The sequence below is a fragment of the Gallinula chloropus genome, assembly GCF_964237585.1.
Source record: "Gallinula chloropus genome assembly, chromosome: 14".
NCBI lineage: Eukaryota > Metazoa > Chordata > Aves > Gruiformes > Rallidae > Gallinula > Gallinula chloropus.
Window position 1 is genome coordinate 4,040,216 of NC_140099.1, and position 288,358 is coordinate 4,328,573.

The 288,358-nt window shown below is 46.0% G+C and overlaps 4 protein-coding genes across 5 annotated transcripts in view; 1 reads left to right on the forward strand and 3 right to left on the reverse strand.

Annotated features, from left to right (window-relative positions):
* Positions 1-12,297: 12,297 nt before the first annotated feature.
* PRKCH (protein kinase C eta) lies at positions 12,298-130,096 on the reverse strand (the record flags this gene model as incomplete). Its single annotated transcript, XM_084270557.1, has 14 exons — positions 12,298-12,885; positions 14,293-14,436; positions 29,914-30,102; positions 31,004-31,142; positions 57,671-57,825; positions 72,111-72,284; positions 72,995-73,138; positions 75,258-75,385; positions 76,288-76,417; positions 78,075-78,163; positions 79,786-79,820; positions 80,599-80,749; positions 101,374-101,437; positions 129,737-130,096. The coding sequence occupies 14 exons, from the start codon at positions 130,094-130,096 to the stop codon at positions 12,739-12,741; spliced, it is 2,049 nt and encodes a 682-aa protein (XP_084126683.1). The 3' UTR covers positions 12,298-12,738.
* Positions 130,097-241,145: 111,049 nt separating this feature from the next.
* On the reverse strand, positions 241,146-279,872 carry SLC38A6 (solute carrier family 38 member 6; the record flags this gene model as incomplete). The annotated part of the gene is made up of 16 exons (XM_084270419.1): positions 241,146-242,147; positions 243,258-243,352; positions 243,471-243,615; positions 244,477-244,601; positions 247,096-247,196; positions 247,832-247,911; positions 249,425-249,478; positions 249,679-249,747; positions 254,681-254,739; positions 255,207-255,289; positions 260,334-260,412; positions 270,866-270,905; positions 273,819-273,871; positions 278,072-278,145; positions 278,861-278,982; positions 279,726-279,872. 16 exons carry the CDS (start codon positions 279,870-279,872, stop codon positions 242,067-242,069), a joined length of 1,407 nt encoding a protein of 468 aa, XP_084126545.1. The 3' UTR covers positions 241,146-242,066.
* A 196-nt stretch (positions 279,873-280,068) lies between these two features.
* Positions 280,069-286,261, forward strand: TRMT5 (tRNA methyltransferase 5). Of its 2 annotated transcripts, none has more exons than XM_084270624.1 (5): positions 280,069-280,077; positions 281,708-282,357; positions 282,755-282,879; positions 284,400-285,054; positions 285,956-286,261. In XM_084270624.1, the coding sequence occupies exons 1-5, from the start codon at positions 280,073-280,075 to the stop codon at positions 286,018-286,020; spliced, it is 1,500 nt and encodes a 499-aa protein (XP_084126750.1). In that variant the 5' UTR covers positions 280,069-280,072; the 3' UTR covers positions 286,021-286,261. The 2 variants fall into 2 exon arrangements, with proteins under 2 accessions (XP_084126750.1, XP_084126751.1); XM_084270625.1 differs by having other exon boundaries at positions 285,959-286,261.
* An 883-nt stretch (positions 286,262-287,144) lies between these two features.
* Positions 287,145-288,358, reverse strand: part of MNAT1 (MNAT1 component of CDK activating kinase) — a gene marked incomplete at its 5' end in the record, with an annotated part of 120,491 nt that continues 119,277 nt past the window's right edge. Inside the window, one exon of the mRNA XM_084270510.1 lies at positions 287,145-288,347. Within this exon, the coding sequence (XP_084126636.1) occupies positions 288,227-288,347 (121 nt within the window). The 3' untranslated portion in view covers positions 287,145-288,226. The remainder of the gene's footprint in view (positions 288,348-288,358) is intronic.

Genomic DNA, 288,358 nt, shown 5'->3' on the forward strand with positions numbered 1-288,358 from the left:
CATTAACAGGAATACAGGCACCTCCTGTCTTGACAGACTTCTTGAATGAGACCTAGAGCTGCAATGGAAGAAAGCAAACAGGAAAACAAAAAAACCCACCCAACCCCAGCACCTCCCAAAACCATGACCCAAAGTTTACTTCTGCAAATCCAGGCTGTCACCCCATATATAAAATACATACACTTCCTGCTGGCTCCACCCTTGCTCATGGCATGGCCATCGTTTTACAGTACCCAGCTGGCAAAGAAATCTTCAGCTTTCCTAGCAGAGACACAAGCTGGGTGCCTCTGATGTGTGGGACACCCTCACCTTCAGCCCCTTTGCTCTGGGGTACCACAGATGGGCCGTGGTGCTCCGAGGGAGGCTGGTGGGACAAGTCTGGTGCCTATGGAAAACCAGCAAAGTTCAGGGAGGAAAAACAGCCAGAACAACAACAACAACAACAACAAAATGGTGCTGGGGAGTAGGGATCTCCACATCATGCCATGGTGGAGACTGAGGAAGTTCCTTGGTGGCACAGGGTGCCGGCACCCTTCCCACCCGTTGTGTCAGCATGGGTGGCTGGATAGTCCAGCAGAGAGGTGCTGAGAGTGGGAATAACTCCCTGTGCTGGGGGCACCTATCTCCTTCCATGGGAAAAGGTGAGCATCTCCAGCGCCTCTGTGGTGCAGCAGAGGGGACTCCTGGCTGTGCCATGGCCAAAGCTGGCATTTCAAAACCACAGCAACACTCTGCTCCTGCAGCATGGACCCACAGCACAGACCCACAGCACACATCCCTACCTGGACAGGCAGAGCTGTGCTTGTTTACAGCAGCTTCCAGTGCTGACTGAGCACAGGATTAGCTTGGCAGGCTGGGTAAAGGAGCAACAAACAACTCCTCCAAAACAAAGCACAGGCACAAATCATGATAAAGTCAACTTTCCAGAGATGACATTTATAATTTCTCCTTGGCATAATGCTGCTTCTCCTCAAACAGGGAGACAAGATGCCACTGGAGGATCAAAGATGGGAAAAAACACAAAAGAAGAGGGAGGAGGGTAGAGGAGACAAAAGGACGATCATGCAGGTACTGAACAAGGCATGTCTGCAGGCTGGCTTCACTTACTGTGGATTTGCAAAGACTTGTTCAGTGACTGACCAACCTGCAAGTGCCAAGGTGCAGCTGAACATGACCTGCTAACCAGACTTGTGAGAGGTGGAAAGTCCCTCCAAGACCTGCAGTCACTGGCTAAGAAGGAAAAAAAAAACCCCAGTCAAGCAGTTTTATCCCCCTGGAAATCACAGTTCATGGGACAAAAATGTACAGCCCTGATGCTGCCTGACTGAGCTTCCCCAGCAGCAGAAACCACACATCACTGGGGTTACAGCAGCCACCACCGACTGCAGTTCCTTCAGCTGGTGACACGTGGTGCTGCTTTGCAGCTGGGGTTCATCACTGCTGCTCCAGCCCTACACTGCCCATCCCACCATACCTCCCCAGGCACCTTCAGGGGCTTTGCCAGCAAAGAGGGACAGCAGTATGTGGGATATGGTGTGAGTGTGTGAATGTGTTACCGACATAGTGGTCTGCACGTGGGGGAAACTCTTTGTCACAGCCTTGTCTCTGTGATTACTTGATGATAAATTGATTCTGCATCCAGATTTTGGACTCCATCTGGAGTTCCTTACCCATGGGAAAACAGGTAGTGAAACAATGAGGATCTGCCAGGAAAGCCAGTAGCTCTGTCAGTTCCCCTGGAGCCCAATGAAGAGCTGCTGCCATGCCACAGACCACCCTGAGACCATCCAGAGCCTACTCCAGCAGCCATGGCCACTTTCCCTGCTCCTCCTCTGGCCCCAGTTGGCCACCCAGGCTCCGTGGCAGTGCAAGAGCCATCGCCCGTTGCATCATCCTCGCTCCACCTCCTTGGGGCAAGTCTCCATCAACCCCAAACCTGGCAGCTTCCCCTGAGGGAACTTTGCCAGCTGACCACAGCCAGCCAAGGAGTTGGGGCAAACTCTTGCCTTGCATCCTGGAAAATACCCAACATTTTGAATCGTTTTCTGGTCTCCCAGACCTTGCCAAAGCCAAGACTTTCCCAGTTCCTGGTGAGCATCACCAGTTCCTGGTGTTGTCCTGAGACAAAGAGGGAACATCCACCTCTTAGACCTCTGTGCCAGCTTCTGGCTGCTTGCAAAGACTTGTCCCAGAGGGATGGGGTTGATGGGTTTTCAAGTGCCTGGAAAGGGTTGGTATGGGCACATGTTCAGCTTTACCCATTGAAAATGAGATGCTTTTACTCAGGCTCCTGGGAGACCAGAAATGAAAGCAGAAATTGAGCAATGAGTCTCTGAGGAAAGGATGGAGACATGAAGGTTTAAGGCCAAGGCAACTATTTCTCAGCAAAGTGGAGGCCAGGAATGCCTCAGTAATACTGTGAGAGAGAAGCTGGCCCAGAATAGTAGCTCCCCATGGGCTGGAGAGCACCCAAAGACACTGCATCTCTTTCTCCATGGCCACCTGCTGCCTTTCTCCTGGTCTGGTAGGCATTGCAAAGCTCTCTATTCTCCTGGCTGCTTGTAGCAGGGTGGCCTGTGGCTCTGCCACCAGCCTGACACAGCAGAGCTCTAAAAGCAGACACAAACCTCCTTCACATAAAAATAAAGTCATCAAGAGCTTTTGGCCTGAGGGAGTTCATGAACTTCTGTGGTGAACAGGCTGGTACCAAAGCCCACTGAGGAACCTGGGGCACCCAGCTGCGTCTCACCTGGTATGTAGAGAGGTAGCAAAGCTATTGCTGGGCACTGCTGTGTAACATCCACAATCTTTTAGGCCTTCCTTTGTGGGCTTTTCTATTTTTGACCTTCCACCTAATCTCATAAGCTGCTTTCCAGAGTAACTACAGCATTTGCAGCTTTCATTGACTTCCTCTGAAACCGAGCGCGAGGATTGCCAGGAGGGACGTGCCTGAGACACACTGACTTTGATGTGGTTTATTTATCTGGATGGTCACAGACTGGTTTGGGTTAGAAGGGATCTTAAAGATCATCTAGTTCCACCCCCTTGCCATGGGCAGGGGCACCCTCCACTAGCCCAGGCTGCCCAAAGCCCCATCCAACCTGGCCTTGAACACTGCCAGGGATCCAGGGGCAGCCACAACTTCTCTGGGCACCCTGTGCCAGGGTCTCACCACCCTCACAGGGAAGAATTTATGCCTAATATCTCATCTAAATCTCCCCTCCTTCTCCAGGCTGATCAAGCCCGACTCTCTTAGGCTGTTCCAGACCTCTGATCATCTTCACAGCCTCCTCTGGACCTGCTTCAAGAGGTTCATGTCCTGTGCTAGGGACCCCAGAGCTGGATACAGTGCTACACGTGGGGTCTCACTAGAGCAGAGCAGAACCACCTCCCCTGACCTGCTGGTCATGCTGCTTTTGGTGCAGCCCAGGCCATGGTTGGCTTTCTGGGCTGCAAGAGCACATTGGTGGTTGAGCTTCTTGTCAACCAACACCCCCAAGTGTTGGGGCTTCAAATAACACCAGGTAGGGCTAGCAGCTGGCATCTGCCACCACTTGCTTTTGCTGGGGACTAAGAAGCAAAATACCTGATAAACAGAGCGAGCTGTTTGTTTACAGCTCTCTCCATGCAGCAGAGGCTGGGCTAGAAAGCCAAAGCACTGGCCACAATAAACTGTGAGTGTTGGGTTTTAAAGAGCATCTCACCATGACCTTGATGGCCCATTTTATGCATGGTGGCATGGAAGGGAGCCTAAAGGTGAAAAGTCTTAATTAGTAATACTTCAAGCTGATTACTATGGCCCATTTATAGGATGACCTGCATCTACTATCACTTAGCATGGTAATGACTAAGTACAGCATGTGGTTTAAATATCTCCCTAATGCTAAAGCTAAATGCATCTATAGCCTTAGCCCTCTAATTGACTGATTCAAAATATGATAGATTAGCTTTCCATCTCATTATATGTAACTAATCAGGGGATGAGGGCCCATATAGCCTTGGACACATGGTTTTTCATTTCTACTGCCCTACAACAGCAATTAAAAGAAAATTGTCTACTTGGGTTTGTGGGTTATCTCACACCTATGATGGAAAGCTGCCAGACTCACTTTATGACGGTAACAAAAATAAGCTGCAGAATCCTGCTTCTATGTGGACACCAAGACTTAGAAATGTAGGTGTTGCCTGTGTGACCTCTGCCTGATGACCCTAAATCAGCTCGGGGCTCTTACTGCCTGTGGTCATTGCCCTGTAAACAACCAGCTCACAGGCAGCAGTGCCCAGTGGCAAAGGCTGGGGAGCAAGGAGCAGGGGAAAGTCTCGGCACAAACACCAGCTTAGGCTTCAACTGTCTGTTCTCAGGACGCCCATTTAGATACTGTCTAAAAGAAGTTCACTAATTCCAGCAACCAGCTGTACAGGTACCTTGTCCTGCAGTAACCAAGCTGCAAGGTTCTGCACATCAGGCAGGCTCCACTCCCCAAGGAGCTGCTCACTGTATACCCAGCCTGAGGACACAGGTGGGTGGAGGACTAAGGTAAAGTCCCTGAGTGACCTCATGTGCATCTTCCAGCCCAGCTGAGCACTAATAAGCTTGCTGCAGTTAGGCTTTCACTTCAGGTCTGGGTAGCTCCAGGCACCTCCTTGCTCATGCCTTGACTCTGCCTAGGAACCAGTCTCCAAAGTAGGATGCCATGGGCTGGCTGCCCAGTTTTGCACTCCAGTTGCTGCTAGGGGCTCCTAAGCCACCTGTTATTGCTCAGGAGTCCCCAGGATACACTTGTGCTCCACCAGAAACTGGAAGGACCTACATGAGGTTACCCCAAAATCCAGCCATCACTGGTGGAGACCTCTGGCCCAGAGGAGATCTTCCTTCCTGCTGGGATGAGAAAGGATCCATCTGTCCTTTCCAGCACCTCTGCCTGGGAGGTCACTAGCTTCTTGCCCAAGAGGAACAGAGGATCACCCAACAACCCTCTGTTGTTGGCATGGCCACCAGTGTTTCGCTTCCTCTATGCTTAACCCAATATAGAGGCTACAGAGCCAAAAGAAAACCCCAAAATTCCTTCACAGTCACACTGGCTGGTCCAGGCCAACACCAATGTGCTGTGTGTAGGCTCAGAGCAATTCACCATGGGCCGATGAGCCGTGTTAGAATTTGGTCATTTTCCACTCAGGTGTCCCAGGCACCACTTGCAGTTTGGGGATTTTCCATCTCAGAAGAATTTCTGGGCTTCACCAAAAGAGCTGACAGCCCCATTTCGGGTTGCAACATCTCCACCAGATGGGCACCAGCAGAGCTCCCCTGCCATGGGGCAGGAGGCTTGGGGCTGTGGTAAATTGTTGCAGTGTGTGGAAAATTAAAGAAGTCAGGGTAACAGATTAGAGAAGGCTTCCCAAGCTGGCAGGGGAAATTCTTGCTCATTAAAAAGAAATAACAAAAGACAGCCTTCAATTGCTAGGGTGTAATTTAGACACAGGCTCTACATGGCAATTTTCATGGGTTAGAGAGATACAGAGGGTATCTCTCTTCACCAGGGAGCCCTGGTAAAACTTGGTGATGAAGGTTCCCACAAGAGGAAGAATCTAAGGCCAGGCTTAGCCGAGCAGCTTTAGAGTTCACATTTGACTTTTTTTCCTTCAGTTAAAATTGAATTTTAAGCTACTGAGCTTAGCATTTGAAAGGGAACACTGTCCTAAGGCATACAGCTCACTTGACCAGTTTCCTTAGTGGAAGGCAGGTTTTGTCCCATGTCCAGGGAAGTGGCAGAAGCACTGAGCTGAACAAAACCACCACCCTGCATTCCCCGTGGCAGAAGGGTTGGTTGTGAGCTAGAATAAGGGGCCTGAGAACTGGCAAACAGCAAGGTTTTCCCAAGGAGAGCAGCATGTTCAGATATGTCTATCAGATAACAATACTTCAGCTCAAGCCCCAGACTGTTCACAGGGCATAAAAAGAATGGTGACTCAGCTCTAAGTGAAATACTTGCTCACCTTCAGTACTGCCCTCCTACCTCAAGTCAGAAGGTGTGAGCTACCAATAGCTCTGCCTTCAAGTTTGGGAGACACCAACATCCCAGAAGCTGGAGGAGGCATTACCCAGAGTCTGGTTGGCATTTGCAAACCCAGTGACCCAGTTCTTAGGGTAAACATGACACTGTGTCTCATTTCAGCAGAAATCTGTGGCTAGCACCAAACTCTTAAAGTTCCTAACACCTTCTTTCTTCTGGCCTCTGCATTTAGGAAAAGAAAGAAAGACTGTTTGTAAAAGTATCTCTGGGCAGTAGAAAGGCCTGTAATGGCCAGGATGCCTGAAACTGCTTCCCATCTGAGTCCAAAGATGTGTAAAAACTGCCTCTCACCCTAGCCCAACCACAGCACACCTTGGCTAGTCTCCAGAAATGGCATTACTGACAAGTCTTGCGATGTTCTTCTGTCTTGCCAATGTGGTGGCTACTGCGGTGGTGGGGATGTTGTTGCAGCGGTTTGAACATCTCGAGATCCTATCTCTGGAATCAAGTGAGATGAAGGTGGAGCAGGTCCTTTTAAGAAGAAACAGTTTGAGTTCTCACTGTTGTAGGAAAACTGTGACTCCAGCCCACGTCAAATGTTTGCAAATGTAAAACCAAGGGATGAACAAACCCCTCGTTGAAAGTGGAGGGGGAGGAAGCACTGGAGGAACTGAGTCACTAGTTTTGAGCAATCCTGAACTCACCACTGAAAATCTCTCATCTCCATTTTTATAAGACCTGTTGCCAACAACAGCTGTGGGTGCTTAGAGCTGGAGCAGGAGAACTGACACCACAGGCAAGTCAGAACTGTTTCGGGGCTCAAACCTCCACACCTACCTGTGAGCAGTGGGACCCCACAGAGCGAAGCCTCTGTATCTCTCTGACCCAAGCTCATTTCAAGCTTCCTTCCTGGCATGAAAGGATTTGGGGATGTTCCTTGGCAATTCTGCCACAATGGCTTCTAACTCCCACCCTGCCCAAGACCTGTGGTCCCCAAGTCTCAATCAAATTACCTTCACTGAGGCAAAGGCATCCACTTTCCCCAGTGTGGATGGGGCAGAGACAAAAAGGTGACTTTCTCCTGTGTCTGCAGAAGTTGCCTCCAAGTGTGCTTAGGCACTTGTTATATATACTCCATCATCCTGCCCACAGCCCAGAGTTGTGACCCCATTTTTTAGAGGACACCTTCTTTTCCCCCTCTCTTTTTCTAGCTTCTAATACAAGACATGAGAGGGGAGATAGCCTGACCTTCTTCCACAACCTACTGTTATATATGGACATCACTGGGACACTGGCTGTATCAGAGTCCCGACCACCTCATTCAGCACCAGAAGATGCCCAGGTAGCCAACTGTCAACACAACTTAACTGTTCCTTCATGCTTTTTGACTCCCTGTTCTTCCTACATGCTTGGCTCCATCAGCAGGACACTTCCAGCTGGTGACAGCCCAAGGGGAACGGCTGAACAGGACAGAGAAGGCAAAAAGGCGACAGGCTTGTGCAAGGATTGATGCAGAAGGTCAGAAATGCTGCTGGACAAACCCTGCACACAGCAACTGTACGGCGTGTAAACACCTTCCCCAGCCTTCCTCTTCACTTTCATCCCTCCTGTGCCTCCTGTGTGCTGCATGCCCTGTTATGTGGGGTTTGATACAGGGAGGCAAGGGACTGCACTGTGGGGATTATACATAAAGAATAGGAAGAGATGGAGTTCTTTTGTGGAAGAACTTTTTCACAGTGAGGGTGACAGAGCCCTGGGAGTCTCCATCTCTGGAGATATTCAAGACCTGTCTGGATGATGACCTGTGCGACCTGTCCTAGGGAACCTGCTTTGGCAGGGGGGTTGGACCCGATGATCTCTTGAAGTCCCTTCCAACCCCTACAGTTCTGTGATTCTGTGAAAAACACATAAACCCCCTGTTCTTACAGTTTTGTCGCCTGTCTCTTGGTGCTTGACATTTCCCTCCAAACTCCAATGCCTGGCTTCACATCAATTCATGGACCCTCAGCTTCCATCTAAAACAATTATAATTACATGACATTCCAGCTACTACATGGAAAGAAGTGCGAGCCAGACTCCAAAATATTCATAATTTAGATGCTAAAAAACCCCAGATAATAAATACTTTAACATTTATGACTTTGGAAAGCTCTTGATTTCGGAGTGAACTGTGATTTTCAGACAAACTGACTCATCATTTCTGAACGCTTCGGTTTGGCCGCCCTCTATATGTTTGGTAACACAAACTCTGACTTGCAGCTCCCAATGAGAATCCTAATGGCATGATAAGACAGATTTTCATCTCATTCACATCACTTCCAAGTATCAGGAACCTTACTTAACAGCAAGAGTTGTAGAAGCTGTGAAATGGGTCTCCCTGGGGAGGGGCTGGAACAGGACTCCTGGCTACACACTGGAATGGCAGAGAGCAGGCAGCAGTGAATGGCTCTTTACTTCCTGGCGATGGGACAGAGCAGATGATCCCAGACACGTTTTTCCTCCTCCTTTCTCCTGGCTCTGGATATTGCTAATCAAGTCACTGGAGGAGCCTCTCTCATATCCAACTGGGGAAACAGCAGCTTCTGCAGGAGGAGCAGGCGGCTTTGAGGGAAAATACTGTTGCAAACTATTTAGGACTTCACAAGGAGCAGGGAACCTGCGCCAGTCTTTGAGAATGCATTCAGAGCATCTCCATCCAGCAGTTAGTTAGAACTGCATTTTTTACATTAAAATCCCTGAGGCACTTGGAGTCTGTGAGATTTTTTTCTTTCCATTGCTGATCAAGCAGTGGTATTAAAAATGCTGTCTTTGGCAGCACAGCCAGCCCAAATAGATGCAAGATGATTTCCATCTCTTCATTCTAGACCATCTGCTTCTTACCCTCAACTTTCAAAGACCCTGAATGAGATGTAGGCCGCTGAATTTTATAGCTAAATTTCATGAACCTCTTTGAAAATGAAAGGTTTGCACAGAACACAAATTTCGAGACATCAAAGGGACCTTCCCTTTTCATGCAAGCACTAAAAGCAGTGCAAAGGGAACTAATTATAATTTGCTCTATTGCCAGTTTTCACACTGGAGCAAATACAAGCAAATAAATTTTATGCTTTAAACCTTACAAACCCGTGGCTGCCAGCTTAATATACTCCTAAAGCCAGGACCAAATTAATAGAGTAAAACCATCTTGCATCCACTCAGGCAAGCAGTGAAGCCAGAAGAGCTGGCAGGCCACCTCATGGAAAAACTAATTATTAGGGGTTTTTATCCTGGCTTCAGGGTTTTTTTTAAAAAAATCAGGATTTCTTTACACATTCAGTGGCAGCAGAATCACTAATTCAGCTTTTGCAAAGGCAAACTTTGTGCATAGGTGCCTTTTTATTGAGCTGATCTTCATCCAGGCTGCGGGCAGAGTCTGGAGGGAGCACAATGGAAATGGCAGCTCCTCGTAAAAAGTATGGGAGAGTTCAGGGATCTCAGCCAAAGGCGGCTGACTCAGGATCTGCTGACTCCAGTGGCTGAAATCATTACGTAGACATGTGAGTTCCAGGCAGGCAATGGAGGGGGAAGAGCTGCCCTAAATTATGAAGCAAGATCCAGGTGAAATTGTGAAAATCAAGGAAATTACTTTATAGCAGAACATGAGGCTTCTCGTCCAAACACAGCACATGTGCTGTGCAGCCAGGGTGATGGGAGGGTGGGGTGACCCTGAGGCCACTTGAAATCAATGAAAAGTGAAGCTGGGGAAGAAGCTCCCTTTGATATTTGATCCTTGCCCCATTAAACCAGCAAGCCCTGGGCCAAAGCAGGTACCGGCTGGCCAGGGCAGGAGCTTTTCCTGCTCCCCAGGGTGGCCCTAGACACCATTTCACATCTTTTGGAGATCTATACACGTTTTGATTTACAGCTCACAAAGATCCTAATGGAGTACTTACAGAAGTGTCTTGGTTTCCTTTCTCCAGGTTTTCAGGACATAGATTGGTGGGTCCTTTTACATCTCTCCAAAGGTCTCCAAAGTGAATATTCCACAGTCTTCACACTGTCAGCAGTGTAAGCGAAGCTGCTCAGATCCTGGATCCAGGGAGACAAGATCATGTTTTGATGTTGAAAACAGCTGGAATCAGACCAGAATGTCTCCAGACCCCTAAGGAACAATACAACCAATGAAACCCTGGGATGATGCCAACATCCTGGCAAAAACAGTCTATCATAAGACTCATAGAATGGTTTGGGTTGGAAGGGCCCTTCCAACCATTTAATCCCAGGAAAGACCCTTCAAGACCATTTAATCCCAACCCCTTGCCATGGAGTTGCCTCACCCTCCACTAGCCCAGGTTGCCCAAAGCCCCATCCAACCTGGCCTTGAACCCTGACAGGGATGGAGCAGCCACAGCTTCTCTGGGACACCTGTGCCAGGGCCTTACCGCCCTCATCATAAAACATTTCTTCCCAATATCTAATCTAAGTCTCCTCTCCTTCAGTTTAAAGGCATTCCCCTTGTCCTGTCACTCCCTGCCTTTGTGAACAGTCCCTCTCAAGCCAATTCATTAAGTGTTTTGGTGCTCCCACTCTTGGTGGCCAGCTCAGCTGCACTCACTCCTTGCCAAGCCAGCACTGCTGCAGTCACATGCTGGAGTGAGGAGCTGCCTAGGGTCACGTCTGCACCAGACAGGTGAACACTACTCTTCATTCACACATGAATAAGATGACACAGTGGCCCCCTCAAGCAAATGCATTCATCCCTGTCCAGTTTCTTCCTAGACAGGAAAGCAATTCAAGTTAGCCCATGTGACTGGTTTTTGGGTAATTTTTCCCCATAGCCACTCTTCCTTCTCCCACTTGCACTATACAACCTGTTTTTCCTCCTCTCTTGTCCCACTTTGAAGGAGCTGGGTACTTACAGACAAGCAAAGAGATGAGGGGCTAGCTGGCTGGCTACATGTTGGCCAGGAGATGCCAATGGCAGGGAGAGAAGACCAGAGGATGAAGTTGTGCTTACTTGAAAGAGGAGATGCAGGAAAGGAGGAGGGAGAACTGGTATGACACACAAGTATAACAGCCAGAAGAGTTTGAGAGTAACTGAACAACTGCCCCACCTGCCAAATAGCTCAGCAGGTGGTTTAGATTTAAAAGAGACTCCATCAAGTAAAGAGGGCTTGGGTGGGAAGGAGGGACAGTTGTATGTAGATCTCAGCTTTGGTTTCTTATTTCTGACTTGGTCCCTCAGCAGGTCATGTAATGGGGGGTTCCCCTGTGTAATTTCCTTCACAAAGGCTTCTGCTCCCCTACCTTACCTCCATGGTAGCAGTGGTGCAGAGCCTGTGCAGAAGTGTCCCTCTCTGCTGCACCTCACCCTTCTCTCCAGCTAAAGCACATGAGTACCCATAGGCAAACACAATCAGTTTTACAGGAGGTCAGGAATCTGTCTCCTTCTCCAGGAGTTCAAACCCGCCCAAGGAAGAGGCTATCCCCACGACACACAGCTTCAAGCTCAGAAAGGAGTACAAAGGCATGCCAAGTAGCTACAGAAAAACCATCCAGCTTCCACAAGAGTAGGGAAAGCACAAAACCATCTCCTGGAGTGTCTGGATTCTACAAACTCCACTGAAAAGAAGTCTGCCTGTGGCAGAGGCTGGAGGCTGCAACTGATAAGAAGCATCCTGTGAGTAATAAGCTCTTAAATCCAAACCAAACCAACTCGCCCCGTTTCTTAGATAAGGTTTATCACTCTCATGGAAGAAAGTTGTCCTGTTGTACTACTACTACCTGTTGGTTGACAACTCTGCTTTCAAGCAGCTCTCCAGCTCTGCAGCTTCCATCACAATAACGCTACAAATAATTTAAGCGCTACCACTTTGGGTCAAAATTTTAATGAGGCACTAAACCCACAAAAGGGGCTCTGTAGAGCAGAATTAAATAGAAAGGGTCTAAATAAACGGTAGGGTTTTACAAGTTACATTATAGTCTGAAACAGCTGGGAGGCAAAGAAAGGAGCATTGAAGATGCATAATGTAAAAAGGCATTTCCCAGAATGCAAACACTCAAACTTTTCATATCACACAAACAGTAAAACACTATGAGCACACGACTTCCCTTTGATTTTTAAGAATCTGTGTGGGGCACAGGGCATTTGGGTGGGGTTTTTTTTCCTTCTGTTAGTCAGTACAGTGAAATATTTCACACAGAAACCCAAACAGTGGCAAAGAGAGCCATTTATTCTTCAGAAAGAAATAAATACTGCAGAAACAGGTAAAGTCAGTAGGAACTTCTGGTTCAGCCAGGACATGGGATGCTGGATCACAGCTCCAAAATGCTGGACAGTGCTGGGACTTCCTCAAAATAAGTCTTGCAAACAATCAGAATGGCAACAGGTCTGTTTGGCTCAGAGCTGCAAGATGCTTGTTTGACGCTCACGCCGACTCCTCGAATCCACTTCAAGCAGTGACATTCAGGCTGAGCCAACCAGCTCAGCATTCAATTCTCTGTCTGCATCAGCTATTTACAGTGTCAGGGTTGTTCCACTTCTGCCAATGTTTGATCAATATTTGCGTAAACCCTACAAACACAGGAAGGTTTCAGTTTCACATTAAGGTAACGCTGACAGTGGTGCTGCTGTATCGTGTAAAGTCAGTGCACTGTTACTCCTTGAGAATGAAATTTCTGGTAAACTTTGTTTTCATGCCATTTCTCCCCACTCCTCTCTGCAGCCCTTCCTCAGGGGGAGCCGTGGCTATTGCTTCAGTTCTGGGCTTGTGAATGAAAAGTTTCTAAATTCATCTTGGTTTATCATGGGAAGGATTCCTTCTTCGATGGGGGTCAGAATGGGCTCCTCTTTTATAAAATCTGGATCAAAGTTGCTCACATCATCTTTGGATTTCTGTCAAGGGGAAAAAACCAGACATGTCAGAGTATGTATCACCTGCTTGAACCCCGCTCTGCATCTTTAGTCTAGTCTTGAGTGCAATGAACCATCATCTCCATAAGCCAAGGCTGAGCCTACTGAAAGCCTGTTCTGGGGTTGGACTGGGAGCAGCTGAGTGTCCCCGCAGAGCTTCTTCCAGTGTGAAGCCTCTCAGAGTGTCTGCAGGCTTCTTGGAGGCAAACCCTTTTCAAACTGAACTGACACTGCCTCTGATGTGTTGCTTGCCCAGACAGGGCAGATAAATCAGTTCCTTTCCTCAAGGAACAGACCAGACCCAGCCATCTGAAGCAGTTACCAGCCTGTTGCCAACCAGCTGACTCCACACAGTCCCTCCTTATCTGCAGAGTGTCTCGGCTGAGTTTTGGGGTGGGGGCATACACTCCTCTATGCATGAGCCATTAAACTTGCACAATAATGAATTACTGGGCCCTGGGAAGACCAATGGCTTGGCTCCAGGGGCTGGATTCCTTACTGCGTGCCACAGAGCAGGCCTGTTTACAATGCACACACACAAATGGGGATTGTGGCAGATTTTGACAAGGCGTGTGTTTTTTCTGCAACCAGAACAAGATGTTTTATTGACATTGAAGTCTAATGTTCCCAGATCCTGTCAAGCTCATGGCAAACTGACAAGGCTCCTTCAGCCTTTGATTCGGGTCAAGAAACAACTCGAGAGCCTGGTCTTGAGCTGCCACAGCTCCTCCAAGTGCCTGATCCTGCACCCAGTGAGCTTCGTGGAGCAAGACTGGATCGACCACTGCCACTGCATCAGACACAGCCACTCCAAGCAATAATTTCAAAGGCAAGGGAGCTGCAGGGCATCTCTCTGAGAGCATCCTTTAGGCTGCATAGCACTACTTGGAAAAAGGGCAGCACTGTCCCCTCTGCAGCCCATCTGCCATTGGAACCAGTCAGCTGGCAGTGGTCTGAGCAGGGAACACTCACTGTGCTGGGTGCTGTGCAGGCAGAGCTAGAAAAGAGACAGCCCAGATGTGAAGAGGTAGGTGGAGTGGTCCGAATGAGCATTATTTACCCAGGTTTATATTTGGGGCAAGACAAAAGGCAGTCAGTAGCCTTTACAAAGCTTGTACTAGCTTTAACCAACCTGCATTTTTTTGGCTGAGCTGCCTTTGAGAATCCAGCATGGAGGGGAAAAGCGACCTGTACAACATCAGGTGGCCAACCAACAGCCAAGCCAAGACCAGAGACCTCAATGCCTGGCTCTCATGCCAGTGCTTTCACGTTGAGGTTGCCTTTCCTCCTTCTCCTTTCCTGTCTTATGGGAATAAACCCACTTATAGAGCCCAGAAGGTAAAAAAAAACCCCTATGATCCCTTTCCCCCACCCCTCCTTCCCACATACAATTCGGGGCCTGAACGGTGGCTCCATCTGGCGCTGGTTCAGCAGGTCCCAATCCAGGTCTTTGAAGTAGGGGTGCCGTACAATCGCGTTCTCGCCGCCCAGCCCCGGGCTGCCCAGCCGCATGTTGGGGTTCTTGGTCATGAACTGCAAAACAAAGAGGGCTGTTTGTTTCCTCCCATCTGGCAGGGTCACAGGAGAGGGACCTATTAGCAGTCGCACAAAAGCCTGTCCTCAGCTTTCCTGTTGAACCCAGTTGCTGGCCAGACTTCTCAATTTCACTGTACTGGAACCGCATGCAAGGAACTTGACTCATTCTCTAGAGGAAGAAGTCAGGGTGTATTTCTCTTTTGTCCCTTTTCTTTGGTGAAATCCTTGGTTACCACAATAAGAAAAGAAAGTTGAAGTACATCGTTTGCACATTATAAATGTGGCACGGTGGCTTTGGTGGTTGTTAATTTCTGTATTAATTTCTCAGAATTACAAGTTCACTCTAGAGTGCTGCTCACCAGTCAGCCAGGCTTTGGATTGGAGTCAGTCTGAGCTGCATCTTTTTCCTAAATCTCAGCCTGCTGAAGCACAGCCAGAAGCCTATGCTTTCCTTCCTGTCATCTCAGGAAACAGAGGAAAATGAGCAAGACACTGGCTTTCAGAGCCACCCAAACCCCAAGCAGATGTGAGCAGACAGGTGACCATCTCCTCTCTCAATGGTGAAACTCTAACAGAGGATTTCTTTTTATAACATTTTTACTCTGCCACCAGTGAAAATGAATCTCAATCCTCAGCCAAAGTGCTCTGGTTTTCCAGGGAGCAATGGGAAAAGCCGTGCATCGTGCACACAGCATGAGAAGGCCCTGGCAGGTGTTCTTTAGGTCTTGACAAGAATGATGAGGTGTGAGTGCTGTGGATATTTCTTAAGGCAAAGGGAAATATTGGGGAAGAGGGGAATCCTTTCCCCAGGCAGGAAAAGAGTTAGTTGGCTTGTTAATTTAGGATTGTAGTTCTTAAAAATTCAGTAAAACCAATCTTTCCCCTGCCCTCAAGTATCTCTTATTCATTAGAGAAACCAGGTTATGTTTAAACTGGGAAAATAGATGCTTTTATTTGCTTGCTGAAACAGCAGCATAAAGCAAGCTCCACTCTGGTGGAGGTGTCCAGACGATTTCCTCAGAGATGAAAGAGCATTATGTTTAGCAAATAGCTGAACCAGCCAAACCAGACAATCGGTCACTGTTTCAGGAACGACCAAATCTGCTGCATCTCAGCAATGGGGAAATGAAAAGAAGGGGAGGTGCAGCGAGAGACCAACTGCACTCTGACCACAGGAGCTGTTCAGAAGGTACAGATTCTCCTAAGGTAACTGGATAAAGGTCTAGCCATTCACAGAATCCCAGAACAATAGCGGTTGGAAGGGACCTCTGGAGATATCTAGACATCACAATCTCCCTGCTAGAGCAGGATCACCTAGAGCAGGTTGCACAGGATTGTGTCCAGGCAGGTTTTGATTATCTCCAGCGAAGGAGACTCCTCAACCTCTCTGGGCAGCCTGTCCCAGGGCTCCGTCACCCTCAGAGTGAAGAAGTTTTTCCTAATGTTGAGCTGGAACTTCCTGTGTTCCAGTTTGTGCCCATTGTCCCTTGTCCTGTCACTGGGCACTACTGAAAAGAGTCTGCCCCATCCTTTTAACACCCACCCTTAGGGAGAAGATAGGGAGAAGCCAGACAACTGCCTGTCTTCCTAATTTATTTTAGAAGTCTCCCCAATACCTCATCCTGAGGTGGCTTCAGAGCCAAAGTAGTTGAGACCTTGCCGGACCCCAGACTCTGCTGACATTATCACAAAATCCCCAACCCCAGCCTGACCTCCTGAGCCCTCAGAGGATGTGTGCTGCCACGGGATTCCCTACAGAAGAACTCTTTCTCACCACTCCACACAAAACGTCAGTAGAAAGAGCTATTGAGCACATCCAGATCTGTAACACCAGCCACCAGGGCAGGAGCCAAGCCAAGGTTGTTCTTTGCCTGCCCACGCTCTCTCTGGACTCCTCAGCCCTCAGTTAGACAGTACTTCCAGGGTCAGGCACAAAGACAAGCACAACTCTGTTTCCCCAACCTGTTTTTCTCCCTTTCTCCTAGCTGAACCCAAACACATTTTTTTTTTCCCAAGAGACTATTCCCCAAAATTTCTGTGGGATCCAGATCCCCAGACAACAGCTCTATTTCCAAACCAGAAAAGGGTCAAGCCAAAAGCTCTCAGAAATCTGGTTCAGACAAGCCTTTGCAAGTCTCAAACTAAACCTCTTTGGTTTGCAAAACAGGCCAGAAATCTCCTGGCAGCCCCATCTTTTTCTAGAAATTCCCTGCCCAGCTTCTTTGTCCCCACAGATGGGTATCTCACTACCACTTATTTGCATTGCTGGAACACCTAGAAAGCTCAAACAAGATCAGAGCTTACTGGTGCTGGGAGTGGTACAGACCAAAACAGTCCAAAAGGACAAGACAAAGAGGGCCGAGGGAGAGCTAGGAATAAGTCCCATGTCTCCTGGCTCTTGACCTGCTGCTGCCTTCATCACACCAGGAAGCTTCTGCTAAATCTGGAGGAGAAAAACAAAAATCATGAAAGAGATAATCTCTGAAAAGGGCTGGTAATGTGCTTTTCTTGGGTTCCCATTCATGCTCAACCATATAAGACCAAAACCTAAACTGGACCACTCATTCCCAGGCCAGTTTTGAGCCCTGAGATATAAAAATGTATTTACATTCCCATTTTCTTGTTTTATTACACGATACCAAAATTGTACCAAGTGAAGGCATCCAATGCCACAAGGCAAGAGCCAACATAAATGCATTCCTGGCTGCTTAGAACAGCCTTGTTGTTAGGACAATGTGGATTAGGCAAAGGCCATCCCTTGAAGTGGGCTCTTTTGGGCTCTGAAAGAGCAAAACAACATTCAAATCAAAATGAAAACCAGATTCATCCAGCTAATTCTGATTTGTCCACTGGACCCACAGATTGAGAAACCTCCGTTGGGTAACTCTAAGCACCATCTACCCCAGGTTTGGTGCCCAAAGGAGGCAGGAGGAGAGAAAAACTTTCAAATTTTCCTACTGCTGGAACATGTTCTCCCAGCTGGTTGCTGAGAGTGATGCTGGGCTGCCACAAAACCCCTCTAAATTAATCCTTGCCTCTGGGAGGACTGAGCTGACCTACGGGACTCCCAGTCAAACACCCCACTCCCCAGCTGTCAGGCATGAGCTCAGTGCTGCCTGTTGCTCTGTAAAACAGGGCTTTGAAGGCCAAGGGTGCTGAGGGCTGGAGTGATCCACCACCATAAACCACTTTGGATGGGTTTCTCTAAGCTTGTTTCTTAGATACTGCAACCCCGTAGCGCAGGCGAGCAGGGCCTTGGATGAGCACACAAATCACATGCTCTACAAAGAGCATCAGCGTGGCATGAAGAGGCCTCTCTTTCACAGCACTCACACTCATACTAGTCTGCTCCAAGTAGGGATATCATTTCAAGGGACAGCAGGCCTCTTGCCGTGAACCTGCATCCCTGATAAACACATTGTAGGCCGCGCTGAGGCCTCTCGGTGGTATCTGTGCATGGGGACTGGCACTGACAATGCTTCCTTTAAACATCCCCGTGCAGTACATGAAATGTGTTGCTGTATTCTGGGCAGCCACAGCACAACCTTGCAGGTTACTCAGCCTGTGGAGGTACACATGCCTCTGCACCCAGGGTCTGTGATGGAAAATGAGAGGTTGGCTGGCGCTACTCTTCCCTTACGTAAAGGGAATTGGTGTGTGTTTTCTCTGGAAAGCTGCTCCAGTCTTTGTCTGGCAATAGGGCTGAAAAGAGCTGTGTGTCAGCAGTGACTCCAGCAGTGGAGAAGAGTTACCTGCCTTACTGTAAGAGGTATATAAAATTAAAGGATGACATTTTTGAAGCCAGTTTCCAGTAAAATCAATGACTAACCCTCTCAAATGCTATTTTGGTTCACCAGAAATTACTGCACTGACAAAGAAGCAGATGAAGTTTTAGTTTGTGATGTCCAGGATGTCAGGAATAAACAGAAGACTATAATGACCTCTCAAAGGCCCATGAATCCTTCTTTCTCTCTGCCTTAGGCAGTACTGACATTTCTCTGCTGACAGCCTGTCTCATGCCGCCTCCACTATCTGATGGCACTTCCAGCAAAGCAAACAGAGGACTTGGAATTTCTGAGGAACTTAATTACAAGCTCAGCCTTCATCTCCAAAATAAGTAGCCTGAGCCCATACACATGTCTCTGACCATGTAAGAGGCACTTGAGCAGCAGGAGGGGTAAAGCTGAGTGCCCGGGGCACAGAGATGCTGCCCTCTGCACACACGCAGGCTGCGCAGGGGAAAGCTTTTTGGAAGTGCAGCTAATCTTTCTCCTGATCCTTTCGTCTGTATTCAGAAACAATTAGAAATTGTCTTACAAAGAGTTGGCTCTTCCTGGAATCCACGGGAAGGCCAGAGTTGGACTCTTGCTTTACAGGTTGGATAGCCCTAAAGTGTCTTTCCAAGTAAAACCCTCCAGTGTTTTTGCAGGTGATGAGAGAGAAAGTTCAGCAGAACACTTTTTGTTTCAAAGTGTCATTTCCCACTGTTTACTGGGCATCTCTAATTGTACACAATAACCCAGAATCCACCATGAATCTCAACCTTTGGCACACAGAGTCCAATGAAGAATTATCCACCTCCCAGTCTAAAGGTCCCCTCGGGAGCATCCACAGACTGTGCCTCCTTGGGCTACACCAGTTTGCTGAGCAGTAAGTCAAGCGAGGCGCTCTCTGACCTCAGCTAACCCTCTCAGCAGCATCGCAGCCAAAACCAGCAGCTGGAATGAGCCAAAAACATGACTTCACAAAATCATTTGAAAACATTGACTGAGAGAAAAGGCAGCAAGCCATGACAAGAAATTAAAAGCTGAAGATTAATCCACGGAAGGCCCGTGAAGTTACAAGGAAAAAATGCAGACATAGCAATGCCAACCACTGGGAAAAATCTGCGTCAGCCCTAAGAGCTCAGCCTGTGAGCAGGTGAGGGAGCACAGGGGAGCCATGCCAGTCCTCCCCTTCACCCACTACATGGTGAAGGGATGGTGCTGGGAAGGACTCCAGGTCTCCCAACCTGCTGGGCAAGGCTCTGCTGGCTTCTCCCATGCTGCTCACATGTAGTGTTGCAACTTTGATCTCAACAAGCTGAGCTTACAAATTAGTCTAACGGTCTGGAAGTCAGCAAAGGGATGTTTGCACAAAACAGATGTTTCCAGGCATTAATTTCCTTGAATTTACATGTTCCCTTTCTCAATACTGGAATACCAGATAGCTTTTTATGTAACTCATGTATGCACTACTTGCATCAGGATAATTAATTTCATGAGTAATATCTCAGTGGCTAGATGACACGAAATTGCATCACGTTCTGGAAAAACACAAGTCCAGACCCTTTCACATAAGCAATGTGCTTCAGGAAGGGGAATGCAACTTTCTGCTCAGCCATACCCTTCACATTGATGGCCATCTGGAAGAGGAAGGAATCATTGTTTCTTGTATTAAAGAAAGTCTTAGATGCACCAGCTGCCATCAGGACTCTGTTGCCCTGGGCAGGGTGAATTTACCTTGTGAGAGAAAGCCTGTGCCCCTGAGCACCTCACCTTTCAAATACAAGCACAGGGCAGAGATGGAGGCTCTGCCCCACGTTACCAGCGGGGAAACAGAGACCCAGGGAAATTTATCACTTTATTTTGCCAGGAGCCCAAGGCAGCCTGTCCTAGATATGATGACATCCTCTCCATCACACCGCATGCCTCAGAGGACCCCGATTCAGGATTGTGTCAATGCAATAGTCAAGCCCACACCATGAAAGGAAAGCCAAATTTCATTGTTGGTGGCATGAATATTTCCTGCCTGTTGGTGTTTCTTCCATGTTGCTACCGAAGCAAAAAGCAGCAGCAGCAGAGGAGATTAACGTCCCACAGTTTCCCCTTTAGTAATGAGGGAGAGGAGATTGGGAGATACCCATCACGCTGGTCTTCATTAAGATTCATGAGCTAAACAAGCAGGGCAGAAATTAACTGGAAAGGAAATAAGATTTCTCAAAGATCTATTTGATCTCAGACAAAAGGGAATCATTATATAAATAGAGCAATTACTCTAATTAAGGCTTCCCTCCATGAATCTCTCAACTAAATGTTGCAGTTGCTGAAAACAGTTTGGCTGCCTATTATGTAAGGCAAACAAACCTGCAGTTTGGGGTTTCATTAGCCTTCATCCACCCCTAAACAAAGGAGAAGAAAGATGGCTCGATGGCTCCGTCTGTTACTGTCAGTCTTATTTTTAATGACTGGAAGACAGGAGGCATTAGCATAGCATAGCACAGAGAGCTTTTTTTTTTCTTTCTTTCTTTCTTTCTTACTTTTCTTTTAACTAAAAAGCTGTTTTTTGAGCCAGTCTTGTCTTTTGCTCTCCTGGGCAAGGCTCCATCACGCCCATGGCCATTCTGCTGGGGTGATGCAAGCATGCCTCGCTTCCCCACACAAGAGCAAGCCAGGGCTGACACACAAGTGGGTTACAGGGAGTGGAGGAGCCTGATCTCAGATGAAGCTCCCCAGCCCTGGGAGCTGGTGCCTGGTAACTTGGACTGCAGCAATTTGGCGGTGGGTGCGAGCCAGGCACTTGGAAGCCCGAGTCCTACTGACCTTCAGAGAGGACTGTGGTGCTGAGAATAGGACTCGGAGACATTACGTCTCTCTCGAGTGCTGCCTCTACCTTACACTGGGGATTTGCTTTGACTTGCAGCCCTCAGAGGCCGTGTGGCGTTTCAGATTCCTACACTACACACAGCAGGGCTGACTGCTAGAAAGCCCTGATTCGTACCAGTGCGATTCATCGTGGTGCTGAGCCAGAATACAAGCCATGTAATGCACAGGGTGCTTCTACCCCCATGCTGGGGTCCTGGCTGCAGAAAAGTGTGAGCAGGTGAAGTCCTTCAGTGCAGAGTGTGGTGCCGGGGCTCCCAGTACAAGGGAGCTTCCCAGCTTCAGTACAAGGCTGCCCTGAAAGCATTTTAAGGAGCCGGGTGGGGAAGAAAGCAAGTGTGAGGTCTTGGTTATTTCCTTTTCCAGAGGAAAAAGGAACGGGAAGGGAAGTAAAAACCAGTCTTCAACCCTGCTCCTAAAAAGCCAGGAGACTGTAACACTGATCAATGTTACAGTCACATGTTTAACGCACCAGCCACAGGCGAGGAGGACAAAATGTCAGCGCAGTGGATATTAGGCAGATAAATTTGATCTCTCTTTCCCCTAGCACACAAATGGCTCCTCAATGCCGCCCAGTCAAGGCTCGAGGGAACAGGAAGGATTAACTGTCTTGCAAACAGTGATGAGCAAGAGACTAGCAAAATAAACCAAGGTGGGTAGGGTAACTCACGTGTCACTCAAAATCTCCTGGCAGTGTGAACTGATGTGGGTTTGCTGACTATCAGCAGGAGAGAACTTGGCCCAAAACAGTGGAATTAAACGTATCGATAGTGATGAGTTTCCTCGCTGTGCTGCAATCTACCTGGTTCCCTGCTCCTCCCCACTCACCAACGAACAAGTCAACACCACTAACACAGAATGAAAAGGCCATGGGTATCTAATGTATATTGGCTCTGATGACAGCTAGTGATTTTTGGAGACTTCTGTGCTTAGTACTCCTGTGATAAATAATAATAATAAACAGAAATTAAATTTAGTCATTAGATAGATGGAATATTTAACATAGGTTTTGGTCAAGATGTCACTCTGGAACTCTGTTTTCAGGACTGATGAGTTAACCCCAGTCCCATGTGGGTCACTGGCTACACGCGCTGCTCAGACAGGATCAATTCCCAGCTGCTGTTTTTAAATTACAACTGGACTACAGGTACAACATGGGCATGTGCAGCTCAATTACTACATCAATACATCAATCAGGGTAACAAACGTGGAGGGAGAATGAGCATCGCACTTATTAACAGACTGGGGGCATGATCCCACTCTCGTTTTACGCAGTAGTAAAATCTCCCCAGGGTTGCACAGGAAAACAATTAATCCTTTTCTGATAGTCCTGTCAAGAGGAACTGGGAATCTATTACACAACCCTGGGTGGCCTATTTACATAGTGTCAAGTACAAAGGGGACTAAAGTGCCCCAGACAAACCTGTAAAGGCCAATTAAGAAAAAAAAAAAAAGAAAGAAAAAATCACAAGAAAATACTTCAAAGGAGTTATTTCATGGTCTTGGTTATAGTTTGATTCTTTTAATTTTAAAGGTCCTGAAAAGACACAGCAGGTCAGAAAGGTCAAAGCGGGAAGGACAAGACGTACAGCCCTGAGTAGCTCAGACTGCACTGAGACCTCCCAGTTAGATGGAGCTGGTTAGACCAGCTCCAGTGGGCTGCTCCCATCGTTCACCAATCATTCCCATCTCCAGGCCAGACCCAGGTTTGGGCCTTCCCCAGGGTTAGATACTAATGGACTTCCCCAAAATGCCTTTGAGGGTCTATAATCACAGTGTTTATCTGAGGCAGAGGGGAGAAATGAGCCCAGGACACAAGTCTTAGGCTTGGCCATGGGAATCGCTTTTTCCTGAGCACTTGGGAGCAAGTAGAAGAAAAGGTGGGGGGGAAGACAAAGTTGTGACAATGAATGATCCTTCACCTTCTTTTCCCATCTCTGTCGGGAAAGAGGAGGATGAGTCATACCTGACATTACAATAGGCATTCAAAACAATTTGTTATGAAGCAAATCTGAGCCTGCACGCTGTGGACTTTAACAAGAAGCTCATTTCAGCCTATTGGAATGGGAAAGGGAAATTCAAGATGAATTTGGCCTTGGCAAGCTATACAGAGATGTCTTTAGATCTCTTTCAGAAGTGAATTATTCAGAAGCATGGGACTACTGCTGTGAGGAAGCAGAATGCTTCAGAAAGGACTGTGATCAACTGACAGAAGAGATTAAAATTACAGGGGAAAGCTGTTTGCTGTTTGAGAATTAAGAAGAGTAAAAGGCAGCATGTTCCAGAAAGGGATACGTGAGCTCAGGTAAAAGATGTAAGAAACCCATCTGTGGTGGAGCACAGCCCTGTCACTCCAGCACACTTCAGGGCAAAACCAATCTAGAAGAGAGATCATCTAAAACTGCAGCACTCTTCCCTCATTGGGAAACAACAGGCTTCAGAGTCCTGTTATTGCTGCAGCGACTCTGAAGCCAACCAGGAAACACAAGATGAAAGCCTTTCTAAAACAGAAAATAAAGGGAAAAAGGAATGTTTACACAGATCTGGCATAGAGTTTCACAGAGAGATTCAAATATTGGCCTGACGCTGACAGCCAAAGCTTAATCAAACTGTGCAAGAGGATTTCTGGAGCCTGCCAACTCTGAAGGGATGCCAAGGAGAATAAATTATTGGCATATTTGAAGGCATTTTTATATCTGCCTTTGTTAGGCTCCTCAGCTCTGAGGCTAAAGCAGTGAGCTCATCTAGTTCCCTCTTTGATTTCAGTGGGCCACCACTGTGCTGCTCCTTTTCCTTTTAAGCTTTGTCTAAAAAATACTCCCAGCATCTGGTTCATTCAGAAACAAGATCATTCTGGCTGTTCCAACTCTGCATGTGAAGCCCATTATCCATCTTTTTCTGTCTGATGGAAGGAAAGAACCTGGCTCGGATCTGTAGGACTCAAGTGCAAAGGAGAGACATATGCCCTGCACAGTGTGATGTAAAAGAAACGTAGGCAACCTTGCACCATCAGTACCTGGCTGCCTCTTTCCACACCTTGTTTGTGTTCAAGAGAGGGTGGGGAGCACAAACACAGGGGTTTGGTCTAGCTCATGCAGTGGCCAAGCTGACCACCCAGGTCTTAGGGAAAAGGTAAGGAACAAAGGCAGTAGGAAGCCCTTTGTGCTTGGCTGTGCCAAGCAAAGCACCTCCCAGGTATTTTAAGTCATGTGTTGCTTGCTACAGCGTGCAGGGAGGATGCAGACATCTACCACAGTATCTGAGCTGATGACAGTTAGTTCGGACCTCCCAGTATCCAGGGGTGTTGGTGGGTGCTGTTCATACAAGTGCAGTGTATGAAGAGAATAGACTTCTCCAAAGAGCAGGTCAGGAGACCTCACCCTCTGTGCTGATGTTCAGGGCGAGCAGCGGCAGAGATGGCAGCTTGGACCATCCCTATCTCTCCTGAACTCAGATGTCCTTGCCAACAGTCCAAAACCTGCCTTTCCCCTCCACTCCTCTGTCACCATAGACTGTGCTCTGAATTAAGTTTAAAAAAAGTGCCTCTTTCTGCAGCAGGGCCAGTCTGGTTCAGCACAGGGCACTCACCATCCAGAAAGCCCTTCTGCCATGACATGTGCAAATGGGATCCTCACCAAGGGTTTGGTTGGACAGCCATGGTGGCATCCCCTCAAGATAGAAAGTTTACTCCTCCCACAGCACAGGTCAGTGTTCCCTTTGCTTTCTCCCCCTCATCTTGGCCTGGGCAGACTGCCCTAAGGACATTCCTTTTCTGTCTCTCTCCAATCTCTTTTCTCCTCAGCCTGTTATTGTACATACATGCAGCTCAGGCAACTGTCCAAGGGCTCTGCTGGAGCTGTTCTGCTGCACCCAGCCTGGCTGGGCTGCCCTCTGCCCTGACCTCACATATACTCCAAGTACTTCAGTATTTCTTCAGAATGGCAAAAAATAACCACCCCACCCAAACCAACCATCTACAGGCTTCTCCCCATGAACTCAGGAGAAATTGCTGTTGCAGCAACACACTACTCACTCCAAGTACCACATGGGGAAGTCTTTTGTGTCTGATTATTACCTGAGGGACTGAGGGACCTAAGGCAGCCTCATATTCACTCTTCTGGGTGGCAAAGGAGCGACCAACTTCTGCAGAAAGTTTTGAGTTGTTATTCTAACTCACAAGATGAAAATTGACTGAGATGTTGGGGAAGAGCCCCCCTACCATTCTCCTGCTGAAGGTGAAATGGCTGGTTGCTGTCTGCACTGCAATATTCCTGAGCCCTTTTCCTGCTCTCTGGGAAAGCCCATGTGTGCTGCCTCCTAGCAAAAGGGGTAAGTTACACTGCAGATGAGTCCTTGTGTGTGCTAGCCAAAAAACCCAGGGAACTCACTGAAAAGCCCTAGTTTCTGGGTTTCAGTCCATGACGTGGGCTTCTGTCACAGGAATGGGAGAAGAGGTTTTTCCCTTCTAGATCAAAGCTTTTTTGGCTTCTAGATCAGGCTTCAAGGCTGCCTATGGACAAAGGGGATTTAAACTGTAGTACATTTAACCATTCCCCCTCTGGCTGCTCCCAAAAACCATGCAAAACTGCTGGCAGAAGCTGGGAAGGAAATTCCAACTCCCTCACCTTGTGCTCTGGCGCCCAAAAATGGGTCCATAAAACACAGGTCATCAGAGCAGGACCTGGCTCCTGCTGACCCACACAGCACATCAGTGCTGCTGTGGCTGAGTCTGAAGCACTGATTCCCAGACATGACAGCCCCTTCCTGTTCACCTGGCAATGCAAAGGGGATTTTAACTAAGTGTGCGAGATCGAAGCCTAAAGGAGGACAGGGAACGTGTCTGTATGTGTCACACTGCAGTGGTGGGGTTGGGGTGCAGGGAGTGACAGGGTATCTGGGCGAGGGAAGTGAACACAGTGACACAAAGCAGCAGAGAGTTCACTAAGCCAGAGTATTTAACTTCTGAGTCAGCATCACTTCCAGGCTGTTGTTTTCTAGAAAAGCAGTTCAGCTTCAAGTTTCTTCTTCTGTATTCTCGGCACTGTATTGCTGACATCATTCTTCTCTGAGCCACAGGTTGTGTTTGCTCTCTGCTGAGCTCTCTGCCCTCTCAATTCCTCTCACTCTTTGCACTAATCCACCAGCATTTGGATTCCCTGTGCTCTTCCACCTGCGCTGGGCAGGAGTGGAGGCTGCTAAAACCACAGCCAATTTCCTCTGCACCTTCCCCTTTCCTTGCCTGGTGTTTATTTTTCACATGAAAACCACATGGAGTGGGACATAAGCAATTTTGCCCAGTCGGTCTCTTAACTCTGTTCATATTTTCTTGAAAGTCCACATTTTTAACCAGTTGGAGGGAGAACAACCTTTAGTCTTGTTTGTGTCTCCAAAACATCCAGCTACAGGCAAGGCTGCCTTTTCTTTCTCTGTCTCTTCATCATCAGGCACTGCTCTGTCAGCTGATGGCAGAGAGTACTTGAAAGAATTTCTTTTACAGACACAGACCCAATAGCTCCTCTGGCATAAACTCCTTGTGAATGCATGAAGGTAGGGCCATGGAGAAAGCTTTTTTTTTCGAGGAGGGAATCAAAATCAAAGCAAGACTTCAGTTTAGAATGAGCTGAAGTGGTCTGAATCCATTCAGCAGCAATTCTCATTTTCTGCACTTTCTTTTTTTTTGCCTCCCACAGGCAAATCCATGCCTGGTTCAAGTTGCTCACACAAGCAAGAGACACCTCAGTTGAAATCCTCTCTGCCTAACCTGAACCATCAATATGTAAATTCCCCAGTGACACATTCAGACAGGGCAGGGTACACAGGTGAGAGTTTCTAATACCATGGGTTGGAAAGCACCAGCACAATTGGAAATCAGGGGGCTCGAGTTCACATTTTGTTGGAGGTAAACACACTAGGGATTAGAAGATGCTCACACAGTAATAATGCTGTATCTAAGAAAAATAACATTAGAATCACAGAATGGTTTGGGTTGGAAGGGACCTCAAGGTCCATCTCATTCTAACACCCTTCCATGGGCAGGGACACCCTCCTTTGGTTGCCCAAAGCCCCATCCAACCTGGCCTTGTATACTACCAGGGAGGGGGCAGACACAGCTTCTCTGGGCAAACTCTTCCAGTGCATAGAGAAGACTTTCTTCCCAATAGCTAATCCAAATTAATAATCCCCTCTTTCAGCTTAGGGCCATCACTCCTTGTCCTATCACTCCATGCCCTTGTAACCAGCCCCTTTCCAGCTTTCTTGGAACCCCTTCAGGTACTGGAAGGCAGCTGTAAGGTCTCCCCAGAGCCTTTTCTTCTCCAGGCAAAACAAGCCAACTCTCTCACCATATCAAGCACCAGAAGTCTGTGAGAAAAAAACCAACTATGTATTTAGCAGCTAGAAAATCCACTGTATTCCCTCACAGGATATCTGTAAGGGAACAAAGAAGCCATGTTCACCACTCTGCATTATACTGTCACCTAAAAATACTGACCAAACATTATCAGTACCCTGCAAATACAACGCCCCAGCAGTGTCCACATCTGTTATCATTCAAAAGAAATCAAAGCGTGTGGGGTTTTTATATTTTAATCAAGAGCCCCACACAATCTCATGACAGGATGTTTCCTTCCTGTTAAAGCCCACATGCTCTGATGCCTCTCAAAGCTCAGCAGAAGAAAGGGAGGAGGAAATGAGGTGCTCTTTAGTGAACAGCTCTTGAAGCCAAAAGCGACTGCTATGAGGTTGCAGGAACTCAGGCTGTAGCAAACTATCATCAGTGCTATAAAACATGATGCAAAGTCACCTCCAAGGTAGCAGCCACCCAGGGAACAGAAACACCACAGAACTGAAAGTCCAGTAAAAATACCAGCTGCAACTTTCCACCAGTTAATCACAAGGTTCTTGGTGAATGCCCTAAATTTCAGCCTTTTCCAGGAAGCAGACCTAGGGTAGTGCTTCCCTCAGGCAATGTGTGTGCATTTCAGAGAGGTGGTTTTACTTTCACTTGGGTTCCAGCAGCACCACATGATACAGCAGAGTGGCTGGAGAGGAGACCTTTTTCAAGCAAGTAACCAGCAATCTCTAAGTCGACTGTGTGGTTGTGGAGACACTCGGTTGCTCTCTATTTAAATTCTTAGCTCCCTCCTCAGTTCTGGCCCTCTTTCTCCAGTGCCTCTCTTCTTGATGCTTGCTTTTTAATCACAGAAGGGACCTGATGTTGGAAGGTGGGTGCTGAACCTGGGCTAGAGCACCCTGGGGTGACTGCAGTTTGCACTGGCTCTTCCTGTGAGGTTCCTATCAAAATCAGGAAAATTAACATTTCATCAAGAGGCAAAACCACAAACAGTATCTGATTATACCCTGAAATTCCTGTTATGGTGAGCATCCATCTGATCCTATTTTAACTCCATCTCATACTTATTCAAGATACCTGCAACAAATCCACTCTGCTATTTCTTGTCACTGCAGAAGATGAATTAGGTCAGGCACTCAAGAGTCCCAATGCAGCAACATGAACGTTGCTCCAGAAGCTCCAATGAGTCTAAATGTCAGCTTTTTTTATATATATACATTTTAAATATGTTTCAGGTTATTTCCAAAACCTAGGAGGGCTCTCAGCATGACAAACAATCACTCCTGACAACCACATGTGATTTCAGAGCACAAACCTATCTATCCTCAAGAAGTGGATTCTATTCTCAGTTGATTTCTGTGGAATTATTTAGATGCATTTTCAGCTGCTCAGCTTATATCCAACGGAAATCTTACAGCAGAAAACCTCCAGACTCTGGCTTCTAAAGATCTGATCAAAACAAACTCTCCTCTTTCCTTTAAATGGTCCCATCGTTCATTAACCCATTTCTTTGAGTCAGCTCTCCACAAATTATTATAAGCCACTATCTTATCCAAACGTTTCTCAGATCCTCTATCACCACAACATTTAGTAGTATCCAGTCTTAAATGCATCTTTGTTCACCAGGAAAGGAAATACTCTGATCCTTCTCTCTCCAAATGGTGCTTACAGACATTAAATGAATTGATGGGGGGCAGGAAGAAGTCAGTATCAGACCAGCCTAGTCAGGTCTTCTGATTCATAGGTTAACACCCTCGTCATTTAATCACCTTTTGATTCATTACAGTAAAGCCAGGCAGTGTCAGCACACTAAGCACTGTACATGCACTGCCTGAAATCTTAAAAAGCTTCACTCCCATGGCAGGGGGGAATATGTGAGGCAGGCAGATAAGAAGGCTCCTGGGAAAATTCAGGAATAGATGGTAGAACAAGGACTAAGTGTAGCCAGCAACAGCTCTCTTCAGGCTGTTTGCTGTACAGCCCCACTTTTTTTCCCCCCTCCTAAACACACAAAAATCAAAACCCCATCTTTGCATGCTGTCAGACAGCAATCCCTGGGGCATGGTTAGTATTACCAGCAGCCAGAATAAAGGACTGTCATGAAGACCACTTCTCCCCACTCCAGTCGAATGGCAATCGTCTGTGGTGAACACCGTGTATACCTGCTGCTTCTGCTCTGGAAGGTGATCGTATGTTGTACATCACCAAGTCAGCAGGGGAATGCCCATACACACAGACAGGCACAGGCTCTGCCTGCCAAGCTGGCAGCTGAACCGCAGAAAGGACGTAGCTATGCAAACACACCTCACTGGGGCAGGGTAGTTTTTTGGTTTGTTTACCCTTCAATCCAAGATAACAGAAGGGTCAGGGTGAGGGTGACCGCGATTTCTGAGTGCCCATGCCCCAACCTTGTTTTCTTTTGCTAGATTTAGGCTGAAGAAAGGCAGGACTGAAAGCACTCCAACAGCCAAGAGGACTCACCGCTTTGAGGATTGCCACTGCGTCCTGCTGGAGCCACGTTGGGTAGACGACTTCATCGTTCAGAATGGCCTCGAAGAGGTCATCCTCGTTCTCGGCCTCGAAGGGCGCATGGCCGCAGAGCATCTCGTACAGCAGCACGCCCATGGCCCACCAGTCCACATCAGGGCCATACAGCATCTCCTGCAGGATCTGAAGGTGGTACAGGGAAGAAACGTCAATGCTGAAGCTTCTTAAACTGAGCAGGAGAGGAAAAAGGATTCAGAAACATCAGTGCAGAAGTTCTTGCCACAACCTAACGGTGTTCTTTGTTAGGCTGGCTGGATGTCCAGGAACATGTAGGTGATCTCAAGCTGGGAAGCCACAGGTCTGCACTAAGGTACAGCAGATCCATTAAACAAGGGCTGAACTAGCTTGACTGCTCACAGAGGAAACGAGCCCTCAGAAATGATGCTAGGGCTTAGCAAAACTGGCCAAGCATTTGAAGTGGTAGAGCAGCCATGCCTGAAGGTTGACACCAGATTTTCCTTGCCTCTGGGAAGGAAATGCTCGAACCAGCTCCAACAGCAAGGCTTTCAGCTGGAGAGAGGAAGGAGTGCAAGTGTGTGAGCAAGGTACAAACACCAGCCACAGACAAAAATTCAATTACGTTGAAGGATGTGAAACCCTATCTGAACATCTGGCAGCATCTGGAGGGCAGCTGTTCCTTGAAGAGGTGCTTATTAATTTTGTAGTCGGACTGGGGAACGACAGGGAGGGGGAGGAGGCAGAGAAAGGAACTGGGAAATGAAGGAGAATTGTCTCCTTTCAAATCAAACTGGGCCAGTATCTCTGTGTGCCTTTTAAGATTTTTGCAGCTGTGCCTCCAATTCTCACCTCACATTTCCTAAAGAAAAATACAGCCCACTGAAGACTTACTCATGCTTTGCTTACAGAAGGGACTGATAATACAAGCATACACCTAGGAGGAAACCCTAGCAGGCAAGTAAGGTGTAGCTTAAAGACATCAGAGAGTACACTTGCTGCTCCAAAGCTAACCTACACTTTTCATATTGTAACCAAGTTTTTCTGGCCAAAGACCAGTTTCTTATACCTCAGGAGCGATGTAGTCTGGTGTACCACAGAAGGTGGCTGTGGTAATGCCATCATGAATGCCCTCTTTGCACATTCCAAAGTCTGCCAGCTTGCAGTGACCCTCGTAGTCCAGCAGCACGTTGTCCAGCTTCAGGTCCCTGCAATGAGAATTGTTTTTCGAGTCACTATGTGTTTGGAGCAGCCCCAGCACAAAAGCAGGCAGCGTCCCAGGCCTCTGAAGCTTATCTCTAAACTGGATGAGCCTCATCATCATCAAAAACATACACAGAAGTCACGCAGGAGGGGTTTTCTTTCACTTCATCTCTTTTAAAAGGGAAGAACAAACGCCATTCTGCCCAACTGGATGTCATAGGGACAGGTGCTATACGAGTTCACCCACATGGCTTTCCAAACACACCACAAGCCTGGCTGGCACAGCTCCTGCTCGTTTAGCTCTGGGACTCACTGGAGCAGAGGTTGCCAGAGCTGTCAAATTGCGTAACCATGTTGTGATGCAGCAAAAAGCACCGCACAGGACACGCTCTGATTCAGCAAAGCGCCGTGCTGGGAGCACGCAGACAAAGCTCAGAGGTGTGCAAAGCCTCTTCAGAGGGGCAGCAGATCCCCCTCTTCTGCTAAGGTGGGGGGGAGATGTCCCAGACTTGTCTGTGTCGAGGCAAGCCTGACTAATAAATCCCACTTGCAATGTTACCCAAGCTGAGAAGAAACGAAACTCCCTGCTGACACCATGCCACGTGGGCAGGGGGAATCTTCAGTCATCGCAGGATGCCTCCCTCAAAAGATAAAGTCTTAAAGTCCTCCCAGGTGCACCAACTCCAGCAGGACCACACTAATTTAAGAAGTGAGTGTGCACCATAGTGCTCACTGGGGTAGGCACCTCCTTGTCACTGTCACAAGAGACCCGCAGCCAAACACCATAGTGTAGCAGCTGCAAAAAAGCACATTTTCCCATATGTCCCCTCTAACAGCCTGGGAGCTCCTCATCAAAAGCAGAGGTGCCACAATGACAAGAGCCCTTATTAAGCTTATCAGCTTGCCCGACCTTGAGATTGCCTCAGGGAATAGCCCAGAGTCAGCAGCGCTGCCAGGAACATGACCAGAAAGCACGAGGTCATCTGCAGACTCTGGCAGTGCCTTCCTAAAAATACACACCAGCTCAGAGCACCTCTGCTTTTCAGCTGCCAGGCACGCTCTAGGCACCACCACTGATAGAAGAAAGCAGTTATGATGGGAGCTCTGTGCAGGACAAACAGGTCGCCGTTCATTTTTTAACCATCTCAGGTATCGGGCCAAGAGGTGCACAGAGCCCTCACAGCAGCTCTGAGGCAGGGAAGTGTTACCATCACTGGTTTTCTGAGATGGAGGACAACTTAAAGGCATAAACAAAGCCAATTTCAAAATCATTCAGATGTCCAGATAAGGATCAAGTAACTAAATACATCTGAGGGTCCTTCATGAAATCCATATTGGAACTTGATCTATTTTGCCCTTTCCTTGGACATCTATTTTCTTGGGAAGGGGGAGGGATGGAGAGGGTGGCAACACAAGTGGTGCCATCTCCATATCAGTATGAAAACCTATGGGTGAGCTGAAATCTGAATTCAGCTTGACCCTGCTCATCTTCTGTCTGTGAAATTAAAGGAAAAATCAGGTGGTCAATTGCTCTGTTGTGCTCTGTCATTTCTACAGCCCACTCCAGCACCAGAGGCCTTGCTGGACCTTGAGACTGCTCTCCCTCAACTTTACTGTTGCAGTGGAAAGTTCAATGATGCCTTGTGCTAGGCAATCAGAGCCACATCGTGTCCTAAGGAGGTAAGAAAAAGTATTATTGGTCTCTTTTGAATGGATGGGAAAGTGAGAGGTAGAGGCTAAGAAATCTGCCCATGTCCCAAGAGCCAAGACTGAACACCAGCTTCCTGAATTTCAGCTCTGGATCTGCATTGCAACATCACACATCCTCTCTCTTCAGCTTTAACACAGTGTGCCAACACAAGCCAGCAAAATGTAAGGATGCTGCCCTTCCCAGCAGGCCCACCAGCTATCCAATAGTCACTGAAACGTGGATGCCAAGAACAGTGCCCATGCCTGTCTTAAGCTGCAGTGTTTGCTCTGGGAGGGATGCTCAGCAGAAGACACGTATTTTTTCCTTTCTCAGAACTGAAAATGGCACCTAAGGCATGCAGGCAAAGGCTCGTCTTGGAAAGGCTTTAGGCAAGCACAGGGAGAGGTATTGTACGTGCTCGCCCATGACAGTATGCTTTCAGCAGCAGTTTACAGCCAAAGCTCCTGTTGCTCTTCCCTGTGGTTGCTGGCAGACAGGGAAGCCCTCTGAGCATGAAGGCAGGCCTTGTTTCCAGGAACCTGCAGTTTATTCTTGGCTCGGTTCTAAATGCAGCAAACACCTTTTCAGTCCTGGGCAGGCCTGACTGTTGGAGGGTGCCCCTAAAGGTGAGACTGGAAGGGGAATTCTGGTGAACCTGCTTGAAGATCCCTGTTCTGAACCTCTTCTCAACATCTGCTGCCTCCTGGCATGCTTTGGGATACCTCAAAACACACCTTCCTCACATCTGAGCCAGCAGAAACAGAGTCACGTACATGGAGCGAGCAGGTTACAGTCCCTCACGGAGAGCCCAAGGAGCAGAGGCAAGACACAGTGTCCTGGGTTGGGCTGGGATAGAGTTCATGTTCTTTCTAGTAGCTGGGCTAGTGCCATGTCTGGGATTTAGGATGAGGACAGTGCTGATAACACACGGATGTTTAGTTGTTACCAAGCAGTCAAGGACTTTTAAGCTTCTCAGCCTTGCTAATGAGAAGGTGGGGGGGCAACCGAGAAGCTGGGAGGGGACAGGGTCAGGACAGGTGACCCAAACTGGCCAAAATGTCATGGTATGGAATATCCACATTCTGGATGGTGGGGGTGGGGTGTGCACCTCCAGCACATGCAGCTCAGCCATGGTCCAGCTTTGGAACAGTTCTGAGCCGTTACAGTTGGTGGTCTGAGCTGTGCAGTTCAGTGACAAACTGCACTGTATATCACCAGTTTGCATATTTTGCTCTGAAGTCCTGTTCTTGTTATCTCTCTCTTTCTGCTGTCCAAGTAAACTGTCCTTATCCCACCCCAAGAGGTCTGCCCTTGTGTCCCCATTTTCTTTTCTACCTTCACTTCCTCTCTCCTCCCGCCGTGAAGGGTAAGCAAGTGAGCGGCTGGGTGCTGAGCTGGGGCTGAAGCATGACACGCAGCTACAAGGAAAGGCCAGCTCTGCAGACCAGACCACCAGAAGCTCTGCCACTCCTCAGACGTGCTGCAGGAAGCACTGAAATCCCTGCTAGCTGGTTCAGACGTGATGCTTGGCAAGATGGCAGAAGGTTCTGCAGGTGCAAGAGCGCTCTGCACTTGCTGGATCCTCCCAGAGAGCCTCTCTATACGTAATGGGCATTGAACTGCCTGCTTCTCGCTGAGCAAGAACAGTTTTAACCACCCAAGGCAAACCTCCAGCCCTCTGGCTTCTCTACATTGCACGTTAAACCCATTAAGAGTGCCTCCCATCTCCTCCTGCAGTTGGGATACTGCCTTCTTATGACTTCTTTCCAACAATGTGGAATCCAAAACTTGCATTTTCTATTTTCATATAGCCTATAACATGATGTTAACCTGCTCTTATTTGCTTGGGCACTCTGGTTATGTGGAGATCACTTTTTAAAAAAAATAGAACATCCTCATGACCAAAGAAGACTTCTCCATGCTCGTCCCTTGGCAAGGCCACAGAAGATGGCTCCACATGTCCCCCTTGGAGCAGGGCTGGTGGACCAGCACAGTAGCAGGCTCAGCCACTTGGCTCTTCTCTGGCAGTCCACAAGGATAATTCTCTGAGAAAGTCATGGTTTGGTCTCGTGTTTTGAGCATTGCCTCAAGTGATCCCAACAGTCATAAGCTCTATACTTGGTGCTCAACGTTGACAAGTCTCCCTGCGTGTCATACCCCGTGAACCAGCATGGCCACATGAGAGGAAAAACACTGACAGGTTTCTGAGATTTACAAGGAGCTCTTCATTTTCACAGCAAGGATTCCGGGAAGCTGATGAAAACTGGAAGTCATCCAGCTCAGAAAGCCCAAATCTACCTCATTTCCTTAATACATGCATTTTCCATTCAATATTTTTAGCAGTTCGGTGAAGCAATAACGGTGGAGAGGTTTTCTGAGGGCTGCATTTCTAAGGTCCTGCTGAGGTTCTGCCTTTCACTGGCAAACCTCCACTGGAAAACAGGCTTCATCCTGACTCAGAAAGGCAGCCTTTGTCCTCACAGGCAGCTATGGCACATTGGCTTAACGGCCCCTGTTTAGTCTAGACCCAGAAGAAATGACAAAATGAGCTGCTTCAGTATTCCTCGCTGGAAGAGATGTTCTTTATACATCTGCCACTTGAGTTTAATGCTTGTAAAAAAAAAAAAAACCAACCCAAAATTACAATTGCAGATGATCTAGTCCTTTTCTGAATCATCTGTCAAATGCCATTTCTTTGCACCAGGGAGTGTTGCCAGTGAATAGGTGTTACACACGTACCTGCCACTTGCTCTGCTCAGATCGTCTCCCTCATGATGTAGAAACTACGTTTGAAAGGATGAAGCTCAGGGTTTTTTTTTTTTTTCCTCCTTTTGGTTTCATCACCCTGTGAAGTAAGGGCTGTGCATGTAGTAAGGATCGACTTTGCAGGAGTGGTGGTAGCAGAAACTAGCTTTGAGTTTCCATGCCTTTGTTTGAGGTTCTCCCAGGTTTGGTAATGCCAAAGGTGCAGTTCAAAGCTGGCAAAAGCCTGCTATTCCCATCTCGATGCTAATCATTTAGTCATGAAGGATTGAGATACAGCACAGTGGGAGCTAGTCACAAACATAGGTGCACCTAGTGCAATACTCCAGCCAAGTGTTAAAAAAAACCCCAAATCCAAAGCCCCAAAAATGTATACACATACAAAACCAATCCCCCAAACATGGAATTAGCTAAATGAATAATTTTGGCATTTCTGAAAGGGAAAATCTTGCTTTTTCAAGTCTTCAGCATGCAAGGCCGTTTTAGAAACACCTTTGGGGTGGGCACGTGTGCACTCAAATCCCGTTTGCAAGGAGGGAGTAGGTTTTGAGTTTTCTCCACCTCTTCTGCTGAAGTCATTTTACTTCACAGCAATACTGAAATCTCCATCACGGTGAAGAAAAAATGTGTTTCTATTCCCTGCTCTGGTAGCCAATGCGATATGTTTCCAACTCCTGCTCCAGTAAAACTGTAATTATTTTTTGCAAAATGAAACAACTTAAATAGAGGAGAACAAAAGACATAAAACCCATGGAACAGCACAGTTGGTAAGATACTTATTGAAGAAGTAGGATTCTTCAAGTTGGAGGCCTTGCTCCAAATACAGTGGACAACAGATTTAAACCAATATTTTGATTAAATAAGGGGAACAGATGGAGCTCTCAGTTTTATGTAAAGCCCTAAATTCTCATGAGAAGCTAATATCATTTCCTATTTTCCACTGCAGTCATTAAAAGCATCCAAACCAAAATATTTTATTTTACTTGAAACCAAGACTCTCTTGGCTTGCAACAAAATACTGTTGCTTTTAAAAAGTCTTAACAATTATTTTGGGCCTGCAAAAATCTGAAACCATTTTCTATCTTTCTTTCCACACCAAATTTCGGAGACTCACCTCCCAAACTCAAAGCAAATAAACCACGTTTCATTCCCCAAATTTCACACCCCTTTGGGAATTAAAAGCTATTTCCAATTGTGTAACCCCTGGGTTCTAAAGTACCCCCAAAATTCCTGTTTCACAGCTCCAACATTTTTCTAGTAACAACCAAACATTATTTATTTTTATGGTCAAGTTTGTGTAACTAGAAACTTGTATTCTCCCAGCATCAAGGAAGGGTTAAGCAATTTCCTAAGCAGGGGAAAGCTGAGTGTCAGCAGGTAGCAGTAAATACAGGCTAAAGACACCACCTGCAATATATTCTACCAGAGCTAAGCCATAAAACCCCAGGCTGAGCTGCTGCTACTTGCTTAGTTGCTACCACATCTTTAGGGCAGGGGGAAATCCTGAAATCACAATTGAAAAACCAGGTTCCAGGCCTTTGAAAATGAGAGCCAGAAAGCAGATATCAGAAGATCAGGCTGCACTGAGCTGGAGAGAAAAGGCTTTGAAATCCTGAATTTTGCTGCCAAATAAGAGAGTGAGCTGCTCTTCCCTCCCAGCCTCAGAGATTTCCTCTAATTTAACTCCTGTCATTGTTTGGAGGGGAAAATCAGGACAGCCTAAGCTTACAGAGGGCACACTGTTGGGTGCAGAACCAAGGGAGGAACTGGAGGTAAGACGCAGCCCTGTCACACAGCATGTAACCAGCACGTAAGCACCGCTGTGGGCTGACACCCTGAGGTGGGAAGCATTGCTTTATGTTCCCGTGGCATCGCAGTGCCATCCCTGAGCCCGGGGGGGTTTAGTCCATGTGCTCTGTCTCACCAGGCACTGCACAAACTAACGCCAAAATTACAGCACAGGGACTGCAAAACATAACTTCGACTCCTTGTTGTCTTGAAGAAGGTTCTCTTAGGTAAAGAAAGTGTTCCTTCTAGTTTCCAGTCAGCTGCTGAGGTGCAAACCTTTTCAGACCACCAGCAAACTTGCAGAGCCCGACTACGCCAGGGACACTGCCCCTTGCAGTGCGACGTAACGGGACAGAAACAAATACTCAGGTATTTAGAATTCATAATTACTAGACAGCAGGATGAAACATAGCAAGGTGCCCTTTACTGTCACAGGATCACAGAATTGTAGGGGTTGGAAGGGACCTCCAGAGATCATCAAGTCCAACCCCCCTGCCAAAGCAGGTTCCCTAGGACAGGTTGCACAGGCAGGCGTCCAGATGGGTCTTGAATATCTCCAGAGAAGGAGACTCCACATCCCCTGGGCAGCCTGTCCCAGGGCTCCCTCACCCTCACTGGGGAAAAGTTCTTCCCCATGTTGGTGCGGAACTTCCTGTGCTCCAACTTGAGGCCATTGCCCCTTGCCCTGTCCCCACACACCACTGAAAAGGGGCTGGGTCCTAACAACCAGAAGTTGTTTTCCAAAGCTGACCACGTTTAAGTGTTCAGGGATTTTAAATACAGCGCTGGCAGCTCCAGGCTGAGTGCTGCATTTCTCAGAAACAAAGCAAAAGCAGAAACGTGACGTAACAATACAAGAATCCAACTCAGACCCAGGACAAGTGTTATGACTGAAACCCCGCTGAAATTTAACACTGATTGCTAGGCTGTACAACAGGCCTGTCCCTGCTGGTGGCTTTGTGCAGCCGTGGGAAGCAGAGGAAGCTGTGGGGAAGGCTGATCCCACAGGCATCTCAGTACCTGAGCAGTTCTCCAGCCGGAGCCCAGCACCATTCCCCGGGGATTTTATGGCCTTATCCCACTACAGCACATCCTACAGACTCTCCAGAGAGCTGGGGAGGGGGAACGTGGCAGAATGTAGCAGGGCCCTGTGGCTTTTCTCTGCTTCACCCAACCCACTCACACTGGCACAAAGAGCACAAGCCTTTTGAAGTGCTCTGCACCCATGTGTTACAATAAAGGCATTATGAATTATGGCCACACAACCTCAAAAACAGGCTCCACCTCTTGCAGACACCAGGATGGTATAAAGTGATGCAATATGCACTCGTGTCCAGGGTCAGCTCCAAAGCCAGAATACGTGGCTGAACTTCTCTGCAAGCTTACACCAGAGCACGTGGCCAAGCACCTCTCTGGAGGACAAGGAGGGTCTTTGATCCTCATATCCACCTGCAATCTGTGCTCTTCAGTATGTCCAAAGGCACTCTGTATGAGTCTTACAAACTTGCAGGGATAAGCCTGGCTAAAGCTTTAAAATACTTTCTTGCTCTGCTGCTTGGGCTTCAGACTAAACCCTGATTGGCAAGCACCTCTATCCAGAAGCGCTCTGTTATTAATCTTAAAGTCAAGCAGCACTTCAAGCATAAGAACAAGTTTCTGCAAGCCACCTGCCTGGGTTAAGGCAGCACCATGGGGTTTTTGGCAGAGATGGGCTGCCAGCTCCTCATCTGCCTGACCCCTTCCTGCTGGCCGGGTCTCTCTCTGGAAGCCAGTTCCCCAGATGACATCAGAACACAAGTCCTCTCCCAGCCCGCTCCGGGCTGCCGCTCCAGAGACAAAGCAGTGCCCAAGGTGCAGACTTCTCTGACAGCAAAGGACCTGGCATTACCTGGGACCTAAGACTTCTCTGGTGGTTTGAAGCACCAGCAGTCTCACCTCCCTTCCCTCCGGGTGCTTCAGAAGAGCATCTGTGGAAGCTAACACAATTACCAACATGATTTCATTGCTATTGAGATGAACAAGCATGATTCATCCCGCAGGTAAATTAGAGTGGTAGGTTAAAACCCCCCTCGGCATACCACAACAGTTAATCACAAAGCTACCACCACATAATGATTCATTAATGATTCATTAATGGGGCTGAACCCGAAGGGCACTGATCCAGCGGGACCCCACGGGTGCCCTGAGACCCTTGAGAATCAGGCACACCTCTAAGCTCCCCCTTCATTAGATGCATGGCAGCTGTAAGGGAGCTAATGATAGTTTCCAAAGGCAGCTTTACAAGGGCAAAAAACACTCTTGTGAAATGGGGCAGGGGAGAGCCGGAGCCATTACTGCTGAAACACAGACGCGCTGGAGATTGCTAGGCTGGAGTAACCCCAGAGATGGTGCAATCCATATATACTTATATGTCCACATTTGTGCGTGTACTTTTTTACACGTATATATAACACATATATTATTTGCTGCACTTTTATGTAGGACTCGAGTCAGGAAGTTACACTTGAGGTATTTCCCTGAACCCCAGAGAAAATGCCCTTCCATATAGTGCAGGAAGAGAGAGGTGGACAGAAAAAGGCTTTGTGCCCAGCTCTTGGTATGCACCCCACGCGTTCCCTCTCTGGATGAGCCGCCAGCCTGGTCCTGTGATGGACTCCTCAGTCACACTGGGCAGCAACACCGGAATTTGCTGGCCCTGAGTTGTTCCCAACAGAGCTTCTATTTTACCCTTGCCAGAAATGGAGGAAAAGAGAAAAAAAACAAACCACCAACCCACCCCACGAGCCTTTTTTCTGAGAGTCCCCTTGCCTGAAGTCAGCAGAGGAAGCCTTCAACAGAACTGACACCCAAATGCACAAACGAGAATCATCAGTCCTAAGTCCACACCTGGTGCCAAGAGAGGTTAAAAAGCATAAGCCTATTATGTCATCATGACAAAAATAGACCAACATTGATTTGAAGGCTGATACTGCCTGCAGGACAACATGCTCTCAACACTTCAAGATGGGGTAAAAGGGTTACCCTGGATTAACCATCACCAACTGCCCGCAGCCCACTGTAGAGCTGCTCAAAGGTCCTGTCCCACCTCCCAACATTCCCGCCAGGATCAGGGCAGGACTGTGTTACTGAAAAGGTTCCTCTCTCCACCAGCACAGGGTGACACATCCCCATTTCACCACAACATGCCACTAAGCCTGCCCTGAGGGAGTTAAGACAGTAGCTCACACCAAAGAGAATCGGGTGCTCTCACTACAAGTCTCCCAGCTGCTGTGAAATCCACGCTCCCCACTCAGGACTCTTAGGAGGAATGTTTCACTCCAGGAAATAGCAAAGGAAACAAAATAAAGGTGGCCCTACCCATCCTGACCATGTGCACAGACTGCCTCTGGCACCAGCACGGGCAGCGATCCAGCCTGTGCCAGTAATGGCAATGGCAGCAGGGCTCTGGGAGGGAGGACATGGGTGTCCAGTGGGGCAGCCCTTGCTACATTCATCTGATTTGGGTAAGGCTCACTTCACCCCAAGTCTGATCCTGAATCCAGGGAAAGTGGGAGAAAAAAAGTTCCTGTCAAGGTTCAGCTGGTTTTTTTGGATTAGGCTCTAAGAAAAAAAAAAAAGAAAAGAAAAAAAATACTTAACCTTATTAAGGCTCTGAATTACAGATCCAGATTTACAAAGCTAAGGCTGCAGGCACTAATCTCCTTTCTATAACGGAATGAACAAAGCTGAAGGGAAAAGTACTCTGTATTTTTAGATGGGATTTTTAAAAGCACTTTGCTTCGCCCTGTAGACTTCCACTGCCAAATCTACCATTAACTTTTGAAAGGGCAACACTGGGGCAGCTGGGATGCTTTTGAAAAATCTCACCATCTGCACTGAATTCTTAAGCGTGCAGCGAAAGAGCAGTCTCAGTGCTAGTGACACGTTGTGGGCACAAAACACACAGGCATCCCAGTACCACACAGGAGGGGGTACCAGCCCTCCCTGCAACTGCATTTAAATACATTTCCTGTGAGATTGCTGCCTTGAGAGCTGTTTCTTAAGAAACTGAGACCATCACTGGTATCATTGATTTTCTTTTTTCCTAAAACTCCAGCAAACCTGTGGGCAAAGTGCTTTCCTGACTGCTCTGATCTCCCTGCTTTTTGCCACAACAATCACTTAAATAGCAGCAGAGAAGTCAGATGGAAAAGGTGTCTGTAGGAGCCTAGCAAATGGCTCATTACCCCAAGATTTAGGTTCTCGTTTCATGTGGATTACTGTTGCTATTCACTCATTACAGGTGATTCACCCAGAGCTGTGTGAAGCCCAAGTATCCTGGATAAGCAGAGCCGAGCCGGGTGCAATTCCTGGCTGGGCATGCCAAGCTCTCTGCACTCCCACTCCTACTTCTGGGGGCTCCTCCCAAGCTGCCTGTGCGCAGGAACCAGTGACATTGAGCTTTGTGCCAGGCCAACAGAGACAGACAAGATCTCATGTGCCACCCCAAAAGGGCAGCAAACAGATCCCAAACTGCCTCTGAACAAAGCTGGCCAGTATTGTCCCTGTGTCACAGCAGGTATTTAACCCACTCCTTGGCCAGGGCTCCCTCTCCAGCTAGCAGAGGGCAGACAGGGCCTTTCCCAAGGCAGTTCAGCCCCTCTAAAATTTGACTCACCAGCTGGCAAGGCTATTTAAGTTCCCAAATTAGGTGCCTTAGCTAGTTGCCCAATGGCAAGCAAGGCAGAAGAAACTTTGAGTCAATCAATGCTCAGGTGACATGGCTACCATGCACAGAAAGCTGCTGGCACCCCTGTCCTTGTAATATATGAAACCAAGGAATCAGAAAATGAAAATAAGCCCTGTCTTAACTGAGCCCATCTAGAAAAGGGATAGAAGTGGGACCTAGATGAGGAAGGTGTCTCTTTACACTGCTCACCTCTCGAGTTTTTAGCCCAAAGATCTGTCAAGTCCCTTCATGAGATTCACTGCAACCCAACTGGGATCTCCCTAGTCTGCAGCAGACACTCTGGACCATGGAGGAGGATACCCAGTGGTCCTGTGTGTCTCTGGGAATACATCTCCAGGCATGACTCAGCTTTCTGGGGTACCACACTGAAAGTCTGCTTTCCAGCCCAAATATTATAGCCCTTCCCCCAGTAACAAGCCATCCCCTCCACAGGCATCTGCAGTCACATCCCTGCAATGTGAAGAATAAGCAACCTCTTCCTTTCATCACCCAATACGCAGAGTATCAACTCCAGGGTGTGGAATGGGAAGCTTGTGTAAGGGAAGTACTTTAAGGACAGGAATGGGAAGAATGGTTATCTTCAGGGTGCAGCAAGCTCCAGATAAGATGGAAATTCAAGGGTATTACCGAGTGGCAGCACGTGCCTTTCAGTTGGCTGATTCAGAGTCAGTTTGTGCTGTGACTCTGTGTTCATTCATCTTTCCAGGACCAGGATGCCTGGCTTACTGGAAGGCAGCTGCAACAACTTCTCTTAACTCACCCTTTTCTAGGCTAGCACCACAGATTACTATTTTAACTGGGGAAGATCTCAAGCTGTCAGGTCCCTCTCGCTTACACAGGCCTTGACTATATGCTTGAGTAAAAAAAAAAATCCCTTAATTAAAATCACTTTCTCCACAAGGACACCACAAATCCTCATTGAAACTTATTTCTAATCTAGGGAGACAAAAAATGATAGGCAAACCAGACAGAAATCTTTTCTGAGAGGTGTGATGACACCACACCAGATCAAAACTCAGAATTAAAGACTACCAATAATTAGCAAATTAAAAAAAAACCTACATTTTCTACCACTAATACAAAAGTTAGTCAACTTGAAGGCAAGATGTTTTTCAAAAAACTCTTTGTGCTTGCTAAAGGGACACTCAGGTGTCATCTGAAGTGCATTGGTTTTTAGCTCCTGTCCTCATCAAGGTTTAGCACACTCCACCTACAAGGCTGTATTTTTATTTTGTGGCAGGAAAGCAGTTCTTAATGTTATTGACAATTCCAGTGGGTTCAGTCACCAAGTATTTCAAACTCATCTACAGACTGAAGTGCTGCTACTCTTAGACTGGACTGCTGTTTTCAGATACTCTCCCCATGAATAAATAATTGATTGAAGGCTAATGGAAGACCATAGAGGCCCAAGGGAAACAGAGCAAGTCTTTACTGCCCTGAGAAAAAAGAACAAGTAGTGAGCTATTTTAATTTTAACATACTGAAATGCATCACCCACAAAAGATACATTAAAGCTAATGAATTCCTGAAATTGTTCTAGATAGGCAATGCAGACAAGGAGCAATAGGTAACCTGTGTCCTCTCTGTACGTTGGGGACACCACACACATGGGGTTTACCATTTCCTTCATTGACCCCCATTTCTGTTATCAGGCAGACTTCTTGGTGCTTTGCTTTACAGATGGTTTGCAAAACTCTTGATGATTTTGTCTAAGAAATGATTTCACAGTAGGGTTGGGAGAGCAGAGAATGCTGCTTCAAGGGTGGTGGTGTGGGTGCTGCAGCATACCCTATACTAGGGTGTAACAGGCAAGCAACCACACCATGCCACAGCAGCTGCTTTCACATCAAGATTATGCCCATGTGCATTGGGAATCAACTTTTAAACACGGGGTCACTTTCACTTCCCACCCCACATTGTCCCTGTGGTGACTTGGGAAGCACCACAGTGATATGAATGCAAACCCTCCAAACCCTTGAACACTCCACTTCCAGACAATTCCTTAACTTCGTGCTACTGGTTTAGAATCTCTACATTTCCACCACGTGCCTGTGTCTCCCCAGACACCCCTGCTACCCAGAACTCAACACCAGGCATGGCTTTCTGCCCCCAGACCAAGCGCTTTCTGTCACTCCTGGCACCACCAGCAACCTTCACCATGGCTGGAATGACTCAAAACAGAGAACACCCAACATGAGACAACCTTTATACCATCAGACTTCCATTCCCCCACAGCAACCAGAACATGCCTCCAGATCAGCTCTGCCCAGGCACAGAGCCACTTGACCCCCAGTACGACGTTGGGGTTGGACCTGAAGATCTCTCAAGGTCCCTTCCAGCTCCTGTGATTCTGTTTGGTTGCAGTGCTAATCCAAACTTCAGGGACTGGGCAGAACCACTCTGCTGTGCATCCCCAGGCGAGCCCGTACAGCAGATTTCTTTGACAAGTGCCTCCCTCTGCCAGCTTTCTATCTGAAGGCAAAAGCGGCCCGGTGGCTCTGGTGCCCACACGGCACCTTCATACCACAGATGTCAGAGCCGGCGTCTAGCGCGCCAGTGACGCATTACTCAGACACGCGGGGACTTGCTGTTAAACCCAGCAGCTGAGCAAGCAGAGCTCCCCTTTGTCCTCGGTTGCCCTGGGCAGCTGGAGCTTTTTCTGGCACCTGACTAGTAACCCTGTGGCTTTTACCTCAGGTGCTGAAACGAGACAGAACATGGACTGGGGCTTCACTTCTTCCCGCCTCTTTGAAGGAAAGTGTTTGGGTTTATCACAGGCCAGCCGCTGCGGTGCCAGCAGGGCTGCTTTTTATAAGCTAGAGACAAGGTGGTTTAAGCCATCCCCTCCAGCACCACAGCCACACTGCTTTCCCACCTGAACCTGCCTTCCCTGTCCCATCTGTCCATTCCAGGGCAGCAAGGGTGCTGCATGCTGGGTTGGGGGTGTTCCGCAGGAGGGTACAGCGATGGCAGGGGAATCCAGTGCTTCCCCACATGTTACAGCCAACCTCAGAAGCCAGAGGAAGGTCCCATACATGGCACAGCTGCAGGCTTCACCCTCAGGAGAGGACAGCACATCACGTTACTTGTGTCACCAGCAGTTAGGGGAACAGAGAGGTTTCCCAGGTTGCTCTGTCCAAGCTGCGTGGTGGCTCTCTGCAGTGCTACACCCCTGCTTTTTGCCAACCCCCCCGCCTTTGCTCACATCACACAGCCCCTGCAGCACTGTCTCCTCACACAGGCTGAACCTTTCCTAGAAGCAGGTACCACTCAGATGAGCAAGACTGGAAAAATCCTCCCCTCCTCTGTGCAAGGCCTATGTTGGCCTGCCCTTTGTATATGCCACAGATTACTTCAGGACTTTCTGGCAGCCACAATCCACATCATCAGCCAGTGAGTGGGATGGGTCATATACGCATGAGAGTGCCTGGGCAAAACCACAGATAGGTTAACCCTGCAGCAGGCAGAGAGAAAAGCTCTTACAGAGGGCTCTGGGGGAGCCAGAGGCTGTGACTCACCGGGAGGGGCTGCACAAAAACAGGACTTTGAGTGAGGCCCATGGGAATTTCTTTAGGGAGATTCTTCCCCCAGAGACAGTGGAGGGAAAGCGCCTCACCTTTCCCATGCTGGAGCAGATCCAGTGACTGCCCTGCCGGGAGAGGAATCACTATTGTCCAGCCGATTGTTTCCAGTCAGGCTAAAAATGGGATGACAGGAGACTAATTGCTTCGCTGGAGAAAAAAACAACCCAACAACAAAAACCAGTCTGCAGTGACCAAATTATCTGTTAGACTGTTGTTGTTTGGGTTTGTTTCCATCCTGGCTTAACGAGCTCTAATGACTTCAGTTGCAGGAGGATGGGAGGAGGAAAGCCATTAGAGTGAGAACATGATCCACACAGACATCTCTTGCCCAGCACAGACTTCTGCCCCAGACAACCTCTGCAGCCTGGTTGGCAAGAGGGCATAGAGTCCATCTGACCCTCCTTCCTTCCACCTTCATCCATCCATCTCCCTCCTTCCTCCCTCCAGCTCCTCAGAATGAAGAAGGTGGCTGAGAACAAAGAGGAATGTTAAAAGTTTTCCATTTAGTCTGTCTGACTGGAAGTGCCACCCTTCCCGCAGCTCAAACACTTCAGCATGTTAGCTATGCTCAGCAGAATCTCCAGAAAAACTGCTGTCCCTTCCCAGTGGCAGGGAAATAAAGGGAAAATGTCCCAAAAGAGCGGATGCTTGAGGAGAAAGCAGTCGAGCCCAAAGCCTGCAAAATAAAGCTTGTTTGTTTTGTTTGCAGAAGCCACACTGAATCTTCTGAGACTGCTTCTGGTGTCCTGAGAGACAGAATGAAGCCTAAAGCCAAGACACGTAATTAATGTTGAAATTCTTCCTTACATAACAGTGCCTGGGACACAGCCACTCACTCGGCCAATGCTGCGAATCGCCCTGCCAACACAGGCCAAGAAAAAGGCTGCAAGCCATGCCTGCCTTGTACACTGGGCTACAGACATCTTTACATACTCAGTGCAAGCTTCATTGCAGAGAATGAATCAGGAGCATATGGGAATTCTGTGCTTAGATCTATAAATCAACTCCACAGAGGGCCAGACATCGTTTAACTGGACACACTCCCCAGGAAACAGAAGAACAGCTTGAACGTCCCCAAGCCACAGCAAGGTCTCAAGTAAGACAGAAGCAGAGCAAAGAGTTGTAAATATTAGGAGCTTCCTTGGTGGAGAATTTCAACATGAGCCTGGTTGTAAGAAAGCAAAGAGAAAGATAGGGAAAGCTCTCAGTCAGTTAGTCAATGAGTTCAATTAACCCGTCCTAGACATGGCAGAACATGGAGATACCTGATACTCCATGCCACGTTTAATTCAGAGGCAACAGCTAGGCCTCCAGAAACTGTCATTTCCCATCCCCTTCTTTTCACACGTCCCCAGTCCAGGGTGGGCTTTCTGCTTCATAGCAATAGTTGGAACTTCTGACTTCCCTGGGCCTTGGGAAAAGCCATCAGTCCTGAAGGACCCCAAAGGCAGCTGTGGCTGGAGATGATGAGACGCAGTAAATAGGTCAGGCTACAAGACAGTTTTCTACTCATTTTGTCACAAAATACCTGTCATTCCCCCTGGGGCTCTCCTTGTCAGGGTAGTCCCCAGGTTGAGCATCAGTGAGCAGGGCAGTTTCACTAGGTAAAAAGAGTGTAGGGGGGGTGTGCAATACAGAGACTTTCCACTCATGAATCAGAGTTCAGCCCACTCAAGTCGCAGATGTCTTGTAGCCTTAGAGCTTCGAAAGCTGGTCTCACTCCTTTCCAAAACATCATCATTTCTAACAAGGAGCACCAGTTAGTATTGCCTATCTGAAAGCAGACAGGAAAGTATGCTTCAAGTGGCCCACTCACAGATAAAAGCTATCTATTTAACAGATATGGTGCCCTAAAGTCCTCTTTGGAAAGAGGAAAGAAAAATCATGATTTCGGGTATGGGACGCTAGTCCCATCTCAAACCTACCACCAGCAGACTGGCTGTCATCAGCCAGACATCAAAACTTTGAAGTGTATGAGCTTGCTGCATCCCAAGCAGCACAAAAGAGATGGAGAGCTGTAGCACTCCTGCGGGGGTTGGCTCTGGCCCGGAAGAGACCCCAGCAGGAGCAGGAATGGCAAGGCCAGCTCTGGCTCCATGCTGCTGAAAGGGCAGAGCGGCCAGGCAGTGCTGTGCTCTGACCTTCACTGTGGGTGGGCTGTCTCTTTGGGAGCTTGGCCAGCTGGCAAGAGTCAGAGCAGCTCCTTGGCTTTCTCATTTATCAAGGCTGGGCAGAGAGGCAAGAAGCAGGAGGCAGCTGCCAAGATTTTTGCTCCTTTCTGTACTCAGCAGGGGTCGAAGGTAGAAATTCTGGCTGTGAAGCTGCTGTTTGGGAACTGGATTTCAAACTAGGGATAGGAGAATTACTGAAATGGAGAGCTCCAGCTAGGAAGAATGGTTACAAAGGATGAGGAAAAAATTAAAGAGGATGTGCAGACAATGGCAAAAGCTAAATTAAGTTTTTTAGATTGTGACAAAATCATCAAAACATAGATAAACATACAATTCCTCAATTTATGGACAAGAGGTACTGTACAACGCACACTAATTCAGCTTTTGGGCACGAGTCAGCAAGGACAGGGGACCCTTCTACATTTTCATATTCAGGTAAATGTCAGAAGAAATGTAACTAGATCCAGAGAAGGGAGGAGAAAACCCGAAGCCCGCCTGCTAAATGTCACAGCAGCTGGGTCTTGCACACGGGTGCCACGGAGCCTGCGTGCTGAAACACGCTGCAGCCCCACTACAGCAGCAGACACAGGCTTATGTGAAACCCCAGGAGGAGTATGAAGGCATCAGCTCCTACCGCCCCTCCTACCATCAAGGTTTGCACATGGAATCATTTCCCTTTGCTACCTTGCACGGCTAACCCTGCTTTTCCCAATTCCCCCCACTCCATCCCCTCCTCCAGCCCCCTTCCTTTTCCAACACAGTAAACAAAGATGACATGACCCACTTTGGCAAGGCACTGTGACGCTGCCGCCTTCCCTGGAGCAGCAGGGATCAGGAATGTCTCTGATGCAAACATTCACATCCTTATCGGATGGACTTTGCCACGACAGTAAGCCTGGATTGGAGATTTAGCTAGTAAATAACCTTTCCTACCTGGGAGTAATTTTCCTGATTCATGGGCACTTATCTACTATGTTGCAAAGAGATTTGTGAAAGCTGCTTAATAATAAATCGTGCTTGTGAAACTTTAATTGATTCAGGAGAAATCAGCTCAGAGCGTGGAGGATCCCTCTGGTTTTGAATATATCACACCTTGTACATGGCTGAGACTTGAAGGCTTCCTCCCATTTCCAGTGCTGTCAGCTGGAACACCGCCGCCTGCTTTAGTGGAATAGTAATCGGATAATACAATTTCAAGACTAAATTGTGCCTTTAGGCAGAGCCTTGTAAAAAGGGAGGTTCTCAACCCTATTAACAGCAAAGGTGTCATGACTCAGAGGCCAAAGGATGAGTAACGCTTTCCCCCTTGCTCCATGGGAGCGGGCTCTGTGATCTGCCTCCTGGCCTGCACCAGCAGCTAACCACAAGCCCCAGCACCAGCTTGGCTGGCACACTGAGGGCAAAGCAAAGCAGTGCCCGTCATCCTGCCCAGGGTACCGCTGGCAGAAGATGGAATTTTCTCCACAGAAATGTTGAATTGTAAACCAAACAACTATTACCCCAGTGTTGCCATGGAAAAGTCGACATTTTCTACTGTGTGGCTATTATTTTTAGTTTATTTCTGTAACCATTACAGGGAACTGATGACTCTGAACTTGAACCTAAAGACAAGGTACTACAAAGTTACTGGGTGTCTTTACAACATTCCTCTGTTCGCATAAACCCAGAGTACCTACATGCTGGCTGGCATAAAGCACAAAATCTAAACACTGGGATTACTAACCAAGGAAACATCAGGTGCTGATCTTGCTACAGCTATAAGAATAAATCAGATTCTCCCTGGATGGCAGTGGCAGTTGCTGCAGGCCAAGTATGTCAACAATACTGATTTTCTCATTGTCTCCCTTACATATATAGTAGCTTCAACCCCTGCAACCTGTCACATTGCAAGAAATCTTCCATTTCAGCAAGTCAGAGGATGCTTAAAATCAGAGTCCCAAATGCCAGTGATATCAGGGAACATGCTAAAGTCAGGTAAGCAGTTCTGGATAAAAAGGTAGCAACAATACTTAAGGGCAGTTTTAACAAATAAATTCTAATTACATTTTAAAATTTAGTTACATTTTAAGTTTTTCTCCTTCCCACGATCTTCGCAGCTTGAAGAAAAAAAAATAATGAAGGTAGAAAAGGCAGAAAAATGGTATTTTTGTAGAAAAGTTTCTTAGTTTCAGAAGTCATAATACCTAGGTGCTTTGAGATTTAAAGATTGAGTCTAAATCTTGGCTCCTTTCTTTAAGGACTTGTCCACAATCGTTACACATAGCTATTCCTTAAATCGCATCTGCATGCTTGCTAATTTTGAAATGCCTCCATAAGGATGTATTAGTCACAAAAAGAGTGACAGAACACAAGTCATGTCTAATCCCTTAACCCCTCCATGGATGAGCAGTATTCCTTTCCCCTCCACGGATGAGCAGTATTCCTTATTTCTACTGCACCAGTACCAGTATTCCCAGCTAACAACGGGCTCTCACTTCAAATATTCGGTAGATGAGAGTCTGTGCCCGCAAGAGCACAGTACACAAGTTATTACATGTAAATCTAATGACTACACCAAAGGAGAAGAGCAAAAGTATAAGAGACTTTGTTTCAGGTAAAGGATATCCAGCTGTGGGGCAGCAGGATGAAGTAGGGAAATTCCTGAGGCCCCTTGGAGCCCTGGTTTTCAATGATTTATACAAACTCATTATGTGCAGGGTTTGCAGGTTTCAAATCAATCCCTTTAAATAGCCATAAAGGAAAAGTAGACACTAGCAGAGCCAATAACTTCTGTAGGCTATTCAGTAGTCCTTAGTCATGTGGAAAGTTGCATTAAAGTTCCCAGACTATACACAGTGGAGTCAATGGGGCACAGAGATCCGATATGTGGATCTCAAAACAGGACTGCTCTTCGTAAGCATAACTGTAAATCAGGCCAAAACTGTCCTGCACAGTGACTGATTAAACATGACATGGAAACGTGAGAGGCTGGGTTTTTCTCTCTGCACTTTCCATTTGATCAAGTGCAGAGAAACAGCACTTTAAACACTGCATGCCAGAGGCTGTAAAAGAGCCCAGCTTGCAAGTATGCAACAACCACACTGGAGTGGAAGATGCTCTGTCTAGAGGCACAAATCACTCCACATGAGCTGTTGACTGTCAAATAAGCACAGACACAACGACACTCCTGACCCTATGAGACATTTCTTTGTATTTTCTAAAGCTGAATGAAAATTTACCTTCTGCACTAAGCAGCTGTAGGGCCAGGGCTGTTGGTATGCTGCTCTGTGCCAAGCTGCAGCTTTTAGCTGATTTGCTTCACTTGTTCACCGTAAAATCAGCTTATATTTCATTCTTTCTGCTGTTCTCATAACATAACAAATCCTTCTTTTAGTTCTGCTTATACACATACCTACTCTTATCTTCAGGGCCCCAGTGCAGGAAAGCACCGAGTCCAGGAGCAATCCTGAATCCAGATCTCAAAGCGACAGGGACCAGGTCCCACGGAGTGAAGACTCACACCAGTTTTGGCACTGGCTGAGATCTTTTGCTACCCTTTCCTCTGCAAACATCACGCCTCTGCCCACAGGTAGCCAAATCAGCACGGGGAAGAGGCAGACATCAAATACAGCAAAGACTCCCTACCTACTCATCCATCTACCGTAGCACATTCAAGCAAAACCTTTCAGAAAACCTTAAAAACACCTCACTAAACAAAAGATCTATCTCTATTTGCTAAGAAAACAAAGCTGTGCATAGCACCTAAGGAGGTAATCCCTGGATAACCCCTCCAGCCAGCCAGTCTGCCTTGCCAGGCACTGCTGGTATCACTCCCAGATCCAGTAGAACTGCTAATCTACCTCCCTGGGGAAAGCCCCTCAACTTCGGGGGAAACAAGATCTGGCTCCTGATGTGAAAAAGGGCATGAGATGAGAATAAACAAAATCACCAGCTGTCAGAAAAAAAAAAGTCCAAATAACAACAGAGAGAGAACATGAGGGACCCCATGTCGATAATGTCTTGGCCTGTGGAAGAAGCAAACCACACTAGCAAGGGTTGCTGTGTTAACAGTGGCTCTGTGTAATTAGCAAAGGCATTCAGCTCCTGTTTTCAGCATGCAGTTTTTAATTGATATTGCTGAAAGAAACTTGAGTGTTGTTTCAGTTAACAAGAGTCTTTCCAGCAAAACTGGTCTCTGTAGCAGGCTTATGTAAACCTTCCTCCTGGTGTCACAGGCTTATTGTTTGGATTGGCAGGGAATTAACCTGTTGCAAAAAACTCAGTTCCCCATAAAAGCCGACACTCATGAGCTGCAGACATGAGGGGTCTCCTACACCAAGGAAAGGTGATGATTTCAGAGACCTGGCCAGTATCCAGCAATCTTTCCAGATCCCAGAGGAGGCAGAGCTTTTCCCTGTCATGCAGAGCACCACACAACATGAAGGTGATGCTTTCAGCTGACACACAGAACAGTAAACACTTGCTGTGAATGAACCCAGCATATTTTCCCTAAGAGCGAGTGTTCAGCCCCAGGGTAAGATCGTGCTGTCATTTGGATAACTGCATAATTATCTTTTACCTTCTGAAGGGACCATGCATCCTATTAGACAGAGGAGTTACAGGACTCACTGAACAGTTTGCTGCCTTTTATCTCAGAGGCTGGTGCCACATCAGTGCGTGAGGGCTCCGCACACCATCCCGCAGCCAGAGGCACGATGGAGCACAAGCAGACCCCGAGCATATCTAGGAGGCCTGGTTGCATTGGAAATATCAATACAGACACAAAGGCAGTGGGATAAGCGAATTAGCACAAGCCCTCAGGAGAAAAACAAGGCTCTTCAGATAGCCAACAACCAGTCCTTCTTACAAGCTCTCTAGCCCAGCCTTTCAGCTTGTCTGGCTCTTGATGAACTCTATTACCCACATGCTACACTATCTATACCCTTAATCAGGTGTCTGCCACTGTGCTGTGCCAAGCAGTGGGCTGGGTCACGTATCTCTCTCTGTGCTACCCAGGGATGGCAAAACCAGTACTGGGTGTAAACATTGGGTGTAAAGGTGACACTGCCTCTGCTTCCAGATACAGCTAAACCACAGCTAGTTGAGATACGTCACCGTGTACATACGTGGTATCACCTCTGCCAGTAGTGGAGACGTGTTCTGAAAAGCGACCCCCTCAGCCACACATCACATGCTGCATAGTCTGACACACTTATAGAGGGAGAGAAAGAAAGTTTCTCATAAAAATAAAGACCATGCCATTAGGTTGGGTGATTGCTCCATGTTGCCTGTACAAAGGCTGTTATCTTTATGAAACACAAAAAGTCTGCAGGGCAAACCCCTAGGCCCCCTCCCCTGCCAGAAAAACCCACCCCACAACAGCCAAGTTTAAGAAAACATTTGCATTTGTTCTCAATATGCAGGTAGATGCCTCTATTGAGGGAGACTGTGTAGGCAGTCATGGCAAGTAGACATATCCATCAGCAGAGCTGTACATCGACCTATGCAAAGGTTTGAATTTGAGGGCTGCAGGGCAGACCAGCCATCCTGACAGTAATGCTACATGGAAAGGAAACTCCAACTTTTAAAAGACACCCTTATAATCATTTATTATCTTCTTGCTTCTTAGAAGACTATGAGTAGACTGGCTCCCTTGCATTGAGTAAGCCACCGTGTGATCTAATACCACTCAAATGTGCATGCTGATTTGTTTTGTTCCTAGCATGCACAGAAGCCAAAATATGCTTCCCCTACCCTGGGAAACAGCTGAACTGGGAACTGAAAGTTGAGAAGAGCTGCCTCAAGAAAAATAGCACATACCATCTTCAGATAAAAATCACAAACCAACCTACCTACCTGCAACAGGACCCCACATATTATTTTCCTTTAGAAGCAAACGTAAAGAAAGCAGCAGTGCAAGAACACTGCCCTGTGAGCAAAGATTTTATCTACAATAGCTTTGATTATCACCTAACCTTTTCCTGGCAACATACAGCAAGAGTTGATCCCAAATATGTCCTGGACCTACTCCTCCATGGTGTGTATGATAGACTATGATTTGACACGTTGAAAAGCTTGCTTTGACATGGTTGCATTCATCCCAGTCCTACCCCCGTGTGACGGGATAGGGAATCATAATATACCTGTCAACAATTTTTCAGGAAGCAGCTATAAATAGGCACTGCTGAGTTGACAGCTAAACCTCAGCTTCAGGCAAGACAGAGATGCTTCTTTGATAAGGGCAGAGAACAATCCCTCCTTTGGGGTGCTCCAAATGAAAAATAGTTTAAAAATAAATCTGTGAAACTGAAACCTCTCTTTTAAAAAAGCCCCAACTATACACACAAAGGTATATGGGACTCCTGTTCTGGCCAGCACTTAGTACCAGAAAGCAGACATTCCTCGAAGTGATAAGTGAACGTCCTGAAATGTCAGCTGCGTCACAGAGAGCACGCTATGAGAGCGCTGCTCCAGCAGGAAGCCTGGTTTTGATGGCCAAGTGTCACATACAACCTCAAACACACCATGTGCCGCAGGAGCTTCATTCTTACAGAGTCACAGTAGCGGCTGCAGAAATACTGTGCTATGGCCATGTCAAACTGCACACGTGTGGCCAGCAAAGGAATATGGTCTGTGGCTTCCTGAGGAAGGGGAGTGAAGGGGCAGATCTCCTCTCTTTAGTGACCAGGGATAGAAGCCAAGGGAATGGTATGAAGCTGCGACATGGGAAGTTCAGGTTGGATGTCAGAAAGAGGTTCTGTACTGAGAGGGCAGTCGGGCACTGGAACAGGCTCCCGAGAGAAGTGGTCACTGCACCGAGCTTGGCTGAGGTCAAGAAGCATCTGGACGATGCCCTCAGTCCCATGCTCAGACTTGGCTGGCCCTGTGTGGAGCCAGGAATTGGACTCAATGATCCTGATGGGTCCCTTCCAACTCAGGAGATTCTAGGATTCTATGAATAAACAAACACCTGATTTTAGCTGTTGCCAGTGTTGTCACCCCAGGCTGCAGTGACACATTTCAGCTACTTCTCAATGAACTTTCAGTGCTGGCTCTCAAGTCTCTCTGGCATTTCAAAGGAGAGAAGAAACAGCTTTCACGCTGTGGCAGAAGCAACTTGACTTACTGGGAGAATGTTCACTGTGTTGGCACATGAATTGCTTAATCTTGAAGGGGGCAAGTAAAAATACAGTACTACTATGTCTAAGTTTAGCCCAGAAGAAAAACAAGCAACCCAGGGTATTCTAGGCCAGGAACTCTCCAGGCCAGCCTTTGACCCTGGGAATCTAGGAAGAAGAGGCACATTGAACAGCTTGTGGCAAAACACTGGCCAGGCTTTTCCTGGTGTCTCTCCCCACTGCTCCCAGCTTCCTAAGCAAGCACTCACATTCTGATCCTAAAATCACCAACCCCTTTTACGCAAGTGCAGTGATTCCCTGGAGTATCCCCTTCCAACCTGCAGCCCGATGCCCATGACCTGACAGAAGCAACCTCTGCTCAGTACAGTTGCAGCCAACAGGTCTCTCCTCATACATCTTCCAGAACAGCGACACCCCAATTAATATGAAAAAAAAATCGTCATCCCCCCCCCAGATCTGCCCCGTGCAGCCAAAGCTGACTCTATGGTTCAACCAGTTTTCCAACAAGATCAAAGCTCGTGCAGTTGTTCAAGGGGCTTTTCAATTACTCCTCCGGTTTCTATCATGAAATATGGCAGAGCCTGAAGAGTGCCAAAACCCAGAGGGATCGATTACTCCTGCCCTGTGACAGGCAGCAGGCTGGGAGGGACAGGACAAGCTGTAAAGGCAATGCTATTACATTATGCACACAGTTTTGCTGCTGAATGATTGACAATAACTACTGGATGTCACTATTTTAAGGATAATGTCATTTGCGTAATTATCTGGCAGGGTCTCTCCTCAGTGTCTGGCATTATCCACAAGGGAAGAATTAAACTGAAATCCAGCTGCAGCGTAAGGAGATTTGCTATTCTATGCAGACAATCAGAGTGCTTTAGAAGGTCAATACATACGGTATATATCACTAGCAATTTTCATACTCTCAGGACCCAGAGAATATTAAAATTACACTCCTTCTCTATTTCACCATGCCACATATATCGTATGATTTCATACTTAAAAATAATTTAACATTCTCTGTCCTCACCTGACCATCTGTTTCTTACTAGAGCTTAAGCCAGGAAGAGAAGTTGCATTTGCTTGATTTAGCCTATCATTTCACTGTCATATAGTGAAGTGTCCCCCACACAGCCCCCAACCCTTCGACCACTTTAGCCCTCAGCTATTCTGGTTTTAGTGTTCAAACCAGGGTTTATCCGATACAGGAGGCTGCACTACTAAACACAGGGCTGCACTGGCTGGCTTAAACTAGGCAAAGCCCCAAACCAAATGGCATTTGGCCCAACCCACAGTCTGAAACGGTACTAACAGAGCATGACTGGGGTTGGAACTGGTCCCATCCTGGACCCAGCTGTGGGTCTCAGCTGTACAACCATACCCAAGCAGCAAAAAGATTTGAGTTGATGTTATTCTTTGCAGTGCTGGCATGCCATAAGTAGAACTGAGCAGGGCTACAGCAAACCATACTGAAATATGCATCCTTGCTGCTGGAACCCAGGTATTCCAAAGAAAACAACTGACTTCCCCGTTTCCAGTGCTCTGGGCAAGAGGATGCCAGAGGTGTACTGCAAAGTATGTCAAAGACACATTCCTGTGCAACTAGACTGCCTCAGTGCTGACACCTCCCTGATGATGTCCACTTCCACCCCTGAACAGGTCTTGCTCACCCCTGGTTTACATAGGAGGATGCTGGTCGAACTGCCACCTTGGTCAGGGAGACCTCTGCAAAGCAGACTGGCTGCCTGATCCATGCTGGCTGGCCCATGCCTCAATGATGGAGCTAACAGTGGATTGCTTTGGCAGTACAGAAAGGAACAAATATAACAAAACTGCCCCTCTGAGTACAGAGAAATGACCCCAAAACCCCCAAGCACTGTGTATGGGAAACAGCTTCCTGAGAACAGCCTCGAGACTTGGGAGTGGAGGCTGATGCTGGGGGGCAATGATCCTGCTGCAAACACAGATGCCAGACACGGATGGGACATTATAGCTCCTGCTGCAGGATCCTAGCAGGAATGAAAAAGACTTTTAGTGGCTGAGCTGAGAGGCACTGGATAGTTAAGTCAAACAGGGTTTAAACATGGGCCGTAGCTAATGCAGGGAAACAAAGAGGCTTGGGTGTAACTAGCACATATTAGCCTTTAAATAACAAGGCACACAGCGGCAAAAGCAACAGCTCCTTGCATTTACCTCCCAGAAAAGTCTAGGAAGGTCTCACTTAATGCCTCCTTTTGTCAACAGTTTGACGTGTGCTCTATGAGAGCAGGACAGGCCCAGAGCAGCACAGAGGAGGCTTCTGTCGGTCAGCAGCTAACGCCCAGCAGCCCTGCAGGCACCCAAGGTGCAGACAAGGGGCAATTCTTGGGCTGATAAAGACACAGAGCAGGGTGAATTGACAACAGCACACAATCTATCCCCTGCTTCTCAGAAGGACAACCTGTTTTTCTGTGTGCTCACACAAACACGTGTCACTATGCCCGTAGTCAGTACCACAGCCAGAAATTCAATCCTTCCTGGAAGCTGGTGCACCTTGGACAACGTGCAGGGGGGAAGTGGAGCTTTTATCCCAGCTGACAACTTGCTCCTGGTGGGCTGCAAGTGGCAGTTATTCAAGCAGAAAACTCAAGCTATCATCTCAGCCATGGGATTCGGACAAAGAGAATGAATGAATGGAAGAATGCAGAGCTCACCGATAAATGATGCCTCTTTCATGGAGAAACATAAGGGCTGAAATGATTTCTGCAGCGTAGAACCGGGCCCGATCTTCATCGAAACGACGTGACTTCTGAATATGGAACATCAAGTCCCCACCATTCACAAACTCCATCACAAAGAACAGGCGATCCTTGACAGATGCAAGCACAACAGATATGAACAGCATTAATCATATCCTCTGTCAGACTTAGGAAATTCTAAGTAAAACTATTCTCCTGGACAAAAACAGGTTAAGCACCCATGAGGCATTGGGGGGGGGGAGGGTGGGTAGGGAAAATCCTGAATTTTTCAGGAAAGATGAAGTCAGTACCAGGAAGATGTTAGTACCTACTTGCCCCACACTCCTCCCAGAAATTTTCCCGTCACAAAATTAATTCCTGTTCATATGTGGATCAGGTACATCAGTAGGTTAGTGCTCAACACCAACCAGCTCCCATTGGGTTTCCCCGCACTGTCCTTAGCCTGAATCAGCAGAGGATGATCCCCCTTCAACAGCACTCTCTGAGCTGAGTGGGCACAAGAGAAATCTGTAAAAAATGTCATTTTCTCCCTACTAAACACCTCTGATCTCTGGGGAAAGATGCTCCATAATACAACATAAAAACCAGACTGCTCACAGACTGCAGCTCCACCACAACAGCACAAGGGCTCAGGAACAGCAATGACAATGTTGTCTCGAGGGTATTCTGACACTATTTCTGGGGAACGTGTGTTGTTTTCCAGAATGTGGTTTCCTGCCATACACTTGCCCAGCAGATGCTTTTCTGAGCCCTCAGATTTCAGCTTTCCTCACAGCTCTGATTAACCTGCAGAGACCTCGAGCAATGAAGGACCTAAGGGCAAAATATAAACCAAAGTTTCTGCTAGGCAGAAATGCAACCTGTTAGATAAAGTTCAGCACATAAACCACAGCTGCTGGTCTCTGAGGTTTCTTTTTTCTTTGTTTGTTTTGTTCTGGTTTGCAGAACAGTCTACAGATAGGGAGGCACTTGCTCCAGCTGCGTGCTCAGCAGTCTGGATATGGGTTCAGTGAGTGCAAAAGAGGTGCTGGCTTAATTGTGAGAGGAAGGACATGCAGTGATTTGTCACAGAACTAAACCCTAGAATTGTTGCAGTCTGGTTCAACTATTTCCCCTAGTTTCAGGACATTCAGTATAGATTGTTTCAGTCTGACTATCAGGAACAAGTGGACTGGAAAAAACAAGAAGCATACAATTCTGTTGAGACCAGTCAACCTTTTAATGGTACTATTTGCCCTTCTTTCCCCAATAAACCCCTTCCCAGGTCTGATGTTAATCATCTACAAGCTAGTTTTAAACCCTTGCCAAGTTTAAGAGGATAAAGCATTGTTATGCTCCGCTTTCTGGCAGCCAGCCAGCTTGAAATGACTACTGGTATTAACATCTTGAGATGCACATAGCAGAAGAAAAGCACCCAGGAATCCTTTCGTGCCTCTCTGGACACGAGCAGGAAAGCAAACGGTTCATTACAGATGAGGACAGTTTGCTTCTTGTCACCATCCTGGGCTTTGCTTCTGGGCTCCTTCCAGAAGCTAAGCTAGATGTGTTCCCAGCAATCTGACTGCACTTCACACCAAGGCCATGCATTAAGGGCTATCTCCAGCCCATATAAACAACAGTACTTCATTGTTTCACTCTGCCTTTATTACAGGGCAGCTGAAAGACACCCAAGCTGGCTTGGCTATGGCAGCAGTCACAGCCAGAGCAGCATAAACACCCCAGCAGCTTTTCATCCTGCATCAGATCTCTGATGCCACGTCTTCACTGCAGTTAGTTAAAGGGAGTCTGGCTACACCGTGCTTACCTGTTTGACAACCCTTCCTCCAGCTGCAGCGCAGATACTGCCTCTGCTTTGCCAGTCGGGCCAGCTTTTACATCTCCTTGTCATTCTTTCCTGCCTCCTTCCTCACTGATCTCTCCACATGCTTATCTAGCCCAGCTTGTCCAGACACCTCTTCAAGCCCGTACTTAAAAAAGAAATCCCTCTTGCCAGCTCTCCAACAGGAAGTCATTTCATTTACCAGCAACCTGATGAGGGATGTCTGTGTGTGTATTTATGTAAGGAATACATATGCTTGTATAAACATGCATACAGTTAGGTGAGCATGCATATATTTTCTACTTTTTCCTTAAAGGTGAGCTTCAGGGAAACAGATCTAACTCCTCCTATCTCAAAACATACACATCCTGCTTCTCCAGTGCTGGAGAAACTCCACAGCCCATGTGGATGTACTTGTCTATACTGTGATGCTTAAAGGAAGATATTACTACTTGTTTCTCAAACATTCAGGTGAGCACAGAAACGGCTGGTTTGAAGATTCACATCACTGCTGACACAGAATTAGCATTTTTTTTGTTACAAACAGCTCTTACCTCAGACTAACTGCAAACCTGAACTAGTATTGCATGTGGTACATGGTGCTCAGAAGTGTGACAGCTAATGCCTCACCTCCAGCCACGGTCTCATTTCATGGGTCAAACATAAATAAGGATTATTTAATTACTGCTCAATTTAATTTTTTTTTTAAAAGAGGTCCAGCTAATTGTCCACTTTTCTAATATGTAGAAATCCCATGAGATTGCAGAAGACCAGGATGGTATTAGTACCTGTTTATAATACAGCATTTGTACATTGGCCTGGTACATACCTAGCAATGATATTAGAAAAAGCACCACTAAAGATCCTGGTCCCCAAAGGGTGACCAAAGAGCCAAGCAAGGTCTTCCACTTTTACTCCTATGCAAAGCTATCAGCTTGTCAAACTGCAAAGACCAACCACCTTCCCAGGAATCACTGAGAAATAAACAGTGGTATTGTATGGAAAACAAAAAAAAAAGAAAAAACCCCAACAATTTGCAGCAAGCAGAGAAGAGTCAATAAATAGCTTAAATAAGGGTCAGGAAAAGGAAATCTGGACACAGCAGATAGTTCAGATACTCTGAAATTTGACCTGACTGAGTTACGTGACTCTTTTCTCGGGCTCTACCAAGGAGAATTAGGAGGAGTTGAAAGCTGGAGTGTTTTTTTTGACAGGGTTTAATACTGGAATCCTTACGTTTCCATTTGTCTATTTTGCATTGCTCAGAAGTCCTCCCCTATCTTCTATCTCTGTTTGACGTCAGCAAAAGTAAGAAAAGAGCATTTGAGTCAACAGGAAACGGTGACGCGAAAGCCTCCGCAGCAGCGGCAGCCGCGTGAGGAAATCGCATTGCACCATTTCTGGACTGGGATCGAGATGAAAAAACCCACAGAGCAATTGTTATCGGAAACTAAAGAAACACTTGGAGGAAACAAAGTCCATGGGATGAGGTGGGCTGGCTTCCCAGGCTGGCTTACATCTAGAGATGATCAGCCCTGCCAACTGCAGTGCGAGGGTGCCGGGTTGGGGTTTTTGAATTTGTTTAAATTTCAGTTTGCTATCTGTATTTGTTCACCTATTAGCAGGGCAAGGGCTGCTGGAAGCACACACTATGTCCTAAAGACAGTGTTTGATAGCAATTACACCTGCTTTATTTGTTTGTTGTCTTACTAAGGTGTTTGTGGGGCTTGAAGAGAGTCCCTGATTGCAAAAGGGACAATCCACACAGGGTTACTGCCCCTTGCAAACACAAGCACCCACTGAAATCCAACTCAAACATCATTTTAGCCCTTTGTCCTCACCAGCTCTACTGAAAGCTGTTTTGAAACCTCACGCATTTCCTCTTCATCACCAGAGGGAGAAAAAAAGTACAGATTTTATTCAAAGAGCATCCTTTCCTATGCCCAAAAAAGGCCAGCGTGGTGTCAATCTTCCACACCCTTCCAGTTAAGAACCACAGTGTACAACCCACACATGACCAAAGACCTCTCGAGACAACTAGGGTGAGGGGCTTATCTCTGATCAGTCTTTCATGCTAAGTGAACTGGACAGGGCAGCACTGCTGCCCCATTTCAAGCAGTGTAGAGGGAAGAGATGGAGAAAGACAAGTTTTTCCTACATGCAGACATGGAAGAAGACAATAGCAAAGCTGCCTCCTCTGTTTGCCACCCTATAAGAGCTGCTGTAGCAAGGATGGTGTGGATGCCAGGTTGGACTTCTCTCAAGAGAGTGATTGGTGGAGGTTCAGGACACCCACTGGAGAACACCTCTCCAGCCTCCAGAGCCACCAGGAATAAGCTTGGACAAGCTCCACTCAAGTCTGTTGCAGCAGAGCTTTCTCAACCACTGCTTCTGCCCACACTGATTCCTCTGCAGGACAAGGGGCCAAATTGCATCCCTGCACTAACTTCACCCAAGCCTCCTCTTTAGCTGACAGCTGCCTTAAGCTGAATCTGGAGGATACAGAGACCTGGTTAAATGCCATTTAGAGAAACGGTCTGATTCCCCACCAAAAAAATTCCAAAACCCACCAAAATCAGCCTGGCTCAAGAATTCCACTGAGTTTGCATTCCATCTTTTAGGAAATAATTAATGCACACAAGTCCTTAGAAAATTAGCTTTGGGCTCGATCTGAGCTCACTGAAGCCAAAGGGTTTCCCCAAGAAAACAGCCATTTATCACTGCTTTGGCAGTTCATGCTTTGCAGAGCAGAATGCAGGCTTTCAAAACTATCTCCATACAAAGACAGCTGTGTCACTGCTTCCCAGCGAAAGTTTATTGTTTCCAAAAAGAGTAGGAGAGCTTAGAGGGCTTGCAAGCAAATTATTACAAGATAATTACAAGAGCTGGCAGGCTCTCTCAGTGTTCCCAATGTTCCCATTCTCCCTTCGTGGTCCACAACCCCCACACAAAGCAATGTGCCTTAGGTCTTGCTGGGAGTGGGCAAATAAACTGTGCTTTGGAGAGCTACATGTCCAACTCCCCCAGCAATGCAAGTGGCCACCCATATCTGGGTCAAGTCATGCCAAAGCATGGAGGAGAAATAATGAACAGGTTTGTTTCTCAGTACTTATCTTCATAGATACCATGAAGCACACTTAGACACTGCTCTGTGCCAAAATGCCTCCCCCATCCATACCCGGCTCACATCCTCACGAACTGCCGGCTCTTCCCAGCTAAGAGGTTTAGGGGACAGGCTGTTCAAGGGGGGGTTATACGTGGCAGTGTTTCAAAACCAGAGAGGATTGCAGGCGTCATCAGAACAGGCTCACCGAGAGGGAATTGCCAAGACAACCTTTGCACACACACACACACACACACACACACACACGTGCACAAGAGCTGAAGCAGATGCACTGAGCTCAGCCCCGAATTTCCAGACAGTGTCAAAGCCTCACTCATCTGACTGCGATGGAGCAAGACAATGGCTTAGGCCAAGTCAAGATTTGGTCCTTTTGATTTCAAATCAGAGCAAGTACATTAAGCAGAGGAGAAGAAATACTGTGCACTGTGCTTTGCTCAGTCAGAATTATCTGCACACATTAGTGATGCTTCTTAAACACAGCCACAGCAGTGGCTGCCGTGGCACCTGCCACTGCTCCGCTCGCCGCCGCGGCCCGAGACTCCCAGCTGAATGCAGTGAGAGCAGAAAGATGGCAGGTTTTACAGCCATCTGCTAGCTGGGTTTTGGTGCTCTGTTAGCCGCTTTACCTCTCTGCTTCAGTGACTGCAGAAGTACATGCCAGCCTCAGGAACCACTTCTGCCTAGGAGAAATCAAGCAAGGGAAAGTGGCACAGATGGCACATACAGCCCTTGGGCTACCAAGACAGGGAGATGACTGTATATTACATGGTATCCAAAAGGCTGAGAAAGGGGAGGTTTCTTTCTTCTGCTGGTTTTGGGGTGGTTTTTAGCTAGGAGGAGGCCCAGCGAAAAGCCAGCAAACAGCCACAAGGTTAAAGACACACGTGGCATCTCCTCCACGCTGGGCAGCTGGTGGGTGCACTTCTGAGAAGCACAGGTCACTTCCCCACCCCGGGTTCGTTTTTAGTTCTTTTAACAAAGGGCCACTGGCGTCATTGTCTCAGCTCCGGGAACGGGGCAGCCACCACCGGTCATCACTTACAACCGCGCTCCGCTATCCGGCGCTGCTGACAGCGGGCACAGCACAGGCCTTCCTCCAGCAACATCACCTAGAGAACAACAAACTGGCTCTTGCCATTTGCATAAATGAAGTCCACGGGGTCCCTTGGGGTACAGGCTGCCTCTCGCACGCACGTGCGCACAGCACAGGATTCGCGCCGAGCTCATTCCAGAAGAGCTGAATGACGACAGGGCCAGATGATGGGAGTTGTTGGGTTCCCAACTGGCCTGGAAAACAAAGAATTCACAAACCTAACTACACCCCTCCGAATTTCTGCCCCTGTTTCCTTAACCTAGCAGTTGAAATTTCAAGCTCTTATGCAGGAGAGTTTTTCTAACGAACAAACTCAGTCATTTCTCTGGAACAATGCATCCTTTGGGACACATAAGTGAACCACACATGCATCCTTCCTCCTCATCCTCTCCCCTCAAGACGGTCTAATTCACAGCAGGATTAACTCAAAAACTACAGAACAAATAGAAAGAAGAAGTGAAATTAAATCTTCCCCTCCAGACCTTTTAAAAAGCAACAGAAAGCTACATTAAAAAATCCTTCCTATCACAAAGATCAAAAACTAAAGGACTGGCTGAACTTAAGAGGGGAATACATTGAGGAATAAGGAACTAGAATGCATCAAGCTGTAGACATCACCCACTAATCAAAGATTTATAGGGAATCTGCACCCCTCAGCCGGGTGCTGGCATCACTGTTTCTCTTAAGAGAGTAGCTGTAAAGAACATGCTCTTTCTTCAGCTTTCAGTTCAGAAAAAAGCTACTGGAATTGTTTCTCAGTTGGGAGTGACCACCCCAAAACCATCATGGCCTGTTTTTAAAAATACCAAACTCTGAGATATCTGATGGCTTCAGATTGTGTTGGGGAAGGTCAGAGACCTCTACACACTCAGCCAAAGGTCGTCAGGAAAATTAAGAGTGCCAAAACACCCCAAAGCCACTTGAAAATGGCTTGCTGCGAGGCCTTTGTGGATGGATCCATCCTCTCACCTTAAACATCACCTGGAAAGCAATATGGATTCAAAGAGACTGACACCTAAAGCCCCACTTGGGTCACACCTCAGCTCTTCTCTGAGCTTCAACTGCTTTTTTACTTTTTTCCCTCCTCCTCAATTCTGGCTGGCACCTGCTCGCTCAGGCTGCTTGCAATTTGCTTCTGCTTCCATCCCTTTTTATGCTGCAACTTACTTGATTTTAAAGCAAAAGATAAATGGTAGTTTCACATGCTGTGGCTAACCATAAGCAACATCTCCCTGAGCCTCCTTTGCACTAAGCTTGGTATTTTGTCTAAGTTACAATCTTTCCCCCATCAGCCACTGGAGACAGAGACAGGCCTTTTCTCAGCTTCACAAAAAAAGCAAGTATCCAAAATTCCTCAACAAACAGAGGTGGGAAAGTTACACTCAGGAGCTACAACAGGATGATGGCAGCTAACCCTTCACTTCCATGTTTTCACTTCAGCTCGTATCACCTCAATGTGCAGCCGACGTGTGAACACCCAATAAAGTTCACAGATAGAATCAGAAATGTCAATCTGATCTTGTTTCATCTTCTGCAAAGAAAAACAGCTCTGCCTACAGAAAACCCAACCAAACAAACTTGACCCCGTGTGTTCCTGCAACAAAGAGACCACAGCAAGGTGCTGCTGTGATGGCTGAGCTTTGGAGATCTCACACATCTGGGTTACTGGCAGCTTGGGGTTGACCTGCCAGAAAAGATGTCACGGGTTTCTGGTGGATGTGGACACTGTAAAGCCACAGAAAGATGCAGTTTTGACCAGTCTGCCTTTCCTGAGTGGTAGACAGGACAGAAAGAAAAGAAACTCAGAAAGTGATTGCCACTCCCATGGTCACAAAGCCAACGTGAAGGCACTGGGGCATACATGCCCATAGAATTCACACAAGCAAGCAAAGGTAGGGAGAGGAAGTTCCCCTGTACCTCCCTGTCCAATAGTCCCCCAAAAAACCTAATTCACTGCCCCAGGTAATGCACAACTCAAATTCCTACAAGCCTGGCCTGAGGACTCTACTGCAAGCTCACAGGGGGGTGTCTCCTGTTCGTTCCTGTATTTATGGCCACAAGGCATGCAAGGCCATATCCAACCTTTCAGAAACCATCAGCCCTATGAACAGGATGTCCTTGTCACCATCCTCACTCAATTTTGCCTGGCTGCAACAAAACTGAAGCATGTGCTGGTCTGGCAGCATACTGGCTTGGGGCTAGCAACAGCCTCACTGCTCCAGGACAGGGGAAGATGTCTCAGGGCTGGCAGAAAAGCATCCAAGAGGTGCACTTGGCTGTTGGGTGTATGCACATAGAGTCGTGTCCCCCTGACATGCCATAGGGCTTAGAGCCTGGGAGATGATCAAAGCTGTCCTCTCTGCTCCCAAGGGCTCACTCTCAGCACCTTTCAGAGAGAACATCAAAGAGGACTCACTGCGTCCTCTCCACCCAACAACACACTCCAAGACCTGTGTAGGACACTTGTTCATCTAACCAGAGCCCCAGGAAGGCTGCTGCTGCCTTTCCAGCCTTCCTCAACCCCAACATGCCAGGCTCTGTGCCTGCCTGTGCTCTACCCACCTGGTGACAGCACAGCAGCTGATAGACAGCCAGGCTGATGCTGGAGATGCCCTGGAGGGACCATGACCAAGGGACTCACCTGGACCGACTACAACTGAAGGACTCCAAGGACATGGAAGACCACCTGGACCTCTCCTGTTGTGTCCAGGAACCTACAGGTGGGTGAGCACCGAGCCAGCTGCCATTGCCCAGTCCTACCACTCTGGCTGGTAGCTCCTGGGCTCTCCTTGAAAATCATGCCCCTGTCAAAAGCTCCAGGTAAGCTCTAACACTTCTAGGAGGTGAAATGCAGGCTCATCTCTAAACACCTAGCTGATCTACGACATGATGTCCACACTGACCCTGGCAGAACTGTCTGAGCATCTTGGGAGCCAGTGGAGATGTGGAGAAACCTTCCTCTTCTGTGTCAGGAGCATGACATCAGCCCACAGCTTGTAAAGGGGGCAGAAAGCTGCGTGCTGGACATCAGGTGGCCCTCATAAAATGGGACCAGCTCAATGATTAGCTGCCCTGGAGTCCCTGGGCCAGACTTTACTGGCTTCAATAGCACCCCTGCCAGCTATTATCTTGGAAGGACGCTTGTTAAAGAAAGTCACGTCCTTCTGCCAAGTTCTCCTGTCCTGCTATTTTTGGAATGACAGGGGCAGGCTCTGTGCCTCAGCAACTGTCAGCAGAGCCACACGGACAGCAAATCCATATAACGATCAGGCTAACAGGGACTGTGCTGGAAACAGCATCGCCTCAGGGACGGTCCCCTGGAAGCACCCTGCAGTCATGAGAAAAAGGATAAGGGCAATAAACATTAACCCCAGAAGCTATGTGACACTATTTGCATAGGAAGCCGATCTCCCCCAGTCCTTTTCATTCTCATGCATGGAGTGGAGACAAAAGGATTTAAAAGCAAACCACCTGTGCAGGAAGGATAGATCCTAAACCCTAAAGATGTCAGGACCTACTTACTGCAAACTCATTTTAATTAAAACATTCCAGGATCCACATTCCCCGGGATTAAATTACTGATGTAGCTATTTATACCTATACCCTCTTTCAGCCCTTCTAGGACAATATTGTTCAGGTGTTGGATGACACCTGTGTCATGTAAACGGAAATGAGCATTTTTTTGGTGCTTGTGACCCCCAACACAGGATCCACAATTACCTACAGGTCAGCCCCAGCACCTGTCAGTAGCTCACAGATTACTGCAGTCAGAGCATAATCCTCTCTGACACAAAAGGATGATTCTAAGGCCCTGGAAAAAGCAGAGCTGAATGACTCAGGTGAGGTGGAAAGGTCTGAAACAAGGCTTTCAATTAAAAAAAAAACCTCAAAAAACCCACAGATGTGGTGAGCAAGGAAGACCTCACACAGCTGCAGCTGGAGCAGGACAAACTGCCCCCCTGAAAAAGCCTGGAAGGACTTTTTCCTCACCTTTCACAGGAAAGGAATCATAGAATCATAGAACAGTCTGGGTTGGAAGGGACCTCAAGGATCATAGAGTTCCAACTGTGGGACACAGGGGAAATGGCCAGCTCCTTTTCAGTGTCTGTGGGGACAGGACAAGGGGTGATGGGCTCAAGTTGGAGCACAGGGAGTTCCGCACCAACATGCAGAAGAACTTTTACACAGTGAGGGTGAGGGAGCCCTGGGACAGGCTGCCCAGGGGGTGTGGAGTCTCCTTGTCTGTACATATTCAAGACCCATCTGGATGCCGAGCTGTGCGACCTGTCCTAGGGACCCTGCTTTGGCAGGGGTGGTTGGACCTGATGATCATTTGAGGTCCCTTCCAACCCCTACAATTCTGTGATTCTGTGACCCCCCTGCCACAGGCAGGGCCACCAACCTCCAGGCCTGGAGCTACACAAGGTTGCCCAGAGCCCCATCCAACCTGGCCTTGAACACTTCCAGGGGCATCCACCACCCTCTCTGGGCAGCCTGTTCCAGCCCCTCACCACTCTCTCTGTAAAGAACTTCCCCCTAATATCTAATTTAAACCTTTCCTCCTTTAGCTTTAGTCCATTCCCCCTTGTCCTGCCATTTTCTACCCTTTTAAAAAGCTGATTCCCCTCCTGTTTCTCTGCTCCCTTCAGGGACTGGAAGGCTGCAACGAGGTCCCCCCACAGCCATCTCCTCTCCAGGCTGAACAAGCCCAGCTTCCTCAGCCTCTTTTCGTAGGGGAAATCTGGAGGTGCAAGTACAAAATTGCCCAGCCCAACACCGGGCACGCAGAGGGCCAGCCTGCTGTGCAGCTAAATATTTCCCCTTTAGGCTCTGAAAACCGTGACAACCCTTGCGGGTTCTACCACCTAGTGGCTGCATCACTTGTGACAGAGCAAGGAGGCTGGCTGGAGGTCAGGCAGTCTCAGCCCACCCTGGGACGGTGCCCGCAGCTATCACTTGTGCTGCAGCTCTGACTACACTGGGACCACACTGAGCCTGGAGGCAGCACAACAGAACAGCAAACCTGTCTGAAAACCAGTGTAAGCACGTAAGAACCTCAGTTACCTCTAATACAGGCATGAAAACGCAGCAGCAGTGTAGGGGAGCTCAGATAATACGTTGCTGTTGCTGGTATTTAAGGCAGCTCAGCTAATGGTAAGTTATTGGCACTATACAACGTTGCACAGCGCGGCGCAGACAGGCTGCAGGATGTTTAAGGTACCCCCAGGCTGCTTAAGTCAGGGGAAGAGTTTGCTGGTTTGGGTGGAATCCTATACAAAGAGTCAGAATTCAAACAGCTCTAGATCCAGCCAAACCCTCAAACACTGTGAGCACTCTGTCCTCAAGCAGCTGCAGCATCTCAGGCACTTCCAAGGCTCTTCCTTTCCAGTTTCCACAATTCCTTCTTCAACTGGGAGGCAAGGTACAACTGGACACCCCCTACTCTAGATGCAGCCTTACCAGTGCCAAACAAAAGGAATAATCATTTCCTCCAGCTTCTGAAGCAGCACAGTACATGATTTAACTTCTGTGCAATGAGACTGCACTGCTGGCTCACACTTGGCACCTACCATAAACCCCAGGTGGCTTCCAGCTAGGCCACTACCCTGCCAGTTATTCCCAGCCTGTCTTGGTGCATCTTACAGGATAAGGCTCTGACATAGCGTTAACAAGGAAACCTCAAAATGGCTAGTTCTTGAAAAATTCCTCAAGACAGACCCAGCAGGCCATTATTTAGCCAGGATCTCCACAGCAGACAAGAGTAATGCTCTGGTTTTTATAATACAAACCATTAACACCACATTTTCAGAGTCTGGTCTGTAAAATTGATAGATTAGATGTGGTTTCCATGTAATTCAAGTGAAACTAGGTATTGTTTTGTGTAACCCTGCCCCAGCTCCAGACAGAAGCAACGTTTTACAATATGGCTACAGGCTGACATTTTGAGTAAGTGGTTAATCTCTTCTTTTTATATATATAATTTACATATATCTATAAATTTATATACAAATTATATACATTATACATTACCTATATCGATTGTTTTCTGCCATATTCACGTTACTGGAGGGGATAACCCAATGTCATGTAAAGAACCAGCAGAACCACTAAATACTGTATCAGCGCAGTTAAGCCTGGCTGGAAGGACTCCATCCAGTGAATAACTTGCTGTTGCAATCACTTCTCTGCTATAGCAAAGGGATTTAATTATGCATTTATAAGCAATTTAAATCTGGTTATTCTGGATTGAAGTGGTGTCATGGAGCATAGAATGTGGGCAAAAGATGTGATGAACCGCATTACTCTGAAATCTACTTTTTCTTTTGTAAATGCTTCCCTTTTTGGTTTGGTTTAGTATTGGAGGGAAGTGGTTTTCTGTTACTGACAATCCAGATAATGAAGCAAAGTGGGATTCAAGTAAAAGAGGAACCTGGGAAAGAATGGAAATAGCAAGGTCCTGCTATGTCAAGCACCACTCCCTTGGCACTCTCTGAGAGACTGACCAGCTCTGTGTTCAGGGCAGCAAGGGCTGGGGTTCCTCCCTCCACTCCTCTGATGAGAAGCTGGTCCAGAAATTCCTGTTCCAGGCTGCTCTACTGTTTAGCAACCTTCTTTTCAATCCCAGCCTAACTGTGTCCATGGCCAGTCTAGACACATTTCATCCTGGCCAGAATCTCGATGCCTTTGTTTCCGTCCTCAGCGTTTGACATCTGCAGACATCATCAGATCCTCTTTTTGCTCTCATTTTGCTAGTCTAAACAGGCTGAGTTCTCCTTTTTTCTCCACTTTGCAAAAGACTCTGCAATTACTTCAGCAGCCCAGGAGACCTTATCTGCACCCATAGCAGATTGCATTCATATTTTGAACATGACAGGCAGCACCAGCACAGGGGACCTTAAATCTTCCCTCTCTATATATACTCTCCACTGCCCAGAAGCACACATGCTATTTTCTCATCTGCATTGCAATTCAGTTAGCAAAACCATAGCAAAGGGCAGTAAAACCCGCTGCTATTCCTCAGCTGACCTCAAACAGCACACAAGTACTAGACTTCTCAGTTATTTTGCATGAGAACTTCAGGAAAGCCACTCAAATTGGGGCCCTGTGCCTTCATATTATGAAATGAGAGTTTCCTTGGTTACTAGGGACAACAGTGAGCTTTAAGTTTTGTTTCTGCTTCATAGTGCAGCTGCCCTGTGAACCACATAAGCTGCATATTCGGAAAAAAAAAAAACCAACCAAGAAACCACCTCATTTCTATTACATGAGACTACTCAAAGGCTCCACCCTAAAATGGGCACAACTCTTATACTTCATAGCTGGCTGTTGCATCACCCCAGTGAGAAGAGAAATGGGTGGGTGGCAGGATGCATTTGTCTGCTTTTTTGCCTTTTATATATATATATGTATATTTTAGGTTTACGTAGGAGGAGTGAAGCCACAAGGCAAGATTCTCCTCCCTCTTCTAAGGGGGAAACAAGCTCTGTTACCATTTAGCAATGACAAAAAGCAACTGGAAAGGCACTCAGGCAGGTTGGAAGAACTACACTGCAGAAAATGCTTTGATTCTAGCTAACAGCTCAGCTCAGGGACACTCAAACTTACCTTGTGGGGACACAGCTGTGGCTACTGCCTCCATCACAGCCACTCCTGACCTCCATCACCCACATCAGCAACAAGCACATACTAAAGGAGGTTCTAAGCTGGACAGACAGCACATGTGCTGAGGCATACATACCCAAGTGACAGCATTGCTATTGTTTGTCCTATCTGCACAAGAAGACATACCAACTGTGTATGGATCTGATTCAGTGTCCACCCATGTCAGTAAGGTCCTTTTCAGTAACCCCAGAAGGTCTTTCCATTAAGTTCTGAGCAGTATCCAAAGGCTGGTACAGCCAGGAAGCTACCCCTGCTTCCAAGTACAACTATTTGAGTTTGCAGATAATTCAATGCAAATCCAGTCCTGTTAAAAGTCAGGTAGTGACACAGCAGAGCCTGAGATCCCACAGCAACCAGAGGACACTGCAGGTCTGTAGACATCTGCAGATAGGCATTCGGAAACATTCGATGGCACAGAGATGTTTCTAGGGAAGATACAAAGCAGGACTTCCCTGCCATCACCATTTTGTTAGAGAGCTTACAGTGAGCCAGGAATTTTGCTTGCCAAATGCCCAGGAGATGTTTGAGGTTAAAAATAGCTGAGTGCTTTGTTCACCCTTGAGCAGAGAGGTTTCTCCTAGGTCTAAGGTGGAGATCTTTAACAGACCAGGGACCAAATGCACAGGAGAGCGTGTCTGTCCTGAACACGCCAGCCAGTGTCAGGAGGAAGTCTGCCTGCTGCTTGGGCTATACTTACAGGAGTCTGGAAGCAACAGTAGAGTTTGGTGAGGAATGGGTGGTTTCTTGCTAAGGAAAGGATGCGTTTCTCAGTCATGGTGCATTCAACATCGTCGTCCTGGAGAATGACGTCCTTCTTCAACACCTTCACTGCATAGAGCTGCCCACTTTCTTTCATCTTGGCAAGCATCACCTAAACCAAAGGGGAGGGTGAATTTCCAGGGCTGAGCCCTCAGTCTCCATCAGCACCACAGAGAGTCTCACACCTTCTCACACTAGAAAGGTCATTTATCTCATGACCAGGCTTGTGGATGCAGGTGAGTCAGCCTGTTAGCATGGGCATCACTGTACAATCACTGACACATACACTACAGTCTGCCACAGGCTGCACCACATAGAAATGTCCACACACATTGCTCCAATGTCTGGCATGGGGCTGGGTGGTTAAATCTCACCCACTGTGCCAGGGCAGCCCCTCAGAGCAGTGCCATCTATCCAATGGTCCTCCTCCTTCACTAAATTAAATGCATCACTTCATGTTGGCTTTGTGGCAAAGCAGAGGAACAAGCCCCCCCACCCCACTGCACATGAAACCACTGCCTTGTTTCCTTTAAAGGAAAAGAAGCCTTTACATGCTGCCCAAATGAGTGCTAATGCACACACTTGCAATTGCTGGTATAGGCCCTGGCATGCAGCTGTTCCTTTAGTTCCTAATGGTTTTCTTGTTTGTAATAGCCAATTCTTCTACTTCAGCTTTCTTCCTCTTCCCTTTGCTCCCTGCTCTCTCTACCCATACCCCACTGGACAGCCTGTGCACCCCTATTATGAAATAACCTCATCTACCTTGGAGGTTTTTAAATAAGCAATGTGGTTTTCCCCAAAAGAGCCATGAATACCTCTCACCTTTCCAAAACTGCCCTTTCCCAGCACACGAAGGAAGGTTAAGTCTTTGATCCCAAGTTTGCTTGCTGAACTTTCACTAACGTTGTTGCCATCTTTCAGGCTGCCTTTTCCCTGCTGTCTCAATGTAGATCTTGAAACCAGCTTCTGTGGAGGAAAGTAAGCAAGTATAAGTCTGCACAGAACTTACATTTTTGCCTCAGAGGTGTACACAAGCCCAACAACCTGGGCATTTAGGACCTGCTCAGATCCACTGTAACAGAAAGCACACTGGCACTGCCACCCTGCATAGCTGCTACGTGCCATCTGCCAACCCTGGCACTGTGCAGAGACACGTTGAGATGTCAACACTGGTTCCTGATGGGGGCACTTGAAGTTGTAAACACACTGCCCAGCAGATCCAAGTGGCAATCCTGCCTCTCCCTTCTCACTCCTCAGAAATATAAGACAATATCAGTCTGCTATCTAACATCAGAGTGAGGAGGACGGTGTAATTTCTGCAATACCAAAGTGCTGCTGAGATATAGAACCTGAGCAGATTTCATCTGAATCTCTTGTGTTTCTACCTGATTTTAAGGCTTATTCAAAGCCCAAATCAGTGGAATCCAAACTCAAAAATGTTTTTTTTCCCCCACAGCTGGGCTGCAGGCTTCCTCCACTGCCATAAATCTGATGCAAGTCCCACACCAGCAGTGAGGTCTCTGCATTTTCAGGAACTGTATCAGTTTTAGAAGATATTTCTATAGCTTCTGGTTCTGCAGCAGATGAAGATCAAGTCAACCTCCAGTCCCCTCTGTTCACAGCTCTCCGGGTACGAGCACTCAAGACTTTTATTCAGTTAATTACCCTGGGGAAAGTCACACAGACTTCTTGAGCTCCACCTTGTGACTACTCGGTGTAAAGCAAAACTTCCCCTGTACAGAAGCCTTGTCTCTTCTCTCCACAGAATGGCAGCCCCAGCCGTGGGGGAAAGAACCAAGAACATTCAGGACAGCACCCAGAAACCCCCCCAACAGATTTAAGCTTACAGCACAGTCTGAACACTCACCTAGAGCCTTCAGCTCACAAATAACGAGAAGAGATAGTTAAACACCAAGCCCAGATTTTTTATTTCCCTAGTTCTGTCTCCTTTTGATGTGCAGATTATGCAAACAACAAATGCTGCTTTTTACAGAGCTGGGAAGGGTGTGTGGGACTTGTGTCTCCCTGCAACTCTCAGGGTAACTGTCCCCTGACCTGTGACAGCATGAAGAGTGAAGATAAACCAGCCTGCTACAAACCAACTGAAATCAAAAGGGGCCACACAGCCCTAGGCTGGTACAGCATGGTGAGCAGTTCACTGATGTAGCTGGCTAACTGTGTGACGTGATTTACCATGTCTGGCTACTATGGTTTGGGTTTTAATATTTTCTCTTTGGTAAAAAAAAAATAATAGACCACTTTTATTATGGGTTACTGTGGTCTCAAGCAAAGAAACGTGGTGAAAAAGGACTTGTTATCAACTGACAGCTCTGATTCCCATTCCCGTTTATGGAAATTTTTATTCGAGTTCTTGCAGCGTGTTTTAAACTCTCCAAATAGATTCAGATATACAACAGCTGGATTTTTAGGATGCCTTAGGTACTGACAAGCAGAAATAGTACATGTATGTCCCAGACCTAGCAACATTCTCACTGGGACCCTGTCTCAGACAGCAAAGACCAGAAGTGATGTTTTAACAGGGACCACAGATTTTAGATGGGGCAACTTTAGTGAAGAGTGAAATGGATTCCCCCAAAAATCACTCAGAAGAGCAGTGACAAAGCTGGGAAGAGAACCTAGGCTCTTTGCTGAGCATTCTTTTGCTCTATCAGAACCCATGTATGCAGGCAAAGCATCTGTGCCTGCAGTAAAAAAAGATATGGCAAACACTGCATCCATCACTGATTAGTTAGGGGTCTCATTCTCCCCTGATTCATGCCAGAGAAGAGAGTGAATGGGGTCACAGCATGTGAAATGCAGGCATACAACAAAGCAACAGCTAGAGATTAAAGCCTCCACCAGGATAAACCTGGATACAAGACATCCATTTTCCAGGGGAAGCCTTTGCCACCAGCCACAGACACCAACAACCTACTCCTGCAGTCCATGGCCCAACACCGTCTGCTGTACCTGAAGTCCCTGGCTTCTCCTGCACCCACATGAGGACTCAGCTGTCAGTGTTGTGACCAGAGGAGGGAAAAAAGAGGGGGAAAAGAATAAAAACCAAGAAAAGAAAAAGACTCACCGAATTTGGAGAAATGCTTCCTGGTTGCAGACCCATGCATGCCAAGGTTTTAGCAAGCTCTGCTGAGTTCACCCCACAGTTTGGTGCAACGTTTGCTTGGCATCGGATGTGGACGTTCATTTTACAGACTGACAGGGGTGATCAGAGGGGTGGGAAGTAAAAGGGAAGGAACAATTAAAAAAAACTTGGATGGATTTAGTGCTGAGAAATAATTTAGCAATTTTGCTTCAGGAAATATACCCAACGGGATCTACCCTGTGTGTTTAACCCGAAAGGATTTTTGTCACTGTCTCAGCAGAAGCAAATTAGGACTCTCATGAGAAAAATAAACTCCTGAAAATCAGGAATATACCCCGAGCTCTGGGTAGGATGCCACATAGCCTGAAGCACAAGTTTGTCAGGTATAGAAATGCCATCACAGATATACCTGCAGGTAAAATCAGGCTTTTATAATTCACATCAAAAATCCCCTGAATTCGCAAATAACTAATTTTAAAGATACTTTGTCCAGTGGGAAACTAGTCTTTTTGCTGCTGCTCACAGGCACGCATGCACCCTCTTGTGGGAGATGAAGGCAAATGGAAGGTGGTTGCAGCCCTTATAATTTCACAGTCTGGTTCACTGAAACAAAAACATAACACCAGGCCATGCTTTGTCATCAATTAACCTCATGGCAGGCAGGGTAGCCAACCTAAAGCAATGACCTTCTTTACTCCTCGGATGCCTTTTTGTTGCCTTGTCTCATTAGCTGAGGAAAAGTCTTCAGGCAAAGGGAAAAATGAACGCAGGAAGCAGCAATAGCCAAGAATATTTGTAATAATGCTAGTTAAACAAAGCTGTGCTGAGAGTGCAAAGTCCTTCTGGAAGCCTGAGATTAAAAAAGTAGATCAGCTTTTCTGTTAACTCTTGCAAAGATGAATATTCATTACTCAGCTTCTCCTGAAGGTTGCTCAAATCAAGCCCACACAGCGCATCAAGACTCTAAAAAGGTATATATTTTGTGAAAAGATTACAGAAAGAAGCTGCTTACTTTTACACTGCAGGCCCTGTCTCATGATTCCCCAGAGCAAGGAACCACAGTGGTCACAGAAAGTCGGGACTTTATAGTTGTGGACGCTGAACTTATGGGGAATGTTGATTCCAAACCTCTGCTCGGTCACCTGAGACACCAAAAGTAAAGCAGAGATTTAAAATCTAAATATATACATATACACACTGATGTACATCTACATCCAAGCATTTAAGTGCAAAACTATGAAAATAATTCCAAGTCAGAAGACTTCCCAACCCCCCAGCTCACTGAGGTTTACCACAAGCAAACAGTGGGTGACCAACCTCAGGAGCCCACTCTGTTCTCCTCACTGCTCAGGCTGGACCACCTGACAAAACAGATTTTAAAAAGGGCTGCCAAGCCAATTTTTAATTCTTAAAACCAAGCTGGAATTAGAAGTGTGGATTACCTCATCATGAACCCATCACACTGGAGTGCCACACATCAGTTATGTCAGCGACAGCATTTTGTAACTAACCAGCTCTCAAATTATTAACTGTGTGCAAACGAGTAACTTTAGGTCAAAATGTGGTTTTTATTAAATTTAATATAGAATAGTTCTCTCAGCTCCTCCTAAAATTCTCATTCCTCTTCTCACCCTCCTTGTTATTAACAGTCTTTCATTCCAGGCCCACATTTCACTTTATCACTTGCTCTCATCCCCTTTTTAACCTCCTTCCTTTCCAACTGTGAATCTCACAGATCTCAGAAGACACCTTTGAAATTGTTACATGGGCTAAAGAAACCCTGCTTAACCTCTTCATTACTTTCCATTCCATGCCTCAACATGCAGATCCTGCAAGATAGGGGGGCAGCCCACAAATTCACAAAGCAAAGTAGGGGAACAATGATTTTTAAGCTAGCAGTGCCTCCTCATCTCTGCCTTCTGTTAGTTTTCTTAAAACCCCTTCACAATCCTAAAAGAGGGATGAGGAGGCTCACTATTTAACTTACACTTTAGCGTCAGGCATTTTCACTTATTTCCACCCAGCTTGGCAAGGGGTCATTTTAAGAAGCCTAGCTCAGCACTTTGGAGGCAGGAGCAAGCAAAGGCAATTGTTCATCTGCACTGAAAAGGTGGTTTCTGCACAGGACTCTGATGCAGAGCTACCTCCTGGTTAAAAAGGCTTCAAGCTGGATTCTCCTCAGTTACTAAACAATTCCCAGATACAGAAATGAGATGTGCAATGCACAGGGCAGTTTTAGGTGGGGATGTTTGTTACTCCTGTCAAATACAGGCAAAATTAGCAATAAAGAAAACCTTCAGGAACACCAGTTATGCAAGGGGGGGGGGGGGTATTACAACATAAATAATTTCACAGAGAAAAGGTGTGGAGCAATGACTAAAAGGGCACTTTTAAGTTACCAGAGAAGAAAAAAAGAGGCGTAACAAAGACCAGTGGTTAGGTATCCAAGCCAGAGGAATCCACACTAAGTACTGGGCATCAAATTTTGATGACACCACAGTTAATCATGAAAGAAAATTACCAAGGGAAACAGTGGATTTGCTACTTCTCAATGTCTTCCAATGAAGACACCTCGTCTTCCTAAACTATGTGCTAGTCCAACCAGCTATGGGAATTAACAGAACAGCCACCAGATGATATTACATGGCCTTTATACATGTCTCTATCACTCTCCCTCACTTTAAAATCTACAAATAAAGATAATAAAGAGTAAATTCTACTGGGTTGCTGGGTGTTGTCCTATAGAAAACCCCAGGATTCCTAAATTATGACAATCCAAAGTAACTGACATGACTTTACCTTCAGATCGGTCTTGTTGGTGTTGTTCTGGCACGTACAAGCTGTAACAATTAGATGATGGCAGCGCTTGTGTACAACACAGGTACATACTAGGAGAGAAGAGAGGCATGCTGAAAAGAGCTGTTGAAAGACTCAAACACATCAACCCATGAGCTGGGTTCTTCAAGGCTCAGCTGTATCATCAGGACACAGTAAAGATGTGAAAATCAATTGGTCACTTGGATCTGGAGGTGCTTCTCCAACACACTGCAACAGCAGTTCTGCACCAGATCATTCACACATCCCAGAAAACAGCTGCCTACATAAAATATGGGTGATGCACAGAGAAACAACAGGGTAACTTCTCAAATGAACACCAAAAAAACCCTTGTTGAAATAATTACCCAGTGTCACACAGCATACACAGACAACATGAGAGTATCAAATGGTCTGAGACACAAAAATCCATCACTGCATCTCAGTGGTACAGTGCTTCTTACACTGGATATCCAAGTGAGTCCTGCCCAGGTTAGTTTGTCATGAGGGCTCACAGTGCAATGTTTTGGTCTGGGAAGCTTGGTAACTGCAGCAGAATGGTGCTGTGTCCAGGCTAGTTAGCTATTTCCCATCAAGAGGGCTAATCAGCCCTAACACAAATTTGGGATCTTTCCAAGTCTAAAGCTGGCTTGGCTAGAATGAACTCCAGTCTGTGACCCAGCAGGCACTGTAATCACCACTAAGGGCCATGGCTACTGTCTATGCAAAGAGATTTTTTAATGGAAACTGCCAGTTACAGATCACAGACTGGGTTGGGTTGGAAGAGATCTTCAAGATCATCTAGTTTCAACCCCCTGCGTTGGGCAGGGACATCCTTCACTAGCCCAGGCTGCCCAAAGCCCCATCCAAACTGGCCTTGAACCCTAACAGGGTGGGGGTGTCCACACCCTCTCTGGCCAACATGTTGCAGATGCATTACAGGGTCCCATGCTATTCAGCTTGTTGCTGACTCGAGCTTGCACTCATAATGGTCTATCAGTAACATTCACCTTTACCCAGGTATTTTGTGCAGGATGTTCATTTTGTTCACCAGAAGCTGCCTGTCTCATGAGGATACCAGTGCCCTACTACAATGCACAAGAAAGAGGCTGTGTTAGAAAGCTATGCTGAATGACCATGCATCTGTGAGCCAAGTAATGCAGTAATAAAAACTTATTAAAAATATATATCTTACCATAGAAGAAAGGAAAGGAGGAACAACAAAGTGCAAACAAGCACCACATACATCTATACAGCCACCCAGCCAAAACAAGCATTCATACAGCAGTTCTGGGCCAGCTCATGAGGTTGCCCTTGGAAATCACATCCCTAGTTTCACTCCATAGGGAGAGGAGGGAAGAGGGTGGCCATTCCAGTAGGGTACTTTGTGTCCCAATACCAGCTGCAGACTGTCCCTGGATCTCTCAGGTCTAGCTGGGTGTTGCACATACTCAGTAACTCAGTGGATCTACACAGGAGGGAAAACAGCAACTAGACCCAAGGTGTTTGTGTGACTGTAGGTGGTTAGTCCTGCAAGCCATCAGTCTGACAGCTGCTCAGATGCACAGTTTGGAGAGGAAGAGGAATGGTGACTTCAGAGAAGCTTTTAACCACAGGATATCCCAGCAGCACAGGAGCGCAGCCCTGAGACAGCACATCCTACACCCCCCCCCCATGCAGGAGCAGAGCATCTTACCTTGGCACTGGTATCCCTGCTTCCCAAACACGCCCCTGTTCAAAACAAAATATGGACATAATTTCACATCAGAAAGGCAGGCTTCTTGCAGATTGTTTACAGAGGAGAGAACCAAAATGCAAGAGGATCCCAAATGACCAGATCCCCAGGGACAAGACTACCCAACAATTCAGCACAGGGCTGTGAGAGCAGGCTGTGAACATCCATGTTTTTCCCCACATTCCCCCTCACTCTGGTTTCTGAAATCCCTCACTTTATTACAACACACATCACACTTATTAGACTGATCCCAGCAGCCTACACCCTGTTATTATCTCTCCCACTCCGTGCTCTTTTGAGACATATCTGAGGCTTTTTCCCTGCTCTGCCTACTCCCCCACATGTATCACCCCACACCTCACACCTCTGATGGCTTTTCTGTTCTCAGGCATTTTCTCTAGTCTTTCAAGCAACCGATTTTTTCAGAGTGTAATCACAAACCTCTGCTCAAGTTAATATCTGGGGATTTTTCTTCAGATTGCTTAGGCTAATTTTTCCTTTCCTGAAATAATATTGGATGCTCACAATTGAGGAGCATGGCCCCATCCCCACACCCTCCCAGTTTGCTTCCAGCATCAGCGCTGTCCTCTCTGCAGTAAACCCCAGTTTGCAGCATAAATGTACCTTGTTAAACTTGATGGCCAAGGGGGTTGACATCAGTGGCCCTTGGTAAAGTGCCAAGTGGCTGATTCAGGATTAGGGGTGGGATGTCAGCCCCCAGAGCGCAGAGGGAGGGGGGAAGCTGCACGCCAGGGCGTTGGGAGCTGTTCTTACCAGATGAACTCCCTGCAGTGTGAGCAGTAGGTCGGCTGGCGCAGGTAGGTAGCCATGAATTTGTGCCCGTTCACCTGGTGCACTCGCCGTCTCATCGCCCGCTGGCGTTTCCGAGTCAGGTTCTTAAAAATGCGATCCCTCGGGAGGGTCCCTGCGCAGGGGGCAGGAGAGAACCAACAATAAACCCAAGAAAACATGAACATTGTTCCTCCTGGATTTGCCAGGCGCAAAATGCTTTCAAAGGCCATAATTACATCTCTGAAGGAGAAGTCGGGGCAGCAGAGTCAGTGAGGACAGTGCCTGGGACAGGCAAGGATGTTAATTGCAAAGGCCTCTTTAGCTCAAAATTATGTTCTTCATCTAGAAATAACTGCCTCTTCCCATCTCCCTCTCACTACTCTCCCATGCTGAGACACGTCACTAACCCATTAATTCACAAGCTGCAAAGATCAGAAGCTCAAGGCTAACAGGGGGTTATAAATCACAGCCTTTTGGGCAACAATCCCTGAAAATGGGACTGCAACCAACTGCCCAGTGCCCACTTGCTGAGCCAAAGCACTGCCTTGCTTGGTGAAGTGCATCTACCCCCCTTCCCTGTTCTCACACTACACTTGTGTATCACCATTTGTACCAATTTTTGTTTCCTGCATTGGATAAAAAGGCACAGCCTGATTCTTCAAGGACTGGGAGTTGTTTGATATGTGCCTACAACTTATGTGAAAGGAGGTTGTAGAGAGGTGGGAGATGGTTTCTTTACTCAAGTGGCCGGTGATAGGACAAGGGGCAATGGCACTAAGCTTCACCAGGGCAGGGTCAGATTAGATGTTAGGAAAAAATGTTTTACTGAAAGAGTTGTCAGGGCCTGGAACAGGCTGCCCAGGAAGGAGGTTGAGTCACCTTCCCTGGATGTGTTTAAAAAAAGGGTAGATGAGGTACTTAGGGATATGGTTTAGCATAGGACATGAACGGTTGGACTTGATGATCATAAAAGTCTTCTCCATTTCTTGTGATTCTCTGATTCTGTGCCACTCAGCTTTCTTTAAAGGGCTCATTTTCCAAAGGGCAGATGTTATTTTCACGTTCTGGGAAGCAGGGACCCAAAACTGATGGCATTCAGATCCAAACTGTCTCAAAATTTGATTTTTTTTCCTGGGTTAAGTTCAGCCACATAACAATTTCCTGGCAAAGTTCAATTACACAAAACAAGTCACTCTTAAAAGGCAGAACCAAGCTCTAGACCACGAAAGCCATTCCCATACAGCAGCAGCCATCTGACTTGTAAAACACAGCCAGCTGCTCTCTGGGCTCTGTGCACAGGCTGGGTCAGACTCCTCTGAGCTTCCCAGATCAAAGCCTCATCTGGGGCACACTTGCCTCAGAAGGAAGAAATTAAATTTGCAGTTTTCAAGTTAGCTGCTTTGCAAAGTGAAGGCTCCACTAGCAAGTGCATTTTGGGGACAGGCACTGGAGTTTGCTAATCGAGCACGGGTGTACATCCTCATCGCTCGTTCTGAGCACAGACTGGATGCATGATGAAAGCCTGGCACTGCCAAACCCTCTGCATGGGTGTAATGACACAGGAAGGCACAGGAGGTCTGTAACCTTCCCACTGGTTCATCCCAGAGTGGTGGATTGGTGGCAGCACCCAACCACACCACTCCATTTACCCATTAAAAAGGGTGCAGAACGTTTCCAGCTTTGCTGATTAACCACTGAGGAAAAATAAAAAGGGAGGGGGCAGGGGGAAAGCTGTCAACCTGATCAAGGCTTGAAGTGTAAGAGTCCCACATCACAGGCCCCTTTCCCAGTCCTCTTTGTAGGAGATAAGGGAAGCCATCCTGTCAGTGCTGAACCCAGCCACTTCAAAGGGCCACAAGCCACACGATGTATTCCTCTTGGTACTCTTGCAACACAGGTTTAGAAGCAAAGCAAGCCAGAAAGCTCAAGGGGCTTTTTTTTCTGCCATGTGTGCATGCAACCCCTCCACAGGCACTAATGGAAACCTCCTACCTGACAGCATAAACTGCAACACAGAGTGTTTATTTTTAAAATGGAAGCACACGTTCTCAATTAGAATTGTCCCATTAAAACACACACACACAGAAAGGATGTGGTGGGGAGGTCCAAGCACTTAACAGAAACCTGCTTGCTTCACAGCAGAGCTTCAAGCAGCTGGGCAGACAGACACAGAGAAAAGCCTGTCTTGCTTGGGAAGGGCTTAAATATGTGTTTAATTCTCACTGAAGTCAACAGGACACAGGGGACCACAGGAATTGCCAGACTGAATCAGAACATCAGTTCATCTAGTTCAGCATCCTGCCTCTGTTAGTGGGCAACCAGAAACACATGACAGCAAGATGGAGGAACCCTGCAGCTGGAAGATAAGTTGCCTCTTTCCTGCACATGAGATGTCATTTTGATCTCCAGAAGCGAGCGCTGATGTGCAGAGGTTTAATATCCCCTCCAAACATTCAATCATTTCAGTAGCCTCGTTACCCATGAAACATGGCTGAGAAGAGCTTCAAGAGGTCAACCAATTAATCCTTCCCCAAAAGAAGGATCAGGAGCCAGTTGCTTTCCTTAGCCAAAGCCTCCTGCAACTTCACATGAGAATAATTAAAAAAGTAATTCCCTACAGCATGACAGAATTTGCCCACCCTTAAATTCAAAGAACACCTCCTTGATCCAGGTTTAAGCATACCCCTAAGTGTTTTCCTGGATCAGGACCAAACACCTCAACTGGCAAAGTATCCTGTCTTGGTGTTCAGCATGTACAGGAGAACTTCCAAGGCATGGAAAGGAAAGAGCATGGAAAGGGTTTGTGAGTGGGCAGTGAGCACATAAGTAAATCACCTAGAGAAGCAATCCAGTGACCAGCTTGCTCCACACCAGCTGCACCATTAGAAGCCCAGCAGCTGATGCCCTTTAAATTCAGGCACTCTCAGTTACCAGAGTTTAAGAAAGTATGTTCCAAATTTAGCCCATGTAGTTTCTGGTTTTGTTATGGATGCTCTCCAGGATCAGCATGGGGTGGTTGCCACCCTGGTGCTCTCCCCTGCAGCGAAAAGCCCACAGGAGCAAACCAGTCCTTTGCACCAGGAATGGGTGACACCTGAAGATGGCCTGCAAAGCCACCCACTGGGACAGCACTGTGCACCCCCATGGTTTGCCTGCCTCCAGAGAGACTGCAATGTTGAAATGGTTTGGGAATACTGAAAAGTGACTGGCACTCACTTTTCCATGGGTGATAGAGGAAGTCTCCATACTGCACCAGTGGATCACATCTATGGCCAGCTTTAGGCCTTCTCCTCTGAGCTGTATTTATAGCCCATCTCATGTTTTCCAGCCACCAACATCTCACCCAGGACAACAGATTCCATCTTACAGACCCACTTTTCATTTAAACACATGCCACAGGTTTTTTGTTTCTTCCTTTCTAAAAGCATAATTCATATTTAAAACATTCCTCAAATTTCACATTTTCCCACACTACTTGGCTGCATTAACCCTGCTATCTGTCTCCAGATGCTGCACATCTTCCAGGTGATCCTCACCCACATTTACATTCACTTCAAATTACATTATTAAAAAAAATCTAGATATTACTAAGCAGGAGACTGACCTCAGCAAGGCTGGGATTACTTTTCACACACAATCAGCTCTTCTCATTTCATAGAATCACAGAATGGTTTGGGTTAGAAGGGACCTTAGGGATCATCTTGTTCCAACCCCTCCGCTATGGGAAAGGACACCTCCCACTAGACATCATTTCGTGATGCTGTCTCAAGGGAAAAGGAAGAGAGGAGCATGGTGCAGCATGAGCTGCACCTCAGTCCCAAGCATAGCTGCACTAGACCATCCACTGCCTGAGTGAGTGGATCTACATATACAACCCACATCCTACAGAATAAATCCCTCTCAGCTGCCTTGGACACTCGCCCCTCCCACACACCACACGGTGGAGCAGGCAAGTTCAACCCTCCAACAAGGCAACAAGTGATTTGGAAAGGGTGGAACACACAGGTATGAAAACCACCTTCCCCCTAAAGACCATCCTCCCCAACTGCCAGGATGGCAGTTCCTTGGCTCACACCCATCGCTCCTGCCCAACAGCTCCCACTGGGTGAGAGATCCCATCCAACAACCATCACTGCGGTGCTGAGATCCACTGGTAGGCAAGGTGGCCAACGCAGCAGCCCCCCATGCCTCTCACCTTTAGTGCCAGGGGATGTAAAGCCATCCCATCTTCCTGCTCATGTTCTGCATTCCAGTCAGTTTCCTATAGAATATGTATTTTACTCCAGCACATGGAGAGCATTTTACAAAACAAAGCAGCTCTAAATCACTTTAGGAGATGTAGACTTTTAAAAGCCTCTAATCTCTGGTAAAGCAACAACCACCATGAATGGTTCAAATGTCCAAATGCTGCTATAAAAGCAGACAAGTAATTGCTCAGTGAAGGGAGTTGTCCACATCCATGGTTAAATTTGGAAGTCTCTAACTATGGGGTATTCACTGTGCCTGCCTATGTGCAAAAGTAAATACAAAGTTAAACACGAAGCAGCCTCTTCCTCTTTCCTCCTCTCCACTCATGCCTAACACATGTTTATGGCAGTGGAAATTATGCACGTGGAGGAAGAGGAGAATAAATAACCCACCAAGTCATCCAAGGACATCACATGCCACCAGCACACCACTCAGCAGCCTCGTTCCACCACCCTACCTGCCCCAGGAACATACCTGACCCTGCCCTTCCCAGCCAGAGGTGCTCCCCCCTCTCCTTTTTCTTCTCCCCATTTTTTATTCCAGGGAGTTATTTCAGGTAAGTCCTTACAGGGGTGGCATAACTACAGCAGCAAGACAAGGAGAGCTGCAGGATGAAGTGTTGTTTGTGTAACTATTCGCAGTCAAAGCCTGTCAGGTCTCATCTATCTGAAACCAATCCCACTGTCCTGCTGTCAGCTGCCACTACAACGCTGGCATGGCAGAGGTTGTTTGGGCACATCCTGATACAGGACCATTTCTAGTGCTATACTCCCACACACATCAGTGCAATTATTCTTAGAAAGAAATAAAGATATTCAAAAAAGCAACACAAAAAGCCTCAAAGCAATAATGCTAATAGATTAAAACTTAATTAAGCTTTTTTTTAATTATTAGTGCCAGTATACACGTTAACCTGTGCTCCCCTGAGAGCTCTGCAAGCAAGATCCCATTGCACTGAGTGATACACAAATGTGGAGCAGAGACCAACCACTGACTTTACTAGATTATTAAAAACAAGGTAGTGGATTAGCAGACCCTTTACCTCGAGTAACTGCTTCAGATCAGGCTAAACACTGAGCTAACCCATGCACACCCTTGAGTAGTGTTGGGTGTTTTAGGAAAAGAATATATAAAACAAATCAAGTAAAGGGGGGGGAACAAAGACACCCCCCACCACCTTCCAGCCATCAGAATGGAGGTGTTCTCTCAATATTTATCTAACAGCAGGCTTCCTCACATCTGCTGAATATAAACAGAAGCAAAACCAAGATGAACCAAGATGTTTCTTTTCCACGCTGGAAAACAGGTATCTTATGACAAAAATCCCCTACAAAGGCTTGATATCTTTTAACTGGGAGTTTTATCACCATAATTCCGTGGATGGTCAAGACCACAGGAAGGCTTGCTAATTAAAACATGATAAACACAACAGAGTATTAAAGAAGAGGCTGACAGCCTGACTCTGAAAAGGGAAAAGGATTTAAAGGCTGTGACCCAAAGTGGTACTTCCATCACTGACTGTGGAGGGTACAAGACAGGATGATCTTAAAGGTCTTTTCCAACCTAGTCAATCTGTGATTCTGCTTCCCTAATATTAGTGCTGCAGAGCAAAAACCTTTCCTAACTGCTGCAGTTCTCAGTTCCCCTCAAAAGTCACTTGGACACGTGCATCAGCCAGCTGGGAAACAGCCACATCCACGGAGGCTGTGTTAACCATGCAGCATTTCTCCTCCACTTCACATCCATCACAGTTCCTGTCCTGCTAGTTTGCACATGAGACCAGACTAGCCCCAATCCCAGGGGAGGCTCATTGCAAATCAAACGTAGCTCATCAAACACAGGCTGAGGCTTATGTTTGATCTAGTTGCTGTTTTCTCCTCTGAGACTCTTAATTTTTCTCCTCTGAATAAGTTTTGTATGAATAGCAGAGAAAGACCCATCTAGCGCTGGCAGAACTAGGTTGTTTTCTACTAGGACTTCAGAGAAAACCCACACTAATGGGCAGTTCATCTTTTAAGATTCCAACTCATAATACTGTCTGCAAGAACAAGAAGGAACAGTGATGCTCTGAATTTTTTAAATATATATATATATATATATATAAAATTCCCACTCACGAGTATGAAACAGCATTATCAGCAGTCTTGGAAATACAAAACCATGTAATCATCCCTGCACCAAACCACCCAGAAATCTGCACTTGAGTCATGGTCTCCATTTCTTGTCCAAGTGCTGAAGTAGGGCAGACTCATCTTCCTTGTTCTCCGGGCAGGTCTAGGATGTAACCTCATCTCAGCTCTCAGTCACGGGCAGTGTTTGAGCACTGATGCTGAACAACAAAACTTACTCAGCAGTATCTGTGAGCATAACAGTGCTCAGCTGCTGCTACAAAGCCCATCATGGGGGTTATTTCTACAACTACACAGTGATGCCAAGGCTCTGATGGCACCAGCAGGTGAGGAAGAGACCACAAAGCCAAATGGAAACATGTCCACATTTCCCAGGCTTACCAGCCACAGCTCTGCTCCATCACTTCTAACCTCACTGTTCCCTTCTCCTGTGGGGAGCTGGGGTCCAGGAGCTTTGCTTGGAGGGAGGGAAGAAAGGAGGGAGGTTCAGTTTGCTTTATTCACAAGCCCTTGCACTCCAAGGTAGCAGTGCCAGGGACACCAGGACAGCTCTACAGAGCTGGGGTGATTGGCACATGGTGGTCAGGGAGCCATACATGCATGAGGGAGGGGAGAGGGCTGCAAGGCAGATGACAGAGCCTAGTGCTGGGGCTGAAGGAGGAATAACTGCTTTTTATCTGTTTGCATAGAAGTCTGCAGGAACATGAGAGAGGAGGAAGGCAGCAGCCTGAGAAACTCTTAAAACAAGTATCCTGCTGCCACTTCGAGTCTGGCGAGGAGCTGTGAATATCATACAGGTTGTTTTGCATCCTTGTAATCGCCTTTGTCACACAGGTTTTCAGACATGCATGGGGCAGTGCAGAAACACTCTTCTCCACCTCTGCTTTGACAAGTTATTTCTGGGAAAATTTTCTTTAAACTGTCTGCTTGTGGATGCTGCAGCTGTGCAGCAAGGTGCTGCAGCAGCATCCCACACCAGCCTGGAAAACACGGATGGAAGAGCTTTTCCATTCATTTCTGAAGTGAGTAGCAATGAGCTGAGGATAACAAAAGACTTCAGGGAATGTGAACAAGCCATAAAAGAGCAGGTTCTCAATCTGAGATGGTTGCATGCCAGCCCATTCGTGCCTTCCAGGCCACAGGCTGCAGAAGAGCTGCTGGCTGCCAAGGAGGATGTGTTTGAAGGGGACAGCTATTTCCCTCTCCCTTCTCTTTACAGCCACACAAGTGTGAAAGAAGGAAGGGGACAGCCCCGTTTTCCACCCCGTGCTTGTTTCTCTCCACAGGCAAGAAAGATTTTACCTGCATTCTGTTTTATCGTTCCATCTCTGCAAGTTTTTGCATTAATTTGGGAGATGGTAACCTCATGATACTTCTGTTTGCAACGAAGACCAGGCTGGAGTGATAATAGCAGAGAACTGTCTCAGCTTGCACGGAGAGGAGATGCCAGGAAAGAAGGATTTTATTTTAAATTAGAGGAGGGACTTGAGGGAGGCAGCAGAAACCTGAGCACTGAACAGAGCCCCTGGAGCCCCAGGCAGACACTGGAACTGGGAGATCAACTTGTATCTGCCCCTGTACCTAGCCAGAGGCAGTCAGTACCCAAGCTGTACCCCATGGGGTACTGGGACACCTCCCCATGACGGGCTCCCCTCCTTACCACCTTAGACTTGCCAGCATGACTCCATCTGCAACCCTCCATAACCCAATCCTGTCTTGTTAATCTAGGTAAGAGCAGGCAATAACAGCAACAAAAAAAACCCCATTTTATCAAAAATTTAAGTTGACCCACATGAACAGTGAGAAGCTGGCAGCACCAACCACCTCCCCTCCTCAGCTTCAGGCAGAAAGGCACATCTGCTCGGAGTCTCAATTGTATCATAAGACAGGGACAATCTTCCTCCTTACTTTAAGATGTGCAAATACTGCTGGGTACCTCATACTCCTTACTGCATTGCTCATTAAAACCTTAACGAACTGATTCCTCTCCCTCCTCCCCTTGCCAATTATAATCATTATTACTTCCTTGTGCTCAAGCAAGTGAATTTCCATTGTAAAACCCCCTGTTAGTCCTTCCCACCTATTAAACTCAAGAGAAAAAAAAAATGTTGAGATGTGATTTATTAGGGAAGGAAACCATTTAAATACATTATTCATTAAAAACAGGAAAATAAAACTAACGAAGTAACTTTGATCTATTCCATGATTAATTCGTGCACCAGAAGCCCCCCACCCCGTAGGTTTTGGGAGGCTTCAAACTACACTGGCTACAGAGCAGAAGCAGCATTAGCAGAGTGACAGCATTTATAGGCCAAAGCCACCAGCACCTGTGCAAAATCCGGGAGAAGAGCAGCACTGGCAGGCTGGGGGGAATGGCAGGGAGATCCTGCACCTTCCCCTGCTCCCAACGCCTCGGGGCTCACACATGTTACAACCACCAGTAACTCCCATGTTGTAGGCGGCTCCACAGCGAGTATCACCACACGCTCGTGGGAGGACCTGCCCACACAGGGAGCACGAGCTCAAAGTTAAACCTATTTTTAACCAGATGCAGTTTAAAGCTCTTTTCAAGTAGATGCTCTTGGGACACCCAGCTTTGGGGCTGCATGTGGCCAGCTTCAGAGTTAAAATTGGCTGTTTCAGTATCAGAACTAGAGTGGCCACGCAAGGTTTTACACTCAACTAAGTCTCCTTAAAGCTTACACCTTTGTGTTTAGGCAGTGCAACTTTTCCAGGAGACTTGAGCTTAACATCTGTCTCAAAGGAGCACCAGGAAAATATTCTTCATGCAACATAAGACAAAATGCACAAAAAAACCACCCCCAGGATCCACTGAAAGCCAGCTGAAATGGGACTATCAGGCAGCTTGTATCCAGAAGGACCCACAGCTTCACAGCAAGTCCACAAATGAGAACCACGTTCCTCAACACAGAAGCCATCCCTAGGACAAAACCTCAAGCCTTCCTCACCAGGGGCACTGCACCTCTCAGTGGGAAAGCAAACTGTAACCAAAAGAGCAACTGGAATCTAGTCAGGAACAAATTAATTGGGAGAGCCAATTAAGCAGGACAAGTTAAACAATTCTCTCTTTCTGCTGTCGGAGCCCTTTGATTGCTGTTGTATGACATCTCAGCCTTTCCTCAGTCCCTGCAGGTCACTGGCCTTGTGCTCACCTGGGAGGATGACCAACACCTGAATCCCCTCTGTGCAACACCTGGATTCACCGGGTCAACTGGTCACCCAAGAGTCACACGGACCCAGCCCAAGCAGTCTGGCCACATCCTCAGTGCTGATTACACGGCCAGTCCCAGGGTACTCTGGAGATTTCCATGTGGCACCTTGCTAATAACTTCTCAAATTGCAACAGCCTTCAAAAGCAGGTTGTTTACCATGTCGCTCTCCCACGCAGATTCCCACACACCATGGGCTGAGCAAGACGCTGCTGCAGCAAAGCAGCTGTCAAAAAACCCCACATTCAGCCTCTTGTATTCCAAACTTACTGCTGCCAAGGTACCCGCTGAAAGGCAGCACCTCTTCTCATCAAGGCAAACCCCACCTAGGCAATGTGGGAAGGAAATACTCTGTGCTCAGGCTCTCAGGCTAGCAAAATCACACTTGCCCTAACTGGACAGCCCATCCTCAAATGCTTCCACAGATGGCACAGACCATTACTGCTCTGCCACACACTGCACCCCTCTGGTGTGGGCAGATCATTATTATTATTGTTTCCTAGAGGGATTTCCCAAGGGCTGCAGGCCAGGAGGAGTGGTGTGGTCGGAAAACACAGCTGTCCCCCAACTGCTTCCCATACAGCTACCCCAGCCAAACTTGATCTATCCCCCTTCCCATCTCCTCCCCAACAAGGTTTTCATGCCACAATACATATTTCTCCATTTCCAAGATTTGAAAGGCAGATGTACCATGTCCATACAAATACAGCTCTAAAAAAAGCTGGGAGGATGTTGCTTGCTTTAGATTTGGATCTGCTTGTATGTAGAGAGAGGCAAGGACCCTGCTAGTTTCCCCAGCTCCAGCTGGTGACCAGCTTCAATAGCCACCAGCACCACTAACCAACTTTATTCTTGCAAATGGGTGGCCCTTTCCACCAGGCAAGAGCAGAAGTAATAAGCACATATTCTGCCTTGCCACAGGCTCTCATGTCTCATTCCTCTCAATTAACAAACAAGCAGAGGTGGGTGAACGGGAAGAAAGTCACTTTCTCCAACAGCTTGTGAAAGACACCTAAACCTGCACCTCCTTTCATCTTTCTTCCCAGTGTCTCAGAGGAGAAGAAACACATGGGGAGGGAATTCATTTCTGCTCAGATGACAGGAGATGAAAGCCAGACTGTGGTTTGATGCTCACAACAGCCTGTACACCAATACAAGCAGCTCTTCCTCCAAACAGCATCCTGCCTTCCTTCCAGCACTCCCTTCCACATGGTCATTTTCCAGCCAGAAAAGTTCCCAGATCTGGTTTGCCATGTGCCCCATAAGCAGCTGCACTGGCACAATGTGGGGCATGAAAGCAACCGGAGAGGAAAAATCAGCCCAACTTCATTGTGCCTCCCTTCTGCAGCATCCATATCCCATGCAGCACAGCCCAAAGCCACACAAGCTGCTGGGCTCAGCCCTAGCTGCCTGCTGCAGGAACACAGGATGCTTCTGTAGGTAAGGTGTGCAAGGGCCATGATGTACAAGTCATCATCTCAGCCCTTCTGGATGCAACAGCGGAGCCTCCCTCTGAAGGGCTTGTCACATCTACAGGTGAAATACAGAGCCAGAGACACTGCAGGTAAAAACATGTGTAGGACCAGACTGAGGCCCCAGATTCCTCAGAGATCACTTAAATGCTCTGAGCTGGGCAGGCTGGAGAAGAAGAGTCTTTGCTGATCTGTGTGATCTCCAAGTCTGTATCGTGAGCATAAGGAAGGACAAATTTTAGACCTCAAAATTCAGCATTTCCTAACCTTTGAGAGTTTGATTTTTTAACAGTAGTGACCTCCTTCAAATGAAAAGGCTTCTGGTTTTAACACCTAACTAAACTAGAACAAAACCATCACTGGAATGAAGTTCCCCAAATGGAAGTGGAGCAGCTTTCCTCCACCACAGCCCCTGGCTCACCAGTGCAGCTGTGGTGTCAGACACACAGCTCTGAGGAGAGAGGACAGCACTGTCAGGGGAAGGCTTCACCACAGAGGACTGTGCCCTGCTGTGCAGATCCAGTGCTAGCAACAGCCAGGCACGCTTGCTCAGCGAGTCTGACAGCTAGACGGCAGAAAAGAGCTGAGATTCTGGCATTAAAGACTTGGTCCCAGGCTCTAGCAATAAATGGGCTTTGCTGGTCACAGCTCTTCTGTTGCAGCCTTTCCTCATCCCCTGCAGCTCCTCTACCACCCATCTGTCCATATTCTCTTCCCACCTTCTTCAGCCCTTTGAGCTTCTTTCAACTGCTTTTTCCTTACAGCTCCTGTCCACACCCACTTACCTCCACTCCCTTGCCTGTTCTACTTCCTTCTAGCTTTCCTTATGTTTCTTCTCTGTCCCTTATCTAGACCCTTATGGCTGTACCTTTTGCCAGTGTTCCTGCCATTCACTGTCCTTGTCCTGTGCCCCAATAGACAAGGCTTGGAGAGCAGGAACCTCTTCATCCAAACCCCCTGCCTTCCCCTCTCCTCTGCCCCACTGATGGTGTTCCCCCTCCTGCCCAACCGCGGTACCCTGGGCTGACCTCAACCAGAGGACAGATCTGGCCCGAAAATCAACGTATACACCTACTTCATGTTTGCTCAGCTCCCCAGTCCAGCCAGCCAGTACAGAACTGGGCCTGGGCAAGGCCAGTCCAAGGGAAACCTGAGAGCATCCTTTTCAGACAGATTTACCTTCCATTATGAAGCCACCTCAGCTCCTTCTTTATAACCACCAGCAGCATCAACACTGCCAGGAGGAACAGTCACAGGGATGGGAACCTGCTCAGTGCAGGTGGTGTCCACAGCCCTCAAAGCCATGCTGATCTCATGCAGTTTCTCCCAGAAAAATCACAAATGGGTAGATTTTCCCCAAGGCAGCAGAAGGCAGACAGAGATAGCAGAGGCTCTCAGCCCTCCTATTTTCTCTTCTGCCAAGCCTGAGGTCACCCTGGCAAAACAACATCAAGACCTCTTCGTTACAAGCTCTATTTTGATTCAGCATCTCATTTTGGAAAACTAAATAATTGCTGCTGAAGCACTCCAGAAAAGACAAAACAACTGGCACTGAAGAGCAGGGAATGGAATTTTATGCTGAGCACACACAGCAGCAACCCAAACCAGGAGTGTGTAAATTGCAAGCATGAGTATTCACCTGCAAAAGCACTATGAAAAGATGAGCTCTGCTAACTTGGCTCCATGTCTGCTTTCCTAAGCTTGAAGACCCAGTTCAACTCTGGTATGACCTACTCCAGTGAGGTGTGGGAATCAATTGCCACAGCCTAATTTGATAGCTGATGGAGGTGAGGTAAAAACCTCCCCAGCCAACACAACAGTGTGGTTTTATTGGTTTGTTGGGTTGGCTTTCTTCCTCCAGTTTCTGCTACAGATTTACAGGGTCACACTAAGTAAACTACCAGGGCTTTTGGACAGCTCTTCATTTACTTCATCAGTTGGGTACCTCACAAATTGTGGTCTAGGGAAATTCAGGCACAGCCATAAAGTGTGCTGGCACATGGGGCACCCCCCTTCATGCCAGTCCAGGGCATCATCCAGGTGCCCTGGAGTGCAATGGCTGCAGAGGGAGATGGCAATGAAACAGCATCCCCAGCTGCTGTCATCACCCCTGGATCACATCACACAGGATCACAGTCCTGACCTCCAGCAGCTTCCTGCTCTGCTCCTTCCAGCATACATCTGCCATCCTTCTTTGCTGCAACCCAAACACCCACTCCAGTGCAGCACTGTCCTCCAAGGCCAAGCAGATAGATTTAAGCTCCTCTGGGAACCACTGTCACATCTTCCAGGAATCACATTACAATAAAGCAAAAATCTCTGTTCCTCATTACAGCCAGGAACTCTGAAATCCCAGAGCAGACTGCAAGCTTGCATATTTATATCTAGGTTTCAGAGCCCAGACAAAACACAGCCTACTGAGGAAGTCAACTTAACCCTGATATTGCTGTTTACTGTATTTTTTCAGTGTCTGGATACCTAAGCAGTTGGCAGATCTTGGCAAGTCATGAATTGCTGCTGAAAAAGCTCTCAGCATTAGAAATACTGCAATAGCCATGGAGCAAAAAAGGGGTCGTTTTGGGTACCAGTTACTAATGGGTACCAGCTACTCCTGGGGAGATGCCAGAATCAGCCTTTGGAATAATCTCCCAGGGAAGTGATGGATTCCCTAACATCAGACACTTTTAAGATTCAGCTGGACAGGCTGCTGGGCCATCTTGTCTAGACCATGCTTTTGCCAAGAAAGGTTGGATCAGATGATCCTTGAGGTCCCTTCCAAACAGGTATTCTAGGGCTCTGTGCTTTTCCAAGAAATAAATGTGGTCTTGTGGATATGTGGTGGGCTGGGGTGCTGTTCACCTCCTGGCTCTGCACTAGCATCTCACCATAATGCACGTATGGGACAAGTGTAAAGCATTGGAAACAATACTGGAGTATAGAAAATCATGTCTCCTGCTGTTCTCTGCCACATGAGACTTTGAGCTAGACATTAAAAGGACTTCCATGTTCTCAGACTGGGAACAAAACACAGCAGAACTTTCTTTATCCTATTCTGTGCTGATAGTGCCTATTCAAATCAAAAGTTCTCTGCACAGTGTCTACTACACACCTTTAAATTCTCCTGCTTGGGCTAGTAGCCCAAGACAGAAGAGTGACCTTGGGACTGGAACAGGGTAATTTTCATTCCTGGTCTGTAGTTTCCAATAATCACCCCCTTAAATACATTTTTTTTAAAAAAAAAATTGAAAAATTAAAATATAAAATACCCAGGCAGAAAACAGCCATTTCACAAGAACTGGTAAACAGCTTTTTCTTCCTCTTATGCAAGAACCTAATAATGTACCTGCTAACAGAAGTTCTGTGGTGCTCAGAAGCTACCTTACAGGACAGGACAAGGATCAAAGCTTATAAACCACTTGAGACTTCAAGGTTGCAGATATCTACTGGTGTCTGTCTCAGGAAATGTTATTTCTTAAGACAAAAGCCACTTCAGATTAGAAAAAAAAAAATTATTCTAAGAAAAGCAAGATCAAGAGACTAAGAGTCTTCACACTTGAGAGCAAAGCATCCCAAACACAAGCAATAGGTGCAAAATAAAGAAGCATTTCCTGCTCTAGAGGATGGTTCAGGCTTCTTTGCTGCTGCAAAGCCTAACAACATTAAATATTTAGCTGTGGGTGCTATATCTGCTCTACCAAGTCTCTTGGTTCTTCAATATTCTCCTTGTTCTATTTCTTGCCCAGAGCTCAAATTTGTCTTTGTCTTTCCTGACACCAAGAGAAAAGAAACAACCATTACTTACCTCACAGTGATGAAATTAAAATTGAACTTCAAGCCAGAATTATCACTTTGAGTGACAATGTTAAAAAAAAAGGCAAATTGAAAATTGCACAAGTTTGAAGCACTAAAATAGCAGCACTTTATTTTCCACAGGGCTTGCTTCATTCATTAATTCAGTCATATAATTAGTGTGTATTAATTTCATAAGCTTATAAAAGAGCAAACAGCAAGAGAGGTGGCAAATTGAGGGCAGAGCAACACACCTTGCAGGTAAAGCTTGCTCTGGGACTCCAGCATTGCAAGGGAGGGAGGTTCATGCTGTCCTTCAGGGACATACCTGGTGCCCAATCTAGCCTTGCTGCAGCAAGTCACCCTGACCCACACAACATTCCCTGCTCTTGTGTATCCCTAGCTTTTCACAGGTGTCCAGAAGCACCAACAACAGGAGTAGCTCACCCACACTCATGGCAAGGCTCTTTTATTTCAAGCCAATCACGCCCTGCCCAAGAACAAAGTAATTCATGGCCTGCCCTTTCATAGCTGAAACTGGTCTTCAGTAGCAGAGACAAACAGTGGAGAGCACATCTGAATTCATGCCACCAACTCTGCAACACCTGATGGGGCACCCCAATAGCATTAGAGGCACTTGCTATGAACAACACAAGCCCCAGAAACAGTCTTCTCAGAGGCACCAGGTCCCATTCAACCAGAGCCAGGGGTACCCAGATGACACCCTGGGGGAGCTCAGAGAAGTGGTACTCAGACACAGCGTGCTGGAGAACCACAACAGCTCCTAGTCAGTGGTGGCACCTTAACAAGGTGCTCCCAAGTGCTTTCCAGGAGTGGTGAGGAAGACCACCCTACTCGGGAGCTGTCCACCTGGACCCAGTTATACCCAAGGCTAGAAGAGGAACAACATCAGGGAGCTTCATACCCTATGCAGCAGCACCAGTTTTAGAGCAATAAAGCAAAATTTTTCTTTTGGAGGCCTAAACCAGAGCTGAGACCTCATGGATTATCACAGAAACCCTGGCACACGTGTAGATCACCACATGGAGGGAGGGAGGCAGGACACCAACAGTTCAGTTACACCACAGCTCCTGTGGTCCCCAGGCTGTGCAGAGCTAAACTGCCTTTGGACAGCTCCAGCTTTGCTTGGTCTCACACACTCTTGTCCTCAGATCCTCAGCTGACAACAGGCCTCATATCCATGGATGAGGCACATCCATGTCAGACAGATCTCTCAGAGAAGGCACGTTCATTATTTTTAAGACAGAAAGAAGCAAGGAGATACAAGGAGGGATGGAGAGGGGTAAGAAATGCTTATAATAAGATATGACTGGAGCAAAACAGATATTAGAATCCAGAGTAAACAGAATAAAAGAAATTATAAATTTGATGACTTGGGAAAAAATCCCATTATCAGGCAGGGGGAAATAAAGAAAACCCAGGAAAGAATAAATTAATTAGTTTGAAGGAGGGAGGTTTTGGAGGAAAATCAATCCCTAAGCAATGCCTGAACTCTGGCAAGTAGAAGCAAGTCCTCACCTTCTCTGTAAAACAGCCTGGAGTGAAACAGCTCTTGGGTCAAGAATGGAGCTGGCTGGAGGAGAAGGTGCTTCCCTCCATCCCAGCTGGGTGCCAGGGAGAGATGCAGCACTGCCAGCAGACACACAGCCATGCTTGGAGAGGTAATCTCCTCCCAAGGTAAGGAGATTTTCATTTTAATTTGGCACTGGTCATTTTACACAGGAAGACATTGGCTGAATGAGGGGAGTTAATATGATCAGATACAGCTTAGCACAGCAGCAAGTCCATCCAGCAGAGAAAATAGAGGCAGGGGTAATTTCACTAACCCTGCCTCACTTCCTATTGCTCCATTCCTTTCTCTTCCTGAGACCTGACATGTATTTTTAACACATGAAACAGGCACATTGCCTTGCCTCAGAACAGCTGGTTACCAGTGATGCACAGAAGAGCCATATGGGAACCCCCAAAGGAGGTTCTAAGCTCTCTCCAGCTCTATATGCTTCCTCTTCTGCCCTCACCCTGGCAGTCTACACGTGCTTCTGGTGGACACTCTGTGCCCCTCTGAGCAGTACCACCCTTCTCCCCCTGCCTGCTGTAGGTTAGGGGAACCAAATTAAATTTCAGGCCAAAAGAACCTTTGATCAAACAAGAAAACCAACCATTCCTGAAGGTAAAGAAAGTACACGCTGCCCACACCACCAGGAGCATCTGTGTTGGGAAAGCTTTCTAGGACAGGAATATAATTCAGCCTCAGGTGGAGCTAAAATCTCAGGCTTGGATTTTTGTCTGTTTCTTTTTGGTTTTTTATCCCCACTTCTTCCTTCTTTTTAGCCACTTTTAGGACTTTTACTTTACTAGAATTAGATGGTGGTGGCTGGGACCCTGTGAATTAGGCTATATCCATAAAAAAGGCAACTAACTTGGCATCAAACCTCTCTGAAATGAATGATGTGTTGACAGTGTGAGGACTAGAAGGCGGCACTGACCCTCTCCCTTTGCTCAGTGGAGCTCTCAGAAGCTTTTCAAAGGAAGATACTCCCCACAGTTCAGACTGACTCCACTATGTTCCCCTTCTGTCCCCACAGTCTATCAAAAGTGATGAGGCAAGAGCTGCTAAAAAAAAGCATGTGGGAGGCTTGAAGAGCTGCTCTGCAGACACTGCCATGCTGCCCTTTTCATCTGGTGGTAAAAAGTCTGGCTTTTTTTGGTACACAATGTCACCCTTGCTGGATCCCTCTCACAGCAGGGAACGCTCCAGAGTGACACACTTACCCCTTCACAAGAAAATTATCAGAAGTCCTAAACTTTGTATCCTGAAACTCCAGGAGGGTCTGCACGCTGCCCTGATGGGGTCTCATGCAAACAGATCACTGGGTTCCCTGTGTACCCACAGCCACATGTGGCCTTCAAGTGGTGTCTATGTTAGCCTTTACTGGCAGTGGGGATGTGGCAGTGGCTCCAGACAAGAGCAAACAAGTGGGAAGCCACTTTTTCTGCTCTCAAATTGTGAGTTACTCTCAGACTTGCCAAAACCTTTAATTCCAAGTACAATTCTGAACCTCTATATTTCCAGAAAAACACAATAAAACAGAACAACAACAAAAGATACAGAAGCAGAATAAAACATGATGTTATAAAAAAAGGCCTTGTCACTTTGCAGAAGGAAACCCTCCCTGATGGAGGCCTCCCCTTCCCAATGATTAGAAGTTAGTACCTGCACTCAGGCTTGCCCTGAGTTATGTCTATTCTTGGAAACGCTAAGTGGGACCATACATGGAATTAACCAGTCAAGGAAAACCCCACGAGCCTGTTCTGTAAGTCCACTCATCCTCAATAAGAGGAAAGAGAAGTAAGCTGTTTCCAACATTTTTCATTTTCCTCAGAAAGCAGTAGTGGTACAAAGGCTGGAGTTCTCCATCTCTCATCTCTGAGGCCCTGGTAGCAACACACCTTCCTGCTCAGCCACCAGCATGAGCCTGAACCACATTCTGGATTTATGCTGAAGGCCACCACCCCTACTGAACCTGCTTTAAATGGCCAAGCCTGACATGCTTGAGCATGGATACAACTGGAATGCTGGTCAGTAAAAGCCCTCCAGTTTCCTGATGTCAATACAACTCTTTCAATCATTAGCTTTATCATAGGGAAAGTCAACTTCTAGTGTCCTCTTCACCCCTACTGCTGTCCAAAAGCCATTGCCTTGGACCTGCAAGAAAGCCCTCCATGTCTCCCTGGCACACCTTTGCACTTTCCCTGTTTTCTGCTTACACATAGAAAGTGTTTCCCAAATTAGCTTGGAAAAAAAATTAACCCTCATGTCTCCCTGTCAAAGCAGAGTTGTAGGGAGCATCTCTTAGAGGAGAAAGGGTAAAGGATCTGGTAACATTTTATGCACAGATAAATGAGAGCAGTTCCCAGACCCCAGGAGTTAACAGCTGTGCACAGGAAAACATGCATTGCTACTTGGGCACTCAGACAGGGTTGGGTTGGAAGGGACCTCAAGGTTCATCTAGTCCTAACCCCCTGCCATGGACAGGGACCCGTTCCACTAACCCAGGTTGCCCAAAGCCCCATCCAGCCTGGTCTTGAACTCTGTCAGGGAGGGGGCATCCACTAATATCTAAATCTCCCTTCTTTCTGTTCAAAGCCATTTCCCCTTGTCCTGTCCCTCCCTGCCCTTGTCACCAGCCCCTCTCCAGCTTTCCTGTAGCTCCTTTAGGCACTGGGAGGATGCTCTAAGGTCCCCGTGGAGCCTTCTTTTGACAGATAAAGAACTGAAAGCTGCAGTGCTGCTATGTGGCCTGTCCAGCTTTACATGGAGAGTGAATTCTAGCCCTGCACCTTGCTGCAGTGCCAGGGTAGGACACTCCTAGTATTCTCCATCACTCTGAGACCATACATCTCCTTTGGAGTCAAAGCCAGCCAAGCTTTCTGTTTATGTCTCCTTCCTGACATACCTCCTGCAAGCAGGATTATGCCCTGGCCACAGACCCTAGGAGTAAGAGCCATCCCAGCTGCACACAGGGAAGGATGTCTGCAAAACCTGCCACTGCATCCACATGACAGGGCTAAGGGTGCTGCTGCAGAGGAGAACACTGTCTCCCTGCAAACCCTTGCTGGACCCTCAGGTATGGCTCAGCTGACGACAGACTGGACTGGGCTCAAATGCTTTAGAGGCAACAGCTGTCCTGCCAGGAACAGAGCAGTCCTGGGGTGTAAACAGCCCAAAGAAAACCAAAAGCTTCACCAGTTCCTCTGGTGTAGCTCTCCATGAAGCAGCTGCCTGTGCCCCAGCATGTACCAGGCTGCCAGCTCAACAAGAGCGTGACAGCCCCCCAAAAGCAGCCAAGTAAAGCACAAGCTTGTATTCAGACCTGCACTTGAAAAACAGAGACAGAGGCACTGACACCCAGCACAGGTAGGCAGGAGAACTGAGCTCCCCCACTGAAGCACACTCCCTTCCAGCTTGTACCCTCCTCTCATCCAAGACAGAGCATGACTGGGTGGGCTGCCTGCCCTGCAGCCCCCAGCACAGTCTTCATGTCAAGCCATCAGTTTCTGGGGCAGAGCAAGAGAAAGCACTAAAAATCCAGTTCCCCCAGGCTGCAGGTAGCAGATAACAGAGCAGATCCTGCCTCGATTCTTGGCTCCTGGAGAGAGAAAACCTCCCAACAAATGCAGTCTGAGGCTGCAGCTGAAACAAGTAAGGACCATGGTGTAGGTCTGAAGAAAAAAAAGCTTTTTCTGTGCCCCATCCCAGATTCCTGGGTTGGTCCTGCAGAGCTCACATCCATGCTCATAGCTGGTATCACAAAGAACAGTAGGGAAATTAAAACCATCACACTCTAAAGCACAGCTACAGAAAACAAAACTGCCCAGACACTTCAAGGGCAGCTGTCGCCCTAAAACACCTTCAAGTTTCCTGTGCAAAGTGAACTTGAGAAACAGAAATGCACACAGAGTGGATGGGACTCATTGCAGAATAAAAACTGTCCAGATGTTTTAAAACACGTTCTGCTTTGAATATGCTCTACGTGCTCCTTAGCCTGCCCTTGGAGAGGCAGCCAGGTGAAAAGTACAGGTGACAAAATCCATCTGAAGGACAACTTCAGATAAATAAACCAGATCAAGTGTGAATCAGCTCCCTGGGTCTGAAACCAGAGCAGCAGCACAGCAGAGGGTCCGCTGGGTGTGAACCCTTGCGAACAGCTCCTTCCAGATTTCCCCCACCCCTCAAGAAGTCTCCGGTGTGTAACAGCACATGGCCTGTGTGAAGAACACCATCCACCTACATACAGCTTGGCAACCAATGGCAAGTACACAGCAGAGCCCAGCTCTGCATGGAAACAGCCAAAACAATTCTCTTACCTTCCGTGAAGCTGCCAGTAAGAGTTATGACAACAAACACTTTGCCTTCTGGCTCCAAATCCACCTGAAAAAGGAAAGGAAACGTTAGAATGTTTTGCCAGGCAAAGGCTCTTCTCAGGATTTTGCATGATATTTGATATTATTTGAAGGTCTATATGGAATCTCATTTTAACCTTTGATTTTACCAAAAACAGTCAAGCATCAAAACTAGTTGTTCAACATTCAGGGCTCCATAAAAAAAAAGGAACTTGATTCCTTCTCTTTCCTAGAAGCTCTGAATGATGTCAACCTTGCTGGAGGAATTAGAGACTAAAGGGAAGAAAAAAAGAGGTTAATGGCATTCCAGTTAGTCTGATAAATGAAGCAGGAGTAACATTAAAACACAATTCTAAGAAGATCCATTCATATCTGTTTGGTGAATGACACAGGTATTTCCTCCCTGTTACATCTTACCTCACTGAAGTTGTCTCACTCCCTCAAAATCCCCTCAGCACTGGAGTAAACACTGATTTCTTACATAAATCACCTTTTGGCCTTAAACCATAGAAAATCAGAAACTATTAGTGCTGTTACCTAAGGACTTGTTTCATCTAAATTAGATAGAGTTACAGAATATAATTTTAGGGATCAGAGATTCAATCCCAGTGTCGGTCACCCTGCCCTTGAAAGCTGGTATTTATTTCTTGCTTAGTAGCGTTCTTATTTTTAGTTATAATTTAAATTAAAGCCTTGCTTCTGATTGTTTGTTGTGGAGGGTGTTTTTTTTTTGGGGGGGCTGTTGTTAAAAAAATCACTGCTAAGGATCCCTGAAGTTCCAGTCAGGTTGTCATGCAGAATTAAAAAAATAAATGAAATTAAGAAAAGTAAAAGTCACATGCACACACACCCCCTTTGCATCCCCAAACAGAACTAAAATCCTGAAGATAGAGCTCCCTGGAGGAATGATGTTCAAACCCTCTGTGCTCCTGTACAGCCAGCTTCCCTCCGTCTGGCAGAAATAAAAGCAAGTCCTCTCCATCAGCAGCACTGAGTTTCATCACAGAGGCATCCAGAATTTAATACACCTTGGTGTGCACATTACAGACTACAAAAGCATTTCCTGGCCCTGCAAGAAAGGATGATGTACATTTCCCTAGCCTACAATTTACTGCAAAAGCAGAGAATTTTTATTTATTAACTATTGGGAATTCATTAGGATGAGCAGAGCAAGTATTTTCAGAGAAAGGATGAGAGAACAACCTGCTCACACAATTTCAGCTACAGTCCAGAAGTGACACATGTCTATCAATGGGATAAAACCCAAAAGCTACAACTGCCTGGGAAACCCCTTTCAAAACACTGATTTTATGGACACTTTTGTTTTCCACTGGAAAAATAAAAAGAAAACAACAAATCAATCTGATGGATAAAATTTTAATTAAATATTGTTGTGGTTTTACCCCAGCTGAGAGCCAAGATCCACGCAGCTGCCTGCTCTTTAAAGGAAAAGAGGAGGGTGAGAAGTGTGTGGGGGGATGAGGCAAGGGAAGGGAAAAGGAAGGGGCAAATAACAACCCCAGAACCAAGAAACCAAAAGCCTGTGGGTTTGGATAAGGATAGTTTACTAAAATAGCAGAAAGATAAAATACAACAATACTAACAGGACTTTGGAGCAAAAAATATATGAAACTGTTGATACATGATGCAGTTTCTCACCGAACCCACAGCTCAGGCTGTGCCACCCAGAGCTGTCCTGGCACCCGACCGTCCCCCAAAACCCTGTGTCCTGGAGCTGCCCCCTCCTCCTCCCATCAGCCCCCTTTATACTGAGCATGGTGTCATTGGCATGGAATACTCTCTTTGGCCAGTTTGGGTCACCTGTCCTGGCTTCATCCCCTCCTTTCTCATTAATAGAGAAATAAGAAGAGCTGAGAAAGTCCTTAACTGCTTGACCACAACTAAAACCATCAGGGTGTTACCAGCACTGCTTTCATTTTAACACCCAAACACAGCATCCCATCCGCTGCTACAGAAGTTAACTCCATCCTGACCAAAACCAGGACAAATATTTAGTTTTGACTCAGTATTACTTTTCACATTTGCTTGGGCTGCTCACTCCCATGGCTTTAGGAAGCTGTGTTTGAACAGCCCTCTGTCTCCGTTAATATGGAAAACATTCCCCAAATAAACTTAAACTCCAGCTGTACCACACATCATTTTTGCCTAAATTTTACTTCACTGGAGATTCACAGCTTTATAAATAAATAGCTCTTTCAAAGAGACATAGTATCTCTAAAATATATACATGCACAGTCACAGAAATTGATTTATGGGATATCAAGACTTCAGGTTTCATGGGAAAATCCTTACTTAGGTTTCCAAAATCCTTCTTCAGTGCTTATCATTTTTTCTGCCAGCCTCCATACACAGCAATACATTAAACTCCCGCTTTCCCATTCACAAAGAGGATCCTTCCTCCCTTCTTCCTACATACATCGTCTTTAGGGGGGATATGGAGCAAATCCTGCAGTCCTTGTTTAGTCTCAAAAGCAAAGGCTTGTCGAGACACCAGCAGCTGGTCCGAGACCCAGAGATGCAACTGAAGCATCACCCACCTTGAACACAGGGCATAAACAAACACTGATCCAAACTCTGCGATCTATTTGCTGTGATGGAGAGCAAGGTGTGATTCCTCTGCCCAGAGCAGCACAGACAAATTAGACACAATAATTCTGAAAGTAATAGTAGGAGATTTATGGGGGTTGTAAAGCAATCTCTCTCCACCCCAGACTCAAAGATTAAAGACCTGTTAAATCCCCTACACCAACTAAGCAGCTCTGCTGGTATTATACCACGGTTCAAGAGCACTCAATAAAGAGGATGTAGCTAAGCTCAAGAACTTCTCACCACACGTGTTAGCGGGACCTAAAGAACAATTACAACTGGAAAGTTCCAAAATGAGGGCTGAAGCCCCAGCAAGCCCAGCACTACTGAAACGTTGGCACACTGACACCACACTGCATGCTGGACCGACAGTGACACCTTGTCCTATATCAAGAGCTTAAACTGGACAGTCTTAAGAGCTTCCCTGGTATTAAATTGACAGCAACATCAAGCATCAACAAGAAACTAGAAGATACAATGAAATTAAATAATTAAAATTAATAGACAACTGGTAAAAGTCTGGCTTTTGGACCTGCTGCAATCTCCTTCAAGATAAAGTTTGAGCAGCTAAGTAGCAGCCAATGCAACATCCAAGATCAACTCCCAGGTGCTTGAAATATATGTGAAACAGTAGATAACCTCAGACCTAGAAAATGGAAAGGAAAACCCTGGACTGCAGACCTGCCCTCTCATGAGCCCGCCCGGGATAGACAATTGAGCAGCTCCCGAGCACCAACCCCCACACGACAGGATGCGCTTCCTCCCACCACTGCACGGACACCCCATACCACCGCCACACAGCACGGAGGGGCCTCATGCTGGTGGCAGCTATCTCTTGTGAGCTCCTCACACTTGCTGGACCACAACCATGATGCCTGTGCAGGCAGAGAGATGCTCACGTGCTACGCCAGCATGCACAGCAAGCAGCGTGCTAAGCCCAGGCCCTGGGGCTCACCTCAGCCATCCTTGCAGCACGGTTCCCCATGTTACCACCCCTGCTTTACACTTTCATTACTGCCTTCACGCTTTGCAGTGCTGCTACAGAAAGCCAACCTGAAGCATGTGCTGTTTACCAAGCCAACACACAGATATACACCCATAACCATCTGAAACCAGATGCCCACAGAAGAGGAGCGTGACATCCTACTTCTACCCCAAAAGGAGGAATTCTTAGTAAAAGCCCTTCTTCAATCTCTTCAGTCACTAAAGAACTTGCATCACTAGCACCTACTTTTACAGGTTGAGAGGACTTCTCACTACACACTGTTATTTAATAAGATTCAAGCACTTCAAAAGGAAGCAGCTGCTGAAGGCCTGGCCCTCCAGCCACGGAAGGGACAGCCCTATCTAGCAATGGCTGGCTGGAGGCCCAGGCCCTGACTGCACGTCAACAAGGCTCTGGCAATGTCGTTAACTCCCAGCATCAGTGAGCACCCTGGCGATCCAGCCTCACAGCAGCAGTGCAGGTGTAATCACCATGCACACATGAAGATTTGCATCACACGTCATTTCTTTGTCTTCACAGCACTGCCCATGGCTGCTTTAAGGCAAAAAATTATGTTTTTACAGAGAAGCAGAGGCCACAGTATTATTCTGGACAGAATTAAAGCCCAAAGCAGACCATATAATCAGTCTGGGTCAACAATGCAGCTACTGCTGGTCTTCCTACTTGAAGAAAGCAGGAGGCACACAGAGAAACTCAACAGCCTGAGGGCAGCACAGTGGATGTGAAGGGGGAACGCCTATCAGTGTAGGAGATAAGTGATAGAAGAACGTAACCAGCCATATGCATTTGACAACCATATTCAAAGAGCAGTAAGCACACAGAAAAGTTCCTAATGCCAAGATCTATTTGGCATAACTTTTAGGGAACTGCACAATTCTGCCCGGAAGGATTAATACCAGAGTAGGAGATGCACCACAGTGGGAAAAGCCCTGTTGTATGGGGAGAGGCAAAGAAGCCTGAATTTTTATGCATGCATGATATTGTGAATGCTATGAGGTGTGCTGATCTCAAAAACAAACAACAACAACAAAAACTCCACAAAAAAAGATCTCACAGAAAACTGGTGGCAGGCAGACCTCTAAACAATTACCCTCCCCTCTCCGGTGCTTTCATCCTCAGCCTGGTCCCCCAGAGAACAATTGGGAGGAAAAACATCAACTTTCTGGCTGGTTTAGAGGTATCTTAGCCAAGTTTTAGCTAACTGGGATAGGAAAGTGTGCTTATCAGTGCAGTAAAGCCTTTAATCGCTGCTCTCTTCTAGTTCAAGGAAATGGAAGACAGCACGTTCCTCTGTAGCACAAAGGGTGGATAAGATCACCAGCTGGAGCTCAGGAACCCCCTTTGTATCTGTAAGAACAACACAGGATCGTGGCCCAGAGCTAAGCCTACACTTTAACTTCTGTTGAACTTCACAGCCGTACCTCAGAGAAAACAAACACTGGAGGATTTTGGCAAGTGAGCAAGTCAGGACTGATGAGTTCAGCCGCGGTTTCGTTCCGCTGCCGTTGTGAGACGCAGTGCTTGGGCAGGGAGGCTGAGCACAGGACTAGGGAGCACTTCACTCCTAATTCAAACCACTCACACAGTGCCCCATGCCTGAACTTGCTGAGATCGTGCAGCTCCCGCGTGACTTCAAAGGTTGCTGCAAGGGACCGGTTTCCCATGAGGAGGGGCCCCAGTCAACCCTCTCACACACCTTCTCCAGAAATAGACTGTACTAACGTCGTTCCTGACAACTAGGCAGGTGTGATTAACTCCCCTTCTCAGCATTACAGTAAAAGCTAGTCGGGAGTGAATGAGGGAACTGATGGGGGGGAAGACCAAAACAGGGCTCCTCAATCATATGACCTTGCCCTTTTGAAAAAAAAACAACTGGCCCTGTGTGATTCATCAATGGAAGAGGCTTGGAAAACAAATTCAGGAGGAGGGTAATCTCTCAGGCAACATATCAACACCCAGCTGAAGCATCTGCTGAACTCGAAGAGCAGGTATAGTCAGTCTGCCTCTGAGAGAGCCTGGCATGCCTGTAAAAAACTCACCGCGGACGGGAAGAGGCAGAGCTGAAGGGTGGCTGCCTTGCCTGAGAGTCCCTTGCTCTCCAAAATGGAGACAGGGTGGACCTCCACCATGAAGAGCCGCCTTCAACACTGCATCTGACCCGAGCATTAATTCTTGCAAGCACAAGTTTAGAAGATTTTTATTTTGTTTCACCCTCCCCACCACAGATAATCCAGTCTGGGAAGCCTGGTCTGAAGTAGACTGAAATCAGTGAGAATCTTTTCATTGTCTTTGGATCAGACACAAAAAAGAGGACTGCATTTACCCTGGAGCCCAGAACATCCTTTCTCCCACTGCTGCTCCATCCTTTTCTTCCCCACAGGCACAATTAGTAAGCATCCTAGAAGTACAACCTTTTTCTAAGCCATGTCAATGCTGACGTGGCTTCAAAAACAGAACAAGCCAGACACTTGCAGCGAATAAAGCAAATATAAAAGCTACCTGGGGACTTAATTACCTTAATTAAACAAGTAGCTATATCTTTTGACTTCCTACACAATTTTTAAAATTTAATTAACTGAACTGCACATATAATCAGTCATTTGTAGATGCAATTCCCAAGGCTCTGTTCAGTAGAAGGAGCTGAAAGTCTGGGTTCAGCTGAAGCTGGCTTTTCACATGCCTCTAGTTATTTCTTTTTCATTTTTCTTGTTTAAGCTCCTACCAGCTCATGCCTATGGAATTTCAGATGGTTCTGTATTTTAACAAGGTAGCACCTCCACCTGAGCATGCCTTTGTTGGACAGGTCAAATAGCAACTTTCTCAGCTAAATACATGGTGTCTGGCTTCATCAGTCCCCCTTGTATGTTTTGGGGCTGACAGACACCTGCCTATCAAGCCAGGCACCTTTGAAAAATCCTTACGGCTCTCTAGTACAAAGGGGCTTTTGCATTTCCAGGCCAACAGATTGAAGTATTTTTCCTACAAACACACAGCATGCAGTTTTTAAGATTGAGATCAGCATGCCTTAAAAGAAAACAAATTACAATGCAGTGCAAAGCATCTTCTCATTCCTGCAAAGGCTGGCAAGTGCTGTGGGCAGAAATTCCCACCGCAGGTGTCAAGGGTAGACATGACCTGTTTCTCAAGGACCCACAGCAAGCTCAGCACAAGGGAGGCCCAGGAGATGCCAGCTGGTGAATGGCAGCTCCCCCAGCTCTTGTTCCACCTGGTGTGGCTGGGCAGCAGCATCTCCATGCTCCCACCAAGATTTAATTTTGATGCCAGGTCTGGAAACAGAGTGAGTGGAGGGTGACACAGCGCTGCAGAAAAGCTGTCAGTCCCACCTCTAATCAGAAGGTCAAAGCCCTCACAGCTCACCGATTCCAACTCCAGTAGATGCACTGTAAGACCCAGAGAGGATACCTGGTCCCTTTGGGATCAGCCTGGCCAGCCCCTGGTAGGGCTCAAAACTCCTGCCTCCTGCTAGTGAGAGTAAACGTCCAAGTTTCAGTGGGAAAAAGAAACTCCTCCAATGACTATTACTGATGGACATTTAATACTCAGGAGGTAAACCCACAAATGGGTGGAAAGTTAGTCTCTCCTAACTCCTACAACCAGTTATTCCAGCTATTACTGTAATATTGTCATTCTAATTTTTTGTTCTAGGACAGCTGTTTAAAATATTACTTTTGTTTTCAGTCAAGCTGTATAATTATACACTGTGTGCCAGCCATGAACAATCACACGTAACTAATGACTCTTAGCCAAACCTGGACTCTTTAATCAATTTTAGTTTGGTTTCATCCAAGAGATTACCTGTCTCACCAGGAGATTTGCTCAGGTAGGAAGAGCAAGGGCTGCAACAAGTTTTATCTATTCCTGCCAAGAAAACCTGCTAGAAAGGCTACAGCTAAAATATAGCTTAAAAAAGGAGGTTTCAAACTTGAAAAAAATATAAAAATAAAATCCAAAGCACAAGCCAAAGCCTGCTCCTACTAAAGTTACACCAAGTTATATTGCTTTTGAGAAATCCCACCTGTAAAGCTATGGATGATCTATGAGTAATAGTTTCAGATGGATGCTCTTTGGTATATTCGAAAAAACCGTGGGGCTATGAAGTTAAAAATAGGGACACACACACTGGGTTTGGGGTCTTATCCTTGGATTCTTAAAGAAAAACAATAACTACTCTCTGAAGGGATTTCTGATCAGTTTTTCCCCAAGTTATGTAGCAGAACAAGGGAATCCAATTGCCTGTTTATCAGTCACACAGTACTGAAGTTTCTCCACGATCGGGCACTGAACCAAAGGTTATCACTTCTGAGCAAGAACCCGTTCCTTCAGGAATTCAAGTGAAACTTGAAATGAAATGAAGGATGGGGGAGCATCCAAGGGTCCTGTGCACACACTGGGGTCTGCAGCAGAGGAAGGCTTTCATCCACAGCCCCAAGACAAGTGTGGGGCTAGAAACGACTCGGTTAGTAAACAGGCTGAAAACATGAAAGCTAACCAGAGCTCAGCAGCAAGGGACCAATTTCTGAGGCCACATAACTTGCCAAGCATGGGACGTCTCTGCAAACTGCCCACAAACAGCAAGGTGAGTGCTGCAACTCCCACCTCAGGGTCTTTTTCCCTCTTGACTCAACCAGGGAGGTTTGTTGTCAGCCCTCCCCAGCCAGGTTCATGGGTCAGGGGAGGAAGGCGGTCTCACATCTTGAAGCAGCACAGGCAGCCTGAGCGTACCACAGGCGCCTCTGCAATCACCCGGGTGCAGCTACGCTGCGGCAGGCGGCTTCCTGGCCTACCCGGCTCCTGCAGCGAGCCACTGCTGCCGGAAAGCTCCCGGGCAGGGCGCTGGGTAAGCTGGGGGGCAGGATACAAAGGCCTGAAAGGGTAAGGTCTCCCCTCTTGTGCAAAGCCTTGCGGAACGGATAGGAGCAAGGCAGCAAAAAGCCTGCTCTGAACCAACCTCACAGGCGGGGAGACACCATCACAGGCAACTCTGCTCAGCTCTCCCACCAGGCCGACAAGCGGCATCTCATTTGCTCTAGTGACTGTACGTGGCGGCCGGGGGAGATGTCACGCAGCAAGCAAAGGCTGCTCTGTGCCTCCCTCAACAGCCCCCGCAACCCGGCTGGCTGCAGAGAGCAGGGGCAGGACACCGCTTCCCCGGGGGCCTCTCAACACCTCTGAGCTGCCTCCCCCAGCTCCCTCCCCCAGCCTGTACGACCATAGCCTGTGTGAAACCAAAAATCGCGTGGGCAGGGCGCGTTCTGCCTTTCCCTACCACATGCACGTACAAGCAGAGCTTTAGCTCTGCTGTGCACAAAGTTTTTTAAGCAGAAGACCATGCCAAATACCACCCTGTCCACTCCATCACCAGGTTTCCCTCTCCACTCCTCTTGCCTTCCTCTTACAGCTTTTTAATTACTTTTTTTAAGGGATGGGGGAGGGATGAAAGTTATCTGCAATTTCCTCACAGGTAGATACTGACATCAGCACAGGACCACTAAATTAAAGGATGGCAAACGCAGGGCTTCATTTTCAGCTGTTTGAACACTTGATTACAGCAAATACACCCATGCATGCATTCAGTAGCTGGTATCAGGCTATCAGCTTTGCATATGCAGTGTATGGAAATCTGCCTGCGGACACCTATATATGCAACTGCAGGTAGAAGAGGCCCAAAGTGGGGCAGGATCTCTGCTCTTGAGAGAACTTGGAGGCTTTGACAAATTAACAAAAATCTTCTAATTCCATTCAATGAACAGCAACAACAGGTCAATAAACCTCCACAACCAGTTGCAACCGACAAAACAAAAATCTTTCAACAGCTAAAGAGCCCTGGGACATCCCTTTAGGTATTACACTCTGGACACAAGTTGTGAAGGGACGATGCTGACAGCTCATATTTTAGGTCTCTTATCAAGTACACAAGGCAGGAAATGCCATTTTCTATCTCCCAGTTCGGGAGATGAGCAACAAAAGTATTCTCCAAACATATTAAGTCAATATAACTTGGCAGAAAAAAACAGAATATTGTGCCAGCTCTGCTTTTTACAGTGGTAAAGAAATAAATCACAGGCGGGTGCCAACCAGGCAAGCTGGTGGCATTTCCCATTTGGAAATGCTCCAAAGGCCATAGCAATGGGTTGGTGAGGGGAGTTTCCTCAAAGTAAAACACTGATGTAGCAGAGCTTAGCACTGATGCAACTTTCCCCAAGAAGGAAAGGGCAGGTGAGTGCTGGCAAGGCAGCGAGCCCGGGTACCAGCCAGCACACACCTCAGACCTGGGTTCTGCCCAGCAAGGAACCCAACAGGCTCCAGGTGGAAATACAGGAGAAATAAAAAGATTGGGCAGGGAAGCAATAATAACATTCTATGTCTTGAGGAAAAGTCTTCCAAGGTATGACATTCACCTGCAGTTTTAATTAACCTTATTAACAAGTGAATCACTCGGGACTTCACATTAAGCAGAAAAGGCTGCATCACAGTCTGAGGTTCTGTGTTCAAGGCACTCTTGTTATTTGTCCAAGGATTGTCCCATACAGGAGAGTGCTGTGTAACTGGGAAACTCCTCTGGGTTGTACAATGTTAGACAGGACCCTCAATATCCTGTTCATGGATCCAACCCAAGGAATGGGGGACCCCTAAACAAGCTGCAACGTTCTGCAAAAAGCCCCTTTGCGGCTGTCCTCCCAACACCTTGCTTCTTTGCATTGTTCCCCAGTATTCACTGGTAGGAAATATTTTCTGGTTATTCATAGGTTTTATTGCATAATCTTAAACTTCTGTGAAATCCTTCTCATCCAAGTTTCCATTAGGTGTGTCACTATTTCTAAAATATCTTCCTACTACGTGTAATTCATTTGGTGTACTGCTGCTTTTCCATTTTTGTTCAATAGCTCTTTCTTCTTTCTAAAAGCATGCCACAGCTGATGAGATCATGAACCACTAAAATCATTAGTCCTCCAGATATAATCCATCAAATTTCTCCACAACCCAGGTAGAAAGGGCAAAGGTTACAACTTTCAACTACTCCAACCGTTTCTGTCAGGGACTCCTTTTTGAAGAGCCAAATCTTTTCAATAACAGTTAAAAAGTTACATCCTGGTAGTACAGCAAAGGCAATTTGCTGGAAAAATCCAGCTATTTATGGTGCTCGATCGCTACTAATGGGGGCTGTAAAATAAAAAGAAGGATTCCAGAGCGAGATGCAACAAGCATCTCGATGCCTGCAGTCTGAGGGCAGGAAGCTGGAGTTCTCTGACATTTCTAATGTCAGAAGGTTTTATTTGCAGGCACCTACCCTCTTCTTCACTTCACCATTGAGCATGAAAAAGATCTGTACTAGGTAGAGCACCTTGCAGTACCCAATGCTGGTTTTGTTGGCTGCACAACAGGCCAACAGTGATCTCTCCTGATCACTGCTCACCCCTTGGCCTGACTTTCAGAGCTGCTGCAGCTCTACACTAGAGACAGGGGAAGCCCAAAACATGGGCAGTAAGGCTGAGGGAACGTCCATGCCAGGTAGGCCCACAATGCTTATTTTCACCCACAGAAGCTTCCCACACATGCTGCCATCTCCTTATTGCAACCCTGGTACCGCATCCCTACAGCGGTGTTGCTGTGTCTCTCAAAGTTAATGTGACAGACGAAAGGAGCTGCACATAGATCATACACACCTCCACCTTATCAAACGAAGACCACAAAGGCCTTTGGGGTACTGAGGAAACTTCACACCCTCAATTTTGTAGACAAGGAGAACAACGTATGGGGATGGCAGTAGCAGAGCTAGACACTGCACAGCCATCGAGAAGACTCAATTGCTCCACAGCACCAGAACCCATCATTCTCTCCAGTGAGTATAAGGCCTTGAGCAAAGTGCATTGGGGATGGGGGACACACCCAACACCACCACCCCTGTCAGCATCACAGTCAGTTCATTTCTGTGCAAAGTGAAGTTATCAGCAATACTCAGCCAAAACCTAAGATCTCGAATGATGCGTCTCCGTGGCACGCCAGTCTTCAGAACTACAGATCCCATCACAGATAGCCCAATTGGGAGCCTTAACTGCATTACCCTGCCTGAGTGAGGATACAAAAAAGGAGGAATTAATTCCAGCAACTTTCAGACCCCAGGTCCTGGCAAGGGCTGTAACACCATGGAGTAGACTAAGCACCTGTGCTCCGACCACTTTTTATAGATCTCAAATTAATCAGAGACTTCTTTCTTCCTCCTCTCACTTCCTCCCTGGCAGTTTCTTAACACTGAAACTATTAAGGACTAACACTTACATCCAGCCAGTATAATCCACCACACCCCCTCTCACACTCCACGTTTCAAGACGAAAGGTGAAATTTGTTAAACTCCATCAAATGTATTGAAGATATATATTTAGATACAAGGAAGACATTTATACTGTGAGGGTGGTGAGGCCCTGGCACAGGCTGCCCAGTGAAGCTGTGGATGCCCCTGGATCCCTGGCAGGGTCCAAGGCCAGGCTTGATGGGGCTTTGGGCAGCCTGGGCTAGTGAAGGGAGTCCCTGCCTAGGGCAGGGGATGGGACTAGATGAGTTTTAAGGTCTCTTCCAACTCAAACCATTCTATGAATCTACAATATGATTTGAGATGGAAGGATGAAAGAACAAGCTATCAAATACGGGTGGTGCCTCACAGGAGAGAATCTGCACAGGACACAGGGAAAAATGGAAGGAAAGGTGAAAAAATACTTCAGCCCACACACCAACTCTTCTCCCATTCCCTTCCAACAGCTTATGGGATTGTTAACATCCCTGGTACACGCATCCCACAACATCATGTAAAAGCGGGTAGCAGTTTCTGGCTGCATAGCCAATTAGATGTTTCTAAAGGTACAAAGAAAGGAGTGCCAAGGCATGCACTCCCCCAGCATTCCTGAAGGTATGATGCTTGTTCTTGGTGTCCAGATGTTACCGCTCATGCCTCTGCTTTAATCCCATGAGGTCCAGCGCTGGGAGTCACAGTCAAGTCTTCATGCAGCAAAAAGAATGTTCGTTGGGATCCAGTATACAGCTGACAACACCCAGAAAGGACATGCCATTGCCAACATTTGCTTTGCCAAGTTAGATCATATCCTATTTGTACAGTGGGTTTTGTTTTTCTGTTTGGGGTTTTGTTTCAGTTCTTTTGAGAGGAGGGGGAAGACTACAATAAAAATATTTCTGTAAAACAGCAGTTACAGAAAGGGTGTGTAGATGAGGCTCTTCACAGTGAAGGAGCCTGGGTTGTATATTTGTACAGAAAGGATTAGTCCCAAAATCCCAAGGCCAAGCCTTGCAATAAGAGACAGACTGTCCAAGACCAAGAAATTTTCAGTCCCATCAAGTCTGTGATTACAGTTTTCCTCATCTACCTCATGAGGGAGATGATCTCACTACCCGCTTGTGACCATAAAGTCATAGCTATGACTCCAGCAATTAAGTTGAGACTGGAAGGAGCTGAAGAGCATCGACCTCCAGCCTCCTCCAGGCCACCGGATGGATGATGAGGTGCTGTGTCACTGGGATATGCTGTTCAGCTGACCCAGCCGTCTGCCACCATCTGAAGGAGGGGACACTTTTGGGGTTTGCATGCAACTGCAAACTGGCAGGCAGCATGTTGTCATGTATTTCCCCTTTTTAATATTCCTTTTTCCTTTTCCAAAGCGTGGTTTCAAGATGAGGAAGCACTTATTGAACAGTGTGACCAAGATGTACCTTGGATTAAAAAAAATAAAAATCATAAAGGGGGGGGTGGGTGTGTAAGAGTCTGAAGGAAAAGGTCAGAATAGAATTGGAGTGGTTTTGCTCACATGCCACTCAAAAACAGAGCCTGATGCTGACCACATTTCCCACCTGAAGTTTAACATTACACGTAAAGCTACAGATAAACGTTGTGCTCTTCAGACAGAGCCTTTGCTGGGGATCACTGCGAGTCCAAGTGCTTGGCAATCCTAGGTAATCCAAGAGCAGGACAGGCTCTGTTACAAGGCTGTCATATTTAGGACAGCTGCTGTCATATTCCCTCTTTGATTAATAATTAGTTTCTTTGTGAATGGAAGGCCTGGCATTTTATCTGCCACAGCCAGCGTTGCATGTGCCTTATATTAGAAACACACATTTTAAACTCCAGCCCACTAGCTAAAATGTTTTAAAGTATAAATTCCCTTCTGGAGGAAAGTATTTCCCTACCTGGGTGGCACTGCTAATGTGGATCTTCTGCTCCTCTTCGCATTGACAAACAGCCCTTGCTGAGGGGGGACACACCACTTTAATTCCCAGAGCAAAATTTTATTCACCCTAGGAAAAGTCACATCAATTTTAGTCCTGTAACCTTAACCAGAGAGCTTTCAGCAGCTGAGGACAGAAATCCCTTGGACTGCATTTATCTTCTTTCAAAATAAAAAAGATCAAACAACTTCCCTTCTTCAAGGTTTACCAAGCTCTGGAATATAAAGCCAAGAAGCCAGACAGTTGATCTCCTCTGCATGAGCAGGATGTTCAGTAACAACCTTGAGGGGGAATAAAATGTAAGCAATACAGTCCCTGTATTAACTGCTATCCATCCCATGGAGCAAAGCATTACAGGCACAGTACTCCAGGACAATAAAACACCTCATGCTGTTCAAGTCCTAACACGCATGATATGGAAAGAGCCCTAGATAAGAATACAGAAGCAAAGAGTTGGGTCCTAAACTGGCTGCGCTGGAGATGCTGACTAAATCCTTACCGCCACTGCACCGTGAGTTTGGGCTTTTTATGAACCTAAAAGATCCCTCTTAGAGCCCAACAGCACTTGAAAGGCTCCTGGGACGTTACCACACACAGTAATACAAAGCACTGGGATGGTTTCAGATACCAAGATAGAAAGTTGGAACAAGTAATGCCCCACTGGAAAATTCATAGCGAGAGACGGAAAGATCTGGTACCCTTCGAACACCTACATGTTCTGACAGTGGCTTTGAAGCAAGCCACAACACTGCCTATTGTAAAAGAGCACCGTTCCTGTGGAAACAGTTGCTTAATATTGTTAGAGATGGAGTAAGAATAAATACTATAAGTGCACAGAATTTTACAACATGTCATTTAGAGGCTGAAAACACATAGAATTTAAAAGGGGGAAAAAAAGGAAAGAAAAAAACCCTGTTCTTATGACAGTAAAAAAAAATATCAGGCATAGGTAAGGTGTATTTTTGTGCAACTAAAGTAATTAAAAAGAAAACAAACCAACCCACATTTCTCTGCAAATAGAATTTCCTATGCCCAGGACTATTAGCATAAGGAGACTGTTTAGTCAACCTAGAAATCAACCACAATACTAAGAAAATGTTCGTGAGCTTTTCTGATGTCAGGAAGACTTTCAGAAGAATCTCTCAGGAGCCAAGGACAGGGGCACCAAAGGCTGTTTAAAACCAGCAAGCCTCAGTTGCTCTTTTCTCAACTAATGTTCATGTGCGAAACAGGAACAAGCACTTCCAAAACGTTACTAAGATTAGAACAGGCATTGCTTAAAAACAATGGGTACTACATATCCGTCACTGAGGCAAGTCTCTTTGCAGCAAGCTTATATATAGAAATAAATCCACTGACTTGGCATTAATCACACACACTCCTTTCCCTATGACAAAGGGAAATGACAGACTTGCAAGGACACATCAGAAACCTTCTGAGATTGCATCCATATAAGCCAAAACACGATGACTTCAGTGATCATTGCTTCTCTTTGAAGAAATCCACCCAGACACTACAATTTTATTCCTGACAAAATCAGGAGAGTGCAATTGTAAGAGTGCCCGTGGCAGGGGGGTTGGAACTGCATGATCCTTGATGTCCCTTCCAACCCAAAGCATTCTGTGATTCTACAGTGAACCCACTGACTTTGGTATAACTTCAATTCTCCAGTCTGTGGTTCATTTAAAAGTCTGGACTTGCACAGTTCTAAGAGCTTTACCCAACCACATGGTGAGCAGAAGGCACACAACCTGCCAACAGGACTTCTTACACACAGTGCTAAGAGAACCAAAGTGAGTGTGTGCTGTGTCCTGTATGCCACACAACAGGAACACATCCACAGACATTTCGACACTGTGAACATTAGCATCCTGCCCCCCTGCAACTGCTCCCCCAAGACAAGTTAAAGACATGGCTTTCAACACCCCTTCAGTGGAGCTTAGGTAACATCAGAGCTGGTTTTGTACGTCTCCAAGGGTTGTAGTTAACTGCTGGGAAGAACATAGCGTTGATTATGAACTGAGAAATTACTAACCAAGTTCTTCAGAAGATACTAAATAAAGGGAAAAGCCATCTGGGTATCAAGCTTTGATCAAAAGGAGATTACTGCCCCAGCACCCCCAAAGCTCCCCCGCCCCTTTCCTTCCAACCACCACCACTCCTCTGCAAAGAACAGAATGGACGCTGCTTTCGCACGACTCCAAAACCGCAGCTCACAGCCCCCCATATTAACTCATTCCGCCTCTGACTGATATTTCATTTACCAACCTCAGCTGTGAAGTGGGGCAGGCGAGAAGCAGAGACACAAGCAAGCAGCACTGTACTTTTCCTGCTGCACAGTAGCTGCCTGCGGGGCATAGGGCAAAAACCTGCTGGGTATCCTCCTTGGCCTGCCCTGTGCAAAGTGCCAGAGCTCAGGAGCCTGCTGAAGAAGTGCTCCATCATGGTTAACTGCAAAATCCATTCCTAGTCCAGTTGACTTTGTAAGCATTCACCTAAAGGAAAAGGCTGTCACCCGTACTCACACATGAACATACTACGTATATATGGGGCTGAAAAACATGCCTGACTTTTTGAAGTCTTACTCCTGAGCCTGACACTCTGAAATCCAAGAGTTCGCTCTCCAGTTCAACACTGTCACTTCAGGATGATGACAAGATGGAAGGATTTGGATACAGTGAGTCCTAGCTTGCAGAGACAGCACTGTAACAGTAAACACTGGGGTCCCACTGTCCTTCAGATAGAGCTGGGGATCTCAGCCTCTAGAGATCTGGAACATGCAAGAGAAACTGCACCTGCTTCTGTAACATTGCTGCCCATTTCTTTTGTTTGCATCATACACCCTTTTTTTCCCCTCAAGGAAGGAATAAGGCCCTACAGTCTGGGTTCACTAGCACAGCTCTAGAACTTACTCCTTCCTTGGACACAAATGGAACAAATTTGATGCTCTTCTATGCTCACACCAAAAGCCACCCATCAAGGTTCTGCAAAGGAAAGTGAAACATGTTCATTCCTACAACCAAGATGATGAAGAAAAACTTTATCAGCTTTATTGGCAAGAAAGGTTTAGTGTTGACTGTCTTTTCAATTAATTAGCTCAGGTAAAGTGAGTTACTATCATTGAGTACTGACGGGGCCATTACAATAGGGGCTGTTTTGAGATAAAGATGGGAGGATGGGTTTCCTACCACCACTGGGTTTCTACCCCGTCTTCCTCCACTCCAAACCAAGAACAACTTAGTTTCTGCTACAGTAGCTACTAAACTACCACCATTATGTCTCACTATGCTAAGGAAGACTTAATAAACCAGCATTTCTTCTTAGCATAGGTCTGTAAGCTGCTACCTCATGAGTCTCTTGCAGGAAAAAAAAAGAAATAAAAAAAGAGGCTGAAACTTTTTCAAAAGGAAACTGCCTGTAGGGTCATTGCCAGCAGTCCCCAACAAGCCACCCTCCCTCATAAGCCAGTCTGGAGAGCAATTCTTGTGGCAGTACCCAAAGCTCCTGCACTGGGCTTTTTACCGCTATTGAGTAAGCGGATAATGAAGCGATAGATGCAGGGCTCCAGCTTGCAAACTGATGATCAACAGCAGTGCTCCCACAAAGCTCTGCTGGGAGATGGAGGACCACCCTACACCTTTGACATCACTGCAGCTGTTGTATTAAACAGTGTGTGCCAACTGAGTAGATCTGACAAGAAATCCCACCACAGATTTGGACTGCACATGAACATTTTCCTCACATGGTTACATTTTCCTCCAGGCTCAGGAGCAAACTGCCTTACAGAATAAATTTTCATTGAATATATTAATGTTAGATGCCTCAGCCTGCGAATGACCTAGATAATAAACTCACTGCACGGAAGCCAATTCCTTCCTTTTTCTCAGACCTCCACGAGCACTCACCGTGCTCAATAAATAATGTACAATCCAACCATCATTATAAACCCTTGTTGCATGCAAGGAAGAGGAAAGAAGCGTGCTCCAGTTCTTCTCCCAATTAGACCGGTGCGGAGCTGGCAGCATAACTCCATTGATGCAAACCTTGCAAGCAACAGCAGAGGCAAGCACTGGGCTCCTATTCTGCTGAAATCTCACAGAAGACGTGGGAAAATGTTTTATAGAGTGACATTTTGCAAGTAAGAAAGGAGAAAGACAACTTTCATGTCGATGTCATTCAAAATAGATGCCACAAAGGAGTAAGGGATGAAGACCACCTTTTCATGGACTGTTCCAGAGTTCACTTGTGAGGGAAGGGTAAGAATTGGGCCCCACTGCATGAAAGGTTTCTCCCTCTCTCCTTCAGATTTAAAGCATTTAAATTTTAAAAGAATTAAAGGATACGAGACAGCAGGAAACATTCAGTAAATCAACCCCCAGATGTCACCACTTGGAACAATATATTTCTCCTCTACTCTTCAATCCTGGATAGAAAACCCAGCAAGTTATATGGCCTTGTTTACCAAGGAAAATGAATGCAGGACGAAGTAGGAATTCAAACATAAGCTAGTCTTTCATTAGTTGTTCTTGATCTAGACAACCTTTGTTATTCGGAAGGAACTTACCCAAGGATGGAATACATTTACTATGGGATGAGTACACTGACCACGGTAGGTGGAGAGAATCACTCTAGAAACTAACTCAGTCTATGTGTAGACTGGCCAACTCTATCAGAGACAGCACCTATTTACAATACTTTGTCAGATAAAAGAACTTAGAATTCATATAATCATAGACTGGGCTGGGTGGGAAGGGATCCCAAGGATCATAGAGTCCCAACCCCCCTGCCACAGGCAGGGCCACCAACCTCCAGGCCTGGAGCTACATAAGGATGCCCAGGGCTCCATCCAACCTGGCCCTGAACACCCCCAGGGACAGGGCATCCACCCCCTCTCTGGGCAGCCTGTCCCAGCTCCTCACCACTCTCTTAGAATTACAGACATCCCGTGCTGATTTTTTACAGTAAAAGTCACCCTCCCTCCTCTCCAGAGCATAGACCCAGTCAGCTCCTGCGAAGTGACACAACCCTAAAGTGATCCTTCTGACAGGACATGTCTCACTCTGGCTCACGCCTATTGCACTTGGCAAAGCTACGACTGGTCCCCACTTGAACCTGCCACAGCACTGATACAGCTGTAAATGACAGCAAATATTTTTCTATCCAAAAACACAGGGAAAGGATTTCCAAACCAAGACCCCATTGCTACTGTAGGATGGTAAAGATACTAAAGCAAGGGGAGATGTATGTGAAGACTAATTTACAAGTGACATCTTGCTTACATAAGAGTAAAATTAAATTTACTCAAGAGAAAAAACACAAGATACAGTATGATGCTGAAATGGAGACTAATGACAAAGACCTAAGGAAAAAAATAAGACACAAGCAAAGGCAAAACAGAAACCACAGAGCAGGCCAGAGAGAGGGCTAGAAACCACACATACTGTAGGGCGGTATGAGCTGCTTTTTCAAACCAAATCAGACCAGCTGACAAGTCAAAAACCTTCCTCTGAGGATGGCTGATACTAAACATATGAGACTTAGGCAGAAAAAACACCACAGAGTTCAGATATGGAGCTACCATCGCAAACCTCAGCCCTTAGATGCACATTGTCAGGCTATCTGTCAGTATAATTCTTACTATTAGCTGTAACATCCTGGGACAGTATAGATATGCAGCCTGTTTCTTATATCATCTCCCTCACTTGCCTCCATCTGCGAGGTTACAGGGCTCTGCTGATCTAGCAGGCGATTTCACACTGCAAGTGATTTTATCAGTTTTATTTTTTTAATAAACACTCAGCAGGCATGCAATACTCATGCACCAGATCACAGATTTAGAAACATGCCTTTCATGGACATATTTTCCTCCTCTCCTCCTTTTGATGGTCATACCCATACTGCAATAAAAGGTTAAAAAAGGAAAAGACACAAAAAATTCCATGAAGATCTACACAGCATTGTCACACTGGTTAAAAAGCAAATAGAATAAATAATCTATCCCCTGTCTCACAAACTGAAGTCAGCTTCAAAAGCTGCCCAACTCTTTGTCTGCACTTCATCTCCTTTCTCTTAAACAGCAAGGAGACCTCTCCTGGAAGGAGTCTGGAGAGCTGCCACCGTATCACCGATACAAACACAATTAAATCACTCACGAAACTCAATGCTTACGAAACTTGGCAGGTGAACACCAAGAAAAAGTCTTTATGTAATGTCATCTACAGAGTGACACTTGCCTCCCTCTTCCCCTGGCAACATTTTTTTGCCTTGGCACAGCCCGTGGGTAACTACAGCAGTAGCTGCTCGCTCTTACTGCAGTGTGCTGACCCAAAGGGCAGGTGTACACTGTATAATGGAGCACAGAAATTCCCACTCAGCAACAAGGAGCACCAGCAGACAAGCTGAAATCTTATCCCAGTTCTGAAGTCCCACACACACTGTGTCTGTGCAGCCCAGGGCTGCCATCCTTCCCCGGCTGGGCTTCATTGGTCTGCAAGGTGTCACTCTGAGGAGACAGTCCCAAATGTCACATCCATCTGTCACACTGATAACACACTGGCATTCCATGCCTGCAGAGGATGCAAACTCTCCATCTTGAGGGCTGCATCCCTCCATCAGTACATGGATCACTGGTGGGACAGAGAGCACGAGGCTTTCTTGAGATGCAGTGGCAGGTCCCACAAGGAAGACAGTGGCCGAAAACAAGGTGGCAGCTGCCAGAGCAACTCTTCTGCCTGCAGCCTGTCCCCTGTCCCACATCTGAGGAGCTCCAGGAAAGAGCAACGCAGGGAGCGGGCCGCCAGCCAGTAAAACTGTTCTGGCGGGCCTGTGGGATAGATCTGGTCATCAATTAGATGCCTCTGGTCTAGGATAACAAGGGCACACAAGGCCTTGCAGGGACAGTGAAGAGCAATTCTTTCCATCACCTCGGGCCCAGCACAGATGCTGTGATTTTCACGCTGAATATCGGCGGCGCCAGAACTGCTGAGGAGCTTGTTCTCACGCAGGGAAACCTGCCTCACATCTGTTCACCGTGCTGGCTTTGGAAACAGAGCAGGACGGTCTCCTCAGCGACTGACTTCCCTGAGCACTGAGAACATCTCGTGATATCGTAAGACTAAAGACAATGTCCTTGGCATTGCAGAAATTTAAGTCATTTGTCTGGCTTAGCCTAAGTGGTTTAGCAGCTTTAATTGAACGCTTCAGGATGCGCTTTGGTTTAGATGTACGTTGCTATCTTTGATGTAATTATAAAGCAAGCCTTTCCCTCACAATCAGTCAGGGCTTCTTGGACCAGTTCTGGGCTCCTCAGTTCAAGACTGGGAACTACTGGAGAGTCCAGTGGAGGGCTACAGAGATGATGAGGGGACTGGAGCACTTCTCGTATGAGGAAAGGCTGAGACAGAGGGGGCTGCTCGGGCTGGAGAAGAGAAGACTGAGATGGGACCTCATCAATGCTCAGAAATATCTAAAAGGTGGATGTCTAGAGGAAGGGGGCAAACACTTATCACTGGAGCCCAGTGACAGGACAAGGAGCAATGGGCACAAATTGGAACACAGAATTTCAACTCAACATTAGAAAAAACATTTTCACTGTGAGGGTGGCAGTGCCCTGGGACAGGCTGCCCAGAGAGGCTGAGGAGTCTCATTCTCCGGAGACACTCAAAACCCTCCTGGATGCTGCAACCTGCTCTAGGGTGACCCTGCTCTGGCAGGGGGTCAGCCTAGATGATCTCCAGAGGTCCCTTCCAGCCCCTGTCATTCTGGGATTCTGCGATAGCAGCACAACCAAGAGCATGGCTCTGGAGAGGTGCAGTCTGCCAGGACACAACGCCAGGTTAGTTATCCAGGACTCCATCCTGGTTCACTGCACAGCCCACAAGTAACACCAGGGCAGAATACGCAATCAGAACAAAGACTGCTTACTGTCTCCAGAAGATACTAAGTCTGCAGCGTGGTTTGACATACATTAAGAGTGTGTCTAAATAGGCTGAGATTTGGGAGGCAAGAAAGCGTGATGTCCAACCAGAATCCTTTAGAAAAGCTGCCAGCAACTTATTTCTCTTTATAACTCTCTTCAGTTTGCCTTTTTCTCCATGGTTACACAAAAGGTCCCTGATTTCTTGATTGTATTAGCAAAGCACAATAGCTACAATCAAGCCTAAAACATCAAAGGAGCTTTAGTAGTTTGCAAAGAAAGGGTGGGAGTCTTATTCACTTCAGTAAGGGATATGCTTTCATATTGAATTACACTGTAAATCAGTAGACTTTCTAATGGCATTTCAATAGCTTAAATGGCCCCCTCGACAATCTTTTCTGCGGGGTTTATTGCCTATAAGCTCAAAATGGCCAGAAACTAAATCATTACTCAGAAAATACTCCAAACAGAAAGCCTCAGACAGCCTGGGTGCAATGCATTTTTTACAGAAAGACCTGTGTAAAAGCTAAATCAAAACGTGAGCAGAGAGAGGTGAGGCTGGTGGGGTGCAGAGAACCAGGCTGGGGACAGAGCTTCCTGTGGTGCTGGGCTCGCTTGTGCTGCCATCACCCTTCTGGGGCCTTCCTCCTCAGCACACAGACCCTCTGAAAAGAGCAACCCCAGGGCATGGGTCTGCAAGCACCCTCAGTCATTTCTCCTGCCATGACCAAGGTTGATGAAGGAGACATGGACATCAGCCCTCAGCCAGCCCCCTCTCCCTCTAACTAGGGCTTGCAGTCGAGCAACCGGCAGCAGCATCAAAGTCAGCCCCACACCCCAAACACATTAGCAAGGGCTTTGACAAACAGAAAACCTCATGCGGCTGTGTGAGCTGGGACCTCTCGCAGCCGCCTGCTCCCCCACACACCGAGAAGCTGCCACTGAGCCGGAGAGCTGAAGCACCGGCGTGTGGCTGGCAGGCAAAGGCGGCGCAGGCCGACAAGCCAGCTGAGGCAGGAGCGGGCCAGGCCAGGCTCCAGCTGGAAGCCTACAGGTCCATCACACCACGGTGCCAGTGGGTCTGGGTATCTTTCAGTGAGGACTGGGTTGAGCTTTTGGCTCAGCAGCTGCCCACAGCTAGGGAAAGCGAGGTGGTGATACTTCATCCTATCTTCCTTTGGCCTATTCCAGCCAAGCTGCACTGGCTGGGAAAGTGTGGTTCTCTCCTGCACCCCTCTCCAGTGTTCCCAGAGCCCTTCCCAACTCCAACAGCATCAACGCAATGGTTCTGAAGACAGAACTGTGGAAAAACAGACTAAGGAACACCCTAGAAAGCCAGTACTGCAGCAGGACCAGGCACCCAGCTATGTGAAGGATTGCCAAACTCACCTGCTGCAGTACCCACTTCAAAGCCAGGGCATAAACTCCAGTCCCACAGACCCTTACTGGCATCCCAGTGGCTCCCACCACTGGAAACTGGCTCTTCTCATGCTCTGACCAAAACTTTCAAGCCTAACACACTCTCAAACAAACACTTATGTTCCCTAAGGATGCTCACAGCTGACAGGCAAGCCATACTTTGGGGAGGAGCTTGTGGATATGCATGAAATAGGACTCCTAACTAGCTCAACTTGTGATGCTAAAAGAAGGCAGCTCTTCACGACACAGTTATAGTCGTTCTCATTTGCCTTGATCACTAAAAGCAGTATTAGCATCACACATCCCAGGATTATTTAATACCTGAGAAGCAGCAACAATTTTTCCTTTATTTATTTATTCCAGCCTTTGTTTTAGGCAGCAGGGCATTCTCATGCAGCCTTGGGACTCTGTTGGTTTTTGGTGGGTTTGTTTGCAGGGCCAAAGGACAGCTGTATGCTGAAGGAAAGAAACAGAAGCTGAAATTCTGGTAGCTTCCAAAAGTCATCTTACCCACTGTGTTTTTCTCCACTATTCCCATTCAACATAACAACGGCATAATAAGTAATAATAGTTACAGTAATAATAATTACAGAAACAACTTAAAACTTACCAAAAAATAAGGAAGGAGCTTAGTTTACTCAAGCCCAGTCTGCAGTTAACATGCAGCATGACTTTCACATAGATCAGAGATCTGCACTATCTATGTATGTGGTTGTCACATAGTTGGAAATAGGAATAATATGAACAGATTGCAGTTGGTCTTTATCTCAGCTTGCTGCTGGCCCACGGATGCAGACACCATCCAGGGAACCAGGGGGTTCCCTGCCCATGGCAGGGGGTTGGAACTAGATGATCTTTGAGGTCCCTTCCAACCCAAACCATCCTATGATTTCCTCCTGCCCTACAAGCTGCAGTCCATCTCTACAGGTGGGCACAGGCTGACGCAGACACAAAATACTGGATTGCAAAACCCTCTTGTCAACAGCCACAAAGTATTTTTGGCTTCCTCCTGCAGGTTTTGCCCACCTGGAGGATACCCTGAGGCAAAGCAGGAATCAAAGGAAGAAGCAACCATATTGTATTTGACCTGCAGGCCCCTGGCCATCTGCCATGGTCACGATGCTCTGGAGAAGCTGGATTCTCCTTTAACTCTTCAATTCAGTAAATACATATAAACATACATAAACCACAATATTTTTTTTGCCTTAAGAAATTTTAAAAAAATCATAGGAAAGGATACAGGGGGAAAGCTCAAGGAATGCAGGAGAATTTTTTGTCTTAATCTCTTCCTGCACACATGAACAAATGGCAACAAACTCATCAGGAAGTTGCCATTGGCTCGTTAATCTTATAGTCCATCTGTTATCTAATTTCCTCCAGTATACTCCAATAATTTGCTTCTTCAAGAAGAAGGTATGTCACCTCTACCCAGGGACTAACAATTTTTACAATCTTATTTAATTAATTCCCTAGTAACGAAGCGATTCAGTATCTGTAAACAGCATTTCCCCAAGCTTCAAAATTACTCCAGCTACTACACAGAACTCAAAGGTACAACCCTTTGTACTGTAAACATCTCCCCTTTCAGTTACAACTCAGTACTCCAAATTATTTATGTTGCTTCACTCGTACAACTGCGTCCTATACTGCGCTCAGAGAGAGTTAAAGAGGAGATACTACCTTTTAAAGACACATAGGCTGAGTAAAAGAGATCGTAGCACACGCTAGTGCAAAATTAAACGCTTCACAAGGCAAGTTTCAAGCCTGATGTAAATCACAACAGCTTTCGGAGAGCAGCCAGCTTCATTCTCTCCTGCGCTGTACCTGGCAGGGTCATGCGCACCTGTATAAAATGCTACCATTCAGGTTTGCACAACTGCACACCCACACAGGAAAATGCCTACCAGAAAAAACAACCCAGATGGTAGCAGAGAGAGATCACTCCTGGTTTTAGCTACGGCGAAGGCAAGGTGCTGTTTATTTGATAACGTTCATTAAAACTGCTGCTCTGCAACTTGATGGGTACGTTTAGGGGATAGGAAACAGAGAGGAGGATCTTGAAGTTAATCAGCTGCTACAGATTTGAGCCATGTAAAATTAATCCAAGGCATTTAACGACTAATACACAAATTAAAAAACACCCCAGACCACCCTACCGTGTTTACTAGAAAGACTTCAGCACTCAGAATGGTTGGAAGACAAAGGATCAGTTTCGAGGAGTCTCGGGAACAGGGATTTTAATGCAAACCGAGAACTCCATCCCAGTACCCAGTGGGATGACTCAGGTGTATAAGCACTACTGATGAGACAGTTCATGTCCATACACTTACTCATCTGCATAAGTGTTCGGGGTCATAATTGCAGTGATGTACCTGCAAGTCATCTGGGAAACACCGATGCTTACACGCCAGCTGCTCCTACTTGCCTCTCATTGAGATTTCCTACAGTTCTCACAGGAGGTGGTGACCAACATTACAACTAATAACTTTTTTCTTTTTTAATCTTTACAGCAGGAGAAAAATCCATGTTTATAAACAAAGCAGCATAAGCCTGAGAGCTCATGCTGACCCTTTCAGCATTTTAGCTGATGGGCTGCCCCAGGTAATGCCCAGCAATGTGACTCTCCAGAGCAGAGCTCAGGGAGCAGAAGCAGCCAGCCACCCTGCCCTGTTTGGCTGTTCCCAATCCAAGGAGCATTTGGAGTTTACCAATATATTGTTGTTCTTGTCTCTGAAAAGTGAACGCAAAAACTACTTCTAATCAAAGGGAAAAAGCATGCGCAGCCAAGCAAGTGTAAGCTGGGTTAAACTTTAAGGATTCACCAATTTTCCTCTCACTCCCTTCGCCCCTTCCCTGCCTTATCTGTGCTTTTGCTTTGGAGGTGGAAAAAGAGCTGTATGAAGGACTTCAAGGCGGAGGTGTCTCACATCATCTGCAAATCGCTTGTGGTTTCTCATATCGTGTCATGAACTGCTGTTCATGGACCTTGGGTGAGCACAAACCAGCATTTCCTATCCTTCCGATTACACACAACCCCGTGACAGCCTTGCTGGATTTATCAAAACATATTAAATTATCAGAGCAAGATGCTGTTCCCTGTCATCATGTGATCCTGGCTGCACGCTATGCGAGATGCTAACAAAGCAAGTCAAGAGGGAGGGGAGAAAGGGAACAGAAGATGAACACTTGCTCACTCCCCACTACATCCTCCCCAGCTGTCATTTCTAGACCTTAACTGAAAAGGAAAGCAGCAGCTCTCAGATCTGGGTATGTAGACAGAGGCTAACATCAGTTTATGTAAGTTTAGTTAAAAAAAAACCAAAAAACCCCACTGATTTCCCACCTCATCATACCCATCACCTCACAGGTACAGGAGTTCATGAAACACATGCCTATCCAGCAGGGATAAGAAACTTTTCCCTCATCAAAGGCCTAACAAGCATCTCGGGCCACGGACTGCATCTGTCCTAAAAATCAGCAGTGCAGGATGGATGAAATGACAGTAACTGTGGGACATGCATCCACACCAGAGCTAATATTACCAGAGATATTTTAGTAATGGCAATAAGGCCACCCCCTTTGCAGCAGAGACCTCCAGTCCCATGCATAGCCAATTCCAGTAAGTGGGGCTCCAGCAGGATGAGGGGTTAGAGCAAAGAAGAAACACCCCCAGCAAATGAAACACGGAGAAAACCCTCAAAACCACAGCTCTGAGGCCTGAGCTCACTAGTCTGCCCTGGCCCAGGGGGGTCCATTCCGTATTTAAAACTGGCTTAGCACAAGCCCCAGGAGCAGTTTCTCTCTGGCAGCACAACCAGCCTGGGAAGCTGGGCACGTACCCACCGAGCAAACCCCTGTGAGCTGTGCCCTGGCTCTGCTGCCCGGAGCAGCACCTGAGCTAGCCTGTTTGAGGCCAGCTTGGACCCCCGTGCCTGACACAAAATCACATCAGCAACTGCCTGAGAGATATCACCTTTAGTGCATGAACCTCACACCTCCCCACAGGTTACCAAGCTACTCCATAAGAGAAAAACAACAGTACCAACATACACCTATTAATCGGCCCCGTCACTGGTATTTCCCCTGTATCACCCCAGAGGCGCGGCATCACACCTCAGGTACAGACACCGGATGAGAACAGAAGGGACCAGCATTCTCCCCAGCGATACGATCAAGATGCTTAACTGTTCTCTACAGCATCAGGTCTCTTTCCTCCACGTCCCGATTTTATTATGGTGGTTACCTGACCACGTGTGATGAACTTCCTGGCCTTGAAAAAGTTTTTATCTACATTAACCTCAAAAATTCTCAGCTATTCTGCATCTCAGCTCCCCTGAAGAAATGTCTCTTGTGGTTTTGTTTTTTTAACCTAACGCTTACAAGCAAACTGCTGTCTGGATCAAAACATTTACCTCCTTCTCATTTACAGTCATGGAAGCAGAGGCACAACTTTGAAGCCTGCACTATTCCTTTCACTTACCATTAGGATTAAGATATAAATGAGGTTCTCCGGGCCAGATGCAAGGGACATCTACTTGGAAATAACCTAGAATTAACTATAAGTGAAACTGTGTTTAACCAGCGCAGTGGTGTAGATAATAGACACAAGACTAGTCCTGCCATTCTGTTAAGGAGTCAAAGAAATTCACACGCACACAGCAGACAATTGTGTAAGCGTGTGTAGACCTGAGCAGCAACACATCCAACACAGGGTATCCAACTTCCCAAGCACTCTCCGTGTGCTGAGAGGGAAGGTGCATGGTCATGGGAGTCTGCAGGTGTGCTCTGCTGGTCATGTGTCACGAGTCTCTGTTAACCTACAAAGAGAGGCTTCACAGCCTTCAGCTGTGGGGTCCTGACCCTCAAGTTAGGATAGACGAGGCTTTTTGATCTTAGGGTCCCCAAATACATCAGCTGAATTAGCAGCCTAAGCAACCCTAAAGCACAGGGGCACAAACACATGCAGAAGGTACACCTGGGCGAACGCAGGCACACACGGCGGGCTGTGTGCATCTTCTGAAGCACAGGCATGCAAGGACAAGCCCCGGCTCTGCAAGTACCCTTCAAGCACCTTCATTCATTCAGAGAGGAGCCCAGCTCCAGCTTTTTCCCCTGAGACAGCTACTCACCCAGCCTTCGAAGCTGTCGCCGGGTCCCGCCGAGCGCAGGAGGTCCTGGAAATGCAAGGTGCAGTTGGCCACAAAGTCATCGTAGCCGATGGGGGTGTCGTGGAAGACAGACAGCTCGATCTGTTGGCCGTCGGTAACCGTGGCAGAGAACTCCTCGTTGTAAGTGGGTTTGTTGGTCTTCTGCTTGGTGCTGGTTTGCCCAACGCGCACCTGGTCCACGCTGATGGTGACATAAGGGTCCAGGAGCTGGTAGCCCTTGCGGAAAAGCGAGTGCCGGAGGGACCAGCGGGTGGGCTGCAAGCCCACCGCCTCCCCAATCCGCACCTTCAGGTACCCGTTGAACTTCATGGCTCCGGACATGGCCGCTCCCCCGGGGCGCCCGGGAGCCCGGAGGAGAGCCAGACCCCTCTCCCGCGGAGCCGGGCCGGCAGCCAGCCCCGCCGCGCCTCTTCAGGGGGCCGGGCGGCGGCGGTGTGCCCGCCCCCGGGCCACGCCGGGGCCCCAAAACGGTCGGCCCCGCGCTCCGCCCACCTCCCACGGCGGCAGCGCCGCACCGCCCAGCCGCGCTCCACCGCTCCCCACGGGCCTTCGCGGAGCGGCTCGGCTCGGGCACCTGGGCTGTGAGACAGCACCGGGCGGGCGGGCAGGAGCCGCCAACTCGCCACTCGGCTAAGGAGTGGGGCGGTACCGGCGCTCGCACGCCCGGTCCCGTCCCGGCGTTAAGCAGAGGCGCGGCCGGCAGAACCCTGGAGCCCCGTCGGGAGCCGCCGGCCGAGCCGTGAGAAGCGCGGCGGGGAAACCAACGCCATCGCCAGGCTACGAGCAAGCAGCCTGTCCCGGCGCTGAGCAGACACGGGGCTGCGACCCCCGGCTCTCCCCAGCGACCCCCGGCCCGTTTCACACCTCCGTCCTCTACAGCATCCTAACGCGGGAGGGCGCGTACGGAGAATACAAGGACGCGTTGCTTGTGCTATTGGTTAATTGGTTAATTGTTACAAGCTGCGCCGTTTGGGGTTAATTAGGTGATTAACGTTCCTGGCGCTCGGCGTGGGGGGCTGGTGTCAGGGTGGGTTTCTTTCGGCTTTGCGCTGGGCTTCATAAAGTCGGAATTTCAATACTTTTAAATCGTTCCCAAACTTCAGAGCGAAGCGGTGTGGGCTGGGTAGGGGAGCCCTGAAATCCTGCTTCCCTGGTGAGACTCTTTGGGTGACGTCATCTGGGTGACGCTGCAGCGGAAGGAAGATGATGTCACTTGAAGGTTCCCGCCGCTGCGGGATGGTGCCAAGGCTGGCTGAGAGCGTGCAGCCCCTTTCTTGTGTTTTTCTTTCAATTTTTCTTTTCTTTTACTCTCCCAGCCTATTCCTCTCCCTTCAGCCCTTCATCTTTCACGTTCTATCCATTTCTTAGCAGACCGCCTGTGGTTTTCCACCCCCTTTCCTCTTTGCCCTCCTCCTGACAGCCTTTTCTCCTCCTAGACACTCCACATTTTGCAGAAGGACCAAGCCCAAGGCTCCTTCCAGCCTCAGAGCAGGGCTCCTATTGCCTCCTCAGGTGGAACACGTTCAGTAATGTTATCATTCCTCACATGCAAGCAACAGTTCTGCCAGAAAAACTCACAGGCTCTTAAATCAAGACAGGTGTCCTCGCAAGACTTTTAAGCTCCTGGATCTCTCCATACTAGCTGGAGAAAAGAAATGTTTAAGAATTTCTGGAGCTTGGTTAGGATCGTTCATCCTGGAGTGGAATGCAGGCTTAATCTTAGGAATTGCCAAACTGCCTTCCCAAGCAGCTCGTTAGAAGTTACTACTGGCACAAACAGGGAGAAGAGAAAAATCTGCTGAAGGGTCAGATGGTGCCTTTTTCTGTTTGATCACACAAGGTGAAGTACTTTGCTGTAGCCATAGGAAAGGGAACTTAAAATAACAGTTTCTGTAACGTGTTTCCTCGCAGGCTGATGTGGCAACAGGGTTCCTGTACCTGGAACTTTAGAAAAAAAAAACCCAGCAAATATTGTAAAACTTCCAGAAAGAATGTGAGCTATGGTAAGCAGTCCTGAAGAGCAGCAGTACCCATTGCTGGCCAGTTTTCCATTGGAGGGAAAACATCAATCCTGTGGACTCGTATGATGTGAATCTAATTAATTTTGTTTGTCCACTTGAACCAGTCTGGGACAGATCATCTCAAACAGCATCTGAACACACCCCTATTCTGAACTCCCAGCCAAAGCCCAACAGTCCTGTTCTCAAAGAGCACTGAGTAGCGACATGAAGTCAGAACATACCCTGCCCACTCTCCAGACATCCAAGCAATGGAAAAACAGCCCCGTTTTGGGATTTTCTTCCAAGAATCAAAAGATCCCTGTACACAATGACCTTGCAAGGCTGAATGCAGCAGGACCATCTGGTGATGACTGCGCTGAACTTCCTCACACAGCTCTCGGTGCCAGGCCGGTCTGCAGGAGCATGGCTTCTCTTCTCTTCCTCAGCAGGAGCTCTAGGACCAGGTTCCAGACATGGCAAGTTGATTCATTTTGTGCCCTCAAGTGTTCAGGGAGGCTGAGCTCTTCCTGGCGCTTCCTGCCAAGCTGCATGGTTTCCTGAGCAGTCGGCTGATGACACACAGTTGTTCAAGAAACCAACTGAGATGATCACATCTCCTGATTCTGTGCCTGAGCAGCAACATGGTGGGTGGCACGCAATGGCAACAAATACAAAAGAAAGCACATGAGGCAATGAAATCTGTATTGCAGGTAAATTAAAGGATAAAGAAACGGAGTATACGCAATCTTACTAACCACCTACCACTCTAGGAGAAGATGTAAGTGTAGTGGTGGAGAACTCCCTGGAAAAAAACAGCTTAGTGCTCACCTTCTAGCAAAAAGACAAATAGCCAATTAGTAATTATTAGAAGCAGAACTGAGAGCAAAGCCAAAGCTGTCACTCAGGCACTGGATAAATGATACGCCTGTACCATTCATATCACGTGCAAAGCTGCTGCTCCTGTCACCTCCAGAACTGCGGAGTAGAAGTAGGAAAGGCACAGAAAAGGATGATGAAGCTTATTGAAGGGATGGAGCATGGTTGTGAAGGGAGAGAGACAGCCTACATTAGGATTTCTGGGTCTGGGAAAGAATGTCTGAAAGGGGAAACATGAGCGAGATCTGCACAGTCATAAACCATACGAGCTGGATGAATGGGGAAGGATTTTTCATTCCTGGACAAGACCTAAAGGGTACTCACTGAAATTTTGAGGCAGCAGGTTTAAAACATAGAGAAGCAAACACCTTTTCACAGAATTCATAGTTATAGTATGAAAATCATTGGCAAAAATGGAGGCAAGGTCTAGAAATTTATGGAGGATAGACTTACTAGTGGCTACTGACCATGAGATAAACCCTGTCCTGGTTCTGGCCAGGCCAGAGTTAACCTCCCCACACAGCCAGCACAGGTGAGCTTTTTAAACCACAAATAGAGAGGATTCAGCAGAGGAAGGACCACTCTTTACTTCCTTTATTTCTTATCCTTTTCTTGTAAAGCATCTTGTTTCTTACTCCAAAGCCTCAGCTACTGGCCACTCTTTGGAACAGCATGGCTGAGGAATGATGAATCTAGGAGGGAGCCTATTATGTTCTCTGGATTGTAATTTCCATATCTAAGTAAGAAAATTTAGAAGCAACACCTCTTTAGACTGGCTTAGGCACCATTCCCTGCAGATGGGTGACAGGCTAAAGACAGGAACAGCTCCTGAGTTTCCTCTTGCATTCTTCCTTCAGGCCACAGTAACCTTAAGGATGTTTGTCCAAGTTGTCTCTTATTTTTTTTAGGAGTCTATCTGGAAAACTTGCAGTTCAGCTCCACAAACAAAGCCCAAGAGCTTGGCTAAGTCTGGTTGTAAGTTTATGATTTAAGCCTGGCTGCATATCACTCCACAGCTACACATTCATCCACCATGTTAAAAACCTCCACTTCTTTTTCCTACCAAAGTGTGCCTTATTCCCTTCACCAGTAATCTATAATTCTGTCATAATTTAGTATCGTCCCCATTTGGCAAGTTAAGGGCAAATGCTTAAATTGTTCCACTTCAGATTTCTACCAAACACTGGTTACATTCAGAAGTGAAGTCTGTAAAGTGATGGAAAAACCTTGGCTTTCCCAACTACCACTGCAAAAACGCTACTGACTCTTCTTGTAAATGGAGCTGTAGTTAAATACACCTTAAAAATACAAAAAAATTAAAAGAGCTGTAGAGGCTAGTGAAGCAGGAACTGACTCTATTTGGTTCCTCTATTAATTCTAGTCTATTTATACAACTTCCCTTTTATAGTTCTTTCTATAAGGGTGCTTGTTAAACCTCTAATGACAGCTGCTAAAAACTGAATATCCCATGTGTGGAATCATTTGTGGTCTGGGGGGAAAAAAAAGGAAAAAAAAAAAGGAAAAAAGATCAAATTCCTCTCTAATGATAATAATTAAGGGATCAATCCAAAAAACTCACTGAAGTCAAAAGCAAATCTGCCACTCATTTATGCTGTACAATAATCAGCCCTGGTTTGTACATCTGCTGTTGCTCCTGATTTATCCCAAGCAAACTAGAAAAAGAGTCAGCCTAATAGCTTTTCTGAGTTAGCATGAGTACTTATTTTCCACTCTTAAATTGGAGCTCACCTGATCCTTATTATTTTATTTAAAAAAAAAAAAAAAACAAACCCACAACCAAAAAAACCCCACCAGGTCATTTTATAAAGTGCTGGTATTATAAACTGCAGAATATAGTTTATAAGAGCACTAACTCCTACAAGCCAACCATTAATACAACTAATGGCCTGTTTGTTGTATTAAACTGCTCTCATTTGTCTGGGTCCATTAACAAATGCAGTGGTCATTAACTGTTAACAGCAACTCAGTTATTAGATTTTATTACTTGTACAGGAAACACTGGAGAACAAACTGATTGTTTGGGTTTGCTGGGGTTTCTTTCTTTCCCAGCAGCCTTGCCCCATTATTTATAATTTAGCTCCTCACTGAGTCCCAGCCGTGACTGACACACTCAGAAGTGGGTCCAAGCCCTCTGTGCAGACAGGAGTTCACGTGCCAGGCCCACAAACCTCTCTGAGGCACCAGGCATCCCGAGCAGCCTCTGCTTTGCCGATTTCTCTCTATCCTTTTTCTTGGGCAGCAGCTTCCACCCACATGTATAACAACGGCATTTAAGTAACAGATATGTTCATGTGTATTGAGGAGGCTGTAAAATCTTCTGCTTCACTCATGGTTCTCTTTCTCTAATTCACTGAAATCCAACATGTAAATTTAAAAATGTCTTTTACTTCCTCTCCATTGGGATTGATGCATCAGGCCAGGGCGATCTCTCTCTGCCTTGCACTGCCATTGAGTCCAGATAATTGTGGATGTCTCTTCTGGCCTCGTGGTTTACAAATAAGCTTCAAGCCCCACTCCTGCAAACACTTGCATGTGAGGAGTATTACCCAGTATTATCAAGATCTGAAAGGCCTTCCCCACTCTGAAGGCTGAAGAACCCCAGTGCACACCATACTTGCGCTGCTTTCTTCACCCTGATTCAGTTCAAAGCAATGGAAAAACAACAGTAGCAGTGTCAAATTGTCACGAAGGCCTGGCAACAGCTTGTCATGAAAGTGGCTTTCATCAGGCAGTCTGAGCAATTTTCTTCAACCTGCGGTGCCATGAAACACAAAAGAGGGAGGAGACACCCAGAAATGTGTTATTAGTGCTCTTTGGAAACAGGATCTTCCGGACTCACACCAATCAGTGTGAGACCGGGCTGGTGTTGCAAGACAACTATTGGTATTTCAGAGGTGGAGAGATACATGAATTGACTGTGGTTTTTACCCTTTGTGGGGATGAGCATGTTCAATGAGATTGAAATAACTCAATTTGTGAGCTGTTGGCCCTTCTCTACTACGCTGCGGTTATTAATGGTACTTGTATGTTCTTTCCTCCTACACAGGCTCAAGGGTGCACCTGTTATAGACAATCCTACCTGTTCTCTAAAGGCTTGGATCAGTCAGAAAGACAGGGCCACAACCAGTACAGTGTCAGACGTGGTACTGACTGGTGCTTGACTGTCCAAAGAAAGGCCACGGTCCCCTGAGTAAAGTGATTCACAGTGCAGTATCTGAGCCTGTTGCATTGCAGGTGGCCCACCAACACTCTTCTCATTTGGCTTGTGAAACAGGGTCTTACCATAGTTCGATTACACACAAAGCAGTCACAAGATGGCCATGCAGTGCAGATTTGGTCAAGTTACACCAGCCCCAGTGCTATCTGCAAACCCATTCAGATGCCATGGCAGCCAATGGATTCAATGTGACATCAACAGGAAGAGGGTGAGAGATTTTTCTAAGAACAGGCTCAAGACACTGCTGGTTTGAGCAACCAGAACAGGTGATTAGAAAGTGCTTCTGTTATCCCTCTGCTATTCCATCAGAAGAGGGGTGGCCAGGGAGTCACCAGGGAGGTGATTGTCCCTCTCTGCTCTGGCCTCATGAGGCCCCATCTGGAGTCCTGTGTCCAGACCTGGGGCCCCCAATACAAGAAGGATGTAGAACTGTTGGAGAGGGTCCAGAGGAGGGTCACAAAGATGATCAGAGGGCTGGAGCACCACCCCTATGAAGAGAGGCTGAGGGAGCTGGGCTTGTTCAGCCTGGAGAAGAGAAGGCTGTGGGTGGGCCTCATTGCAGCCTTCCAGTCCCTGAAGGGAGCAGAGAAACAGGAGGGGAATCAACTTTTTAAAAGGGTAGAAAATGGCAGGACAAGGGGGAATGGACTAAAGCTGAAGGAAGGAAGGTTTAAATTAGATATTAGGGGGAATTTTTTTACAGAGAGAGTGGTGAGGGGCTGGAACAGGCTGCCCAGAGAGGTGGTGGATTCCCCGTCCCTGGGGGTGTTCAAGGCCAGGTTGGATGGGGCCCTGGGCAGCCTTGTGTAGCTCCAGGCCTGGAGGTTGGTGGCCCTGCCTGTGTCAGGGGGGTTGGAGCTCTGTGATCCTTGGGGTCCCTTCCAACCCATGCCATTCTATTATTCTATGATCCCTGGGGCAGAGGTTAAAGCCTCTTCTGTACGCCCATGCCTGTGTCTCACATGGTATGTGCTTGGGGATGTGTGGTGCTGAGCACTCAAAGATATATCAGCTTATCTACTCCTGCCTATAAACATGGCACTTCTGATACAACTTCCCTCCTACCAGCTTCTGGTAACAACTTCCTTCCTACCATCCTTCCCGAGCTAGCATGTCCTGACAGATTGTGCAACAAAACCAGTTGGACAAGAAATTTAGACATATTTAATTTGGAAGTGTTTAAGAAGCCCGAGTATGTGCACATCATGCCACTAAGAAGCAGACACTTAGAATGGCCCCAGATCACCAGCCTGTGTGCATTCTCCTTACCTTGCAGTAACAGGGTGGAATAAAAAGAGCATCGCTGCCTCTCTCAGCTCCTGGTACAGCTCTGAATGTAATAAACTCCAGGATTTTCTATGAACAGCAGGACTTTTCAGACAAATAGGAGACCCCAGAGTCTTTGCATTATATACAGAAAGGAGGTGCCAGAGCTGTGATCCAGACTTTTGTTACAAAAAGGGTGAGCATCCCACTCTCCTCTCTTGCATGAGATACTGTGCTGTTGTACCAACCTCCCTCTCCTGTTTCCTCTCCCTCAGGCTCCTCTTGCAGAAATGGACCTTCCTAACAAAGTCACTGTGCACCTCATGCAGCATGTTATTCCTTCTTCTTGCTCCCATTGGATCATTTTTCTTTCTCCAAGGATCTGGGTGTCAGCTCAGCAAAGGACAAGATCCTGCCACAGTGACAGTAGAGCACATTATGACTGTGGGATGATTGACATGCCTGAGGGATGGGATGACAACCAGAGGGACCTGGACAAGCTCAAGAGGTGGGCCCATGTGAACCTCATGAGGTTCAACAAGGACAAGTGCAAGGTCCTGCACATGGGTTGGGGCAACCTCCAGTATCAGTACAGGCTGGGGGATGAAGGGATTGAGAGCAGTCCTGTGGAGGAGGACTTGGGGATGCTGATGGATGAAAAAGCGGACACAAGGCAGCAATACACGCTCACAGCCCGTAAAACCAATCACTTCCTGGGCTGCATCAAAAGAAGCATGGCCAGAAGGTTGAGGGAGGGGATTCTGTCCCTCTACTCTGCTCTCAGGAGACCCCACTTAAAGTACTGAGTCCAGCTCTGGGGTGATCAGAGTTTTGGAGCACCTCTGCTATGAAGACAGGCTGAGAGAGTTGGGTTGGTCAGCCTGGAGAAGAGAAGGCTGTGGGGAGACCTTACTGCAGCCTTCCAGTATCTCAAGGGGCAACAGGAAAGCTGGAGAGGGATCTGGTTACAGGTGCAGGGAGTGACAGGGCAAGGGCAAATGGCTTTAAAGTAAAAGCTTAGATAAAAGTAAGACATTTTTTATGATGAAGTAGGTAAAACACTGGCATAGGTTGCCCTGGAGAGGTGGTAGATTCCCCATCCCTGGAAACATTCAAAGTCAGGATGGATGGGGCCCTGAGCAAGAAAATAGTGCTAAGATTCAGAGGGCAGAGTCAGGCCAGGGCCCATCACTGCAGCAGTGTGCAGCTTTATTTCAGCTCAGAGAGACTCAGCCCCAGTGCTCCCAATCAGAGAAGCAAGATCTTTGGGAGGATGAACGCTCAGCCTTCAAACCTGTGTGGTTCCCTTGTCTCTGCAGTGCACACCCAGTCAGGCATAGATACTCATCTCTGAGGTAAAAGATGACAAGATATCCTGGAGGAAACATAGTCTTTGTAAACAGGTACCTACCACAACCAAATAAAGTTTGCATGTGTCTGGATCAACAGGACAGACTCCCAGCTGAGCCTGACCTTATGCAGGTGTCAATATGATGTCTCTGGGAGAGGAACTCTGCAAGCTGTGGAGAGCTGGGACCTGCCTTCCTCAGGAGATTCCGAGAAGTCTGGCAGGCAGGTCCAAGGGCTGCCACCCTCTGGTCCCGAGAAGACAAAGCAACACCCCTCCCTGCTTGCATTGGGTGAGGAACAGTGTCTGTGAGAAACCAGCATGAACTGTGTCCTCCTGCCTGATCCTCATGGGAGAGCCTGCAACTGCAACAGGCAAAACAGCAAAGGATGAAGACCTTGGTAAACAAAATCCCTGCAGTGGTTGTCAGAGATGTACATACGAACCAGCACTCCAGATGTTCCCCAGAAATCTTTATCTGAGTACTACTCCTTACGAGGAGGACGTTGTTCTTTTCCTGAGTCACAGAATCACAAGGTTGGAAGAGACCTTTGAAGATCATCGAGTCCAACCATTCCCATCCTATGCTAAACTAGATCCCTAAGTACCTCATCTACCCTTTTTTTGAACACATCCAGGGAAGGTGACTCAACCCCCTCCCTGGGCACCCTCCAGGCCCTGACAACTCTTTCACTAAAAAATGTCATTTAACATTGCTTTTTTTTTAAAGTCCTCAAAGACTGAACTATGACCTGCCCTAAAACAAGAGGAGATAGTGTTTAACAGTAAGTAGGCTAAAGAGGAGAGAAGAAATGCATTTATGTTATGGGACTCTGATGACTCCATGTTGCAGACTAGTAGTACCTAAGCTGACTCCTTTAGCAAAGGATCAGCAAGGGCTCAAAGTTCTTTTTACAGTCAAGACTCAGCCTGACCTTTCAGTTCCCCGCAATGTCTCTCATTAAATTCCTTTTTTTCTCATTAAAAAAAAAGCCCCATCTTCTGAGAAGTGCCCATTCTTTTCTTCATCTCCAGTGCTGGACTCTGTGCCACGGAAATGCAGGAGTTCACCAATAATCTCTATTTATCTGTGCATTTTCTAGTAACCACAAGAGTGATCATCTCTAACACCTATAGAGCAGATAGAAGTTGAAAAGCCAGCAGGAAAGGGTCAGAATGAATGGACTTAAAAGTATATTGAGGTGACAGTACTATAGAGAATAGAATGATGAAGAATACTCTGAGGGAGAAGGGAACAATTACCTGGGGTAGGTGGCTAGAAGAAAAGAAAACACGTAGGAGGTATTGGGCATTATTAACCTTTCCATTCTGGGTAAGGAATATTGATCTTTATTCTTTGGTGCGTTACAAAGAGCTCTCCTCTTGGTTCAGAACCAAAGGCCAGAGCATCCCCCAGCACAGGATTACAGTGGGGTGTTGTGCCTGCACTCCAGGATACGCTGTGCATCAGATGTATCTCTGGGTGTCTGCTTCAGTTACTGCCAGGAACACGCTGCACGTGTGTCTTCACTGACATCTGTGAAATCCCAGCAAATCCTAGGAACTCTGAGACACCAAGGTGCCATCCCAAGTGCTCATTGAGACTGTCAGATTACTAATTACTTAAAATATCACCCCTGTTGGTGCACACATATGAGTAAAAGTTACCTGTGTGTCTCCATGGAGGTTACTACAGCAATACTTCATGGTGGCTACTACAGCAATGCTCCCCTTCTTTTGAATCGGGGCACAGGTTCAGCCACAAAATACCAGCATAGGCTCAAGCACGGTCCTATCTCACACTGGGAAATTTGAAGATGTCTGTGGAGAAGCAGGGAGAAGCAATGGTCAGAACCTCCCCAGCCATCCCATTATGCTGGAAAGCCCCAAAAGCAGCGAACTGCACACATACGGATGCTCTTGCTGAGCTGCAACTCAGTCTGAATAATAAGGGGGGGGGGGGGGGAAGAGAATATCAGAGTATTTCTTTAAAACTTGGAGACTCTGCTCCAAAATCTCAGAACTTATAAAGCATTTAGGGATCAGAAGGTGTAGCTACACTGCACAACCCCCCTGCGTACACTGTACTGGGTTAGACACAAGTTCTTTAAATGCAGAGGCCTCTCTTATCAAAGACCTCTAGATGGAGCTACCCCTTTTGTTTTCAGCCTAAGCAAGAGCTGCTGAAGCACTGCCAGCCCGAGGCAAGGCAAGAGAAATGCCAGGAGAAATATAATGCTGTGTAAGGGAAGAAAACGTAGGAATTTGCAGCACTGTACGTGGGAGCATCGTTTTGCATGGGTGTTGTGCTGGCATTGGGCATCTAAGCTTTTACTTTATCCTTCAAGAAACCAATGTCACCAAAGCCCTTTATTACTTTAAAAACTTGCCCCTTTCAAAGGAATATAACGTTTGAGAGTGAAAACAGTCAAACTGGACTGCACACTGCTGAGATCTGAAGGTAAGCACCATGCCAGCCTGATTTATCCCACTGGTGTGGCACTGACAGACAGACACGTGGGAGATGAGCTCCGTGCTGGACTAGGTCCCTATGAAGAGGGAAAGACTGCAAAAATTGGGACATCAAAGCCTCCTGTGATGGGGGGGCTTCATTTCGGGAAGGCCCACCCTTCCCATGGACAGCAGAAGCAATTTTCCCAGCAGGACCAGCCAGACTGAAGAGAACTGACTGTGCAAGTGTCACGTTCAGCCTGCATGATCCCATAAGCCTGGAGAATAAGGCTGGAGGGTACCACCATCCCAGCACTGTGCATGGGAGGAAATAATACTAACGATGCTGTGCCCCTCTTTGCACCCCACTATCCTCACCATGCCTGAGAACCACAGAGCCCTGATTTTGGAAGGATTAAGGCAGCATACATCTCCCTTTAAACATGATCCCTAAACCCACCTGCACCCTGTCACCCTTGCACAGGGTGAAGAGCACAGATGGGCGGGCTCCAGACTTAGCATTTCATTTCCCCTAATTCCTCATTAACCCTAAAGCAATAAAAGCCAAGCCCCTGGGAAGGCAGGGCATCCCTGCCCTCCCTCGCAGCCGCCCTGTCTCATTGCTGCCGGCGCCTGTTCCACTAGAGGGGACCCTGGCCCCGCAGGGAGACCTGTGAGCACTGCTTGCTCCTCATGCAACCCAAGGGCCAGGGCCAGGAAAGTAAAACCCAAACTTTACAGAAAAGTAATTTTATGGTGAACTTGAATTTGATTCTGTTTAGTTAAAAACAGCACCCACATCCTCCCCTCCTCACCCCCAGGCAGGCTGGGACCGCACTGTGCAGCGCAGGGCCGTGCTTTCAACCAACAGCTCCAGCTTCTCCTTAAAGCCTCCTCTGCCATCCAAGCTGAAAATTACTCTGGGGAGTAAATGAAAAAAACAAACCCCATGAGCCCCACAGGAGCTTGCATTTAAAATGCATATTTAATTTAAGGGATAAGAGCAAAATGTTGAGATCTAATATTATTTGTATTATAGTGGTGCCTGAGGGGAGGCAAACAAGCATAGGACTGCCCTGTGCTAGGAACTGGATGAACACCTAGGAAGGAGCTCATAGCTTTTCCCATATCACTTGCAATCAAAACAGGAAGGACCAGCAGAGACAACATTGAATGAACTGACCAAAACCCCCATTTCCCATCCCTTTTTGCCATTCAGGGGGAGGAGGGAGAGAAATCGGGAATAAAGAAGGGAGGGGTGCAGGGAGGTGTTTTATGATTTGGTTTTATTTCTCATTCTCCTACTCTGTTTTGATTGTGTAATAAATTAGATGCATTTTACTCCTTGCTGAGTCCATTTTGCCCATGACATTAACTGCTGAATGATCTCTCCCTGTCCTTATCTGGACCCGTGAGCCTTTCATCCCATCTTCTCTCCCCTGCCCAGCTGCTGAGGGGAGCAATAGAGCAGCTTTGGTGGGCACGGGGCCCACAGTCAGGGTCAGCCCACCACAGACTAATATGAACAGTTCTGTCTGTGCCTGGACAGCTCTGCCTGTGAAACACTTCAGGAGCCCAGCACACAAGTTGTGTTCTGCTGTGGGTGGATTCTCCTCGAGAAGGCAGCGTGATGAACACCCTCTCACATGCTCCCCAAAACCCCCATGGGTTGGTAGATACAGAATCACAGAATCACAGAACCACAAGGTTGGAAAAGAACTTTGAAGATCATCAAGTCCAACCGGTACCATACCAGGAACAGAACCCGAAATTCCCTTCTGGAAGCCTTAGGTTTGTGCTTGGAGCCTTCTCCAAGGCTGATTTACCAAGTGAAGAGCAGATGAACGGCTGCCATTTCCCCACTGGTTTTGATGGCAGCTGCACCCTTGTTACACTCAATGTTTGTCAGTGGAAAACACCCTGGCTTTCAACTGGATGGCTTAGCTGTATTTTGTTGTTCTGTTTATGACAGAGAATTATTTGTTGGGGTTTGGACTCGATAATCTCTTAAGGTTCCTTCCAACCCCCATGATGCTGTGATTCTGTGATTTGTTATTGAATCCTTAGTGGTCTGTAGCATCAACTTCACTCTAATTACTAAGGCAGCCAAGTAAGAGCTTTTTTTCCCCCACTTTACAGATATTTGTAGGACCATAACCAGAAAGGGAGCCGCCAGTGACTAGACCAGCCAACAGTGCAGTTTGCTGACTAGTATTTGTTTTATAAACTTTGGCATGTCTTGATATGTACATAATTATAGTCCTTAACCCATAAATAATATTTCACAGAGGTCATGCTATAGTTATGTAAGTTCAGGGGTTTATTTCCCAGGACGCAAAGTAGCTGTGAATGAATTATGTTTAGTCTGATCTGCCACAGAAGGCTCATAAACTTATAAGTTGTAGCAAATCATGGAATATTACTCCTGTATGTCGGGCGAACTGTAAATGTAGAAGAATAATGCTTGATAAGGGAAAAGTCTTTTTATTTTGTCAAAGTAACATATGTTCTTAGGGCAGGGCTATAAAATTTGATGTTAAGTGACAATTTGGGCGATCTCTTCACACGCAGCTTGTGAATTCTTCTTGCTACAGGGGACTCTCTCTGCATGTCTGCAAGGCTGGAAACTCCATTCTGAGCAGGCAAGGTTCTCCTTTCTTGGCTCCCTTTGGCTTACAGTGTCCCAGAATCCACAGGAGGTAGTGAGAGAAACCTTTGTGCCTTTGCATAGGGCAAATAAAAACAGGAGTCATCAAATATCTCCTGTTTGATAGCCTGTTCAACTGCAACAGCCTTAGACAAAGAGAAGGCAACTACCTTGTTTATTAAGGCTGATAAACACATAAGGGATAGGGAGGGAAGAGACCTGAGCTGCTGATTAAGGTAGGACACTTTGATCACTTCGGAGGCTGCCCTGGGAAGGGAGGGGACAGCAGAAAGCAGCACTGAGGAATGGAGAATGAAGAGACCAAAGGGACTGGACGTTCTGGGAAAGATGCCATGTGCAGGAACCGGGCTGGGGGGCATGCTTGTGTAACAGAAGGATATTTGTTAATTGCAAGACCAGCTGAGATAGAGAAATCCAGCCAAGAGGAGCAGAAAAGGCTCCCAAGTCTTGAAGAGACGATACAGGCAGTAAGAGTAAGAAAGAGCCAGACCTGCACAGACTCTGCCTTCAGCCTGAGAAGCACACAAATCCAAGGAGAGTCTCTGTGGTTTTGGTGTTGATTACAGTGATGGCTTCAAAGCAATAACTGAATTTAGAACCTGTTGCAAAACCTGAGCGCCTGTGTGCTCCAACCATCCCTCGTGGGGTGAACTGCAAGGTTAGAGCCTTAGGAAAGGGCAGTTTTAGGCAAGGAGAAAGAAAACCTCTGGTCCTGAGGCAGTCCAGGTGCTGCAACAGTAACTCCTGTTTAAGGGAAGAGGTAACAGACCCTGTGCAGGTTTCACCTGGGACAGAGTCTAAACCCAAGGGGTTCTGTGAATAGCACAGCTTGTGAAACCTGGTTTCCCATGGCTGCATCCCATGTTTGGGTCATCCTCTGCATAAGATAGCATGAACTACAGCAGAGGCTTCTGCTCTTCTTGGAATCTTCAGTGTGCCTGTTCCTCCTGTGTATCCCATTTCTAGTAGTACAGCAGAGGCTGTGCTGTAGCCTTTTTCTCAAGGGGGCATTACTTTGGCTCTTTCCCTTTTACACAGTCCCCTGTTTCCATAAAACCTGTAGGAATCCTCTCTGAATCCTTACTTTGAATCTTCTTCCCGTTTTTCTGATTTGGTTGAAATTGTCTAAAACTTTCAAAACTTTTCTTGAGCAAAGGGGACCCAAAAATACAGGTGTGAGGAAAGGTGATGTATTGGGTAATTTTATTTGTTTCCTTATCCTGAACTATAAGGATAATTTCAGCTATATTTTACCACTGAGCTCATTTCTTTTGAAATTTCACTTCAAAACAATGGGAAAATAAAACAAATGGATTAACCATAACATCTCCATTGCGCAGAGAAGTTTAAGGAACTGAGACCTTGGGCTCCCTGGTGACCCAAACAAAAAGCTCCTGCCTGTGCTCTATGACCATCCATTTCACAGTTACCAGCATGAGGTCATGTTGTATTTCTTATTATCTGTATTTTCATTCAAGCATTTGACATTACAGCAAATAACTGCACTGGTGTAGAAAGCGTGATAATTGCCCACTCCTTCCCTTCCCCTCTCAGTCACCAGACAGCAGTGGGATATAAAAAGGTTCATAGACGTTTCCTAGGGTAGTAAAACCTCCCAAAACAATGTAATATAAAGATTTCTGGTTTTCAAGGCCACTGTCAGTGCCCTTGACAGGACAGAAGATAACGTAGGGACATTGCTATATGGTGAGGGCCTCTACAGCACACACACAGCACTGTGATTGTAGTGCACAAAGGTTTTGCACTTGCTTTCTGAGTGCATTGTGTTTCATTCTGGTAAAGAGGGAATTTCACAGATCAAGGTGTTTTTAAACCTGACATAATTGTCTGATCAGAAGGAAACAACAGCTTATCACTTACATTGCATTTATTCAGTGCTTTAAATAGACAGGTGATGATGCCCTCAAGGATGCTGTTGTGCCAAGCAAGGTACAAGCAAAGTACAATTAAAGAATGAAGAAAGGTGGTCTCCTCCCAAGAGGCCTCATGCCCATGCCTAGTTCTGTTAAACATATGGGAAGTTTGGCATCTGGGCCCATAGGCACATCTGTGACCATCAGTTCCTCACTGCCTACACCTGCCTCTTCTGAACACTGCAGCTCAGTGTTGCTCACAGGAGACATCGCTTAAAGCTGCAGTTTTTGGTGAACTGAAAACCTCCACTGGTGTCACTGGAATTCCTAAGGGAAGCTTGGTCATGCAAGCAAACTCAATAGCTGTTGGTTGCCTAAATAAAACAAAGCATCCTTCTGAAATTCCCAGCCCTAGAATTTTTGGTGCACCAGAACTAAAAAAAAATGAGACTCTTCTGGCTACTGTTTCTGAATACAGTATATGATAATTCATTTAAGACATTCTATATATCCTTTCCAGGCATGAATGATTTCCTAACACCACACAACATCACTCAAGCACTATTCTTTGCTCCCTGTAGCTTACAGTATAGTCACCCTTGACTAACCATCCTAATTATGCCTGGCACTTTGGACTGCAGGACCCCTCCTCCCCCCATATGCACACACGTAAGATTACTGTGAACATCTCATGTTGTGTTCCCAGCTTTCAAAAGTGACATTTCTTAATTACTATAAGATCATTATTTATTAATTACAATAGTGCCTAAAAAGCCCACGTACTATTTTTCAAACAGCACACAGAGCAAGCAAGCTGTAAAAGCCCTGTAGATGAAAGGCCTGGAGTCACAAACAAGTCACAGCAGTTTAAACTTCCCCAGGTCGACAAAAAGTTACTTTTTGAGCATGTACCAATGCTTAATCTGCTGCAGATAAGAAGAAGCACTGTGGTGCTAAGCCAGGGTTACTCATTAGGGCACCCAAACCCCCAGCACTGCCCAGGTCACCTAGGGAGGGATGCACTCATCCCCGCGGACCGTGGGTGTATGGGGCACCGCGAAGCACAAGGCCCAACACGTGCTTCCTACCACCCTCTGCAAAAAAAAAAGGGCAGATTAATAGATAATTAACGTGCAGTGACTTGTCTTGTGGTGCTTATAAAATGTGTTCTGCATTATGTTTTTGTAACAGTTGGCTAGCGGGCCTTGACCTGCAAGGGTTAGGATGAATACCTGCACAGCTGGAGCCTGCGGCGGCCAATCCCAGACCCGCTCTCAGCATTTCCCCGTTTCATAAACGTAAATATTGGAGGTCTTGTTTAAACCTTCAGAACCTAAACATGTCATCACTATTAATAACATATGTTATAAGACACCACATGCTGGCAAAATAACCTGCAGTAAATGACACCCAAAATATTGAAAAGCTTAGCATAAAATTGAAACTCGTTAATGATGCGCTGTGCAGCTTTGGCATACGACTAGAGGCAAGAATTCCACACAATGGGACTGTGTGAGTGCTAGCAGCAGGCTCCCACAAGATAAAATAAACTTGTTTTATGGACATGAGGAATTGATTTTTAATGAGATTCTGGTCGGCCGTAACATCATCCTGGGAGGGTGAGCTGTTTTTCCCTTGGTTTCTGGTACAAAATTATAGTTTGCAGGATAAAGATACATTTAAATTAGGCCTATGGATTTGCACCTTTGTCATATTAAGTGTAAAGTAGGTGTTATCCCAGGTCTGAGTATAAAAGAGTTGTTAAAATGCCTACAAAGAAGATCGCCTCTTCCCTGCCTTACCTATCTGTATGTTCTGGGATCAGGAGGTCAGCCTACAAGCAGGACACGCTCTCCTTGAGTGTTTTAGGAGATAAATTATCTTGCAAGTTTATTTCCTGAGGACAGAGATTAGTTAAAAAAAAAAAAAGAAGATAAATCTCCTTTTTCAGAGCAGCATTTGAATGTATCTTTTCATGCCCAGGTCTCAGCTGCCTCTTAAGAAAACATTAAAGAAGAGGTTATCAAACTTGTAGTTGGATGTCAAATCACTGACACATTCAGTCACAGCAAGAAAGGACGGTCCCTTGCTGCCTGTTCTTTCTTATTCATTCCATCAACTAAAACAAGTACGCCTCTTTGACCCCCAGAAAGAGAACTGGAGTCGAACAGATGGAAAGTGCCTTGTAATCAGGCAGGGCTTGGGGAAAAACAGAATACAAAAGCAAGAACAACTACCAAACCTCTTCAGCTTTAAACTCAAAACATTTTCTTTATGAAGCAATCAGAGTTTTCCTTCTCAAATCAGTGTCCCTTGGCCCTGAACAAGCTGAGCTGCAGAGTGTTGTTGCTCTTCTCTCCTCTCAGCTGTTACAGTCTGCACTGTTTGTATGCAATCATTGGCTTTTAATTGCCTTCTATTGCCTGTTTCATTTGTCAATAAATAGAAAGTGCAGACCTATCACCAAAGGCCTTACATCTGTTTCTCATACATCTTAGCCACCCATGGTGCCGTAAGCTAAAGCTATCCCCTACTGTTAACCAGGCTACCAGTTTATTAGGATTTTTCCCCTGCCCTTTTAAGAAGATGAAAGTTCCTAAAAGCTTTTGTGTGTGTGTGTGTGTGTGTGTGTGTGCAAGTGATGGCTGAACTTAATGAAGTAAGCATCTGTGAGGTGAGAGAAGGTCACCCTGGGGTTGGGCACCTCCCCGTGGTGGAACTGGCACTAACCCAGCGATTAGTATGTGATGACAACACCTTAAAGATAATTAGTTGACAATGAGTTGAGAGCCTGTTAACCCCTTTAACACCTTATAGTTTATGATTATAATGAAACAGTTTGGGACAAAACAAAATAGATCTAGTTTTCCTTGAGTAATTGACCAATTTTTTGTGCTTTCATGTATCATTTTTGTGACCTTCATCCAAAGAAAGAAACAGCTGCCAGCAGCCCAGGGATTGTTCCTTTACCTTCATCAACCAGGCCTGAAATGTCACACCAGCCTTCTGTCCATTTTCCTCCACCAGCTATGAGGTTAAAGTCTCTTTGGCTGGGGTAGACACATGAGAACAGGTATATGTGTAAGTGGATATATTTACAAGGGGCAGTGGCTTCAAGTTGGAGCACAGGGAGTTCCACGCCAACATGTGGAAGAACTTTTACACAGTGAGGGTGACAGAGCCCTGGGACAGGCTGCCCAGGGGGTGTGGAGTCTCCTTCTCTGGAGATATTCAAGACCCATCTGGACGCCTGTCTGTGCAATAAGAGCTAGGGAACTGCTTTGGCAGGGGGTTGGACCCGATGATCTCTCGAGGTCCCTTCCAAGCCCTACGATTCTGTGAATCTGTGGATGGCATTTCTGGTGTGACTGGAGGCTAGAATGTCATGCCTTTTCCATGCTGATGTGGACAGACCCCTGTAATTTCAATGGTGGCAGTTGGATTTGACCCACCTGAGTGTTAGAGCTGGGCTCACTCAGGCTTTCCCCAGAAACAAGAGCAGAGGCTTTTTTTATAAGCTAAGTGGTAAGAAAGGCAGGATCAGGCCATGTCTCCCTCTGAGTGAAGCAAACAGGAAACAGCATTGATCACGGGCGTGGGGAAAGGAGGAGGAAGCAAACGGAGCACAACTGGCAGCCTGCTGTGATTTATGTACACTGGCATTTCCCATCTTCATTCATTCACTCAACGTGTTTAATCATGACATGAGAGCTCAAATTAATTATGACTGGCAGTAACTCCAGAAATTTGGCAATAGCAAAGGAAAACAACTCTGCACACAGCGTTCAAGAAAAGCCTGTCGAGATTAAAAATAAAATTCCATTTAATTTTAAAGGATGTATTTCTTCCTACCCTCTTCTACTTTCTAGCTCAGTGTGATATGGGCAGTACACACAGGGCAGCAGTGAGAAAATTTTGTAAGAACATGTCCTTGCACCATTTTTTGACATGGACCCAGAGCAAGAGCTGGTCCTGCTTTCACTAGGTTTAGCATAGGGCTTCTATTGCTTTTATTCAGAAGAGACTTCAAATTTGGTATGAACCCAAATTCATGGCTATCATCTAAGCTGCTCTGCAACACGCCCATCATTAACAATTACCAGGGTACTAGGATGTACAATAGTACCACACAGTTCCCATTTCTTCCATGCCTCCCATTTCAGTCCTTTAGAACGCTTTAAAAACATCAGTAAATTGAGTTTCATTGTGGCAAACCTTCCCTGGAGAGACTTTTGTTCCCAGGTGACAGGCAAGGCAAGGCTTGCAAGGGATCTCCGCAGCAGTTACAGCCCAGACCTCCTGGCTCCCAGCCTTGTGCTTTACTGCTAATTAAATACATTTACATTCATGCAGAAAATGTAGAGAGTTTTGTTATGCTTTTCAGATTTAAAGGCAATATATGGATTCAGCACTGTATCCAATGTCCATAAATTCTAAAATAACGTATTTCCAGTGATTTCTAGGTCCCTTATTAACTAGCTTGTACTACTGGGCAGCACTGGGCTTAAGGAAAACTTTCTATCATTTATCTTAATCAAATTCTAGGAATAGGAAAACTGTTCTCCAGAAGTCAGGACTCTGTTATCCAAAACCAATTTACCCCTCTGATGTTCTTTTAGTAGTGAAAAGAACTCGTAACAACTTCATCTTAAACTCAGTTAGCAAACATAATTTGCTATTGTTAGGTAGATGGGTCATAAAATCAGAGTTCCTGGAACACATGATTGATTGAGTCTTGATTATTAAATGTGATTCAGGGTGAATGTGAATCAATCTGCTCCATGAAACAGCAGAAAAATACATTTTAGGAGCCTTACAGAATCAGAATCTCTTGGCCTGAGGGGTATTGTTCTCATATTGGTCTTTAGATTTACTAGTCCCTCTTCCTGCAACCCTTAAATGCATGATTAGCCACAATGTCAAGTACAGAATTATTTGTCTGACTATGAAAGTCAAAAATATGGATCATAATTAATGATGGAATTAAAAGGACAACTTTATGGGCTGAATCACCAGCTAGTATAAAAAGGCCTGGCTCTATTGGCTTCAGCAGAGCTACAGAAATTTATGCCAGCTGAGGATCTGTCCTCATCTCTACAAAATCCTTCTTAGCCAGTTATTTCCTTTATCTATTTTTAAACTACTTTAGATCTTTGTTTTGGGGAACCCATCTAACATACCTCTTTATAATGGGATTCTGTGTCAAGCAGCACAATCCAGCAGAATTCAGCTCTTACCTGCTTTTCTAATTATCTCATCAAAAACGATAAAGACTCATTTCAGCAAACATAGACACGGAAAGCACACAACTCAGACAGATGTATTGGAAACCAGTGCTAGCCAAAAGTTTTAGGATTGGCTGGATGTGGTGGAACAACTGGAATTATCAAGGATGTCAAGCAGCATGCTTTTTTTGTTTGGGGTTTTTTTTTAATAGTCTATTTCTTTCAAAGATGATTCACAGGACCCTTGCCACCACCCTGCTCTTGTGGGTTGCTGCCTTCTCAGTGAGGAGGTAGAGGAAAGCAGGGTGTCAATCCAGCTCACTTTCCAGCTAGATTTGTATTATCCCAGCAAAATGGGAACAGCTGGTTTGGTTTTGTTAATCATAAAGTATTTCAGTAAGAATTTTCAGGCAAGGTGTCCAGGCAATTTCAATTCTCCATGAGGAAAATTTGTCAATATACAAGGATTTGGGTATTTGATATTTCACCCCACCATCTCATCTCACAAACAGGCCAAACCAAAGCACATAGGCTGTATAGGTTAGGTGTTCCAATAGCTTGTCACCATGCCTTAGAACCAGGAAGGAGTAGAGTGAGTTGGACTTTTTGACAGATGTTATCATCACTACTTAAGTTTCACAATGTTGTTCTACAGAGGTGTGACCACGGCCAAAATGCAAAGCCATGCAATGGCTAATCTCATCAGCAGCTTCTGTGACAGCATTCTTACTAAGCAGCAAGGCTCTCCCAGCCTGGAGAGAAGCAGGAACATGGTGGACGTGCACATCCTGTTGTTTAATCATGAAACCCTCTCGACTGGCTGCTCAGAAAAGTGGCCACTGATTAAGCAAAAGTCTTCAACTGGAGAGGGCACCGGCGGTAAGTCGTTTGAAAAAAAAGATGATCTCTGATGAGCAGCACGGCAGATGGAAGAACTTTCCATTGGTATAGAACTAAATAAATACTCCTCTCTCAATGTCAGCAAAATGCCTCCAACGCCACAGCCAAGAAAAAGAAGGAAACCAGCGTGGGAGCCAGAACACAACCTTGTTTGGGGCTGCTTGAGACAGGAATGGAGTCTGATATGTTGCCATATTCCATACGCTGGCCATCATGGAAAAATAAAGTGACAGAAATAAACTTTGTGGGACTTCAAAAAGATGAACAAAATTTTCCAGACCCCCTGGTGATTTTACGGTGTTAAAAGTTATTGCTACATCAACCAACAAATTTGCTCCCAAGCCCTTTCTCCTGAAGTTGACAGAGATCCTATCTGTAGAGCATGACCAGACCTAAATCCATTAAAACTCAGGGAAATGTTGAGACCATGTGAAGACCTCTTCAGTAACAGAAGCTAGGAAAACACCAGGAGAATTGTCATAATTTGCTTTAGCACCTTTATGTTTAGGGAAGTTTATACAAGTTGCAAGCCTGTGTCATTGACTTTTGCTTTCAGATAGAGCTAAAGATTTAAGGAAGCTTCCTTCTAGAAGTGTAATCACATGCCTCCAAAGGTCACTTGTCCTTAACATTAATTTAATAGCAGCCCTCTGTTGTCATGTCCTGTACCACAGAGTTATCTGTGTCCAGTTTTTCAGGTCAGCAATGTCACTGCAACTCCACCATGTTTTGTTAGTACAGATGCCGGTCTGACCATGAATGCCAGCCTGGAGAGATTTCCCTGTTTATACAGGAAGGGAAGGCTCTTCTGAAGGCTCTTCCAGTATCCACAGCTCACAGGCACACTCACAGCATGTAAAACAAATAATGACATTTTCCCTGAACCAAGCTGTCTACTATAGTCTAAACTGCTATTACCTGTAAAGGTGACTAAAGACCTGTAATGAACAGACACCAAACCTCAGTGGTGAGGTTTTCATATGAAAGTTTCCATGGATAAAGAGTCTGCCACTGTCTAGGTGAGACTAACTTTTTATATAGTTTGAGTTTAAGGGCACAAAGGGACCTGGGCTGTATGGTCCCTAATGGGGGATCCTTGGCCATCTCACAGACCTGTCCAAGGGCCACTTGGCATGGGAGACTGGAAGTTGTGAAAAGAATGGAGGGAGAGATACTGACTCATTTTCTGGAGGAGAAGCCAAGGGCATTTATCCTAGAGTTAGAAGGCTCTGAATGAAAAGCATATGAGAGAAGTGAGGAAACTTCAAAAGCAAATATGGAAGTGTGTTTTGGATTTTTTTAAAATCCTTTTTTTTTAAAAATCTGTGTGTTTCTTTCAGAAGCTGATGTAGATGAGTACCATTATTAATTAACAAAATTAGAAAACCTTTTTCAATTGTCTGTTTCAGCTATTATGTACCTCTGAAAATACGACCTAAAAGACTAGAGAATATATCCTGCAGAGGATATTCATACCAGCTGGAGTATCGTTGAGGATTCGTGGTTGTTTCAAGTGAACAACAAGGTCCATTTTTGCAAAACAGAACAGAGAAAATGCACCTTAGTAAGCATGCCAGATAAGGACCAGTCATGTTGTGCCCAATCCCTGCCAAGGGAAGATGAAGGATAAGCAGGCCTTGTGTGGTGAGACCCACATACAGGAGCTGGTTGTGTGTCCAGCTGGAGAAACTCTACCAGGGCCATGTGACACACAATGTTCATTCTTTGTTAACGTCTGTGTGGTCTAATTTTCTGTTACTGTCAGCAAGTTATTTCTAAGAGTGCCAGGTTATTTTGTCCATAAACATTGTCCCCATCACACATTTCTAATTTTAACCCTATTTGTCTCCAGTTGATTTACATTTGGCCAGAAGCAAATTACCTATTGGAAGCATTTATTGAAAATTAATTAGGTGGCTAAAATACCTCCAGCAGATTCTGTTAACGGTGTCTGTTCCTTGTGGCTCTCCAGAATTCAGCGTTTTCCAGTTAAAACACCTAGCAATTAAAAAAAAATCCATAAAGTAAATGATATAATTAGTTCCAGAATGGAACTTAGTCTCTTTGAAATCAGATGCCTTCTTCTAAGGCTAGAGTGCCATACAATAGCAAGAAGTTTATTGTGCCAGGGGATTTTCAGTAGAGGAGAAAGTAAGTACTTAAAATAGCCAAGTCACTACATGAAGCAAAATGAAGGTGTCCTTGCTAGCTTAAAATTGGCCAGGCTTAGAGGATAACTGCAAATACCAAAGTGGGGGAGAGAAGAGAAGACAAGATGTATGAAGTGAGATTAAAAGGAAAAATACAGGATTAAATCAGAGGCAAGCAAGGCACCCAAGAACATGGAAAAACACACTGCATCTCTCTAAAGAAAAGCCAGGATGTTAACATGATTTACTGCAAATAGTTCCACAACATTAAAATGAGTTTTTATTTTCTGTGTGTGCTGCTTCAAAGAACAACTCTGTGGGCTCATAAAAATGCAGAGAACAAATAGGGGCCTCTAAGACCAATTTATATGCCATGCCCACTGTGCACTGAGACACATATAATCTGTAAAATGTCAGCTTCAAAGTTCCACAGAGATTGGTGTTAACCCTGACCCCCGACCTCACCGACTCTAGCTGGGCCCTCATGCTCTCTTAACCAGCTGTTTTAGATAAATGTGCTCCATTTTTAAAGAGATTGTCTCAGAGTTTTACGTGAATAGTAGTAATATTATTAACTCTCGCTGAAAAAACCACCTTAACCGAGAGTCTTTACAGATGGGCCAATCAAAGCCTTGCCCCATGCAGAGAGTGGTGGGTTAATAAATATGTCATTGGACTGAAAATATTTAAACAACACCGGGAGAAAAGAGCAAGGCATACGACAAAAGGAAAGCATATTAGTACTGTTTCCTGTCAAAATACACAGAGGAAACACTTTACTTTGACCATTTTCCTCATAAAGAGACACGGTAGGCCAACACAAACAAAGCTAAGGAATCTGGTTTATCCTACTGTTGGATACCAAGGACTACCAACTTAAATGAAGCAAGGTTGAGTGACCAAAACCAGGTTCTCCTTGACAAGACTGTTAATTGAACATATCAACAAAGGTAATCACACGAACTGTGGCCCCATCGATCAATACGTCCATTTTATAAGGGCTCATATATGTTTTTCATGTTTTACTTCATGTATCTCTCCAAAGGTGGGTGGGGGATTAGCCACTCATGGTCCTCGTTAGCCACTCGTGGTTCCATTTGTCAGAAGTCCAAAAGTATGATGTAGCCTGCTGGTTTGGCAAACCACGGGCAAAGTCTAAATCATCCTCTTGGAAGGAAAATGTCAAAGTTCAAGGGCAGACAGTATATTTCAGACAACAAAGAAGCAGCTGGTGTCCACTCATAATAAATAAAAATAAGTTGGGGTCAGAAATACAAGTCAATGGCTCCTCGTTCACTGGACACGAGCCAAAGACAATTGGAGTCAAAGGGAAAGCTCAGAATGATTTCATGAGGTTTTGACTCAGACCCACTGGGAATCCAGACGTACCTTTCATGTAGATGGGGTGAGAATATATCCAGAAATTTCCACAGGACTTGGGCCTGGTTCTTCATCAGTGCATTCAGAAACCACCCATCTTTCCTTTTTTTTTTGCTTCTGGTATGTTCGAAAAATTTCTGAATAGATAAAAGAATAAAATGCAACTCCTTAGAAGCCACAACAAACAAAAATACTGCATGTAGATTAAAAATAAAAAAGGATTATTTAGAAATATTCCTGTTCTTTAAAAAATAAATAAGTATTTCAAGTCACTGTTTAAAATATTGCAGCCAAATTGTTTTCACACTATTTACTTTCAGGGATCACAGCACAAGCCAATCTTCTCACTGTTCCTCTAAACCCTCATTATAGTCTTTCTGGGTTAGCAGATAACCATGATGTTGAGAAACCAAATGCACAACTGTCAGAACATGGAAATCCAAAACTGAAAGGTCAGCTTTTCCTCAGCACCTCATGACTCAAGAACGAAAACCTCTGTCTCATTGCCAGTGGTTCGGTTGTTACTGTAATACAAACACCAATTTCATTCACTCACATTCACAGTTCCCTGCCTGCAAAATTGACTCAGATTTAAGGATCAAAACGAGATGACAAGAAAGGTGGGTTTGAACTTCATCAAGATTTAGTGTATTTAAACATTTGCTTTCTCAGCTGCTTTTACCTTAAAGTTTGAAATGTTCCAATTTCTGTGACAATACCAATGGATCAGGACTGAAAGTTATTTTCCACATTATTGGATTCATGTTTCCTAAACAAAGTGCAGCCTCCCACTAGAAAATGGAAAACACGCAGCCTGCTAAGGGCATGAGAAGGTATCAGAGACACAGCGAATAAAAAGGGAAAGAAACAAGCAGAGGCTTCAATTGATACAATACATGCAAACAAAAAATACAAATAAATGCAAACTATAAACATAATCAATAAAAAATGTATTTAATATTTGCTATTAAATTTATATGGCCCATAATTTAAGGTAATATAAAAAAAATAATTTCTAACAGAGGAGACACAGTAAGTCTGATGAAAGGACAAAGATAAATCATTTACAGTGGACTGTTCTGAGGCTGCTTTGCTTTTGTCAGCCGCCTTTAATACATAAATTGGCTCCCTAGAAAATCTGTTTGGTTTTGAAATGTAATCTCCTTAAACAGCATGGGAGAGAAAATGAGTTTAAATTACAGACAAAACAAGCTTGCGAAGGTAAACATTTTGTTTTCTAAATCCCTAAAATAGCTTAATAGTTTTGAGTTCTGTGAACTTCAGGAGGTTTGTCCTTCCCCACTTCAAATATTTACTTCCTGTTCCCACTTGTGCCAACAGGAATTCTGTTGACTAACAGGGGACCAAAAAAGGACACGAACACATGAACCAACCTAAATAAGAAACATGTTTCTCAATGCTTGTTTATGGTAAAGATCCAATTATGGTTCTTTGGGATGCCTGAACAGCATGACAAAGCCCTTGGGAAGTAGTAGATTGTCTTGATTTCAATTACAGCTCTTTCGAGGAACAGGAACCTGTTCATCCTCAAAGTTGATCCTTTTTTTTTTTAAAACCAAATATTGTTTCTATGGGAACCATGAGCCTATCTTTGCCTCTCATTAGGATGCTATGAACTCCATGTGGAAAGCCAACAGGATGAACATCATGGAGCAGCAGTAACCCTCTTGGTTTGGAACCCCAGCCCCCCATGGTTAATCTTACATATCTTTCTGCACTGCCTCTGTACTTTGCACATCTGATGCAAGGCTTTGTCCTCCCCCTCTCCCCCCTTGTCACAGCTTGCTTGTTGGTGGCACTCCCATGTTACTGGTTCCCTTTTAAAACACTCAGTGGGGAAAAAACCAAAACCTTACCTTGCTTACCTTTCATCTAGTCACATTAACAGAGACACCACAGCCCCATGGTTAAGGTACTGGGGCTAATGTCCTTTCTTTACCTTCCTCCACCTCCTGTGTTGCCTTGGGTGAATCATGAAAGGCTTAATTATAAAGCACCTTTTGGTGCCCAACTCCCAAACACAGATCTTCAGCATTCTGGATGCAGTACTACTTGAACCTATAAATCTATGTTGCCATACTCAGAGTCTCTTGGTGCTGGGCATGTGTACAACTAGTAAAAGGATGAGCAGGTGCACAACCCCTCCAACTGTTCAGCCACTGGGAAATGTTTACCAGACCCCACACAGCACAAAACATCAAGAAGAAAGTTATCTGGAAAGGTGTTGCTTTTATATCTTTGGTATACAGAAGGTGGGACCTTTCCTCACAGATGTACTAAGCTTCACATTTTGTCCTGTCCAATTCATCTTCCTAGAGATTCTCCTAATTACTGTACCACAGCATATTTGGAGGTAGGACTTTTTCACTCTTTTCTGTTTGTACAAAATAATTAAATGCTTATTGGAGCAACTGCTGGTGCCTGAATGATTGTGCTAACCACCAAGTTAGAATAATTCAGCCCCTGACCCTTCACACATCTAAGCACTTAGAAAAATTACCCCTTGTAACATTATGTAGCTGCACTTTTCAACAGATTTCGGTTTACAAGCCCCCCTCACCCTTTTCTTACCCCCCAAAAAAGGTATGTATCCTTGTATAGGGAATTTAAAGCAACTGATGATCGGCTTGCTCCTGTTAGTTGTTTTTCATGGACCTCCTGGAGTATTCTACAGACTCCCAGAAGTACACAGACCATGGGCCTAAAAACACTGTTGCAAAGAAAAAAAAAAGAACAGGTTTAATAGCGCTGGCTCATGCTCCTGAGGCCATAAGTCTGCTGCCCTCATAATGCACGTTCTGCAGACCTTGGCTCTGAGAAGACGGAATATGAGACACAATCTAGATGTTCACCTGCCAAGTGAGGAAAATCCTTTCCCTTCCCTGTGAGACACGAGTATTGGCACAGGAGGTCACTAAAACAAAGTGTTTGCTGTTGCTGTGATGCGGGTTCGAAAAAGACAGATGTGTGTGAAACAAGATCCTCTGTTCCATAAGATCCCCCTGTACTGTAAGAAAGTCATATGGGAACTCTGACACAAGTGGAGACTCTTAGGGTTTGAACTGCAAAAGACACAATTTGCTCCCCTTCCCCCTCCTTGCAAACAAAAAGGAAGGCAAAGAGACAACGTTCCTACCTGATGTTGATGGAAAGCACGTTTCAGCCAGTCTGGAGGTATTTCTGAGCTACAACTTAAAGTAATAATGTCACAGCTGCAATACTTGGTTGTTCAAATCACCCTAAAGTATTCATGAGCTGTAGGTGCTCAGCTTAAACAGGGTGAAAAAAATGCAATAACCAACAAATTTGCAGACATTCTGACATCCTGTTTCTCTAAGGAGTCAGAGTGGAGAGTGGATTTTGTACTTAAAGGTCTGTTTTGTAATCACTTTATGCTCCCTTTAATTACTGGAGAGAATGAAGATAAACTAGACCTCTTCTGTGTCTAGTTCATCTGAATTGCTTCAGATACCTTCAAAAAATGATCCACTCCATGTGCCTCTCTCTCCAGGGACTATAAAGAAATGAAGAATATTGGCATGGCTGTCCTGGTTCTGGCCAGGCCAGAGTCAACTTCCCCAAGCAGCCAGCCCAGGTGAGCTGAATTAGCCTAGGTGAGCTGAGTTAGCCCAGGTGAGCTGAGTTAGCCCAGGCTCTTTTCCACACCACCTGACACCATTCCCCCTTAAAAGGGGCTTGTTGGAGAGAGGTGACGTGGTGCAGCTCTGGGGTAATAATAGTCCTTGTCTCAGTGCCTAGCTTGGGGTTTAGGATTAGAAGTCCCATGCTCTACTGCTACCCCAGCCCTTCAAGCCCTGCTGTGGATGCTATGCTGGAATAGCAAAAGTGTAATGTCTTCAATGAAGGAAACATCCATTTCTGTAATCAGCTTTGCAGATACATTTTTATTTTCCTGTTGGGAGCCTGGGATGTTTACCTTTGGTCAGTATTCATTTCTGCATGTATGACTTGGCAAAGAGGCTGCTGGCCAGGTACCTCAAGGCCTTGTAGCTTGTGATGTAGAGCTGGACTATGTTTCCTGTGATGGACTGTGGCAGTTTTGGCAACCAGGAGAGAAAAATCCAGCTACTACTTATCTGGAGCTGGAACAAGCTATGAAGGGGGGATTGGGATGAAAGGAAGCCATCCAGAGGGATCTTGACAGGCTGGAAAGGTGGGCCTGGGTGAACCTAATGAGGTTCAACACTGTGAAGTGCAAGGTCTTGCGTCTAGGCCGGAAGGATCCCAGCCATAGATACAGACTGGGAGAAGAGCTCCTTGGGAGTAGCCCTGCTGAGAAGGGCCTGTGTGTCATGGTGGATGAGAAACTTAACGTGAGCCAGCAGTGTGCTTGTAGCTCGGAAGGCCAATGGTATCCTGGGCTCCATCAGAAGAGGGGTGGCCAGCAGGGACAGGGAGGTGATTGGCCCTCTCTACTCTGCCCTCGTGAGACCCCAGCTGGAGTCCTGTGTCCAGATCTGGGGCCTGCAATACAAAAAAGATGTGGAACTGTTGGAGAGGGTTCAGAGGAGCCATAAAGATGATTAGAGGGCTGAAGCACCTCCCCTGTGCAGAGAGGCTGAGGGAGCTGGGCTTGTTCAGCCTGGAGAAGAGAAGGCTGTGGGTGGGCCTCATTGCAGCCTTCCAGTCCCTGAAGGGAGCAGAGAAACAGGAGGGGAATCAGCTTTTTGAAAGGGTAGACACTGGCAAGACAAGGGGGAGTGGACTAAAGCTGAAGGAAGGAAGGTTTAAATTAGACATTAGGGAGAAGTTTTTTACGGAGAGAGTGGTGAGGGGCTGGAACAGGCTGCCCAGAGAGGTGGTGGGTGCCCCGTGCCTGAGGGTGTTCAAGGCCAGGTTGGCTGGGGCCCTGGGCAGCCTTGTGTAGCTCCAGGCCTGGAGGTTGGTGGCCCTGCCTGTGTCAGAGGGGTTGGAGCTCTGTGATCCTTGGGGTCCCTTCCAACCCAGACCAATCTATGATTCTATGATTCTATGCTGAAGAGCTGGAAGCCAGATGGCTGAGGAGCAGAGACTGCTCCAAAAAAGAAAGTCTTCTGAAAGCAAGCAGGGAACTGAAACAGCTCAAGACTCCAGTGACTGTGGTATAATTGAAACTAAATCCTCCTTCAAATCAATTACTTAAGTAGTTTGCCTTAGGAAAAAAAAATAGACGTTTTAATCAATTCCAGTGTATTTCTGCAGCACACGGACTACAGAAGCGTAATTAAGGCCATAATTAAATTTTCAATAAAAGGCTAAAGCGGGAATATGAGGAGTGATGTTGGTATTGGTGGACATTGCATTGCTGTGTTTTTCCATTGCATTCATTAGGGAAGGTCTTTGCAAGTTGGCACTAAGCAGAACAGTGGTCAGTTGTCAGATCATTACCAACCATGACACTGTCAGGTTTCCTCATGTCCAACTCCACAACAGCTTGCCCAACAGTAAGCACAGCTATACCGTCTGTGGAAGGGGAAATCCATGTGCTCATAGTTTCTCTGGTTTTTCTACCTGAGGACACATTTCTCGCCAAAATAGTATTTCTAGCCAAAGTTCTTCCTTATCTACATCCCACAGTATAATGCAGAGTTGAGGGAATTAAAGCAGCATGCTGATGACATGAATATAATATGAAGTGGAAACAAACAGTTCTTTGGGGGATAGAACTTGCCTTCCTCTTCTGGGTTTGTGCAAACTTAAGATATTCCCAGCCACTCGAGATGCAAGCCCCAAAACTCTGCAGAGGTCCAGAAACATGACATCTAAACCAGAACCAGAGCCTCTTTGTTACCAGGTCTGGCTCTGAAAAACAATCACTGGGAGCTGAATTGAAGATTAGCAGTCCCACGCAACAGAAGCAGGACCCAAGGCTATGTTCCTCAGTGCCAAAGAGCCACATACAAAATACACTGAAAGCCAAGAGCTTTCCAGATCTTAGAAACCAGGTCTCACAAGCTCAATTTCCACAATAACCTGCTTTTTCAGTAGCCAAAGCCCAGGCAGTGATAGTTTTAATGGATTTTTAGGCCATAAGGAATCCTTGCAGTAACCAAATTAGGTCTCTAGCATAACACAGGCACAGAGCTTTCCCTTGATGCTCCCATATGCAGAGCAAAGACGTGTGATTACCTGTATCTCAGGTGCCATTTCAGCAATGATATTTGGTGATTTTTAAAAAGCAGGAGCTGCACAAAAATGTAATGAAAAGCAAGCTGGGCATATAGTAAAGCTGTTCAGTGTTCACAGGAATACTACCTCTTCCATGGAACAGTATGCAGTACTAACTTTAAGAGTCCAAGTCATGGGGGGGTTAAGCATCCTTGGGCAACACTGTTGGTGTGACTGTCTCCTCAGGACTACTGTGTTCTTTGCCATGACCTCCCTGCTGATATTTTTTATGCGATAATTTGAGCTCTTGGTTAAAATTCTCATAGAATCATAGAATCACCTGGGTTGGAAGAGTCCCTTAAGATCATCGAGTCCAAACACAGCCTAACCCTCCCAGCCCACCTCTAGACCACAGAATCATAGAATTATAGAATCATAGAATGGACCAACCCCGACACATCTACAACCACCTTGCAGGTAGTTGTAGAGAGTGATGAGGTCTCCCTCAGCTTCCTTTTCTCAAGACTAAAAAGCCCCAGCTCCCTCAGCCACTCCTCATAGGACTTATGCTCATGCCTGGCTCTACATTTGAGAGCTTGATGTGGTTGCAAAACCTCTTCATTCCCTTAGTTATTCTTCCAAAAAGAAATGTCTCTTTATGTAAGTGTGTGTGGGAAAAACAAATCCTCATGTTTTGACCACTGGTTTTGTATTTACTCTTCCTCTGCTAGGTTTCAAAGCCACCACTCTTTTTGTAGCTAATTTAACCTTTGTTTCCTGAAGAAAGAAGGGTTGTTCTCTCACGGTGCCTGTGGCTGCCGTTCAGTACACATTTAAAGCAGGCACCACCAGTGTAAAGAAAAAACAGTAGCACCCCCTTAACCCACCCCTCCCAGCCACCCACTTTGCCTCTGCAGGAAGGGTTTGTGCATCCTTGCAGCCATCAGGTAAGGGCATGTTGATGGCTGGAAAGAAAAAAGAAAAAGGAAAAAAGAGAAGAGATGCAGCCTTATTAACCCAAACCCAACCATTCACACATTTTAACTGCGGTCAGTTCACCACCCAGCTGTGTAAATGCTCAGAGAGGAGCAACAGGCAGTCTGGAGTGAGTGTGGAGAGAGAGGAGTGCTGCATTTTTACAGTGGCCAGCCTAAAGGGTCACAGCACTGCTGCATGTGTGCATGTGTTTGTGTACACATGTGTTCAGCAGTCTTTGTATTCGCACTTTCTCCCTGTATAGCTCTTAAATCTGTCTGGTAACTTCAGCCAAATCTTACAGCAGGACTGAGGACTCAAATACATGAAGTTCCTACTTCATATATAAGAAAAGGAGAGAGGTCAAGGTCAGAAACTCCTCAGAGGAAAAAGCTACAGTGTAAATGCACCTCTTACCAGCCATCAGAGAATCCACATGTGCAAGCACTTCAGAGACACTGATGTTATTAGGCACCAGAGCATCCACGCTGGAGAGGCACAGGATGCCTGGCTTCACAACTTCCACCACTCACCAAGCAACTTGTTAGATTTACTGGCTTTTGTTCGACTGTTTTGGGGTCTCTCAAAAACCTGCAGTGCTGACTGTGCAAGAACAACTCGCTCTGGCAAACAATTAGAGGGGAAAGAACCAAAACAGCCGTTAAAACTTTGTGATCCAGGACCCTTAAAAAAAACCCAAAGTAAACCAAAACAAACCAAAAAAAAAAAGACTTAAACTAAGAGTCAGCATGTGGGAGGAGAAACAATTCCCAATCTGCCACACACCACCCTGTGTCCACCATCTCAGGTTTGGTCCTAGGGGGCTTGGTTGGGCTGAGTTTCACCATCATGTGCCTTTTTAATCTCAGAGCAAAGCCCGGCCTAGTTAAGGTCTGACAACCAGCTTTGCAAGGAGCTTTTCACCTTAATTAAAACTAGTGACCAGGGTTTATGACCCTTCACAACCGTTCTGTGCATCAGCAGGAACGAATGAAACCCTTTTAGAGAAGGGCTGGAGCTCACCCAAAAATGTCACCTGCCCCTTTCTGTAAACAGACACTGTGAGTTTGACTCAAGGAAAGGGGGGAAGAGGAAAGACTTTCTCCCAAAAATAAAATGGGAGAACACCTAGTTTTTTTATCGCTCCTACTCCAAGCCACGGGTTTCTGTTGAGCCTGGTTCTCCTGAGACTTACTCTGCTTTGTCCTGCAGAGGTCCGTCTTGCCTGCAGTTCTGCGGAGCAGGAAGCAGCCTTGCTCTGCAAGCAGCAGGGGTTAGGAGAATGAGGATTTGGAAAGGATTGTTTTTAGAAGAATTTCTATCTTAAAAAAAAAAAAAAAAAAAAAAGAGATGATTGTCCTAAATTATAGCATCTATCCCAAGAAAAGCAAAGAGCAAGGGATAAATCTTGCTTCCCAAAAAAACTCTGGCAACTGGAGAATAACGTAGTCACGGTTGACAAGTTTTGACATAAATATGTTGAATCAAGGTTTTTTTACTGCCTTTCTCAGCCCAGCATTTGCATTTTCACTAACCCAAGTCTCTGGATATAAGATATGAAGTAGAGCAAGCCCCTGATGCAACCAGCTTTTCTTCCCATGTAAGGAACGCACGCGTTCTCCACACAGGGATGCAGCCTTGTTCCTGAAGCAGTACCAGAACACAATCTCACACTCCAGCTGCTTTTAATCCCACTCTAATTCCACAACTCTCACATGTATGACCACAGACACCTTTTCCTGACATTGCACCCCTTGGGTATACTGCAAAAGAATGGACTGGCATCCTTCAGGAGGAGAAAAAAACACCCAACACAACACCCTAGCTGCAAAGCAATGTAGCATTGCAGTTTTGCTTATTTACCTTAAACAAGATTTAACACATCAAATGCTAAAAGCTCCTTGCCTCTACCTGGGGGGGGGGTTCTTATCTCCTCTTTGCCACTGAAACATGAGCTGAGTGGCAGGTCTCTGCTAAGCTGGTTTCGAAGGCAATTTCACTAACATTTTCCAAACCAGTTCAGTTTTCCCACCACCTCAGGACCGATCCCCAGCTAGAAGTATTTAATGTGGCAGCTGCTTCCTGAGACATTTGGCCTCCTGAATGCATACCTTTGGGACTAAGAAAAGGATTTGAAGGAAGCCGGAGGTAGTTCGCATTTCCAGCATTTTGTGGTCAGCCTCCTTCCCTCATCTGCAGCCCTGTCAGTGTAAGCCTAAGAGAAAGCCCTGTCATTTTAAGTAATGTGGAAAGAAGCAGGAACTCAGAAGAGAGATGGATCTTCAGCTTGTATTTGTGTGGGGGCAAATTAAAGCAGGAAAGTCCAGTTGTTGTCAGAGAGAGGACGTCTTCGATTTTGGAAGACTAAGAATTCATGAGCAGCAATGAAGGCAAAAGTTCACCTGAGGAAACAAGGGGTTTGTCTGGAAGGCAACAAGGTCCTTTATTTAGACTTTATCCTGCCTTGTACATTCCTGACTATTGCTTCATATTGTCATGTGCTACTTTGGATGAGCAGCTAATAGCAGCTGCCCTGATTTAACCAACAGCTTGAGATTACCTTCAAACCAAGCAGTAGAAACTGGTGCTACTGTAGATGTAGATGACCTGACTCCTACCTATGACTTCTATTAACAGGCAGGTTTTCCTTATAACCTCTCAATACTTTCCAGGTGAAAACACTGAATCCCTATTGGGGATTACATATAGGATGGATAACAGAGAAGCAGATTTTTGACCGTGGTTATTATGTCTCATTATTCTTATCTGGCAAATGTATACTCTCACATTTATTTGTCACCTTTCCTGCTCTTACACTTGTAAATGCTCCCCACAAGTTAAAAATATTTCTGAAGTGACTAGTCAAATATATAAAACAGATGCACAATTGTATCTTGGGATGAATTAATTCTGTCTGTGTGTGAGCAAGAGAATAAATGTGTGGGTAGATCAGGGAATACATTGGTCTAAGAACACCAGCTGATTTTTAAATCTCCAGATCTTGATCACCGTTTCTTTGTGTCTGTGTTCCTTCCTGAGAAGGAATCAAAGACATTTTTAAAAGTAATCCCATTTCGAGTATCACATTTTAATTTAAATTAAACTATCTTAAGATAAGGCCAAAATCTAGCCAACACTTTTAATTTCTGTTTTTCTTTCACGTGAAGTATAACTTAAAACCAGCCAGTTTGGCAGGAATTTTCCTCTACTTTTGCAAAGCAAGGAGCCAGCTCTGTGGGCCTTCTTTCAGATCAGTTCCTGTAACCTTCACTTGCAGCAGGCAGTACAAATACCTGCTGGGATTTGTAGGTGTAAGTTAGGCTACCACATACACCCTGGCGGACATTCACATGCGGAGATGCAGGTTCCTTCTGTGTATTTTGAACAACTGTTCTTTGTCTGAGAGTTTGACAACCTGGCCCTATATCTCAAATGTCAGGGCTACTCCGAGTTTTATGGCTGGGCTCAGATCTTCTCAATTACATCTATCATCCTGTATTGAGACAGACAGCTGGACCTTGCTCTTTTGAGAAGGCAAGCAACACTTGTGTAATTAAATCCTCCCCTCTGAAAATCTGTATTATAGATTCACATCCTCCACAGACAGTACTTCACAAAAGAAATATTAACACAGTGACCAACAAAGCAATGTAGTATAGTTAATGGCAAAAGGTATGGCTGGTGAAGGATGTTCTGCATAGCCGTATGTCCATCCAGGAATCTAGATGTGGCACTGGGGTCACTGAATCTGACTTGGGGTACCATAAGCAACCCGTCAGCAAGATTTCAAAAAATGAAAAGCCTGGCACAACAGCCACCAGCCCCTTTTGTCACTGTGGAGCTTGGCTTGCTTTTACATCATCTGCTTTATTACCTTCAATGGGACAAGAGTTAAAATAAATGATATACGTGATATTGGTTTGGGTCTCAAAAGAACTTGATTCGTTACCTGATAACACCTTATACAGCCTTGAGCATGGGAAGCCCAGATCCATCAGATACAGTTAATTCATTCATTTCTGTCACTGGAAACTGTGCACTGAACCTTTTTTGAGGTGATTCAAGTTACAAGGTCTTGGTGATTCAGTTTTCAACCTACAGGAGCCATTGTTTGTTTAGTAACTATGATCTGTTTCATGGGAAGCCTGTGAGGATGTATGCATGTTTTGACATATTTTATGTATCTATGCTTTGCTCACACATTATGCTGATGAAACAGGACAGACAAACACCTAGGAAAGTAAAAACAGCTATGCTGAACATGCAAGGTTTAGTCCTCTTCATTTATACTGTTTTTCCTGCATTCTGTGCTACAAAGATGTGATGGGGCCAAATCCAGTTTATTTTCTCACATGCTTATTATATAGTAGTGTGTAACTATCCAGACTCATGCAATCTAAAATAATCTATTAATGCCCTTATAAAAATTCAGCCTTTTGACTTTTCTAAGGAGCCTGCTAAAAGAAACAGCTACAGGGTCAATCTCAGGTGTAACAGATTTTTCTTTTAGGCTTCAACAATAAAATAGTTGGTGGTCTCTAATGCTACTGCCTTTAAAACATTCCTGGGTTTTATTAGGATAACCCATAAGTCTGGGAAGTCCCACCCTAAGCGCAGCAGCAGCTTTTGTTCAGAGAACACAAGTTTCTTCTTGTACAATGTTGGACTCAGGGGTGTCTGAACTACGAATGGGTGGCTAAGGGCGTAATAGGCAACAGGTTTCAGATTTTTACAAGGTGGGGGGGGGGGGGAGAAAGGCAGCCCTCCATTGTGGTGCTAATGTATAACACTACCTGAAACATGAAAGGACTCCATCCAGCTCCTGTTATACATGGTCAGATCCTCAACGGGTAAAGCATAATGAAGCTCCATTGATCTCCAGGGAGCTGTGCTGATTTACATTCCCAGGTCTGGCCATATATCTACACACCATATGTTGCCCCTAGGCAAGCAGAGAATGCACAGATTTCTTCAGCAAACTTTTCTATGAAACCACATGTAAATTCACATGTAAAGGAATGTGGTTTCTGAAGTGCAGGAAACATACTTGTGCAGAGCTAAAATACAAATTCTGAGGTAACATGTAGTCATTTGGTCCACTGCAAATGGCTAAGTTGTTCCTTTTCATTCCAAAATGCCTGGAAAATAATGCCATGGGTCACTGTTTTTATGAAGCTGCATTTCTTCTTGGTTTATTATTGCTGACTGACCTCATGAGCTAACTCTTCAGAGGAGCTCATGTGAATTTATTTACATACGTGCCAATTATATTAATAGAAGCTGCAGTGACTCACCACTGCACACTGCTAAAAATCCTCCCTCGTCTCATCTTTGCAGTGAGCTTTAGGGTCCATGTGAGTTTCCTCAGCTTGCTTGGCTAGAAGTTCACACATCCTTGCCCTCTCAGGAAGAGAAGTTCACTTTTCTTTCTGAGATGGCAGGGTGAGTGGTTGCCATCCCAGCGCTCAGACCTGCAGCACCTTGACTTTTTGCAAGGACCGCTGCAAGCTTTAATCCCCCTTGGGATTTGAATCCCAGATATCTTCCTGGCAGGGGACAGCTGTTTGCTCCACTATCTCTCAGTCCTTTTTCAGGGATGCTCTAAGGTCACAGACAGGCAGTAAGAATATATAATTCAGATTTAAAATGCTTTTGCAGTATGATAACGTTTGTGTAAGATCAGGCATGTCTCTTGGGGCTGGTGCTTGCTGGGGGGTGTCATAAACTTCATATAGATAATATTTGTTAATTAATAGTTTTTATCTATCCCCTTCTTGCTCTTTCACATAGCTCCCATGCCTTTCCTTTTTCCCTATCTTCTTTCCCTGACTTCTCTTTCTCAAACCCACTTGCTTTTTCTTGCTGTTCTTTCTTCTCATGGCCTCACCTTTACAAAGTACAAATGCAAACTGAACCTGATAACCTTACAGTGTTTGCATATATACAAGATTAAGACAAATGCTCAGTATATGTAAACACCTGCAGGTAAGGGTGTTGACCCAACATACTTGTGTCAGGCTTTACAAAACTGCTCTGCGTTGGTCCAACACAGCTTCCACAGAGGAAAATCCCACTGCAATATTTTAAATTCCTGATCCAAACTTCAGAAATTATTCCTAGAGAATACTATGTTCCTTGAAAAACATAACTGATGCTTGTGGTTTATAGGCCAGAGACCGGATAGGGGGTTTCTTCTTCATGAGGTCTATGAACATGTTCCAAATTTAGATGGTCAGTCTGCCCAAGTGAAAGGCAGAATTGGAGTAGCTGAGATGTTTTGCATAAAACTGTCTTGATGGTCATATTTTAGATATGCAACCACGTAGACAGCAATTTTGGTGCCCTCCTTTTGACTACATATCTCCAGGTAACCCTTGAGGGTAAGGGCAGTATTGCTCAAGTGAGTTTTAGCAAGAATTCCTTGATTAGAGCTAACAGAAGTTAACTGTATGGAATTCATGTCAGGCAAAATAATGATCGTTTCCACTTCTGCAGTGATGCAAAAGGGGCAGGTGAGGGTGTCGCTTTCTAGCACAAAACCAGAGGGAAGTGTTGCAATCCAGGACCATTGTGGAGCACAGCCGTGGAGCGTGAGAGACTTTAAGCAACTTCCCCCCAAGAGCTGACAGGTCACACCACAGAGCTGAGCTGAACTGAACCCACATCTGACAAGTCCCAAGCCAGTGCTTTAACCATCTTTCTACTTAAGCAGCTCTACCCAGGTAGCCTCAGAGGTCCAAATTTTGCCCCGGGGTACATGTTGGCCTCATTAACTTACTCTAAGTAAGAGCTGTGAGCAGAACTTAGCCCACAGTAAGCAAGATTTATGGGCTGAAAATGCCACATACTTTGCTTTTTATTCAATGAGGGGCAAAAAAAATCCGCTTGAAACAAGCTGAGTGCAGTAAATGAATCAAGACTGCATATTTTTCATTCTGCAAACAAGAAAATACATACATGTGAACATAAAAAACACAGGTGCCCAAATAGTGCAGTTGCCTCCTAAACCTGCTATAAAGCACCAATGTCTATGTTATACCTGTCTCCAGACAGATACGTAAATTACTTTTATTTTGAAGGGGGAAAAAATAGTCTTAAATATGGTTTGAGGTTATTTTTTCATCTTTTCCCCTAAGGCCCTGTGGCCTTTTAACTTGAATTAAGTGTGTAGAGGTGCCATGCTCTTTGAACTGCACAGTTTCTTCTCAACAGGAAAAGACAAAGCTTCAGTTATGCTGCATTCCTAATATTTTTTGCAGTTTATAGAAAACTCCCATAAACAGAATACAACACAGTAAGCTTTCTCTGCTAATATGCTGTCTAGACGGCTTGAAATATGACTTCTCCTTGCCTACCAGGTATCATGGCTTTTGCCTACCTGGTATCATGGCTTAAACTTTTAACCTTCTTTCTTTTCCCTTTGACCACTTCATAGGCTTTGACCCTTTTTAAGTATTTAATATCCAAATGACATGTCATCCAACCTGCTGGGGATATAAGAACAAGAATTCTTAAAACCTCCCCTTTATTGGAGGTTGCAAAATCTGACTGCAATCTAACATGAAATGTTAGAAAATATCTTCTACCTTCTCTGCATGGCTTCACACAAAGCACACCTATGATTGTGGCATGCCATCCCATATTTTATCACCAGCCATGTGGACGCAGTTCAGCTGGACTTTTGGTCCCACCCCTGGCTCTGCCACGCTGCTGCTCAGCTCACTTCTAGCTGGCCTGGTTTTACCCCCTTCCCCCTCAGGATCTAGTTTAAAGCCCTCTCCACAAGCTCTGCCAACTGCTGGGCTAGGATCCTTGTCCCCCTTTGGGACAGGTGGACCTCATCTGCCACCAGCAATCCCGGTGCCGAATAAACCATCCCATGATCAAAAAACCCAAAATTCCACTGATGGCACTAGCCTCTTAGCCACAAGTTGATCAGGTGTGTTTTCCTGGTCCTCTCAGTGTTCTTCCCTGCTTCTAAAGGGATGGAGGAAAGCATCACTTGTGCTCCTGCACCTCTAACTAATCTCCCCAATGCTCTAAAATCCCTTTTTATAGCCCTCAGGCTTCTCTCTCTGCCACTTCATCTCTGCCAACCTGGAATACCAGAAGAGGGTAGCAGTCAGAAGGCCATACAATTTTAGGGAGCTGCCCAGTGATGTCCTTGACCTGGGCACCAGGGAGGCAGCATGCTTCCCTGTGGGTTGGGTTCGGGCAACGTATCAGCCCCTCTGTTCCCCTCATAAGGGAGTCATCTATGAATTATCCTTCTGGTTTTGTTTTTTGCAAGGGCAGTCTTGAGGTGTGGGGAGGACTGACTCACCCTAGGCGACCCCCCAGCTGTACCATCATCCACATTTCCCTGTCTCTCGAGTTCCAGAGCAGAAAGCCTATTGTGCAAGGGCACCTGGGAAAGCAAAGATGGCTAGGAGGAGATACACCTGCATCTCCGAGTAGGGATGTCTCCATTCCTCCCTGTCCCTTTGGTCCCTGCCTTCTGTCTGATGGCAACAGGGTAGGGGAACATCTGGACATGAGCCACCAATGTGCATCTACAGCCCAGAAGACCAACCGCATCCTGGGCTGCATCACACTAAGTGTGGCCAGCAGTCTGAGAGAGGTGATTCTGCCCCTCTGGTGAGGCCTCACCTGGAATAGTGTCCAGATTTGGAGCCCTCAACACAAGAAGGACATGGACCTGTTGGAACATAGAATCATTGAATCATAGAATGGTCTGGGTTGGAAGGGACCCCAAGGATCATAGAGCTCCAACCCCCCTGACACAGGCAGGGGCACCAACCTCCAGGCCTGGAGCTACACAAGGCTGCCCAGGGCCCCAGCCAACCTGGCCTTGAACACCCTCAGGCACGGGGCACCCACCACCTCTCTGGGCAGCCTGTTCCAGCCCCTCACCACTCTCTCCATAAAAAACTTCTCCCTAATGTCTAATTTAAACCTTCCTTCCTTCAGCTTTAGTTCATTCCCCCTTGTCTTGCCAGTGTCTACCCTTTCAAAAAGCTGATTCCCCTCCTGTTTCTCTGCTCCCTTCAGGGACTGGAAGGCTGCAATGAGGCCCACCCACAGCCTTCTCTTCTCCAGGCTGAACAAGCCCAGCTCCCTCAGCCTATCTGCATAGGGGAGGTGCTCCAGCCCTCTAATCATCTTTGGGACCCTCCTCTGAACCCTCTCCAACAGTTCTACATCTTTTTTGTATTGCAGGCCCCAGATCTGGACACAGGACTCCAGATGGGGCCTCACAAGGGCAGAGTAGAGAGGGCCAATCACCTCCCTGTCCCTGCTGGCCACCCCTCTTCTGATGGAGCCCAGGATACCATTGGCCTTGCGAGCTGCAAGAGCACACTGCTGGCTTATGTTAAGTTTCTCATCCACCACAATCCCCAAGTCCTTCTCAGCAGGGCTACTCTCAAGAAGCTCTTCTCCCAGTCTGTATCTGTGTCTGGGATTCTTCCAGCCCAAGTGCAACACCTGACACTTGGCAGTGTTGAACCTCATTAGGTTCCCCCGGGCCCATCTTTCCAGCCTGTCAAGATCCCTCTGGATGGCTCCTTTCCTTCTGGGGTGTCGACCAAAGAAAATTTTTTTTCTTTTTTTTTCGGTGCCACAGTACAAGAGGGACACAAAAATGATCCAAGGGCCTCTCCTATGAAGCCAGGCTGAGAGTTGGGCCTGTTCAGCTTGGAGAAGGCTCCTGGAGGACTTTATAGCCACCTTCCAATACCTGAAAGGTGGCTTTAGGAAAGCTGGGGAAGAACTGTTCATGAGGGCATGTAGCAATACGACAAGGGGTAATGGTGTCGTAGTTTTGTGTGGCTGGGTTCTGGTGGAGAACAAGGAGCTGCAGGAGTGGCTTCTGCAAAAAGCAGCCAGAAGCTCTCTGCAGGCCCGAGAGAGTAAACACCAGCTGGCTCAAGGCCAGAGTCATTGCTGACCAAGGCCGAGCCCATCAGCAACGATCACAGTGTCTCTGGGAATTACATTTAGGAGAAAAAAAATGCAAGAATCTGCATTTTGCACCCAGAAAATGAAGTGAGAAGATGTAAGGAGCTGTGCAGACACCAAGGCCAGGGAAGAGGTGGGAGGAGACACCCCAGGTGCCAGAGAGAAAGATGGCCCTGCAGCCTGTGGAGAAACCCCCCTGCAAACCATGGACAAGGCCCAGACCCCACCTGCAGCCAGTGGAGAGGCTCCACACCAGAGCAGGTGGAGACATAGAAGAGATACTGTGACCTGCATTGGAGCAAGTCTCTGCCAGCACTTGAAGGCCATGGAGAGAGACAGAGACAGAGACACAGAGATAGAGAGAGATCTGCACCAGAACACATTTGCTGGGGGTCCAAGGCTTGTGACGCCACGGAGAACCAGGCTGAAGCAGTCTGGGCCTCAGAGACTGAGAGGCATTCTGTGATTTATGACTGCACCCCATAGCAGCGACCCACACTGGGGCAGCTGGTGAAGAGCTGAAGCCCCACAGGGGAGGACTCATGTTGGAGAAGTTCGTGAAGTACTGTCCCCATGGGTGGGACCCCATGGTGCAGCAAGGGATGAACGTGTGAGGAATGAATGCCCTCCCCCCACCTCCCAGCTAAGAAGGGAAACAACTTGTGAGGAACTGACCCAAACCCCCATTTTCCCACTCCCTGCCCCTCTTCATGCCACAGTGTGGGGGGGAAGAAGTGAGTGAAATCATGACTCAGGAGCCCTTCACCTGACTGGCTCTCATACATACTTGTATGAACTTGGGATCTGCAAAACCTTTAACAGTGTCCTTACAATCACAGGAAGTCACCCCAGTACAACCTGTATGTTTAGGCCAGTTTATGATGGGCAAACATGCACAAGCTATGAATCCTATCATGAGAGACTCATGTAGAGTGGTGTCTACTGCTGTTAACTGTTGAATCTAGTTGGTGGCTGGTCGCAAGTGGTCTTCCCCAGGGCTTAGTACTGAAGGTAGTTGTCTTTAACATTTTTATCGATGATCTGGACACAGTCAGTATATTTTCAGATGACACCAAGTTGGGCAGGATTGTTGATCTGCCTGAGGATAAGAAGGCTCTACAGAGGGATCTGGACAGGCTGGATTGATGGTGGGATGATGCCGGAGCCAAAGTTTTGCAGACTCAACTCAGATCAATGTGATCAAATGCTGAGCTCATTAATTGAAACACATACAGGGCTTATATAGGTTTCTATATCAGTACAGGAGTTACGTTACACTGCTGTTGGTTAGATGCTCTGTTCACCCGCCTTACGTGCATCTCACTATTGCTAATAATTGGTTAAGGCTACACAGTCATGTTGTTCCTTTTTAAGGCAGCTGTTAACATTCTTGCAGTTTCTTATCTTGTTCTCAGACTTCTGCTCTTCTTCTACTGCATTCCAATTGTGCCTTAGCATATCTTCACTCGACCCCCAGGCCTGATTTTATGGGAGTCGAGCCGTGCAGCAATAAATCTGGGTGGGCCACAAACCCACTCCTTTCGTTACACTGCTACAGGATGAGACCAATTATATGAGATTTAAAAAGGCTCAGTGACAGGACCTGCACTTGGGTCACAACAATTATATGCAACACTACAGGTTTCGGGAAGAGGGGCTGGAAAGCTACTGGGTGGAGAAGGACCTCGGGCTGTTGGTGTGAGCATCTCAACCGCAGAGTAAGGTGAGCACCCCCACCTCAGTCCATCTAGGAGATCCCTCAACGAAATTGAGCCGTATTTGGCAACTACCAATACATGACAACAGTTCAGAGCCAACCCGAGTTAAAAATGGCCCTGCCATAAACCCGCTTGGAGTGGTTCTCTTTGGAGCAGTAAGTCTGGGTCCCAAAGGACTACCTTTGGATCAGGACACCACTGAAAGGAACTTCATGGCATTCTGCGTCATCCCCTTATATGTGAGTGCTAAGCACATTTTGTGTCCTCATTCCAGGTTTAGATTCAGTCACAAAACCAACTAGAAACCTGACGCTGTAGTATCCCCACACATTGAGAACTGTGTTCAGTTTCAGGCCTCTCACTTCAAAAAAGACATTGAAGTGCTGGAGGGTTTCCAGAGAAGAGCAGTTAAGGAGGTGAAGGCTCTGGATGCTTTGCACTCCCTTCTATGGCGGCAAAAAGTGACTGCTGGCATATTTTCATCTTCTAAATGTGAAGTCAGAGAAGTGGTATGACCATAGCTAATTGGTCAACAATTACTCTGGCCTTGTGTTGGCTGGTGTTTAGTAACTGGGCCCTGCAGAAAAATTGTGGCTGCTTCTTGCAGAACCAATCCCTGTTGCCCACGCCTTCTCCACCAGAACCCAGACATGGAGGTTCTCCAAGGACCAGAGCAGAGATTCCCCCCCAGCCTGCGGTGACGACTGTGGGGAGGCAGGTTGTCCCCCTGCAGCCCATGGAGAACGGTAGTGGAGCGGAAACCCACCTGCAGCCTGGGGAGGACCCCCTGCCTGAGCAGATGGCTGCACCCAAAGGAGGCTGTGACGGGGTGCAGAGCCAACACTGGAGCAGGCTCCTGTCAGGACCTGAGACCCCACGAAGAGGTGGCCACTCTGAAGCAGGTTTTCTGTCAGGACTTGTGAGCCTGTGGGGAAACCATGCTGGAGCAGTCCGTTCCTGAAAGAACAGAACCCTGTGGAAGGGACCCACTGTGGAGCAGGGGATGAGAGCGAGGAGAAAGCAGCAGCTGAGACAATGTGTGATGAAGTGACCGTCACCCCCTTGCCCATTCTCTTGTGCTGCTGGTGGGGAGGAGGGAGACAAATCATGAGTAAAGTTGAGCCCAGGAAGAAGGCAGAGAGGCAGGAGTAGGGTGTCTTAAGATTTGGTTTTATTTCTCATTACGCTTCTCTGATTCCATTGGTAATAACCAAGTCAATGAATTTCCCCAGGTCAAGCCTGTTTGGCCATGACGCTGACTGCAGAGTGAACTCCCGTCCTCATCTGGGTATATTTTCTGCCCCGTGTTCAGTCGAGAAGGGAGAGTGACAGAGAGGCTTGGTCCATGGTCAAGCCACCACCGCATCCATGGGACATCGCATCCCCCGGATTTATGTTTGGGAACGGTTGGGGGGGCTTCGGTCTGCTTTGTAACAGGAGCCCCTGGGAGTGGGAGCCCTGCTTGCTTTTGTGCGTTAACACAGCAGGCAGGGAAAACACCACCACAGCCGCTTGGTCACTCCATGCGCTCCAGTGGGATAGGGGAGAGGATTGAAACAGGCAAAACACGTAGGGTGAAATAATGGCATTTCAATTGGGCAGAAAGGGGAGAGAATGGCAGCAATAACAGCGATAATACCGATACTACTAATGATGATGATGGTGATGATAAAGGAAGGTACAAAAGCAGTGATGCACTGCAACAATGCTCACCGCACGGAACTGACGCTCAGCTTCTGCCTGAGCAGCACAACCTCTGGGCCAAGCCCCCAGGTATATGCAGAACACGACGTCATGTAGCACAGAATATCCCTTTGGCCAGTTTGGGGCACCTGTCCCGGCCATGTCCCCTCCCAGCTTCTTGGCACCCCCCGCCAGAGGCTGAAAACACCTTGACTGCTCGGCAACAACTAACGAATGCCCATGTGTTATGGCCATGATCCTCATCCCAAATCCAATGCACAGCAGTGTGCAGGCTGCTACTCAGAGAACTGACTCCATCCCAGACAAAACCAGGGCACCGTGCCGCCAGGCGGGCCTGTGCTTCGGGGCTGTCTCTGGGGCTTTGGCTTGCCCAGGGCACCTCTGAGCAGCAGGACCAGGGTGAGGCCCAAGGGCAGGGCTGGCGGCGGCTGCGCTTGTGATTGGCTCCTGCGCCTGTGACAGCAGTGGCATCACAGTGCTGGCAGCGTCAGCATCACAGTGGGGGCTGATGTTTATAAGTGGCGGTCAGGCTGTGCTGACCAGTGTAGCCTGGGCTTGCAGTAAGTGCACACGTGGGGGGAGGCTGGGCTGGACGAGGGCCGGGGCAAAACCAGGGGCCTCTGGGCAGGTGGGTTCTCACCTGGCATCAAGGGATCAGCTTCTGGCGGGAGTGCGTTGGACAGGGCATGGTGCTGCCGACACCAGGGCTGGGTACAGGCCCTGCTGCCTCATGGCTGCCTCACCCCTCTCCTACCAGCCCCCAGCTCCCTGTGGCTCCCCTCCCAGATCCTTCTCAGGCCCAATGAAGCCCTTCTCTCCTGCAGGTCATGGCTGTCACCTTGTTCTTTGCGAGCCTTCTGAGAGTCATCATCCACCAAGCTCAGTTGGTTGGTGAGGAGATGGATGAGGCCACACTTCAGCACATGAAGCAGCGTGAGGAATTTCTGACGCAGCAGATGGCTCGGCTCCTGCAAGAGATCGAAGACCTAAGGAGTGCGGAGCAGAGCTACTTTGCAGGAGGATTCTCTGTCTTCCAACAGTGGCAGTTCTGGGTGGCCCTGCTCCTGCTTTTCAAGCTCGGCAAGTGGATCTGGAGAAGGATCCGTTGGCAAGTCAGGAAGTGGAGGGAGGTGGAGAAAGTGAAGCCAGAAGAAAAATGCAGCTTTGCATTGGATGTGGGCAGAATTTCAGCCAAGCTCCGCCTGAGACCACCAGAACCACTCGACAAGTTGGACGAGCTCATGAGGGAACTTCTGCGTCTGTCCCGAGCTCTTACCAGGAACAGTTTCACGCCGCGACTCAAATCCCCCATCCGGTTGGACAGCACCTTTGAAGCTTCCGGTCCCTACGCGCATGTCACCACCTGCATGCTTGTGCCCATGAAGCCTCCCCGCGGGCATGCCTTCCATCTGGAGCTGAGCACTGCAGAGGAGCGACCAGCAAAGGACTCACGGCTCCGTGTGGAGCTGGTGTGCACCTGCAGGACGGAGCAGCTGGTGGGGGACATGCTGTGCTTCATCCACACTCCCAAGGAGCATTTGAGGAATAATCAGGGTCCCAGCCTCCTGAGCACCTACTGCACTGGCCCCTACCTGGACATGGAGGAAATCAGCCGCTGGTTCCACATCCTGGTGACAGCCGTCTGGGTGTTTATGCCTCAGTCCAGACACTGCTCTCTAACAGTGCTGCCCTCCAGGCGCTCCTGCACCTTACGCCTGACGACCAGCTCCAATCATTCCCACCTGATTGAGCTGATCTTTGGGGTGCAGCTCGGTGACTCAGACACCTTCCTGAGCATTGAATGAGCAGAGGCCAGTGTTACCAGCAGCAGGATGTGGCCAGAGAGCTGCACTTTGGCAGAGAAGGACTTCTTCAAGAACAGGGCCAGGCCTGAAGACACTCCCTGGAGAGCTGGTGCTCCTCAACTGAGCACACTGGACATCGAGAGCACGTTGGTGAACTGTTAATAAATTCCTTGTGTTAACAAACACTGCTCCTGTGAGTGTCTATGCAGGTCCCCAAGTTGGACATGTGCTCCTGGTGGGGTCTCACCAGAGCAGAGAAGAGCAGAGGACAGCACAGCACAGCACAGCAGAACAGATCAAAGGGTCAGAATCTTGTCCCTTGACCTTCTCCCTGGTCTCGCCGGTTTTGATGCAGCCCAGGGTACGGCTGGCTTTCTGGGCTGCCAGTGCGCACCGCCGGATCGTGTTGACCTTAGGACAGATTCATGGATTCATAGAGACATAGAACAGTGTATGGTGGAAGGGGCCTCAAAGATAGAGTGGAAAGGTGCTGGAACAGGCTGCCCAGAGAGGTGGATGGGGCCCTGGGCAACCATGTGTAAATCCAGGCCTGGAGGTTGGTGGCCCTGCCTGTGGCAGGGGGATTGAAACTGTATGATTCTTGGGGTCCCTTCCAACCCAGACCACTCTATGATCATCCATTTCCAACCCACCTGCCAGGAGCAGGGACACCTTCCACTAGCTCAGCTTGCCCAGAGCCTCATCCAACCCGGCCTTAAACACCTGAAGGGATGAGGCTTCCAGAACCTCTCTGGAAATCCTGTTCTAGTGCCACACCACCCTCACATAAAGAATTTCTTGCTAAACTCTAATCTAAACCTACCCTCTTCCACCTTGAAGCCACTGCCCCTTGTCCTGTCACTACACTCCCGGATAAACTGCCCTCTCCCACTCTCCTAGAGGCCCCCTTTAAGTACTGGTAGGCCGCAATGAGGTCTCCCTGGAGCCTCCTCCAGTCTGAACAAGCCCAGCCCTCGCGCGGCCCGCTGTCACAGGACAGGTGCTCCTGCCCTCCAGTCAACTAACTTTGTGGCCTTCCTTTCTGGACTCGCCCCAACAGCTCTGTGTCTTTCCTGCACTGGGGCCTGTATTGCTCCAAAGAGCATTTTGCGGGCACTGGAATGAGCGGCTTGTCTCAAGCAATCTCTCTCGCAAGGTCACAGAACCTCAGAGGCCGTCTGACGTTTGGTGGACTCTCCCTCGCCTCACAAGGGACTGGATCCTGCAACAACTGCGGGACGTTTGGACCGGGGCCTCTGTCCTCCAAAGGCAGGGAGGGCCTGTAGAATCTTGATCTAAAAGCACTAGCTCTGGCAACCTGGACGTTATCTTTAGGTGGGGTTCTCATGTGATAAACCATCTGAACGCAGGCCCTGCAAGGGCAGCCCCTCATTCAGTAGCCACCCTGAGAAACACGATCCTGGCCTTAGCTGGTAAGGAACAGTGACAGGCAAGTGGGGCCCTCTGGAGGCAGAGCACCTTCTGGCCAAAATTCAGAGCGGCTTGGGCAATGGTCAAGCCACCACCGCTCGTTCCACATCCTGGTGACAGCTGTCTGGGTGTTTATGCCTCAGTCCAGACACTGCTCTCTAATAGTGCTGCCCTCCAGGCGCTCCTGCACCTTACGCCTGATGACCAGGTCCAATCATTCCCACCTGATTGAGCTGATCTTTGAGGTGCAGCTCGGTGACTCAGACACCTTCCTGAGCATTGAATGAACAGAGGCCAGCGTTACCAGCAGCAGGATGTTGCCAGAGGCAGGTTGTCCCCCTGCAGCCCTGGAGAGCTGGTGCTCCTGAACTGAGTACGCTGGACATCGGGAATCAGCAAGCAGGAATTGGGGTGGGGCCAGGCAGCATAAAAGATGCAGGTTCGGGACACCCGGTGTGCACCTGCCATCCAAGGACTGCCACTTTTTGTCCATCTATGCTGGATCCCTGGGTGGTGATACTTTCTTGTTGTTTCTCTTCCTCTTTCTCAATCTCTATCTCTCGGCTTCTAACCTTCTTCTCGGCACATAATCGTAAGTGCATTTGCACTGTTTCTAGGTTCTACTCATTGTACTGTCTTGTTCTGAATATATAGTGTGATGTGGTTTTGTTTGCAAGCTTTGTATTTGTACTGGCTTGCAAGTAAAGCTGTGCCTTGTTTGAACCTCCTGGGTAATTGTTGTTACTCCTGAGAACCGCATAGAGGGTTATAGAGGCTGGTCTCACAGGTGTGGTTGTTAAAAGAGTCTAGCCAAGAGAGGGTTAACCTGGCCCCTGGGGCAGGTAGGAAGGTTAACTCTATGTGTAGCCATCTGCTAGGATGGGACACGTAGGTCTGAATCTCTCTGGTTTGCCTGCCTGCTGGGACGTGACAGGGCTGACAGACGTGTACCAACACTTGGACTTGTTGAGCTTCATGCAGTTTGCAGCAGCCCACCTCTACAGCCTGTCAAAGTCCCTCTGGATGGCAGTCAGAGAACCACAGAATCATAGAAGGCTTTTGGTTGTAAGGGACCTCAGTAGTCATCTAGTTCCGACCCCCCTTGATGAGGGTGCACTCGATCCCACTGTCCATATCGCCATCAAAGGTGTTCAACAGTGCCAGTCCCAGTACCAATCCCTGAGGAACACCACTCCTCATGGATCTCCATACGGACTTTGAGCTGTTGACCACCATGTTTTGAGCCAGTGAGGCGAAGGGCTCCTTGCCGCGAGAGACGGGACACACTTGATGTAAGCAAGAGTCGATTTATTATAAAGAATCATTCCTTTTTATATGCTCTGAAGACCATGCTTTATTTCAAACATACAGTGTTTGTGGGCTACAACTTCTAAAAACTCGTCAGACAGCAGCTACACCTTAACAATAGAGGACACTTCTTCCTGGAGCCTGTCCCAGCAGGGGGCCGGCAGCGATGCTGCCACCTTGTTCAGTTTCCCCGAGGTTCATGGCCTAAAGGCTCCATCCTGTTATCTGTTAACCTGGCAGTGCTTGAGGCTTTGTTTCTCAAGCTGCAGGCCCCATCTCCTAAGTGGGGAATTGCAACAGTGGTCCTTCCTTGAATAGCTAAAACAGTGGCAAAAGAGCCCAAAGGGCTCATAGACAGAGAGAGGGTTTCCAAGACCCCCACTCCCAGGGCAGGTGAGAGGGAGCCCCTTACAATAGGTGGTTCTGACTCAGCATGGGCAGGGACAAGAGCAAAGGTGGCAATTTAAAAGCCACTTCACCCACCATTTCCGCAGAGCCAGCAAGGGGAAGGGCTCCTAAGCAAAGAATCGCAATGGCGGTCCTTCCTTGAATGGCTGAAACAGCACAAAAAGAGCCCAAAAAGCTGAGGGAGAGAGAGGGGATTTCCAAGAGCCTCCCATCACTGAGCACTTGAGAGGGTTTTGTTTCCCATTACACTTCTCTGATTCCACTAGTAATAATCAAGACAATGAATTTCCCCAAATGTGCCTGTGCCTGGGACAGCAGCAGCATCACAACGGGGGCAGGCGGCTACAAGGGGCGGGCAGGCAGCGCTGCCCAGTGTAGCCTGGGCTTCAGCAAGAAGCCCTTCTCTGCTGCAGGCCATGGCTGTCACCTTGTTCTTTGTGAGGCTTGTGACAGTCATCATCCAGCAAGCACCTTCTGGCCAACATTCTGTGGGAGGCCACTGACTGGAGTCATTGCTCCATCGGCCCAGCTGACGGTGGTCAAAGGACCTCTTGGGAACCCCATTCCCCACCGACTCATTTCCATTTCGATGTCATGTAGCACGAAATATCCCTTTGGCCAGTTTGGGGCAGCTGTCCTGGCCATGTCCCCTCCCAGCTTCTTGGCACCCCCCGCCAGAGGCTGAAAACACCTTGACTGCTCGGCAACAACTAACGAATGCCCATGTGTTATGGCCATGATCCTCATCCCAAATCCAATGCACAGCAGTGTGCAGGCTGCTACTCAGAGAACTGACTCCATCCCAGACAAAACCAGGGCACCGTGCCGCCAGGCGGGCCTGTGCTTCGGGGCTGTCTCTGGGGCTTTGGCTTGCCCAGGGCACCTCTGAGCAGCAGGGCCAGGGTGAGGCCCAAGGGCAGGGCTGGCGGCGGCTGCGCTTGTGATTGGCTCCTGCGCCTGTGACAGCAGTGGCATCACAGTGCTGGCAGCGTCGGCATCACAGTGGGGGCTGGTGTTTATAAGTGGCGGTCAGGCTGTGCTGACCAGTGTAGCCTGGGCTTGCAGTAAGTGCACACGTAGGGGGAGGCTGGGCTGGACGAGGGCTGGGGCAAAACCAGGGGCCTCTGGGCAGGTGGGTTCTCACCTGGCATCAAGGGATCAGCTTCTGGCGGGAGTGCGTTGGACAGGGCATGGTGCTGCTGACACCAGGGCTGGGTACAGGCCCTGCTGCCTCATGGCTGCCTCACCCCTCTCCTACCAGCCCCCAGCTCCCTGTGGCTCCCCTCCCAGATCCTTCTCAGGCCCAATGAAGCCCTTCTCTCCTGCAGGTTATGGCTGTCACCTTGTTCTTTGCAAGCCTTCTGAGAGTCATCATCCACCAAGCTCAGTTGGTTGGTGAGGAGATGGATGAGGCCACACTTCAGCGCATGAAGCAGCGTGAGGAATTTCTGACGCAGCAGATGGCTCGGCTCCTGCAAGAGATCGAAGACCTAAGGAGTGCGGAGCAGAGCTACTTTGCAGGAGGATTCTCTGTCTTTCAACAGTGGCAGTTCTGGGTGGCCCTGCTCCTGCTTTTCAAGCTCGGCAAGTGGATCTGGAGAAGGATCCGTTGGCAAGTCAGGAAGTGGAGGGAGGTGGAGAAAGTGAAGCCAGAAGAAAAATGCAGCTTTGCATTGGATGTGGGCAGAATTTCAGCCGAGCTCCGCCTGAGACCACCAGAACCACTCGACAAGTTGGATGAGCTCATGAGGGAACTTCTGCGTCTGTCCCGAGCTCTTACCAGGAACAGTTTCACGCCGCGACTCAAATCCCCCATCCGGTTGGACAGCACCTTTGAAGCTTCCGGTCCCTACGCGCATGTCACCACCTGCATGCTTGTGCCCATGAAGCCTCCCCGCGGGCATGCCTTCCATCTGGAGCTGAGCACTGCAGAGGAGCGACCAGCAAAGGACTCACGGCTCCGTGTGGAGCTGGTGTGCACCTGCAGGACGGAGCAGCTGGTGGGGGACATGCTGTGCTTCATCCACACTCCCAAGGAGCATCTGAGGAATAATCAGGGTCCCAGCCTCCTGAGCACCTACTGCACTGGCCCCTACCTGGACATAGAGGAAATCAGCCGCTGGTTCCACATCCTGGTGACAGCCGTCTGGGTGTTTATGCCTCAGTCCAGACACTGCTCTCTAACAGTGCTGCCCTCCAGGCGCTCCTGCACCTTACGCCTGACGACCAGCTCCAATCATTCCCACCTGATTGAGCTGATCTTTGGGGTGCAGCTCGGTGACTCAGACACCTTCCTGAGCATTGAATGAGCAGAGGCCAGTGTTACCAGCAGCAGGATGTGGCCAGAGAGCTGCACTTTGGCAGAGAAGGAGTTCTTCAAGAACAGGGCCAGGCCTGAAGACGCTCCCTGGAGAGCTGGTGCTCCTCAACTGAGCACACTGGACATCGAGAGCACGTTGGTGAACTGTTAATAAATTCCTTGTGTTAACAGACACTGCTCCTGTGAGTGTCTATGCAGGTCCCCGAGCTGGACATGTGTGCTCCTGGTGGGGTCTCACCAGAGCAGAGAAGAGCAGAGGACAGCACAGCACAGCAGAGCAGAACAGATCAAAGGGTCAGAATCTTGTCCCTTGACCTTCTCCCTGGTCTCGCTGGTTTTGATGCAGCCCAGGGTACGGCTGGCTTTCTGGGCTGCCAGTGCGCACCGCCGGATCGTGTTGACCTTAGGACAGATTCATGGATTCATAGAGACATAGAACAGTGTATGGTGGAAGGGGCCTCAAAGATAGAGTGGAAAGGTGCTGGAACAGGCTGCCCAGAGAGGTGGATGGGGCCCTGGGCAACCATGTGTAAATCCAGGCCTGGAGGTTGGTGGCCCTGCCTGTGGCAGGGGGATTGAAACTGTATGATTCTTGGGGTCCCTTCCAACCCAGATCACTCTATGATCATCCATTTCCAACCCACCTGCCAGGAGCAGGGACACCTTCCACTAGCTCAGCTTGCCCAGAGCCTCATCCAGCCCAGCGTTAAACACCTGAAGGGATGAGGCTTCCAGAACCTCTCTGGAAATCCTGTTCTAGTGCCACACCACCCTCACATAAAGAATTTCTTGCTAAACTCTAATCTAAACCTACCCTCTTCCACCTTGAAGCCACCGCCCCTTGTCCTGTCACTACACTCCCGGATAAACTGCCCTCTCCCACTCTCCTAGAGGCCCCCTTTAAGTACTGGTAGGCCGCAATGAGGTCTCCCTGGAGCCTCCTCCAGTCTGAACAAGCCCAGCCCTCGCGCGGCCCGCTGTCACAGGACAGGTGCTCCTGCCCTCCAGTCAACTAACTTTGTGGCCTTCCTTTCTGGACTCGCCCCAACAGTTCTATGTCTTTCCTGCACTGGGGCCTGTATTGCTCCAAGAGCATTTTGCGGGCACTGGAATGAGTGGCTTGTCTCAAGCAATCTGTCTCGCGAGGTCACAGAACCTCAGAGGCCGTCTGACGTTTGGTGGACTCTCCCTCGCCTCACAAGGGACTGGATCCTGCAACAACTGCGGGACGTTTGGACCGGGGCCTCTGTCCTCCAAAGGCAGGGAGGGCCTGTAGAATCTTGATCTAAAAGCACTAGCTCTGGCAACCTGGACGTTATCTTTAGGTGGGGTTCTCATGTGATAAACCATCTGAACGCAGGCCCTGCAAGGGCAGCCCCTCATTCAGTAGCCACCCTGAGAAACACGATCCTGGCCTTATCTGGTAAGGAACAGTGACAGGCAAGAGGGGCCCTCTGGAGGCAGAGCACCTTCTGGCCAAAATTCAGAGCGGCTTGGGCAATGGTCAAGCCACCACCGCTCGTTCCACATCCTGGTGACAGCTGTCTGGGTGTTTATGCCTCAGTCCAGACACTGCTCTCTAACAGTGCTGCCCTCCAGGCGCTCCTGCACCTTACGCCTGATGACCAGGTCCAATCATTCCCACCTGATTGAGCTGATCTTTGAGGTGCAGCTCGGTGACTCAGACACCTTCCTGAGCATTGAATGAACAGAGGCCAGTGTTACCAGCAGCAGGATGAATATATAGTGTGGTGTGGTTTTGTTTGGAAGCTTTGTATTTGTACTGGCTTGCAAGTAAAGCTGTGCCTTGTTTGAACCTCCTGGGTAATTGTTGTTACTCCTGAGAACCGCATAGAGGGTTATAGAGGCTGGTCTCACAGGTGTGGTTGTTAAAAGAGTCTAGCCAAGAGAGGGTTAACCTGGCCCCTGGGGCAGGTAGGAAGGTTAACTCTATGTGTAGCCATCTGCTAGGATGGGACACGTAGGTCTGAATCTCTCTGGTTTGCCTGCCTGCTGGGACGTGACAGGGCTGACAGACGTGTACCAACACCTGTGCTGACCTTACACTTGGACTTGTTGAGCTTCATGCAGTTTGCAGCAGCCCACCTCTACAGCCTGTCAAAGTCCCTCTGGATGGCAGTCAGAGAACCACAGAATCATAGAAGGCTTTTGGTTGTAAGGGACCTCAGTAGTCATCTAGTTCCGACCCCCCTTGATGAGGGTGCACTCGATCCCACTGTCCATATCGCCATCAAAGGTGTTCAACAGTGCCAGTCCCAGTACCAATCCCTGAGGAACACCACTCCTCATGGATCTCCATACGGACTTTGAGCTGTTGACCACCATGTTTTGAGCCAGTGAGGCGAAGGGCTCCTTGCCGCGAGAGACGGGACACACTTGATGTAAGCAAGAGTCGATTTATTGTAAAGAATCATTCCTTTTTATATGCTCTGAAGACCATGCTTTATTTCAAACATACAGTGTTTGTGGGCTACAACTTCCAAAAACTCGTCAGACAGCAGCTACACCTTAACAATAGAGGACACTTTTTCCTGGAGCCTGTCCCAGCATGGGGCCGGCAGCGATGCTGCCACCTTGTTTAGTTTCCCCGAGGTTCATGGCCTAAAGACTCCATCCTGTTATCTGTTAACCTGGCAGTGCTTGAGGCTTTGTTTCTCAAGCTGCATGCCACATCTCCCCCTTCCTGTTAAGCAAAAAGAACCTCCTTCACTGAGCGGCGATATTTTCTTTTGCGAGACTTGTCAAAAATAACACTAAGGCAAAAATAACTACAAAAAACCCCTAAGTCCTTATTTAACTAAATCTAAAAAACATCCCATAAACGAAAAACCATACTGTAAAATGTAGCAAGCTAAAAACTACTATTTGGCTACACACACTGTTTGCATTGTTAATTTATCTTTTATGTCTACAAGTTATCTGCACACCTTCTGTGTTGACCATTTATTATGGATAATCATGACATGTTCACTTACTTCCAAATACCTTCCTACAACAACTCCTTGGTTTAAGGCAGTCCGTACCTCTGCCTTCAAGGCCGTAGCGTTTTGAAAATGTGATCACCAAATACTTCTCAGTATGAATAACTTTGCTGTTTCATAGGAAATTCAAGGATATTGTCAGGGACTATGTAATCCAAATTTGACCATTGACAATATCCATCCTGAAATTCCCCACTCAGGAAACCAATTATCCAATCCAAAGAATCCATTTGCTTGTATCTTTTGTGTTTGATCTATTAATTTCTGAATGCTCGCATGGATTGACCGAGAGTGGACACATTCGTGCAGCACATGCTTTTCAAAATTTTCACAACCGTGTCTGTGAGCCAGCAACAAAAATCAGTTGCTGCTTGATTCTGTAAAGTCTTACAGAATCCACATCTGCAGCTAAGTGTCTTGACAATTTCAGGAGTCAGATAACATCAGCCTCAGGTTTTCCTGCAGGCACCACCCATTGCAGTCTGCGTTCTTAGGCTGTGCAGAAATCACTATTTCCCTAATATTCTTTCACCACAAATACATACATATTTTAAAGACTGTTAATTAGTTCAATATGTCAGCAGCAAAACTCATAGTCCATTGTGGCTGCAGTTGGAACACTTGACATAAGTTACTGGGATCAGGATCTCTGCCTGGTTCACACAGGCTTGCTTTTTTCTGGATCCATGGCACCTGTAATGACACAGCCAGATCTCCTTTCCCCAAGTTAGTACCCGTAATTTAATTTTTTACTAACACTTGACATTGACTTTTTTTCTTTTCATTTTTTTTTTCAAACCTCCTTTTAAACCTCCTGCATATTTCACCATTGGAGGTACCAAGCTGTTCTGTGGCAGACATAAACAACTCAAAACATACAGAGCTTTGTCTAATCGATCAGCTGGAGAGATGTCCTCCTCTCCCCCCCCTTTTTGTTTGTGAAGCAAAAACACTTGGGAGTTTGATTCATACGTTCCACCATGGCCTGACCTGCAGGCCAGTGTGGTGTCCCTGTAACATCGGTAATGTCCCACAATTGGAAAGAGGTTTGTATTGTTTGTGCTGTATATTCTGGGCTGTTGTCCATTTTGATTCCATGGGGTACATGGCATCGGACACGTTTACTAGATTCCCGAGTTTGCGCAGTCCAAAACCCCTAGTGCGCCTGCGCCACAAGGTTTCAGGCCAGGGGCAAGGCCGCTGGGGAATTGCTGACAGTCCGGGTGACTGGGCAATCCCTTTAGCCTCAGTAAACAAAGAAGTGGTATTGTAGCTAAAGCACCTTAGCAGATTGATGAAACAATTCATGCAACTTTTGAACAGCCAAATATTTTCACACTGGCTTCCTTGGAATTTTCCCTGGAACCCCTTGCTTTTCACATGCAGTTCACTCATCAATCAAACTTCCAACGTCTAAGTTTTTTCCCGCAATCACTATTTCACCCATGTAATGATACCACATACAAATGAATGCTGCAAACCAACCTATCAGACAAATAACATTGCAAGACGCGAACTGTCACATCCACGCCACATGGATGGGTGGATGGGGTGAGGGGGGGGCGGTTCTGCGACTCCCGGAGCTGCGCCACCGCTTCTGCCCCGACCCCATCGCGAACCACAGCGCGACCCCGCCTGCCAGCACTAGGGCCCAGCCGAGCGCTGGGGTCCTGTTCCGCTCACATGCCAGGGGTCCGCTATTAACTCTTTCCACCACCCACTCGTTCCCACATAAACTTTTTCCCAGTTCTGAAGCAACCTTACGTGCCCAGGCTCTGACGAGCAGTCTCTCTGGAGTCTCTGGGTCGTCAAGAGACTCCGATGTGCCGCTGAGTTCGCTGGGTGATGTGGGTGTCAGCAGTGGGTACTGAGACAAAAAGGATCCCTGACGCGATGGTAGGCAAGGCGGATTCTTGTTCATCTCCGTAGGATTCTTGACCCTGTCCTTAGGTTTTTTGTCCATGTCCATAGGTTCCTTGTCCGTGGAGGCAACACTTTTGTCTCCGTAGTCTTCGGTTGGGGGGGCAGTCGGTCCTGAGACTTTTTTACGGCGAGATCCCTTTAAATTCCTCGAACCGCCTGACCTGTCTCAGAGGACTCCGGTGTCAGGGAACACGTCTCGTCAGGGAACACGTCTCGGCTGGGGCAGCCGGTATGACCATCTTTTGCCGTTTCCAAAACTCACGCTCTCCAATTTCAGTCGCTCTATATCCTCGTTCGGGATCCTGGCGACAAGAGAGAGGGGTACCTGCTTGGGGTCCCCTTGGAGTCGGAATAACGGGCCCAACTTGGATCGATGTGATCAATGTCAAGCTTTTTAAGAAGACCTTTCATAAGGTCATATATACGTGTCTCTCGGGGGAAGACAGTTGATTCCCCACATTACCCACAGCTCACCTCTCTTCCAGAGGGATGATTCCTGGCCAGGCTTCCGACTTCCTTTCAGTGGCTCATTCAACGTTCTGTGGGAGGCGCAGGATGCCTCACAGCTCGGCGCGGTTCAAAGTCCTCACACAGGGCACCGGAGAGAGACGGGACACACTTCATGCAAGCAAGAGTCGATTTATTGTAAAGAATCATTCCTTTTTATATGCTCTGAAGACGGCATGCTTTGTTTCAAACTTACAGTGTTCGTGGGCTACAACTTCTAAAAACTCGTCAGACAGCAGCTACACCTTAACAATAGAGGACACTTCTTCCTGGAGCCTGTCCCAGCAGGGGGCCGGCAGCGATGCTGCCACCTTGTTCAGTTTCCCCGAGGTTCATGGCCTAAAGGCTCCATCCTGTTATCTGTTAACCTGGCAGTGCTTGAGGCTTTGTTTCTCAAGCTGCATGCCACATCTCCTAAGAGGGGAATTGCAACAGTGGTCCTTCCTTGAATAGCTAAAACAGTGGCAAAAGAGCCCAAAGGGCTCATAGACAGAGAGGGTTTCCAAGACCCCCACTCCCAGGGCAGGTGAGAGGGAGCCCCTTACAATAGGTGGTTCTGACTCAGCATGGGCAGGGACAAGAGCAAAGGTGGCAATTTAAAAGCCACTTCTCCCACCATTTCCACAGAGCCAGCAAGGGGAAGGGCTCCTAAGCAAAGAATCGCAATGGCGGTCCTTCCTTGAATGGCTGAAACAGCACAAAAAGAGCCCAAAAAACTCAGGGAGAGAGAGGGGATTTCCAAGAGCCTCCCATCACTGAGCACTTGAGAGGGTTTTGTTTCCCATTACACTTCTCTGATTCCACTAGTACTAATCAAGACAATGAATTTCCCCAAATGTGCCTGCGCCTGGGACAGCAGCTGCATCACAACGGGGGCAGGCGGCTACAAGGGGCGGGCAGGCAGCGCTGCCCAGTGTAGCCTGGGCTTCAGCAAGAAGCCCTTCTCTGCTGCAGGCCATGGCTGTCACCTTGTTCTTTATGAGGCTTGTGACAGTCATCATCCAGCAAGCACCTTCTGGCCAACGTTCTGTGGGAGGCCACTGACTGGAGTCATTGCTCCATCGGCCCAGCTGACGGTGGTCAAAGGACCTCTTGGGAACCACATTCCCCACCGACTCATTTCCATTTCGACGTCATGTAGCACGGAATATCCCTTTGGCCAGTTTGGGGCAGCTGTCCCGGCCATGTCCCCTCCCAGCTTCTTGGCACCCCCCCCGCCAGAGGCTGAAAACACCTTGACTGCTTGGCAACAACTAACGAATGTCCATGTGTTATGGCCATGATCCTCATCCCAAATCCAATGCACAGCAGTGTGCAGGCTGCTACTCAGAGAACTGACTCCATCCCAGACAAAACCAGGGCACCGTGCCGCCAGGCAGGCCTGTGCTTCGGGGCTGTCTCTGGGGCTTTGGCTTGCCCAGGGCACCTCTGAGCAGCAGGGCCAGGGTGAGGCCCAAGGGAAGGGCTGGCGGCGGCTGCGCTTGTGATTGGCTCCTGCGCCTGTGACAGCAGTGGCATCACAGTGCTGGCAGCGTCGGCATCACAGTGGGGGCTGATGTTTATAAGTGGCGGTCAGGCTGTGCTGACCAGTGTAGCCTGGGCTTGCAGTAAGTGCACACGTGGGGGGAGGCTGGGCTGGACGAGGGCTGGGGCAAAACCAGGGGCCTCTGGGCAGGTGGGTTCTCACCTGGCATCAAGGGATCAGCTTCTGGCGGGAGTGCGTTGGACAGGGCATGGTGCTGCTGACACCAGGGCTGGGTACAGGCCCTGCTGCCTCATGGCTGCCTCACCCCTCTCCTACCAGCCCCCAGCTCCCTGTGGCTCCCCTCCCAGATCCTTCTCAGGCCCAATGAAGCCCTTCTCTCCTGCAGGTCATGGCTGTCACCTTGTTCTTTGCGAGCCTTCTGAGAGTCATCATTCACCAAGCTCAGTTGGTTGGTGAGGAGATGGATGAGGCCACATTTCAGCACATGAAGCAGCGTGAGGAATTTCTGACGCAGCAGATGGCTCGGCTCCTGCAAGAGATCGAAGACCTAAGGAGTGCGGAGCAGAGCTACTTTGCAGGAGGATTCTCTGTCTTCCAACAGTGGCAGTTCTGGGTGGCCCTGCTCCTGCTTTTCAAGCTCGGCAAGTGGATCTGGAGAAGGATCCGTTGGCAAGTCAGGAAGTGGAGGAAGGTGGAGAAAGTGAAGCCAGAAGAAAAATGCAGCTTTGCATTGGATGTGGGCAGAATTTCAGCCGAGCTCCGCCTGAGACCACCAGAACCACTCGACAAGTTGGACGAGCTCATGAGGGAACTTCTGCGTCTGTCCCGAGCTCTTACCAGGAACAGTTTCACGCCGCGACTCAAATCCCCCATCCGGTTGGACAGCACCTTTGAAGCTTCCGGTCCCTACGCGCATGTCACCACCTGCATGCTTGTGCCCATGAAGCCTCCCCGCGGGCATGCCTTCCATCTGGAGCTGAGCACTGCAGAGGAGCGACCAGCAAAGGACTCACGGCTCCGTGTGGAGCTGGTGTGCACCTGCAGGACGGAGCAGCTGGTGGGGGACATGCTGTGCTTCATCCACACTCCCAAGGAGCATCTGAGGAATAATCAGGGTCCCAGCCTCCTGAGCACCTACTGCACTGGCCCCTACCTGGACATAGAGGAAATCAGCCGCTGGTTCCACATCCTGGTGACAGCCGTCTGGGTGTTTATGCCTCAGTCCAGACACTGCTCTCTAACAGTGCTGCCCTCCAGGCGCTCCTGCACCTTACGCCTGACGACCAGCTCCAATCATTCCCACCTGATTGAGCTGATCTTTGGGGTGCAGCTCGGTGACTCAGACACCTTCCTGAGCATTGAATGAACAGAGGCCAGTGTTACCAGCAGCAGGATGTGGCCAGAGAGCTGCACTTTGGCAGAGAAGGACTTCTTCCAGAACAGGGCCAGGCCTGAAGACGCTCCCTGGAGAGCTGGTGCTCCTCAACTGAGCACACTGGACATCGACAACACGCTGGTGAACTGTTAATAAATTCCTTGTGTTAACAAACACTGCGCCCGTGAGTGTCTATGCAGGTCCCCGAGCTGGACATGTGCTCCTGGTGGGGTCTCACCAGAGCAGAGAAGAGCAGAGGACAGCACAGCACAGCACAGCAGAACAGATCAAAGGGTCAGAATCTTGTCCCTTGACCTTCTCCCTGGTCTCGCCGGTTTTGATGCAGCCCAGGGTACGGCTGGCTTTCTGGGCTGCCAGTGCGCACCGCCGGATCGTGTTGACCTTAGGACAGATTCATGGATTCATAGAGACATAGAACAGTGTATGGTGGAAGGGGCCTCAAAGATAGAGTGGAAAGGTGCTGGAACAGGCTGCCCAGAGAGGTGGATGGGGCCCTGGGCAACCATGTGTAAATCCAGGCCTGGAGGTTGGTGGCCCTGCCTGTGGCAGGGGGATTGAAACTGTATGATTCTTGGGGTCCCTTCCAACCCAGACCACTCTATGATCATCCATTTCCAACCCACCTGCCAGGAGCAGGGACACCTTCCACTAGCTCAGCTTGCCCAGAGCCTCATCCAACCTGGCCTTAAACACCTGAAGGGATGAGGCTTCCAGAACCTCTCTGGAAATCCTGTTCTAGTGCCTCACCACCCTCACATAAAGAATTTCTTGCTAAACTCTAATCTAAACCTACCCTCTTCCACCTTGAAGCCACCGCCCCTTGTCCTGTCACTACACTCCCGGATAAACTGCCCTCTCCCACTCTCCTAGAGGCCCCCTTTAAGTACTGGTAGGCCGCAATGAGGTCTCCCTGGAGCCTCCTCCGGTCTGAACAAGCCCAGCCCTCGCGCGGCCCGCTGTCACAGGACAGGTGCTCCTGCCCTCCAGTCAACTAACTTTGTGGCCTTCCTTTCTGGACTCGCCCCAACAGTTCTATGTCTTTCCTGCACTGGGGCCTGTATTGCTCCAAGAGCATTTTGCGGGCACTGAAATGAGCGGCTTGTCTCAAGCAATCTGTCTCGCAAGGTTACAGAACCTCAGAGGCCGTCTGACGTTTGGTGGACTCTCCCTCGCCTCACAAGGGACTGGATCCTGCAACAACTGTGGGACGTTTGGACCGGGGCCTCTGTCCTCCAAAGGCAGGAAGGGCCTGTAGAATCTTGATCTAAAAGCACTAGCTCTGGCAACCTGGACGTTATCTTTAGGTGGGGTTCTCATGCGATAAACCATCTGAACGCAGGCCCTGCAAGGGCAGCCCCTCATTCAGTAGCCACCCTGAGAAACACGATCCTGGCCTTAGCTGGTAAGGAACAGTGACAGGCAAGAGGGGCCCTCTGGAGGCAGAGCTACTTTGCAGGAGGATTCTCTGTCTTCCAACAGTGGCAGTTCTGGGTGGCCCTGCTCCTGCTTTTCAAGCTCGGCAAGTGGATCTGGAGAAGGATCCGTTGGCAAGTCAGGAAGTGGAGGAAGGTGGAGAAAGTGAAGCCAGAAGAAAAATGCAGCTTTGCATTGGATGTGGGCAGAATTTCAGCTGAGCTCCGCCTGAGACCACCAGAACCACTCGACAAGTTGGACGAGCTCATGAGGGAACTTCTGTGTCTGTCCCGAGCTCTTACCAGGAGTTCCTCATCAGGTTGCCCAGAGCCTCATCCAGCCTGGCCTTGAACACTTGTAATCTGTATCAGGCATTGTTTCTGTTTTCCCTGCAATATTTCAGTGCCTCACTGCCTGTAACTTTTTTTAGTAAATACTAGGAAATATTGGAGATAAGCCTTTGAGAACAATAAGAATCTCTCCATCATCCCTATTGGGTTTCATATCATGACTTGAAATCCTGATATAAGCCAAAATCTGTGCATCGCTCTCTCTTTTCACTCTGGCCATGTCTTCCAGAATTCCCTGTCTTACAACATCTGGTAGAGTTCTTTTCTGCATCTGTATGTTATGGCTGAATTATACACATGACTATTAAATTGCATAAAATATTTTGTCATCCTCCAACCTACTCCTAAATCCTGCAGATGGGTCAAATTATCTACTAAGATCTGCTCAGTGGGTTTCACTCTTGTGTTTTCTTGTCCATAAATGTGAAAAACAATTATGTGAAAACAAGTTCCTCCTACCACAGCTGAAATTTATGGTGCTGAGCTGACTAGATAAGTTCAGCTAAGCATTTTGTCAGCATGTAGCAAACCAAATGTGAATAAGGATTTTATATTCTCCATACATCTTCGTTGTGTTCTTGTGCATACATGTTTATATTATCTTGTGCATAAAAGATAATATACACATCTCAAGAGCTAACACTGCAGCAATACAGATTTCAGGCATGTATTGAATGCAGACACCATAATATTGTTACATTTGTAATGGTCCTCAATGGAAAATTCTAGCAAGTTCAAATGATACACTAAGATTTTGTTTAGGTATTCATGTCTGATCCAGAAACTCCCCAGAGGGTCCTTTGCTTGTTTGATAAATCAGAAAAGAACACATTTTTATACAAGTATTTTAATACAGGAAATATGTCTAGTCAGTATCTTTCCAAATACATATGTCTGAGTGGGTTTTGATGTGAAATGACGCTTAATGTTTTTTAAAGTACTATTTAAACAAATTCACATGAGCACCTACCAATCAATGTCTCCCATTCTTCTGACACTAAAAAGACCGATCGCTAAATAAATGCTTTTTAGAATCACATATAATGAATAAACCAGAAAGAGAGTAGAAGTATAGAAAAAGCAAACAGCAACAAGGCATTACTTAGAATATGTATTACCCCCCCCCCAAAAAATAAATGGAAATGGCCATTCATAGTTTGTGTCTCTGTTTGGGCAATTACCGACCTTTTGCTGAGGTATGACTCAGCCCGCTGCATTTTGTGAGGGCTGGCAGGAATGGCACTGGGAGTAATGTGCAGTGTCCAGACAAGCCAGAAGCAACTGATTTATGACATAAAGAAGGGTGTAGCCAGAGAATAGCTTCTAACAAATGCATCTGAAAATGAGCTGTAAAGAAATGATGGATTGATAGCAAAGAGCAGGCCCCCAGGAAATGCTGGGGTTTGAAAGCTCCCACGTAACTCTGGTTTAATTCTATTTTGAGTGGAACCAGTAGAGAAAGAGAGGAAGTTTTCCCCAGAAAGCATATTTTTGTATTGAAAAGTGTAGAGCAATTCAGACAAAGAGTCCCAGGCATCTCAGAGGAAATAGAAGACAAAGCTGCTTGCCAAACATGGACTAGCTAACTTTTCCCAAGTGCAGGTAGTTCCAAAAGAAATAAAAATTTTTAAAGCCATAATGATGTTGATGCTAATTGCAGTACATGTGGGATCAACTGCGTTACCTTTTATTGTAACTGCTCAGCACTTGCCATTGCAATGTCCTGATTTTGACTGCTTATGATTTATGAAAAGATATATATGCTAGAAGCCTCAGGTTCAGCATTTGGGATTTTTTAAAAGATGCAGTTATAGGTGCCTGTGGGGACTCAGAAGAACTGTCTCTAACTATTGCTTTGTCATTTGGGTATGAGGACATCGGCACTGAGAAGAGCCCCTTCTCTCTTCTTTGGCTTCTCCCCTGGTGTTCAACCAGCACAAAGTAGAGAGCACCCTTATTCAAATGCAGAGGGGACAAAAGCACTCTTCAGTAAGAGGAAACAAGACGTGGGCTTATTTTATGAAAAGAATATACTTCAGTAATTAGACTGGAATGAATAATAGGGCTGAGTTAAAATTGCACAGGTAGCCATGGTTTGAGTATTGTCTGAGTTTTGTGGACCTCATTTTGCATCTATGATGTTGTTCCTCCACTTTATTTTATATGAGATGTGCAATGCCACACCACAACCAGTATGCAGTAATGAACTGTCCCAACATGGCATCATGCTGCTATCCTCAGCGTACAGCTCCTTGACAGACCATACTTCCCTGAATATCTCTCCCCTTTCATCCTACTTCATTTTTATTTTTTTCTCTCCAGCAGTTTCCAGTCCTGGTGGTCCTCATCCCCACCGGTACTACAGTTTGTGGCATTCTCCCCTTTTCCTTCACATCCCCTTCGGTCTGTGTCCCTGTACCCACCATGTGTATTTACAGCCCTTCTTACACAGCTTGCAAGTGTGTCTAGTTCCTTTCCACATCAATTCTTCTGTTTCTGCTGAGTTTTCTCTCATTTCACTTGCTGTTTTCCTGTGCTATTCTTTTTCTCTCTAGATTTTTTTTTATTTTCTCATTTTTCTTTGGCAGTATTTTCTCTAGTTCCTAACTCCTGATTCCTAATCTATTAATCTGAGTTCTCACCCATTCTCCCCTTGAAACCCTGAACTTTTTGCATCCGTAACACGCTCTCTCAGGGTTTTTCACAGCTCTGCTACCACCATGTGAAGAAACACTTCCTGCTGTTTTGAACCCGGATCTTACTAGCTCCATGTCATGCCCACTAGTTCTTGTATTGGAAAAGACAGTAAAAAGTTGATCCCTGCTCAACCTCTCCTTACTATTTGTGGTGCTGTAGACCTCTGTCATACCCCCACCCCCAATCTGTCTCTTTTCCAGAGTCAAACGTTTCTCATATGGAAGTCATTGCAAACCTTTGATCATCCTTTTTGCCCTTTTTGGAACCTTTTCCAGTTTACTATATCCTTTTTTTCAGATGAGGGGACAGAACAACACACATTATTTGAGGTGTGGATGAACCATGGCTGTAGAGTGATGAAGTGATGTTTGGTCGTCTTTCTATTCCTTTCCTAATCATTCCTAATGTTATATTTGCTTTTTTACTGCTGGCTTCTGAGCCCTGAGCTGACATTTTCATTTAAAGTTCACTTCTTAGTGGTAATAGTCAGCTCAGAGCACATCATTTTATAATGAAACTAGGATTGGCTTTCCCTACATGCATTGCTTTATGTTTATATACACTGAATTTCATCTGTCATTTTATTGTGCAGTCACTCAGCCTCATAAGGACCTTCTGCAATTCTTCACCCTTCACAATCCCCACTGTTAAAAACCAACAGGAAGCCTGCGGCTCCCTTTCCTCAGGCAAGGTTAGCAGGGTCTGAGCAATGCAGAGAGATTCATCTTTGTGCAAAGTCATCTGGATGAGCTGCTGTTAGAGTTTTCTCAGGACAAGCTGGGCACTCTCAGGGAGGGTGGGCAAGAGCCCGTAGGTAAGCAAGAAGACTACCTAGCATGTTGCCATGAATGTACCACAGTCTTCACCTCAACGAGGCCTGGAACCATGGGTATATGAGCGTAGGGAGGAGCAAGGCAGCTGCACATGTTGCTTGGGAGTTAGACTGGCTATGGTACAGCCACACATCTGCAAATGTCAGCTCATAAAAGAAGAAAAAAAAAAGCAAAGAAAAGAAATCGCCTTTGGTTTAAAGCTTGCCCCCTCTGTGCCCCCCCCTCTTTTCCCCCCTCTGCTTCAAAAGAAAGACAGGTTTGAGTCTGACTCTGAAGCACCCTCTGCTACAGTATATGCCATTTACTTTAGTAAGGCTGATTAAGTCATGCATTTACAAGTAGACCTTCCATCAGAGCTAATTTAAAGCAGATGTTCTGGGTTCCACAGCCAGGGAGGCATCAATCTGAGAACTGCAAGGGTCTCTGTAAGAGCACTGTTTTTACTGCATTTTATAGTGCACTGGGAGGAGGTTAATTGGTGTAAAAGTTTAATTTCAAATAAGGATTCCCTTTTAAAGTTGCATATATGCATATACTTTTTATGGAGCGTTATATTACAAAGTCAAAGTGGGGGAGAAAAATCATCCAAAACCATTTCAGGATCAAAGACACCCAACCTGTCAAATGCTAAGATATTTTTATGAGGAAATAAGACTCACATTTTCTCCAGAAGACGCAGAGAGAATTAAGGAGTGGAAAAATATTTAACTAGATTCCACGGTATATTAGGAGAAGGAGGAAAAAAAAAACCCACCCATGCCAATATGTTGGTTTCAGAACCTTCTGGCTTGGCTTCTGCTGCTGAAAATATTGGCAAGAAAATTCTCTGCACTGGGATTATTTACTAGAAAAGCAATAGATTTGTACAGTTTTAACAATAGAGGGAGGATTCAGAATTGTCCATTGCTCCATGTTCTAACATTCAACTACTTTTGGTTGCTATTTGTGAGCCAGAATAAGTATATTTATCCCTTGAAATGATCAGCAGTGCTGGCTTAGCATAATTTTATTATTGATTAATTGTATTGCCCATGGAGGGGTTGTGGCCTGTTTCTTAACAATGCAAGCTGCACAGGCTTCACCTAGATGAGGGACCAGTTTTCTTATGAATCTGAAGTAATTTAGATTTATAATTTATTAGAAGGTATCAGATTTTTGTCTTTAGTAAAATCATCAACAAAAGAAACTATTTACCTTGAACTTCAGCCTGGTTTTGCAAGCAATATAGACTATGGAAGTATCCAGCTCTGGAAAGTCTCTTCCTCCCTCCTGAGGGAGAGTCTCACCAAATTTTGCTGCTCTTCCAGCCTCATGGTACAGAACCACCTACATGCCTTAGCCAAAGTGGTTAAGCACTTTCCAAACCATGGTCTTGACAAAGCACCTTCATGTCCATCAGGGTAAGACAGATAAAGCCAGGCCTACAATCCTTTTCTGCAAATGATGAGCGATTTAATCAAGGATTTACTGTAGGAAAGCTATGCCTGCAAACTTCATACACACCCGTTACATCCCAGGCTAGACTCCCAAATGCAGCAGGCTCAGTCTCTGTTCCTGGTGAAAACTTCTCATCAAACAGCAGCAAAACATGTCAGCAAAGCTCTCATCTGTTACTTGTCCTTCCCCACCTGCTCAGGGTACAGAGTAATTTCAGACTTGCGTAACTGAGACATTTTTGTGGAGTTCAGTGTAGAGGGTCATTGCAGACTTTCCAGGCTGTAAATCAGAGATTGAGCTCAGTCAAGTCTTGTTCCTGAGCGTAAGACACACATCACAGCCCTATCTTATGCTCCTCTTCCCCCCCCACCCCTCAGCAAGGACTGTATTTCGGACAACTGTAGTGTTGTGCTGCAGCAAGACCTCTGTGGTCAAGTTCAGGCAAATCTGAATCTGCTACATGGGTGCACATGACATTAGCCACAGTGTCCGTCGAGTTCCTCGCCTCTGTCCATCTGTCCATAACTGGCACTGTTGGCTGCTGTGGGGAGGGCACTGTCTGAGCTCTGTGCGGCTCAGGAACATGGAATGTGCAGGGAGTTTTATTTGGAGAATTCCCAACAGGAGCTGAACACTGGGCAAGCTGGAGGTGCAGGCATGCAGGATGTTTCCCAGACAGCAGAACAGTGCAGAGCAGAACAGGAAATCCTGATAAGTGCTACAAGGATCTCCATGCTGCAAAGACATCAACTCCCATCTTCTCCAGCTCCCTTTATCAACACTTTCTTGCTCATTATTCTCACTTTCAAAATTCTGAAACAAGTTGCTGCCAAGCCTGGTATCCAGGGCCAGGGCAGTTTTTTCTACTGCAGCCACTTGGAATATGCATTTGCAGCTTTGTTAAAATAAAGAGATTCTACCCAAAAAGCCATAACTACTCAGTTTATACAGCAGTGGGGTTTGGGCTCTTTCCCTCTCTCTTGTCTTAGAAAAATCCACCTCTGAAAAAATTGCTTCCAAATTCCATGTAGTTATTTTCAGTCCCCCAACCAGGAATTGTGTGGTTTTCCAGTTAGCAAATACTGAAATCTAGACTTTAATAAGGCCTTTTGCTTTATCTTTTGTTGACATCAGTAGGTCCCTCGGTAACCTGGGGACCTACCTCACCTTTTATGCCCCAGACTTGCAGTTCTTCAAATCTCTCTTTTCCCAGATGATATATGAACACCTACCAAGACCTTTGAGAGATTTGGCAGTTGCATCTAAATCCAAAGTTAAGATCTGCAAACTTACATTCTGCCCTGGTTCTGGCCAGGACAGAGTCAACCTCCCCAAGCAGCCAGCCCAGCTGAGCTGAGTTAGCCCAGGCTCTTCTCCACACCACCTGACACCACTCCCCCATAAAAGGGGCTGGTCAGGGAGGGGTGCTTCTGGGTGTTTCCAGGGTAGTCTGAGTGTGACTGGGGCATCAGGTCCATCCTCGAATTGGAGCAGCGCTCTTGTCATCAGGTCAGTAAGGTATTCTGTGTTATCACTGGGCGTGAGTGCAATTTGCCATGGGCTGTTATTGTTCCCCTTTCACAGTTGATTTTGTCAGTAAGCTGTCCTTATCCTAGCTCACAGGAGGCTCTGTTTCTTATCTGAGAGTGTGTGGAGTTCAGCCACTGTTTGGGGTGAACAACCGTGTGGTCATAAACATCCCATCCTACAAATCCCAGTTCCCATCAGTAATGTTCCCAGGATATAATGCCTCAGGTTAGATGCTGCCTCCTCCTTCCAGGTGGTGTCAGGTGCAACCAGCATTACCAAGGGAAGACAATCTGAACTGGGAATAGTATACAGAGGAAGGGCCTTCTCTGAAACCAGGTTTAGGGGCCTATTATCAAATCAGAGAAGAGATTACTGCTGCAACCTCATCTCAGCTTCTCCTGTTGACCAGTCTATGCAACTTCCAGCTTGATAAGTTCTTTGCTTTGTACATCACAGCTGCAGGTGCCTATGTTTCCTTATGAGTTGTCAAAGAAAAGTAATAACTAATACTAATGAACTTTGCTTTGTGGCTTTTTCCATGTACATTAAAGTACTGTCATGTCAACCTAAGATGTACTGCTTCCCTGAAATAGAGGAGAAACAGTGGTAAATGTTGATCCATCTTTTCAGTGTTAACATTGTTGATGAAGGTCAAAGCCAATAATTCCTCTAGTAGATATCTTTTGATAGGGAATTATCCTGCAGAGGGTATAGATGAGAGTCAGCTGGTAGTATGACTTTCCCAAAAGCACAGAAAACTAAAGGTGGGTGTAAGCCAGATGTTCTCTTCTTTATGCTGCAGTGAAGGCTCTGAGTTGCCAAGAGTTGGTCAAATCTACCCAGATGGAATATTTCTCTACTGGGGTGAAAGATGATGTCCAGCGACAGCTTTCAAACATTACATTCAATCCTCATTAGGAACAACTTGTGTTTTACCAAAATTTTCAGCTGCTCAAATGTCCACAGGGGACTGAAAACACCTGAACTGCTTGTGTCTAAGCCAAAACTTCAAGATCTGAATGTAAGAGTGGGGCTGACCCTTGAGGTCTAATATGACCATTTCCACCAGCTCTACCTCTTTTCTTTCCTTGCATACCTGTTACTTGCCTTTAGTATCAGTGGGGAGCTGCTTGCCTAGAAATACCTGCATGGGTAGGACTTCACAGATGGTGAGAATTCTTAAATCACTCAGATTTTAGTGACACATGCTAAAAACTCAGAAATGGCACTGTATTAGGAATGTGGCATCATCAGTTTTCCTTTCTCCATGTCTAAATATATAGATCACTGTGATGTTCATAAAAACAGGAGACAAAATGTAAGACTGTGTCCTTGGATGCATCTCTGTGGATTCTGGAGTCTGACTGCTGGTGCCAAATGGGTGCTGCACAGCACCCCATTCAGCTCTGCCAACACATTTTTTGCTCCCCACTAACTTACGATGTCCCTTGGAGCAAAACTTATCTCAGTATCTTCTATTATGGTAACTGTGTTATGAAGCTGAAAATAATAAAAGCAGTGGTACCCTGGCTTCTCTGTTGGTATAAAAAGGAGACCTGCATCAGTTTAACTGCTCCTTAAAGGAAAAGAGCAGGGGAAGAGGGAAGGGGGGGGGGGGGGGGCTGCTCTTCTTCCCGTCAGCCCCCGATATCCTGATCAGGACGTAACTGGCGTGGAATACTCTCTTTGGGCAGTTGGGTCACCTGTCCTGGCTTCACCCCTCCTTTCTCATGAAGAGCTGAGAAAGTCCTTGACTGTCTGACAGCAACTAAACCCATCAGGGTGTTACCAGCGCTGCTTTCATTTTAACTCTCAAACACAGCATCCCATCCGCTGCTACAAATGAAGTTAACTCCATCCTGACCAAAACCAGGACAGTGGTTCAAACTGTTTGGGGGAATGTGGAGTTGGGTTTTTTTTCCCCTCATAATTTCAGTGGCATTAGGAAAAATGTTACATCAGCCAGTTGGGGGCAGGAGTGAAAAATCCCTGAGAATTTGATGTAGTTACAGAACACTTTTTGACTTTTTTTTTTTTTCCATTAGCTGATATTCTCAGGTTACCAGAAAGGAATTCATTGTGCTTCTCCACATTCACTGCTAGTGAAACAAGAGATTAAAAGATCTTTGAATAAATTGCCAGGCTGAAAAGTAGCTGTGCTTGTGCTGATATTTGGGTCAGGGCATTTACAAATTCAAGGCTGATTAGGCATCTATTTCCTGGTCCTCTGCAATAAGTAGGAAGTGCAGGAAATCCATTGTCTTCAGCTTGCCACTGCTGGGTTGCTCCAACAGCTATACATCATGCAATGGCCTGACAAGCTCAAAGTGTCCGTCTCCATCTGCAGCTGCCTTTAATCATGCACAGATTTATGAGACACCCCTCGTACCCCCTGTGGAGATCTAGAAACTCTGCTTTGTTTTGATTTGACATACATTTTTCCATTAAAGATGAAGTGTGAGCCCTATTAGACTGCACTGCAGCTAGGAAGCAGAAGAGGTAAAGCTCTGTCTGAAAGAGAGGAAATGATGACGTTATTTTGAACTGTTAAGGACTGAAGGGATTAAAAGATTTGGAGTAGGATTTGGAAAGTCTCTGGTGTTGCGTACAGTAGGGCTATACTGCTTGCCTCACCACCTGGACAGAGAAGGCCTTTTTCCTATTTACTGCTTTGGGGGTTGTTGTTATAGCTGTGCAGCTCATGAGCACTACTGCACTTAATGGTCCATCATCATTTCCATCATAAACCCTTTTTCCCTTGAGGGGCTACAACGTCACAATAAGTATTTGCTGCAGGGTAAAGCTTGCCACTAAGGTCTGGTCTCAGGCTTAAGAACAGCAGGGGCACAAGGCAGGATCAGGTTTGGAAGCCTTTCACCTTATAGTAACGTAGCACTTATTTTCTAAAATGACCACTTCTAGCCATTACCAACAACCTGCTCCTTTTCAATGGGTTTGGACAGCTTCCCATCCAGTCCGTGCAAGATTCTAACCTGAGTAGTTTGGTGGCAGGACAAGTGCCCTGGGTGACCCTGGCCAGCCACATTTCACATGAGTGGGTATGTAAAACCATTTAGCAGTGTTGGTGGCTCCAGGCAGCTGTCCTCTTCATTCAGCTTTGTCCTTTCTGATGCCCCAACCAGGAGATGTAGGAAGAGGGAAGAGGTTGGTTTACCTCAGCCTCTCCTTGGCCATTCCACTCTTACAAAAGAGGTCTAAAAGAACAGGGACGAAGTCATTGCATACTACAGAATTTACACTCTTATGCTGTGCTGCTGAAGTCCTGTATCTGGTCCTTGCAGTGTTATCTTCACAGTTCAGTAGTATTGGGGGTCTCAATAGTTGTTTCAGTTAAGAGAAGAAACTCACTTTATTTTTTTAACTCTGTAATCAAAACCTTTTTCCAATTCTAATTCTCTTTATCAACCAAATCTGCTTTCTCTGAGCAGAGCAGGAATTAAATAACATGTGGGGCAACACCTGGTCCTGTTGTCAACAACAGCTCACCCATATTCTCCCTTTCAGTATTATTTTCATAAGGTTGGGCTCTAAGCACACCCCTGGCTGCATCTCAGGTCTCTTGCTGCCTTTTCTGTTTGCTCCCTTCCCCACTCTGCTCTTCCTCTCATGTCCAGACTGACAATCACAATCAGACCAGTACACTCTCCTGCTTGTATTGTCAGAATTGCTTTTATTAAGTTTTTCATGGGAACTTGAATTTTCCAGTCACAAATATATCCAGATCAAGTACATGACATGGATATCAAGCTAAGAATAAGTGAACAAATGGCAAGATGATAAATTATTTCTTCATTTCTAAGACCAGAAGAGAGAGTCTGACAAGTGTTCTTGCCAAGCTTTAAAGCCCTGTCATAGTTTTGTGTGGCTGGGTTCTGGTGGAGAAGGTGCACAGGGGTGGCTTCTGAAAGAAGCAGCCAGAAGCTCTCTGCAAACATGTGAGAGTAAACACCAGCTGGCTCAAGGCTGGAGTCATTGCTGACCAAGGCCGAGCCCATCATGATGGTCACAGTGTCTCTGGGAATTACATTTAGGAGAAAAATACAAGATCTAATACTGAGGAAGGGAAGTAATTTCTATCCATCCCATACTTGGGCATACATTTATGCTGGGGAGTGGAGTGCTGCCTGGGAGGGAAGAAGGTATAGCACTGTGCTGCAGGCTGGCAGGTCTGGGGATAACTTCTCTATAGCATTGCAAACTTTGTGGGTCCCAACAGAACAGAGATTACCCAAAGAGAACTGTTTTCAGCAGCATAAAACATTTTTGGTGGGTACATCCTGTTTGGTTCCTGAGGTGGTATTATGTGGTAACAGAAAATAATCCTATGGGGATAAATAGGTAACAGAAAATAATCTAGGGGACAGCTTGTGGGCATCGTCCCACACTTCTGCTTGGGTTTACATGAATCTGGTGATCCTCCTAATTAAACAAAGGAGGACTGGGTGGCACCAATACACACATGGCTATAGCATTCTCATTTAGAAAGGCCAGAAAACCATGATTCCCCAGAAGAAAAATGCTGGGCCAAATCAAAAAGTCTTCGCTCAGAACTATTCCACAAAGACAGAGTGTCTGTAGATGGATCACAGGCTGTATCCTTTGCAAAGCTGAGATAGTACAGCAAAGTCGTTTTATAGGCTGCTTCACTGTATGCAGTTAGGGAATAAATGTATGTAACCAAAACCTATACTGTTTGCCAGTGGCTGAGAACCAGAGAAGGTAGAGTTTTGACTCCATTATTCTCTTTCTGTGCCATCTGCAGAGACATTATAGATATCTATCTAGCAGAAGGTTTCAATGATTAGATTGAGTTCTGCAGCCTTTGTGTGGATCAATTGTGCTCATATCTCAAGGTAGTTTTCAAAGTATCAAAATTATCTCAAGATAAATTGTCACAAGCGATATTTCCATGATTATAAGCAGCAGTTGACCACTAGGCTGAAAACAACCTGTTTTACTGGGGGTTTGACCCACAGTTTTCTCCTGGATAGATATACTTAGTCCTTATTCCTGGAAAGAGTTTAGTCCCTCCTTCCATAAGCCCTGACAGATAGGTGGATTTTTGCCATCAGCCTCAGGGAGAATCTCCCCTTCCATTCTAGAAGCATGAAATGAAATCTCTACATTCTGGTCAGCATGGCCAATGCTGTTGTTCACAGGATTGTTTAAAAGGGCTTTTTCCTATTGTTTTTCCAAGGACCAGCCCAAAAATGTTTCCATCCAAACTACCATCACACAAAACTCCAGCAGAGGAGTGGAGAACAATAGTGTGCAAGGTTCCAAGTTCAATAGCAATTTCAAGGATTTCAGCTGTCACAGTTAATTAGTGGTAGTTTCTCTCAGGCCTCCTTTGCTTAACCCCTGAAGGACAAGGCTTGGAAAGCTGCTGGCTGAGAAGGCAAGAAAGGTCAAAAGAATAGCTTTGTAGCAGAAGGGAGAAAGCAAACTAAAAAATGGAATGTGATGTGAAGTGAAAGTTTCAGACAAAATTAAATTCAACTTCTATTTCCATTTTTGCTAAGGGAAGAGGCAGGAGCCTGGAGGGTGGGGTCTGGAATCTGGATTTTGGGCAGGGTTATTTTAAAAAGCTGAATGCAGTCCAAATGTTGTTCTAGGGCAAGCACTTCCCAACTTTAGGGTATTTTTAAAAAAAAAAAGTCTGGATCCTGATCTGAAATCTGTGGCTAGGGCTTGTTTCTAAACATTTTTTTTCTCATGCAAGAAAGAAAAGGCATCATATGGTAAACCACTGTAGATAAACACTGGAGCTGTGCTTGCCTACAGGAAACTACCTTGGCATGTCACAGATGGGAACAGACCAAAATTAGGGGTTGTCCCGCAGGACACAGCAAAGGAAGCTCAGCAGGAATCAAGGATCTATTCAGAATATCTGCACTTTGATGTTACCTGAGATAATTTGTAATTGCTGGTGGTGTTCCTAAGCCTTCTGTCCCTCTTGCAAAAAGCAACAGCTGAAGCGTGGGCAAATCCTCCTGTACGTGTCCAGAGAAAATAAGAGGCCCTCACATTCCAGGAGAAGGCTTGTCACAGTCTCTCTGACAGCTCCACATTTGATACAAATGTGGGGAGGAAGCTGACAGAAGGTGGAGATCTTCAGGCTAATTACCTTGATTAATTTGCCTGCAGGTGCTCTGCAGGTGGTCTGAGCCCTCAGGTGTTGACCTAGGAAAAGCAAAGGGAATCCTGCATCTGCCACTGCTCCCATCGGAGCTGCAGGCCTGGGATGCTGAAAAACTCCAGATTCCACATTTCAGTCCACAGTTAAGAGTTTAGTGTTGTCTCCCTAAGTGCTTTGAAGGAGAAAAATGTTTGATCCCATGGAAAAGCTTAACTCTGCTGACTTTAGTAGGTTGCTACGTCACCTTCATAATAACCCCAAAGTGAAGCATTTGTTTGCAGATTACAAGAGAATTCAGCAGCTAAACCCAGTTTAAAAATCAAACTACAACACACATTCTTTCCTGAGGCTGGCAAGGCAGCTAGAGTGAGTCACACACCCCCTCCAACAATTGCCCTCTGATGTTTTATGATATTCTGGGGTCTCAGTTAGTGACAAACACTTTGCTTCCTCATGAAATGTGTTCAGATTTTTCTCCAGACTGCTGACTTTAGGGCTACTGTAACTGCATTAAGTTTTACAGCTCACTATTTTAAGCCAGTTTCTCAGGCTTTATGAACCTGGGGAATGACAGTGGTTTCAAAGGTGAAGTAGTAATTTATATCTCAGCGAGCTTAACTCTTGGATTATCAGAAAAATCTCATTTTTGGAAACAAAAAAGCTACACCAGTATTCTGTGTTATGTTAGGAATATGTTATGAAATGAGGTTATTCATTTATGCTACATGCTCCACTGTGTTCTAAAATCAGATATATCATGCATTTTTTAAGGTTGCATGTGCAGTCCTTGGGCAATTAGAAGCCTTTCCACACCCAGGGAACATGTTGGTCAAGACTCAGTATAGGCTGATCCCAAATCTACCAAGAAACTAAAAGTTTTGCTCACCTGCTTAGGGCCAAACTTCTCAGTGGGAGGAGAGAAATACATCCAGGGAGTTCTTGTTCAGATTGCAGAAGATTCCCTCAAACCCAGCAGGGACTGGGGATGTGAATGTTCCCCCATGAATTTTAGGGTGAAGAAATTCAAAGTATTCAGAATCAACTGCAAAATTCACCTTTTTCACGCAAGTTGTCCTCTGGTATCAAGAGCTGAAGTGCACCACAGAGGTATAGAAAAGGATCCAAAGAAATGCCTGTGCAAAGAAGGGAAGAGCAGGAATATCAAAACCAAAAGAATTCCCAAGCCATTTGGTGTATCTGAAAGTCATCTTCCTCCTCCTCAACTGAGAGCCTGCCTTGCCAGCCAGGAAACCACCATCTTTTAGCGCCATCTTTGTGATGTAAGGGGCATCTTGTGCACACAGGGGGCTCAATCAGACCCAAGAGGTGACAGATTTAAGTTCTTTGGAGCGGAGCTGAAAGCAAATGGGGTTTGCTTTTGGTGCAGTTGCAGGACAATTCTGTAGCAAATTCACTCTTTTAATAATGACCTGTGCGTACATGGGGGTGTCTCGTCACCTCCCTTGACCCGGATGGTTTTGGAGTGTTTCCACTGGGAAAATACATCTGCTGAGTTGCAGTCAGATGCCTCTTCACTGCAGTTCTGTTTATTTTTAGGAAATGCAAACTGATCCCCATTTTCCAGGACACGGTGGGATCAAACAGCAGGAGGCTGTTTCTCTGCTCACCCCTTGGGCCTTGGACTCACTGCCACGCTGCCCCAAAGCTTTTGTTCTTTGTTCTTTTTCAGGATGTGCCTTGTGTTTGCTTTATCCCTTGCTGTTCTTGCCCACTCTGGTCTATCAAAAAGATTCAGCCCCTTTATTATAGGAAATAGAAACGTCCTGGGAATATCTTGATATCCCTCTAGCCTCACAACTCGGTTCTTAACCATTTGCACTACGTTCCACTCTGTTTAAATCAAGGAGCTAAATAAAGGAGTGGTTTCACAGAAGATAAGACACCAGTTACACCACCACTCTAACCAGACATGCCTTCAGGAGCCTGTTTTCCAGGGAAGAGCATCCTCTGCCCACCTTCTCCTGCCTCTTGCTGGGTCCACAGCAATCAGAAAAGGACCCGTCAGATTGGAAATGGTGCAAGCCACTGTTTTTTGTCATGATGTGTTCATAGAAGCAGCCCAGTCTGAGCTCTCTCCTATACAAACCCCTGGGGGGATTTTTAATCCTCCTGCTTGTTTTTGTTCCATCTGTCTTTTCAGAGAGTCCCAGCAGAGTATTTATTCTTTCTTTGGAATCTGCTGTCTCTTTCATAAAGTCTTTCTCACTTCTCCTATAAAACCATATCCAGGACAGAACTCCTTCCAGTTTCCAATTTAATTTTATTCCTGGGCAGTTTATACCCAAGTCGTTTCCATTGTGGTTGTGCCTTGAGTAGCTATTTTCCATCTCTGGTGCTCTCCCCCACAATGTGTGAGAAGTGATTATTCCTTTTCAGGGTACCTCATGTTTCTTTTTGTTTCAGGGGGGCTGCTTTGAGCTTATCACTGACCCATTGTAAACAGTTCATGAGTTGCCCTTCAAAGCCATCAGAATATCAGGTGGGTACAGCACACTGTATCAGGGGATGGTGCATTTTCAAGCTGAAAGACATCTCTTTAAATGAGTACAAGCCTTGTCCTGCACTGAGGACAGGGTTTTTCTTTTCCTGTCTTTTGTATCCATGGCTATTTTTCCAGCTCTGACAAAGAAAGGCGGTATCTGCTACAGCATTCTGAGCACCATCCCTTCATGCAAGCGACAGCCACCTTTTAAAGTCAAGGAATCTAACTTGCCAACATTTGCTCAGAAACTGGTGCTGCCTCCTTATTTCACAGGAAGAACTGGATGACAGTCAGGGCTGGACTGCAGGTTTAATTAAGCTTAGTTAATCCATTTTCTCGGTTGTATGTAACGCCTCTTGTCTTTTTGTTAGTGGTGTCAGAGTGATAGCTTAACGAGCCCATACCTTTATGTGACCTGGAAATAAATCCCTATACCTTTTCAGAAAGTATCTTAAACTGTTGGTTTTCCTAATTTGGAGGTACAGCCCTACACTGGCACTAGTCCGAGGACAATTCAGGTCATTTACTTGCACTCCACCTTCCTCTTCAGCCCTTTGGCCCTCCACACACACACCTATCATGGCAGCCACGTTTTGCAGTCACTCCTCATTTTGTCATGCTCTGCTGCTTATCAGAAATGCTCCGTAGCCAAGCAGGAATCCACACTTGCTCTGCAAAAGCCCAGATTCCCCAAATCTCTGTGCAAGTTTCAACCTGGAACCTTTTGCACCCTTGGAAACCTATCACAGGAGGAAGTTGTTATGATTATTTCTGTCCCTGGAGATGAAAGGAGCCATGGATGGCGAATGAGGTGACTGTACCTTCCCTCCCATCCCTGAACCACATGTTAAAAAGAGAATTTCCACGGAATAGTTGTGAACACCTTTTCTTCACCCTGGCCTAAATAAATTCAGAGCCATCAGTAATTCCTTTGCTTCCTTGACTAATCCATCTTTGGGCTCCAGCCCCAAAGATCCAGTTTTTAATCCCTGTTTAAGCCCTTTTTGGACAGATTCCCCCATCACTGACACCAAACAAAGCCTTGGGTTTGGATCCCTTGATCTCTACCCATTTTCACATGCCCACATCCACTGCCTGTGTGTGCTCCCAACGGTTACATTCCAGCCTATCCCCCTCCTGCTGTTTGACCACCATAACCCAAACCCCCATGATCTGACTTTTCAGCTTTTCTAGCCCATGTTGGGGGAGAAGCTTGTACTGAGCAGTCCCAAAATTCTCTTCTGAATGATTTTTAATGGTCAAAGGCTTTTTCCGCAGCCAGGATTTTCTTTTTTCTTTCTTTAATTGCAAAGTGAAAGGCTGTAGCAGAGCTATTTTTCCTTCTTCTTTGTGCCAGTGCAATTTTCCTTGTTTTAAAGGGCCTGAGCAATGTTTCAAGTCACGGGCTGCCAGCTACTGCTCTCAGCAGAACTACATTCAGAATGATCTGCCTGCATATTCCTCTATAAAAGCTGCTGCTGCTTCGAATGAATAGCTGCAAAGACCAAGTCATGTTCTGTAAACCAATTCCACAGCTTCTTGGAGTGTCTTTTTCTTTTTTTCTTTTTTTTTTTTTCTTTCACTGATACTGAATGTCAAAGCCCACTTGTGAATTTATAAATAGACCCATTGCTCATTCATCCTGGAAGACCTCCCTGTGCCAGGAACACACATTTCCTCTGCTTCTCTACCCTTTCAAACAGGGCATCTCCTTTCCTTCCACTTCAAGTTTTGACTCTTCCCAGGCCAGATTAAGGTAGCAGCTGGTGCCAATCTATATACCAAGGATTTGTACAAAGTCTAGTTAATTCAGCTTTTTTTTTCCCCAATCTGTCAGTAAATCTTTCAGCAGGGCTACTCGAGTTCATGCTTACAAACCCATCTGTGTTCATCCTTCCCAGTCAGCCTTTTAGACCATAATGTTGAGCTAAGCTGAAAAACCTTTGAGGAGTCTTCTCCTCCCAAATGCAATTTTGCATTATTTGTGAAAATAAAACCTCCCTTATTCGCACTTCTCAGAGTTACTGATGGGTACAGAAAAGTGCTGCAATTTAGCCAAATTCTCTAGCTGGCCCATCTCCCACATGAAGACGACTGACTTTCACTGTATCCTCTGACCTGTCTGTCACCTTAGTCAGGCAATTTTTCAGCTCCCAAAAAGCAACTGCAGAATCAGGAATTAATTTGCTGCATCATCACCTTCTGTATCATCAAGAATTATATAGCTGGAGGCATATATGAAAACACATCAGTCTTTCTTTTTTAGGCTATATTTTTAGGCTTTTTCAGGTTACATCAATCTATTTTTATACTACACAACTAACCTCTTCACTCACCTTCTGCTGGTTAGCCTTGACAAGCAGAAGGATGGTTGAAAGAGATGTAGAGAGTCTGTGTTGAGAAAGGAACGTGCAGGGCAGACCCCGTCCTCTGTTCCAGTGCCAGTACCCTCTGTGCTGAAGCTGTGCATGGAGAAAGGGCGTAACAGGAAAAGCACATCTGGTCATGGCAAAGGGAGAAGAGGACCAGCAGCCACCACAGTTCCTTCCATGTAATCTTAAAGTGGAAAAAAAAGTCACAAGTAGATGAGTTTAAATGTGGGCTGCCAGTCACTCGCCAAGAAGGTCCGTGGTGCTTTGCAAGAGATGGCAGTTCCTGTGATGCAGCACAGGCTGAGTTGTGGGTCAAAGTCTGAGGATGCTTTTTGGAAAGAAAAGCGGGGGGGGGGGGGAAGGCAGTTTAAAGAAGTCAGTGATGCAGCTTTATCATATGGTGTGTAATGCCTGAGCAGACAAAGTGATGGCGTAGTACATGGTACTTGAACTTAGAAACAGCCATAGTGTGCAGCAGGGACTAGGCATGAAAGCCAGGCACATCCATGTGTACAGCTCTGTGCTCATATTTAAGGGGGGGAGGGCCTTAATTGTCCAGAGGACAGAGGTGGACTGCTTTATATCTTGTCATCTCTTCAGTGGAAGGGATGGATGGAGTTTGGGCTGGGGGTAGGGGACAGTTATGTGTTAGGTAAATGCAACATAAGCCATAGTCAGGTGTGAGCTATTTAAATCCAAAAGGAGGTAAAATTGGATGAAATTTAACATCCAAGACATTAGAGTAGATGCTTAAGTCCCTCTGGGCTTCAACCTCTCTATTTACTGGAACAGGTTGCCCAGAGAGATTGTGGAAGTCCCATCCCTGGCAGGGTTCAAGGCCAGCTTGGTGGGGGCTTTGGGCAACCTGGTCTAGTGAGGGTGTCCCTGCCCATGGCAGGGGGTTGGAACTAGATGGTCTTTGAGGTCACTTCCAACCCAAAGCATTCTATGATTCTATGATTTATATATTGTCAAGGATTTTTATGGGTTAGAGCCAGTTTTTCCAGTAGAGTACCTTGCTTGGAAATCTTTTTTGGTCTTTTCTCCTTTGGGACACAACCCAAACACTGCTTATCTGAACTTGTCCACTTTTCTGTTTGAGAACCTGGCAGGGAACACACGTCCCTGTAAGAGCCTTGCAGGGTGCTGGGACTCTCCCCATTCCTGTCACAGATAACCTATTACATACCACCATAAATAAAATCAGTGCAGGAGGAGATGAGTGCTTTTTAATTAAGACCCTTTAAAGAGTTTTCCTGGCTCCATTTTACAAAATCTGAGTCACCCTGAATCAAGTTGGGAGGAATCAGTGTTCAAACCTGCACAGATATTATCTGCCTTTGAAATACTTAGGAAAACTCTCAGCCTTATTTGGAAAAGTGAAATCTGCCATGATAGCCAAGGCTTGGATTTTCTCAGAGGAGAGAGGGGTCCTAAACACCTTTACCTTCCAGATTAACTCCTGCTGTGTCTGTGTGGCTCTCTTAGGGGCTCCTGGCACCTCAGACGTCTCATCCTTGTTTCCAGAGCACCCCCCAATGTCCCAGGCAACCTATTAATTGTCCCCTATTAATGCAAGACCATGTAGCACATGGTCCTACATCAGTGATATGTGTGTGGATGCACAGCCCTTCTCTCACACCTCCCCTCCGAGCTGGATCCACGGTGCTGGATTCAGGCTGTGGGAGGGAGCACAGATGTTCCTCATACCAGCCGTGGGGTAGCACTGTCCTGCAGCCAGCACTCTCTGATGACTCAGTCTCCAGCAGACAGGACAGGATGAGAGCTGGACTGGCAGGGCACGTGTGGGGTTAAAGGACACTTTCAGCTTTCTGAAAAGGCCAGGGCTGGAGTGGGAGAGTGTCCCTTCTCCTGGGACACCATTGATCACAGGGGTTTTGTTAGTGGCAAGACCTCATCCTAGCAGCACAGTGCCACCACCCTGCTCTTTGCCAGGAACCCCAAACAGTGCCAGTGGTCCCCCAGCAGTGTGAGGTGCCAGCAGGATTACAGTCCTGGGATCATAGGGCAGAGTAGACCCTGTGGCGCTGTGCTGTGATAGCAGGAAAACAACCCCCAGCAGCCATGGCTGGGAGCTGGCTGTGATCACAAGAGCTGGTGGGGTGTGCATAATGGTTCTGCATCCAGAAAACCAGCAACAGCTCACTTACATTTACAGAGTCACCAGTAACACAAGGCCTGGCAGCTCCTCAAAGATGAGCAGAGGTTTGGAAATCCAAGATATTTTCTCATTCCCAAGCATTTCTGTCATACCCACTGGGTGTCTTTGTATTCTGCAAGGAGAAGCAGCGAACCAGAAGTGTGTAAAAAATGGTGGAAAACCCACCCTCCTCAATTTGACACATTTTTTTTACCATTAGCTAGAGGATGGCTACACCTCCCTCCCCTCCCCCCTTCCCCAATTAAAATGTGAATTTCCTTCATGATATAAATATTTTTTTTTCCCCTTTAAAAACCAATGGAATGTGGACAATGAACAATTTCACATTTAGAAGCCAACTTTTCATCAGGGTTTATCCTTTTGATTTGGAAACTGGCTCATTTAAGCTGGAAAATTCTGTGAAATGTTGCAATAAAAGAGGCTCTATTTTTGCATTGGCTAAAATATGCCCACGTAGAAACAAAGGCAATGTAAAAAGCAAGCAAAGAAATGCACAATCCATAGGCTCCAAGTTTCTTAACATTTCTTATTTCAAGTACAAATGCTACATGGATCCTTGCTGTCTCTAATCATGATGCAAGCTGCCACCCAACAGCAGCAGAACATTTCAACCAGGCAGTGTTTTTCCCTGAAGAAAACCTAACTTAACAAACGTGGCTTCAGCTGCCTGAATGTCATCTCAGCCTGTTGCAATCTGCAGTAAACTTCCAAGATACTTGTCATATGTCATAGAGTCCCAGTAGTTTCTGGATTTGCTTTAGAACTAAAACATTCCTGGGCAAAAACAATTCCCTAAAGAAGAAATCCTGTCCTCTGGGGTTTTTTCCTGATTCCCCAGAACTACCTTCTCACTGATAAGGGTTTTTTTTGCTGACTTCTGTGTATGCCATTGTACTCTATAAATCGAATCCAGCCCAATGATCAGAAATGGGAGTATCTCTTTTCTGTACTGCAAAGTAGAACAGTAATGGCCCACAGTGTTGCAGGGAAGAAAAAGAGACTCCAAATCAAGGATAGGCGGCTGGCCAAAGCAGCTCAGAGTTTCCATCTCATCTGTAACTGAGACATGAAAAGCGCAGGTTAGGACTGGGCAGCAGCCTCCAACAGCAGAAGCCCTGTCTCGAGCAATCTTCTTTACAAAGTTTGTGCTTGTGACTCAAGTTACAGCTTTCACACCAAATAGAGTAAAACCAGGTATGAGGAGACATCCGGACACCAAATCAAAGCTTGAGGTAGGGGTTTTTATGTTCATATGAAGCCCACATATATTTCCTGGCAGATATTTATAGAGGATGACTATACTAACTCTGATCTGCAGTCAAGAAGTGGGGTAAGTTACATGAATTCAGTGCTGCCAGTTGAGCATAATTTCCTTTCAACACCATGACCAAAGTGCCTCGCTTTTCACACCTGTGACCCGGGGATAATACTTATCCCTTTTACAGGGGATAATGCTATAAACATTAGTTAAATTATTTGGAGAAGCACCGACTTCACACTGTAAAAGAACTTGATCTGTCCTGGGTGGTATTAGACAGGAGGAGCTGAAATCTAAACCAGGAAAGTGCAGGAGAAAGGAAGCATAATTTCCTGTCGGTATGACACGCTCCACAAGTGCGACCGAGAATAAAAAACACAGGAGCTTTTGGAAGAAAAGGTTTTATTTCAGCATGAAACACCAGGTTGTGTTCAGTCCTCAGTAAAGATATTCCTCAGTTACCCAGTGTGAGAGGAGAAGCCAGTCCTTTCACCTAAAATTAATTGATTTTCCTTAGATTCCAGAGCAGCTCTGGTGCCGTGTGCCAGCGACTCCCTCTCATCTCACGTGCCCGTGCTGTGTGCAGTTGTCCCCTCTGGTTGCAGAATGAATGAGAGGAGCCAACGTGGTACAGCTGAGAAAGCAATGGAAAATCCAGCCAGCCAGGAAGCCTTTTCTCCCTGAATTCTGTCCTCCACGTTTGGCAAGCTCGGTAAACTCGGTAGCAGGAACTGAAAAGGAAAAAACATCACGTACAATTTTTCAGTGGTTTGCAAAAGTGATATAAATCAAGAGATAAAACAGCAAGGCATCTGTGATACAAGATTTGTTTTGTGAATGTTTAAGGCATTTAATCATTGTTCCTCTGGCTTCTGGTTCTGGTTGCTGGGACTTTATTACTTTACCTATTTTGTAAGGTATAATCACTTATATCTCCAGAATTTTCTGGCTGTGTTCTGTGTTGCCCTTTCCTTGCTGGTGTTAGCGTATTTCCCCTCTGCATCTCTTGGATAAATCTGTCCATCTGTCCCTCTTTTCTACCTTCTGATTTATCATCTGAAAATTGTCCACATGACGCCAGGGAAGTCCCCATTGTCACCAGTGGGACCAACTGTGCCTCCTCATTATTTCCACCCCTTTGCTGCCTCGTCAGAGCTCAGACAGGTATCTCTATGTGAGACACAGCCCCCCTGCTGAGCAGCCCCATATCCCCCCATCCAAGGGGCAGGCACAAGGTGAGCTTACCAGGGACACCATGATCCTGTCCATCCATCTGCTGAGGAACTTTTCCATCTCTTCACCCAGAGTGATGACAAGTAGCATAGCTTAGGTTAGCATGGGAGTGCTGGGAAGCCACCACAACCCCAGCATGAAGCTGAGATGACCAACAGCCCCTGGCCCTGGTAGTCTGCACAGCAGAGACAAGTAAAGGGTGAGAGGGGTCGGCAAACAGCCAAGCGCAAGAAGACCTGCAAATAGACACTGCTGTCTCAGCTTATTCAGTCCCACATGGACCCCTTTCTGCCTCCAAATTCTAGTTACCCCATGGGTCATGTAGGGATCCCCACCCCCTGTAGGTCTCTGGCATGCCCGTTGTGAGATCTTAGCTGTAGCCGCTTAATTTTCATTAAACAACCAACTTTCTTTTAATCTTCTTCCAAAACAAGGAGCTTAAGCATTACAACAGCATCTCCTAGGAACTTTCAGCTCTCCTTTGGGGAGATATTTCATTCTATTGAAGGGAAAATTTCCCAATAACTTTCTTCTGCTGCCAGGCATTGAGACCAGAGGCAGCGCCATGCTGCTCCCTCATCATTTCCTAAGGGACTCACACATCCCAGGCTGTGTCCACTACCTCTCGTTTCCCGTTCTCATTCCAGCCTGTCTGCTTGAATTAATTCAAAGGTGTAAGGGAAAAAAAAACCCACAACCCAAACAACCTCATGGGAGAGCCTGTCCCATGCTGCACCCTCCACCATAAAACCTCGGCTGCTGTACTACTGGTTCTTATCAGCCATCACACCTTAAAGTATAGAAGGTGTGTCTAATATTAGCCAGGAAACGTCGTGGTGAAGACCTGGACTTTTTCAGCTAATCGGTATTAATAACTTCCTATGTTTGAAGACAGCCTGTAGGAAATGCAGCCTGACTGACTCATCTACCCAGTAATTAGATGAACTCCTCGAAAAAGTGCAGGTGGCTGCACCACAAAGGCACGTTAGCCAAGGTGCAGAATATGCTTCTTAACCAAAGGGCAGATAATAGCAGCAATAATTTCCTTCCACTGATATAACATAAAAAAAGCAGTATTTCTGACAGATTTGGCATCTGGCTGAGGCTGGAAACTCAAGCAGCCATTTTCTTCCTCTCTCTTATCTCACTCAAGGGAAATCTGTAATATGCACAAAGCCTTGATTTATTTTTTACACTCTCACAAATTACTGGAAAAAAAAAAGTCATGCAGTGAACTTTCATGAAAACCAGAAGATATTCAGACCTATTTGCTGTACAGGTTATACCTAGACTGTGATTTTTACCAAAGATACTTGTTTCCTGTGTTCTTTTTTTCCTGCCAAGTTCAGCCATATATCACTTTTATGTATCTGAAGGCATGGTGTAATGCAATATGAAGCTACGAATGGGATAAAGTTACATATTCTCCATTGATTTTCCATTGTATCCATTATCTTTAATGCTGGAATGCAAGTTAGTGCGAGGGCCGGAAGCCTCTGCACCTCCGCGCTCACTGCTGCCTTATGAAAACCATCCCCTGGGGACAGATAAAATCAGCTGCAAGTTGCAGAGAGGAGACAGGAGTCCCCCCAAAGTGTCTGACTTAATGGGGGGGAAGTGGGTGGCTCGTCCGTCTGTAGGAAAGAGAAGGTGGACTCAGGGAGGGGGACATGAGGGGCTGGGAGGAAACCAGAAAAAGACTGGAAGTGAAGGCAAGGGAAGGAGAAGAGAGGGAAAGGAAAGGAGCAGGACAGATCTGCCTCAAGGCTTCCTAGTAGAGAAATGCTTTTTGCATGTGTAACAAAGGAGGAGGAGAAAGAGGTTTATGATCCATGCTGCTGCTGTTGTTCCCTGCTGCAAAGTCCCCCAGGCACCACCAGCACTGCAGTAGGGCAGTAATTCCTAGGAAAAAAGCCATTACTCACCAATCCTGGGTCTTGTGGAAGGCCCACTGTCATTGCTGCTCAGCCCCATGGGTCAGGGAGGGTGTTTTCAGGCAGCTTGCCACCATGGCAGCTCAAGCCAAAGGCTGACAGCATCGGTGCTTGGGAGCGAGGAAGATGAGTGGACCTGGAGGATGCAGCTGGGTGAGGAAAGCAGGGTGCTCAGGAGGTTTGCCACCCAGATGGGCCCAATTGCACTGGGCCTGGATGTTAACACTAGCTCTCTAACAAGCTTCTCAAATCGCATATTTTAAGGCCATGTGTTAACAGAAAACAACTGTGCAAATTTAGCGAGTTCCAGTACCACTTTCACCCTTGTTACGTCTGGCCCCAGGAGTAAGAACCACCACTGACACTTAATTTTGATTCCTTTCCCAAAGGGTCAGAGTGGTTAGTCATGCAAGTGCTCACCCTGGCCCATCCCATGCAAGCAATCCCAGCAGGATTTCTCCATATGTGGCTAGCTAGTCCTCCTGGGAGACCAGAGCTTCCCACAGGGAAGGCAAAGGACTCCCCATTTTAGCGGTGGAGCTGTCTGTAATCTTAACTCCCCAGTCTTTGCTGCTGCCCCTGTAATGCATTTTTAAGACCAGAATTGTTCAGCAGGACAGAAGTGACCTGTTCCTCTTTGTCTGGCCTTTGCTGCCCTGGCTACTCTTGCTGACATCTGTGACTAATTCGTGATCTATGATACCGAGCTGTGACCAACACACAAAAATCTCCATGAAAACCCTGCCAGGTTGATCGGCTGGCATTTCTCAGAAGAGCTGCTGGAGTAAAGACAGCTCCCAGTAACTCCACAGGAAGACATCTCTGGGACGAGCAGTTCATCCCAGCTTGCCTGGAAGGACATCACCTCACACGGGCGGACAAGCCACCTCGCTACACCTACAACCCTGGGGACAGAGCTTAGGGACCTCGGTGCGAATCCTCCCTCAAGTTATTTGGCCTGGTAGAGAAGCAGCTGAAGCAGACACAGAGCAAAACCTTTCCAGCCAGAGCAAGAAAAATCTGGTGCCTTGTTTTGCTGTTGGAGCAGGGTGAGAGCAGAGCCAGGCCCTCTCCCGCCTCCCCCTTGCTCCATGGGTGTGTACGTGCATGTGCGGCACAGCAGGACCACTTTTCTCATTTAAACAGCCAATTAAAGCCTACTTTGGCACTTAGCACATGACATCAACTTGCAGTACTTAAGCTGCCTAGCACAGTGTGAATTTAATTTGATAAAGGGGCAACTAATAAAGATCTTGGAAGGCCGGTTAAAGTTCATTAAGCCTTTCCTTTCAAGGTACACTTCCCTCCAGTGTGAAAGCTTGCCTCTATTTTATTTTTTTTCAAAGCTGTGTTATATCCTGCCACCAGAAAAAGGTGCCTGTGTCACATCCCAACAGGGTATATTTAAAGTCTCACTGTCAAAGTCAAATCAGGCTTTGGTTCTCTGCCCAGAAATGCGCAGAAAGAGAAACAAAAGCCCCTTTTCCCCGAGTGCAGGGCGAGGAGCACACCGCAGGTTGGTGCAGGCAGGCTCCTGAGAGGGGAACTGGGCTTCTGTCACACTGAGCTGCATTCATCCTCCTTCTCCTGAGCTACCCGTGATTCCAGATGGCTTTCATAAACAGATGAGGAGGCTCCTCTGAGTTCACTGGCTTAATGAAGCTCGTATGGCTGACTCATGTGATAAGTATTTAATCATGCTGATGAAAATCATTTTTAAAAGTTCCACCACACACAGTGGCGTGCCCTGCACAGCCGTGCAGCTGGTAACACAACATCACAGCTCAGGAACCTCCGTTTCCCAGAGCATCTCCTGGTGCCCTTGACTTTCATCAAGGGGTTTGAAGCACGCACACACACTTGTGCATTGCTGCCCTCTAAGAAGGACTTGGTCATCTTTCAAAATACTAATCAAATCACCTACAGAAGTGCCACAAAAGGGATTTTTTTTTTCTTTTAAGCTCCACATTCCCTCTGCAGCTGTTTCAGAGGTCGCTCAAGGGTTAACACTTCAGTGTTTATTTCTGCTCATTAGTTTCTGTTTGTGCTCTCAAATGCCCATGCCTTAAAAGTTTGCAGAGCTTAAGTAGTCTCCACTTGTAAACAGAGAAACAGCCACAATACATTGCAAATACTGAGTCATCTTAGGTGGAAATTGTTCCTCAGCAGAAGTTATGGCAATGCCACAAAGGATATGGGCCTTCATCATTTCCAGAGCATGGACCTAAGTGAGCACATATTACATCCATCACGTGAGAAAGAGAAATAACAAGAACAGGACTTTATAGCAAAATATGCAAACTGGGGATACACAGTGCAGTTTGTCACTGAACTGCACAGCTCAGACCATACAGATCAGAACCATCCTGAAGCCAGACTGTCCCCAAATCGTGCATCCTGGAGCCATGTGCCTCTCTCCCACCAGCCACGCTTTATGCTGAGCGTGATGTCGTGGTATGGAATATCCCTTTGGCCAGTTTGGGTCACCTGTCCTGACTCTGTCCCCTCCCAGCTTCTCGGTTGCCCCCCACCTTCTCATTAGCAGGGCTGAGAAGCTGGAAAGTCCTTGACTGCTTGGTAACAACTAAACATCCGTGTGTTATCAGCACTGTCCTCATCCTAAATCCCAAACACAGCACTAGCCCAGCTGCTAGAAAGAACATGAACTCTATCCCAGCCCAACCCAGAACAGCTGGAAAAGCCAATGAGGTCTGAAAATGAGAGAAGCCACCTTGCACAGGCTACAGCACTGATAAAGCTCAAGGCACTCTGCCAGGTACTGAGCTTGTTTCCTTGAAAGGCTGAAAGCAAAGACACTGACTGTTGGGCTGCATTCATGTTGTTAAGCTCGGCCTTACCTTTACAACTGGCACATCACTGTTCAGCAGGTCCAGTCACTTCTGAGAGCTCTGGGAAAAGGAAGACAATGAATCCCATATGGATCTGCACAGGCTTCCAGCCACAGAGGTACCCCTCATTTATCTACATGGAACTTTATGGATCAGACCAAATTGTAATGGGCAGATATTTTTTATCATCAGTTGAATTGGATTTTCTCCCTGTCGTGGTTTAGCCCTGGCTGGAGGCCAGATGCCCACTGAAGTCAGTCTATTACTCCCCTTCTTAGTTGGACAGGGGAGAAAATATATATCAAGAGGCTCTGGAGTCAAAATAAGGACAGGGAGAGATCACTGTCATTGACATGGGCAAAACAGATTCAACACAAAGTGAAGAAGAGAAAAGCTACTCTACTCTATTACACTACACTACAGCTACAAAGAACAGTGAAGACCACGGAGTTGAGAGCACGACCAGATCTTAAAACAAATGTAACCAGATCTTAAGACACTTCCCCCCCACCACTCCCTTCTTACCAGACTTTAGTCAGGATTTTGCTCCCTTCTTCCCCCCCACTCGCAGTACAGGGGGGCAGGGACTGGGGAAGATGGGGTTCTCGGTTACTTCTGCATGAGCTGTTTTCCTTTTCCAGATCTTAAGACACCTCTAACCTCCCTCCCCGCTCCCTTCTTAGCAGACTTCACTCTAGTCATGATTTCACTCCCTTCTTCCCCCTGATTGCAGTACAGGGGGGCAGGGACTGGGAGATGGGGGCTTCGGTCAGTCCCTTGCAAGTTGGTTTCCCTCTTGGCCTGGGGGGTACGGGGGGACGGGAAGGGACACATTCATTCCACACCCTCCCTCTTATAAACAATGTGCCCAGGAATTGCCCCATGCCTGCTTTGTGCACAGTAGGTACTTCTGCAAATAGCTGTTCCTTGATGGGTACTGTTTAAATCTTCAAGGCTGGGAAATGCACAAGGTTGGGAAGTCTTCAGGTTAACTTTGAATCCTATTGCTGTAGCACCTAGCAATATCCAGCTCTGTGTAACTAGGACATTATGGTCTTTAGAGGTTCAACAATGAAATCTAGAGGTCACTTTATACAAGTGCTTCATCCATTCATGAACTTAGGAATTTTGGAGCTGAGAGATCTAACTCTGCAAGTACTGGAATTCTGCACCCTTTCTTGTATCTCACTACAGAGCACCTAATCAAGATGTCATCGTGACTTTTCAGAAGAGCACCTTAAATAGAAAATCACTGCAACAGTGCAGAGGTCTCAATTTCCTTGGTTACGACTTCAAACTCCAGAGCTAAAGGACACCAGAAGAAAATTCGATGCCTATAAATTTTGCAGCGTGAACTGTTCATGACTCAGACAAAGTTCCCCCAGCCCCTAAGAGTCAGGAGAACAACCCTTTAAAATACAGTCTGCTACTATCTCTGGAAACTTCAACCCACGGGGTTTCACACTCAGGAAGGTTTAAGCTGCGAATGGCAGGAGAGGATTTATGTGTTCCTCTGAACAGAATACGTCAGGGTAGGAAAACTTGACCTGCCCGTAAATAACCAATTGATTGGCCTACTCACAAAGCCGTTAGCAGGCGTGAGGTGCCTGCTGAGGTCCAGACAACGTATAAAATGATGGAGGTGCCAGCAAAATGGACATATATTGGCTATGCAGTCATCACCCAGCAGCCAGCTCGGGAGGGCTGGTGAAAAATGGAGCGGCTTTCATCTCGCTCGTTTGACACCGTAGCCCTGGAAGGGGACTGTGCATGGGATCCAGTCTGTCATAGGCAGCCAGGGAAGAAGAGAGAGATGAAATGGCCACCCTGTGCTTGAGCAGTAAATCATCTGGAAGAGAAAAAGTATTTCAAATGAAGTTGGAGATCCTTCAGAGTCGGTGAGTCGCTTCTGCTGTAAATCAATACAGCTGCCAAGCAGCTCTGGTAGGTCTGAGCTAATGCAGCCTTCCACCCCCTGAAAAGTGGCAGCAGCAGTTATAGGAGAAGGGAATTTAATGACTCAAATCACGGGCTGACAGGTGAGAGAATCATAGAATCATAGAATGAGAGGACATGGGGATATGCTTTACTGTCTGAAAATGGGCTATTTTTACCTTTTCCCTCCATCCCTTTCTCCCTCCCCTCCACCCCCCAAGAATGGATGCAGTGCACCCAATCTTCAGACGCACTTTCTGTACTTGGGTTGATCTTTTTGCACTGACCCACCTTAATGGCAAGGGAAAAGGTAAGAGCAGTCCTGGAGCTCTGCCTACCGAGTGTCTCATTCTGGACAAGACCTGGCCCTAGGAAGCAGAGCAGACTTGATGCTGGTCTGCTCCAGACACTTACCCAATCTGAGATGAATGCACCATGCAGGTGAGTAGGGATGGGTGTAAGTGGCTACATAAAAAGCAGTAATGATGAACCAGAGCCAGCTCCTCAGGGAGGCTGTGGCTTTGGGCATTAGCCTTCAACAAGCAAGATGGGGCCTTCTTGCAGTGTGAAACATGAGATGGGAAGTGATGGCTGGGAGATAAAAGGCAGGTAGGAAGAATGTGGGTATGTGAAATTACGTCAATCTGATCCTGCTCACTCTCAAGTTCTTTCCAAGCTGTTTCTGCTCAAAGAGATCATGGGCCAGGTCCAAGTCCTAGATGTCTTGGTGGCTGTCTTCTGGGTTAGCCAGATTGCCTCTTGTACCGTCTTTTAGAGGGATGAGAAAGTCCTCAGTCCTGGCACTGCGACACTCAAACCCATCAGCTCTTTCAGAACCAGAGTGTTCCTCCACTGTGTAGGACTCTGCTGCCCAAGACAGGTTTTCATTTGATGGATTAGATTCAACAGCTTCTTTTTTTTATTTTTCCTCCAGAGAGAAAAGGCCTGCAAGGGAAGAACTGGTTCCAAACAGTTACACAGTATGCAGATATGCACTGGCCAAGCATTGACATGCAGCTGCCCAGGTGGTTTCCTGGTGGCACCTAAAACTTCACAAATGGTGAGCACCAGCAGAGGATTCATCTGCTTACAGGAATCTGGCTTTATTCTTACAAATTGCAAGACTGCACAAGCACGATTGTGTCTAAAGTCTCACCCTGCTCCCCCAGTAATGTCTTTCAAAGAGGCAAAGACATCTCAATCTCCCCAGCCAGCTCTAGTCATGCCCCCCACTTTCCCCCCAAAGATAAATACTTGCACACAGTGCTGTCAGAAGCACCTGCTTGTACAAACCTTCAAGCAGAGCAATCTGAAGGACAACAAGCATTGCAGGAGTGAAGACCTCATATATGTTCAAAGCACTGTCCCCAGAACTTGTGGTATTGCTTTAGTCAACGCATTAAAAACACCAAGGGTTGGAGCCATTGGAGAATGGTATTCATGACTCCTCTTCAACACTGTTTTGGCCCATGGTATCTAAAACTGGGTCAGAAAGAAAAAGCTGAAGTTAACAGGCACAGGAAAAAAAAGCAATCAGGTAAATATTTCTCATCTCTGGAATATGGAAAGAGGAGGTATTGCCAGGTAGGATGGGGTGTGTCTGCTCTCAGGAAAAAAAGGGAAAAGAAGGTCAATGGAGAGGGACTTTATGTCTGGAAAGTGCAGAGGAAACTGCTGCCAAATACTTGGAATTTATTCTCTTTTTTGTTGTTCTTTTTTTGAACTGAATTCAGCCTTGGGCAAGGGATTGGAGGGAAGAAGCTGTTGGGCTCTCATGTCTGTTTTGCAGGCAGTGCTTCCTTTGAATTCATGAGCTTTTCATATAAATTAGGGAGATAAGAATGATCATATAAGAACAGGAGATCAGCATCTCATCCTTGACAGTAGTCAGTAATAACTGCTTTAGAAACCAGTATCCAAAGGGTAAGAACAGTTGTCCCACACACAACCAGCTTCCAGCCCACAGCAGTTTAGGGTCTTCTGCAGACAGAATCTGCATCTGCAGGCTACTGCAACAAACAGGCACTGTCTGTGCTGCTTTCCATGGCTTGTTCAGCCATGAAATCTTCAGCCACCACATAACTAGCGATGTGTTCCAAAATGCCTCTTAGAAAAGTAATTTCCTTTTGTTTCCTTTGCTGCTGGGCAGTTTCTTTAGGCACCACCTAGTCCTGGTTTTATGGGCCCACAGAAATAATGGCTCCACATTGACTTCATAACTACCGAGGGCTCAGTCCACATCTCCTTCCTAGCTTCCTTCCAAGAAGTTGTCTTACTCTTTTCCCTTTTTCAACCCTAACGCTACATTTCATACAAATATTTAGCTACAGGAGGGAAAGTACTTGTTTTGGAAGTGTCATTTCAGTACATACAGCCCAAATGTTTATAAATACATACCTGCACCCAGACACAGTGCTTGTCAAAACACATTCAAAGGATACCTGGGTTCTTTCGTGTATTACATACTCAGAGTGAAAATAACCGACTATATTTAACCCAGATCCAAGCCCAGACTAAATTATTTTAAAGGTCAATTAAAGAAGAGAAAAATCTCACTAGCTAAGAGATTAAAAGGTCCTGTTCACCTGCAATTACAAGGGCTTTAACAGAACTGAAGCAGAGGATGAGGAGTTGTAATTAGGTACAGTTTCATAGAAAAAAATCATCGACAGCTCCAAGTTTCCACACCTGCCAAGACCTGAATTCAGATGACTGCATTTGGCCTACAGCAGTTGATGGAAACTCCATCACTCACCGCGCTGATGTCGTCGTTTGGAAACCAGCGGCTCCTGGCAGAGAGAATGCATTTCAGCTTCTGTTGAATGACTGCACACATGATGAGCAGGAGATGAGATAGACCAAAAGCCAGTGCTCAGATTTGGATTATGTTTTGGCTGGTGCTTAAAGTTCAGGTCTGAGGCCAAGTGAAGGCTGGAATTTAGCCTGCAATGTAATCCTGAAATCATATGGACTCCTCTCTTCAGGTACTGGATTCGGTGGCAGAGCTGGGGGAACCTTCTGCCTTGCGATTGCGAGTCTGTCAGTTTGGCAGGGGCTGCTGTGCTTGCTGCATTCCTGTTCTTTGACCCTGTGTGAGTCAGTTCTGGAAAACTCTTATTTGACCACAACTGGAAAAGAAAGAGTGAAGAAAGCCCAAGCCAAAACCCACAGATCAAATTTGTAGAACAGGTATGAACCACAGAGTCCAGTTTGCTACCCCAGAGATCCCAGTGTGGTCCATGCAACAGCCACGAACAGCCAAAGCAAGTTTGCTCATGGAGCTGAGACCCCTCTGCAGTCACCCAACCTGAACCAGGCAGGCGATAGCAGGAGAGGAATGAACTCAGTGAGCCAAATCCCTGAAGAAACACTGAGATTTGTTCTCTCTGGCTGCTCGGAAGAGATATTTCCAGAACTTAAGTCAACACCTCCCTTCAACCTCAGAACACCTCCTTTGGTAAACATAATCACCTTCCAGGTTTGGGCCTGACATAGAAAGAGATCAGTCCACATAGGAATGATGGTTAGCACAGGTCACGGTTTAAAATGCCATCAGAAATCTCTGGAAGGGCGTTCGTGTTTCAGCTTTGCTAGCAGCCCCAAGGTGAGGACACTTCAGTGCATCTGCCCAAGGTGTGGATTTGTGATGTGCACCAGAACATTTGTGCAATAAGCAGAAATGATGGCCCAGCTCAATTTCATGTGTAGTCTGCAGTTTTTTAACGTGGCTGACACACTGGGAACCCGTTTGAAAAGCAGCAGTGGAAACCTTGGAAAGCAAATGGAAGCGAAGAAAAGCCCTTGGTGTAATTTTACAGCGTGTGAAAGACTTAAAGCAAGAAACACAACCAGATGCCACAAGGAAACTCCTTTCAATTAGTTCTGCTTTGTGTTCTACCTACCAATGAAAAATAAAAACAAATTCATTCTGTCAACAGCTCTATCTATAGCATAATCCTTAAATGAACTCATCTGTCAAACTGGTCTCCTCTGGCAAAACACGTTACAATCTTGGTCTCTCAGCTGTGTGCATCAATCATCTGTTTCCCAAACCCATTGGTCAACTTCTTAGGGACCCAATATATTTTTATGGGGCTAAACAAACCAGTTGCAGGGCACCAACTTCACCACACCACCGACACACATGTTCACCTACTAGCGAGCTCTGTGATGTCAGGGGTGCTGTTCTCCCATCGAGGTTACATGGTAAATGTGCCTGGCCTGGAATAAAAGCAAACCTCAACCCCCTTGCCCCAGCAGCATATGTGGGATGCGCTGCTGGACAAAGCAAGAGCACTGGAGAACCAACCAGGTTTTCTTCCTAGGCAGACAGCTCAGAAAGTGATGTTTGTACCAGAAGATAAGCAGGTTTATACACACAGTTTTAAGCCAAAGGTTCATATTGAAGCTGCAGCAGCAGAACCCCACTGAACAGCACAGACATCAGCAGCAGCATTCAGTCACACCTGCAGTGTTCCTTAGGGGAGTACACTCCCCATCCTCGATGCAGGAGCGCCTTGAAGAGGAAGGTCCCTTCCCAGGGCTATGAAGGCTGCTGCAGCCCAAGCAGTGAAAGGATCCTGTGAGAGGAAGACCTGCTCTCATTCCCGTGTTATTGATGGGAATACGTGGGTACAGCCACACTCCATCCTGGATGGACAAAAGGATGTAGGTCAGGGAGTTTCCAAGGATTTTGGTGCCTAATGTCCCATGCCAAGCTAAGAGGCAGAACTGTCCAGGCTGAGATAACACTGCATACAAGCCACATCTGGATGGAGTAGCGAGAGAACAACTTCAGTCATAGTCACTGAGGGCTGAAACCTGCCTCAAAGCCATCCTTAAAATCCATCCTCTGCTGTCAGCAGAGACTTGTGCAGTTGGTGCTAAACCTAAACTTAGAAAATCTAAACTGAAAGGATAAATCAGACCTGGGTGTTTCTTGCAGGTGTGTTAGCTTAGCCAGGCAAATTACAGCAGTGATTTTATCTGAGGTCACCTCGTGAAAGCGTATTGCTTAACTGTATTTTAACTGCTAAACTAACAACTTTTATGAAATTTACTCTGAATTCCTCAATTTATCACACAGATGCCAGTGCAGACATCTAAAGGATTCTGAGCAAAGGAGACAGTATCATGGATAACCTGGTCTTACTGTCCCAGCAAGGGAACCAGCTGCTTTTGGCATTACAGGAGCAGTGATATCTGACCATTAGTGGGCTGTTGAAGATAAACTTTCATCACCTCCTATGGGTTGCAGTTACCTGGGATATTTGGGAAATTTTGCTTCTGGGTTTGAAATTTTTTGCTGTAAGTCTTTACAAAAAGCCAAACCTTTCAGAAAGATCTGGGTAACATCTCCTTGAATCATGGAGAGCAGGAATGGCAAAGGACTCTCCCTGCCAACAAGGAGACCTTACAGAGGTCTGTTATCAATCAGCCTGGGTCCACATGAAAAATGCACAAATACCTGTGAATAGCGCTGCAGGAAGCCAACTTAGGAGGCTTAAAAAAAAAAAAGGAACATGAACTTTTTAGCCATATTTATAACAGTATCAGAGTTTACTGAAAGGCTGGACAGTCTGGAGAAAAGCTGGAGTCCAGCGGAGGGACATGGAGATGATTAAAGGACTGGAGAATCTCCCCTACAAGGAAAGGCTGAGTGAGCTGGGGCTGTTCAGCCTCAAGAAAAGAAAGCTGAGAGGGGGTCTGGTCAATGTTTATCAATATCTGAAGTGTGGGACACAGGGGCAATGGCCATCCCCTTCTCAGTGCTCTGTGGGGACAGGACAAGGGGCGATGGCCTCAAGTTGGAGCACAGGGAGTTCCACACCAACATGGGGAAGAACTTTTACCCAGTGAGGGTGAGGGAGCCCTGGGACAGGCTGCCCAGGGGGTGTGGAGTCTCCTTCTCTGGAGATATTCAAGGCCCAGCTGGACGCCAACCTGTGCGACCTGTCCTAGGGAGCTGCTTTGGCAGGGGGGTTGGACCCGATGATCTCTTGAGGTCCCTTCCAACCCCTACAATTCTGTGATTCTATGAAAAATACATCCACAATGTGGCAACCTACCTCTTCCAGGATGGAGATTGACCATGAGCAAACTCAAGGGAACTGTATGCCCTCTTCTGCAGGTAGAAAGTCTCAGCTGCAGGAGAACACAGAAGTGGCCCATTGATGCATACAGATGTCAATACATTTCACTGCAGAAGGCTGCAAAGGCAACAGGATTCAGTGTTGGCTGTGGATTTGACAGACCAGGCATGCCTGGGGCTTCCAGATGCAGTCGGTCTCAGTGCTGGGCCTGGCAGCCTGAGGAGGAGGAAGGGTCTCATCTGAGCTGAAACCAAAGTCAGACTTCCCCAAGGAACAAAGCCATGCCTCCTGGACACACATGTGCCAGAGGCATCTCGGGGCAGACAGGTGCCTGGCTTTCATCCATACCCAGGGATGGACCAGGCATTTTGTCAGTTAAATGTCTCCAGCACCAATACCCTTGGGAGGAATGAAAAGGTGCCAGCAGGGCTGGCTGAAAAGCAAAGCAAACAAGGCACGAATTACTGAAGAGTCACATAATCCCTGTGCAGCCAGTGAAGACAAGTTCAAGGAATGGGCACTGCTTGCAGGCAGTGGCTGCTGAGGGCATGTGTGCAGTGGAACTGGCCCCTGAAAAGTCATCCAGTGTTCACCTTCCCTAAACCCAAAAATAACCTCCCCAACCCCCCCTGGCATCACCATGAAGAACAGAAGGGATTCACTCAGCTCAGCCCAGGATCTCACTCCTTCCTCTACTGAAGGACCCGCTGTGTCGCCCAGCCCTGCACCACGGGAAGAGCCCTTCAGCCCTTCTTGCCCTCTCTGGCTTATCCCTCAAAGCTCACCTGTAAGTGATGCTGAAAGTCCCACTAAGAGCATTGCCAATCCAAGCATTCAGGCCCCTGAGCCAGCCTCACCCCCTGCTCACGAACCGGTGCTGAACACCACTGTGAGGGTTTCTTGACACCCACACACTGAACATGCTGTCCCTGTGTCCTGTGTCCAGGATCAGCTCAACAGCTGCAAGATGCAGAAGCATTTTTCTTTTCAATAATTAGGTTCTGTCTGCTGGCACTACCTCTGAGCCTAACACCTCTCTAGGGGTATCTGGTATTGCTAATTCATACCCAAATGGTGAAACTGGGCAATGTGGCACAGTTCTGCTGCTTACCATGGGACTCCAGAGGCAGATTTCAGCACAGATGTGGAATCACTTAAAAAAAACCCCAAGCAACAAACCCAAAAAACTCCACTTCAGTGCCATCAATGAAGTATCAAGCAGATACTTACACTCTGATGGAGGTAAACATAATCTATACAAAAACAAAGGGGGGAACCACCCTCAATGTCCACAGCATCTTCAGAGAGAAAAAATAATTATTCAGATGAGGCAGACACAAGGACTAACATCACGTCCAGTACCTGTTGGCAACGTCCCTAAATCTCCAAAGGAACAGCAGGTGTCTGAGGCCAGACACAGACCTGGTTGTGGGGCTGGGGCTGCTTTGGGCTTTTTCCAGCCTGAGGATGCTTGGAGCAAGGACTGAGCTCAAAACCTTTGTTTTGCTGAGGAGTTGTGGGCATAATCAAAGCAGCCTGATCCAAGGCAAACCATGCAATCCTGGAAACCAGGTTAGATAAACAGGAGGGCTAAGCATTTAACTGTGCTCCTGGTAGGGCTCCATGGGTGCCCAGGGCAGAGCAAGCCCATCCTCAGCCAGGGGATGGCTTTGGGGTGGGCTGGGGTTGGTCACTGGGGCATCGCTGGGGGTGAGCTGGCCCCCAGCCCAGCTTTTCCTCCTGCTCTGCTCAAAACACATCGATGGAGGGGTGGGGGGCTCACCCCAGCAAAGTACATGGAGACCATGCTGCAGACCCCCTGCCCTTACCAAGGGGGCATTTGTCCCTCTGGTCCCTGCATCCCACTGCCCTGAACATTCGTGCCCTTCACATCCCCGGGGTGGCAGTCGCCCCCCATGCCCAGTGCCGAGACAGGCTATAAATACTCCTCCCACCCTTCCCTCATCACTCAAGCCCACGGCACCCCGGCAGCGGCTGCAGCAGCCCCCGGCGCAGCCCGTGCGGGGGCACCACCTGCTTCCCCCTCCCAGCGGGACGCTCACAGATGCCCAAAGCCCCGGGGCAGGGGGGGACACGGGACATCCCAGCAGGCTCTCCCAGAGACACCAGCAGATTAGCAACTCTATTTTTTCAAGCTGATCCTCTCCCACTCTCTCCAACTTTCATTCAACTTACAAGGATTTCAGAGAACTTGGCCGGAGGGGCAGGGTCTATATATAAACTCCAGTGGCCATTTCATCAAACCCAATGAGCAAATGGCCTCTGTACCTGGAATGTGGGCTTATGCAAGTGACAGGTCAGCAAAGCAGCTGCCCCCTTTCCTCCCAGCACAATGGGGATAGCAGAGATGCCATCAGCACTATTTTTTTTCCTACCCTGCTGTGCAGTAAAAAAATTATTCTAGGAACATTATGGAGCAGGGGAATAAAAATAGATCTGCAGGTTCAGCAAACAGCTCTCTCCACAACTTGTGTTTCACCCCCTTTTTTTTTTCTTTTTGCAGAGAACAGAAGCAGAAAGAGCTGTGCTACCCTGTTAAACTCTGGGTGTTTGCTCAGCAGCTCCTGCTTGTACACCCTCACTGCTTTCTGGGCTCATTTTTAAAATGCTTCCAGCACCCTGGGAATTTCTGCCATCCTGATTAAACCAGGAAAGATGAGTCTAAACAGAGCAGCCTGGGTGGGAAGTGTCAAGACATTCTGGTACAATGGCCCCAACCAAAACTGGTTTTGCTTATCGCTATCAGCAGCAAGTAACATTAACCACATGATAAGAGAAGTTAGGAGTAAGGTTCACTTTGCCCCAAGTTCTTTTCCCTGCAGAGCTGTCCTGGGCACCAGCCCCAGTCCCCATGCTCCCATCCCCTGTGTCCCCACACCAAGGTTGGGCAGGAGGCAGCTCCAGCAGCTGCTGGGATCCCACAAAACCCCGTGGCTGCTGCACCCCTGCAGTGTGCTGGGCGCTGCGATGGCCGAGGGTGCCTGGTTCCCAGGGAAGGGACAGGGGTTATACAAACCTGCATTAATGCTGGTGGAGCTGTTTTCATGAAGCAGCCTGGGAGGTGCCACGCTGTCACTGGGAGCATCTCCCACTTGCTGAGCCACCCCCTGTGGCTTTTTTTACGACCTCAGGGACCTGACAGCATGTTTATGGCCAGCTCAGAAGGAGCTGAGTGACAGGCTTTGACCTCGGGCTCTCCCCTGGCCTCCTTGAATGTGGAGGATGAGGCTACAAGATGGGTCACTGCAATAGGACCGTTGTGGGGAGTGAAAGCAGAGCAGGAAACCATCACAGCAAGGTACAGGCAGTTGAAGCATGGAGGGTGACTGAGCAGCAGGGCTGATGTCCCTGTCCCAGCCCTGCAGACTCCTGGCACTGGGGGGATGGTGCCATGCTCTGCTCTGAGTTGGCAAAACCACACAGTTTAAAGAGGCAACCCAGCAAACCCTCCCCCCAGGGGGCAGGGGGACCTGACAGCAGGGCCTGGGAATCCCTTTGCTGCACTGATCCTTAGCCATGGGCTGTCTGCTGCTGGAGCACACCACAGCAGTCCTGCAGCCACCCCAGGACCAGCCCAGCTGTGCCAGAGCCCAGCCTGGCTGGACCCTGATGATTCAGGCTTCCATTGAGAGCCTCCAGCATTAAGGCTCCTAAACCCTTCCCCAGCAGCAAGACACCACCAGAAAAGGGGACCAACCCTCAAAGCACCTGTGTCACCCTCGGGCACCCTTCAGTATTGCTCCAAGCCCCCAGTGGGGTGGGACCAGTTTGCCCAAGCCAAGCAGGAGCACACCCTGGGGTGAACGGGCTGCAGGGCCAGGCACCATGCAGAAATGCAGGGTGGGCTCAGCTGCATCCTCTCCCCTAGCTGGGCTGGCATGGGACAAGGAGAACTTTTAAATTCACCAACAAAACCTCACCTGTTTTTACAGGCAACATTCATCAGGCTTTGAGTCTTAGATCCTCCCAGTCGAGCACGTTCCTTCTGCAGTATGGAAAAGGGACTTCAATCCCCAGCTTCCCAAGAGCTCATTTAACAGCAAGCTGGAGGGACGACAAGGAATTTTAATAGGAGGCAAATTAAGCACTTTATAACTCACTTCCAAATTGATTTATATGGCCAAGGCTACCCTGCTGCCCTTTCACAGAGGAAAGATCCCTAAAGCAAACACCTTCAAAGGACTGATCCAACGCTCCTTGGAGGAGAGGCAAACCCTGCAAGTCAAAGCTGGGCTAAAATGTACACAAAATCTCCAAAGCCCTCCCAGTTTCCACTGACAGATCACTTCAGCCATCCCCTGAATCCCAGATGCTGGAGCCCAACAGATAACACTGAGCTACCAAAACACCAAGGTATGTTTCTTTGTGTCTAGAGAAATGCTGTGCTTAGCATGAGTCTTAAAAGACTCAATTTCAATTGAGTCTTAAAAGACTCAATTTCTTGGCATTGAGGTTCATTTCAAAGCAAGGAATTCCACTCGGTCCTCACGGGACCCCTAAAGCTTCATGTTTGTGTTCACCCCCCGAGGAGGAGGGAGGGAGGAGTGTGGGGGGGGAAGTGCTCAAGCCAAATAATTCCCCCTTTGCAGTGCGCTGGAGAACGTGTGGTGACACCTCCACTCAAAGGGAAAGGCCTTGTTTAGACAAGACGTGGCAAACATGAGGCCCCTGCCCCGGTGGAACAGCTTCAGTGGCTGGAACAAGGTTGAGTATCGACTTGCAGAATTCATGGGGAAGAAGAATAAAGTCTGCCCATGGTTTCTGTGTATCTCCAGCCTGAGGCTTTGCATCCCCTGGGAAAACGGCGTTCCTTGGCTTCCAACCACCAAACTGAACTGTCAGATGAAGGAATGGCAAGACAGGCGTCTTCAAGTAACATTTGGCAGCCAGGCTGAGACAATGTCTCCCCACCATCATCGGAGTAATCGCCCCTTGGAAAAGGACCAGACAAATGTTCCTGTTGCTCAGATGGTTCCAGAAGAAATGACTTGTAAACAGCAGCAGAAACTGTGCCAGCAAATACCAAAAGGAAAACCATACCATCTCAACAGTCATTTTGGAGCTGGCTCCAGCAGCAACACTCTGAGGAGCATCAGAACTGACCATATCCACACAGCTCCCTGAGCCACCACGGCTGCCAGAGAGCATCGTGGGCCTCACCGAGCACACCTCGCTGTGCGATGCCATCCCCAAGGCATGGACCTCTCTCCCTAGTTCCATCTTGCATTGCGCAAGAGGCCTGGTGGCCCTTGGTGGTATCGTTGCTTGCATAACAGCAGAGGCTGTTCTTACTCATCCCCACCATAAGCTCTTTCTCACCCTGGGGAAGGGGATGTGCTGCACTAACAGCTGGCAACCCTGAAATGCCAGGGGAACTGAAGGCACTGGCACAGGTTGCCCAAAGAGGTTGTGGAAGCTCCATCCCTGGAGGTGTTTAAGGCCAGGTTAGATGGGGCTTGTGGCAGCCAGGTCTAGTGAAGGTGTCCCTGACTATGGCTGGGGGGTGGAACTTGAAGATCTCTGAGGTCCCTTCCAACCCAAAGCATTCTGATTCTATGAATTACTTCATTCACACTTCACTGCTCTCAGTGCCCAACAAATCCAAAGCAGCCCATGTTTATGTGACAGAGTTCATGGGTAAGCATCAGCAGAGACACAACCAAAGGGCTTTGTGCTCCTCACTCCACCTTTCTTTGCTACTAGTGCCCAGCAAGTAGCAGTCTGCAAGCAGGATCATCGCTCCTGAGAAGAGCATGTGTCTGAGAGGGGTAAAAGGACCAATGTCCTGAAGATGGCCAGTGTTTGGGACACATTGCAGATGTTGTTGAGAGAAATGTTCACGGTGATTCCAGCATGTAGACAACACCAAAAGGGTGGTGAAGGCTATAAGCCCCCATGGGCCTGGGCTGAGGAATGAACTGTGGAAACATTGAGTCTCCAATGCTTTCTAACGACCTCAGCTCTCCCTGTTTGAGCAGCGTCACCTCCAGACAGACCTTCCATCTGCATCCTTTGCCCACCACAGGTGATTTTACCTATAGGTCTCTGCATCTCTGAACTCCAAGCCCTGAAGAACTTGGCCAGCACCCAGTCAGTGAGCAATAGTGGCAATTCCCAGGCACTCCTACCCAGGGCTCAGGGGTGAGGATCCCTCCTACAACCACACAGCGACTGGCAATTAAAACGGATCAAAAGGAGGTGGTCAGTGTTACCTCAGACACTGTAGGCACATGGGTTAATAGCCCCCCGGCGCAGCTTCTGCCCAGACTGTATCTGCATCTGGTGCCCACCCAACATGATGCTAATTCTCTCTCACTGCTCAGGCTCTTCAAAGCTTAGGCCTGAAGGATCCAGTATTGATCTGTGCGTTTGGAGAAAGAGAAGTGAACTGCAGACAACGAAAAGCATGAACCCCTTGAAGAGGGAGGAAAGATGTTCATCAAAATCCCGAAGCAAAAATCTAACCACGCATCCCACGAGCTATCCCCAGTGCCAGACCTGTAAGAAGGCATAAAACACACACGCTGCTTAAGCCCTTCCTCCAGGAGATTCATAGCCATGAGCTGCCCACAGCCACTGGGAAATGCTCCACTGAAGCCCTGCTTCTGGCCTGATGTACAGAATGAAACAGCAAAGCTGGAGGAGGGAAAGATAATGCCAGAGATTTCCACAGCCCGCAACACCAGCCCTACGGGTTCTGTGCCGTCATAACCACATCCCAAATCTTTTCTCCATCCCTGAGTGCAAATCCCATTATTAAGCAGAGCTACCCGGGAGGGTGGAGAGACCGGGCTCCTGGGAACACCATCCCACTCCAGTCAATGGCTCCTGAAAGGCAACAGCCTGTAACAACCACCCTGAGCTTCCAGGGCTCGTTAGCTCTCCCCTGGCTGGATCTGTGATGTGCTACATGATGAGTGGAGCAATAATTTCCACCGTCGGTCTCCAGAAAAATAGCTCTGCAACCTGGGCTGACCAGCCAACCGCACCAGCCTCCCCGCCCCTGGTATAAATCTCGCGCCTGCGGTTACGTCACGCCAGAAAACTGCAGTGTAAGTCAGATGGGGAAGGCATTAATGGCAGCGCTGCGAAGGCTCAGCAGCCCAGACCTTCCCCAAACGAACTGTCTTGACCTTCACCGGGCTGACAATAAAAGTGTGACATCATGTGCAAACGAGCTTTAAATTTAAACCAGGTGCAGGGAGCTGCCTGGCGCCCTGCGGCTGCTGTGTAAACCCCCGAGGTGGGAGCGCTGGAGGCAAGGGATGTGCCAAGCACGGACAGGGCCCAGGCAGCACCACAACCAGGTACGAGCAGCTGGAGCGGTGCAAGGCCAAATCCAGCATCACGCTTGAAAAAGCATCATGTTTGTGTTACTGGGCACCAGCGCCAGTTGGGGAAATGTTATTAGGTAAACACCAATCTGCTGACGTTGGTTTCCATGTGGGGGAGCATTCAGCCAGCCCTGGAATCCAGCCAGCAGCACAACAGTGAGGGGGGGGTTTCCCCACTTTTGCTTCTATTCAGGACTCCCTTAGACCTTGCAGAGTGCCTGGAGCCATGCTCAGGAGTTGGCAGTTACAGCTATTAGAGAACATCGTGATTTAAAACCCAAAAGCTCCAGAGCCACTGTTGTCCCCTCTTGCTACTTACCCCATGCCAAAGCCTTCTGCCTTGCATGGCTGACTCCACTGTACTGCACGGGAAGGCCCTTCCCAAAGGGGTTGCATGGCTGCAGCTCCAGGATCTCTTCTGCTGCCCCAGTTTATAGAGGGGAACCAAAGAACACAGAGGCATGTTTGCTGTCGATGAAACCAATACTTCTGAGGATTTCTAATGCAGTTCTTGCCTGGACAAGTTATTTTCTTCATCCTTTACATTTTGGAGAGCATACTTCAAAGAGTAAAATCAAATCCTGCGCTGAGAGAAGACAGGTCCAGGAGGAGCAATTAGTAGCAGCTTCCCAGACCGTGCCTCACATCCATTCCAAGCTGGGTGCTGCAAGACATCTCCTGCATAACAGTGGAGGGGTCACACACCCCCTTACACTGACAAAGAACACGTGGAAGCACACAAATGTGCTACCACCACCAAAACAGGAAGGATCTTTATCAACAACTCTCCCCAGGTGAGGGGAACGCTACGGTCTGAGCCGGGGCGTGCAGCACCAGCACTGCACGTCAGGGACACATGGCAGAGATGATGACACTGGGTTATTCCACTAAGCAGGCACCTTAGCAAAGATGACAATTGTGTGAGTCATACAAGTACTGCTTTTTATTTCCAGGGGGTTTGTGCCATGGCTGTTGCACAGGGCATCAGAGGGAGAACTCAAAATGGGAAATTTGTTGTACAACACCCAGGTTTGACATGGGCTATGCAATTCTTACCATGCAAGTATTAATATCTTAAAAAAATTCCAACCCCATGTGAAGAGTGGCTGGATGATTGCTATTGAAACACAAATACCAAACCCACCACCACAAACTGTAGCCATCAGACAACACTTCTGTAATACTGAAAACTCCCTCTCTCCTCAGAAAGTAGCAGAAAACACATCCAAAGGGTTTTCAGCCCACAAAGAGCAACTACAACCACTGCTTTCAACATGACCATCAACTGTAAAACAATTTCAGGTCAAGCATTAAATTAAACCTGATTAGGAAAGGATTCAATGAGTTCTTCAGTGATCAATGTGACTTAGCTCCTGGACTGATCTGAATTTCAGTCTGTAATCACACAGCTCATTAGGATGCCCGCTGCAGGAGGAAGTATGAACATTTTCTTCTCCTTAAGTGGGGCACTGGGAACCTGGTTGATTACTGTTCAGGTATTTGCAGCCAGGCATTGGTATCTACTTCCTCCTCTGTTTTACAGAAGTATCAGTGCAAGCCCCCAGGCAGGCCTGGGAATTCCCAACCTCCCTTTGGCTCACAGGGGGCTGGGAGCTGGCCCGCAGACCTACGGCTCCACAGCACCATGGACATCACCCGGATTTCTGCCCAGAACAGACTTCTGTCCTCACTTACTACACATAATGCTGAATGCACACTGGCTGGCTGGTGCTAATGGAAGTGCTTCATAGTCCTTACAAATAATCATCTAAAATTAGTTTTAGGAATTTATTTGAAATGAGACCGGCCAGCTCAGGTCAGGGAACATGCCCACATAGGGCCATCGCTGCACTCCTGTCCAAAGGAGATGCTTACAGAGCCTCAGAAAAGGCAAGTGGAGACTGACAGCTCCCTGGATCCTCACAGCCTCTGCAGACTGCAGCTGTGGGAGCACTGACTTCCAGATCCATCCCAAAACACTAATTAGAACCACAGAATCACTTGGGTTGGAAGAGATCTTCAAGATCAAGTCCAACCATAGCCTAAGCCTGACTAGTCCACCTCCAGACCATGTCCTCATGCACATCATCTACACGCCTTTTGAATACCTCCAGGGATGGTGACTCCACCACCTCCCGGGGCAGCCTGTTCCCTTAGTGCAGCCTGAAGAAAAAGAGTAATGAAGCACAAGCCCAGATGCTCTCTCGTGCCAACAACACGCTTACAAGCTGCTCTGGGGTTTAACTCTTGCCCTCGCAGCTCACACACCCCCCTTTGCACCTTGTGTTTTCATCCTCATTAGGACTGCAAGGGTAGGGAATATGGCACCTTGGCTATATTACATGACACAAAAGATTGTCCCTGCCCATGGCAGGGGGAGTCAGACCTAGATGATCTTTTGAGGTCCCTTCCAACCCAAAGCATTCTATGATTCTATGATTTAAGAACTCCCCATCAGCAGAGCCTTCCCATGTCACAAAGTTCAGATGTTTCAGAAAGACCAATTCTCACAAGATCAGGCATGATGGACACACCTAGGCCTGCCCAGCAAACCACTGACCTTCAGTGATGAGCAGCAGTGGGCACTTGGTGCAGATGAAGCCTGCAGGCACAGATAACACTGTGCCTTCTGCATCCATGCCCCACATGGGCTGGATCAGTGCCCTCTAACTGCCATTAAAGCAAAACCAAGGCGAAGGGGATGGTGACAGCAGGGACAGGGAGGGGACACGACAGTTTCAGTGTCTCGATTTCCACTAAACAGGGGCCCAAGAGAGAATTTTAAACAAACTTTTGCCCTGAAAAATCAGCATATTAAGACACAAGCTGCTTCCAAACACTGGGAAAACCCACAAACGTGGCCTTCACCAAGGCTGGTCCAGAGCGCTTTTGTTTGGCAGCGCTCACTCCTGCAACGCCGCTTACAAGAGACACTCTCCACACCCAGCTCACCACAGCCCATCTGAAACCTGAGCAGCCTTCAAATGGACAAGGAATGGAAACAGGAGAATGAGAGAAAACAAATCAAAGGCAACCAGTTCATTTTCATCTCTCACATTGTTCTCGTTCGGGCTGGGGAAAAGCAGACTTTCCCAGTGAGCTCAGAAATGCTTGTGGGGGGCCCTTCACCCACTCTTGCTAAGTCCTCAGAAAAGAAGGTTGGGAAATGCTAACTCCAGGGAATAAAGGAGAACCACTGAAATTATAAATCTGGAAATTCTGGGGGGGATGGATCGACAACACCCCTGTATATAAGAATAAAGAAAAAATACATTTAGCAACATGTGAGCAGGCAAGGAGTTCCAGGTTGGAAGCCTGTTTTGCTCAGAAATGCTGGTACACAATTGTAGTGGAAGCTTTATACAGACACAACAAACAGAAGAGTCTTTGGGAGATGTCAACAATAAAAATAGCATCCTTTGTCATTGTGGAAAATGCTCCTACCTTTTTTCTAATTTTTGGAAGTTTTTTCTGCCCCCTTCATCTTTCTGCATTTTAAGTTACATGTCACAGAAACCAGCAGTACTCCCTAACTCCTTCTGAGATGAAAGGTAGCACACATTCTGTAAACCCCAGTGCTACTATCCTACCTGCATGGAAGCCAAAATGTAATAATAGATCTCCAGGAGAGGTGTGAAATGCTTCCCTTCATCCTCACATTATACCCTGGCATTGGTGGGGAGGAAGCCTACCTATTAGGATAGCTAGTTAATAGCCAGGCTAGTTAGGATAATACCCAGGGATTAAAACCAGTAAATTAGTGATTTCCAGAGCATTAGAGGAATCAACTGTAAAATTAACAGTGTTTCAGGTATTTTCCCAGTCACATGTTTTAAGATGATGTGCACAAACCCAACCAACTGCCTGTGTGTGAACCAACTTGCAGTACACAGCCAGACTCTGCTTTCTCAGGGGGACGAGGAGCAGCAAAAGCTTTGCTGAATTTCTGCACCTTTGCAGATAAAGCAAATCATCTTCAGAGTTAAGTCTTGGTGGTTAGAGTTTAAAATAAAGCGACTGTGGTAATTACAGGTGTTACTCAAAAGTAGGCTGCAGTGGCATACAATAAAGGAGAAACCATTTCCATAACACTTCTAGCGAATATTCCTCCCCAATTCAAGTGTCTGGAAAAGCCCCTGTGGCTCATTCACAAGAATGTCAGGTCTCCTGGTTTCCTACAGACAGACAATCATCTCCCAAGGTGCAGCTGTCACTGCTTCCTCAGGGATGCTGTTACAAGGCACATATTTAGCTTCTCACACTGCTGCTCCAGCCACCCAGAGAGGCTGAACCCCTGTAGTGCAGCAAGGGCTGTGAAACGCAGCTAGGAGAAGGTAGCAGCTACACCTGGTTATCAGAAAACAGCAAGAATAAGTGCAAGATGGGGACCCTCAACCCTTAATACTCACACAAGGCTGAGGAAGTCCGATCTACCTCTTGATCAAAGCAGGCTGGAGACCTCTCAGGTTGGAGGCATCCCCTGTGTGCACACACACACACTCACTCACTCACTCACTAACCTGCTGAAGCAAAACTGTTGGGCAAAGTGTGAAATTTTAGGAGAAAAATGAGCTCATCTAATGGCTGCTGCTGTCCCCTTTTGCACCCCATCTTTTTTGGCATATAATGTGTCACATCTCCCAGTCACGCTGGCTTTCTGCTGGTTAAGCACACCAACCAGGAGCTGCTGCCAGTGTCACAGTCATTGTGAACTCCTGGCCAAGACTGGACATGCTGTTTTACAGTACTGACAGCTGGTTCACCTTGTGTCACGAAGCCTCTGCTACAAACTTTATAAAACTAACTGCAGTCTTTGCCCAAAGATTATGGGCCGATTCCTGCAGAGTGGGGGTCAGGCAAAAACTTCTGAGCTAGTTCCCAACCATCACCACACACATCTACATAGAACTTCTAAGTAGAAACCTATTCCCCAGGCAAAAAAGATTCCTGAAGCAGTACCAAGCTGCACCGCCTGGGTGCCTCCAGGCCACCCATCAAAAGGGACAAGTATCTTGCAGATTCCCAGAGTGATCTGTTGGCACAGGAATCCTGGTTTGTCAGCTCAGGAAGAGAGGTGGAGATTCCAACTCTGCTGGTTTCTGCTCCTCCCTGTTAGACTGGTGAGGGTCAAGCACATTCAGTCAGGGTTATGGTAAAGTTAGCACATCAATCAGTGTTTTCCAAATCCAAGGTGACGTAATTAAAAGAGGTTAACAGCACAACCCCACTGCTAAGAAGTTAGAAATACCAGAGTCTGGAGCACTGCCCCAATCTCAACTGATAAAACTTAAAGTCAGCATGTTAACAGCAGTATCTCAGCAGGACTTTCTATCAGTAATCAACTAGTTTGCTATCTGTGCACTTTATGGAGACAGAAAAAAAATATTTAAAATGTCACTGCCCAGCTGCCTTCATATTCCATAAATGCATTACTCTGCTGTATTTCACTTGTGTCTTATTCCCCTTCTCAGATGTAAAAGTGCTAAACTAAATTAAAAGAAATACTGCATCTGGAAATAATGAAGAACTTTCCCCCTCAGTAAGTCTTGCCATTTGAGGCTGAGGTCTAATTTCTTAATTTTACACAAACCATTTCTGTGGAGGCCTAGTTTCCTTAGGGCACAACTCTCTGAAGAGACCAGGCTATTTTAAAGACATCAGATCCCATCTGATAGAAACAAATTTTAAAAACCATACCACAGCATCAGCCACTCTTTCATTCTACTAATACGAGGAACATTTGTGGTAGGCACTCAATATCATATTTAGCAGAGCCCAGTTGGTGTTGAAAATTGTATTCACATTTTATTTAGAGAAAAGAATAATTATAAAACAGTACATGTAAGTTGAGAGATCTGAGGTAAAACTTTCCTTTGTCTTCAAGAGAGGGAGAATCTCACCTTTCAAGCCTAAACCTTTTCTGGCACACAATAGTAACACCTGTAAAAGTGGGGGTAAGAGAGACAAAGGTAAAAGTCTTTTGCTGGGAGGAATACTGAGGTACACTGAATAATACTCAAGACCAGGTATTAAAAACTGTCTTTGGAAAGAGACAAATGTCTTTGCAAAATGGAAAAACTTCCTCATGCTGGTAAAAGCTATTACCTAGATGGGCAAACCCTTCTAAATTAAAAATTACTTCAACATGATTGAAGTACACCTGAGGTATAAAAACTGTATTCAAAACCACCAACTCGCATCATGCACCCATTGAACTGGGCTAAGGCAGTTGGTTCCTGGACCCATGTGAGGATAAACCAGGGTAAACATTTGGAATCAGGAAGCTCTTAATACGAACTGGCAGCAAGTTTGGAAATGATTCAATAGAAGCCTTTCACTGTTTAGGGTAACGTGTGTGTTACACTAAGGGCACATGTCACGATAGGCAGAGTGCGATCAACACAGAATCTGTTTCACTGCCTTAAAAAGTTACTTCAAAGTTCTGTTCACTGTGTGCACCAAGCCATTTCTGCATTGCAAAATTCTCAAGAGACCTTTTTACCTAATTACATCATCAAACAATATTGTTTTAGAATGGCAAAAGACTAATTGTCCTTTAACTGAAGAGTGACTCAATCAGCAGCGTGATTTCTTCAGCAGACAGCGTTGGTCAGTGTTCTCTTTGGGATGTCCAGCATTTGTTTCAGCAGTTTTGACATGTCTCTGGTACTTGCTGTCCTTCTGAAGGTTCAGGCAGTGACAATAGGCTGTTATTCATTAATCCAATTGAAAATGATTAGAACTAAACTGAGGAGACCAACACAAGTGCCGAAGATAACCAAGGCACACGCCTGTGAAGAAAGAAAAGCAAAAATTCATGTTTTCCTGAAGAATTTCACATTTGCAAGGCTTATACATAATGATCTAAAACACTGCATTAACAGGTTTAAACAGCATCTTTTAAAATAACCTTTAATGTTTCCAATTCCTCAGTTTTCAAACACAAGGTCTCTCGTTAGGGGGAAATTAAACTAAGCCTGCTCTGGGATAGTTTCACTGGGAACTCTCAGAGCAGGCTGGCTTGCTTGCTCGTAGTATTCATTGGCAAAAACCCAACTAACTTCATAACTCTGAACAAATTAATAAACTGACTTTGGTTTTATTATCATCTGGCTATTCAAAAATGTAAATCCACTGTAACTTGAATTGCATTTTGAGTAAAACACAGAGTTCAAGAGACAGTAGATCAGTGATTTTTAACATTGCCCCAAATCTCTTCAAGATCTTAAATGGACCGAGAGCATCTTCATCAGATTTTGATTCCCTGTTTTGTCAGTGTAAGAGCAGCCCCATAAATCATAAGAATGGCAGTAGGAGTATGGACAGTCTATCAGCATTTTAGCTACTCTCATGAAGTTGCTCTGCTGAGAAATGGTTAGACTGAAGACAAATGGTTACACTGCAAAAAAGCAGGCTGCTGCAAAAATTCCAACTAGAATTTGCTCTGCTACAGCGTAAGAGAAACTATAAAGAGGAGTGGGGAAAAAAAGGAAGAAACAAAATATGTTTTTGTGAAGGCTTACATAGAAAACAAGCATAAACACTGTTTCACTTAAACACAGTTTGGCTTTGTCCCAGCTCCCCAGACAACATCAGAGAAATGCGTGAAAACTGAGGAGAAATTGGATTAAAAAAGTCACCATCTGAAAGCTATAGGGAAAAGCATGTATTGAGATCAGGGGTCTGGCACATGGACATGCTGCCAGTCAAGAATCTCTTGTGAAGATGGAGGGTCAGATGGACTAGAGTTATTGTGAAGGGTAAAAGAAAATACAGGTTTTGTGAACTGGAGTGAAAACAAGAACTTTTCCCCTTGGATTATGTACTCTACAGTGTGTTAAGATGAATCTAAAATGAGCCTGCTAAAACATGACTAGCACACGGGTTAAAAAAAAGCATACCCCAAGTTTCTGTCGTGATAAAAAGTCCTCTCTGCTCAGTTTAAGATAAAATAGTCCAGGGTATACAAAAAGCAAGCACGTTGATGTGGTTGAACCTTTAAAAAACAGAAGGTGGTATTTCAGAGAAAGATTCAGGCATATTAGCTTATCATAATACTACTGAGTATTTTGAGGAAAAATTTAAAAAAGAAACCAACAATCACAACAACTTACCAACTACTCCAAAGATATTCTTGATGTCTGGCACATACATTGCAAACAAAACAACAGCTGTATTCAGTGTCAGAGTGACAAGGATGTGGCAAATCCACGACACCGCAAGGTCAGAGAAAAACACCATCAGTACAGCTTTCCTTGCCTACAGGGTATGCAGAGAGACATTGCATGGGTAAATACAAACACACACACATATAGATTTTAATCTTTTCTCAGTTTCAGAAACTAAACTATCACATCTTTCTGGATGTGGACATGCATCTTAAAAATCAAAAATGCAAAAAATTTAGTCAAGTGTTTTTGTCCTTCCGTGGCACAGAGTTTACTGTAGTGTTAAACACATGTGTTTATCACACAGCCATTAGTCACAGGGGTATTCCTTTTTTGCAGGGACAAAAGAAGGTCTGGGGAGGATGCTTTACCTCTCTGAACATGCCTGGTAGCAAATGTCAGCATGTCGCCTGGTGATACGGAATCAACACACTACTTATACACACATAGTTTTGCATGCACGATTTTGAAGGGCTATAACTGAATTAATTTTCAGTTCTTCCATGGTATTGATAAACTAAAGGAGGGGTTTTTTTGGTGACACAGGTTAATATGTGGTTTTGATTTACAATTCAATTGAGTTCTCCTGTGTGAGGGTGTTTGCGTGTGAGTGTGTGCATGAGGAAAGGAAAAACCAAGTCAGCAAAACTTAATTTAAGGGAGGGGGGAGGAAATCAAACTAAATAAACTTTAGAAGTTCTGAATTCTCTAAATTAAAAACAATGCTGTGGGCTCATTTTAATGTGAGATCTGTCTCAAAAGCACAAATTAGCTTAGTGGTTAGTAGTTGTTTTGGAGCTCTCATGGAACATATGCAAATATGTGGTCTTTGATCAATCGCTTGAAAAGTGAGTAAGATACACAAGAGTAGATGCGACTGGAGCACTGCAGTCTGCAAGGCATTAGCCTTACCACTGCTTGTGCCAGCTTCAAAACATTGAGGAGTACTTACTGGGAAGTGGATTAGAGGGACTGTCAGAAGCACAGCGAACAGTATGGCTACTTTAACAGTCATGATGACAATATCATGTGGCAGGTACCTGCTGTACCCTTGTAGCAATTCAGAGTCTACTTTGTCTGAAAGCAAGAAAAAAAATAGCAGCTTTGTTAATAATTTGATAACTAAGGTAATTGGCAATGCATATTAAGCTTACATTCAGACTGATCTGTTTGCTTGTGACTAACGGGGTTGCAGGAACACGTTGCTTTGGCATTCCTGATACACTAGGGCATGGAATCTAGGGAAAAATGAGAGGACTTCAGAAGGCAAATCCCTGCTAGAGCCTCTACTGAAACCAAAGCTACCTAAGAGAAGATACAAATACAATGGGAGAAAGCATTACAAAGAAAGATGATGCATGATGGAGCGCAGCACACAGTAAAACATGTTCTGCATGTCTGCAACAGTCCAGACTAGAGTCGTTTCTTGGAACTGGAAGCCAGAAACAAATTAATCTTGATGAACTGGCTGAATGGCATTTGGGTGGGTTTTCTTCCCCCTGAAAAAAAATTTAAGTGATATGCAAGGTAAAATTTTGTGCTTTGAAAGAAAAGCTGCAACTCTAATTTAAAGGAAGAAAGAAATCTTCCAAGCTGTGCTACCACGTGTACTACTGCTGTCTGTAGTTACCAACACATCGCTGGATCACATGGAGAAGGGTCCCTATCATCAGTTACACTTCTAAAAGATCTCTCAAGAAAAAAGAACCAAAACACAGAACTACTGACCATTTTCCCTATGCCAAATGAGCAGACAAGTGCAACAGAAGGACACCTGAAGGCTGTCAGCTTGGACTCCTACAGCACCCCGGGAATTCCAGGGGCTGCACTGGCAGTGCACCCCACCAGCCCACACACTTTAGAACAATAGCTCTGGTTTCTTCAGCAGTAGGAATCTCATGTGCTCTCCACCACGTGCATCTTCAGCTTTGCAAAGCCAACTCTATTGTGGAATTACTCTAGTACCCTATACCACAGATGCACCATCTCAAGCATTAATTTCATACTATTCAAGGCAAAAAGTGACGAATCAAGTGATGGATTCTCTACCTTTGACTTTTGCCCCTTTCAGGTGAAAATGTTCCCTAAGTTAACAGCAGAAGTCAGAGCCCTGAAAGTGATCTCCACCTTTTTTTCAGCATACCTTGACTCCATGCCTTTTTGGACTTCAGGACAGACCAAAACTTCGACCAAAGTCCAGTCACCATATGAAGTCTCAAATTTACAGAAAACAGAATAAACCATCTAAACCACAGAAAGATGAAGCATGTCTCACTTCAAAGAGGGAGCTCTTTTGTTTTGTTTTCAATTTAAAATAAAATGTTTTACATTTTCTCAGACTGGTGTTTTAGGAACAGGAGACAGATTCTCTCTACTGAAAGAAACTGGTTAATTAAACAAGACAACCAAAAAGTGAAAAAAAAAAAAAAAAGAGAAGCAGCTTTCAAGGGGGGGTGGAAAACCCCCAACAAAACATGTTTACAGATATCTGGTGTTGGTTCCAGCATTGTAGGCTCTCCATTCTAGGAGTTACAGAAAGACATCAGGCTTGCAGAAAACCAGAAATGTTCCCAGTGAAACAGACCAAAAGAATACAGTCAAGACAGGGTCTTGTCCCAAAGAAGTCATGGCAGTGAAGGTAATAGGATGCTTTCTAGGACTAATACTGCCCTTTCTCCCTTTTTATTTTTTACTTCTTGTTGAGATCTCATCTGGAGACAGATGCTTACCTCACACAGCCTGCTAAGTCTCTCAGAGTGGCACTCAAAATTATACTTTCCTAAAACCGTGAGGAAAGAGTCAGGAAACTGTGATAGAGGCCCACAGGCTATCAGGGCTTTCAAGGCTCCTCATGTAATTTTTCAAAGGATTCAAAGTGTCAAAGGAACATTTTCAGATAGTTATTGTCAGATATATATTTATACTTGGGGGAAAAAATATAAAACCAAAAAGCAGCCATACATGCTTTGTACCCAAGCTCTATCAGACAGGGAAAACATGTGCAAACCTTCATGCCTCCCTAAGATTAGAGGTAGCTTGCTGTGGGTCAAATTCCTCTCATAAAAGCAACAGTCTCAGTGCTACTTAAGAGATTATCCCAGGGGTATCACAGGGTTAATAAGCAGTAAGTGCTGGTAGAAGACACAACCTTAGAACAGATCATTTCAACTTGTTGGACAAGAGCATCAGATCTCCAAATTTCTCACAGAGCTACCATGGTTCCCAGCTTTTAAGTGGGAACATTATCACACAGTCCAACGTACAGTAGCAACCAGAAGCCCAATTACACAGTACTAGAGAGGAGTACTACATACAACCAGCTACAGTTTAGGGACTGGTATCACGTCTGTACACTGGTTTATGGCATAAAGCCTGCAAAGTTTAGCATGTTACATGGTGAAAAGTCAATGAGACTTTAACACTTGCAGTGTTAGCTTATTCTTAAGCTTTCACAGGAACAAGGTTTCTGAGGATTCAAGTGTATCAACACACAAACCAACCCAAACTACTCCAGGCAGAATGCACTTCTCATTAGCATTGATTCTAAAGAATACTTGAAAAATATACTTACCATAAAACGTCAGGTACCCAAACAGAGCAGAGAGGAAGTAAATTAGGAAGCTCAGCCCAATGGCTGTGACAGTTACATTCTGCATTCTGCTTTTGGATGGACTAAAATGCAAAAAAACCATAAAGAAACCCACCAGAAAATTAGTGTTGCTTTATCTGCACTGTGGAATATTAAACACAATGCAATCTAAATAGTAGTTTGCCTTTCATAAGAAAGCATCAGCTTAATTTATGGCCACAGAGTATTTGCTGAGGTCTGTGCTGTCAGGAATAGGTAGGGTTTTTAAGTATTTTTAATCTGGTAATTGAAGGGCACTTTTCATGCAGACAACACTGTTCCCATCTTGCAGGGAATTTTAAATACAGGATTATATAGATTCAGAGCCAGGAGCAGAATCTGGGTCAATAAACCCCACTGAATCAGGTGTGGCCAAATGCAGATTCAGTTACCACCATAAAAATTAACTAGTAAGTACCTTAGCAAATGACCTTTTTTCTCCAGATTGTCCAAGCCAACAATGTACTGACATTGATGATGGAGCCATATTTGCTACTTTTCTCTCCTGTAAGAGAGGAAAAGCTAGTACAGACTAAAACTGTACATTTCCCAAAACATTCAAAGCTACTTAGTCTGCACTGTTTGATGGCACTCAATGCCTGAAATTATTCAAGATTAATTTAGGGAAAGTAATACAGAAATATTGCTTTTTAACACTGCAAGTGTTTTCATAAATTACCTTTGGAGCTCACAATAGATGGGTAGGACTGAGGTATGGCAGAGGAAAGAGAAGGCCATCGTTGGGATTGCATAAGCACTCTAAAATAGAAGAAAAACATCTTGTAGGTTGTTTGTTAGGACAGACAGTTGGAAAGATATCGGGATGAATTAGGAATTCAGTTCAAGTGTTGGAAGGCAGTGGAAATCTTTCCACATTAATACTTTGAGATCAATCTCTGCAACACAGGATGGTGTCTCTGAATCATTCCACAAGAAATGGAGCATTTCAACAAGTATCTCTCCAAGCAGTGGTCCCCACTTACTATTGCATGGGCAGGAGAGGTCAGGCAGTCCATAAGCTAACAAGTGAAAGATTCTATATTGAGGCCAAGTACTTACATACTTGTCCCAGAGTCAGTGTACTATTCATTACATTTTCTACATTCTAATATCCACAGCTACCTGTCAGTTTACTGATTCCTTCATCCTGACTTTGCTATTTTCTTATCAGTCCTTCACAGAAGTTCAGGTACAGCATCCACAAAATAAAACATGCTTTTGGCATCTGAACTTTTAAGGTATATAATTAAAGCTGCAACCACACAGCTAGTGGAATATTATTCCAAAAACTCCTAAGAGAAGAGGTGAATCATCTAGCATATCTTACTTCAGTTGCCAAGTGGAATAAGCCGAAAACCAGCTAACACTTGTGCTGACATAATCAGGCCCATATTGGTAAGAGTATATCACTTCTAATGATCAAGTTAGTATGAAAATAAGTAGTAGAGTCTCAAGATTCTTCAAAGCACAAAAGGCCAGAATCTCACAGATTTCTTCTTTGATCTACAGATAACATTTGTCTCATGTTTGCATTGCCCCAGTTGGGTTTTTTCCTCCCTTTTTCTCCCCTTTCTCTTGGGAGGTGGGAGTGGTTTTTTTTCAGACAAACAAAACCAACCATGTCCCTCCCAAATTCCACTAAGTTACAGGCCCATCCCAGATTTATTCTTCCCTTTTTCCCTTCCTCTTCATCCCACAGAAACTGGAGTTCTAAATGATCCTTCTTGTCTTGCAAGCCTTGATGAGCTGGTGACATGACTGAAATGCCACATTAACAAACAAATACCAGAGCTGGCATCCAATGAAATACACAAGATTGCATTAGGTCAGAAAAATCAGCTTGATGTGAAAAAATAATCCACAAACAAACCCCAAACTAAGGTCAGGTCCAGGCAGCTTCAGGAAACCTGTTCTACCTCACAAGGAACTAGAAGCGTGCACACAGTCAAGCAGCAGTGACTTCCACCTGAGGGCATACCAAGCTGGCTTGGTTCAACTGCATCATGAGCCTGACCACCACTGCATCTGTTACACTTTATACTTTGGTTATATTTGCTAAATGTTTTTATAAAATGTTAACTTGGACAGCCAGCCTTTATATAAAAGAGAAAGCGTGAGACTGCATAACACTTGGCAGCAGGTATAGGAAATATTTCAGCAGCCTATAACTAGTTTTACAGAAGAATAGCTTACCCTGGATGGAGTTTAAACCCCAATTCTTTAAAAACCACCACTGCCCCCTTTAAGTTTGTGAATTGTTAATAGAGATTACCTCTTTTGAAAGATGAAAGAGCCTGGCTTTACAATCCCCAGTAGAATTTGAAACCTGTAAGACATACATGCAAAAAAAAAAAAATGACATGCTGAAAGAATAAACCCAAACCACAGACATGAAACCCTTTATTTTCTGGGGTGATTAAGAAAAGAAGGAATTTAAATTAAAGGTAATTCTGAAAGTGTTAATGTAAAAAAAGCATTACAGTTACTAATAAAATTAGAAAAACTTCAAAACAGCATGCACTTTACCTGTAAAGTCTCTGTAATGGCACTACTTAGAGGTAAAGGGCAAGGAACTGACCATTTTTTTATCATAACCTGCAAAGACAGCACATTCAAGGTTATGAATGACACCCTAAAAAAAATCAGTTTAAATTTATACACACATTGGTAAAAATACCAGAGAGTTGGTGTACAAAGCAGTGAGCTACCCCCACAGTTAATTAATTGACTGGTAAGTAGTTAGGCCACAAGAAGGAGACCTGACAGAAAAACTTGGGAGTGCCTTTCCATACAGCTGCTTGCTAGGCACAGCTGGCAGCCTTATGGCCTGCACCAAAACCAGCTCTGACATGAACTGAAACACAACCAGCACTCAGCATTGGGCTGTCTCTGTGCTCTACACAAACCGCCTCCCGTACAGAATAGCTGCTGTGTTAGCTATCCCAGGCTCTTTCCCTAAGCAGACAAGCCCTTAACAGAGATAGAGCAGAGCCTAGGGCTAATCTTAAAAGGCAGAAACATATGGTTTGGACTAGAAAGCAAAGGAAAAACAATAAATGCCATTATTGTCCCAGAATGTCATTGGGGCTTTAGCTACACCCTGCTGGTTTAGGGACTGCCAAGTAACAGGGCTGGAAATCAAAGGGAAATTAAAGTAATGTTACCTCCTTTTTCAGGAGCCTAGTTTAAAATGATAGTTGCATTGCACTCCTCAACCTAATTAATTTCCTATTGTCGTTGCCTGGCTTTAGAGGTTGTAATTCCTTTGAAGCCTAGCACAAGTAATTAAAAACTTAATTACAGACTCAGATCCATGGGAAGAATAACATGGAAGAGAGCACTCCTCCTGGCTCCAAGGACTATTTGCTCGCAGCCAAATGGTGTTTCCCAGAGGTTTGGAATTGGATGCTCCCTCTTGTCACCACTGCCAGGAGAAGCAAACAAATGCTACCTCTGGACAAAACATGGGGAAAGGAAACTGCAGGTACACAGCACGCTGAGTCCATTGTGGCAACAGCACACATCTTCAACTGCATGAACAGCTCACACCAGCCATGGCACAGAGCTAGGAAGCAGCCTGCTCAACAGCAGCCTGCAAACTGTGAAAAAGGATTACCAATGGAAACCCTCCAACCATGTCCCTGACATGGACTGGCACTGCTTGATACCAGGAGATCTGGTCTTACCTGCTTACAGCTACTCTGCCTCTCCCCCTGCCCAGCATCAACTGTGAGGGGATGGCTCACAGCTGCACCAGGGAAGGTTTAGGCTGGACATCAGGAAGCCTTTCTTTACAAAGAGGGTGGTCAAACACTGGAACAGGCACCCAGAAAGGTGGTCGATGCCCCAAGCCTGTCAGTGTTTAAGGGGCATTTGGACAGTGCCCTTAACATGGCTTTAACTTGGTCAGGCAGTTGGACTAGAGGATCTTTATAGGTCCTCTCCAACTGAAAATATCCTACCCTATCTGAGGAAGGGTTTCAGGACGGACATTCTATGATTCTGTAAGATGATCCTGCTAGTGTATCAAGAAGTTCCACTGAAAAGCAAGCAAGGGAGAAGGAGAAAAGGACCAAACCCTAAAATATATCTTGGGCCTGTTTTGTGCAGGCACATGGGTCACCCCTGCTTCATCTCTTTCTTGCACACCAAGCAGCAAGAAGCTATGAGCTGTGACACAGATACAGGCTGCTGCTGCTGTTCCATGGCTGTGCTGCCCCCCAGGAAGCCCAAGTTTGTTGGCTAGCACAAAACATTTATGAGGCTGAACAAGAAGGCAAATTTATTTTATTTGAGGAGATCTTTGTGTATTTAAAGGCACCCAGATAGGGGAAACAGGAGAGGCTTTGATGGCTCCAGAGTGGCAAACTCTGACTAAGGTTGGAATAGGCTTCCTGAGCGCTGGAAAGGGGCACGAAGCTAAAGGGCAAGTTTTAGGGCAAGAGAAGCGTGCCTGGCAGCAGAGGAGGCACGGTCTCCTGCAAGCTAAAGAGCAAAGAGATATATATAAACATTGCAGAGCGAGGACAGGACAAGCCAAACCTAAAAAGCTGAAGAACATTGGTCTAAAATAGAGTTAATACAGATTAAGAGCAGACTGAAATGGCAATGAAAGGAGACAAAATAAACCACACCAGTCCCACTTAAAATCTGCAATTAGATTTGCCCACTTGCTTAATTATTCAAATCTGTTTGAGTTTCCTCTCTGTATCTAACAAGGTCCTCCCAACAGGAAGAGCTGTTTGGATTGGCAGCACAGCCCAGTTAGCTGGGCAGTCATGCAGACAACACAATCCTCTCCTCTGGAACAGGAAGCCTGCTTCATATAAACCTTGTCTTTCCAATGTAACAAACATTTGGTTTTAACTGAAAAAGCCCCCTAAAACCTAAAAAGAGATTCTGGTGGCAATAGGGTATTTTAAACCCACACCAAAACACACTGCTAAATATAGTTAGAAGCTCAAAATGTTCTAAAGATTCTCAGTGATGATGGGCTTTTTGTATCCTGTGGAGGGAGAACAGGAATCCCTTTATTCCAGCAGTACTGAGAGCACTCAGCAAAGAGGGGGCTCTCTGTGCATAACATCATTCATTACATATGGCAGGTTCCCAATCTCCATCACATTTTGTTCTGGGAACATAAACAAGAGATTTAGAAAAATACCATCAGGAATCATTAACACCTTTGTTGAACAAGCTACCAAGAGGGCCATCTCCACAAAAGAAAAAAAGAAAAAAAGGAAAATCTTTCTTTGCTCTTCAGAAATACTCAGTGTAGCAAGAGGGGAGGCTGTTAACAAAAACACCCAAACAGCTTAATGATCACATTTAATGTCTCTTAAGATTCAAGCCAGGAAAGTATTCAACAATCAGAAATAAAAGTGCTCAGGACCTCACAGAATCTGGCTTTGACTTAACTATTAATTATATGTGCTCTTCTCCCAGCTCAGCTCAGCTTTTTCACTGTTTTCCAAGTGAGGACTATAACCAGTATATTAACTTTAAAGGAAAAGATAACTGAAGCACAGGGAGGAGATGCAGGACCTGCCAAAGCCCCACCACAGAGCTCAGAGAACAAAGAATGGTCTCTAGACCTTTTGCTCAGTGCACTCACTTGACCATAGTGACCAGGACATATGCTGTCTATTGTCCCTATCTTTTCTGCAGGCTGTATGAAAACTGTGGCCTGCTGGCAAAAAGCTGAACAGATGGTATACACTTGAAAATGCACAGAATTATTGTATATGCAAAATATAAAAGTATTACTTCCATATGACTTGCAGAGTTCTCTTCTGGAACAAATTAAAACATATCTGCCATACAGAAATTAACATTGTGTAAACTAAGACACCGTCTCAGCAGCACGTATCAGCTGCTTCAAAGCAATTAGATAGGAAAACTGAACCACAGTTAATGCCTTTGAGCTTCAGTGCCTAAAGGAGGCAATGAAAACAGTGGCAGAAGAGTATTGCTTTTCTCTAAACATCCATAACGGCTCTTAAAAATTTGGAAATCAATTAGATTTACTGGGGCTGCCTCTTTGTTGTTAAGTGACAAAGAAAGTGCACAAATGTAACCACTTCATTTAAGAAATCCAGTACTCTCTGTACTCCATTACTACCCTCCACCTACTTTGATGCAGAGAACCAAAACTAAACTCCAGCTTCGATCACCCCAGCCTGACATGTGTGCATGCAAGTCTTGCTTACGCACCTTTTTTGAGCCTAGAAGAGTTTTTAAATGCACCCACCTATCACAGCCACTTCCCTCAGAGAGGCATACACATTCCCACTGAAATCCAGGAGCTGAAATTGTTTTAAAAGCCTGGCAACTACCTTCAGCCAAAGACTTATTTCAGCAATATAATTACCACTTTTCTCTTTAATTTTCTTTTGCCTTGTTTTTTAAAGATAAATTTTAGGAGAGGGGTCAAGTGTTAAGGTGATTTATAAATATTACAAACGAATTTCCATTAGCTCTGGAGAGGCTGTGGCTGCTCCTGAACGTTCAAGCTTAAGAAGAATACTTCCTCAGGTCCTACAAACACTGCAATTCTCCAGGGATACCCTAGGGAGATGTTTTGACAGCTTTGAAGTTTGGTTTTATCACACGGTTTAGTTCCTAATGGATTGCCTTGGTCTTCTGGATGGCATGTTTGTTCAACTTGCCTTCAACTCTGTTTATCGCTCTGTAAAACAGGTATTAAATGCAAGTCAACACAAGCCAGAATGACAGGGGAGAGGGGCAACATTTTTCCAGGCTCCCAAATAAGATTATTGTTTCTATACCTAGATGACAGAGTGTGAGTTGCTTGGTTATACTACATATTACACATGTGCATTAACATACCTTTTCCCTGTAAAAAGAAAAATTGTGAACTTAAAGGCACATTTTCCCCTCTTAGATCTGCCTAGCAGGTCTCACTTTTAATATCTGGAAATATCTACCTCACAGGGGCCTTGAGAAGGTGAACATCAAGGGTCAAAAACCCACATATGGCTCAGAGAAAAGAACTTTTCCTTTCAGTGGGAAAGAAGAATAAGGTCATTGACGTATTAATGAATCTTGTAAACTGCCTTAATGAAGTTCTAGTTTTCTTTGCCTTTTTTTGAACTGTCACTCCGTTATACATGTACATTTAATTTATTTGGGGTATATTAAATTTTCTTCCTCACTAGCTGCAGTAAGTAATAGTTAGAAGCTAAGAAAACAGAATTCCAATCTGTTACTAGTAGGGAAACAAAAGTATACGTGCCAGCTCACTTCACTGCACCGTCAGCAAAACACAAATATTGTACATTTACCAGTCCAAAATATAATTATTTTAAATCTTTTCACATGTTTTGAAGCTCACATACATTTCCATGCCTCAGCAAAACAAATGTCATCTGTCCAAGCAAGCACATACTGAATTTAAGGAAAACTCTACATTTCACATCAGAAGACAATTCATTTCAAAACAGGCTTATGAAAACATTCAAACAATAAGAGAAAAAGTAGATAAGCTGTGCACAGATTTTTAACTTACCACAAGAGCAAAGTACACCATAAAGAAAAATGATAAACTACTTGTGTAGCCAAGAAAGCCTGTAAAATAACAGTAAAAATAAAAGAGAATTTATAAGGAAAGTGATCCTAATGTAGAGCTAAAGCTTTACATTTTAGGCATGTTTTCTATTACAGTGCTTGGTATCTAGGGCTTAGGACTCAGAATAACAACATTCCAACTGCCTGTCACAGATCATTTATGTAGTTTTGTAGGGCAGAATTAGAACTGGCTTACCACTAATGGCATGCTGTAAGTAAATGCAGCTCTTTAATGTTCTGCTGTAAAGATTTTATTTTAGTATTGCAGACAAAATACTACTGCAACCCAAGTAATAGGTTAACTAGGCAGGGCTGGAAGGCAGAACACACTCCAACTTAAGTAATTCCCAACATCACCAGCCCCCTGCCAGTTAAAATAAATAAATAACCCATTAAGGTTTTAAAGTCTTCAATTGTAATTGCCACTAAAGTAGAATAATATTCGCTTCTCTCCTTTAATTACTCACCAATTTTAGGAAGAAGTGCAAGGGGAAAAACAATGCAGACTGACGTAATCAGAAGCAGCAGCCTCCCATCAAGGTACCAAGACCTGTTGGAAGATCTATTTAGGACTGATAGAGAGCTCAAGAGTCCTAAAAGTTATGGTCTACTATAGAACTGTTTTCTTAGACAAAACAAGGACAAGAAAAATAAGTAATTTCCAGTCTCACATGCTGTTTACATGAATTTATGTTCCTAGTTTCTGTACTGTGATATAAAATAGACATCCTTCCAGATAAGGAGGAAGCAGAGCACCATCCCATAACGAAGCAGCACGGAGTATCTGCGTGGGTCAGGGGTCTGGTGTGTGAAGTTATTTTTCAGCAGCACAATATGCAAATCCCTGCCTTTACTCAAAGCAATAATCAGAGGGCAGGGGCATTTAACACTCTATAGTTTTCCAACAGAAGTACTTCTATAGCATTGCGAATTGGAGCTGCTTATGTACAGAACTGGAAGAAACAGCAACATTCGTTCCCACTTAATGCTGAACTTCCCTACCAGTTTACCACTCCTACATTCCTTACCAACTCCCAAGAGGTGTGAAACAAAGCTAAGCTACCCAACCTATCTGTTTGGAAATTCAGTTGTTTTCTAAATACACCAACTTCCCCTTCTGCCCAAGTTTCATTACACCCATCATCACAGCATTCAAATAGTAGAAGAAACCAAAGTAAATCACCTTTCAGTTAATTTAAAGTTACATTTTCTGTCCAGGGGTAATAAGAAAAAAACCAGCAATAAAGAGGACTTTCTTAGCTTTAACTTGGCACTCACTTCTTGCATACATCCACACAAAAACTCAAGGACAGAAGGGATGGAAATTATGCTAACAAAACTCTGCCAATATGTTTATACGTATAACTTTAGATATAAAAAAAAAGCCTTGTAAAGGCATATGAAGTCTTAAGGTATTTAAAATCCATCCCAAGTATCAAAATCATGTCCAAATTGACAAAAGTACAGATGTACAAGTAGTTAAGAAACAGAAACATCTTGAGGGTGGCTCCCCCTAACCTGGTAATAACCATATCCTGTACTGATAAACATCTTGCACATCAGCCTCGACTTTACTACCTATAAACACCTTGGCTTTTGACCTTCAAGTTTATTTAGTCCAGGATATGGTTAGCACCTAATAAACAGGCAGCACCTCGAGTTATCATAAGGAAAGTAACGTAACTCTTGTGTCAAAGAAAAATTACCATATACATATATTAACTACTGTCATACATCATGGACAACCACTTGTGTCATTTGTTTGAAAAAAAACAACAACAACATAAGCAAACAAAGGAAGCTGAGGGTATCTTCATTGTATCAAAAATCAAAATAACCCTTGGGAATCAATGTTTATGCTAAAAACTATTCAAAATACATCATTATTAAAAAAATATATATATTAGTAGCCTGGTCTGCTGCTGCTATATTGAACAAGTGACTTCTCCAAGGTCAGCTCCCTGATGCAGTATTCTTCCCATTGTTATCATTTAGCACTCCCATATTTCTAAACTCTGTTCTTTCCAGTATGCTGGATATTCAGATTAGGAGGAACAGTATTGCAGGAGCAGGCAAAAGTACAATGAATGCTACATCATGTGTCTACGTGGGACCCCAAATTGAAGCATGCAGCAAATCCTTGGTTGCCATTGTAGCTCACAAGCTCAGCAGGACAGAAAAAAGTGTTGGTTACTTTCTGGTACGTGAAAAAACTTCCCTGCATCCAGGCAAGGAAACAATGGACCCAAACTGCAATCAGGTGATGGGAAGGAGAAAAAACTATTTTGTAACCCACTTAATTTTGGAGTATCAATTCTTTTATTTAAAAAGATGTCAAAAAATTTAATAGAGAACCATTTACTGGTTATCAAAACACATGCCCATTTTTCCCCTCACTGTGCTGTTGTAGAAATACACATATTTTCTAAAGGCAAAACAAGTGTTTTGATATTGCCTTTAAAATTAAGTTTGATCTGCAAGTTTAATCCTATACAGTAAGAGATTTCCAAATATGAAATACAGAATATAAATCCTTGACTCTACTGAAAATGCTTCGGCATGCAGATGTTCCTCCTCCATCCCCCATCTTTTAACTAAAAGCAGACATTTATAAATCGCTTTAATTTCATTCCTGAATGCAAAGGGACAAGCGATTCATATGTTCTAAATTAGGATCTTACTCTCAGTCCGTATCAATTATATAACACACAAGCAAGACAACTTAATTGCATCAATCATATCCTCCTGACAGGGTCATTAAATGTTAACAGAGGGCTCACAAATTACAACTTTTTAAACACAATCCTCATTTGAAACTATGTCCATGTCATTAAAACGATGTGGAATTCTTGTTATGCAGACAGACTGAAGCAACCCCCAATTAAAAAGTGTTCATATTGTACAGCTTTGGTTTTTAATGAAGACATGAAGATGTATTGCACACTGGCTCTGAGCCTTTCAAACACATGCAACACCTGCTAACCTTTATCTATAAAAATAATTCAGAGCACAAAACAGCTTTCCCAAGTACGTGGCTTGGGAGTGTTTATGCATATAAAATATTATCACAGATAGTTGAACTGACACTTTTGATACATTTGAACTATAGTTAAAGATAAATTCTGCACCCAAATGAAAGCCTATCAGATGCTGTAACAACTCTGCAGAGCCAGAACACGTGATATTTAATTGCCCATTTTTGTTTGACAACCTCTTGCAATTTAAAAACTCTAATAAAAAAACTTCTCAACACATGCAAAGAAATGCCCACAAAAAAATATGATCTGCCTCAGCAAACAGGGCAAAATATATGAAAAATAGATGTGGGCATAGAGAGGTGGTCAGCTGTGTGCATGCACCAGGGATGCTGCTTCAGTACTGCATTTAAAGCACTTGCTTGGGCAAAGAACAGAGGAGTCAAACTGTGTCAGATAAATGTTTATCAATGGAAGAACTCCCAGTACTGTAGACAGAAACCAGATGAGAGCCAGGCTGATAATCATATTTGAGCTGTGGTTAGTATTCCTATGGACAATTTCAGATGTTTCTGAATGCAAAGTTGAACTTCATTCTCATCTCAGACTGCAATTCCAGCTAAGGAAGAGCTATGGGTGGTGGCAGTGCTGTCAGCACACTGAATATCACAACAGCTCAGGTGGTTTGCAATAACCAGCTCAACCCACTGCAACCTGTCCATGTGTTCACTGGTGTTCATATCCAGAAGATCTGGACTAGGACCTTGGTAAACAAAGCTGACAATCATAGAATGCATTAAGCTGGGAGGGACCTTTAATGGTCATCTAGCTCAGCCCTCTGCAGTGAGCAGGGACATCACAAGATCAGGTCAGTCTGAGCCCCATCAAGCCTGACCTTGAGTATCTCCAGGGATGGGGCCTCCACTACCTCCCTGGAGAGGCTGTTTCAGTGATCCACCACGCTCATATTGAAGATTTTTTTTCCTAATATTCAACCTAAATAATAAAACAAATAAGCCAATAGATAAAACAAATAGACACCTTAATAAAGTTGTTTATATTGCCTACTTTTTTAGGCAGAACAAACCTTTGTGCAGCATGCAGGACCTCCAGATTCTACCTAGCATGAGTTTTTATCTACTGCTTGTTTAAAAGTGTATTTTTGTTGGGAAAAGTCACTTTGCATAAACAGACCTGACAAATATAAGAGCAAATGATGTTATATGCTAAATTTGAAGACAGACTGGAATGCACATGCAGGAGATACTGTGGCAGGCTCAACACCAGAGTGTACAAAGAGTGAAGTTAAGAGTTAAAGGAGAAGGTGATAGCACCCAAATGAAAAATGATGACTATCACAGCTGGAAGAGATACATTAACAGACTGAAAATGACAAAGCTGTTGAGATTTTTTCTTTTAAAAAGCCCCTTACTAAAAACATACTCTTGCAAGGGCCAGGAAGGCACAAAGACAACACAAGATTTTAGGGGGAAGTTTTTTACAGAGAGAGTGGTGAGGGGCTGGAATGGGCTGCCCAGAGAGGTGGTGGATGCCCCGTCCCTGGGGGTGTTCAAGGCCAGATTGGATGGGGCCCTGGGCAACCTTGTGTAGCTCCAGGCCTGGAGGTTGGTGTCCCTGCCTGTGGCAGGGGGGTTGGAGCTCTGTGATCCTTGGGGTCCCTTTCAACCCAGACCAGTCTGTGATTACCACCACTCACCAAAAATGTTCATTATAAAATGGAAAAATTTTTATTTTGTCATTTATAACTTACCTAAAGTACCTCCTAAAGAAACAATTTCAAACTTAAAATTCACCCACAACATTCAGGGATAACACAGGCGTCACACAGCCTTGAGATAATTTCACCACATTTCAACCCAGAGAGAGTTTTGAGTTCAAGACATCTGAAAACAGCAGTTTGGAAAGAAAGCTGTAACACAATCTAAGATAATCTTTTATGAATGACAGCAGCACTGGAACCACTCGACCAAGATATTTCAGTGCTGAAGCTGCAGTGTTTGTCTCAGCACAGGCAGAGATTTCTTGTGACAGGTCTGATAGAAATCCGATGGGGACACTCCTTACATACAGCTTTATAGCTCAATTGCAAAGAATCATTTCTTTACTGGGAGCCAAGTTAGGGAATTACAAACCAAGCCTGGAAACCTGGCATTCTTCCCAAGACAAGTCCAATTACTGGAGCAAGACAACAAAATATTTAAATTTAAATGTCTGCCCGTTTTTGTACTGTGGTTTTGAAATATGTGAAGTGATAACATGACAGCAGTTAAAAATGTTTCTCCTCCTCTCCCTCCTGTCCCCCTCCCGCTTCCCCTTTTAAATTTTTACAGAAGGGAGATTTCTGTAGATGGAGTTTTGCCACTGACTTTATGGGCGTCTGATGGGAAATTGCTATGAGGAAAGAATGACGCTCTGTGTGTGTGCTCTGCATAAGGCTTGCACATGCCAAATACATTTCATATTCCAAGAACTCCTGTAAATAACAGGGTTTTTTAGTGTGTGAGATCAGAGGGAAGTGTCAGTACCCATCTGCTTCAGTAGTCCTGAACTTTCTTCCTCAAGACAAATACAGAAAGTATGATGCATTTTTTTCCTTACCCACTCTGGTCTCCACTTAAGAACCCCGCAACAGCGCCAGGAAGTTCAGACTTAACAATTAAAAGATAAGATGACATAGCTGCAAACAGAAGCAGAACAGATTTAGTAGAGGAATACCAGTATCTCTGGTTGTAACACTTCACACAGCTTAACCAGAGCCGTTACGACTGAAGCATCTCAGCCACGTATTAGACACCATGGCACCAGAATCAGAACTTATTTTCTTCAATACTTCCTTCAGGAATAGCTGCAACCCCCCAAGTATTGTACTGACATTGGGGAATGCTTCCAAAGAGACCGTTAGGATGCCAGTCCCATGACAAGGAAAACACAATACAAAGGATGAAAAGGCAAAACAGTATAAAATACAGGTCTGACCTTTTACCTGGGAACACGGACCTACAGGCTTGAGACAGACTACAAGGCTGCATGCAGCACTTCTCCTGCCTTTTAACTCTTCGTAAGACATTGTAAATGATGAGGGTAAATAATAAGACTTGTTTCTGTTAATAAACTAGTGTGTTTTTTTTAAAGGCTGTCTGTTGTCCAGCTGCTGCTGTGCTCAATTAACAAATGACAGAAATGCAAAGACAAGAACAGGACTTGAAAGGTGCTTTTAGATACTGGACGGTTTGGCTCTCAGAGGTAAAGGGTTTTCATCCTAAACCCACCCCCAGGATGATCCCAACAACATGAAGTGCAAAACTACACAGGATCTGCAAATCAGAAGAGAAATTGTTGGTTACTCTTTAGGAGTGTTGATTTGAAGTTACACATCTACAGTTCTACTCAGAAGCAAGCAGTGTGCACACATATAAATCCAAAAGCTACTGCACTGCCTCACTTCTCTTTCACTACATAAAATCCTCAAAGGCATTACTGAGAGGGTTTTATAAATTACACTAACCTGATACCTTCACATACTGTTCATGTCACTTTTTTCTTTTACATAAGCAGTAAGTATTTATATGAATCAAAAGCCAGCAGAGAATTACTCAGAAAAATCCAGCTTTACAAACAGCTTCAACGACTATCAAAGCCTGCAAGGGACTCATTTCCATCCTTTGGGAAGTAATCTTAGCAACTTGCTGACTAAAGTTTATTTACATTTAAAGCTTGACAAAAATTCATCTGTTGCATTCAGTTTTTGCTGTTCTGTATTTATTAATTCATTAGAATTTTACAGTGGCTTATTAATGCTTTAAAATTAAAACATAAATTTTAAAAAGGCAAGAGAGCAAACCTCCATAAGCTGATTTCTGAGTAAGTTTGTGGGTTTGGGTTTTTTTAAAGGAAGGTTTTGAACTCTAAAGTGTGTGAACTCAGACACTCCTGTACTACAGCATTTAAATTTTGAAGAAAGGTAATGTGGTCTCTATAATGAAAGCAAATTCTATTAATACAAAGTGACATCTACCTACTGCAAGGTTAAATTAAAACCACTCAGTAGGTCACTAAATAAGGAAATATTCACTTCTTAATTAAAAGCTCTGGGTTTTTTTTCCAGTATTCAAGTGTATTTCCCTGTTGACACGTAGCTGTTGACTGTGTCTGATGAGGTATCAATCTGCAGTTCTGATTTCACTCTCCTATTTACATATAAATGAATGCAGATTCAACCACAGAAAACTTTACAGAATGCATATTTCTAAATCACCAGAATTTGGAAGCAAATTATTACTCACACTAAGCTAAAGGCAGATGCTTTTCTCACCTTAAGCCCCAGAAGATTTTTTAAAAGTGTAAAGGGGGAAGAAGAATGACTCAGTTATAATTCGACTTTTTTTACCCGTTTACCTTCTTTCTTGTATTATACAGTACTTTATACTCAAGCAAGTCAGAGTTTTCATATATTCACATCCTTCAGAAAGATTTTAAACTTAGTTCTTTTGCAGCCTCAGCTGCAGAAAGCTTTGAATTAATTTCCAGATCAGATTTCCTCCTAATACGCAATCTGTCACTCTTTCCTTACATTCCTACTAGCCTCTGGCTAATCATTTGATCACTTATCCTTTGTTGGGCACTTAGCCTTTGTTTTTAAAAGAGGGGTCCTGTTTCACTGAATTCCACTCCTAAGTAAGAAGCCAATCACACACCATGAAACTTGCACAGGCTAAACATTTGGAAGCATCTTTCTTCCTTTCTCTGGGCACATGGGAAACAATCTTTCACATAGTAGGGTTCCCCTCCCCTGTTTATATTTTCTTGTCTGTTCTAGAAAATTAAGAAAATAAACAATTTTAATTTCTGGTGCTTAGATAAGCTGATGAATCTCATACATATACCTGAGCAGGACACCCATGCTAAACAGAGTTTAAAAAGGCAAATCCTGCTTTTTCTTTGCTTGTTGTAATTCTCCTCACAAGCAACAGCTCCTTGTAGCTTTACTCAGAATCACAGAACAGAATCACCCAACTCAGCATGGAAGTAGTGAGAGACACTAACCACTGTGTAGCTCTCAAACACACTATGATGTGAGTACAGAACACTGGTTGGTTTTTAAAGCTGAACTCAAACCAGTGAAGCCTCCTGCAAAGGGGCACAGCAACCTGAAAAAATTATCTCAAGCAGGAACTAAGGGCATAGAGTACGACAGACAAACAGGCACGTGTTGCTGCTCCAATTAGGAAATTCTACTTAAGTCCCATGACACCCAAAAGACATGACAAGTTATATTGTAGAAATTAAACATCAGCTATCCTTGGCATCCAATGTACAATGAACGGAAGAAAGAGATCACACGGTCACAAGGCAAAGCTGTGACACAAGTGAACACAGCAAAAGGCATTCCTTGTGCTTTATTTATTTCACTTTTGAAGTACTGACTTCCTCTGCCATTCTGAAAATAAAGTTTTAATGGCTAACTTTTAAGGCAACTTTTATGACATACAAAAATTACCACAGCTTGGTGAGCAAGCTTCATGTAACTGCTTTCTAATTTTTAGGTCATAAAGTCACACATATTTAAATCATCTTTGGTATGCACCAAGAAGTACTTTATGGAAAACTAAGCAGGTTTGAACATCTCAACAGGCCTCATGGCAGAAATGCCATAAACAAGTATTGAGCAGAAATCACCATTATATTGCTACTTTATTACTCCATAGGTTTACCACTGGCTTGAGTGCAGCAAGAAATTATGTTCTTAAAATATGTATCACTTTGCCATGTTCTGAAAACTTACAGTATTATCTCTCTGACAAAAAAATAAAATGTTTGTAAAATATAAAACAGGGCATTTGCTTTACATTTTCATTATTATAACCTGTACTGCCACCATGAGATATGACTCTTTGTAATTAATATACATACCAAGCATACATTATTCAGAATGTCATCATTGTGCTACAAGATTGTTTAACACTGAGCACATGTGCCCCTACCTGAAAAAACATTAGTTGATGGAAAAAAGGGAAGCCAAGCTCATGTTTGGTTTTATTTTAAATAGTCCCCAAAATCTCTTATTGGGTAGCCCAATAAATATGAGTGGCTTGCTGATTCTCAGAAATGTGAGCTTTCCTTATTATCCTACCCCCCCCCCCCAAAAAAAAACCCAAACAAAAAAATCCAAAACAATTTAAGTCCACAGCAATGATACAAGAGAATACATACATTAAACTTACATGTAAACATGTAAGGTATTCCTGTCCTTAGAAAATGGCAGGTGGTAAATCCCTTCAAATCATTGAACCAAAGGGACTGAATGTAACTTGTTGGTTTTTCCTAATTACCACTGTAGCTGATCCTATTAGAGTGCTCTAAAGAAAGATTATTACATTATTAATCACTGTGCAAAAGAGGAACCAAGCTGCCCTCCTGTCACACAGGAGAAGATACGGAGCTGGAGAAAAATGGATGGTATCAACACAGCCAGGCTGGCTCTTCAGCTCCTGCTTAAGAAAAGAGGGGTGCTGACTTGGTAGTCAAGACAAGTAGACAACACACTTGCTTCTGGAATACCAGATAAGACAGATTCCTCACAAACACCTACAGGTAATTAGGTTGAATGAAAACACTTCCAACTCTCACACTCTAAAGAATTCAGTTAACAAGATCTCTATTTTTTTCCCCACAATACTGAAAAGATTAGAGGCTGGAAGACAGAAACAGCAGAATAAACACTACCAGTCACTGCATATTCCAGACCAACCGAGCTGGATCTTTCGTACCAACTGCTGATGACAAAATGCTTTGGGTTGTGGTTCCCTTCGCTGGTATGGAGGTTGTTTAAAACTCAATCTGTCCTAATCCAAACAGTGTGACCAAGTCAGAAGAGAAAGCACGAAAAGATTTCAAGAATGAAAGTGAAACCAGAAATTATTTTGGGCAAGCTCCCATTTTTCCTTGTCAAGGGGTTAGAATGGAATAGCAAAATAGGAAGGAAGTACTTCAGTACTGCACTGAGCTCCTCACATTGTGGAAACATCAGGAATGATGCATGCATGCCACAAAAAACCATCAACTATTTTGACCCTCACACCACACAGCCTTAAGAGCACGGTCTTTTGTTTTCATTTTTCAATGAATACCCAAATACTGAAATTTTAAGAGTCTCCTGATTACTTGATGTAATGTTTTTATTATCTCCTCTTAGTGGAACATTAAAAACAAAAAAAAAGTTGTTGCAATCACTTGGGTGTGTTTTTTTAAAGTGTGTGAAAAGACATAGAATGCTTGTTCACACGAAGAAATTCAGAGAAGAGAAATAGATTGTCAATTTCTATGATAGTCTTCACATCACAGACACTCATCCTGATGAATTTCTGCTCCCCTTCTACCTGAATTACTCTGGAATGTAACTGTGGCAAGCTTTAAAAAAAAAAAAAAGAAAAAAGAAAAAAAGGAAGTCCTTAGGGAACACATGGGCAGCAGGTTTAGTTTGGTAAAACATTGTTAGTTCAATTGTAGTTATGCTAATAAAACTGAAAAGTTTTTACACGGTTTATCATATATGCCATCCCTGAAGTATAACTGCAGTTTGGGATTTTTGTTGGGGTTTTTATTTAAAGCATAAACGTATGTTATTTATTCTTTACAGTATCTAACCTTCCAAACATTCATTGCAATACCAAAATAAAAGAGCATGGGTCATCAATTGTTAAATCAGTACAGGAGCTGACAAACCTGCCCTTAATTAAAGCTCTGCACTGGAAATCCTCACTTGGAATCAGTAAGGATAATTAGGCTTTCAGGCCAAAAGCAAACGGCACTGTGAAAACAAACATTCAGGTTTGTTTGAAAACAGAATTAGATTTTCCGTTCCTAAAGGAAGCTCAGTGGTTTCCTAAGGTATTAATGCTGCAGGTCTCAGCACATAACCAGACGTGGTTTATTCTTCCACGACTCGCACAATTTCTTTTCTAAATGTGTGGAACACTTGCACTCTGCTGACAGAAAGAGGATGGGTATTCCCACCACCCCCCATTCACGCAGAAATTTTAAAAAATAATAGTTTGCTGCATTTCAATTGAGAGAAAAATACCCTTTTTTAAACTAAATTAAACAAAAGCTCCCAATTACCTCGCTAAATGAGGTAGTTCTGTTTTCAGGTTTTCAGGAGTACTGACGCGCCGAGACCACACGTACACCCCCCCACCCCGAGCAAATCCCTCAGGTTAATCTCACTCCTTACCTAAAATGAAATTTAAAAAGGAGGTGGGGAGCCGAAATAAAGCCGGAGAGGGCAGAGGTGGCTCCCGAGCGGCAGCAGCTCCCTGGGGCGGCGGCCCCGGCCGCGGCCAGCAGGTGGGAGTGCGGGAGCACGGCCGGGCCCGCGCTCCCACCGCTACTGAGGGCACCCCGACTTGGTCACCCCGCGGTGACGCCTTCAACATTCACTCCGGGCAGCTTGGGGGGGGGGAAATAAAAATGAAGAACCGTCCAAACGTTAAAAAGTGTTTTCGGGAGCGTTAGGTTCGGAGCCGGGGCTGGCTGTGCTGGCCGTCACGGCGGCTGCGTGCGCGGGCTGCAAAGCGCAGCTGAAGGACTGGATTACTCCCCTCAGAACTAATCCTGGAACTTCTCCTTACTGCCTGCGGCGTTGCGGCAGAGCCGAGGATAAAACACCGCTCCGGGGGTAGGAATATTGTTTTCCCCCCTCATTACGTATTCTTACAGAGAAGAAAAACATGTACCTTCGAGGACATGTTAATTGCAGAATACTGAAACAAAATCCGCAAGCACCAGTTACAGAAATTACACTTAATTAAACTGTATTTATACTAGAAAGCAAATAATTCTTTGTAAAATTAAGATAGCTGTCGGGAAAGCTTAGTTCCAAGGAGTGATCACAGTGCTGCCTTGGGTACGAGCCAAGCAGCCAGGTTCCTCAGGCAGAGAGCCGCAGCACCAGAGCTCCCGGCTACCTCAGCCCGTCAAGAGAAACTGGGGTAAAAAAACCCCAGCCTGATGCAAAAAAAAATCCTCCCACAGACCACCTATGCTCCGTGGCTGTACTGCAGGTTCTACCCTTGCACTTAATCCCGCTGCTAATAAATTCTAAATAATTAAACTCATGTTCTCAGCAGTTTCAATTTATGTTTGTGCGTATCACGGCTAGCAGGCCCGCTGGGACCGGTCGGATCTCCCCGCAGCGGTGACCTTCAGCTGATACCAGCCCGCAGCCCGGAGAAGTATGCTGTAAAACTCTCCGCATGCTTCCTGCTAGACCTCAATGCTGAAGATTTGTTAGTGTTGGCAAGAGGCTGAGAGCTGCTCTTGTGCAATACTTTATTGTGTTTGTCTCCATTTTTCCACCAGCCTTGCTGAAATAATTCCTTCTCTAACTTCATAGGCCTACCGATTTTCTCTTGGACACATGGCTGTGGACTGTCCTCCTTTTCAAGTCACATCTACAGAAGGGACAATTTCAGGAGGAGAAATTCTGGTCTTTGCATCTAAGGAAGCTCACAGGGCTTCCCTAGCAGGAGAGGGGGAAGGGCTGCAAGATACAGAGCCACGGCTTTGGCCCACTGTGCCTCATCCATCACTTCCTAGAAGCACAACGCTAATAAAACAATAACGGGGACTCCATCCAACTCCAGTTGCTCCTGGGAAGGATTACATAAAGAGCCAGCAGAGCCGTGTAACTCTGCATTTTCCATAGAAGCATCCTTCGCTCCTTGTGTGCTTCCAGGCACGCAACTGTCCCAAGGGCCCCCTCTGATCCCAGAGGGCACCTGACAAGAGCCAAAACCCTTCAAGAACTAATTGCATCATGCCAAGCAAGAAACAGGTATCTGAAAGATCCCCTCACTTACAGACCTGGGGTGAAAGGCTTGGCTCAGAAGGAGGAGATGCACAAAATGATAGCCACAAAGCATGCAGTTCGATAGTTTCCTTTCTAGTGCCCTTTGTAACCCCACAGACACCCTAACCGGCTCTTCCAACATGAAGGCAGTTCACATGTCACTAACCCCTAATTATTTAAAGGGCTGCTGGATTGGGCCAAATACTGACAAATCGAACAATATAAAAATTAGTAACTCTGACCATGCCATTCGTCCCTTTGGGGTCACTCTAACAAGTAGCTTCATTGCAAGAACAAATTCATACTGATGGAAGCAAGGAAAACTGGGCAAATATTCTCAAAGTTTAGTCATTATAAGCTAAGAATTTGTACGTGTCTCAAAGTCTGTATGTCACAGCATTTCAGATGGACCTTAATTTACATTTGATATTGCAAAGTTAACGCATTATCCTGATGCATCCATAGTTAATCCTTAAATGGGTTTTGGTATTTGATTAATGTAACTCAAAGTATTCCGAAAGGTAATTCAAAATCTGCAGGAAAGCTGAGCACTCATGTTAAAAATGCACATTAAAGTTCCAAGCAATGTACTTGACATTTTTTTAACCTTTTAAATTCCAAATTTGGCCAATTTTGTGCTTTCCTGTAGCTGTATTAAAAATCTTTTTTCCTTTTTTTTCCTTTGGCTATCCTGCCAGAAGAAAAATCTCCTCGTGTACCTACACAAGTCTGTGTGTGTACTCAATTAGGATGTCAAAGTCAAATTTGCACTTTAAGTTTTCTTTTTAAAATAGCAAAGATGACAAATTGAAAAGCATGAGTATATAAACTGAGTACGAAAAAGCTGCCTCCACCACAAATGAATGTAAATCACTCCCGTGGTTAAATTATTTGTGTAAGTGATAGGACCAAACTTTAAAAAAAGCCAGACTATATGCTGATAGTGACAATAACCCCAGTAAAGTTGCTTATTTTACTCACAAACCATCATTCATTATCTCATGGTCTCCAGACACTTTTGAAATAAGATGCCAGGTGACACCCAGGTCTGATGATGGAGGCAACAGAAAAGTTTTATTTTTATCCTTACACTGAAATTGAAGATGTTGACAGAGTCTGCATGTCCACAATAGACATGGTGCTGGTGGTTCTTTCAAACAGATAAATAAACCAAGGAGGGGAACACCTACCAAAACCCCCTCTGGGGAAAGGGCAATAAGCCTGACACTTAATTCCAAGCCCGGCTTCCATCTGGGACAAACTACACCAGACAGTTCCATGACTCCCATTTAAAATCTGTAGATAAGCCAGAAAGACAAGAACATTTACTTTATTTCTATACATTTCTTCAAGACTCAGGGCTCAGTCAGAAGCTAAGAAACTCTTTATCCCCCCTATTTTTAAAAGCCCATTAGCCTGCAGCATAGTCATCTTCATAGATGATTCCTGACAAAGCACTGCTCTGCTAACTTGGACTGCAGCATCACAGGACTCTGCCAAAGGCAGTTGTTAAGGAGAGAAATAACACAGCTGGAAGCCCTGTTCCCAAACAGAAATATAAATACTAACCAGAAGCTGTGATAGTTCCTTGCAGTGACAGCACAATACATCATCTGTGTGGGAGAAGGTGCCAAGGAGGCCCAACTTGCAACCTATGTTTCCACAGATCAGCCTTCCTCATAGACTGGGCATGTGCTGGTATTACTGACTCAGAGGAGGCAAAGTCAGTCCTTGGAACCAGAAGAACCAAAACCAGAGTTCTGAACACTTTGATCAAAACAAGGTCACTAAAAATACCTGAAAGAGGTGTTTCAACTTGCAAAAACCTATTTTTTTTAACTGGTGAAATGGAAAGCCAGTGGTTGGCAAACCAGGCCCAACTTGCTGGCAAAGTCCACTGCAGAAGGCAAAGCATGATAAAATCCATCATGCAGTATTTGGGGCTCTAGAGTTCCTGAGCTGAATTTTATTAGAAATTACACAGAGGTTATGACTTGCTACAAGGAAAAAAATCAGAGATATATTTCCTCTGACCACAAAGTCCTGTACACAATCCCAGAGTCTCGAGAACCTGTACTATGTATCCCTCCTTCTCTAGTACTGTTTTAGAAGTCCACTCCAACAGGAAAGGAAATTAAGAATTTTTTCCCTCTAAAAATCTGTATGAATAAATAATCCTTAACCTTGGAATTAATATGTTTGCTTCTGCCTGAAATTAACTCTTGGGAACTTAGAGCCTTTTTGATTAGGTAGCTTTTATTATTGGACTTTTAAATGTAACACAGTATTAAAATTTTATCTTAGAAGCAGTTTCTTGGTCTTGTTGTAGTTCTCTACCTAGTGACAAAAGCCAGCAATCAACAAATGGTCTGGATTTGACAGGAAATCCTAAAGGAAAGAACCACCATGCTGGAATGCTGTTTCCTTCTGTCAATGAATGTGAGTATGTGTATCTTCTTGGGGGTGGGGGACAGAGAGGAGTGAGCTTTCACATAATTCCCTCAGAGCATCCAAAGCATTTTAAAAAAAATAAAATTGTTCTGTTAAACACTGCTTACTTTCAGACAAATAATTTGTAAGGGCGCTACTACTTGGTAACTGTCAAGTAAGTGAACACGCCCAAGTAAGAGTTTAAATGCTTAGGTGATTAGTTTGATACAAGGACAGCCAGTGTTATTTTATCATATCATACAAGGAAAACAAAGAAAGAATAATCTAACTGGATAGCCCAACATACAACATAATCAGCCCACATGATGAAAGTCAGCAAACTAAACAACCCCTCAGAAAATCCCAAGGTATTGAACCAACGGGGAAAAAAGCTGCCATCGATTATGAACATATGAAACTTCATGACTAAGTAAACACATTTGGTTGATACCCAAATCACTGAAATGCATAAGCAAGTTTTAACAACAAAAACAAAGCCATGTGATATGATAAAGTGTAGCTACCAGACGCAAAAGTACAGAACAGCAGAGAGGAAATTATGCTTCCTAAACCCCTTCCAGTTAGCAGTGCTACTACAATCGAAGTGTTCTGGGTCCTGCGATGCAGGGCCAGGCACACAATCCAACCCCTTAAGTCATGTCCTGCCCCCATCTACCCCACAACTTCAGCACTTCTGCTTAACATCATCACATAAGGCTGCAAGTTTTCTGTCCGTTTAATCAGTCTCTTAAGAACACTTTCATTTAATTACTGCCTTTTGTGTTTGTGGTGCTTTGTAGACTGTAGAGGTTACACTCCCCTCTGTTAATATCGAGCACATGAAGTTTCTTACCTCCAATATTCTGGATAATTATTGTAGTTGCAACAAGGACCTATAAAAAAAATTATTTCTTTAGAAAGGGCAAAGATAACTAAAGTCATATGTCTATAGCAGTCATAAAACACATATGTATTATCTTAAACAGACCAGATGTAGAAGCGATAACGAGTACTGAAAAGAAAAGGCATCTTCTCTTTAGTAAAGAGTTTAACACATAGAAACCAAAGCAATGACAAATTAATACTAAGGCAAAAGAAAACCTCCCTAAAAATATGACTTTTTCTTTAACGACAAATTAACAGACCTTACAATGAAGCCTGTTCTGCAGAAGATGAGGTTTTAAAATCACTGAAAACATGTAAGTGCATTATAATTAACATCAGGCAAAATGAAATGAAATTTCATTAAATGAAAACAATCATTCACCTCTTTAAAGATAATCAGAGAGCAGAGATCAATACATGCTACTTCCTCGCTCCTAAAGCCTACATATTTCTACCTGTTACGAATGTCATTATTCTTTAAAAACTTGTAACTAGAAAACACTCTTTTTTAAGCATCTATGATTATTCATACTGGACTGATACAGAAGTAGACATTATCACAGGCCATTATAAATTTTGTCTGAATCTAAAGAATTAACTTCCAACTTAAAAAAAACCCCTCAAATTGTCAAGTTTTCCCAGTGTTGTCTTTGCAGTTCAGTTCTAGAACAGTACACTCATCTACCATGAAGTCAACTTGGAAAAAAATTAATCCCCAGTTATGAGAAGAAAACCAAACTCATACTGTTGAATAAAATCTGAAAGCAGAGTTGCCTTTTTTTTTCTTAATTATCAGCTAGAAAAAAAAAAAAATCATATCAGATTTTCCAAGTCAGTTCAACAGTCACCAGAGGAAAAAAAAAAAAAAAGTCCAGGAAATGTCCACTGTCACAGATCTCAGAGAAATAGTTTTGACAGGAAATCACCGTAAGGTCAAATAACTGCTCCACTGCAAGAGCAGTTACTAACAGTTTACTGTCAACCTAAGATGCCAGTGCAGGCAAGGTCCTGCAGCAGCCTCTCTGTATCATGACTGAATGACTGCAATGAGGGAAGAGTAAGCTCTACTTTAAGTACTACTTTAAAGAAAAAAAAGAAATAAATAAAAGCCTGTGCCTACTACGGTGAGGAGAGTTCAGGGACAGGATTAGAGTTCAGGATGGTTATGGTGTAGTAGGGAAGTCTAAAAATCAACAGGATCAGTTTAAAGCCATACATTCGTTAAGCAGACCTCAAATATATGACTTCAGAGTTACTAGATTGTAAATAGGGAAAACACAGCCTGAGATAATACCATTGGTAGCATGAGGCACCCACAGAAACAGCCTGTCTTGGTTTGGAATGTAGTCCCAACCATGTTTTATCTAAAATATAGGTGATAATTAGATTTCTTGTCACTGTCAAGTTCTCAGCCAGATTGCTGTGTTCTCATTTACAGGCAAGGTTTAAGACACGTATAAATATCAAAGATACTTCAAGAGAGAAAGATAAATGTTCCCAAAAACATCAGTTCATCAGGAAAGCTTCATGAACTTCACTTAATTATCAAAACAACAGCTTCCTAACCTAGAAATACTGGAGTGCTCTCCATGCACACTGAAATTGAAAGACCACATTATTTTTATCATAAATTATTAAATTGAAAATTATTAAAGACTGTATTAGGGATAATAATTTTTAAAAATTGCTGATGTTGACTATGTAGTGAAGCTGCAAAATCTCCTTCATTTAAGCTTTTAAATAACAGATTAGACAAGCATCTGATTTATATATCCTTAACCTTGCTTCAGAGCAATGGCAGACTAGGTCACACTTTAATTTCTCATTAAGCTCTACTTTTCTGTGAGTTCTGTATCTAATGCATTACAGTTAATGCATACAGAACAGCTCCTGTAAAAATATCTTTTATATCTTGCCAATATCAAGGTTTATTATCTCTTGATGATCGTGACATCTTAACTTTAATCAATAAATATTGATCTGCACAGACTACACTCAGATCTGCATATTAACACTAATGGAAGTCTTAGAAACACCTAATAAATCAGGTTTAATTCACAGTTACACTAAAACAGAAGAAATCAGACTCCAGTCTGTTATGCAGAACTGATTTTTTTTAAAAATTATGTTGTTTCAGTAAATGATTAAAATCACACTTCTGTGAGGGAAAATCTGCTTTCAGTATCATGTAACTGAAACGCAGTACAAGTCCTAACATTAAATGTGGAGTATTCACTAGCAGCATTTCCAGTGCAACCAGTAGTACTGGACAACATTGCCTGTTACTGGGGAAAACAGATTTGGTACACATCAGTAAGGCAGCAAGGCTTACACGTCCATTACTCTTACACCAGAAATGGTTACTTGGCTCGTGGATTTTTTTTAAATCATGAGATAAAATAACAATTAAGAAACAATAAACTGAAAAGTCTAATAGAAGAAAAAAAACTAACATGCATTAAAGGCATCTTATTTGTTCTCATTGTGAAAGCTCTGTGAAAGGCAAACGCTTATCTGGGATCTCTATTAACACCAACAGTAAATCACTCACCCATAGAGCAGAGGTACAATGGCACCCTTACAAGCCTGAAACGGATTGCTGACAATGCCACTCAGCAAATATTACTGCACACAACTTAAAAACTAACACACTGAGAGGAAAGTAGGGCATAATCTTGTATTTAAGGGATGTCTACTTCAAAGTTAGCTAAAGTTTGGGCTTCCACAGACCAGACACACTAACCACAGCAAAATGAAGCTTCAGGACACAACAGATTTTTCAGTATATTAGAATGACAGCAATTACACTACCTATTTAATTTATATCTAATTTATATATTTTTACTACACAAAGAACAGTTACGTGTCAGAGCCTGAGACCAAGAAGAAAAATAGACAGTTAAAAATAAACAGATACTCACCTTTCCAGTTGATCCAAATGCAAACAGGCCAAGGTCTTCGTAAGAAGTGACAGCTGTTAGTAAGGAAACACAAGCTAAAATATTTCTAACTTCAAAGTCACTTGAAAGCTTTGCCTTTTCCCCCCCGTTTTAAATGAACATAATTCAGGACAGAATTAAGAGAGTATTTGGTAGTATTTTCTATTTATAAAATAGCTTTTGTATACACCTGTACTACTACAAATACAGCTATATGCTCAGACTATAATACAGCTATACATTCAGACTTTCCAGAATCCTGATTTAATATTAAAGTGATATTTAATAAGAATAAAAACATTCCAGTGGCAAATTGCCCTCTCCTATCTGCAACTGACAATATAGGTGAAGAATTCTGAAGTTAGCCTCAACAATTAGATTCAAGCTATTCCCATATTTTATTTGTTAAAAGGATACTTTTTAAAATGAAGACTATAACAGGAGATCCATTCTTATCTATGAATATAAACACTGATCACCATCTCAGCAGCTTTTAACATCTCAGCACTATTTATTTTCAAGAGAGCTGAAGGTAAACACCTTCCTTGACTGAAATCTATTACTAAAAATAAAACAAGCCAGACCAAAGCAAAAACTAACCAAAAATCCTGCCCTTACCTGCACCTGACTTACATAATCACATTAAAAAAGCCTGTGGTTTCCTGTATGCTTTTGTTGAGTTTTAGCTGGAGCTCACTTTTAATATTGCTGGTAACTTAAACCAATCCCTCCTCAGAAAGAAGGAACTTATATTAAAGTCTTTCATTGTTGCTCTGTATTGTGTTACTAGAAACTCAAGCAGTATCAAAAAGATGAAAGTTTTCTGAGAAACACCACTCACTTTCTTGGTTTATAATAAAATGGTCCACAGTTGTAAATGCCTCAAAGGGTAAAAGTAATCTTAAGACCACATCATTTTATTGTCAGAACACTTGCTTTCCCTTCCTTGGTTCTACACAGTACAATACTGCTTCTACTCCTGTCACATCTTAATTTAGGGCCAAGCCCTGCAATTATTGCTGCTGGGGCAGCCCTTCACACCTGAGTGAAGTCCCACTGGAGTAAATGAAACAAAACATGGGAGAGACAGGCTGTTCTGAGATCAGATGACAGAGCCTCAGACTGCCAACTGCCCAAGCCTAGGGTTGTTTTTTTTTATTTCATTGAACTTCTGCATACAGTCAGACCAATGCTCCAGAGGAAGGAAAAAAATATCAAAACAGAAAAAAAACCCCTTCATTAATTGTCTGATATGATTTTCTCAAGGGTGATGCTTCACTCTCTGCTCTACTACTGATACCAATATGCTGTGACAAAATAAATGAAGTGATAGAATTAAATGAGCCAGAGTGAGCTCTCAGCAGAAACCTGGGCTAATCTCTTACATCTGCAGTTACACTCACACACGTTTTGTGCTGATGTAATTAAACAAGAATCAGATTTTACACTGTGTTTTTCTAGATTTCTATTTATAGATTTGTTGATCACAAGGAAAAAACAAAAAAAAAATTATTTTAGAAGGCATCTCCAATGGCATAAAAAAAAAATCAGTAAAATGTTGAGTATCTTTGGGATATAATTGTTTTTACCACATAGGAACAAATATACAGTACAGATGTATGAGGAATTGCCAACAATATGAAGCTTTAGAACATTTTCTATCGTTACTCTGTTTCTGTAATCAGTTTAATCCTGTGAACACTGGGAAGCCCTAATACTTAATCATGTTACTTTAGCAATATGGAACACGTGGAACAAGAATATTAACCACAACTGATGTGAAGATAACAGAAATCAAGCCAATCAAGCCAAACTTGCTTATGCTATTAGCACTAGATGGAAATTATCCATTTAAATGCAGAGTGAAACAGGTTAAGTGTAGTACAAAGCAACACTCGTGATTAGCTCATAAAATGGAAAGAAAAAGAAGCCACCAAACTTCAAAGCACATCCCACTAAATTCCCAATTCCTCTGCTTTACAGAGTAAGCTAAGCCTTTGTCAGCCAAAACCCCGACCCAGCTTAAGTCATACTGAATTCAGTTGAGGAGAAAACATTGACTAAACTATTCCAAATTTAACACTTGACACTTGGGTTTGTTTGTGGGGGTTTTGGGATTTTTTTTTTTTTGCTAAGCCCTTTGCTCTGTAAAAATAATTTAATTTTTGTCAAAGTCCAGACCAACATAACTTAAAAACCAAAGGCACTTCTTTGTTTTTAAACTACAACTAAGATGCCTGTGTTTAATAAATCCTGGTCTCTGTTTAGAACAGAATTAATATTAGAGCTTCCTTTTTAGAAGGTATTTTATTGACCAGCTCCATCCTAGGATTACTTTTATGGTTTAAATATCTGAATGAAGAGCTTACACATACTTTCAAAGGATTTTCTTCTCCAATTCTAGCAGCTCTTTTTATTTTTAATAGAAACTACTGAAATTTCTTTGCAATTCCTTGCCATGGATTAAGCTTAATACTGTAACATTGTTTGCAAATGCATGTGGGTTTTAAAGGAAAACATTGAATTTTCTACTTTGGAAGTAAACATGTGCCAGATTTTACTTTGTCAAGGCATAACTTTATAATTCCCTTTTCTTTTTAAAGCAATGTTTCAAGGAGAAACTCAGAATGCTACCTGAGATTTAATTATTTCGTTAGTTCACAGAAATAACAGTAATTATAAACTAAGAGAAGTATCATTTGTTTTTATAGTAGAATTTAAACAACAATCAAAACACAGAATCCAGCAAACTTACCTAAACAGTTATGGTGCTACTAGTATTTGTCAATATTAGAGTTAATAATTAGTTATCACCTAATGTGCTAAGATTCAGTCAAGAAAAATACTTCACCCTGTCATTTCAGTGATACTCCTTGCTTTCAGGTGTGTGTATTTCAAAAAACGCTTTCTTGGGGTGGAATGTTGCCTTTGGAAAATAACTGAGGAGTTGAACTGGTTTTGTGTATTAGGTCTCCAAATTCACAACATCGCAACTTTTCATACTTCAGAAAGCTTAAATCCTTTTTTTTCCCCCCTCTCACCAGTATTTTTTTTTTGCAAGGATCTCTGAAATTATTATTTTCCCAGACAACAATATAACAGCACTTAGTGCCTAAGTAACACAGACCTTTTCAGCCTCAGCTAAGAGGTAAACAAAGATCATCAAAATGAACTCAAGTTCCCCCCATTTTTGCTTCTTATGTATCTTTCTAGCTACTTATTTCAGGTTCTGATTCCTTTCTAACAAGCAATGCTCCAAGAGGAGAGAAAAATTATCAAAGATTTAGTCTTAACTCATCAAACAGCAATCAGTATCAACCAAAAAAGTAACCCTACCTCTGAAGAACGTTTTTTAAGAACGTATGAAGAAGATCACTCAACTAGTGAGGACAAGCACAGCAGATCTACGAAGAATCAGGAAGCATTCATCTGAGAGACCAAAGCTAGCTATAGAAAACAAAGCCAGAAGGAAAGAAATGGAAGCTTTCTCCCACCACCTTTGAAAAGAAAGGAGAACAGAGAGGGAAACAGTAAGTGACTGAAGGAGACACAGACTTCCCACTATAAAGCAGTGCTTGTGTACAAGAGCACAAGGAACTAGTCATCTGTTTCAGTAACAAGCAGGAGTTAAAATACTATCAGGTTAGATGGCAGATATTTGAATGTACAGTTTGAACATTCACAAACAGCACGATTTCGAAGAACTGCAACGTGAGTTTTCACCAGCATCAAAAATGCTGTAAAAACCCACATCTTTGAAATGCCATGAGAATTATAAACATCCAGTATGATGGAAGAACCTGAAAAGTATCCGTTTCAAACCATAAACAAAACTTGTATTACAAGTGGACGAATGAAAGTCTGCTATTTTATAGCTCTGAAGCCTTCGCTGAAAGCAACAGTACACACTGCAGGAGTGTGGTCCAGTCAGCACCAAAATAATTGTCCTAGAGAAATGGCAGAAGGAGGAGAGAAGAAATTTGAAAGATCTACACCTGGAAGTCTAGAAACCAGTCAGCTTGGCATTTACTTTTCCTAGATAGATTCAGAATTGGATTTTAAAAGGGCAAATAGCAATCATTAAAAATGTCAAGTGCTTCAACAGAAGTGACTCACAAACAAACACAGCTATGTGTTAACATGCTGATAATTCTAGTTAACTGTTCTGGGTTGTCTTTGTGATATAGGTGAGGAAGTATTTCAGGTACCACATTAGATAAATCCTTTTCACTTACCAGTCTGGGTGCACATACTGAGCAGAAGAAATACCGAGTAAGAAGCAAGGCTGGCAACAATCAGCAGCAAGATACTAAAACACACAAAACATTCACAATTAAGCACTTCTACAGTACAGTACCTTTAGAAATGCTCCTTCAGCAAAAAGCAAACCACCACGAGACAAGATTTCCTCATTTTATGGCTGACTGGGGTTCATGTGGTCTCTGTTCTTCCCAGAGCTTGCTAAGTTCCGCTGCTGATAACATTGTTCACCAAAGCCTGTTACACACTACACAGGATAAAGGCCTGACATATGAACTACAAAGACAGTGTGTACACACACACACAAATGTGTGTCTTCTAATGATGCAAATTTAATGCTTTAGAAAATGGTAAGAGTAGCAATTCTGGTGACTTTAGCCCATTATCCATAGGTTACTAGAGGTTCAAACCAAAGCATAAGCTGATTCACACTTTTCAGATACACAGCCATCCTGCTGCAGAAGGCCCTTTTCTCCAACTACAGGGGACAGATTGATATTTATGTTCCAAAGCTGCTATTAGGTGCAATGGCCAAGAAATTGCCACCATGTGGCAATTTAATGCAATGTCTGGGCAGCAGTTATGTTCCACCAGATATGAATGACTGAACCAAGGAGGGAAGATCTCATTCAGCAACACTGAAAAGCACGAGCTCTTTATTTCTTCCTCAGTTTTTGCACAGGAATCTTAGTAATCAAGTGCTGTTACATTTAAAACTAAAAGCTGGGTTTAAATACAAAAGTATGTAAGAAATGAGAACTTACCTAAACCCAATGATCCCTGTGTTGGCCATAGCATAGGATAAACCAAGTATCCCACTTCCCATAATTGCGTTCATTAAATTAAATACTGAGAAACCAAAGGAAGAGCCACGATTTGGAGGATTCTGTGAAAAGGGCAAAACAAAGTACAGTTAGTGCGAGAGGTGCTTTGGTCCTTCACAGGAGGAAATGTAGCGGAGGGGGAGAGCACTTCTCCTTCCCTAATCCAAGTCAGAAAGTCTCTTTTCTCACTCTAAGCCCACACAGATTTATAATCAGGCGATGCTATCCCATAAAGGTCTCAAGACACCTGGAACCTCTGAGCATGGTGATGCTAAAGCGCAAGGACAGCGCGGGATTCATGCTTAAGACCAGGCTACCCCCGCGGGCTCGGCCCAGGAGCAGGGGGCAGGGCAAGGGGCAGAGCGAGCTGCGCTTCCAAGCGCTCAGCCACCAACCCATCGCTTCGCAGGCCCGGCGCTGCCCCGAGCAGCCCTCCCCGGGTACCGCGGCGGGAGCCGCCCCGCACAGCCCCGTCCTCCGAGCCGGCTCCATCGGCCCAATCTCTGAGCCCGAGGTCCCCGTGTCTCCCTCCCTCCCTCCCCCGCCCGGGCCGCGCTCCCCGAACTCCTCCTCAGAGCCAAGCACAGACAAGGGGCAGCCGCCTCCGCAAGCCCCCGGCCCGGGAGCCGCCAAGCCACGGGCACCGCGCTGGCAGGCACAGCGCCGGGGGTAGGAAAGCGAAGCAAAACCAAGTGATACCACGTCGGCCGCCCCCCCGCCGCCGGACGGAGCGGGGCCGGGCTGCCCCCACGGCCGCAGCCCCCACGGGGCGCTCCCCCTCCCCACCGCCGAGCCGCCCCCTCACACGCACGCTGCCCGGCGGCGGCGGCAGCAGCGGGGCGGACTCTCCGTCCTCATCCGCCTCCTCCTCCTCCTCTCGCTGCTCGCGGGCGGACAGGTACCAGCCCCGCTCGACCAGCAGCCGCCCGGCCCCCCGCGGCGGCAACGCCATAGCAGCCGGCGCCCCTCCGCCTCGCCTCTAAGGGGAGCGCCGCCCGAGGGGGGGGGGGCGGACGGTCCCGGGGGCGGGGTGGAGCTGGAGCGGAGGCCCCGCCCTCGGCGCGGCCACAGGCAGCGGCGCGGCGGCTGAGCGTCACGTCACGGCGGCGGCCATGACGTAGGAGGGCACCGGGGCGCGCGGCGGGGCCCGGCATGAGGTGAGGGCGGGGGCCCGCGGGGGCTGTAGCCGTGGTAACGCAGCGGCCTCGGCTGAGGCCTGCGGGCGGTTTAGGGAGGGGGTTCTCCGCCCCCCCGGGCAGCGGCGGAGGCTGCCAGCGGGGTGAACCCGGAGAGGCCGCTGCCCCGGCCAGGTCCCGCTCCCAGGGTTGAGGCCTGGCCGGCGCCTCTCCTACCCGGCCGGGGGTTCTCTGTGCTTGGTGCCCTGGAGTTCGGGCTGGGCGGAGCGGGCAGTAGCTCTCCAGCAGCACCCCCGCCCCCGGTTTACTTCGGATCACACTGAGGGGAGAATGGGGCAAACGGGGATTTTGGGGGGACCTCGGGTACAGGGGTCAGGCAGGTCCTTCCAGAGGCAGCCTTGGGATGGTGTCAGCCCTGCGTGGCTCCAAGCACACCCATTGGGGGGGCTCTTATCTGGCAGGCTTACCTAATACCGAGAAGCTGGTGCAAACCTGGCCAGCAGCCTCCAGGTAGGGAGAAGGGGAATGCCTGAGAAAAACAGTAGGATGCTGTGGCCTCCAGATGAAGTCTTTCTCCTCTGTAGCAGAAGGGAAGAATGTAATGTTTATTTCTGAGTTAACAGGGGAAGGAGCTGTGCTTTGCCAAAAATTTGGTGCAGGGAAAAGAGCTGGCTGAGAGATGTAGGGAGTCCCAGCAAGGAGCTGGGATTTGTGGGGGAGGGAGGATGTGAGCAGGGCCAGCTTTGCCTAGGCTTGGTGCAAGCTCCTTTTGAAGGTGAGACTGTGTGGCCTGTTACCCTGAAGGAGGGCATCAACCCTCTATGTTGGGGTGTCAGTGTCTGAGGTGGGCAGGAGAACTGGTTTCCTTTAAGAGCTAAATTTGCATTTCTGCTGTCAACCCCCAACCTTAAAGTCCCCAAGAAGTCAGGAGGAATGTCAGCATCACACACTACAGAAACCATTGGTTCCCACAGAGGAGCAGATGATAAGTTGGGCCCCTTTGGACTGTCTCTAGTGGAGGAAACCATTTAAGAGAAGCGTAAAGCTACTTTTCAAGCTCCCATCCGATGAATAAACTGTGGAGAGGGGTTCAGTCACGCGGAACAGACATTACTAATGCTTCCCTGTACCTTTAGGGGGAATTCTGCATTTAATTCATGGTCTCTCTGGCATGTGGAGCGAAGAGGCTACTGAGCATGTAACCCCTTATTGCTGGTATACAGGAGGCAGAAATTGCTGAAGAGTGATTATGGCCACTGTTGCTATTAACTGTTTTCTAGCAACCACTGCGTGGTAATGAATTTAATCAGAGATGAGGGATCCAACAGAAGGATCCAGACAGTAGAAACTTTTCCATTTGGCTTCCTGGGATTAATACCATGTTTATGAGAACAAAGAGGGGTCATTGCATTTTGGCAGGGAGGGGATTATCTCACTGCTTCAAGTTAGTTGATATTTAAGTCAAAAAACACATTTGCAAAAGGACAGAAATGTGTAGTATGTAATTCATAATAGAGTTTTACTAAACTATTGTGGATTGTTTGGTACAGATGGAAATTCTAGTTTAAGAGAACAGCAAATCCGTGTGATTTGCAGCCTTTTTAATGGAATGATTACATAATGTCTATAAAATGAATAATTTCTCTTCTAGGACTTTATGGAGATTTGGATACTCTGCCAGACTACTGAAAACTAATCATTTTAGGACAGCTGCATCAAATACATCATTCCCAGCAGTTTGGATGCTGTTGGCACGCTGTTCTGGCAGGATACCTGGGCTCTTTGTAGTAGTAAAAAAAAATAGGATTTTTACAATGCCTGAAACTGTGGAGGATAAAACTACCCTAGAACTGTATTCGCCACATCCTCAAGTGCGTGGGATGACGCTGCTCAACAGAGAGGCTTTTAAAAGGACAGTTGTTGTGCCAGTGCTTAAAGTCAAGAAAGAAATGGTAAATAGTTTGCTGAAGTCCCTAAAACACGCAGTCCTGCAGCGTCCTGGCCTGAAGCGGGTGGTTGAGGATCCAGAAGATGAGGACAGCAGGCTTGTTATTCTGGATCCTCACAAAACACCAGAGTTCTCCCTGGGAGAATCGGAGCGGGAGGTACTGAAGCAGCTTGATGTCCGTCCTGAGGTGTCCAAGTACGACTTAGAGCTGACTTATGACAACTTCAAGTCGGAGGAGATCCTACGAGCAGTGCTTCCCCAAGGCCAAGAAGTCACCTCTGGGTTTAGCCGCGTTGGTCACATAGCTCACCTCAACCTGCGAGACCACCAGCTGCAGTACAGGCATTTGATCGGTAGGTAAAACAGCTCCACAAAAGCAACGACTGTATTCTGTGTATCGCTCCAAAGATGCTTTGACAGTTACTCTGCTGATACATTACTGTACAAAGAAAACTTCTGAGGGCTTTTAATTGCTTTATATTTTCTGTTGAAGTAGCCTTGTGCTGATGCTGTAGCTGTGCACAGACACCATGGTTCTCTCCTCTTAAGGTAACTGCTGTCTCATGTCACTGAGGAAAGTATGTGCCTTAGAAAGGTGTTACATCTGCCACCATGAACCATCAGGGGAAGGTTGTTCTAACACATGCTTGCTTTTGTTCATTTAACTGTGAACAGCAGTACTGGTACCTCATGTAGAACGTTAAGTGGTTGTAGTCCCTTAACCAGAATATCTTTTGTCCTGTCTTTCAGGCCAGGTTATAATTGACAAGAATCCGGGAATCAGCTGTGTGGTGAATAAAACCAGTATGATTGACAGCACGTACAGGAATTTTGAAATGGAAGTGCTCGCTGGAGAAAGCAACCTGGTAACCAAGGTACAGGGTTTTTTCCCTCCATTAATTTGCATTAAATATGTTAAAAGCCAAAGGCATCTTCTAGGAAGATGAGATGAGATGCTATTAAGACCTCTCCTTTGCACAGTGCCCCTTCCTGATGTTCCTTTTAGAGTATAAGAGTTGGCAGTTACTTTTACATTCATTTGTCCTGGTCTGCCAAGAGCAAACTCACAATTTTTTTAGGGGTCATGAAGATAAGTATTATTTCAAGTTCACAGCTTAGATACTAATGATAAATAGAAGTAGCTGAAGTAAAGGCTTCTTACAGAGATACAAACTGGTAGAGAGGGCTCTTTCTCACTCTAAAGCCAAAACAGTGAAATTGATTGAAGAAAACACCGTTTCTCAATTTCACCAAGCCTTGTACAGCAGCAGGTACATAACATAAGGCTGTTTTTTGCATCTCCCTGACTTTGCAGCTTAGGCAGGATTTTGCCTGTGCCTTTTTCCTTTTCTGTCAGCAGCAAGACAGACCTCGCCTCTCTGTTTTGATGTTCTTCAGGTGCAAAGCACTATGCAACTGCCAAGTATTCTTCACATAGGGTTTCTTGTCTTTAGCTGGAAACTTGGCTACTAGTTTGACCAAGGAATATTTTCCCTAACTGTTAGCAGTTTTTTAGAAGAGAAAACATTAGATTACCAAATAAAAAAGTTGCATAGCTTGGTAGAACATCCTGTAAACACAGAGAGGCGTTTGAATCGCCAGGGCAGGAGCGATAACCAGATATTCTGCAGATGGCATCAGCTCATTAAGCACACAGGAGTGCAGACACACGTCAGCACATACATCAGGGCACAGCACACATCAGGTTCCTCACTGGCAAAGTGAATGACGTGGTGATTCGGATCCAAAGCTCCTTTACTTCAGAGCCTCACAACTCACAGGTGTGGCAGCCTGCATCCCATTCTCATCTGAGTAAACAGCTTCTTTTTAGGTCTGTTCTTAAGATCGTGGTCGTCTCGAAGTTGGGGCTTGGATGAGTTTCCAGACTCTCTCACCTCGAGAGATAAAACACAGTATTTTTTCAGACTGCAGAATTGAGTCCCAGCAGCTTTGAATTTGGCTGGCTGCTGCCGTTCTTGTGCTGTGTCCCTCTGAGACGCTTGTTTACTATGTGGGCTCTGCTGAGGAGGGCTTGAGGCATCTTCCTGAGGTCTGCTTTCAATAAAGGAGTTGTCAGCCAGCCACAAAGCTCTTGAAAAGCCTCCGATTTTTATTTTTTACGGTCACTTCAAGTTGCTGCTTTATTTCCACCTGGCAATTGAGACATGTGTAAACCAGCCATCTGGATTGCCAGTCGGAACATTCCTCATGGCTCTTTCTGATGAGCAGATCTGTTTATACAAGATTGGTGTGTACTACTGATGGCACAGATGTCAGTGTGTGCGTTACCTTTTGATAAAGCACCTTGGGTTTTTAGCTCTCTGAGTTGCTGATAATGCTTAAACATGCCTGGAATTTGAAGACAGAGGATTAAGCCAATGTTTTGGACTTCCAGGTCAAAGAAAATAATATTGCCTATGAATTGGACTTTTCTAAAGTCTACTGGAACCCACGCCTCTCCACGGAACACGGCCGTATCATCGAGCTTCTGAAGCCCGGTGACGTCCTTTTCGATGTCTTTGCCGGCATCGGGCCTTTCGCCATCCCAGCGGCGAAGAAGAGGTGCCGCGTGTTCGCCAACGATCTCAATCCTGAGTCCTACAGCTGGCTTCTGCACAACTGCAAGCTGAACAAAGTAGACAACAAAATAAAAGCCTTCAACATGGACGGCAGGGACTTCCTCCTGGGGCCTGTAAGAGAAGAACTAAGTAAAGAGCTCCCGCTTCTCAAAGAAGAACAGAAAACCTCTTTTCATATAGTCATGAACTTGCCAGCTTTGGCTGTTGAATTTCTGGATGTTTTCAGGCATCTCTTAGCTGGAGAGCCGTGCAGCACTGCTAGCCTTCCCACGGTGCACTGCTATGGCTTCTCCAAACACGATGACCCAGCCAAAGATATCCAAGAACGAGCTGAAGCTTCTCTGGGAACCTCCTTGGATGGACGTTGTTCTACTTACCTGGTTAGAAATGTTGCACCGAACAAGGAGATGCTGTGCATCAGCTTCCAGATTCCAGCAGAGGTGCTGTACAAGAGGCCCTGCCCTGATGAAGGTAAGGAACAGAATCTCCTACACAGCACCTGGATTTCAGGCTGCACCTTTTGCTCCCACCTTGTCAGCACTGTGGGCCACTTCAGCCGTGTGACAGTGATGCTGTATCTGGTGTGAGCACAGACTGAGTGCAGCTGCAGGGCTTCGTGCACTCATGTATCAGGGGCCTGTCCTCTGATCCCAGCACGAGCCTCCACAGAAAGAATGGTGGAGCGGATAGGATCATCCCACAGGCTCTAAACCAGACTGCTATGCCTTATGTGTTGTCTTGGGGAGAATGGGGTCTCTAACATCAAGCACCCATTTGTGTTAACTAAATTTTGAAGAACTGGAGCTCTGTTTTCACCCAGGGTAGAACGGTGTACTTCCAAGCAACTGGTCCCAGTTCCAACCTCCTCCTTTATGCTTGCACAGACTCAGTTGAGGCCTGGAGTCCCTATGTCAGCAGAGTCTGGTTCTCTACAGTTAAATTAAAAAATAGAGATCTTTGCTGAATTTTGTTTTTCTGTAACTGTTCAGTTTTTTTCTTGTAGAAAGCAGTTGGCTTCAGTGATCTTGGGCTTTGCATTATGTGATGAGGGTGGGAGACTTTCAGCCTGCAGTTCCATGAACTGGAGGAAGGGACGTTGTGATAAAGCTTTAATGACACAAAACTTATGCTATTGTTGGGTAGTAAGGAGAAGAATGGCACAATTTAGCTCAATACAGGTTTTTTAAAGTCCATTTTGGCATTTAGTAAAGACACCCCCACCCCCATTACTGCTGTTATGATTTTTGTTTGTTGCTGTTAAAATCAGGAATAACTAATTTCCTGTTAAATCTTCTAAGTGTTAATGGCTTGTGGTTCAGTACAGTCTGTTTACAGTACATTAAATAACTTACCTTTTCTACCCTTCTTCCAGCAGAACCAGCCTCTAAACGTCTCTGTACCAGCAAAGACTTCTCTGAAGAAAGCTTACCGAGGTGAAGACCAGAGTTACAGCAGCTACCCTTAGCAGTGAGTGTAAGGTATACGTGGGTTACCTCTGGTTTACTCTGGGATTACATGAAGCGTACCTGTGTTCCCCATCTCAGGTGCTGAGGTGTGTAGTGCGTGTTGCAGCTTTCTGCTGTGAGCCTCACTTGCCACACTCAACGTTTTCTTCTTCTTTTTCTCTTGTGGGATCAATAAGCAGATTGAAATTGCTGTTACTACAGGAAAAATAAAACTTCCCTTTTTTTGCTAAGAGGTGTGTGTTGGTACTTTACTGCTCTCTCCTTCACGCCCTGTGATAGTTCAGTGGCCCAGACCAGGAGAGTTTCCTGCTGTGCTGGTCTGGTAACGTGCAGTTTGTGGTGAAACCAAGACAACTTGTTTAACTCGGGTTCTTTGGGGAGTGGTTTTGGTGTTGAAGACTATTGGGATTGCTGTCAGCAGACGTGCAAACAGCTCTTGTGTGAGCAAGATGGTAACTTAAAAAAATTGAACTCACGATAGAAAGAGGCCCCACTGGCACACAAGTTGCACGAGCATTTTTTAACAGCGAATACTAATCTGGTTCTGCATCCACGAGGGCAATGACCTAAGGCCTTACAAACAAAACCTAAAGCACAGCATTGCTGAGGTGAATACTTACCCCTGGGGATGAGCCGGGACCAATGCAGACTCCCTGGATTGCTGCTACTTCCTCCCAGGGTCCTGAGTGGAATCCCAGGGCCGCCAGTACCTTAAGTCTGGGAAGAGACAACAGGCTGTCGGGCATCCGTGACAGCAGGAATGAGCTCCCACAGCTTCTGGCTCCCCAGAGAACCACCAGCCAGGCCTGTCTACCATGAGCGAGGGAACAGGTAAGTGACGGGTCTGATCACTGCAAGGAGAGGAGAAGGGACACCAGGCAGAAAGTGACACTTCCCTTGCAACACCCAGCCCCAGGTTTCTGCCCAAGGCCACCTCCCCTGGCAGGGAGCGGTACCCACAGGCCTCTACACCTCTGCCTCGTGGGTATCGGTACCTGTCAGCAACTATTCTGGGTGCAACAAGGGGATTTCAGAGAAAGGGCAATGGAAATGTTGGTTCCTGACTACTTGACAAAGGAAGCACTGAGTCTGGGATAGAGCTTACTCTTCTCTTTATTACAACATAATAAAAATACATTCATTTAGTGCACTCCTCAGAGCCGTTCTCAACAACTGGGAATGAATGACCTGTAAAACACAGCCCAGGCTTTACTCTCAGGGTACTCACTGTCCTCATCAGCTTCCAGGCTCCTGTGCAACTCGTGGCAAGGAGCAATCCTGCCGCAGGAAACCCACCTCTGCAGTTAGTCTGTGTTCCACTGCAAGGACAGGGCAGGGAACATGTAAATGCAGTAGGTAAGTGGCAAAGGTCATCCTAAAAGCCAGACAAAGGGATGTTCCTGCCAAAAAAAAGCTCCTAAACATGTGACCAAGAAGTTGCAAACAGAGCTAAGCTGGTTAAAAAAAGAAACCAATTTTGACTAATGACCTAGCCTCCTATCAAGGCTTCTTAGATTGCTTCCAGAGAGGCTCAGCCGAAAGGCTTTCAGCTAAGGATTTGTTTTTCAAAGGTAAGAACCAAGTGACATCAGGAAGGATCCTGCATAACAGTTGTGTCAGCACAGTTCCAGGGCTTTTCATCTCGTCCAGCTGGCAGGAGGAAAAACCCACTTGTCTGAACTGGGGAAACTAGTTTTATGGGAAGAAAATGTAGGCTTGAATATTGACACTAAATGTTATAATCAAAATGGCATTTAAATGCTTGTGCAAATAAAACCCTGCAATAAGAGTAAAACCACAAACTTTAATAAAAAAGTCTGGCTTTATTTAAAAAAAATTTACAAGTGTATTTCTTTAAACCTCAAACATACACAGCTGAGTTATTCACATCTTCCATTAGATGTGGCTTATTGCTTCAGCCTCCCTCAGCAAAGTGCCACATGACTAACGAGTTTCCCCCTCCACAAAAATGTATCTACCATTTCACAAAGCTCTAGTGCAGACTGGGTTGTTTTTTTTTTTTTCCCCTTAACACTTAAACACAGCTGGTTTTACACAGAAAAGTGACTGCAGCTTCACCCTTGGGCAGATGGCAGCAATTTTACCCAGCCTTTGCTGGCTTGATTGGCTTCTCGCTCCATTGCGTGTCCCTTGGTCACAGGCTGGTGCACGCTGGGCTAACTGGGGTGCCAGAAAAGTCCACTGAAAGCATCCTGTAAGGCTCGGTGACAAGCAAGAGAAGACGTGTAGCCCCCAGCAAGATCCTGCGGAGAGGCAGCTCGTACGTGGTTCAGATACCTAAAAGGAAG

Coding starts and splice junctions, on each gene's coding strand:
- TRMT5 (XM_084270624.1), top strand. Junction 282,358..282,754: donor GCAGTACAGGCATTTGATCG/GTAGGTAAAACA, acceptor CCTGTCTTTCAG/GCCAGGTTATAATTGACAAG. Junction 285,055..285,955: donor GAGGCCCTGCCCTGATGAAG/GTAAGGAACAGA, acceptor CCCTTCTTCCAG/CAGAACCAGCCTCTAAACGT.